The following is a 217,266-nucleotide window of genomic DNA, read 5'->3' as shown; positions in this document are numbered from 1 at the left end:
ACAACATTTAGATTGGTCCGTCAGAATTCTGGTTTCCCTGACATCACACATATTTTGGGGGGAAATTTGGCTCTTGTTGTAGATACTGAATACTGTTTTGCTAGAGACTCCTTTGCTTATATTTGCCTTACATTGTTTGGGTCATAATATTACTAAGAAGGAACACACACTTAGTTCAACTTTGGCTATATTAATCAAATGTGACACGGGTTTTCTGCGTTTAGAATAATACCTCTTGAACATAACAAGTAATTAATTTTTAAGACTTTTATTGTGAAGTGAAAAATATTTGGAAATGATTTTAAAAATTTCAGTTACAGAGTCAATAATTCAATAATCTTTATAAAAGAAAGCATCACCTTAAAATTTACATTCATAAGAAACAATCTAAAATGCATATGCTAAAATGATTTAATAGTACTTACAACATTATCAAATCATGAAATTCAGAAACGTTTTTTAACCACAGGGTGTCAGGCTCAGATGTCTTCAGGGCTAAGTGGGAAACACAAAGTAGTGAAGGAGTCTAATACAAGAGCTTGGAGTTTGGTGGATTATGGCAAACTGGGGAATGCATACCCAGTCTAAAGACTTTGCAAATTCAAAAATTTTCAAGATATTATGCACACTGAATAAAACAACTGTGGGACAAGCTGTCCTGTACTGATTGCCAGTTTGCAACTCTGGGCTAAATGAATTTCTAGCAATTTATGTTCCCAATCTTCAAAATGGCAGACAGCACTTCTTTAGGTAGTTGTCCTAGAACATCTGGATAAGAGAAGAGATTTTGAAAACACCTCTTTCGCATTTATTTGGGAGAAATTAGTTATGCCTAAGAGTTAATTAAACTGAAATGAAATTTCATTCTTTTACCAACAGAAAGTTACATACCATGGTACATTGTTGCTTAGTAGGAAATATTTATGTGAAAAATAAAGTACTGATTTCACCTAAAGCCATTGCTCAGAAAGCATTCAATCACCTCACTAAATACATAAGAAAATACTTGTACTTCAATTACCAACAAGGTTTACTTTATCTTTAAAGGGCATTTTGTTGGAGAACTTTAGATTTCATACTTTCAGTGAAAAGTAAAGGTTCTAATCTGAACATGTAAAATTGCTATAGCTCAAATGGCTGTAACCATGTTTGTTTGTTATGTCAAAGTAGTTTTACAGAATTTACAACACTGTATGCCATCAGTGACTTCACATTAATCATTTAAAAATAGTTTTAAAAAAGGTGATGGAGGCATAAGAGGGACAAATAAAATCTCCTTTAAAAAGCTACAAAGGCATCTTATAATTCAAATATCCTTACTAGACTAGGAATACATATTTTAAAATAACCCACAGACAACACATATTTCAAAAAAATAAAACTCAAATATATTATTTCTAAACCCCAAATATTTTCTACTTTTAAAAACATTTTAGTTCTTGGCTTGAGAAGTTTAACCTAAAAAGAAAGCACCAGGAATTCCCTGGCAGTCCAGTGGTTAGGACTCTGCACTCTCGCTGAGGGCCCGGGTTCAGTCTCTGGTCGGGGAACTAAGATCCCACAGGCCGTGCGGTGCAGCCAAAAAAATTTAAAGTAAAATAAAATAAAACGAAAGCACCAAGTGTAGCCATATAATATTCCATTTTAAAAAGTTACTAGTTATTATAACTTTTCTGTAAAATAAAGTTTATATGGACAGATCAATTGCATATGTGGCCATTAATTTCTGAAATTAAAAAATCAAAGCTGTTAAGTACTTGGCCTAAAGTTAGATGTTTAACAAACTCAGAGTATGTATACAAGAAAATGTTAAGAAACAGTTATTAATTATTGCAATAGGTCTTTCATTATTTCAGCATTCATGAATTGAAACTTTTCAAGTAGGGGAAAATGTTTGGCATTTTTTTCTAACCTAATATTTGGCAAAGTTTTTAAGTTTAGCCAAGTCTTATGCATCTTATCTGCATTCTCACATTCAATTTAATTATTAAAAGTACTTAAGTAGAAAGCAAAAAGGATTTTTTAGTATTCAAAGTTAAAACTGATTTTACACATGATAAGTATCCATGGCAGAAAATTAAAGTTGAAAATAAGATTATAAATTCACTGTGGATCCATAAAAGAAATAAACATGTTTCTCGAATCAAGTCAATAATAGAAATGTCATGTAAGGGCATATATACAATACAGGGTGACATATTACAAACTAAGTTTGATTTAGCAGTTCTTTAAAAACCAGTTGGGTTTCTATGAATACATTTATTTTAAATTAATAAATTATTCATAATTAAAAATTTAAAGTTTACATAAATAGCAACAACAGACTAGATATTGATTTTTATGGGATTCCCACAAATAGTACAAAATAGTTCAGCATTATTTCATCCAAATATTGGTTTACCATTATTCAAATGTATTTTAAGATTATAGTTGACTGATCTGTAACACTGAATTCCAGACTAAATTGACAGCAATTAGATATATAGTGCTGTCTGCTTGTTCTTCACATCATCAAAGGATCAAACTCCTTTCGTAAGAAACATGATGGCTGCACTGGTTACATACAGTGATCCCATTAGTTAGCGTATTTACGGAGGAAGCGTTCAAATGCATCATAGATGGCGCGCCTAAAATTAAATACGAAAGAAAAACTACAAGTAATTAGCAAAAAAGGGGGACAGACAGTGTTTTTACTATAAGTTATTTCCAAATAACCTGTGTCTTGCAAGCTGACCTCCTCTCCAAATATCAATAGCTGTGGAAGAGGCAGGTACGCGAGGGTGAGTGTTTGGATCCATGTAACTTCACCACTACTGGAAAACTTCAAATGTACTTCCAACCGATGGTTCATAAATGCCATCTTTTCCTATGAAGCACTTTTTTGTGCCTTTAAATTTATATAATATATGTATACATTTATGTATAAAATATGAAATGATAAAATGAAAAGGAACTGGTTTCTTTTTATTCTGTTACTTGTTGAAAATTAACTGGCTATAGAACTTTTCAAATGTAGTATTCAATCTACTGCATAGATTATGATATAGCAACTGAACTTAAAAGCCTTAGTTTCCTACATTAACTCCACTAGGTATTTTAGTATTTTAATTGGAAAGGAAGAGTCAAACTGATCTGGCCCAGGTTCATAAGATATTATTTTTAAGCCTTATTTTTTTTCCTATTGGCAAATATATTTTCATTGTAGAAAAGTCAGAAAAAGGGAAAAAAGTCATAATCCCATCACTCTAAGATATCTACATTTAATCTTTTCCTACAAGCTTTTTTTTTAATGCTTATGTCTGTACTTTCACCCAGTTTAAATGATAACTGAGATCATATTAATCCTGTGTTATACTTGTTTGACTAAGCATTTCCTCACATCCTTAAAAAGATAGTAAGATTAACTTTAAAACTGGCACCTGCTACAGACTGTGATTTCCAATTTGTTGGAAAGACAAAGCTTTGTATAATGTTTGTGTGTATTTGGCTCAAAAATCTAAAAAATGAGGTCTAGGGTTGCAATCTGGCCTTGTGTACATGGTATGAGGAGGGTTAGTAAAGATATACATATGCATTTAAAATCATTTGAATGGTCTCATTCATTTGTATTATCAATCAGTTCTAAATAACCCAAATTATTAGAGCACATAAAGGATTGGCTTGTTTTATTTTATTTTATTATTTATTTATTTATTTATTTTGGTATGCGGGCCTCTCACTGTTGCGGCCTCTCCCGTTGCGGAGCACAGGCTCCCGACGCGCAGGCTCAGCGGCCATGGCTCACGGGCCCAGCCGCTCCGCGGCATGTGGGATCTTCCCGGACCGGGGCACGAATCCGTGTCCCCTGCATCGGCAGGCGGACTCTCAACCACTGCGACACCAGGGAAGCCCGGCTTGTTTTATTTTAAAATCTGGGGTATGAAAAGCCTGAATCTGTAAAATTCTACTACTCCAATGCCATCTAAACTTTGTTAGGTTTTGAAGTGACTAGTGGGGAGTAGGAGAGGCCAAATGGCTTAGCAGTTACTCTACCAGAGCATGTTATTTAACCTTTTTTGTTTCCTATGTTTCTGTGTAAAGGTGATATTAAAAATAACGTATGAAGCAATTGCTCTAGTACCTGGCACATGTTGATAGCTAACATTTATCTCTTTCTCAAATGAAGCCTTCAGATTAGCACTTAAGAGTTTTTACTGCTGACTTCTATTCTTCCTAATGCCTCTCAGCCACACTCCCACGTAGATACATAAAAGAGTAAAAGAAATTTGACAACGATTTACTAAAACAAGCATGTGCGTTCCCTGCATTCACATGTATAACAGAACTTTAGACTCTTGAGCAACCCTAGCAACACTAAGTACTCACAATTTTCGTTTGTTTTTGTCTTAGTTTTGTTGTGCCAGAGGGTCACTTGAGTACTGGATAAGTAGTCTGCTCACTCACCAACTAACAGGGACTCAAATGCTTGATAAATGAGTATTTTTTAAAAGATCGTACTATAAAAAGAAAGGGTTACTATATTCCTGAGGACATTACAGACTTGGAGAATTAGATGTACCTCAGAAAGGTGATATCTATAAACTGAACTACATAAGCAACAACATACAAAGAATTACTTCTTAGGTTAAAAAGAACTAAAACATGTCACACATACAGCACACGCATTCTTCTATTATACCGCTATCCAGCTGGCAGTTTTGGAACACTGCACAGGGCACTGGTCTAAGCACTTTATGTGAACTAATTTAACCATTAATGATAAATACTCCAATGATACCTGTTACAATAAAATTTGAATAGAAGTAGAAATAAAAATTATCAAAAAACTAGAATAATAGCAAAAAGTCTTTATAAATTTTAGCAAACACCAGAGTCATATAAGGTTATTAACAATAAAACCAGTATTTCACTTCTCTTTTAGGGTTCAATATTCACCTGCTACTGAAAAACATTGCTAGATTATTCCACAGATACTCAGGTCATTCTGAGAGAAGAACATCAGAGTGGACTGAAAAATTCATGATGAGCCAAAGCGAGTTTTACAAACCCTAATGTTCCTCCCTACACCCTAAAACACCTAGCTATTAATATTTGAAGAGGGTAAAACCACACAACAAAGCATGCCTATCATATGCTATTTCCTAGTTCTCTAGAAGGAAAAGAAAATAAGAAGACAAGATAGGAAAGAGTATCACAATGTGAGAATTGAGAGAGGCAGGAAGGAAATAAGAGAGCTAAAATGTATAATAAAAATACCCAATCTTTATATTTGTTGAGCCAAAAAAGTCCCCCAAACAAACAACAAATAGACACCTGTTAGACCAATCATCTTACCTGAAGAGTCCTTGTTTAAAAAGATAAGCACTAATATGACCCCCTTCTAGATATCGGATTTCACAACCAGGCCAAATTTCTTGTAGACTCCGAACTCCTGTTCGTGGAATATAGGCATCTTCTTTGGCTTGAACCACTATGATGAGGCTTGGGTCAACTGGAACTAGGTACAGGATTTTTTTAAGATGCAACATATATACTTTTAAGAAGCTCTAAGAATTTTACATAAATACTAGTAATCATATTGGAGAATAAAATACACCATACAATGAAGTAAGTAAAACATTTGCCAAACTAAAATTTTTGATTAAGTCAAAAAATCGACTATACTATACCATAACGTTATAATATTCATCTCTAATACAAAATTGAGATGAATATTCTAAAGAAGATACAAAACCCAATGTTTTTAAAGAACTAATAAAATGGTCTTAGATTTTCATGGATAAAATTTAAATATGATACATTTACACAACCAACTTATCTTAGAAAACACATTGTGGAGCCAACAATAAATATATTCTTGAAAATATGAAATTATCTTGTAAAGCATCCTTAAAAATATTTCACATATTTTACATATCATCAGCATGATTATCACATATCATCAGCAAATATTTTCAATTTCATATAAAAATTAATACCTGAGAAATTTGCTACATGAGTACATTCATCCATAACTCCTTTCATAAATATTAAAGATTCTTTCTGAAGAGTGTTTCTTCTTTGTTCTTTACTGAGTAGGTGGTATGACTGAGGATTACAACGCGTATAACTACTTTCGTTGGTTGAAAGTGTTTGATTGAAGCACCCCATCCTAGAGGTATCTTGCAACAAGAGTCCTTCTGATGTGGCACTGATCGATGTTTTACTAGATTTATGGCACTCAGCAGCTTTTTGGGATACAACTTGGTCCGCCATATCTAAATTTAAAGTTCTAGAAACCAGGTTAAGGTTAGTTAGCTTGTCTGCACTGCTAGGGAAGTGTTTCAGGAACTCTTGTCCCATTTTGAAAGAATCTGTCTGATTATATGAAAGAAAAGAAAATGTCATTTAATATAAATAGGATTTTATTTAACAACCTTGTTAAAACAGAGAAAACACAAATGTCCATCAATTAATAAATGGATAAACAAAATGTAGTATATACATGCAATAGATTATTATTCAGTCTTAAAAGGGAGTGAAATTCTGACACATGCTACAACATGGATGAACTTTGAAGACATTATGCAAAATGAATAAGCCAGACACAAAAGGACAATATTGTATGATTCCATTTTTATGAGGTACCTAGAATACTCAAATTCATATAGACAGAAAGTAGAATGGTAGTTGCCAGGGGATGGAAAGAGGGGTGAATAGAGTTTTGTTTAATGGATACACAGTTTCAGTTTAGGAAGATGAAAAAGTTCTGGAGATGGATGGTGGTGATGTTTGCAAAACAACGTAAATGTACTTAATACTACTGAACTGTACACTTAAAAATGGTTAAAATGGTAAATTTTATATTGTGTATATTTTGCCATAATAAAAACAAAAAGAGAAAAGAGATGTCAAAATTTAACTGAGAATGAAGATAAATGATACTTTATTGCTGAATGTTTCTTACTAAATAGTAAAGAGTATCATTTAGCCTGTGACATGTGTTTTGTTTTGTTTTGGCTGCACCTTGTGGCTTGCAGGATCTCAATTCCCTGACCAGGGATTGAACCTGGGTTCCCAGCAGTGGAAGCACGGAGTCCTAACCACTGGACCTCCAGGGAATTCCTGCCTGTGTCATGTTTTTTATTGCCAAAGTTTTGAAATCCATGATTTGCTTTAACCTTAGAACTTCTAAAATTCTTATGAGTGCATCCTGGCAGTAATACACCAGCCACCCCAAATCCCTTTCTCAGGCTGAACTGAGAAAAATTAAAAATTATCAAGGTTGGACATTCCTGGTGGTGCAGTGGTTAAGAATCCACCTGCCAATGCAGGGGACACGGGTTCGAGCCCTGGTCTGGGAAGACTCCACATGCCGCAGAGCAATTAAGCCCGTGCACCGCAACGACTGAGCCTGCGCTCTAGAGCCCGAGAGCCACAACTACTGAAGCCCGTGTGCCTAGAGCCCAAGCTCCCCAAAACAGAAGCCATTGCAATGAGAAGCCCGCGCACCACAGCAAAGAGCAGCCCCCACTCGCCGCAACTAGAGAAAGCCCGCACGCAGCAACGAAGACCCAACGCAGTCAAAAATAAATAAATAAAAAACAAAAAACTTATAAACATGTTCAATTTCACTCATCCTTAAGTAAATTTTTTTTTTGCTGAGGGATGCAGGATCTTAGTTCTGTGACCAGGGATTGAAGCCATGCCCCCTTCAGTAGAAGCATGGAGTCCTAACTACTGGACGGCACCACCAGGGAAGTCCCTACTTAAGTAAATTAAATAAAAACTATACCAAATTTCCCTGTCTGGTTGACCAAAAAACCATGTAAGTCTGATAACACACTGAATTTATGAACTTATGCGGAAATGGACACATATGTTCCTGCTGGTAGTGTAAATTCACACTACTAGAATTAGACAAAATCTAAGATTACAACTGCTTATACCCTTCTACTCAGCAACAACATTTCAAGGAATTTGCACTTGTGAACTGATGTATGTACGTTACTCATTGCAGAACTGTTTGTTAATAGTGAAGGATGAGAAGCAACATAAATGCCCATCAACAAGATACTGGTTAATAAATCATGGTACATCAGTCCATATAATAGGCTGTTATGCAGCAGTGAAAAAGAAAAAGGAAACATTTGTGTACTGTCCATAAGAAAAGGGAAGAAAGAAAAGTTGAGATTTCTCTCGGTTTGAAAAATTCCTTGAAATACTAAATAATATAGTGGGTTATTTGTTGACAGAGATAGGACCTAGGCAAACTGGGAACAAGGGTAGGAATCGTTTTACTATACTTCTTTTTATGCTTTTCGATGCTTGAACTATATGACCATACAACCTATTTAAAAAATAAAAGAACGAAAAATGGGTTGAAGGCAAGGGAAAACAAACAAACCACAACAACCTGGTTAGCAGAACAAATCACTAACGCTATCCACATCACAGAAATATGAAAAGGAAGGAAAGGAAGTTTAGTAACATCAGGAAATGGAAGGTCAAAGCATCCTAGAATTATTCAGAGCAGTACATCAACAAATTTAATTTCTTTTGATTGGGAAAACACAGTTTTTAAAATGAAAAAAAAGGAAGCTGGCTTGATATTTCTTGAATATTCGTAACTGTGAACTAGTTCTAACTAAGACAAAAGGACTCTTGTATACAATCAGCAAGAGTCACAGAGAAAAAGGGCTGAAGAAGAATACACTATCATTTCAGAGAGCCCAAATTTATGAACCTCCCTTAAAAAATGCATGTTAGGTTTTCTCATAAGCTCTCAAATATAATTATCTTTCTGATTATATGTATCAGGAACTAGCTAACAGGGAGAGCTATTTTGTATAAAGTTCCTAGGCGAGTAATTAACTGCCCTTTGAGGCTCCGCCAAATAGACCTATTTTACAAGAGTGAGCCCCCCTCCCCCTGCCTCCCTCTCCCCCTTCCCCCTCCACCTCCGCCTCCCCCCCCTCCTTTCCCCCCTTCCCCCGACCAAGCTGCAAGGCACGCTGGATCTTCTTCCCCACCAGGGGTCAAACCCGTGCCCCTGTAGTGGACGTGCAGAGTCCTAACCGCTGGACTACCAGAGAAGTCCCCTACAAGAGTAAGTTTTTTTTTTTTTTTTTTTTTTTTTTTGTGGTATGCGGGCCTCTCACTGCTGTGGCCTCTCCCGCTGCGGAGCACAGGCTCCGGACGCGCAGGCCCAGCGGCCATGGCTCACGGGCTTAGTTGCTCCGCGGCATGTGGGATCTTCCCGGACCAGGGCACGAACCCGTGACCCCTGCATCGGCAGGCGGATTCTCAACCACTGCGCCACCAGGGAAGCCCCAAGAGTAAGTTTTATTTTGATGTAATTACAAATAAAAAGTCCTTGTTGATAGAAGAAAGATTCCTTTTTTTCCCTGAGGTTTCTTGAGGTTCACAGTAACTTTTAAACTGAATGTGCAAAATTTTAAAATTCATGAAAAGAAAAAAACATTTCTGAGAAGAATTGGTCACCTTAGGAGAATAACAGAGAACCAACTCATTTCCCTGATAATTGGTAAATTTAGGTATATGAAATGAACTATGAAGTAACCAAATAATTGATAAGGGAAGTGGCTTTTTTAAAAAGCAAAGTATTCCAATTAATAAATGAAAAAAGAGGATAGAATTAGGGTATCAGCATTTTGCAATACTCAATATAATAGACACAGTCATTAGGCATCAACGGCTGCTTACACCACAAAAAAGAGCAGCCAGACATTATCTGCTTCCTATACTCTTACCAAAGAAGGATAAACTGAGTTTAATCAAGCCTCTAGACCTAGTTGCCAATTTGCAGGCACTAGAGAACACGGAGGAATATGCTAAAGTGCATCATGAGAATGCAAACAAAAATCTAGACTGTGAGAAACTCTACAGGTAAATAGCCCAAGTTCTTCAATAGATAAATTATAAGGAAAAGAAAAGGATGAAAGGGAACTTATAGATTAAAAGACACTTAAAAGACCCATAAAATAAAAGAACTGAAGTGTCCAGGGATGCATATTTGACAGAAGGAAGTAATCACTATAAAAATCAGGATAATGATAACTAAATAGTAGGGGGAGAAAGGTCTTCTGATTAGGACACATGAAAGTGGTTTGTGGGTTAGGTGCTATGTTCCGAGCTGGGTGGTCAAGTTCTTTTCAAATGTGTTAGCCATTTAATAAATATAGTAAGCTATGCACTTGCTTTGCATGATTTTCTGTATTTTATTTTAAAATGAAGAATTTTATTAAGTAAAAAATAGTACTGCTTTTTAAAAATCTGCAATTCAGGGAATTCCCTGGCAGTCCAGTGGTTAGGACTCCGTGCTCTCATTGCTGAGAGATGGGTTCAATCCCTGGCTGGGGAACTAAAATCTCACAAGTCACGTGGAGCGGTCACACACAAAAAAGTTATATATGTTAAAAAAACACAACAAAACTGCCATTCTTTTTAAAAATCTGAATCATTAAACATGGTCAACATTTCCCCCACAATGTTCTGCAGAAGTTAAAAATACTTACTCCACAGTATTCAAGCATGTGAATAATTTCTTCTTCATAAACTGTCTGTGTATAATACTGCTTTTCTAGCTCCCTCCAATTAATCGATTTACTTAGCACGCCCTGAAATAACAAACTAAATTAAGATCAAATCACACGTATAAAGCATGTTGTCCAATAGTTTTTATTATTATTACTGTGCAGAAAAAAATTAACAGAGCAGACCTGAGATTTCCTATCTTTAAACAAGCCTGCTTGTGAGGTTGGCCCTTGACTAGAGTCCGGTAACTTGACTAGTAAAAACAGTTCTTTACCCTGATATAAAACTTCCAAAATGATAAAGTGGGTCACTGTGCCTAAACTGCTTATACAAACAATGTAGTTTCTCCTGAACACCTGATTTCCTTCTGGAATTTAGTACATGCTAGGCAAAGGGTGCCTAAGCGACTGACCCCTGATATAAACCCTGGACTCCTAGGCTCAAATGAGCTTCACTGATGGACAACACTTTGCACATATTGTCATACTCATTGCTGAGGGAATTAAATACAACCTGAGAGACTCCACTGGAAGTTTATGCCTGCTTTCCTCTGGACTTTGCTCCGTGTGCCTTTTCCCTTGATTGATTTTGTAATGTCTCCTTTTGCTGCAATAAGTTTTAATTGTGCGTATGACTATATACTGAGTCCTGCGATTCCTTCCAGTGAATCACCAAGGCTGGGGGTGATTTTGGAACCCTGTAAACAATTACCGTTAATTATATATAATTATCTAAATATTAATTGCAATTAAATTACCGTAGTGAAGACCCCAGATGCTGTGGACCAAGACAGACATGGAATCAATGGCATGGGCTTAGGCCAGCTGGATACTGCTAAGGAAGCCATCTGTAACATGATAACAGAGAGATTCAGTTTAAAGTTTACATTCACTAAAATGAAAAATATTTAATATTAAGAAGTACTTTGTATAGTAGTTGATGAGATAAGACATGAACACAAAGTCTCTTAAACACTCATGAGAAGTCTAGCAAACTCTCCAAATTCCCTAAACCATAAAACTCAACAATGACATATAACTGCCCCCTAAAAAAGGCAATTAAATGTATTAGGAAATTTTAAGTACCTTAAGACCCATCACAGAAAGCTACTTTCTACTGGTAAATATAGAGGAAACATGCTGGAATGTAGATGCTGGGCAGTAGGCTAAGCACACTCATTATGTAAGTGACCTGGCTCAGATAGAGCAAAATCTCAACCATAAAATCTCAGGCTTTCGAGGTTGACTGAAAGATGTCAAGAATTTGGTGAACTACAAAGCAGATTATAATTGATATAAACTGATATAAACTGATATAAAATGATGTAATATGTTTAGAGAAGGGAAATGTTATTTTTGGCTAGAGGAATCAGAGAAGGCTTCATGAAATGGTTGAGTCTTTTAGGGGAAATGAAAGATGGGGTCGTGTCTTTCATATAAAGGAGACAGTATAATCAAAGGCAAGATGGTGAGAAGCACAGGGTCTGGTAGGGAAACAGCCAATATACTTCAGTTATGCTGGTCAATAGGGCACATGTGGCCAATGGGGTAGGGGAGATAGGTAGGGCTAGAAAGATCGATCAGGATCAGATTAGAGGTCGCTTTGTTCTGTAGATAATGGGGAATTAATAAAAAGACCTGAGCAAAGGAGTGTTATTGTCAAGTGATTCAACGAAGCTAAGTAGTATTTTATAACATTGTTTAGAGAGGGTGAGATTTGAGGTAGGGTTTATAGGTAGTAGTCCAGTTGACAGTTATAACACCCCAACCTAGGTCATAACAATGGAAACACTACTAGTTAGGAAAAGAAATCCTTTCCCACTCTTCAGTTTCACTGTCTTTAGTTGTTCTGAATTTGAGTTTTTGAAGCTAATTTTACCAGTTTCACTCCTTGGTAGTTGTTTTGAATTTGAGTAAGGTTTTACACTTAATTTTATAATTCAAATGACTTACACAATATATATATTTTAATGTACTGTATGACTAATATGTCCAGAAAATGAACCAGAGCGTGTTCCTGGCCCTCAGTGAATCAGTTGCTTTATAGAGAAAACAGACTGCTAGACAAGTAATCACAGTAAAATGAAGTAAGTACGTGTTACTGAGAAACGAAGTATAGTCTGGGAATCCGGAAGAGTTTCTCACAGGAAGTAAGCTCTAATCTGGAAGCAGAAGGACAAGCTCTTATTTGGCCAGGTGAAAGGGAATGAGGGGGCACTAGATGGGTGCCAGCACCTGGCATAGCTAGTGCCCAGTTCAATAGCAAAACCTGTGGAAGGTTTTAAGCAGGAGAGAGCAGAGATCAGATTTAGGAAGACCACTCTAGTTAACAGTGTGGACAAAAAGCCTTAAGAAAAAGGTCAAGGAGTGAAAAGACTAGACAGAGAAACCAATTAGGAGGCCGTTTTAGTATGCTCTAGAAAGCAAAGGTAAAACAGGTTGATGGAGAGAAGAGATAAAGGAAAAGTGTTTTCCAAATTAGCTATCTTCACCAATTTAACAGCAAAATAAGGCATTTATAGTTGACACTTGAAGTTTAGTTTATAATCAACTTTTAATAAAAGATTAAATCTAACACCTGAGATATAGCTGTGGAATAAGTAGTATAATCAGTACCTACATAAATCATACAAAAAATATCATTACTTCATAATTGGAATGAAAGTTTAGAATCTGTTTCTGCTTTCACCAAAACTAAAATTAATTCTATACCTAAAGTGAATTTTTAAATAAATAGATTCCCTAGATCTTCCCCCCACCTCCCACACTGTACAACGCCTTTCAGTGCTCACAGCCCACAGGTAAGGAGACTGGGCAATGGTTTGAGGCTGCAATTTTCTCTGGCATGTGTACACTATGAGAGGCCCACAGAGGAGGATGTGCCACAAATCCATTACCTTGCTTGATTCCCTAGATTTTATAAACATAACCACAATTAAATATCAGTTAAAATGAAAATGCTTACGTGTCCTCCCATGGATATTCCGGTCATTCCAAGAGGTCCATAACCCTCCCTCTCTAGCCAGTGCAAGAGAGCTGCAGATTCTAAAACAAGAGCTCCTCCCATCACAAAAAGATCAGACACGTTTTTTAAGCTGGACCTTCTAGCCTCACAAAACAAAAGAGAAAATTATTTATTTTATGTATTTATATTATAATATATGCAAATTTACAACAGGCAGCCAGAATACATGTTTTTCCTTTAAAGGACCAGATAGCTAAGTAAAACAATGGAATAAATGGATGGAATTGGAATGCTGCTAACATTGTTCTGCATATTAATCACCTAAAACTTATTTTTTAAAAAAGCTGTATCTAGGGACTTCTCTGGTGGTACAGTGGTTAAGAATCCTCCTGACAATGCAGGGGACATGGGTTCAAGCCCTGGTCCAGGAAGATCCCACATGCCACGGAGCAACTAAGCCCATGCGCCACAACTACTAAGCCTGCGCTCTAGAACCCGCAAACCACAACTACTGAAGCCTGCGTGCCTAGAGCCTGTGCTCCACAACAAGAGAAGCCACCACAATGAGAAGCTCACACACCACAACGAAGAGTAGCCCCCGCTTGCTGCAACTAGAGAAAGCCTGTGCACAGCAAGGAAGACCCAACGCAGCCAAAAATAAATTTAAAAAAAAAAGCTGTTTCTGCTCTACAACATATAATTTTCATTGAGTTTCAACTACCAAACTATTTTGAAGTCCAGAAAAGAATGTCTTATTTACTTGATATAACTTATAACTGTTAAAATATGTATGAGAAAATAATATTTCTATACTGTCAATTTTTCATTAAATTACCAGTATTGATATAAGGAAAAAAATTTATAGTTGTCCCTTCTAAGAAAAAAATAATTACAATAGAACATAAAGCACATTTTTTTAAAGCAGTGTAAAATAATTCACCTAATACTAGGCATTTTTCACAGAACTAGAGCAAAAGTTTTTTTAATTTATATGGAAATACAAATGACCCCAAATAGCTAAAGCAATCTTTTTTTTTTTTTTTTTTTTTTTTTTTTTTTTTTTTTTTCGGTATGCGGGCCTCACACTGTTGTGGCCTCTCCCGTTGCAGAGTGCAGGCTCTAGAAGCACAGGCTCAGTGGCCATGGCTCACGGGCCCAGCTGCTCCGTGGCATGTGAGATCTTCCCAGACCGGGGCACGAACCCGTGTCCCCTGCATTGGCAGGCGGAGTCGCAACCACTGCGCCACCAGGGAAGCCCGCTAAAGCAATCTTGAAAAAGAAAAATGGAGCTGGAGGAAGCAGACTCCAGCTGACTCCTGCAGTATACTGTAGCTATACTACAAAGCTACAGTAATCAATACAGTATGGTACTGGCACAAAAACAGAAATATAGATCAATGGAATAGGATAGAAAGCCCAGAAATAAACTCATGCACCTATGGTCATTTAATCTATGACAAGGGAGGCAAGAATATACAATAGAGAAAAGACAGTCTCTTCAATAAGTGGTGCTGGAAAAACTGGAAAGCTACGTAAAAAGAATCAAATTAGAACATTTTCTAACACCATACACAAAAATAAACTCAAAATGGATTAAAGACCTAAATGTAAGACCAGGTACTATAAAACTCTTGGAGGAAAACATAAGCAGAACACGCTGACATAAATCGCAGCAATATCTTTTTCTATCCATCTCCTAGAGTAATAGAAATAAAAACAAAAACAAACAAATGGGACCTAATTAAACTCAAAAGCTTTTCCACAGCAAAGGAAACCATAAACAAAGCAAAAAGACAACCCACAGAATGGGAGATAATATTTGCAAACAAAGCAACCGACAAGGGATTAATCTCCAGAATCACAAACAGCTCTTACAGCTCTGTGTCAAAAAAACAAACAACTCAATCAAAAAATGGGCAAAAGATCTAAATAGACATTCCTCCAAAGAAGACATACAGATGGCCAAAAAGCACATGAAAAGATGCTCAATGTCACTAATAATTAGAAAAATGCAAATCAAATCTGCAATGAGGTATCACCTCACACCAGTCAGAATGGCCATCAGCAAAAAGTCTACAAACAATAAATGCTGGAGAGGGTGTGGAGGAAAGGGAACCCACCTATACTGTTGGTGGGAATGTAAATTGGTACAACCTCTATGGAGAACAGTATGGAGGTTCCTTAAAAAACTTAAAATAGAACTACCATATGATCCAGCAATCCCACTCCTGGGCATATCCAGGGAAAACCATAATCTGAAAGGATACATGCACCCCAGTGTTCACTGCAGCACTATTTACAATAGCTAAGACATGGAAGCAACCTAAATGTCCATCAACAGAGGAGTGGATAAGGAAGATGTGGTGTATATATATACAATGGAATATTACTCAGCCATAAAAATGAAATAATGCCATTTGCAGCAACATGGATGGACCTCAGGATTATCATACTAAGTGAAGTAAGTCATACTGAGAAAGACAAATAGCATATGATATCAATCATATGTGGATTCTAATTTAAAAAAAGATACAAATAAACTTATTTACAAAACAGAAACAAACTTACAGATATCAAAAACAAACTTACAGTTACCAAAGGGGAAATGTGGTGGGGGAGGGATAAATCAGGAGCTTGGGATGAACATACACACACTACTATATATAAGATAGATAACTGGGACTTCCTTGGTGGTGCAGTGGTTAAGAATCCTGCCAATGCAGGGGACACGGGTTTGAGCCCTGGTCCGGGAAGATCCCACGTGCCACGGAGCAACTAGGCCCATGTGCCACAACTACTGAACCTGCACTCTAGGCTCGCAGGCTCCGTGCTCCGCAACAAGACAAGCCACCGCAATGAGAAGCCCGTGCACTGCAACAAAGAGCAGCCCCCACTTGCCACAACTAGAGAAAGCCCACGTGCAGCAATGAAGACCCAACGCAGCCAAAAATAAATAAATAAATAAATTTAAATTAAGAAAAAAAAGACAGATAACCGACAAGGACTTACTGTATAGCACAGGGAACTCTACTCAATATTCTGTGATAACCTATGTGAGAAGAGAATCTAAAAAATAGTGAATAGATGTATTTGTATAACTGACTCACTTTGCTGTACAGCAGAAACTAACAACGTTGTAAATCAACTATACTCAAATAAAATTAAAACCTTAAAAAAAGAAACAAGGCAACAACAACAAAAAATAAAATAAATAGCAATGTAAAAGAATTCAAACTAATACTAGGCTCATGTATTACCAAAATCTTAAATGTTGCTTATTTTCACAAAATACATAATTTATGAATATAATGTTAGAAAATTTTTATAATACATGTTTTGATTAATTTAAATACACACCAATTCAACTGAAACTTGCTGTTTTAGAAACTGATTTTACATAAGTACATTTCTTTATAAGAAGCACTTAAATATATATTTTTAGAATCCAGAACTATTCTTATATAATTATAAAAAATATGATTTTATTACTAAAGTGACCAAGTTACAATCTATTTTTGTTAAGTCCTTATTGAATTTGTTACAATATTGCTTCTGCTTTATGTTTTGTTTTGTTTTGGTTTTTTTTTGGCTGCGAGGCATGTGGGATCTCAGCTCCTTGACCAGGGATCAAACCCACACCCCCTGCATTGGAAGGCGAAGTCTTAACCACCGAATTGCCAGGGAAGTCCCTATAATCTATTTTTTAAAATTTAATTCATATAAAGACATACTCACATAATTAGCTTATATATGAAACCTTGCCAAAGTGTACAAAAATTCATTTTGTCAATGGTTATTTATTATACGCCCATGTAGAATAATTATGTGCAAAGATCCAGGTACCACAAGAATGCAATGGGGCCAGAATTCTGTTTTTCAGAAAAAATGGTTAGGCTACCAAAAATTTTAAGATGGCTGAAAATTCAGTATAAAGACTGGAAAATGAAGATAACACATACTTACATTTGGTCCTTGGGTTTCCTGCAGCCATTTAAGAATGTGGGTCAAAGAGAAAGTTTTTAAATAATTAAACACACTCTGTGTCTCAACACACATTAACTTAAGCAAAATAGTTAAACTTGAAGACAATTTAATGCTGAAATAACTATTTTCCAAATAGGGTGCTTAGGAGTTCTCCGGTTTTTCAACTTAATTATTTTTCTTTTTAAAAAAAGCTTCATTGAGACATAATCACATACCATACAATTCACCCATCTAAAGTGTACAATTCAATATTTTTAGTAATTCAACAGGGTTGTGTAATCCCCAACTTAATTTTAAAATGAAGTTTATTGGTTTCTTTTTTCACTTATAAAAAATCTAGAAAATCCGGAAAATCATGTTAGAAGAAAAACTATTTTATCTACAGACAACCATATTAATATTTTGTTGTACTTCTTTCCAAAATTTTCCCTTAGGCACAGTTTCTAAATAGAAAATAATGGATTTTCTATTTTAGGTTTTTTGCATACCTATGCCGTACCACAGAGTTTTATATCCTCTTTTTGTATTATAAATACTTTTCATTCATTACTGTAAACTTTTAAAATAATAACTAACTGTTAAAATTTACTGCATCCTTATTATTTACCAGTATTAACTATTCTAATACTCTGAATAACCTAAGAAATTATTCCCATTTACCAAGTAAAAGTTGAGGTACTAAAAGGTTAACTAACAGGTTCAAGGTCATACAGATAGTAAGTGGTAAAGTAATAAACATAACACAACCAACTGTACAACATTCCAATAGTGCTATGAACCACAATTTCCTTAACCATTTTTCTGTTGTTAGACATTTAAGCTATTTCTAATGTTTTGCTATTAAAAGTTATAAGCTATTAAATATCTTTCCTCTTTTCTATCATTTTCTCTTTTCTTAATATTTTATCCTTAGAATAAACTTCCCAGAATCAAAATGTCAAGGGATGTGAGATTTTTAAAGGTTCCTGATGCATATAGTAAAAATGCTTTCCCAAAGGGCTGAACTGATTTTCAGTCATCAGTAATAACAGTGCCCATTTCACAGTAGCTTTATGACTACCGTGTTTTATTTTTTAAATCTTTTGTAACTGTTCCTTTAAATTTACATTTCTCTTATTACCAGCAACGCTGAACATTTCTTTATATCTGTGCATCACTTTCATTTCTTCTTCTGGGAGTAGTCTGACATAATCTTGAAAAGTAAGTTAAGAACTGTTCTAAACCTCAACTGATACTTAAATGTAAATGTATTTAAAACATGAGGGTTTCCTTAGTAAGTCAAACACTTGACTTATTAATATTAAAATCCAGTATAAATCTCAAAAGAAACAGAAGAACAGTTTATCTTCATTATATAACAGAAGCAAAATCCTTAAATTGCCTTTTAAAAAGGTGTGAAACAATTTTTCACTTCTTTTCATTCTTGCTCCTTAATTCTTAAGCATTTTCTGAACTGACTAAATTTAACTGGTTGAGAAAAGCTGGTTATTATCATTCCTTTTGATGACTAAATCTATAAATAAATAAATAAGAGAAAAGATTTCTAGGTATCACAAAAGGATATAATAAGGGTTTTCTAACAGCAAAGAAGCCATTCGGGCTTCTTTAATCATAGGACGAGCCATTAGTGTTCGTCGTCTCCAGTAATGCTGAGGAAAGAAAAGATGATGTACTTAAAGAATATAATAAATAAATTAGGAGTGTGGGATTAACATATACACACTACTATATATAAAATAGATAAACAACAAGAACCTGCTGTATAGCATAGGGAACTCTACTCAATATTCTGTAATAACCTATATGGGAAAAGAATCTAAAAAAGAATGGATATATGTACATGTATAACTGAATCACGTTGCTGTATACCTGAAAGTAACACAATATTGTAAATCAACTGTACTCTAATATAAAATTAAAATTAAATTTAATTTAAAAATATAATAACCACATCTGTTAAGGAGAGTAACTTAACAAATTAGGGATTAAGATATTATAATAAAGTCTTACATGATCTCCTGTTCCAGCAAGATGAATGCATACGGGTCTATATTTGCTGTTCCATTCTTTAGGCACAATAAATTGGAACCTATTTAAAATAAAACACATCAGTGAAACTAAAAGCCTTTTAATACAAACTTTGAATTCTTAAAAGTTTTATAATTAAATTATTTGGGAGAAAAGGTCATTCAGAATTTTGACATTCAAACTGTAATTGACTTGCTGTTTTCCATGTCCTGTTGGATGAAAGTACAGGTGCTTTATGGCATGATTATTCATCTATAAATTCTACTTCAATAGATATTAGCAATGTAGAATTGTGCATTTAAAATATCATGATCATTTAGTAGTTTAAAAAAATCTGAGTTTTCAGGCACTGATGAATTTTCATTATCATTTATCTATTTATTAAAATGCATTAAAATTGTTATAATGGTTATGGGAATGTAATAAAAATAAACATATGTTTTGGTAGAAAAAAACAAAACAAAACTGTAATTGACTGATTAAACTAATGTTTGCCCAACTGGCAACAAAGATACTGTAAATTTGCTTGCTGTTACGGTATTAAAAATTCAATTACAATATAAGCACAGAATTTATTGCAATCATGTTTACCTTATTCAATACCACAAGTTTATATATGCATAATGAAAGTTTCTTATTTTTAAAGACATCAATATATATGAGTAAGTCCTAGAAAAACAATTCTTTAGATAGCTCCACTTTTTCTCCTTGCAGGAATAATGTTTGGCTGTACAAGCTGTTGATATCAATAACATAGTTCATGTTATCTTTTTTTCACCTTGGAGTGTATAACAGGATCTGATTTATTAAAACTTTTATGTTTGGAGGTAAAAGCAAACCACACCAGAAAAAGCATAGTCTTCTCTATTTGTCGTCTTCTTATCGTAGTATCTTGGTCCTCTCATTTAATGTTTTCTCCTATATGACTTCTTTTTTTATCATTGTAGTAAAATACATATAACATAAAATTTACCATTTTTACCATTTTTAAGTGTACAGTTCAGTGACATTAAGTACACTTACATTGTTATGCAATCACTACCACCATCCATCTTCAGAACTTTTTTATCTTCCCAAACTGATTTACTTCTCTTTCCAATTTCCTTAGCAGTTGACATTTTGGAATTATTATCACAGTAGAACACTGCACTCTGTCAGCTCAAGGTTTGACCTTAGGCAGTTATGTTCTCAGGCAACATAAACCTGAATTCTGAGCTTACTTTGCCTGGGCAAGGGAAAATATCACTACTTATCTATTGTCAATAAATTGTTGAATAGAACATAGACAAGAAAATTTAGGATGGTTTAATGATTATATCTGTTTTGTGCTCATGAAAACTAACTCTTAATTTTCAGTCTCATAATCAAAACTACCAACGTTAACAACTCTGCTTCATTTAGCATTCCCAGCACTGTCCTGCTTCTTGAAATTTTGAAGATTAAGCTGATAACAACTTAAGTTCAAATGTGTACTAAAGCTCTGTATTTTTACTCTGTCCCACCCCACATTTAATGGAAAAATGCTAAATAATTATTGCAATTAATAATAAGTAATTTGAAATAATATGGCATTGATATTATTGTAATTGTATAAATGAATGTAAACAACCTACTGCTTTAACTTTCTGAATAAAAATACTTACCTTGCAGTAACAGATTCAATTGGCATGATATCAGGCACATAGTGGGCCATGGGGGAAACAAAGTGTCCATCTAGGATCTTACAGTCTGACTGCTCTTCAATCTAAAAAAAAGCAAAACCAAGATGCATACACAAGGACAGTGGTATCTAGGTCTATCATAGATGTTTTCTGTTAAAAAGTTCTATTCAATTGTAACTTTTTTTAGTGCCTACTAAGTATCCTTTTTGCCCCATTCTGCTTTCTAAAGGCTCCCACACACATTTCATTTCCTTCTATGTTCTCTACTTGAGTCTACTTGGGAAAACAAACTATAAGTAAACCTTATTTGTACAATGACATGCAATAACAAAATAAAATATTTGTTATAAGAATTCGACAATATAAAGGTAAATATAAAAACAATTTACAAACAAATTATAATTTACCACGATCAAATAAGGGTTGACATTATATATGTTAGAAGGTCTTGTTTTCAGGTAACCTATTGATGAAATGAGTCATGTCAACACATTAAATAAGGAGAAATGTGATAGTTACATATGTAGCAAAGGCATTTCCTTATATTCAACACCTAAGTTTTTTTTTCCACGTTAGTTATTTTTTTTTAATAAAAAAAATCAGGCCAATAGTCAAAATTAAATTAGCAGTAAAGCATCACATATTTTCATTAAAACCAGAAACAAAAATCTGTATTTTTAGAAGCTAAATATATCAACCTCTTTAAAAAACACAAATACTAACCAGTTGTTTCAACATCATTTATTAAATAATCCAAATTTTCTTTGCAAATGACTTAAAATACTACTTTATCATGAAGTAAGTTTCCATAAATTTTTTTGTAAAATTATTTTTTGTAAAATAATTTCAAAAATTATTTTCAATCATTTATCAGGTCTCAATAGCATACCTTTTATTTCTAAACCAGTGTCAGGCTGTGCTGATCATACAGTGCCTTACAATACCCATTGATATATGACTGAGATAGTTTTTACTTACCAGTCTTCCTTGTCAAGTATTCCTGATCTGACTGTACTTCCCAAATATATATTTGAGTTCTTCCCAAAATAATTTTAGGATCCTTTTATGGACCTTAGCTCTAAACTGAATATTTTAATTGGGATTACACTGCATTGTTTGAAAATGGTAAGGAGACCTAATGTGTATAATACGAAATTTTTAATCCAGGAAGTGTTTACATTTTAGTCATCTTTGTGCCTCCTGCAGTTTTAAAGTTTTCTTTTATCTATTTTAGAAGAATTATTTGACAAAGGAGGCAGCACAAACTAATGTGAAAGGGAATAATAATTCAACAAATAGTGTTGGGATAAATGGCAATTTGGTAAGAAAAAAACACTTTCAGAGCCATATATAAGACAGATTTAAAAATTAAGCAAGCTACAACTCAACACTAAAAAGAGGAATAACCCAATTAAAAATGGGCAAGGGTTTCACAGATATTTCTCAAAAGAAGATATACAAATGGCCAATAAGTACATGAAAGGATGTTCAACATCACAGTCATTAGGGAAAGACATATCAAAATCACAATAAAATATACTTCACACCCACTAGGAAGGCTAGGGCAAATAGAAATATTAGTAAGAATGTGGAGAAATTGAAAGCATTATACACTGCCTGTGGAAAAGTAAAATGGTGCACTTTGGAAAACAGTTGACAGTTTGTTAAAAATTTAAGCATACAGTTACCATGTGACTGAGCAATTCCACTCCTAGATATATACCCAAGGGAACTGAAAAAAATATATCCACAAGAACACTAGTACATGAATATTCATAGCATTATTATTCATAACAGTTAAAAAGTAGAAACAACTCAGGATTTCCCTAGTGGTCCAGTGGTAAAGAATCCGCCTTCCAATGCAGGGGATGCAGATTTGATCCCTGGTCAGGGAACTAAGATCCCACATGCCGTGGGGCAACTAAGCCTGCGCGCCACAACTACTGAGCTTGCGCACCTCAACTAGAGAGAAGCCCGGGCGCCACAAACTACAGAGTCCACGCACTCTGGAGCCACAACTACAGAGCCCACGTGCCCTGGAGCCTGCATGCCACAACTAGAGAAGAGAAAACCCGCACGCCACAACTAGAGAGAAACCCTCGTGCCACAACAAAAGATCCCACGTGCCTCAACGAAGATCCCATGTGCCGCAAGTAAGACCCGATGGAGCCAAAAAAAAAGTAGAAACTCAAATGCCCATCTACTGAATAATGGATAAACAAAATGTTGTACATATACACAATGGGATATTATTAAGCCATAAAAAAGAATGAAGCAGTGGTACATGGTACAACATGGATGAACCTGAAAAATTTGCTAAGTGAAATAAGCCAGAAACAAAAGGCCACATGTTGGATGTTTCCATTTATATGAAATGTCCAGAATGGGTGAATCCACAGAGACAACAGATGAGTGATTATCAGCAGATGGGAGGCTGGGGAAGTGGGAGGTGACAGCTAATGGGTACAGGGTTTCTGTTGGGGGCAATAAAAATGTTCTGGAATTAGATAGTGATAGTTGCACATCTTGGGAATGTAATAATAAAGAACAACAACACTGAATTGTACATTTTAAAAGGGTAATTTTTCTATATTTGAATTATATCTCAATCTTTAAAAACTGAGAGTGAGAGGGCAAGAGAGAGAAGGTGGGGGAGAGGAAGGATATCTGTAAGAAAGCATTCTAAAATCCTAACAGTAATTCCTCCTTGGGAGGAAAATGGAATTAGGAGGTGGAAAGTGGCATAAATTAGAGTTTTGATCTTTACTTGGTATGTTTTAAATTTGTTCAAGCCTATGATTTTTTAATAGGAAAAAAACAGAGAAAATAGAAATATTTAGCAAAATTTGAGGGAGAAATGTTCTAAATCCAGAAGATACAAAAGGAACAGCTATGTGGTATAGAGGAGGGATTTACAATTTATAAGATCCTGTTTTTAGCAGTGAAAGTCTTTTGAAAAATGAAATCTGCTAAAGACATCCAATATATAAAAGCGACTAAAGTAGAGTTACTGTGGTTGAAGGCCGTGAGGGATGTGAAGCCTACCCAGCTGCAGGCCCTCCCCTACAACGCTTCAAGTATCCAATTACATAAGCCTAGAAGTGTTTTACAGGAAAACATGGCTGCTTAAAAACAAAATAATTTCAAATATATTTTCTCATATTCTCTAATTTTATAGCATTTTCTTTCTACCCTTCTCTCAGCAATTAACTATATCCCATAACATTTCCCTGATGTTATTTAACAGTTGTTTTGCTATTAACTTCTCATGTGCTGATTCTCTCAATCGAGTACTTCCCTGTATTACTTGTAATTCTTCTGAGTGTTGAATAATTTAACTCTCTTGAGCCTAAAGATAAAAGATGAGGTCCAAAAGATCCATCCCTAAATATTTTCTTGTAGTTAGTTAAGTATTAAATATATGCTCCCATATAAACATGCATATAGTTACTATATGCATTCAGTTAGGGTACATAATAGCATTTTAAAAAATATTAAATGAAAAATCTATATTGTACTCATGTTTTAGAGTTTATTGTTATTATACTCCAACATTCAGCCCACTCTTGCCACACAGTTATATAAAACCTGAATTTCTATAATTGCATTTCTTTCATCTGAATACCTTATCGATGTATATTGGATAATCACTTGAAACCAGATTCTGACATCTTTCTCGATTTCCAATAATCTTTCTGAATTCAAAGAGTCTATTATGGGAAGGGGGAGAAAAAAGGAAAAACTTCAGTATTCCCATTATATTGAGACTGATGAAAAGTAATTAAAAATTAGCAAGTCCAGTTAATAAACTATGTTAAAATTTAATTTTAATAATTCAAGAAAAAAATAGGCTTTGGTTTTTTCAAGCTTGACACTTTGTCTCAGAAAAAACATGAGAAATATCATTGCTCCAAAAGTAATTAACATATGCAAGACTCAAAATTAAAGGCACAAATCTCTAAAATTATTTTTCACAAGTTCAAATACCTCCATGAGCTACAGTATATCACAGTTTTTTAGTCATTACAAATTCAAGTTACCCAAGAAAGTTTAGTCCCTGAAATCTGTAATCGATAAAAAATTACCAAAGTTAAAAATCTATGTCTGAGAGCTCTTTATTTTTAAGTCTGAATTACTTTTAAATTAGTTCAATTTATGATTATATGGGTTAAAACTTAAGAGCAATAATTAGATAAGAGAAAAGGAAATAATTTCTTTCTTATATAGTAGTTAATGCTTAATTTACCAATCACTTTATATTTATAGTAAAGGACTTTATAACTGAAATGAAGTTTTAAATGTTTACTAAAACAACAAATTTAGAAGAGGCATTCAGAAAAAATGCTTACCTTTTGAGATCCTCTGGCCTTCCCCATCCTCTGATAAAAAGTTTTGTAAGGAGAAGTCTCCGATATAGAATATCTAACTTGCTCACACCCATTAGTAGCAAACAAACATCTATAAAACAAAAATTTAAATGAATTTAAAACATTTTATTTTACTCGGCAGGTCAACTTTCTAACCACCTCTACAAATATCAGGTAAAAATTAAACATTGATCTACTCTCTCAGCAACTTTTAAATACACAACACAGTATTGTTAACTATAGTTACCATGCTGTACATTATATCCCCATGACTTATTTATCTTAGAGATCTTAAAAGTACTCATTACAAGAAAAAAAACTGTAACTATGTGAGGTGATGGATGTTAACTAAACTTATTGTGGTAAACACATCACAGTATATATATATATATATATATATATATATATATATATCAGGTCATTATGTGGTATACTTTAAAATAATACAACATTATCAATTATATCTCAGTAAAACTGGGGGAAAATTAAAAAATGAGATTATACTAGAACTTTGAATGTATTCTCTTGGAAATAAGATACAAGATACAGGAAAAAAGAACTCGGATGGAAGTAGAGAAGATGAAGTAGAGCCCTGAGCTACAGTAAACTCTGAATTCCTCTAGGGCAGGACCTTCCCATCCTCAGTACAGTGACTGACAGTAAATATTCAATATTTGTTGAATAACAATAGGACTGGCTAACACCTATGTAGTACTATTTTATCTGCCAGGCACCATTTAAAAACTACACACACACACAGACACACACACACACGTACGTTCTTGCTTAAACCTCCCAACAATTTTATGAAGATATAGTACCCCAAGACAAGGAAACTGAGGCACAGAGAGGATATGATTTACTTAAGGTCACACAGCAAGTGGGAGGCAGACCTAAGACTGAATCTCAGGCACATGGCTGAAGATCTGCTATACTACACTGCCTGTCTTCTACTCTACAGTGCATGAAAAGTAGTAATTAATCAGTGCTACTACTTATGTACCACTTATCTATCTTTCCCAAACATTTCTAAAGTTTTAAAAAAAACATCTGCCTCTGTCTTTTCAAACTGAATGGTGTAGTTTTGATTTCCAGGCAAAACCTGATTTAGGTTCAGGGTTTATTCGACTTAGAAAAATGGAAAATGGAAATTTGCAGCTCCATTAGTGAGCTTTAATAAGGGCTTATCTATTACTTTGAATGCTTTTTGGGGAACCACCATTTATGTCATATTTTTACTCTTTGATTTGTAACAAACTACAACTTTAACTTAATGCTCTTCTTTGTTTGCATTAAGTGCACAATCGAATCCACCATCAGTCGGACTGGCACTTTATTATTTTTAGGACTGGACCAGCAAAACCAAATCATTCATACTGCCTCTTACAACTCTCAAGACCAAGAATAAACATTTACTAGGTAATATACTTGTTAGGCCAGAGGTCTCCAACCTTTTTGGCACCAGCGACCGGGTTCGTGGAAGACCGTTTCTCCACGGACGGACAGCGGGAGAAATGGTTCAGGCGGTACGGTGAGCGATGGGGAGCGGCAGATGAAGCTTTGCTCCCTGGCCCGCCGCTCACCTCCTGCTGTGCGGCCTGGTTCCTAACAGGCTTCAGACCAGTACCGGTTCGCGGGCCCAGGGGTTGGGGGCCCCTGTGTTAGGCAATACAATCAATAGCCAGAGTATAGTATCTAGTATTTTTTAAAACTGCCCACCTCTCTTTTTCCCAATTTCCACGTGTTATTCATTTTTTATTCTTGATTAAATTTGCTTTTTGCATAATAATGCTAGGAAAAAAACCCATAATGCATATCCAGCTGTTTATTACACTATTCATATCTATTACTACAAATAAACAAACTGGTGTTCTGATTACTAGATTCCTATGAATGATCATTAATCAGTCCACCATAGCTCAGCCATTATTGGATGGCCTAAATGTAAGCTTCTGAATTTTTAAGAATGAATATTACTTTTTTCATTCATGCAACAGTATTTATTAAGTGCTTACTATATGCCAAGAATTATTTTAGGTCCTGTGCTACAAGATGATCAAGGCACGTTCTTCCTCTCATGGATCTTATACTTCAGGGAAAGAAAACAAATTATTTTTAGGAAAAAAAAGTAGAGCAAGACTAGATGATGACAACATTATTATCATAATATAACAAGACAACATGATAAAGACCAGAGGGCTCCTTTGATGGTCAAAAAAAGCCTCACTTAACCAAAGAGTTAACATTTAAACCGAGACCTACATGACAAAAAAGAGCTGCCAAATCTTTAAACTGCAAATCTCATTAAAATCATATACGTTCTGAAGTCTATTCATGTACTATGTTCCAATGAAATTTGTTAAAAACTATCTAGTCAGTGAATAAAGCACAGGAACAGATAATTTATACAAGAAGAAAGGCAAGTGACAGTGATCACATATTCTCTTCTTCATTTTCTAGTTAAAAAATGTTCACTGTAACATTAAAATTCAAATAATACAGAAGTATATATAGTAAATTAGGGAAAAATAATCTTCCTGTTACCTCTAATTCTACCTTTCAGAGATATTGAGTGCTAACAGTTTAAATTCTGTTCTTCCTGACCTTTTTCTTGTTGACATTATTTATTTACATATACACACTTTACAAAATTTTGCTTGAGTTATGTAACACATTTTTGGCAGAATTCAAACAATTTAAAAATATACAGAGTAAAGCTAAGAAGTCTCTCTTCATTTCTGCTAAGCTTCCTCTCCTCCCAAAAGGTAACTGTTATTAATGCTGTACTCTTGTGACCCCTCGTTCTATCCATTTATAAACATACACTTATTTTAGGGATTTTGGTGTGTGTGTGTGTGTGTGTGTGTGTGTGTGTGTGTGTGTGTGTGTGTGTGTTTAGCGATTTTATTTTATTTTTTTAAAGATTTATTTATTATTTATTTAATTAATTTTGGCTGTGTCGAGTCTTATTTGCGGCACGCGGGATCTTTGTTGAAGCATGCAGGGTCTTCATTGTGGTGTGCGGGTTTCTCTCTAGTTGCGGCATGCAGGTTTGGGGTTTTCTCTTCTCTAGTTGTGGCGTGCAGGCTCCAGGGCACGTGGGTTCTGTAGTTTGCAGCACGCAGGCTCTAGGTGAGGCGCGCGAGCTCAGTAGTTGTGGCACCTGGGCTTAGTTGCCCTGAGGCATGTGGGATCTTACTTCCCTGACCAGGGATTGAACCCATGCCCCCTGCATTGCAAGGCGAATTCTTTACCACTGGACCTCCAGGGAAGTCCTGGTGTGGTTCTTTAAACACAGAAGAGATCAACTACAGTATTTGTATTTTTTGACATTTCTTCCTCACCCTGATTATTTATAAATATCTGCAAAGCTCTTTCAATTTCAGGATATACAGGCCTACCTCACTTTTTCTATTAATGGGTGAGTTTAACCTATTTATATTTTTTTATTATTATGATAATTTTTCTATTTTTTTGTTTTATTGACTTGTTTTTTTATCATTCATATTTGTTTTACATTTGAGTGTATGTAAATTTGAAAGTGATACATTTAAGATGCAATATATCATAATGGCTAAAAGCATATACTCTAGAGGCAAACTCCCTTGGTTGAATCCTTTACTATGTGACTTTGAGCAAGTCACTTATTCTTTCTATAACTCACCTGTAAAACAGGGATAATAACAGTACTTACCTCAGATTGGTATGAGAAATAAATGAGTTACTATACTTGAAGCACTTAAACAGCACTTTGCAAATTTAAGTGCTTTACTTACTAATAATAGCAACATTATTATTGATTATCCTTAGAACTCTATCTAATACTCAAACCTATATTTCCATGTTCTATATAATGTTTATTAACTCCTGATGATAAGTAATGAAAGATATATTTGATCCCTTCTCTGCACCATCCAATTTTAGTTGATATTTTTTTACTGCTTATCTTTATAACTTTAAGTATACTAATATCTCTAATTATTAAATGATAGCTCTATAACTGATTGTGAAAGCTGAGGAAATCTGTGTACTTTCTTTTTTTTTTTTTAGAAGAAAAATTTTATTTCAAATAGGTTCAGTGGTAATGCGTGCTACAGCAACCGCTGGTTGTAGCAGTTTCCTTTCAAACCTGCACTGATGTATAAATTAGATGTTATTTGGGAATGATTAATTTCTGGTAAAATGTAGATTCAATCCAACATTACACCAATTTTTACATTTATTGTAGACCCTATTTTAGTACTAGAGGTTAAATTTTCATCACCAAAAAATGAGAATATCCTTACAGCTACTCCTAAGGTAATGAGCTGTGAAATTAATTCCTCACTATTGCTTTGAAAATACACCCCTAGGTTGTTAGGAGAAATTCCGACTTCATCCAAATCTGCTATTTAATTCTTCAGTCATCATCTACTGTTCGCTTGATTGTCACTCCTCTTCTTATTTGACCCCAAGCAATTCAACGCCAGTGTTTCTCAACTCTTCGGCTAAGGGCAATTTTTTCTCCTACTTCTGTGCACACAGGATTAGTCAAAACGATTTTGCCCAAATCAGCCTTGACTGCACTAACTCTTCCTCCTGTCGACAGGGATCCCATGTTCACCATAAGTACTTCATTCTTAGACAGCTTTTGCACTTTTGCTGCTTTCTTGTCTCCTTCAGTGAGTACACCTAGAAGCCGTCTAAGCAGGAAATAGGAAATTTCCAATTCTGTGAAGACCTCAGGTAAAGCTCCAACCGCACCAAGTACCTGCCCCACCATTCCGTCAGCCCGGCACAAAGTGTGATCCATTTTTGTTCCAACTCCAATAAGACCTGGAGCAGCATACTGAAGATCATTATGCTCTGCGAAAAGCCATACAATTTTGGAAAAGATGGGTTTACACGTGAGTTTTCCTTCACTATCTTTGGAAACAATAGCAGGTCTGACTTCTATCTCCTGGCCCACCTTTAATACTCCTTTTAGAACACTACCATCAGCTACACCCCCCTTAAGGTCATCAACTTCACAGCCAGATTTGTTGACATCAAAGGATCTAACAACAATAAGTCGGGGTTCTGAAGTAAAGTCTCTTGGGGGTACTGGAATTTTCTTTACTATGGACTCGCAGACAACTTCAATATTGTACTTCAGCGGAAGTTAGAATCAGAGGAGCTCCTTCTGCTACTGTACCTTGTACAAATGCAAGGGTCTGTTCATACTGTTCTTTCTTTCTTTCTTTCTTTCTTTTTTAGTGCTACTTGGGCCTCTCACTGTTGTGGCCTCTCCCGTTGCAGAGCACAGGCTCCGGACACACAGGCTCAGTGGCCTTGGCTCACGGGCCTAGCTGCTCCGCGGCATGTGGGATCTTCCCGGACCGGGGCACGAACCCGTGTCCCCTGCATCGGCAGGCGGATTCTCAACCACTGCGCCACCAGGGAAGCCCCATACTGTTCTTTAGCCTGGCTTTCTTTTACCATTTCAATTTTATTTTGTAGAATCAAAATACGCTTCAGTTTCATGATTTCTATCACAGCCAGGTGTTCAGAAGTCTGAGGCTGAGGACAAGACTAGTTACCAGCTATCAAGAGAAGAGCTGCATCCGTCACTGCAGCACCGTTCAGCAAAGTAGCCATCAAAATATCATGGCCAGGACAGTCAACAAAGGAAACATGTCTGACCAATTTGAAGTTCCTTTTGGTCCCTGGAATGTCTGTAGGAAACGCATCGGGTGTACTACTTCCACAGGATCTATAACATTCTGGCAGAGGACAACTAGGGTCGTCAAGTTTATAAATCTTAGCATTAGCATAGCCAAGTTTGATTGTAATATTTCTTTCTAGTTCATTTGTGAACCTGACAGTGTGAACTCCAGAAATAGTTTTTACAACAGTAGATTTCCCATGAGCTACATGACCAATTGTACCTGTATTAATTGTGGCCTGTCTGCTGATAACTTCATGTGAAAGTGGAGTCAACGTGGTAACACCAAAGTGTTGAGATCTTGCCGAGAAAGGTGCGGCTGCCCTAAAGTCACACCAGCCTCACCCCCCGCCATCTTGCCTGGAGAGAATCTGTGTACTTTCTACTTCTCTTTCTTTTCTGCCTCTAACTCTTGTAAATTGTATCAATTCTATGTTGTCAGACTTTACATTCATATTCTTAGTCTTAGAGATAGTTGTATTCAATGATCATTACCATTCCTTTTGCAGCAATTAATAAAATAGAAAATTTTTTAAAAAATCAATGAGAACCCAAATAATTCTTTAAGAACACTAATAGATACTTCAGATGGGTTTATGGTAAGAATGTAAGAATATTTTAGAGTAACTTACTACATTAACTAAATAGAAAAAAAAAACCAACATGTCTTAGAGATATAAAGAAAACAAGCAAAAAAAACCCTCCTAGTATCTGATTCAATTCAGCATCCAGACATAATTATAAAGAAAAAAAAATCTAGGAATATAAGAAAGCATCCTTAATTTGATGTAACATATCAAACAAAAATGTACAGTAAACATCATATTTAATGATGAAATTTTAGAAGTATTCCCTTAAAAGTGAGGGACAAGAATTTCCACTATTATCACTTCCATTCTAAAATGGTACAGGATATCCTAAGCTGAAAAAAAATAATAAAAAGTTTGAAAGATTAGAAAAGGGGGAGAAAACCTGCCATTACACACAAAGAGTATAACTATTATTGAGCAAATCCAAGTGAGTCAACAAAGTATTAGAGCTTATTAGTTATTACTAAGTTCAATAAAAGGTGCCAGGGCAATTGGTTATCCATGTGGGAAAAAATTAAATTAAATCCCAACACATCATACCAAGTACACAAACAAAAAATCCATGTGGATTAGGATTAGAGACCTAAGCATAAAAAGTGAAACTGTAAACTTTCAGAAGAGTACACGAGAGACCATAATCAGAGAAAATAGAGCAAATATTCCAAGACTTTAAAGAAAATGGTTGATTCAACAAAACGCTCATTGAAAATGAGCTGCATTAAGAAATGAAAAGACAAGCCAAAGACTGTGAGACAATATTTGCAAAACATCTATTTGATAAAGGACATGTATTCAAAATATACAAAGAACTCTTAAAATTCATCAATAAGAAAAGAAACAATCCAATTAAAAAATGGACAAAAGAGCAGAGACTTTTAGGGAAACTACTTTGTATGATACTGTAATGGTAAATACAGGATATTATATATTTGTCAAAACCCACAGAACTGTATAACACAGAGTATATTCTAAGGTAAACTATGGACTTTAGTTAATAATAATGTATCAATATTGAGTTCGTCAAGTGCAGCAAATGTACCACACTAATGCAAAATGTGAATAGGGAAACTGTGGGGTAGGGGGAGAAGGGATATATACTATCTTGCTCAAGTTTTCTGTAAACCTAAAACTGTTATAAATAATAAAGTCTATTAATTTAAATTTAAAAGTCCAAAAGATGATTTCTCGTAAGGTTTTTAAGAGTAGTTCTACATACCTTTAAATGTGAAGAAATTCCATTAGGATTACACACAGAGCTTCTGTCACCATTATTGTATCAAGATATTATCATATAACTGTAGCAATTTTAGTATATCAATGTGTTGAATGAATCTATCAAATATCAATCACATAGGATTTCTGTAGACTTTATTCATTATAGTTTATAGGAGGAAAACCAATTCCATTTAAAAAATAGGACAAAAGCAAAAATCAATTTGACAAATCCTATGTACTTATTTATTTGCCACTTCCTCTGAAAAAATATATTTTTAAAAATTTCCTAAAACATTCTAAGAATTTTCAGTAGTCACCTTGAAAGTTAATCCAGAACTGAATGACATAAGCTTCCAAGTAGCTTATACTTACAAATGATGATAAAATACATTTTCTGGCTTTCTTTAACCACTTTACAAAAATATAGTCAATATTTTATTATAAATATAGTCAAAATTTAATGTTAGAGGAAAAATGTCGATAATCTTCAAAAACTGATTTCCATAATTTTTCTATTTAATTGATTTGCATTGCTAATCAGAGAGGGGAACTCCTGTTATTAATTTTTATGGCAATGGTTAAAGCCTTTATGTGTTATTACTTAAACTTACCAACTTTTGTTTTCAACTTAATCTTATAGGGGTAAAAAAACTAAGAATCCCTTTACCTTAAGGCACCAACCTCTTAAATGGCTTTCTCTGATTGAACGATTTTAAAGATTTGTTATGAAATTATACACTATTTTCAAGCTTTCCTTAATTACATGTCTTTACATATTTTACAACTCTGTGGTTTTTGTGTGCGTGTGTGTGGTACGCGGACGTCTCACTGTTGTGGCCTCTCCCGTTGCGGAGCACAGGCTCCGGACGCACAGGCTCAGCGGCCACGGCTCACGGGCCCAGTCGCTCCGCGGCGTGTGGGATCTTCCCGGACCGGGGCACGAACCCGTGTCCCCTGCATCGTCAGGTGGATTCTCAACCACTGCACCACCAGGGAAGCCCAACTCTGTGGTATTCTAACATTAATATAGTTTGCTGAAAAATCCTTTGATGTTGCCTACTGAAGTCAAAGTCCAAGTACAATAGGAAATATCCTATGAAGTATGAATATCCAGCCCCAAACTACCAGCAAAGAGCTATGATGAAAGGCTATCATAACTTGAACATGTAGAGAGGCTGCAGAGATAGTGCAGAAAGGTAAAGTTTGGAAACATTTTCCCAAGTAAAGAGTTAGGAGTTCACTACAGTTTGTTGTTGTTGCTGTTTGTATAAATTTTTTATAACCTGAAGTATAACTTAAGAGTAGAAATCATAAGTATAACTTGATTTAGTTTCAGAAAATGAACAACCTACATTTTTATCTGTGATGATTATAGTTAAAGGTGGCAGCAAAAGAGCAGGAAAGGTTGTATAGAAAAATCAAAGTTTTAACTGAGTCTTCAGAGATTTGTTTATATAATCAAACCAGTCCATTGCACCACATCCAAGAGAACTCCCTAACACACTGCAGTTAAGTGTAAAATTCAGTTTTTTTTTAATTAAAATTTTTTTTTTTTTTTTCGGTATGCGGGCCTCTCACTGTTGTGGCCTCTCCCGTTGCGGAGCACAGGCTCCGGATGCGCAGGCTCAGCGGCCATGGCTCACGGGCCCAGACGCTGCGCAGCATGTGGGATCTTCCTGAACCGGGGCACGATCCCCTGCATCGGCAGGCGGATTCTTAACCACTGCGCCACCAGGGAAGCCCTAAATTAAAATTAAAATTTTTAAATTCCTCTTTCTCATTGGAGGTCACTTGGGATTTTGCTTAATGGGGGTTCATAGTTGGTACCTCTATCATCAAACTGAGTACTAATGCATCTGTAAAAACTATTCTTAGCTTGCAAGCCATATAAAAAATCAGGCATGTTGGCCCATAGGTCATAGTTTGCTTACCCCTGAGCTAGAAAATCAAATAAATCATAGGTATGTCACAAATGTCACAATATTGTCACAAATGCAAAGATACAACTATAAAACCCTATATTTATTACAATTATAAATTCTCCAAATCCTATAAAATGGCATAAATACAATGCAGGTATTGATTTTAAGAGAATTCATTATGTCACAGGGTAGACCTAAAATTTGTATTTGATCTAAAGTAAGCACTAGTTCTTAAATTAGCCATGTTCTCTCTGTCTTCTTAAAATTTAGAATTTGGTAGCTAAAAACTGGAAGCAACCCAAGTGTCTATCAATGAACAAGCAAAATGTGGTGTATATATACCTACAATGGCACATTATTCAGCCTTAAAAAGGAATGAAATTGTAACAAATGCTACAACACTGATGAACCTTGAGGACATTAGCCTAAGTGAAACAAGCCAGTCAAAAAAAGACAAATACTGTATGATTCTACTTTTACGAGGTACCTGGAGCAGCCAGATTCATAAACAGAAAGCAGAATGGTGGTTACCAGGGGCTGAGGGGAAGGGGAATGGAGGGGGGGTAATGGGTATACAGTTTCAGTTTTGCAAGGCAAAAAGAGTTCTGTAGATGGAGGGTGATGACAGTTGCACAACGGTATGATTGAGCCTACCACTGAACTGTACACTTAAAAATGGTTAAGATGGTAAATTTTATGTGATGTGTATTTTACCACAAAAAATATGAAAAAATTTTAGAAACTGAAGTTAATTTGATAGCTTCTCAACAAAATTTTTCAGAGGAAGTAAATTGACACTTTCCCTCTTAACAACTTCCTCAGTAAGCAGTTCATTATTCTATTGACCCTAGAACAGAATTCAAGGCTCTTACTATTCTCTTCAAAAAACACCACTGCATAATTTAAATATTTGAAGGCTTCACTGAGACCTTTAAATAAAAGAATTTGAAAAACAAATTTTGAATCTAGTTGGTTCTCCCCCCACTCCCCCAATCTTCTCACTTTCTTGAGGATTAGTTCCAAGAACACAGGCTACTTGCATTTCTGCTTCAGGGTGTCATTTGGCTTCAATCAGGGTGTTTGCTGGGCTGCATTCTCATTTGGAAGCTTGAATGGAGAAGAACTCGCTTCCAAACTCACTCACGTTGTTAGCAAAATTCATTTCCTTGCAGCTATGTGACTGAGAGCTTCAACATTTTGCTGTTTATCAGCCAGAGGCCAGCCTCACCTCCTAGGGGCTATTCACAGTTCCCTACCACATGGCTCTCTTCATAGGAAGTTCACAACATGGCAGCTTACTTCTTTAAGGCCAACAGGAGAATGAAAGTGAGTGTGCTAACAAGACAAAGTCTTAAGGTAACCATGGGAGTGTTATCCCATCAACTTTGCCATATAACATAACATAATCATGGAAGTGACATCCAATCACCTTTTCCATATTCTATTGGTTAGAAGGCAAATCAGAGGTCCTGTCCACACTCAGAGGGAGTGGGTTACACAAAGGAGTACCCATCAGAGGATAGGATCATGAACGCCACCTTAGAGACTGTCTGTCACACTGGGAGAAACCAATTGTACATCTCAGCCTTTGAGTTAGATGTCTGGGCTGACACCCTCAGGGCTTTCAATGGCAGAGGTGACAATTACCACTTCCTATTTTCCTACCAACAGGAAAACAAATAAATTCCTTAGACCTTAATAAACATTTGTTTACAAGCAAGTGAGCTCTTGAAAGTTTGCCTAAATCATGTTTATATATTTCCACTCACTCAAAAACACTTGTCCAGAAAAACAAACAAAAACCCCCCAAACAAAACAGAAACCCTTCCATCTTAGTAATTTTTTGGTAGCATTTTGTTTTTTGCTCACTAAACAAATGATAAAAGGCAAATTGGCTTCTGAATTGCTTTCCTCATTATATACATTTTCTAATTTAGTACAATTATTATTTTATTTATTTATTTATTTGGCTGCACCAGGTCTTAGCTGTGGCATGCGGGATCTTCGTTGCGGCATGTGGGATCTTTAGTTGAGGCATGCAGGATCTTTAGTTGTGGCATGAGAACTCCTAGTTGTGGCATGTGGGATCTAGCTCCCTGACCAGGGATCGAACCCGGGCCCCCTGCATTGGGAGTGTGGAGTCTTAGCCACTGGACCACCAGGGAAGTCCCTAGTGCAATAATTAAAATCAAGTAAGTATATATCATATATGTTTAAATTGCTTGACCAGCTTTTTCTTTTTCTTTTTTTTTTCTTTGAAGGGTAAATGTCAGTATGGTATAATAAGGAATGTATCTGGTCTTTGACCCCAGTTCCTGGGGTGGGGCTTCTAAAACTCTTGGAATTTTCTGAGTGATAGGAGTGTCTTTATGCTAATGAGATGACTCATGGTGGGACCCTAGATAGATACAGGATAATTTCTGGCTGGTCACTAGAAAGACCAACCATTTGATTAAAGGGCTGACTTTGGGCCAGCCTGACCTCCAGGAGGGCAAAAGAGCTGGAGATTTAGTTGAATCACATGGCTAAGGATCCAATCAATCATGAACACCCCAATAAAAACTCTATAGACACTGAGGCATGGTAGAGCTTCTTGGTTAATGAACATATGTTGGAGGGTGATGTGCACTGACTCCAGGGTAAAAGGGAATGGAAGCTTCACATTCCCTCTCATAACTTGCCTTATTTGTCTCTTCATATGGCTGTTGCTAAGTTACATCCTTTATAACGAAGCTAGAAGTATAGTATAGCGGTTTACTTAGTTCTTTTGAGTTGTTCTAGCAAATTATTGATCCAAGGGTGTTACAGGAACCCCCAAATCTGTAGCCAGGTCAATCAAAAGTCTGGCTGGCATCAAAAGCAAAGGCATCTGGAGAAATGAACCCTTAACTGGTGGGATCTGCACTGACTCCTATAGGTTAATCTATGGGTGATTATTGTCAGAGTTGAATTGAGTATACCCAGCTGTGGTAGAAATGGAACAGTTTATTCTTTACCCAAATAGCAAAATTCTGAATTAGTGTACTGTATTTCAAATAAGAGGCCAACTCTTTTTATATATTAAGATATGCAACTCTATTTAGGGGGGTTCTAGAGCATAAGGAAAAAATTCTGTGTGATGAATGATGATTTTAATTATTTTACTCTTTGTGAAACTGCAACTCGGATTGGGACTTGAACCCATGGGCCAGGGCTTGAACCCAGCCAAAACCCAGACTGGGACTCGAACCCACAGTCTTTTAACTGAGATCACACACGTGGTCTCAGGACTTAATGAAGCTCAGGTTCTTGATGTCTCATTGCAGAAATAATTCAGGGAGAGACAAAGTGAAAGTTAAGAAGTGGATTTATTTAGAGAGAAACACAATCGACAGAGTGTGGGCCATCTCAGAAGGCGAGAGCAGCACCAGGGTATGGGGTTGTCAGTTTTTATAAGGGTGGGTAATTTCACAGGCTATGAGTAGGAGGAGTATTCCAGCTATTTGGGGGAAGGGGTGGGGATTTCCAGAAAGTGGGCCACTGCCTACTTTTTGACCTTTATGGTTGGCCTTGGAACTGTCATGGCGCCTGTGGGTGTGTCATTTAGCTTGCTGATGTGTTAAAATGAGCATATCCGGAGGCTTAAGGTCTAGTGGAAGTTGACTAGTCTGCCATCTTGGACCTATTTGGTTCTAATCAGTTTATGTCACGTCCTCGGGCTTTGTCATTCTTTTAAAGGTTGTGCCCTGCCCCCTTCCCTCCTGTTTCACTTGGGTCTTTCTGGAATTGTTCAAAAATAGCACTGATACATTTTCATGTACATTTATTAAACTGCAGGAGAACAATGGCATGTCATTACATCACAGGACTTCATTATCTTTTGCAAGTGTTATAGACTACTTATTTTCTCTACAGTGGCAGGAAAAGAATGGGGGGCCAATATCTTCCTTTGTAACATCCATGGCTTCAAAAGCAATATGCATATTCCATGTTAGTGTAAAAAAGAACAAAATTCCAGCACTCATGTTTTACAGTAAGAAGAAAAGTACTAAACTCTTCATGAGACAACCCATTTTTCTACACAGTATCCTTCTGGGTTGGTAATAGATAAACAAGCTAAGACAAACATGCAAAGTACAAAGTTGCCAGAGAACAGGAAAAGACCTGAGAAAAATGAACTCTTCACGTATTTTGTAAAGTTCTATATTTATTAGGTGCCTAAATTGTTTAGGCATTTCTAATTTTCAACCCTATACTAGGAAAGCTGCTGAATCACTTTAATTTCATGTCATATAGGCCATAAGAGTCAGCACTCCAAATCTAGAGCCAGCATTTTCCTTGCTACATTTACCTGACAGTAAACAACTGACCAATCATGAACAGAAAGTAAATCAAACACACACATAGCTCATGATAATCTTCGTTCTGGGCGTCTGGGGTTACACAGATCTTCTTAAATCCCATTTCAGCCCCAAGAATGATATAAAATACCAGGTTTTCTGGGATGCTCTAAACATGTAGGTCTTTCTAGGCAGGGCTAACTGCTATCCAGTGCCACCATGAACAGATTATAATCCAAGCCCAGGGTTAAGATAACTCCAATATACCAAGAGGAGGCACCATTTGGAGCCACATCAGATACTTTTTAAAGCCCCACATTAAGCTGAACTGACACCAGTGAGCTTCTGCAGAAACAGGACCCACTTTTGCCGTGTGTATCAAGCCAGGCTGACACAACTGTCATCTATACTTTTATATAGCCAATGCAAAAAAGAAAAACAAAGTGAAACAAATATAGAAGTTCTAGTACAGTGCCAAGGAATGAAAAGTCTTTCTTGGAAATGAGCTCTATTGCTAAAATGACACTCACCGTCTATTTATGCCATCTAGTACTTTTATCGCCCATCACTCAAGTACTTAAGCATTTAAATGCAACACTAATTGTTTCTGGACTTTTATCCTCATGTAGCTGATACATATCTCAAAGGCATATATGAAATTAAAAAAAATACCACCATGTACAAGAACTTTACTCCATCAAAATGCAGACCTAATTTTTATCTTATAACTTCACTTTTAAATCACTTATTTTCAACGCAAGTTTAAGTAGCAACTTACAGTAGGGTTTAGATACACCGATATCCACTATTAAAAATCTATTACCCTACCTCGACAAATTTAATTCCTTTTCATCTTAATTTGGAGAATAAGAAAACAGGAACTTTGTTTATTTGTTTGGAGAGGTATCTATTCTAGCTGTCTATCTATTCTATTCTAAGAAGTCATCTATGGAAATACAACAGGTGGACTGTCTCATATGCTTATGTGAAACATTTAGCAAATAATCGAATCTTTTCAAATTTAGTTCTTCTTTTCCATGGGCTTTAAAAGAAATAATTAGGTTTTTAAACAAATTTTGTAATGTTTACTGTGGATGTTGTATGTTTCAAAGAAATGATTTCTTTTCTTTTTTTTTTTTTTTGTAGTACGCGGGCCTCTCACTGTTGTGGCCTCTCCCGCTGCGGAGCGCAGGCTCCAGACGCGCAGGCTCAGCGGCCATGGCTCACGGGCCCAGCCGCTCCGCGGCATGTGGGATCTTCCCGGACCGGGGCACGAACCTGCGTCCCCTGCATCGGCAGGCGGACTCCCAACCACTACACCACCAGGGAAGCCCCTGTTCCTTTTTTTTAAAAAATTGGTACAATACACAGAGCTTATTTACATTTCACCAGTTGTACATGCATTCATCCCATGCACTTCTGCCATCTAAAGTCATCACTTGGAGGCAACAATGGAAAATAGCAGTGTCAGAGTGGCAAAGACCTGGGTTCTTCACTAGTAGTGTGACCTTGAATAAGCCACACCTTAAACTATAAAGGGGGAATAATAGCTGGCCTAATACATAATAGCAAATTATTTCATTTATATAAAAATTGATTACTTGTTTTGAAATATTTTAAGAGATATGGGAAAAGAATCTTGACATTCTTTTCATAGGAAGGCTGGTGGTGAAAAGCACAGGCTTTATAGTCAGGAGTCCTGTGTTTCTTGGATTCTAGCTCTGTTGCTAATTGGAGGTGTGACCCTAGGCAAATTACTTAATCTCCATACTTTCAATTTCCTTGTATGCTTGAGACAATCCCACCTCAGAGGATTGTTGTAGGGATGAAATGAGGTAATTCAATAAGTGTTCATTCAACATATATTTATTTAGTAACCATTCTGCTTGGTGCAATACTGGTTAAAAGTTCCTTTATTAAATATTCATTTATATATATGCCATACTCTGTGCTAGACTCCAGAGATTAAAAAAGAAGCTGAAGATACAGTAAACCAACATTATGACAAAAAAATACTAATTTTACCCATGTACCTTCTTGGAAACAATCACAGGAATCTGATATGCTTTTGTGAGCTGTTACAAACAAATTTGCAAGACTGAATCCAAGTATACAATGTTAGGTCTGGATTCAGAAGATAATTCTGAACTAGTAGAAAACAAATTTCAGGTTTAGCTGTTCACCAGTGGAATGTGTCTAACAGGATACACACAAGGTCACAAACAAGACAAAGATCAGAGTGATGGCATATGCCATACAACACATAACCAGTATAGTGCCTGGCATAGGATAAGTGCTCCTAAATATTGATCGAAAACAACTGAATTTGGGTCTCAACTCTGACACTTTCACACTGAATGATTCTAGGTAAGTTATTAACTTTCCTAAGCCTTAGTTCTCTGTAAAATAGAAACTTGTCTGCTTTACCTGTCATAGGACAGTTGTGATCAAATGAAATCACATAAGAATGTATCTAGTGCTAGTAAAACAGTAATTGTGACACACATGACTACTGCTACCAATTAGCTTACAAGCCTGCTTGTAGGGGTAAGACGTTAATATGTAAGCACCAGGAAAGCAGCAGCACCAAGATCTACTGAAAACAAACAAAAGCAACCCAGAACATATTTTCTAAAAATGTCATTTTCGTTTTGATGAAAAGATCTGGTCATTGTCAAACTGGTGCTGTGGCTTTTCTAACCCCCAGGTTAGAGCAGCAGGCTCTGCTGAGTGGCATCTTGCAAGGCGGAAGCTCTCAGTCCACGCAGGCGGCGGTGGGTTCGAATTTGAGGATCATCTTCATCCCAGGTCCTACTAAGGCACTACGAGTAAGGTGCCTTTGTAGTTAGCCGAGCAAGTAAACCACAGCGCGTAGCCACCTCCACCTTCCACAAGGAGAAGGGACAGCCCGCCTGCCCACCTCACTCGGCCCGGGACCCCCGCATCTCCCACCATGCCTTGCGCTCTCAGCCCTGCCTACTGGCACGTAGGCAAGCGCTGCAAGGGGCTTGGGAAGCGCGTCCGGGACCGTCTACTTACTTAATGGCCGCTTGGTGGGCGCCTGCTGTCCAGCTGGCCGAGGCTCCGAACGCCACGGCTCTCTAGCCTCTCGGGACTCGCCTTCCTTCTGAGCCCCAACCGCAGCTACGGCAGCCTCTCCGGGAACTGAGAAGCTACGGGGAGCTGACAGGGAAGCTGGGGAGGAGGACGAACCCAGGGCGGGGTGGCTGTTTGGACACGCCCTCTAACCCTCCCCAGCTCTGCCGCGCGTTATCCCTGGAGGCGGAGAGGCGAGTACCCTGTAGGAGGATAAGGACTTAGGGCCCCGCCCTTAACTCTCGTCATCCTCTCGGCACCGCCTCTCCTCCTGCGGGCCCCCGCCTCTGGCCTGGGGTGCTCCGCCCACCCTGGTCGCTGGGCGTGCACGCGCACTCGCTGGCCTGTTTTGACAGCTACAGGCCGCCTGGAATGGGAGGGAGTAGGAGGTATCGCGAGAGTTGGCCCCAAGCCTTGTGGGAGCTGTAATTATGGCGAACCTGAGGGTAGAGGCTGAACAGGAGCCGCTCTTAGGCCACAGCATACCCGGAAGCAGGTGAGTGGATGTTGGGGGGAAGCCCTTCTGACCCTCCTGCGCTGTTGGGACTGGCCCCTTTCCCTGCATCAGGCTTTGTGGGCCGAAGGAGGGGTGCCAGGATGGCGGGAGCCGGCGGCAGGTTGCGCGAGACTTGGTGATTCGCTCTCACTTCCGCGGGGCGCCTTGAGCCGGCGGGTTCTGGTGTAGGTGTTGAAGAAACGCAAACTGCTACTTGTACCTTTACTCCAACACTGATGCAGCAACCAAGCCTCTGCATTTGGCCCTTTACAGAACTGATTATACGTTTCACACAGTTTTATTCGAGACTTGAAGATACCGGTCTCAGTATTCACTTAACTAATTGCCTGATAACTTCTTGATACTTTTTTGCAAGTAAACCTAAGGTGAGCTCCCCTTTGTCCTATGCCAAATGTATAAATAAAGACTAATTTTTAAGCATTTAAGGGATGAAGTGTATTTTGACCCTTATTATTCTAGTTATTTTGACCCTGGAATTGTTAGTTTGTTTCCTATTCCGCAGTTATGTATTTAAACCTTTAGGAAAACGAAGTTAAGTATTATTTTAAACATATATAATTACAGTAAATTAACTAAATTCACATGTAAACTTAAGCTGCCTATGACAGCTGTATGTATGTGGAGATATGTCAGTCCCAATATCCCAATTCATCCCACAGCCCCCCCAACCATAAGTTTGTTCTCTACATCTGAGACTCTGTTTCTGCTTTGCAGATAAGTTCATCTCTACCATTTTTCTAGATTCCACATATAAGTGATATCATGATATTTGTTTTTCTCTTTCTGACTTACTTCGCTCTGTATGACAATCTCTAGATCTGTCCACGTCTCTGCAAGTGGTACTGTTTCCTTCTTTTTAATGGCTGAGTAATATTCCATTGTATAGATGTTCCACATCTTCTTTATCCATTTCTCTGTCAATGGACATTGAGGTTGCTTCCATGTCCTGGCTATTGTAAATAGTGCTGCAGTGAACATCAGGGTGCATGCATCCTTTCGAATTATGGTTTTCTCTGGATGTATGCCTAGGAGTGAGATTGCTGGATCATGTGGTAGCTCTATTTTTAGTTTTTAAAGGAACCTCCATACTGTTCTCCATAGTGGTTGTACCAATTTACATTCCCACCAACAGTGTAGGAGGGTTCCCTTTTCTCCACACTCTCCAGCATTTATTGTTTGTAGAATTTTTGTTGATGGCCATCCTGACCAGCGTGAGGTGATACCTCATTGTGGTTTTGATTTGCATTTCTCTAATAATTAATGATGTTGAGCATCTTTTCATGTGCTTGTTGGCCATCTGTATGTTTTCTTTGGAGAAATGTCTGTTTAGGTCTTCTGGCCATGTTTTGATTGGGTTGTTTGTGGGTTTTGATATTGAGCTGCATGTGCATTTTGTATAATTTGGAGATTATTGCCTTGTCATTTGCTTCATTTGCAAATATTTTCTCCCATTCTGAGGGCTGTCTTTTCGTTTTGTTTATGGTTTCTTTTGTTGTGCAAAAGCTTTTAAGTTTAATTAGGTCTCATTTGTTTATTTTTGTTTTTATTTTCATTACTCTAGGAGACGGTCGAAAAAGATCTTGCTGTGATTTACGTCAGAGAGTATTCTGCCTATATTTTCCTCTGAGAGTTTTATACAGTAGTATCTAGCCTTACATTTACGTCTTTAATCCTTTGAGTTGATTTCTGTGTATGAGCCCCAAACCTTTTTTAAAAATCATTTTGTTTGAAACCCTTTGGAAAATGTATTTGTCAGGTCCCTGATTTACTAAATGGAATATATGGAATGTAATTTTGTTTACATTTTATCTTGAGATCATTAAAATGAATGTTACTACTGAAATATATTGTGATAGGGTGACATCCTCCAGGCCTAATAAGGCATTTGGGACTATGTGCTGCTATACCGATTTGTTCTACAATGCTATACTTTTCATATCTATTTTTCATTTTTCAGCCTATTCTGATTCTGGCAGACTATTCCTCATCATGTTTTTGTTATCTTTTGGCAAGCTCGTTTTTGTTGCTGTCTGCAAACTTTTCTTCTCCCAACTTTTCTTTGGGACTTCTAGTTTGCTGTGGCTTTGAAAATCATGTATCTTTTTTTTTTTTTTTTTTTTTAAATCATGTATCTTAAGCCTAATAGAATTGTAGGGAGTTAGAACATGGAAGCTCTGACTGAAAGCTAAAGATCTCTCGTATTAATCAAGTGCACGAGCTTGAGTACATGGATTTTGTGATTTTTGGATTTCTCAGCATTGTTTTTGCTTCTCCCTAATTCTTGGTTGTTTTCCAGATAGATTTCAGGATCCTTGAGTTATGGTTAGATGTATTCTTACGGTACATTCTGTCACTTTGTCCAAATAAACCTACTTTAAAAGGGGATTTTTTTTTCTTTCTCTTACGTTCAAGTAATTGATGCTCATTAGGGTCCATTTAAATTCAGATGTTCTGCCTATCTGAATTTAATTTCTAGATTTAACATTTTTAAAATAAAAAGGGAGTATTTTGAGAATAATTCAATAAGTGTACTGTCTTTAAAAACGTAGATTCCCTAGTAAAGGGAACAGAGGTAAAACTAACTGGCAAGCCCTGTTCACTTTGAGTAAATTGCAAAAACATGAGCCTAGTTCACCACCAACCTCAACCTTTCATCAAGTCCTCAGGAATCCCCACTGACCCTATCATAGAATTTAGGAGACCAGAGTTGGCAGACTTTTCCTGTAAAGGCCCATATGGTAAATATTTTAGGCTTTGCAGGCCAAGAGGCAAAATCAAAGTTATTATATAGGTACTTAGATAACAAGAAAGAAAATAAATTTCCACAAAATTTTATAGTAATGAAATTTAAAATGTAATAATAAATGAGTACAATTTTTTTGTAATACAAGTCTAATAATGAGAGGAATAGAATTCTTGTTTGGGGGGGAGTTGGCATTTTGTTTAATTGGAGCTCAAAGTTAATGTTTTCTGTCATGAAATTGATCACAAATATTCATCTGTAAAAGCCATTCTTAGCTCATGGGCTACGCAAAAACAGGTGGTAGGCCAAATTTGGCCCTATTAGACTGTAGTTTGCTGATCCCTCTCTTAGAATATCCTAAAGTATTATAGGTGCTTAATATTTTTCTTTGCAACGTTAGCCTAGTCTCTGTGAAATAGATATTACTAGAACTTATGGTTGTATACAAGATACTTTTATAGAACATTCTCAATTTATTTCTGTCTTTTAATTTCTATAACTGTTACACCATTACACTATTTTGTCAGTGACCACACACTGCTTTCTCTTATCCTCTTTCAATATAGGTTCTTTTTTGCTGTTCAGTAGTTCACAGATGCTCTCTCTGGTAAAAGTACAATTTTATTTTTCCCCTCAGTAAATCCATGTGTATTCCTCATAGTTTTTGAGTCGCAACTTTGATAAACATGCTATCATTTGAGGTATAGTTTGTAATGAAAATTTTGGACAGGACAAAACCCTTTAGCACTGCAGCTTTACTGCGAGGAGAATCTCAAATGGAGAACTAATACCAGAATACAGCAATGATAATAGAAAGGTATCAAAATGTTAAACAAATCACGTTGGAATGTAATAAAAATGGTAACTTGATTGAAGGACAGTTATATTCTCCTACGTTCCTACCAACAAGGAAGAAAGATACATTTCTTCACCAAAGTTATACTTAAAAAAAATATATTTATTTTTTGGCTGCATTGGATCTTCATTGCTGCGCATAGGCTTTCTCTAGTTGTGGAGAGCGTGGGCTACTCTTCACTGCAGTGTGCAGGCTTCTTATTGCAGTGGCTTCTCTTGTTACAGAGCATGGGCCCTAGCCACTGCACCACCAGAGAAGCCTACTTTTCCTTCTTTTTAATTCAAAAAGTATAACTGGGACTTCCCTTGTGGCGCAGTGGTTAAGAATCCGCCTGCCAATGAAGGGGACACAGGTTCGATCCCTGGTCCGGGAAGATCCCACATGCCGTGGAGCAACTAAGCCCGTGCGCCACAACTACTGAGCCTGAGCTCTAGAGCCCGCAAGCCACAACTACTGAGCCCACGTGCCACAACTACTGAAGCCTGCACGCCTAGAAGCCATGCTCTGCAACAAGAGAAGCCACGACAATGAGAAGCCTGTGCACCGCAACAGAGTGGCCCCCCCACTGCAACTAGAGAAAGCCCGCACACAGCAACGAAGACCGAACACAGCCAAAAATAAATAAATACATGAATAGATAAATAAATTTTTTTTTTAAATGAAGGAAAAGTAACATTTATGTTTTGAAACATTTTAAATCCATAGAAAAATTGAAAAAACAGTGCAATAAATACCTGATTACCCTGTCATTGTTAGCCTTTTCCACACTGCTCAAATCTTTCTACACACACACACGCACACACACATACACATACACACACACAACCACCCGTCTTTTGCCAGACTACCCAAAAGTAGGTTGAAGACATTATGGCACTTTATCCTAAATATTTTAGTCTGCAGCCTACATCTCCCCAAAACATAGACTTTCTTTTACACAGCGATGTCACTGTTACCACAGCTAGAAATACACTACTAATTCAAAATATCATATACTATACAGTCTATACTCATATTTTTCCAGTTGTTCCAAAAATGTACTCTACAGCTATTCTTTTTTAAACAGGATCTGATTAATGTTCAAGCATTGATCCTTATGTCTTTTTAGACTCCTCCAACCTAAAACTGTCCCCTGACCTTCTCTTTTGTTCTTACTAACATTGAATCCTCTGATAAGTCTAGATTAGTTTTCTGTTTTCTTTGGAACATCTCACGTTCTGAATTTGTGGACCATTTCTGGGTAGATCCCGGTCAAACATTTCTGGCAAGAAAATCCCATGGCTTATGTTGAGAACATCCCAGTGTATTCTGTCAGGAGGCATTGGATGCCAGGCCATCCCACTGTCAGGGATGCCACGCTTGACTACTTGGTTAAGAGAGTGACTGTTATATCTCTCAATTATAAAGGGTCATTTTCCATTTTCTGATTAGTGGATTGACAAAAGAGTGATACTTTGAGAACTTTTGACCTTCCAACCAGTTATTTTAGGATTCACTGATGATCTTTGCTTTCATCCATTATTACATGGAGAGTAAATGGTGATTTTCTATCATCCCTTCAATATTTAATAGCTGTCATTAAAAGAAGAAAGATTTTTGACTGACCTTCAAGTCAAAGTCACTCAAACAATTTTATTACATTTTTTTCAGAATCAAATTATTTACTTCTCTTAGTTCCATAACTTAGATAAGATATGAGCAAATTGGTTATTTGAACATGTTCAGGCTTATTTTAGTGATAGTTCTTATTCGTGATTATCAGTTAGATTTCCGATCTCCAGAAAATAATGAGTTCATTAAAACTATAATAGTAACCCAGTACTTTAAAGTGATACCAGAATTCAGTGCTGTGGGATTGAATGGTGTATACCTTTTGCTGATATGTAATAATAGCAAGTCCCCTACATACGAACGAGTTCCATTCTGAGAGCGCATTCGTAAGTCCCTAGGTACCCAATAACACAATCGGCTATGCAGTACTGTACTGTAATAGGTTTATAATACTTTTCACACAAATAACACATAAAAACAAACAAACACAAAAAATAAAACATTTTTAATCTTACAGTACAGTACCTTGAAAAGTACAGTAGTACAGCACAACAGCTGGCACACAGGGGCTGGCATCGAGTGAACAGGCAAGAAGAGTTACTGACTGGAGGAGGGGAGGAGGTGGGAGATGGCAGAGCTGAAGGATCGTCAGCAACAGGAGACGGAGGGCAAGCTGCAGTTTCACTCACGCCTGACGCTGATGGCCCAGGTTCTGGTTCCTTGCTGGATTCAGTTCTATCTACCCTCTTGAAAAAATGATCCAGTGATGTCTGGGTAGTAGCTCTTTTTATCTCATCATGGATGACACGGTAGCACTGGATTGCATTCTGAACGGCTGCTGCAACCTTCGTGTACCATTCTACGTTCAGGTCCTGTGCCTCACAAACTAACAGTGCCTCCTCAAATAAAGACAATCCCTTGCCATTTCCCGTGTCGTGAATCTCTTCGTTTCTTCAGTTACTTCTCCTTCCTCTTGTCTCTCTCCGTCCTTTCTCTGGGCCTCCAGTTTCATCAGATCTTCATTAGTAAGCTCCTCGTGTTGCACAGCAAGGAGTTCGGTGAAGTCGTCCTCATGCAGATCTAGCTCTGGCTTCTCGCTGAGGGTCACTAAGTTGCTGAAGAGCTCTTTGGACTCCTCATCCACCTTCTCAAATCCATGAAAATCGTGAACAAACTGCAGGCAAAGGTTCTTCCAAACCCCATTCATGGTGACGGCGGTAACCTCACGCCAAGCAAAGTCAATGTTTTTTGTGGCCTTGTAGATGTTATAGTCCTTCCAAAACTGTCGCAAGGTTGTTCCTGATTCGTCAGTCGCCTTTACTGCCTGACTAAAAGTGATGTAAATAATATTTCTTGAAAGTGGCTGTAACTCCCTGGTCCATAGGTTGGATGAGGGACATAGTACTTGGTGGCAGATGCACTACACTGATGTTGGGGTGAAAGTCGTTCATGAATGGGGGATGGTCTGGAACATTATCGAGCAGCAAAAGAATGTTGAATGGGACGTCCTTCTCCAAGCAATATTTCTCTACCTCCGGGATAAAGTGGTGGAAAAACCAATCCTGGAAAATGGCCTGTGTAACCCGGGCTTTGGGGTTATTCTTCCACACAAGAGGAAGAGAGCCCTTGGCTATATTTTTAAGGGCTCTTGGGGCCTCTGAATGATAAACTAGGAGAGGCTTCAGCTTCATATCGCCAGAAGCATGGCCACCAGACAACAGAGTTAGCCTGTCCTTTGCTGCTCTATAGCCTGGCATCGACTGTTCCTCCTTACTGATGTAACTTTGGTCTGGCATCCTCCTCCAGTGCAGTCCTGTCTCATCCACAATAAGAACCTGCTCGGGTGAGTATATACCTTCATCAATAATTTCTCAAAGCGTTTCAGGAAATTCCCAGGCAGCTACCGTATCTGCACTCGCTGCCTCGCCAATTACTTTCACGTTGTGAAGGTTGGCTGTAGCCTTGAACTGATGAAACCAGCCATGGCTGGCATTAAAAGGTGCGCCCTCTGATTCTTCACCGTGTTTCTTTGTCAAGTCTTCATAAAGGCTTTTGGCTTCCACTTGAATCAGCATTAAGCTGAGTGGGACTCAACGCTGATACTGATCCTTCATCTACACCCTGAGAACTTTCTCCATCTCCATCATTTTTCCACACTTCTTTGATATTATTGTCGACATCATTGGCACATCAGACTTCATGTATTCCATGATCTCATCCATGTTCTTAGAATCGTGCTGATGGTTGAACGATTCATGTTGTAAGAATGAGCGACGCCAACCATCTTTTTGCCTGGCTCCACTCTATCAATTATTTTCACTTTTGTTTCCATCGTTATCACTTGGCACTTCTTAGCGGTACCAGACACATCACCGCTGCTTTTAAGCTTGCTTTGACATCCTGGGCTTGAAATAAAGATACTGTACTACTGTACCCTATACAGTACTGTACAGTAAAGTACACAAAAGCACAACCACTTTTAGAGGATGCCCACATGTGACAATGTTTGCCAGACATGTGAACTAACTTATGTGATTGGACATGTGAACGCATGTTCGCATCTTTGAAAGTTTGTAACTTGAAGGTTCATATGTAGGGGACTTCCTGTATCTGCATTATGTATTCCAAATTTCAGTATATTGATTTACAAGTACGAGCATCTGGGGTTTTGCTGTTTTTCAGGTATGCGACATTACAGTCTATTTTTGTGGAACAGCATATACAGTGTTAAGCACTTCATATGTATTATATCAGGAACTAATATATCTGGCACATAATAGATCTAATAAATGTTATTTCTCTTCTTCATTCCCTCTCTAACATTCCCAGTCACGTCACATTTTAAAAAAACATAATTTCTTTTTTGAAGACTAACAGTTCTAAGTCTATTTTAGAAAATAATGTTGGAATATAAGATGGCATTTTGTCTGTTGTGCTTGTTTTAATTATTTGAAAACATAATGCTTATATTAGGGTAAATTTGTTAACTCTTTTTGTGTGCATATGTGAAAATGTAATGGGTACACATGCTAATGTTATCACCTGACAGAGGTAGGCTACGTGGTTAACATACCTGCCCTTAATCCAGGTCAAGGGTGATAATGAAAGGTCAATCCAGTCTGGATGGGCCTTGGTCTCTCTTGAGCTTGTCTGGCAACCTGTGTTGGAGCAAAGACAGATGTTTCAGGAGGTCCCAGGGCTACGAATGTCTTAGGTCACATCAGACCTTTCTGGTGTCACTTTTATATTCATTTTGCTGAACGTACCCAACTAAAATAGCTTCCTACAGCAAAGTTAATTTGGTGTCATCAAGTAGAGAATGTCATAATGATGACAGTTATTATCGTTTAATAGTTACTAGTTGTATATCCCACCTGTAGGAGATCTAATGGTTGTAGTTTATTTTATTTATTTTGATATACTTTATTCATTTTGTCAGTTTAGCAAATTTAAACATGCTTGATTCATAAGTTTATAGCATGCCAACAATAGCAAAATAATTGGTTTACAAAATGTTTTGCCTTTTTAAGCTGCCTCACGTCTCCCAAGTTTCTATGCACAGTGATCCGTAAATATAATCCATGGAAATTAAAAGATATAATACTTATTTATAGATGAATTAGTATAGTAAAAACCAATATTAGTAAATTATACCTCTATCATATAATTTTCATGACTTTAGGAGAGAGAAAATAAAATTGTGCCACAGAAAGATTTGCATGTACTGAGATAACTTTATACTACGTTTTTCTTCTTTATACCTAGAGAATGGGATATTATAGAAACTGAGGAGCATTATAAGAGCCGATGGAGATCTATTAGGATTCTGTATCTTACTATGTTTCTTAGCAGTGTAGGTAAGTATTAGAAATTATACATAATTTTTAAAATTTAGATAAAATATCATATTTTAATGTCATTTAATTAAAAATTATTTTTTATTATGGTAAAAACCACATAAAATAAAATGTACCGTCTTAACCATCTCTAAGATCAGAGGTGTTAAATATCTCTACATGGTTGTATAACCAATCTCCAGAACTTTATCTTGTAAAATTGAAACTCTATACCCATTAAACAACAACTCATTTCCCCTTCCCTCAGCCACCATTAACCATCATTTTGCTTTCTGTTTCTATGAACTTGACTACTCTAGATAGTTCATATAAATGAAATCATACAGTATTTTTAATTTTGTGACTAGTTTATTTCATTTAGCAGAATGTCCTCAAGGTTCATCCATGTTGTAGCATGTGTCAGAATTTCCTTCCTTTTTAAGGTTGAATAACAGTCTGTTGTATAAATTCTAGGAGAGGGCAAACTTTTCCTTTACTTTCTTAGGTTTTATAGCTAAGAAAGTAAAGGAAAGTTTTTAAATTTGGGGCCTGCGAATTAAACTGACAAAAGGCAGATCAACAGGAGAAAAGCATAAAAATTTATTTGATGTTAATATTTTTATGTGAGATACGGGGCTTCATAGAAAAGAGAAAACCCCAAAGAAAGGGTTAGACTCAGGGACTTACTTATACTATTTTAACAAGGGTCTCTAATTGTGGAGAGGTGACTAGACAAAGAAAAGGGGTTGGCTTTCTAGGGATGGTAAATTGTGGGAAAGTGACTAGGAAATACATGGGGGAAACCAATGGAGGATGAGGGTTATTTGAGTCAGGTTTGTTTGTGCAGACTCATCTCAGCATTGATGCTCCATCTCCAGTGATAGGAATGTTTTCTTCTTCCTGGTACTCGAAGAGCACATTTCTCAGGGGAAATTTATGCCCAGTTTTTAGGCAGAAAGGGGGAAGACAGAAAGCCCTTCTGTGTCTGCTGTTTGTTAGTTGCCTTCAGCTCAAAATAATCAATATGCCAAAGCAGCATATTTTGGGGTAGCATGTTCTGATCCCCTTCAGCATATACCACATTTTGTTTACCCATTTATCTGTTGATGAACATTTGGGTTGATTCCATATCTTGTTTCTTACACATGGCTGCTGTGGGTATGGGTGTGCAAATATCTCTTTAACATCCTGCTTTCAGTTCTTTTGGGTATATATGCAGAAGTGGAATTGCTAGATCATATGATAATTCTATTTTTAATTTTTTTAGGAACTGCTATGCTTTTTTCCATAGCTGCTGCTGCATTTTACATTCCCATCGACAGTCGGGATTCAGATTTTTCCACATCCTCACCAACTCTTATTTTATGTTTATTTGACATTAGTCATTCTAATGGGGTAGTAGCTTATTGTGACTTTGATTTGTATCTCCTTGATGATTACTCACGTTAGGCATCTTTTCACGTGCATATTGACCATCTGTATATCTTCTTTGGAGAAATGTCTGTTCAAGTCCTTTGCCCATTTTTTAAATAAGGTTGTTTTTTGTTGTTGTTGAGTTGTAGGAGTTCTTTATATATTCTGAATATTAATCCCTGATCAGATATATGATTTGCAAATATTTTCAACCATTCCGTGACTCTTTTTTTCACTCTGCTGATTGTGCCCTTTGATTCACAGAAGTTTTAAATTTTGATGTAGTTTAATGTATTTGCTTTTTTCTTTTGTTGCCTGTGAACCTCATTTAACTTTTATATTGACACATACCAATAGTAAAGTCCAAGAATATTAATCTGTATAGCTTGATTATTTTAACCTATTAACATTATTTCTGAAAATATATTTACTGAAAAAGTTAACCTTTATGAGGAAAAAAGTTTTAATATTAAGAGCTGTAATTATGTTAAAAATGGTAAGGAATGAAAATATATAGGAATTCTCAATACTGTGATAGTTTATAAAGGAATGTTTTAGGGAATCATTTTTTTTCCAAGCATGGACTCTAAGTCCATAGGCAATAATTTTACAAATGGTTTCTTTCCCTGAGATGGATTTAGTGAAGGTCATTTGACTAAGTTGTTTTCCATATCCTTTCCATTTATCCCAGGTCACCCTCTTGTTCTCTCTCTCTTGCCAGTCTTCTTTATGATTCAACATTGAGTAAAAATAGATTTTAAATAAAGCCAAAACTAAAGAAAAGTACAAAATAAAGGATATTTTCAACAGTTTTTTGGATTGTATATCTATTATTATGCTTTCCACAGATATCAGGAAAAAATGTTGATTCAAATTAGCTTGAACAGTAATTTGTATTTTCTTATAAGATATCCATAGTGGGACAACTCCAGGTGAAGTTCACTGGCTCTGCTTCTGAATAAGTTTTTTGGTTTTGCTCTCTTCTGCATATTGCCTTCATTCTGAGGCTATAGGAGGGATGCAGCAGCAGTTCCACGTGTCACATCCTTCCACATTAATTTTTATTGATTGAAAGGGACTTATGTTTTAAACCTCCAAAGAGATGAGGAGTCCTTTCTTGGAGGTCCCAAAATAGACCTCCCCTTATTTCTCACTGGTCAGAATTGGGTTACCTGTTAATTTCTAAACCCATCATCAGCTGGGATAGTGAGATCTAATCAGGATCTACCCTCTGGAATTTGGGGTGGACAGAGTGTCCTCTAAAGCCTGTGGCTTTGTGGAGGAGTGATGGATACCTCAATACAACCAGGATTCTATCGAGAGGAGGAAGGGGGCAAATGAATGTTGTTTAGGTAACAATCTCTGCAACAGATTGTTTTTTTATTTAAAGCACTTCTAATTTTTGTACTCATTTATCTAAAATATAAGTAATAATTTCAAATTTAACAGCAAAAATTTTTTTAACTTTAGATTTTAATTGGCATGTGAAACATTTTACCTGTTTACAAGTTTCTTGATTGTGATATAGTAGTCTTATTTTCAAACATTAGTTGATTGTTTTCATGAAGTCAATGTGTTAATTCAAAATACACTAAGATGAAGCTAATAATTAAATTATTTTTTAAAGACTTTTAAAAAGGAATGTAGTACTGATACTGCTACAACACAGATGAACCTTGAAAGCATTATGCAAAGAAAGAAGCCAGACACAAAAGACCATATATTGTGTGATTCTATTCATATGAAAGTCCAGAATAGGAAAATCTATAGAGACAGAAAGTAGATTAGTGGTTGCTTAGGGTTGTTGGGGAAACGATAGAGGATAGCAGAGTATAGCTAAAGGGTCCAGGGTTTCTTTTTGAGGTGACTAAAATATTCTAAAATTGACTGTAGTCATGGTTGCACATATCTGGCATGCTAAGAACCATTGAATTGTACACTTTAAATGGGTGAATTCATTGTGAATTATATCTTAATAGAGCTGTTTTTTTTTAAATAGCCTTGATAGAGTTGTGATTGGATGTGCCTAATATTTAAAATCGACAAATAACATTGGAGTTTATCATTACAGTTCTCAAGCAATAAAACCTAGCAGAGATAATTTTCTTTTAAGGTATGCCCGTCTTGAGAAATTCTGGTTCTTTATAGCCACTGCCCCCTTTAAAGATCATTTTCCTTCTTCTTAGTCCTCCCTACAGTGAATTATCTCTCCCAAACAACACAGATTAGAAGTCTAGCAATTCCTCTATAACAAAGTAGCCTCACCTCCATTCATTTCTGCTATAAAAACTTAACAAAGCTCTCAGTAATTTTCTTTTAAAATAATTTATTTATTTATTTTTGGCTGCCTTGGGTCTTCGTTGCTGTGCGTGGGCTTTCTCTAGTTACGGTGAGCAGGGGCTACTCTTTGTTACAGTGCACGGGCTTCTCATTGCGGTGGCTTCTCTTGCTGCGGAGCGTGGGCTCTAGGTGCACAGGCTTCAGTAGTTGTGGCATGTGGACTCAGTAGTTGTGGCTCGTGGGCTCTAGAGCACAGGCTCAGTAGTTGTGGTGCATGGGCTTAGTTGCTCCACGGCATGTGGAATCCTTCCAGACCAGAACTCGAACCCATGTCCCCTACATTGGCAGGCAGATTCTTAACCACTCCGCCACCAGGGAAGTTCCAGTAATTTTCATTTACAGTAAAGACACGTGAATAAGGAGAAATAGGTCCTCTGCTTTTATTAAGTTAATTGTGGTGAGGGACTATAATTATATATATGTTTTCCAGCCTGTAATATTTGTTTTCCTTCTGATAAATAAAACCCCATTGCTTAATAAACTAGACATTTGTGGTCATAAATTTGTAAATTCAGAGTGATGTTTTAAAATCCATGCTATAGCTCAAAAATTTATATCTATAGTGATGAAATTATTATAAGTATAAATAACAGAATTTGCCTCTTCACAGGATTTTCTATTGTGATAATGTCAATATGGCCATATCTCCAAAAGGTTTGTGCACTTTATTCGTCTCTTATGTAGCTGTAGTAGTAATAACTCTTATGTAGTTAAGAGTTTTCTAGAGAGTCTCTTTGGTATTCTGAGTTAATCTTTACTAAAATAACTTGAGATAATAATTCTTCAAAAGAGGCTTATAAGTAAGGTGACTGTATGCTTTATTGTGCAAACCAGAGCACTCTTGAAGTGAAAAGAGTGCTTTAGCGGGAAAATAGGATTATATCCAGACAATTGCAGGCAAATGTAATTGTATGGTCACCTACTTATTAGCCACTTTCCCATCCCATCCATACCCCTTCCCTAATAAAAAGGAAACTAAGCTAGACATAGTCTGAATTCCTAATATGTATAAATGATATTGCTATGGAATAACTTGATGCTTTCTGATAGAATTAATTTGGGTTGTCAGGTGACATTGTGAAAAGAATAGACAATATATGTATTTTGATGCTGTGGTTACTACATGGGAAGGAGGGAGTGGCAAGAAGATGCAAGTTTGGTGGATACTCTGACATCAGTTGATCATCAGTTGATGACCAAGTTCTGTAAATTCTACCTTTTTAAAAAATATATTTGACATATAACTGTCAGTTCTGTCTTAAAATTCTGGTAATGAATTTATTAAAAATCAGTATTTAAGTTGGAGACATAACTGATCTATAATAATATTTCAGTTAAGGTTCTTGAAGGAGTTCCTCTGTGCTTCCTAACTCCTCTTCACTCCTTAACCTGCTACAATCTGATTAACTCCTCTGCTACCCTGCAACTGCTCTTGATGAGGTCTCCAATGACTTAATTCCTCACCAAATAGTAGATACTTTTCAGTCCTTACTTTAGGTGACATTTGGGTAGTGTTTGACATTGTTGTCCTCTCTTTGCTTCTTGAAACTCTCAGCTTCCATGACATTACTCTTAACTCTTTATTCTTAAATTATTTTGTATATTTTTCTTTATCAACTTGCCCCTTATATTTTGGTTTTCTCCGGGGGGGGGGGGCGGGGAGAGAGAGAGAGAGAGAGAGAGAGAGAGAGAGAGTTTCAGCCTAAATCCTGAGCCTTGGCCAATATTAGATCTATAGCCAGTAATTTATTATATCATGTACTTGGATGAACCTAAGGTCCTCAGATCTTTACACTTTTACCTCCTTTTTTTTCTGGAGTGCTTTCCTTCCCTCCATCTCTCCTTTCCTTTGCCATTCCCTTCCTCCCTTCTTCTCCACTATTTTTTATTAATTCTTCAAGGCTTTTCTGCAATGTCACCTTCTCTGAAAAGCGTTTTCTTACTGTCCCTCACCCCAGTTTGCATTAGAAGGCAACAGTATCCCTTTATCATTGATACTTATCAATGAGTGTTGTAACAGCATGTTACAGAGAGATTACCTAACTTCTCTACAAGATTCTTAGAATGGTTGGATGGCTTCAACAAAAATAGTACACACATTTGATGAATATTTAAGGTTTAAAAATTATACCTATTATATAAGAAATTTATTGACATCTTATATTTCATTTTAGATTTTTTAGTTTTTACAATTTTTAACTTAAAAATACTATTTTCTTCTGCTATCTTTTAAAAGAAATATAGGAAAAAATACACATTTTACTTTTTAGTGATTTAGTGCCACATTTTCACTGCCATTTTGAAAATTAATTTAAACTAATTAAAAATTTATTTTACATGAAATCATTACTCATGACACTAAAAATTCTTTCCATACTGGCAGAATTATTAGAATTGGAACAGAATATTTAACAATTCTGGAGCAATATCTTCTGTGCTGAAATATGTATTTCCATGTATCAAAACTCTTGATTTCTATGGTCCCTGTATCTAGTTTGTTTAACCTCAAAGTTCTCAAAAGAAAGGTATTTACAAAATTAGGTCTACTCAGCATAAGTTGAATTTTGAAAAGGTTCACTCCTTTCTCCAGATATTTGCAATCTCTTCAAAGGTAAATTTATTAAGAGCACACAAACATATCACTAGTTCTTTGGCAATACAAGCATAACATTTTCACCAAAAACCTTGTGAGTTAATTTTCTCAAGTTATTTCATAATAATATTGATAGCTCATTGTGTGCCAGACACAATACTAAATCTTTCATCTAAATCATCTTTTGATCTTCATAACAACTCTGTGAGGTGGTCATTATCACTCCTGTTTAACAGATAAAGAAACTCAGACTAGAGAAGTTAGGTAGCTTGCCCAAGATCACACAGCTAGAAAATGGCAGAATCAAGCCTATCTGAAACCAAAGTCTGACTCTACAGTGCTATGTTGTCTACTGCCTTAAGATTTTTCATTCTTTTTTAAAAATGTTATTTATTTATTTTATTGAAGTATAGTTGATTTACAATGTTTCAAGTGTATAGCAAAGTGATTCAGTTACACACACAAATACATACACACACACACACACATACACATATTCTTTTTCAGATTCGTTTCCATTATAGGTTTTTACAAGCTACTGAATATAGTTCCCTGTGCTATACAGTAGGTCCTTGCTGTTTATCAAAATTTTCATTTTTAATTTAAGGCTACTATCTCTTTTACAATAATATGTTACCAAATATTACTTAGCTTAAAAGTCATCTGTGAGAAAGATAGAAAGGTAGGCCAAAACCACCCCTCTAAAACCCCCAAACAATAAGTTATCTGGCTGAAAGGAATTTGGCACTGCTGTGAATCTCTGACTTGTGCTTCTGGCCCTGGCTGCTAGACAGCTCTCAGCCCAGTGATTCCGTAGCCTGTGTTGCCCAGAGCTCTCATTGATTTCCAGGAAAACTCATATTCTTAAACCCAGATTTTGAATTGGAATGATAGGTTATCTATAGGCCCAGGGACATAGTGGGACTACTCATGCATGTTACAATACAATATAATAATAAAACTGACATATCAGTAAAAACAAACTACCAAGAAATATTAAAATATTATTTTTTTATGTATAGGTAACATTCATTTAGTGCATACTATAGGCAGACATGACCCTAGGCACTATACATGTCTTGGCTTAAATAATTCTCATAACAACTCTGTGAAGTTACCCCCATTTGACAGATAAAGAATTAAAGCATGCTGTTTTTTTTCCACAGCTACTCACAAATGCAGGATTTTTCAGAATCAGATAAGTAGAACCTGGTTTGGAAACTCCTTGACGGCAAGAACTGTGTTCATTCAATTTGTATTCATATTGCCTGGCACAGCTTTTGTCGCAGAGCAGGCCTTAGTGACTGTTAATTGGATGAATAAGCAATAATCTATAAATAAATAGTAGAGGAGGCTTGGAACACATCTCAGCTCCCATAGCAAAGCATTAAGATTTCTAGAACTTTGACTTTGTCAATATTATTAACATGTTTAGAGAAGAATGTTTTGAAATTCAGTACTGCGCACCGTGAGCTATTTTTTTGTAAGAGAAGAGACGGATCTAACTTTCACTGAAGTGTGCAAAACCAAACAAGTTTACAGATAATTACCATACAATATGAGTGGGTAAAAGTCTAAGAGCATGATGTGTGAGTGTGTGTGCATGTTCACAGGGAGAGAGAGCTAGAGGGAGAGGGAGAGAGGCAGAGAGACAGAAGGAGTGGGGGCCGGGGGAGAGAGAGACATACACACAGTCTGACACAGACAGACAGACGGACATGGGGGTTAGGGAGATGTTGCTGATCCAGACTAAAGAGATCCTAGAAGATTTCCCCAAAGCAGTTATATCTGAGCTGAGTTTGGAAGGCCTACAGAAATTGGTCAGCAGAAGGAGCAGTCTGGGCCACAGAGTAGGAGTTTGGAAAGGCGTTCCTGATGGAAGGGGCAGTAGAGGGACCTGTGCAAAGACCTGGAAGCAAAGAGCTTGACTCATTTTGGAAACTTCAAAAAGTTCTGTGACTGGAAGTTAGAACTGGGGGGAGGGAGCGCGCAGAGAGATGAAGTTAGAGAAGAGAGACAGTGGCCAGCTTGTGAGCTAGTTTTACATAATAAGTAGTTGAGATTTTATCCTGAAAACAATATGATAGAGATCATTAGATGTGGCCAGAGGATTGGAAACAACATGCTGTTATTACTATAAGGGAGAGAGAGAAACACACAGGAGCACGGGTAACAGTTCAGTTACTGAACTGATACCTTCTGTTGTAGTATAGAACCTGTATCTTCCAAACCATTTTACTTTCCTGTTACAATTCTAGCAGAATTCTAGCAGATTCCAGTTTTCCAGTCATTGTAAAGAATAGCATCCAATAAAAATAGCAAATGTTAAAATTGTTAGAGCCATCTTCAAGAGTCAGCTCACTTCTGTCCATGAAACGGACACTTGACTATTATGATCAATTGATACCTGAGAAGACACTTTTATCCTTTTGCTTTCAAACCACTAGGCATTTAATATTAAAAGTGTTTTCATTGCTTTTTTGAAAATTAATTTTAAAATTTATATGACATGAAGTCATTATACTTATTCACTCTTATTTCTCATCCCACACAAACAGAAATGTACCTAAATATCTTCATTTTAAGCTTTTAAAAAATATCTTCGGAAAAGAAAAGGCCATGGTTTTCCTTATTAAGTTGTTCTACCACTTAACCAATATATGTTTAAATTTATGTCCTAAAATTTAATGGCTCTTATTTTTCCAAATTATTATACAACCTACCATATTTTTAAAAACCCAGTCTGTTGATTTATTCCATAGTCCCTTTTGTAAGCTAAAATTTTCTGTTTTCTGAAAGTATTTTCTGAGTTGTAATCATTTGGTTTTAACCTCAGTATTAATGATATATAAATCCTCTTTGGTAGAATCCTGGATTGTCTATGCTGAAAGGAAGAATTAGTAGTAGGTTTAATGAGAGAAATTTTATTATTGTCTTTAAGCATTTGATTATTGTGCCCAGTTAAAAAAAATAGATTCACAGTGCTAATGGTTTAGTTTATAGAGTAGCATAAGGTAAATAATTGTATTTACTTTACAAAATTAAAGAATGGCATATTATTTTTATGATATTGTTAGGTATATAATGTGATTTTTTTAACAAGAATTTTATGACGGAACTTCTATAATCGTTCTAAAAGATGAAGTTTCCTAAACATTCCTTGTGTATAGTGAATTGTTAACACATTTAATTGTAATGTCAGAAGTTTGAATTCCTTACTGTAAGTAATGGTGTTATAAAACATGTGTTAGAATTATTGTTTTTATTTTTTTAATAAGAAATGTTACATGGTCAGAAAAAATGTATTTAGATTTTTAACTTTACTTTTCTCAGATAACAATTCTTAAAGCATTGTACTTTTTTCTCCAGATTGATCAGACTGCCGATGCAAGTTTTTTGGGCTGGGTTATTGCTTCTTTCAGCCTTGGCCAAATGGTAGCTTCACCTATATTTGGTTTGTGGTCTAACTATCGACCAAGAAAAGAACCTCTTACTGTTTCCATTTTCATTTCGGTGGCAGCCAACTGCCTGTATGCATATGTACAGGTTCCAGCTTCTCATAATAAATACTACATGTTGGTTGCTCGTGGATTGGTGGGATTTGGAGCAGGTAATACGCATGCATGTATGTTTTTGGTTGTGTTAGACTCACATTCATCCTGATATTTATGGCCTTCTCTCATCTAGGGTCACCTCTTCTCCATCTCCTATACGACATTCAACATACAGATGTCTCATTGCAAATATCTTTCCTATCATTTTGCCTTTGCTCATGATGTTCCCATTACCTATAGTTTCTCTCTTCTGTTCCCATGATTCTTCATCCTTCAAGATTCAGTTCAAGTTCCACCTCTTCCATGAAGCTTTCTTAGGCTACACTACCGCTTCTCCAACATGTCTCTGGCATTTACTTATATACTGTTTTGCACTGTTTTCATCCCTTATCACCAACTAGCTAGTAAACTTAGTGTAATTAGAGACAATTTATGACTTCTGAAAATATTCTCTAGCCCCTAGCAGAGTCTCTTCAACATAAATGCTCAGCAAATTTTTTTGACTCAAATTTTCAGGATTTTTTTATAAACATGCAGAGTGTGTAGCATATTTCTTTTAAAATAGTGTAACAATTAGTAGTACTCCATTCACTCAATGCTTTCTTGGTATTTCATGATGAAAAAAAGTTTAAGTTTCCTGTATGACATTTTTTCATTCATTCACATCTTTAACTGTGTTTTCATGTTACTAAAAGTAATATTTTCCATTAATTGATATATTTGTTCACTATACATGCCTTGTATAATCATAAAGAGGAAGCAGTAACTATGTTGTAGGTTAATATTTCTTCTTCTGTATAGAGCCAAATTAAGATGAATTTTTATAAACTGGAGAATATTTTCTTTTACTTTGTATTATTTTGTCTTTTCTTAGGAAATGTAGCTGTTATTAGATCATATATTGCTGGTGCTACCTCTCTTCAGGAAAGAACAGGTTCCATGGCAAACACAAGTGCATGTCAAGCATTAGGTTTTATTCTAGGTCCAGGTAGGTGTTCTTCACTTATCGTTACTTGGATTTGAAGTGGGAAAACTTTTGAGGTTCAAATGTTAGATGCAATTCAAGTATAAAACCTCATAGCTGAAGGCAAAGGGAGGGAAACTGATATTTTTTGATCTAGCAGCGAGGCTAGGCTCTTTATATGTGTTAACTCATGTTCCCTAAATTAAATGTTATTAGTCCCACTGTACAAATTAGGACCCCAAGGCATAGAGAATCTAAGTAAATTATCCAGGGTCATCCTGATAGTAAATGGGAAATATGAGATTCAAACCTCACTGTCTGATTCCAAAGTATACATTCTGTCCGATAATCATTTAGCTTGACATCTCAGCAAGAGTTTGCTTTTTTTTTCCTGTTACGAGAAACAAAATTCTTTTAATTGAAGGATTTAAGGAAAGTTATAGGAGGTTTTTTCCCCTTTTGCCTTTTGCCCATACCTTTAAGACTTTTCTAAGGTTGAAGAAAATGAAAGCGTTTAAAAAAGATTTACTAGTCTCTTCTTCTTTCCAAGCTTTCATACTTTAATGAAGATAAAAATTTATTAATGAGATTTAATATTTCCCTAAGGCCAATTAATTTTCTGCTAAATGAGTAGAGAAATTAATTTTTTATGCCTAACATAACTTTGAAAAACCATATAATTGGCCCATGCTTTGAATATTGCAGTTATAAATAACATCAGTTTGAATCCAACTCAGTTTACTTCATCATTAACACCCCAACCTCCAGTTTCCATTACTTTGCTTCAACAGAAGAAAGCCTAATTCATCATTCACCAAAATCTAGTATTTTAGTTCAGTGTTCTGGAATAAAATATAAGCAGAAATCTAGAACAATTGAACCTATTGCCTTATTATATACATGAGGGCATAGTCTGGGTCTTTTTATCAGTACCTGTTATAGGCTTAGGTTCTCAGTAAATATTTTGGCCATCTAAAAAGCATTTTAAAGATTATTCACGGGGCTTCCCTGGTGGTGCAGTGGTTAAGAATCTGCCTGCCAATGCAGGGGACACGGGTTTGAGCCCTGGTCTGGGAAGATCCCACATGCTGCAGAGCACCTAAGCCCGTGTGCTACAACTACTGAAGCCCGTGCACCTAGAGCCCGTGAGCCACAACTACTGAAGCCCGTGCCCCTGGAGCCCGTGCTCCTCAACAAGAGAAGCCACTGCAATAAGAAGCCCGCGCTCTCCTCAACTAGAGAAAGCCTGCGCGCGGCAATGAAGACCCAACGCAGCCAAAAATAAATAAATAAATAAGTAAATAAAATTTTTTTAAAAAGATTATTCACTAAAATATTTTGTATTAGAGATGAGTAAATGTAGGCCTGAAAAGATTGGATGACTTTTCCAATAATAACCACATCAATAAGCACAAACATTTATTGACTGCTTACCATACACTAGATGCTGTTCTAAGTGCTTTAGGTGCAGTATTTTACTTAATCCTCACCCTAAGGTTACATGTGAAGTCCTGGCAGAACCAGATACAGAATCTAAATCAGGAGAGCAAACCTATACTTACCCAATCTGATTTTTGCCACAGATCCAAATTGAAAATGATATTAAATATATATAATTTAAGTACCATATACACAGTAATATTTTAAAATGTTGAGTTAAAATGTGACAGTTTCTTATAATGAAATTGATTAAACTTTAATAATTTACTTATGGAAGAAATTGTATAACTTAAATTTCATACAGAGATGTATTTAAAAAAAGAAAATACTGACAAGTTATGTTAGGTATAATCCCTTGTGAATGCCTGTACATCAGTGCTTCTCACCCATTTTTTATGTTATTGTCTCCCTAAGGAGGCTTTTTAGACATTTCTTTCATAATCACTGCATCCCATGAAATTTTAATACCACAGACCTATATTGTATGTGTTTTATATACTGTATGCACATCTGTGCTTTATACAGAAAAAGAGTAAATGTTTTGCCTCTCCCCACCAAGAAACAATTTTCTTGCCTCTGTTGAGATGTCTAATGCAGGTGGATTACTTCCAATTCTATGGTAAATATTTCTCACATTTATTTTAGCCTGTGCCTCCCATATAATTAATCTGTATACATTTTATTTTAATAAGTTTTTCAGACTTGTTTTGCACTCATTGGAGAAAAGGGCGTGACATGGGATACCATTAAGCTGCAGATAAACATGTACACAGCACCAGTTTTACTTGGCGCCTTCCTGGGAATTTTAAATATTATTCTGATTCTTACTGTATTAAGGTAATTAGATAGAAATGATAAAACTACTCTTGTAGATTGTGAAATTAAATAAGCATTATCATTGTTGGAGAATTATTATTTCTATGATATCTTTATTTGGTTTTTGATGTCTAGTTGTGTTCATGTTTTCTGATCAGCTAACGCATGTGGTACTGATAACTAAAATAATAGATGATGAATAAGAACAGATTATAAGGTCTTTAAAGATTCAAGGTTTGGTCTTGGATTACTAATGATAGGTTTCTAAGTAGGGGAAATGGCATGAAAGCAACACTTTAAGTAGATTAATGATTAGGTTCAACCTTAGATACAAAAGTTACTCGTAATGTGTATCTCTTATCTTTTATATATTAGAAAAAATTTTATAAAACTACAGAAGTTTTGTTACTTTATATTTCTTTGGAGTGTTTTATCCAAGAGTCCAAAATGTTTATAACTCATGTTAAAAATCACTGGAAAACTTCAAATACTGATTAAGGCAGCTCATGTGCGCTTTTGGATGAATTGAGGTTTTTTTTTCCATTTTATATGATAATATAATAATAATTGTAACTTGTATTTTAAAAATTTTATCGGTTATATATCATAATAATTTCATTAGTCAGAAGGCAGTAAAAGAAACTATACCAGAATATGAAAAAATAGAAAGCTAGTAATAAATTTAAACTATTATCTATTATACTAAGCCTTTCATGGATACAATATTTATGTTTTTCTTTTAAGAGAACATCGTGTGGATGACTCAGGACGACAGTGTAAAAATATTAATTTTGAAGAAGGTACTATTAACCTGTTTGACTAAATTACTGTAATATTACAAAGTGTTTCTAATGATTCTGTCTCTGACATTCACTTGAATTTTGTCTCTGAGGACAATACAATGGGTAATTCGGGGAAGATCTTCAAAGTTGAAAGTTAGCTAAGTTGATTTTTTTTTTAAAGGCATGCCTATATCAGTGATTTGGTGTGCACAATTGGTAAGGTTAAAACCATTGCTAAAAATCACTTCATCTTGTTTTCAGAAAGCCAATATCCTAAAATCCTTGAGATCTTTGGAATGATTTCAGTATTACTGCTACCAAATGTATCTTTCTGTTTCAAGTATTTCTTTATTCACTTAATCATGGGAATAAGTATGGTTTCTCTTTTGTATTTTTATTCTTTTGGTATACTCTACAAATGCACATTTTCATCCTTCATATCTTTCTCTGACTCATAAATAGGTACCCAGTCTGGTAAGTAGGTATATTTTACTAAATAAACCATTATTTAAGTACTCCTAGTTATGTCCTCCTTGGGGATTGTCCCCCCATGCAAAAGAATGCAATTTAGTCCTTGCCCTCAAGGAGTTTATAAAGTTTTGGAAAATACACTGTTAATTTTACCAAGTTCTTTGATAGACATTTTATTTACTTTTTACAACAAAACTGGTGGAAGGTAAAGTTAAAAGTAGTTGGGTGGAGAGCAGAGTGGTGAGGAGCTATAGCAAATTTTGAACAAAGGAGAAGTATGACGATAGTCAGATTGCAAGTGAGGCTAATCCAGATATGTAAAGACCTGAACTACAGCAGTAACTGAGAATGGAGAAGGGATGAGATAAGGGCTTTTGAAGAAAAAAAGAAAGATTCTGACAGGTTGGATAGGGAATATTAAGGAATGGAGGGGGTTGTTGAAGGTGTCTGCTGGGTTTTGATTCTAGAAAATTGAAAGAATGAGAGAAGAAGAAATTAAGAAGGGACACTGGCTGAAAAGATAAGGTGATTTCAATTTGGTTCAAGCCAAATATAATGCTACCCTAGAACAACTAAAAAAATTCCAGAGGCATCTGTAATTTTGGCAGTAGAGATCAAAGCTAGAGATAGAAATTTGGGAATCATCTAGTGAAAAACAATACAGCAACAAAGAGAGAGTGAGAGAAAGGAGGAAAGGAAGGGGTAGATGAATCAAGTGTGGCAAAATATTGTTGAATCTAGGGCATAGATGGATAAGGATGTGTTTGAAAGTTTTCAAAATAAAAAGAAAGAAAAAAAGAAAGAATGAGTGGTGAGGAAGTGCCGACAGTGGGTATAAGCTACTTTTTTGAAAAGGTGTAAGATAGGATGCTAACTTAAAGGACCTATCTCTCTACCTCTTTAAAGGTAAAGAAAATGAGCAAGTTAAAGAGGGTGAGGTTGAGGGGCTGAGAAAGGGAAGATACCCAGGAAATCTTTCATAAGTTGAAGGGGATAACCTATAGATCCTTGCTTTATTGACTTTAATATGCTTAGAAAGCACCTGGGAACCTTGTTAAAATGCAGAGTCTGTTTCAGTAGGCCTGGGGATGCAGAATCTACATTTATAACAAGCTCCCATGGGAACTGATGCTGCTGGTCTATGAACCACACTTTGAGTAGCAAAGACATACAGCTACATTGTCCAATGTGGTAGCCACTAGTCATATTTGGCTGTTTAAACTTAATTACATTTAAGAAATTCCTCATTCTCACTATCTCAGTAGCTACTTTTTTTTTTTTTTTTTTTTTTTTGGGCTGTGTGGCGTGGCTTGCAGGATCTTAGTTCCCTAACCAGGGATTGAACCCACATCAGTGAAAGCGCCGAGTCCTAGCCACTGGACCTCCAGGGAACTCCCACACTAGCTACATGTCAAGTGCTTAGTTAATGGGTATAGTGACTAACAGCCAGCTGTACTGGACAGCAGAGAGAAAGAACATTTCCATCACGTCAGAGTTCTATTGGACAGCACAGCTCTAAAGCAAAAATGAGAGTTTAAAAAGGAGAGCTCTATTTTCTTTCATAAGATTTCTAGGTCCTTCAAAATAATTTTTATAAAACAAAGATCATTTTAAAGTTTCAATAAATGTTTAGATAAAACATATCAAGTTGTTCCTATTATTAAAAATGTTATCATGGGATAGGTTTTAATTTCCAATTATACAGTTTTTTAATCAATATGTACTGTTTTCTTAAAATTCTCATAATTAGGATACCTAGTCAGTTCCCACAGTTTAGGATGCAACATTTCGGAGTCTCCCCACTAAAGCTAGCACTGGCTGGAGGCTGCAGAAAACTAACCATATATGAAGTAAACTCCATTCTAACTTGGGACAATGTTGATATTTGATTCAAAGGAGTAAAGACTGGCTTCTAGGTGGTGATTGAGAATCAGGGAGGTCTATCCAAAATAATTCAAGGCCCACAGAGACCAGAGTCTACCCCATGGACAGAGGTGTGACTGGTTTTCTTTGTGTGAAAGGGAGGTCATAACCCTATGTCGAGTGTCCAAGGTGCTTAATTGCCCCCAAGTATAGCAGACTATTTTCAAATCTCACTTATTATTGGAGGAAGAACTCCTCCTCAGGAATCCTGAGATATAAAGGCAGGCACTATTATGAAAAAATTATAGAAATTTACTGTGTCTTAGGAAAATCACCCCCTACCCCCACTTCTGCTACACATACACTTAAAGATAACATAAATACATTCTTGTATTACTTACCTGGTTTACTCTGAATAAGTGGGTAAATTATAAAGTAGCATGATGGATGTGTATACATACATGTATCATATGGCGTCACATTTCTCAATTACATCAGATATAGCTTATATTGAGTGTGTTACTTGACTATATAGTTCAAGATAAGTGAATATCTTAACTCATTTGCCTTCCTAATTTATAAAACCACCATCAAATCTTGGTAGTTCTTTGCAAACAATATAAATGATAACGTAAGGACTTAAAAAGATTGTGGTTAAAGAATAAGGATATTTACTAATAGTAATTCCATGTACTGTTAAAATTCAAAATATATATCCATTGAGGTGAATCATAGAACTGAGAACTTATTTAATAAATGATTTGAGGTCTTCATGAAATCCGTGTAACTTTAAAATTTAGGTAAGGTAGAAAAAATTCTGCAACTGAAATTTAAAGCAAATTTAGTATTTAGTATGAGATCATTTTATAGAATTCTATGGACATACATTTCTGTTTTTGATTGAGAGACGCCAAATAGAAAATCTGAGTATTTCCTGTAGGTAACAGAATTGAAGTGTATGTCCTGGGAAGAAAATTCACTTTAATTTTAAATGCCATTTAAAAGTTATTTCTGTTATGTAAATTGTTAACTTTTAAATTGCTTTGAAGGCCTAAAAAATGATTTTAAATGTTTAGTCATTGAATTTGCTACATATAATTTTACACTATTTTAGTGTCATAAGAAAAATTAGTTGTGTAGGTAATATAATTTTTCTTCTATTTACTACAGCAAGTACAGATGAAGTTCAGGTCCCCCAAGGAAATATTGATCAAGTTGCTGTTGTGGCCACCAATGTTCTGTTTTTTGTGATTCTGTTTATCTTTGCCCTTTTTGAAACGTAAGTTTTTTTTTCTGTTTTCATCTAAATCTGATTGTGTAAATAAGCTGTATTTCTTAATGCAATACTAATCAGGAATATAGATGTTCTCAAAAACCTTATGTAAGGCATATTTTTCTTATCATGATGTTAAAAAGCATATATAAATTTTTTGCCTTTAACTTGAATGTAATTAATTCTCTGCCTGTAATCTTACTGCCTTATCTTCCTTCCTCATAAGGGAGTCTGTTTCTCTAGTCTTTCTCCTTTTCTCTGAGTTTTATGATAAATATACTTATAAAATGTTGTGTATTAATTTCATTTACTTTAAGCTATATAACTCTCTACATATGTATGTTGGGTTCAGTCTACAAATTTTAACTCTGTTTAAGCCCTGATCCTGAAAAAACCTAGTATATTGCAGAATCTCTGCCTTGTGTAGGCTTTGTTGACCATTAGTTATCATATGGCTTTTTTTGTTTTTTAATTGGAGTATAGTTGCTTTACAGTATTGTGTTAGTTTCTGCTGTACAATGAAATGAATCAGCTATATGTATACATACATCCCCTCCCTCTGGGGTGTCCCTCCCACTTCCCCCACGATCCCACCCACCTAGGTCATCACAGAGCATCGAGCTGAGCTCCCTGTGCTATATACTGCAGGTTCCACTGGCTATCTATTTTACACATGGTAGCGTATATATGTCAATCCTAATCTCCCAATTCATCCCACCCTTCCCTTCCCCACTGTGTCCACATATCCGTTCTCTACATCTGCGTCTTGATTCCTGCCCTGAAAATAGGTTCATCTGTACCATTTTTCTAGACTCCACATATATGTGTTAATATACGATATTTGTTTTTCTCTTTCTGACTTACTTTACTCTGTATGACATACTCTAGGTCCATCCACATCTCTACAAATGACCCAGTTTTTTATGGCTGAGTAATATTCCATTGTATATATGTGCCACATCTTTATCCTTTCGTCTGTTGATGGACATTTAGGTTGTTTCCATGTCCTGGCTATTGTAAATAGTGCTGCAGTGAACACTGGGGTACATGTGTCTCTTTGAATTATGGTTTTCTCCAGATATATGCCCAGGAGTGGGACTGCAGTGTCATATGGTAGCTGTATTTTTAGTTTTTTAAGGAACCTCCGTACTGTTCTCCATAGTGGCTGTATCAATTTACATTCCCACCAACAGTGCAAGAGGGTTCCCTTTTCTCCACACCCTCTCCAGCATTTATTGTTTGTAGATTTTTTGATGATGGCCATTCTGACCAGTGTGAGGTGATACCATTGTAGTTTTGATATGCATTTCTCTAATGATTAGTGATGTTGAGCATCTTTTCAAGTGCCTCTTGGCCATCTGTATGTCTTCTTTGGAGAAATGTGTATTTAGATCTTCTGCCCATTTTTTGATTGTTTTTTTTTTTTTTTTTTATATTGAGCTGCATGAGCTGTTTGTATATTTTGGAGATTAATCCCTTGTTGGTCGTCACTTCGTTTGCAAATATTTTCTCCCATTCCGTGGGTTGTCTTTTCATTTTGTTTATGGTTTTGTTTGCTGTGCAAAACCTTTTAAATTTAATTAGGTCTCATTTGTTTATTTTTGTTTTTTTTTTTCATTACTCTAGGAGGTGGATCCAAAAAGATATTGCTGTGATTTATGTCAGAGAGTATTCTGTCTATGTTTTCCTCTAAGAATTTTATAATGTCTGGTCTTATATTTAGGTATTTAATCCATTTTGAGTTTATTTTTGTGTATATTGTCAGAGAATGTTCTAATTTCATTCTTTTACATGTAGAGGTCCCGTTTACCCAGCACCACTTATTGAAGAGTCTTTTTGCCCTTGTATATTCTTGCCTCATTTCTCATAGATTAGGTGACCATAGGTGTGTGGGTTTATTTCTGGGCTTTCTCTCCTGTTGCATTGATCTATATTTCAGTTCTTGTGCCAGTACCATACTGTCTTGATTACTGTAGCGTTGTAGTATAGTCTGAAGTCAGGGAGCCTGATTCCTCCAGCTCCATTTTTCTTTCTCAAGATTGCTTTGGCTATTCGGGGTCTTTTGTGTTTCCATACAAATTGTAAAATTTTTTGTTCTAATTCTGTGAAAAATGCCACTGGTAATTTGATAGGGAATGCATTGAATCTGTAGATTGCTTTGGGTAGTATAGTCATTTTTACAGTATTGATTCTTCACATCCAAGAACATGGTATATCTCTCCATCTGTTTGTATCATTTTTGATTTCTTTCATCAGTGTTTTATAGTTTTCTGGGTACAGGTCTTTTGCCTCCTTAGGTAGGTTGATTCCTAGGTATCTTATTCTTTTTTGTTGCAATGGTAAATGAGATTGTTTCCTTAATTTCACTTTCTGATTTTTCATTCTTAGTGTATAGGAATGTAAGAGATTTCTGTGCTTTAATTTTTATCCTGCAACTTTACCAAATTCATTGATTAGCTCTAGTAGTTTTCTGGTGGCATCTTTAGGATTACCTATGTATAGTATCATGTCATCTGCAAACAGTGACAGTTTTACTTCTTTTCCAATTTGTATTGCTTTTATTTCTTTTTCTTCTCTGATTGCCGTGGCTAGGACTTCCAAAACTATGTTGAATAATAGTGGAGAGAGTGGACATCCTTGTCTTGTTCCTGATCTTAGAGGAAATGCTTTGTTTTTCACCATTGAGAATGATGTTTGCTGTGGGTTTGTCGTATATGGCCTTTATTATGTTGAGGTAGGTTCCCTCTGTGCCACTTTCTGGAGAGTTTTTATCATAAATGGGTGTTGAATTTTGTCAAAAGCTTTTTCTGCATCTATTGAGATATGATCATATGGTTTTTATTCTTTAATTTGTTAATATGGTGTATCACATTGATTGATATTCATATATTGAAGAATCCTTGCATCCCTGGGATAAATCCCACTTGATCATAGTGTGTGATCCGTTTAATGTGTTGTTGGTTTCTGTTTGCTAGAATTTTGTTTAGGATTTCTGCATCTATGTTCATCAGTGATATTGGTCTGTAATTTACTTTTTTTGTGATATCTTTGTCTGGTTTTAGTATCACGGTGATTGTGGCCTTGTAGAACGATTTTGGGAGTGTTCTTCCTCTGCAATTTTTTGGAAGAGTTTGAGAAGGATAGGTGTTAGCTCTTCTCTAAATGTTTGATAGAATTTGCCTGTGAAGCCATCTGGTCCTGGACTTTTATTTGCTGCAAGCTTTTAAATTACAGTTTGAATTTCATTACTTGTGATTTGTCTGTTTACATTTAAAAAATCTTCCTGAATCAGTCTTGGAATGTTGTACCTTTCTATGAATTTGTCCATTTCTTCCAGTTTGTCCATTTTATTGTCATATAGTTGCTTGAAGTAGTCTCTTCTGAGCCATTGTATTTCTGTGGTGTCAGTTGTAATTTCTCCTTTTTCATTTCTAATGTTACTGATTTGAATACTCTGCCTTTTTTCTGGATGAGTCTGGCTAAAGGTTTATCAATTTTTTTTCTGTTCTCAAAGAACCAACTTTTAGTTTTATTGATCTTTGCTGTTGTTTTCGTCATTTCTATTTCATTTATTTCTATTCTGATCTTTATGATTTCTTTCTTTCTACTAACTTTGGTGTTCTTTGTTCTTCTTTCTCTAGTTGCTTTAGGTGTAAGTTTAGATTGATTATTTGAAATTTTTCTTGTTTCCTGAGGTGAGATTGAATTACTATAAACTTCCCTCTTAGAACTGCATTTGCTGCATCCCATAAGTTTTGGGTTGTCGTGTTTTCATTGTCATTTGTTTCTATGTATTTTTAAAAATTTCCTCTTTGATTTCTTCAGTGATCTCTTGGTTATTTAGTAGTGTATTATTTAGCCTCCATGTGTTTGTGGTTTTTACAGTTTTTTTCCAGTAATTGATTTCTAATCACATAACGTTGTGGTTGGAAAAGATGCTTGATATGATTTCAGTTTTCTTAAATTTTCCAAGGCTTGATTTGTGATCCACGATGTGATCTATCCTGGAGAATGTTCCATGTGCACTTGAGAAGAAAGTGTATTCTGCCACTTTCGGGTGGATGTCCTATAAATATCAATTAAATCTATCTGGTCTGTTGTGTCATTTAAAGCTTGTATTTCCTTATTTATTTTCTGTCTGGATGATCTGTCCATTGGTGTAAGTGGGGTGTTAAAGTCCCCCACTATTATCGTGTTACTGTCGATTTCCCCTTTTATGGCTGTTAGCATTTCCCTTATGTATTGAGGTGCTCCTATGCTGGGTGCATAAATATTTATAATTGTTATATCCTCTTCTTGGATTGATTCATTGATCATTATGTAGTGTCCTTCCTTATCTCTTATAACAGTCTTTATTTTAAAGTCTATTTTATCTGATATGAGTATTGCTACTCTAGCTTTCTTTTGATTTCCATTTGCATGACACATCTTTTTCTATCTCCTCACTTTCAGTCTGTATGTGTCCCTAGGTCTGAAGTGGGTCTCTTCTTTTTTATTATTTTTATTAATTTATTTATTTTTGGCTGTGTTGGGTCTTTGTTGCTGCATGTGGACTTTCTCTAGTTGTGGCGAGTGGGGGCTATTCTTCGTTGTGGTGCGTGGGCTTCTCATTGAAGTGGCTTCTCTGGTTGTGGAGCACGGGCTCTAGGCACACGGGCCTCAGTAGTTGTGGCATGCGGGCTCAGTAGTTGTGGCTTGCGGGCTCTAGAGTGCAGGCTCAGTAGTTGTGGCTCATGGGCTTAGTTGCTTAGTGGCATGTGGGATCTTCCCAGACCAGGCATCGAACCCCTGTCCCCTGCATTGGCAGGCAGATTCTTAACCATTGTGCCACCAGGAAAATCCCTGAAGTGGGCCTCTTGTAGACAGCTTATATATGGGTCTTGTTTTTGTATCCATTCAGCCAGTCTTTGTCTTTTGGTTGGAGCATTTAATCCATTTACATTCAAGGTAATTATTGATATATATGCTCCTATTACCATTTTCGTAATTGTTTTGGGTTTGTTTTTGTGGGTCTTTTTCTTCTCTTGTGTTTCCCTCCTAGAGAAGTTTCTTTAGAATTTGTTGTAGAGCTGGTTTGGTGGTGCTGAATTCTCTTAGCTTTTGCTTGTCTGTAAAGCTTTTGATTTCTCTGTTGAATCTGAATGAGATCCTTGCTGGGTAGAGTAATCTTGGTTGTAAGTTTTTCCCTTTCATCACTTTAAATGTATCCTGCTGCTCCCTTCTGTCCTGCAGCGCCCTACTTATGTATATTGGGTTGAGTCTAGAAATTTTAAGTCTGTTTAAGCCCTGATCCTGAAGAAAGCTAGTATATTACAAAATCTCTGCCTCATGTAGGCTTTGTTGACCATTACTTACCATATGGCTTTTAAAAATATTTATTTATTTATTTATTAAAATTTTATTTATTTATTTTGTCTGTGCTGGGTCTTAGTTGCAACACGTGGTATCTTTTTAGATGCAGCATGCAGACTTCTCAGTTGCAACATGTGCACTCTTAGTTGCAGCATGTGAACCCTTAAAGTTGCAGCATGCATGCGGGATCTAGTTCCCTAACCAGGGATTGAACCTGGGCCCCCTGAGTTGGGTATGCAGAGTTCTACCCACTGGACAACCAGGGATGTCACTTGTCATATGGCTTTTTAATTTGTATTTTTTTTTAATTTTTTTAATTAATTAATTAGTTTATTTATTTAACATCTTTATTTCAGTATAACAGTTTTACAATAGTGTGTTAGTTTCTCCTTTACAACAAAGTGAATCAGTTATACATATACATATGTTCCCATATCTCTTCCCTCTTGCGTCACCCTCCCTCCCACCCTCCCTATCCCACCCCTCTAGGTGGTCACAAAGCACAGAGGTGACCTGTGCTATGCGGCAGCTTCTTACTAGCTATCTAATTTACATTTGGTAGTCTGTATATGTCCCTGCCACTCTCTCACTTCGTCACAGCTTACCCTTCCCCCTCCCCATATCCTCAAGTCCATGCTCTAGTAGGTCTGTGTTTTATTCCCGTCCTACCACTAATCTCTTCATGACATTATTTTTCTTAGATTCCATATATATGTGTTAGCATATGGTATTTGTTTTTCTCCTTCTGACTTACTTCACTCTGTGTGACAGACTCCAGGTCTATCCACCTCATTACAAATAACTCAGTTTCATTTCTTTTTATGGCTGAGTAATATTCCATTGTATATATGTGCCACATCTTCTTTATCCATTCATCTGTTGATGGACACTTAGGTTGCTTCCATGTTCTGGCTATCGTAAATAGAGCTGCAATGAACATTTTGGTACATGACTCTTTTTCAATTACGGTTTTCTCAGGGTATATGCCTAGTAGTGGGATTGCGGGCTCGTATGGTAGTTCTATTTGTAGTTTTTTTTTTTTTTTTTTTGCGGTATGCGGGCCTCTCACTGTTGTGGCCTCTCCCGTTGCGGAGCACAGGCTCCGGACGCACAGGCTCAGCGGCCATGGCTCACGGGCTTAGTTGCTCCGCGGCATGTGGGATCTTCCCGGACCAGGGCACGAACCCGTGTCTCCTGCATCGGCAGGCGGACTCTCAACCACTGCGCCACCAGGGAAGCCCTATTTGTAGTTTTTTAAGGAACCTCCATACTGTTCTCCATAGTGTCTGTATCAATTTACATTCCCACCAGCAGTGCAAGAGTGTTCCCTTTTCTCCACACCCTCTCCAGCATTTATTGTTTCTAGAGTTTTTGATGATGGCCAATCTGACCGGTGTTAGGTGATATCTCATTGTAGGTTTTTTTTTTTTTTTTGTGGTACGCGGGCCTCTCACTGCTGTGGCCTCTCCCGTTGCGGAGCACAGGCTCCGGACGCGCAGGCTCAGCGGCCATGGCTCACGGGCCCAGCCGCTCCACGGCATGTGGGATCTTCCCGGACCGGGGCATGAACTCGCGTCCCCTGCATCAGCAGGCGGACTCTCAACCACTGCGCCACCAGGGAAGCCCTCATTGTAGTTTTGATTTGCATTTCTCTAATGATTAATGATGTTGAGCATTCTTTCATGTGTTTGTTGGCGATCTGTATATCTTCTTTGGAGAAATGTCTATTTAGTTCTTCTGCCCATTTTTGGATTGGGTTGTTTGTTTTTTTGTTATTGAGCTGCATGAGTTGCTTATAAATTTTGAATATTAATCCTTTGTCAGTTGCTTCATTTGCAAATATTTTCTCCCATTCTGGGGCTTGTCTTTTGGTCTTGTTTATGGTATCCTTTGCTGTGCAAAAGCTTTTAAGTTTCATTAGATCCCATTTGTTTATTTTTGTTTTTATTTCCATTTCTCTAGGAGATGGGTCAAAAAGGATCTTGCTGTGATTTATGTCATAGAGTGTTCTGTCTATGTTTTCCTCTAAGACTTTGATAGTGTCTGGCCTTACATTTAGGTCTTTAACCCATTTTGAGTTTATTTTTGTGTGTGGTGTTAGGGAGTGTTCAAATTTCATACTTTTACATGTAGCTGTCCAGTTTTCCCAGCACCACTTATTGAAGAGGCTGTCTTTTCTCCACTGTATATCCTTCCCTCCTTTATCAAAGATAAGGTGACCATATGTGTTTGGGTTTATCCCTGGGCTTTCTATCCTGCTCCATTGATCTATATTTCTGTTTTTCTGCCAGTACCATACTGTCTTGATTACTGTAGCCTGGTAGTATAGTCTGAAGTCATGGAGCCTGATTCCTCCAGCTCCATTTTTCGTTCTCAAGATTGCTTTGGCTATTCAGGGTCTTTTGTGTTTCCATACAAATTGTGAAATTTTTTGTTCTAGTTCTGTAAAAAATGCCAGTGGTAATTTGATAGGGAATGCATTGAATCTGTAGATTGCTTTGGGTAGTAGAGTCATTTTCACAATGTTGATTCTTCCAATCCAAGAACATGGTATATTTCTCCACCTATTTGTATCATCTTTAATTTCTTTCACCAGTGTCTTATAGTTTTCTGCATAGAAGTATTTTGTCTCCTTAGGTCAGTTTATTCCTAGATATTTTATTCTTTTTCTTGCAGTGGCAAATGGGAGTGTTTTCTTAATTTCACTCTCAGATTTTTCATCATTAGTGTATAAGAATACCAGAGATTTCTGTGCATTAATTTTGTATCCTGCTACTTTACCAAATTCATTGATTAGCTCTAGTAGTTTTCTGGTAGCATCCTTAGGATTCTCTATGTATAGTATCATGTCATCTGCAAACAGTGACAGCTTTACTTCTTCTTTTCCTATTTGGATTCCTTTTATTTCTTTTTCTTCTCTGATTGCTGTGGCTAGAACTTCCAAAACTAGGTTGAATAAGAGTGGTGAGAGTGGGCAACCTTGTCTTGTTCCTGATCTTAGTGGAAATGGTTTCAGTTTTTCACCATTGAGAAAAATGCTGGCTGTGGGTTTGTCATATATGGCCTTTATTATGTTGAGGAAAATTCCCTCTATGCCTACTTTCTGCAGGGTTTTTATCATAAATGGGTGTTGAATTTTGTCAAAAGCTTTCTCTGCATCTGTTGAGATGATCATATGGTTTTTCTCCTTCAGTTTGTTGATATGGTTTATCACATTGATTGATTTGCGTATATTGAAGAATCCTTGCATTCCTGGAATAAACCCCACTTGATCATGTTGTATGATCTTTAATGTGCTGTTGGATTCTGTTTGCTAGTATTTTGTTGAGGATTTTTGCATCTATGTTCATCAGTGATATTGTCCTGTAGTTTTCTTGCTTTGTGACGTCTTTTTCTGGTTTTGGTATCAGGGTGATGGTGGCCTCATAGAATGAGTTTGGGAGTGTTCCTCCCTCTGCTATCTTTTGGAAGAGTTTGAGAAGGATAGGTGTTAGCTCTTCTATAAATGTTTGATAGAATTCGCCTATGAAGCCATCTGATCCTGGGCTTTTGTTTGTTGGAAGATTTTGAATCACAGTTTCAATTTCAGTGTTTGTGATTGGTCTGTTCATATTTTCTATTTTGTCCTGGTTCAGTCTGGGCAGGTTGTGCATTTCTAAGAATTTGTCCATTTCTTCCAGGTTGTCTATTTTATTGGCATACAGTTGCTTGTAGTAATCTCTAATAATCTTTTGTATTTCTGCAGTGTCCGTTGTTACCTCTCCTTTTTCATTTCTAATTCTATTGATTTGAGTGTTCTTCCTTTTTTTCTTGATGAGTCTGGCTAATGATTTATCAATTTTGTTTATCTTTTCAAAGAACCAACCTTTAGTTTTATTAATCTTTGCTATTGTTTCCTTCATTTCTTTTTCATTTATTTCTGATCTGATCTTTATGATTTCTTTCCTTCTGCTAAATTTGGGTTTTTTTGGTTCTTTCTCTAATTGCTTTAGGTGTAACGTTAGGTTGTTTATTCGAGATGTTTCCTTTTTCTTGAGGTAGGATTGTATTGCTATAAACTTCCCTCTTAGAACTGCTTTTGCTGCATCCCATAGGTTTTGGGTTGTCGTGTCTCCATTGTCATTTGTTTCTAGGTATTTTTTGATTTCCTTTTTGATTTCTTCAGTGATCACTTCGTTATTAAGTAGTGTATTGTTTAGCCTCCATGTGTTTGTATTTTTTACAGATCTTTTCCTGTAATTGATATCTAGTCTCATAGCGTTGTGGTCGGAAAAGATACTTGATACGATTTCAATTTTCTTAAATTTGCCAAAGCTAGATTTGTGACTCAGTATATGATCTCTCCTGGAGAATGTTCCATGAGCACTTGAGAAGAATGTGTATTCTGTTGTTTTTGGATGGCATGTCCTATAAATATCAAGTAAATCCATCTTGTGTAATGTATCATTTAAAGCTTGTGTTTCCTTATTTATTTTCATTTTGGATGATCTGTCCATTGGTGAAAGTGGGGTGTTAAAGTCCCCTACTATGATTGTGTTACTGTCAATTTCCCCTGTTATGGCTGTTAGTATTTGCCTTATGTATTGAGGTGCTCCTATGTTGGGTGTATAAATATTTACAATTGTTATATCTTCTTCATGGATTGATCCCTTGATCATTATGTAGTGTCCTTCTTTGTCTCTTGTAACAGTTTTTATTTTAAAGTCTATTTTGTCTGATATGAGAATTGCTACTCCAGCTTTCTTCTGATTTCCATTTGCATGGAATATCATTTTCCATCCCCTCACTTTCAGCCTGTAAGTGTCCCTCGGTCTGAAGTGGGTCTCTTGTAGACAGCATATATATGCGTCCTATTTTTGTATCCATTCAGCCAGTCTGTGTCTTTTGATGGGAGCATTTAATCCATTTACATTTAAGGTAATTATCAATATGTATGTTCCTATTACCATTTACTTAATTGTTTCGGGTTGTTCTTGTAGGTCTTTCCTTCTCTTGTGTTTCTTGCCTAGAGAAGTTCCTTTAGCATTTGTTGTAGAGCTGGTTTGGTGGTGCTGAACTCTCTCTGCTTTTGCTTGTCTGTAAAGGTTTTAATTCTCCATCAAATCTGAATGAGATCCTTGCTGGGTAGAGTAATCTTGGTTGTAGGTTTTTTTCCTTCATCACTTTAAATATGTCCTGCCACTCCCTTCTGGCTTGTAGAGTTTCTGCTGAAAGATCAGACGTTAACCTTATGGGGATTCCCTTGTGTGTTATTTGTTGTTTTTCCCTTGCTGCTTTTAATATGTTTTCTTTGTATTTAATTTTTGACCGTTTGATTATTATGTGTCTTTGCGTGTTTATCCTTGGGTTTATCCTGTATGGGACTCTCTGTGCTTCCTGGACTTGATTGACTATTTCCTTTCCTATATTAGGGAAGTTTTCAACTATAATCTCTTCAAATATTTTCTCAGTTCCTTTCTTTTTCTCTTCTTCTTCTGGGACCCCTATAATTCAAATGTTGGTGCATTTAATGTTGTCCCAGAGGTCTCTGAGACTGTCCTCAGTTCTTTTCATTCTTTTTTCTTTATTCTGCTCTGCAGTAGTTATTTCCACTATTTTATCTTCCAGGTCATTTATCCGTCCTTCTGCCTCAGTTATTCTGCTATTGATCCCATCTAGAGTATTTTTAATTTCATTTATTGTGTTGCTCATCATTGCTTGCTTCCTCTTTATTTCTTCTAGGTCCTTGTTAACTCTTTCTTGCAATTTGTCTATTCTATTTCCAAGATTTTGAATCATCTTTACTATCATTATTCTGAATTCTTTTTCAGGTATACTGGCTATTACCTCTTCATTTGTTAGGTCTGGTGTGTTTTTATCTTGCTCCTTCATCTGCTCTGTGTTTTTCTGTCTTCTCATTTTGCTTATCTTACTGTGTTTGGGGTCTCCTTTTTGCAGGCTGCAGGTTCGTAGTTCCCATTGTTTTTGGTGGCTGTCCCCAGTGGCTGAGGTTGGTTCAGTGGGTTGAGTAGGTTTCCCGGTTGGCGGGACTAGTGCCTCTGGTCTGGTGGATGAGTCTGGATCTTGTCTTTCTGGTGGGCAGGTCCACGTCTGGTGGTGTGTTTGGGGATGTTGGTAGCCTTATTATGATTTTCGGCAGCCTCTCTGCTAATGGATGGGGCTGTAGACCTGTCTTGCTCTTTGTTGGGCATAGGGTGTCCAGCACTGTTCGTTGCTGGTCCTTGAGTGAAGCTGGGTCTTGGTGTTGAGATGGAGATCTCTGGGTGATTTTCACCATTTGATATTGCGTGGAGCTGGGAGGTCTCTTGTGGACCAGTGTCCTGAGGTTGGTTCTCCCATCGCAGAGACACAGCCTTGACACCTGGCTGGAGTGCCAAGAGCCTTTAATCCACACGGCTCAAAATAAAAGGGAGAAAAAATAGAAAAGAAAGGAAAGAAGGAAGGAAGGAAGGAAGGAGGAAGGGAAGGAAGGAAGAAAGGAAGTGAGGGAGGAAGAAAGGAAGTGAGGGAGGAAGAAAGGAAGGGAGGAAGGAAGGAAGGAAGGAAGGAGGTAAGTAGGGAAGAAAGGAAGAAAGAAAGGGAGAAGACAAAATAAAGTAGGATAAAATATAGTTATTAAAATAAAAAGTAATTAAGAAGAAAAATTTCTATCAAAGAAAAAAACGGGTCAGTCTAACCCTAGGACAAATGGTGAAAACAAAGCTATACAGACAAAATCTCACACAGCAGCACACACATACAACACATACAACACATACACACTCACAAAAAGAAAAAAGGGCAAAATAATAGTATATCTTGCTCCCAAAGTCCACCTCCTCAACTTGGGATATCGCTGTCTATTCAGGTTTTCCACAGATGCACGGCAGTTCAAGTTGACTATGGAGCTTTAATCCGCTGCTTTTGAGGCTGCTGGGAGAGACCTCCCCCTCTCCTCTTTGTTCGCACAGCTCCTGGGGTTCAGCTTTGGACTTGGCCTCACCTCTGCGAAGGTCTGCCCTTCGCTCAGACAGGACGGGGTTAAAGGAGCAGCTGATTTGGGAGCTCTGGCACAGGCCAGGTGGAGGGAGGGGCACGGATGCGGGGCGAGCCTGCGACGACAGAGGCCGGCGTGATGCTGCACCGGCCCGAGGCACACCATGCGTTTTCCCGGGGAAGCAGTCCCTGGATCCCGGGACCCCGGCAGTGGCGGGCTGCATGGGCTCCCGGAAGTGGCGGTGTGGAGAGTGACCTATGCTCGCACACAGGCCTCTTGGTGGCGGCAGCAGCAACCTTGGCGTCCCACGCTAGGGGGACAGCGTCCCCTAGGGTAGCGTCCCTCTGCTGTCCGCGCCGGCGCCGACAGCCCGGGGCTCGCACCCGTTTCTGGAGCTCCTTTATGCGGTGCCCTTAATCCCCTCTCCTCACGCCCAAGGAAGCAAAGAGGCAAGAAAAAGTCTCCTGTCTCTTCGGCAGCTCCACGCCCATTTCTGGAGCTCCTTTACACGGTGTGCTTAATCCGCTCTCCTCTCGCACCAGGAGACAAAGAGGCAAGGAAAAGTCTCTTGTCTCTTCGGTAGCTCCAGTAGCTCCACGCCCGTTTCTGGAGCTCCTTTAAGCGGCGCGCTTAAACCCCTCTCCTCGCGCACCAGGCAGCAAAGAGGGAAGAAAAGATCTCTTGCCTCTTTGGCAGCTCCAGACTTCAACCGGACTCCCTCCTGGCTGTTTTCACTCTGCCAACTCCAGACCTTTCCATGGGATCCGACTGAAGCCCGAGGCTCAGCTCCCAGCCCCGCCCGCCCCGGCGGGTGAGCAGACAAGCCTCTTGGGCTGGTGAGTGCCGGGTCGGTACAGATCCTCTGTGGAATCTGTCCGCTTTGCCCTCCGCACCCTGTGGCTGCGCTCTCCTCCGCGGCTCCGGAGCTTCCCCCTCCGCCACCCGCACTCTCTTCCGCGAAGGGGCTTCTAGTGTGTGGGAACCTTTCCTCCTTCACAGCTCCCTCCCACTGGTGCAGGTCCTGTCCTTATTCTTTGTCTCTGTTTATTGTTTTTTTCTTTTGCCCTACCCAGGTACGTGGGGAGTTTCTTGCCTTTTGGGAGGTCTGAGGTCTTCTGCCAGCGTTCAGTGGGTGTTCTGTAAGAGTTGTTCCACGTGTAGATGTATTTCTGATGTATCTGTGAGGAGGAAGGTGCTCTCTGTGCCTTACTCTTCCGCCATCCTCCCTTTTTAATTTTTAAAATACCCTTCCATTATATTATTGAAATAGTATATTCTTGTAAATATTCCAAACACTACAACTCTATTTCCACATCCACTTCTTTCTCTGGAGGTAACCACTACTAATACTTCAGTGTGTGTTGTTTTGAAACTTTTTTTCTGTACAACTGTAAGTATTAAGGGGTGTGTGTGTGTTTGTCCTTTAAACCAACAAGAATATGTGATATTATCATTTGACAACTTGGTTTTTTCACTTTTCAATATATTGTAACATTTTTATGCCAGTACATTTTATGCCAGATATACTTGATTTTTTTTTAAATTATTGAGATACATTGAATTTTTAGCTCATCTGATTTCGGGGGTGTTTATTTTATTATGGTAAATATACATAACATAAACTTACCATTTTAACTTCTTTTTTCAATTTAAAGGATATAATATATTCTCTTGTATATTTATTTCCTATTTTTGAACCATGTTTTGGGACATGTATTAAACTTGTAGTCTGCTATGATTCTTAGAGCTTTTCTGCCATATTTTTTTTGTTCTTATTGAGTCCAGATTTGTATGCAATAATGTGTTTCAGGTGTACCATTTAAATTACTTTTAATTGCACACTTCAGTGGCATTAAATACATTCACAGTGTTGTGCAACCATCACCACCACCAGTTTCCAGAACCTTTTTATCATCCCAAACAGAAGTGCTACACCCATTTATCACTAAGTCCCATTCCCCCTCACCCAGCCCCTGGTTTCCTCTATTCTCCTTTCTTTCTTTATGAATTTGCCTATTTTAGGTACTTCATATGAGTGGAATCATGCATCCCTTGTCATTTTTTGTCTTGTATGTTCCACTTGGCATGATGTTTTCAAGGTTCATCCATGTTGTAGCATGTGTCAGAATTTTATACCTTTTAATGGCTGAATAATATTCCACTGTATTTATATACCAGTTTTGTTTATCCATTCATCTGTCAGTGGAAATGTGGGTTATTTCCATCTTTTGGCTATTGTAAGTAATGCTACTATGAACATTAGTGTACAAGTATCTGAGTCCCTGCTTTCACTTCTTTGGGGTATATACCAGGAAGTGGATCATATGATAATTCTATGTTTCACTTATTGAGAAACGAGTGAACTATCTACCAAAGCAGCTCATCTGATTTTAAAGTTAAAAATGGTGATTTTTTTTTTAAAAGAATGAATATTTTAAAATTCATTTTTGTAGCCCGTTAACAGAAGGAGACAGAAAGTAGGAAAAGAAGCTTGGCAAGGAAAGAGACAGATAGTCATATAAAGGAAGAGCAGCATTCGGAGGTAGGAAGAAAAATATGTACATTCACAGATAGGTATGAAAGAGACAGAGGAAGAGAAAAAAAAATCCCAGAATTTTCTTTTTTGTGTGTGTGGTACGCGGGCCTCTCACTGTTGTGGGCTCTCCCGTTGCGGAGCACAGGCTCCGGACGCGCAGGCTCAGCGGCCGTGGCTCACGGGCCCAGCCGCTCCGCGGCATGTGGGATCTTCCCGGACCAGGGCACAAACCCTTGTCCCCTGCATCGGCAGGCGGATTCTCAACCACTGCGCCACCAGGGAAGCCCCCAGAAGTTTCTAATAACTTAATCATAGTAAGTTAATAACTTAATCATAGTAATATTATTTCATTGAAAAGAGACCAGTTTAAATCAAAATACAACTATGATTTTTAAATTATATTAGAATGATAGGAATTATGGTTGGTTTGTTTCCTTTTCCTGTTTTTCAAACTTTTTGCAATGTTGGACATGTTACTTATATAATTACAGTAAATATTAAAAAGTAAAAATGCAAACAGCCAAACTTAGTAGCTTGTGTATGTTACAACAAAATGTACTTAAAATGTTTAAAAATTTTTGTTTATGTAGATCTGGTGTCATTGTTAAAAGGGATGCAGATTCTTGAATGTGTTGGTATCATTATTAAATCTTACTATTTCAACTTTAAGTAACAATGCCTATGATTGAAATAAAATAATTTCTTTTTTATTTTTCTTAGCATTGTTACTCCATTAACAATGGATATGTATGCCTGGACCAGAGAACAAGCTGTGTTATATGATGGCATAATACTTGCTGCTCTTGGAGTTGAGGCAGTTATTATTTTCATGGGGATAAAATTACTTTCCAAAAAGTAGGTTATTTGTCTTTGGTTTTATTTCAAGTCTTTTTTATTTTTTAAAGTGAAACATGAAACAGTGCTAACGATGTAAATGAATATATTAGTAAAATAATATAAAGCTTTTCTGTCATTATGTATGATTTTTAGTCCTTGAATGTTTGCAAACAGATTTAAAATTTATTAAGGGAGCATATATCTGTACCATGTAGTATATTCTTCGGTAAAGCAAGATATTTTACAAAGTGAATAATTGTCTTCTAGTGTATCTTTTGTATATTATGTTTTATGTAAAGTATTTCTATAAGCGTATTTCATAAAACATTGTTCTGCTGTGAAAGATTAATGGTTAAGTCTGGAAAATCTTGGTTAAAATCACCAAACTTCTTTACTCTAAAACTTCTAAATCTTCAGTATATATACTATATTGCCTTCATGACAAGAGTACGTAGCATTTCTCAAAGTTATTTGTAACTTTGATCACAGAACACTTTTTTAAAGAAGCATTTTGTAAAAGTATAACTGTAAAGAACACACTACGGAAAATACTTGTATAAAATTAAGTTCATTCATATAGTCTGGAATGGAACATAAGTTGAATTTAGACAGTTCTAACGATTTAATTATTCCTAAAATATTTTAACAATACTTTAGAACTTTAATAAAGTTCTAAAATCAATTAACAAATATTGAGTCAGTGCATAGGGTTAGGTGTTATGGGGAATACTACGAAGATTTCTATCCTTATAGAGCCAAGTAGAGGGGCCAAGATACAGATATAGACGTAGACATAGATTCATATTCAAAGTTAAATATTGGTACATGCATTACAGCTTGAGTGGTCCTGCTGATAGGCATTCTTACAGATTATCCAATTTCATGTCCTTCAAAGAGCTTGTATTCTACTGGGGGTGGGGAAGCTAATAAACACAAATGTGAAATCAGGTCATGGGAGGTACTATGAAGAATAGAGCAGAGGAAGAGAATAAAAAGTGGCAAGGCAGGCTTGGGAGAGAGGGGAAGTGTTGTTTTGATTAACTGCTCCTGGAGGGCAGCTCAAAGAGAAGTTACATCCAAGCAGAGACCTGAGTGAAGTCAGAGAACAGCCATGCAGTGGCCTGGAACTCTCTTGCCCCAGAAGACTGAGCTTTGTACATTTAAGGAACAAGCAGGAAGGCCATTTTGGCCAGAGCAGAATGAGAGAAATGGCAAATGGGAGAAGATCAGGTTGGAAAGATGTGAAGCCTTGTAGGTATTCTGAGGGTAATGGGAGGTGTTGGGTTTGTTTGTTTTGATTTAGGAATCTTTGATCTTGTTTGTATATTTCACTTTAAAAATTAATTAAATTAATCCATTCATTCTTGGCTGCGTTGGGTCCTCGTCACTGCACACAGGCTCTCTCCAGTTGCAGTGAGTGGGAACCACTCCTTGCTGCGCTGTACGGGCCTCTCATTGCAGTGTCCTCTCCCATTGTGGGGCAGGGGCTCCAGGTGCGTGGGCTTCAGTAGTTGTGGCATGTAGACTCAGCACTTGTGCCACGCAGGCTCAGCAGTTGTGGCTCATGGACTCAGCTGCTCCACAGCATGTGGGATCCTCCCGGACCAGGGATTGAACCTGTGTCCCCTGCATTGGCAGGCAGATTCCCAGCCACTGCGCCACCAGGGAAGTCCCTGTATACTTCGTTTTTTGTTATGGAAAATTTCAAACATATACAAAGGTATAGAGAGAATCATGTACTGAATGTTTAATATCTGTTGCCTAGCTTCAACAATTATAACCTTGGACAATCTTGATTCATCTATACCTCCACCTACTCCACACTGCCTATCCCCTATACCTGGATTATTTTGAAGCTGATGTTAGACATCATTTCATGTCTTCCATAAATATTTCAGTATGTATCTCTAAAAGTTAATGATGACAGCATTATCACATCTAAAAAAATTAACAGTGATTTCTAAATATCATCAAATATCCAGGGAGTATTCAAATTTTCTCCACTGTCTCAGATTTTTTAAAAAATTTGTTTTGTTTTATATTGTTTTATTTCACAGCTTACTCACTTGACTCAGGCTCTTATGTTTCTTAAGTCTCTTTTAATCTGTAAGTTTCTTTTCCATCTCTTCCATCTCTCTCTTTTTCTCCCTTACAGATTGAAGCAACTAAGATGTTTGCCCTATAGTTTCCCACATTTTGGATCTTGATGAATAAATCCCTGTGGTGTCTTTGTTTTTAAATATTTTCCTGTGTTTACTATATTTCTTGAAAATTAGTACTTAGATCTAGAAGCTTGATGAGATTTGAGTTCAATTTTTTGGCAAGAATGTTTTATAGGTGGTGGTATGTGCCTACATCAGGAGAAATGTAAAGTTTTGTTTATCTCTTTTTATGATGTAAGTGGCCATTGACCATTCCTTAGATCCATTAATTTATTAATAGATCAATGCAAAATGCTGATATTTTAATTCTATCATTTCTTTATTTATTTGCTGGAACACTTTATAAAGAGAACTTTTCCATCACTACCTATTTTGTTATCCTGAGATACAGTTTTTGTAAGAGAGACAGGGTGATCCTTTCCTTTTCCTAGCTGATTTTTAAAATAATGAGTGGGTTCCTTAACATCCTCTAAAAATGACCAAGAGTATTTTATTTTAATATAGTATGAATTTATAAATTACATTTTTATGTGTTTCAAGCCATTGTCATTACTGTTCTTTTTGGTATTCACATTGTCATATTTTTAGCCAGCTTCCTCAAATTGGCTCTGAGTCCTTTTTTTTGAGGGGCGGCACGCCGTGAGGTCTGCAGGATCTTAGTTCCCCAACCAGAGATCGAACCCTTGCCCCCTACAGTAGAAGCTCACAGCCCTAACCACTGGACTTCCAGGGATTTCCCTCTGAGTCCTTCTAATCATGACCTAGTAGTCACTGGTAATTTCTGTTCTTTCTGGTATGATAAGATGTCCAGGCTCATCTTATATATTTTCTTTCCCAGACCTGATATCAGCCAGTTATCAGAGGAGTCCTGGTTCCTTTTAGTGGGAAATTATATTTTGCATTCGTTTTAATTAGTATATCACTAAAAGTATCAAGATATTATTTTATTTATAGTTTTAAAAATTCTAAAAGTAATGAAACTATGTTATAATACAATATTTCATTTTTTAATTACATTTTCTGTCCTTTAACAGGGTTGGCGAGCGTGCTATTCTACTGGGAGGACTCATTGTTGTATGGGTTGGCTTCTTTATCTTGTTACCTTGGGGACATCAGTTTCCCAAAATACAGTGGGAAGGTATAGCTATACATAATTCTATAATTTTAGCCCCTGTTATTCATTTAAATTAACAAGTAATACACTGTACTGATTTTGTTCTTACAGATTTACATAATAATTCAATCCCTAATACCACATTTGGAGAAATAATTATTACTCTTTGGAAGATTCCAAGAGAAGATCACAATGAAGGACCAACTGGTTGCCCAGTTGAACAAGCCTGGTGCCTCTACACCCCCATGATCCATCTGGCCCAGTTCCTCACATCAGCTGTGCTAATTGGAATAGGCTATCCATCCTGCAATGTTATGTCATATACATTATATTCAAAAATTCTGGGTCCAAAACCTCAGGTGAGTCAGCTATCATGACACTGCAATTGCATGAGGTATACTTGTAAGCACTCACATTTTTTGCTACCATTCTGTATTTTTTTGTTTTGTTTTTGGCTGTGTTGGTCTTTGTTGTGTGGGCTTTCTCTAGTTGCTGTGAGCGGGGGCTACTCTTCGTTGCGGTGCGTGAGCTTCTCACTGGGTGGCTTCTCTTGCTGTGGAGCAAGGGCTCTAGGCGCTCAGGCTCAGTAGTTGCGGTGCACGGGCTTAGTTGCTCCGCGGCACGTGGGATCTTCCGGGACCAGGGCTCGAACCCGTGTTCCCTGCATTGGCAGGCAGATTCTTAACTACAGTGCCACCAGGGAAGTCCCTGTAATCTGCTTTTTTAAAGAAATATAACAATACGCTGTAAATATTCTCCCATGACATTTAATTTTCTTTTAGGAAATTATTTTTAATGGAGACATATTCCATCTTATGTATGTACCATCATTTATTCAGTCATTTTCCTATTATTATATATTTAGCTTATTTCCAGGTTTTACTTCTGACTTTTCTTTTTAGTAGCAGTTATTTAAATGGCAACAAAATGAAAATAGTATCTTGCTCTTTATAAAAATTAAATTGATAGTTTTACATTTTCAAGGTAGAAATTAGTGTTTATTGAACTAAAGCAAAGAGAAAAAAATTTTAACGTCAGTGTTTTAAAGCTATAATAATAGGTAAAACATTTTGGTAATTTCTGGGTTTTTTAATCTATAAAGTTATATTTTCACATTTTCAAAATCAAGAATAAAAGCATATTAATTACAAAAATAATACATGATGGTTGTAACAAAATTCAAGGTATTTGCAATGTATATAGCAGAAAAGGAAGGCTATCCTTACCTCCATCACACTAAAGTCAACCACTGTGGACTTCATTTGTACACTTCACGATATTTTTTATGCCTTTTCAAACATATCCACCCTCATGCCTTTTTAAAAAAAGATAAAATGAATTATATCTCATGTATATAAACCTTTTTTCCATCTTGGATTTTTTTTCCCCTTAACATACTGTGGCCTTCTTTCCATGTCAATGTGTGTAGAGATGTTATTCTTGTTATAAGATATTATTCTGTATAAGACCATATTCTTTTAAGCAACTGTTTAGCATTCCATTTATTAAATGTACCATAGTTTATTTACTTAACCCATGCTGCCAGACAGTTTATTTACAATTGGAGGATATTAAAAATAATGCTGCATTGCACATTCTTGGGTATATTGTATGGGCTATAGTTTTGGATACAGTAGTTGGAGCAGTGACATTGTGGTATAGTGGAAATTAATACAGTGGAGTCAGCCAAACAGGGCTTCATATCTCTTGGATAAGTCTGAGCTTTAGCTTCCACATTTGTTAAGTGGGGATAATACCAATCATAGAAATTTGTGAACGTGGGAAACAATATATGTAAAGCACCTGACACAGTGTCTGGAAAATAGCAGGTACAAAATAATTGGTAGCCTTAATAAGTAAATGTATGAATCATTTCAGCAGACAGTGTTTGTTCTTTTACACTTTTATTTTCCTAAACAGTATATCAGATAAGTTTATTGCTCATTATTTGCTGTATTTATAGAGAGGTACTTTATATTTAATTTAAAAATAACAGATGGAGGAAGTGATTCTCATGTTGGTCATAGTTTGGTAATATTAGCATCATCCTTGCTTTTAAAATAACTACACCTGAGTATCGGTCTGCTTCTCCCCCAACAGGGTGTGTACATGGGCTGGTTAACAGCGTCTGGAAGTGCAGCACGGATTCTTGGGCCCATCTTCATCAGCCAAGTGTACACTGCCTGGGGTCCACGGTGGGCTTTCAGCCTCGTGTGTGGAATGGTGGTGCTCACCATCACACTCCTGGGTGTGGTTTACAGAAGACTCCTTGCTTTTTCTGTAAGGCATGGAAGGATTCAAGAAGAACCTAGCTAAGACTGTGGTGCAAAGTACTTGCTGTGTGGAACTTTCTCTTTTAAGGCTCTGCTAGACGATTGCTAAGAGTCAGTTTCCTAAAGTCAGGTTGTAGATACTGCATATGTTGAATAACAAGAACATATATTGAATAAAATAGGGAATTCTATGTGTAATTATGAATAGCAAGATAATATAAAAATTCTGGATCAGTTTCCTTATCTCAAAAAAGAAATAGTCTTCATATGACATTTTTGGGGGGGGGGCATGAAGTTATGAGTGACTAGACAGTGGTCTGTAAATCTGAAGTTATACTCAAGTCAAACTGCAGAGGCGTCAGTCATTATAATAAGAGAATATCTATGCAGTGAAATCATAAGGAGAATTCTGTATGAATTACCTGTAATAGAATGAAATTATAGAAATTGTTTACCTAAATAGAGGTACTTTTATTCACAGCTCCTTTTTATTTATTAAAAATGCATTTTCTGTTATTATAAAGTTTTCCTTATGAAATAAAATCATGACTGTTAAATTTTATACTTACCATGCCTGCCACCCTCCCTTAGCTTCTATAAGTCATGATTTATTTTTTTTATTTTATTTTTTTTTTGTGGTACGCGGGCCTCTCACTGTTGCGGCCTCTCCCATTGCGGAGCGCACAGGCTCCGGATGCGCAGGCTCAGCGGCCATGGCTCAGCTCACGGGCCCAGCCGCTCCGCGGCATGTGGGATCTTCCCGGACCGAGGCACGAACCCGTGTCCCCTGCATCGGCAGGCGGACTCTCAACCACTGCGCCACCAGGGAAGCCCAAGTCATGATTTTTAATACTACATTTTCTGTCTTATTTTAGTTCAGGATCTTACTAATTAACCCCTAAGTTAATGAATGTGTATGAATAATGCTCATATTTGAGCAATAAAGAGTATTAAGAGATTAAGATGGATTTTGCTACCTGTAGTACAGATAACTACTTTTTTCTTTCAAGTCCTAATAAATAATTCACTTTAGAAACATAAGCCAGATATGTGTTATTGTATACATATACTGAACAGCAAACTGTTAAAGTTATTGGCATTTTCTAATTCCCTTAAATTCTAGAGAAAAACTATTACCTTATTATTTTTTCTCTCTCAGTAGTGGTAGGGAAGACCCCAACGGTTTTCAATCTGTGTTTGCATAGCTACTCAGAACTGCAGAATTTTAAATTTGGATAGGCCCTGACAGCCCCAATATAGGCAGGCTAATAAATCTGAGGTAAAATAGCTGTAATCTAACAGTTTACCGAGTTTACTACAAATTGGCTAAATCACACTATGTATACTTTACTACCTCACATAAGTTGAATGCTGCTAAAAGGGACTAGGACAGAACTATCTATATGGATAATCAGTATTACCCAAAAATGCAAAAATATCTCTAAATACTTTTCCAAATGTTTCCTACTCTAAGTTATAAATATTTTCAAATCTAAGAGTAAACACTATAATTTGCACTTTATATTGTTTGTTGTACTTTTTTTGGAGGGGATGGCTTGAATAACAAAAATTTATTTTTCATGGTTCTGGAAGCTAGAAGGCTTGAGATCAAGGTGTCAGTAGGGTTGGTTTTTTCTGAGGCGTCTCCTTGGTTTGTAGATGGTTATCTTTTCCCTTTGTCATTTGTTTTTTTCCAGCTTTATCGAGATATAATTGACATATGACATTGTATACATTTAAGGTGTACAACATATTGATTTGATACTTACATATTGCAAAATGATTACCACCATAGCATTAGCTAACACCTCCATCATATCACATAATTAGTTTCTTTTTTCGTGGTGAGAACATTTAAGATCTACTCTCTTAGCAACTTTTAAGTGTATAATACAGTGTTATTAACTATAATCACCATGCTGTACAATAGATCTCTAGAACTTATTCATCTTATAACAGGAAGTTTGTACTCTTTGACTAACATCTCCCCATTTCCTTCAGGGCCTAGCCCCTGGCAACTATCATTCCACTCTCTGCCTCTAATAGTTTGTCTCTTTTAGATTCCACATACAAGTCATATCATATAGTATTTGTCCCTCTCTTTCTTACTTCACTTAGCATAATGCCCTCAGGGTCCATCCGTCTTGTCACAAATGGCAGGGTCTCCTTTCTTATGGCCGAATAATATTCATACACACACACTTACTTACATTTTCCTTATCCATTCATCTGTTGATGGCCACCTAGGTTGTCCATCGTATCTTGGCTGTTGTGAATAATGCTGCAATGATCATGAGAGGGCAGATATCTCTGAGATCCTGCCTTCATCTTCTTTGGACATATACCCAGAAGTGGAATTGCTGGATCACATGGTAGTTCTTAATTTTTTGAGGACCCTCCATACTGTTTTCCATGGTGGCCACACCAATTTACACTCCTATCAGCAGGGCATGAGGGTTCCCTTTCTCTACATACTTGCAAACAGTTGTTATATTTATCTTTTTGATAGCCATTTTAACAGGAGTGAGGTGATATATTTCATCGTGTACCTGTTTGACTTTATTTTTAGGCATTCTCCGTTTTGTGGCTTGTCTTGCCGAAAGGACCCAGGAATCAAATAAAGGGACTTATTTATACTAGCCAAAAATGGGACAATTAAAGCATTGTGAAGAATAATATCTGCAGCCAATTTAAACACATCGAATGTGTGAAAACCTGAGTTCGTAATGAAATTAAAAGTAAGAAACACACTGGTCACCTTTGGAGGTTGCTAGGGCTTTAACTCTTTACTCTAAAAACCAGGAAATAAAGACTTAAGCTTCTCTTCTGCCTTTCCTATATCTCAACTTCAGTAAATAAAATATTGATGAGGGAAAGTTATTTCTTATAGAATAATCCAAGCTAATAAAGACAAGGGAATAATAGAATTAGAAAAAACCCCATCTAGCATCCTGTAGTGAAATAATATTTCACTAAAGGATGCTATTAATATCTATAATAATATTAATATTTCATATTAATATTATTATAGATATGGGCACCATTCATCAGTGAATGATAAAACTACTGAGGTGAAAGATTATTGAGGAACTTTCCAAAGGATGGATGAAGCCGACAACACCTGAACGCGCTGATCACTCTTAACATCGTGAAAAGTGGGTAAGCATTACGTGCCTCCTGATCTGTTGCAGCAAGTACTCAGCACCACCTGTGAAAGTGTTCCTGCCAAAAAACATTGAGTCAGAATCTAATCAAGCCTGTAGATTTAAACTACCAGTTTACAGGAAATATGAAAGATACAACTAAAAGCCACCTCTAGGAAGTAATCATCTAAGCCCAGAAGATGATATATTCTATAGACAAATGGTCCAGTTTCTTAAAATTAAAAAAACAAACAAAAAAATGGCGTGGAAAAAATAAAAGTTGAGAGATCAGCAGTCATAGATGAAAAGAAACTTCAGAGATACATAAATCAAATGCATTATATAGATCTTATTTTGGATCTTGTTTTAAGTCAAATGTAAAAGGGTATTTTTGAGGTGACTGGAGAAATTTGAAACTAGACCATTAAATGATATTAAGGAATTGCTGTTAATTCTGAGATGTTATTGGTTATACTTTTAAAAGCTCCTTATCTGTTAAAGGTACTAAATATTTTATGATAGAAATTATATGATTTCTGGGATTTGCCTCAAAATACTCCATTGGGGGAAGGATATCAGTAAGAGATGAAACAAGATAGGCAAAATGTTGAAGTTGGGTGGGAGACACATGGAGGTTCCTTATCCTGGTATATCTGTACTTCTATGTGTTTTTAAATTTCCACAATTAATTTAATGTAAGTTAATAACATAATCAGCTGTGTATTTTAGAATGAGCTGGCTGCAGTGTGAAGTAAGAATTGGAATGGATGTGGAGGACATTTACCATGTATGTGACCACTCTTCATTTCCTGCAGACCCTTCTACATTTGGAGAATTTCTCACATTGAGCCTCTCCTTTTAGATAGAAGCCAAAATGCATTCATTCTCTCTACCTTTGCAGCCAAGCCATGAACTTGTGTTTCTGGCTCTGCCAGTAACTCCTCCAATGTGAAACTTCATAAGGAACTGAGCAAAAAAAGGAAGTGAGCAACATAAGCAAAACTGACTTTAGTGAGGGAGCAAGGTCAGTGGCTAAATTCTGGAGAAAGCAGTCAGAGCTCCCAGAACCTAGTCCCCTAGCTTCATCAGCATGGCTGTGGGATCTGTGCTGAGCCGGGTTGTTGGAATGTCTTCTTCTGGGGAAGCGCCTACATTGTGATTCAGCCAGTTTTTAGCTGCAAAGCCTGAGTCTCTTTCCCTCCTCTAGGGTCTGTGAGCTGATGTCCTTTAATAAATGTATTCTCTGTGTAAACTAACTAGGTTAGATTTTGATGTTTGCAAGTAAAAACCCTGACTCATATAGTAGGCAAGAGTAGACGTTTAGAGACAAGCAGGAGGCTATTGCAGCAGTTCAGATGAGTGATGCTGGTGACTTGAATTAGGGAACTGACAGTGGAATTGGGAATTTAAAGCATGTAAAATATATTTTAGAGTAGAGTTGGCAGGATTAACTGGTGATTAGATGAGGTAAAAGAAGGTGTTAAGAATGAATTTCAGGCTTCTGACATGAGTAGCTAGTGATGCAGATGCCATTTACTGGAATAAATACTGAGGAGAAACAGGAAAAGTGCAGATGAACTAATGTTGTCATAGACAACAAAGGCATGCCAGACAGATATGCCCATAATAAAAACAATGTATTATAAAATGAGATGAAAGAAATCACAAGGTAATGGAAAGATTAAAAAATAACATCGTAATTTGAAAAACTGAGAAATGGGAAAATTTCCCAATGAACTGGAGAAATAATAGGAAGGTATGAAAATATTGCTGGCAGAGCTCAGGAAAGAATAAGAAACTTAAAAAATAATTTCAGACATGAAGAACAAATTAGAAGGAACACAAGAGCAAATAAGATGCCATAGATAACTTCTTAAGGGAAATTAAAGATGGAGGAAAATTAAAATAACAGAAATAAAAAAATTATGTGGAGAAAGTGATGGATATAAAAATTAGGCACAGGTGATTTAACATACAATATAGCAGAAGTCCTTGAAGAAGAAAACCAAAAGCAATGAAACAGAACAAATTCTAAAAACTTTAATTCAAGAAAAATCTGCTGAAAGAAAATTTAAATATGCATATGAAAAGGAAATTCAATGTGAAAGAAGGGAGGAAAGGAAAATAAAAGCAAAGAAGTATGGTTAGTAGAAAACACAGAATAAGATGGGAAGTAAATGCAACAGAACTGTAATGACAAACAGTGAAAATAAATCAGAAATGATAATAAATGTAAACAAAGACTACAGAGCTTATTACATTGGATTGAAAAAATTCAGCTGCATAGTATGTATAAGAGAAATACCGGAAACATAAAGACACATTAAGACTTATTAAGGAGATGATAAAAAAAAATACACCTAAATTCTGTCAAAGCAAAATGTATCTGAGTCTTTAGCCTTCAAAATTAAGCTAGGACTTCCTTTAATTATTTCCCTTTTTAAGAGGAAATTCTTCTAATCATATTTTTATCCTAAGAGAAGGGTTTACATAATTTTCCTCCCCCAAATTGGATTACCTATGTATTAAAATAATTCTAATAGATATTGCCAAATTGCTTTATCATTTACACTGTAATCAACAACACCTGAGAATACCCTGCTTATCCTACCACTATTATTATTTTTTACGAACCTTTCATAAAGGGAAATGATTTTTGTTTTTATCTTGTATTTCTCCAACTACAGATGTGGTTGAGTATATTGTATGGCTTTTGATTCATTATATGGATTTTCTCCTTTGTGAATTATCTGTTCATATCTTTTGCCCATTTTTCTATTGGGTTGTCTTTTTCTTATTAACTGTGCAACTTATGTTACAAATTATTATTTTTCTTCTCATTGCTGTAGGTAACAACCTCCAAAACAATGCTGAATAATTGTGACATTGGGTATTCCTGACTATTTAATGGAATTGGCTCCAATATTTCTCTGATTATAAAAATCAGCAGGAAGCATTAACAGTCTTTATATTTAAGTAGTTTCATTCTATTCCTATTTTACCTTGAGTATTTCATTAAGAATTGCTGCCCCACTATCAAATATTCTTTTTCCTCATGTTAGTTAATTGCATTGTTGAGGTCTTCAGTGTTAAAATGTTTATCATTAAAATATACAGTTAGGGCTTCCCTGGTGGCGCAGTGGTTGAGAATCCGCCTGCTGATGCAGGGGATACGGGTTCGTGCCCCGGTCCGGGAAGATCCCACATGCCGCGGAGCAGCTGGGCCCGTGAGCCATGGCCGCTGAGCCTGCGCATCCGGAGCCTGTGCCCCGCAATGGGAGAGGCCACAACAGTGAGAGGCCCGCATACCACAAAAAAAAAAAAAAAAAAATACAGTTATTTTCAGATAAAGGTAGAGAAACAATGTACTTACCATTTGAAAAATTAATTTAAAAAATTTAATTGGCTCTTAAGCAGGCAAAAAAATTGAAAATGAGTTTACTATGTAACTTATTTTAAATTATATATTTTTCTTTTTTAAAAAAACTTTTGGCTGCGTTGGGTCTTCATTGCTGCATGCGGGCTTTCTCTAGTTGCGGCGAGTGGGGGCTACCTATTCGTTGCAGTGTACGGGCTTCTCATTGCGGTGGCATCTCTCATTGCAGAGCATGGGCTCTAGGGCTTCAGCGGTTGCAGCATGCGGGCTCAGTAGTTGTGGCTCGTGGGCTCTAGAGTGCAGGCTCAGTAGTTGTGGTGAATGGCCTTAGTTGCTCCGCGGCACGTGGGATCTTCGCGGACCAGGGATTGAACCCCATGTCCCCTTGCATTGGCAGGTGGGTTCTTAACCACTGCACCACCAGGGAAGTCCCTAAATTAAGTATTTAATTAAATAAATCAAAAGATAAGGTAACACTATTTATTTTTTTTTAATAAAATGCATTTTCAGAAATGTTTCATCACAAACTAGTGCTACAAAAATAAATATAAAACAAATATACATGTTTACATTGTTACTTGTAACATAAATACACATTATTTACATGTTCAAAATTCAGAAACTCCAGCATGTTTTGTCCACGATTCTTAACATGTCTAAGAAGTAGGGAAAAAAATAAAAGCACAAATATACCACACACCATTTATATTTTTGCTTTAAAAGATTGTTCAATACAAATATATGAACACAGTAATTTTAGGAGTATATGTTCTAAGATCAAAGTTGTCGTATTTTAGTCTACGACCACTACATTTTGTAAGTGACTCAAGTTTCACACATCGTTATGATATAGATTAAAATTCTCTTTTATAGAAAGGCTTTCTGAAGAAGTTTTTTAAAATGAAAAAAGTCACTTTACTTGAAAGCCAACAAAAACGTTATTTATTAATCATATATATATCTAAAAGGAGCTTTAATCAATGAAGACTATGAGTTGGATTAGAAAACATCAAAAGGATGGAAGAAAGACACTGTAATTTCTGTCTGATGTATTCTGGTAATTTTTCATTTTCTCCATACCTAAGTGAAGCAAAAGAGAAAAAGATAAAATTATAACTTAGTCACTTGGTTTGTAAGAGTACCAAAAGGCACATTATATTTTTCAGTAATTCTTCAATGGCAAAGGCACTTCAGAGAGATCATACACAATTATTTATTAGATACTTAAATTAAGCATACTCAATTTGTTTCCTTTACTTATTTTTATATTTTAAAGATTTTTTATTGATGTGGACCATTTTTTTTTAAGTCTTTATTGAATTTGCTACAACATTGCTTCTGTTTTATGTTTTTGTTCTTTGGCTGTGAGGTATGTGAGATCCCAGCTCCCTGACCAGGGATTGAACCTACACCCCCCTGCATTGGAAGGTGAAGTCTTAACCACTGGACCTCCAGGAAAGTCCCTGTTTCCTTTTCAAATAGACCAATTTCTAAATGTATTTAAATAATAAAAAGAAAATTAGGTCAAAAAACTTGAACGGACTTTATAATTTCTAAAGCAAGCTGAAAATCTGGATTCCTCATTAAATTGAAGACCTGAATTTAAAGAAAACACTAAGCTAAACACATAATACATTTCTCTTAAATACTAAAAATTTCCAAATGACCATATCAAGTAAAATCTGAACTTCTATCTTCTGAACATGGGTTCTACCTATTTTATCTATATCTTTCCACTTTCTGGAGCATTTGAAAGAGTAGATTTAACAAAATCTCTCACTTTATGAGTTCTTTAAATGACGGTACTGCATATATATACACAAAAGCTTGGTAGATATCCACAAATTATATTTGTACCAAGTATTTTCTCTACAATATGCACTTTTCATAAAGTAGCGTGTTTGTACTGGCACTGTCGGCACCCTACCTCTTTTTAGTAAGTTATGGTTTGAAATGTGGAGACTAAACTACTGCTTATTCTTACTATTCCCAGATCCTCCTTGCTAGCATACTTATTAGCCTGGCATACGTCCTCATTTAGAATGAATATATACATTCAAAAAAGTCTTTTAAACGTTAATCACTTTACATTAGATCAGGGGATACAGCCTTTCATTTGGGAAAAATAATCTGGTTACCTTTTAAAAGAAAGCTTCCTTGTTTCTATATTCTTTAATGTAAATTGTCTAAGTATATTTGAACTTAGAAGTCCATTACTTCTGAAAAGGGCCAACCTAGTTAGACTGAAGGAATAAGAAGGCTAAAGGAATCTAACCACTTGGAGTGGATAATCCATACCAATTACCCTGCATTCCTGTAAATACTCATAAAATATGCATTAAAAAGACTATATGAGCTGCTATGAATATTTAACAGTTTAAATAATAATATGAACTTTGTCAATATTAAGTCATTTATTTCATCATATAGATAAAACAAAATTAGAGCAAAGAGCTGAATCTCAACCAGTATTTTAAGAACTTACCTAGTTGTCTGACCATCTGGAGATGTATAACTAATAGAAGACACTCCTGCTTGCACGACCAACTGGGACCCATCATTAAACTGAACCCACACAGCTCCACTAGTTAACTTGAAAAGGGATAAGCAAGCAAAATTACTATAGAGGATATGAAGTTCTTAAAAGGTATTCATGTTTAACAGGTTTTTCACATCGTTTAAAAAAAACTAAAACAACCCTTCAGGTAACTACAAATTTGGGACTGTGATGGTAGTAACATTTGAGAATATTCATGTCTTTTTCAGATTAATCCTTTAATAGGTAGGGCATCATAAATTAAAATTATTCTACACAAATCCTGTTTCCCATTCATTTCCACTAGGATATCTGAGCAAGCTCTTTTTTTTTTTTTTCTTTCCCATAGTATTTCTAACCAAGAAGAGATTTAGGAAATAACCAAGCAACACTTTCTTAAATTAGAATTTCCCTCTATTCTTTGTTCTTAGGCCAAAAGAATTTCTATTCTGCTTGAGAATGTTACATCTTTGCTTTTGAAATTGGTTTCTTTAGTCACTGATGTTTACAATGTGCCACTCCAAACAGAGTACAGAGAAGACATGGACACTGGAATCAAACAGACCTGGGTTTACTTCCAGATTCTGCAAACTAACTAGTAGGAATGTGCAAGTCAACCATCCATTATGAGCCATAATTTTACTATCTATGAAAGGAGATAACATCAACTTTACTAGGTTTTATTTTGGGAAATGAGACAATGTATGTGGAAAACATGGTACCACATAGCATGTACTCAACAAATGCTGAGTTCCCTTCCCGTTATTTCCTACCACCCATAAAGGATGGTAAGTAAAAAATTACATGTGCTGTGCTCAAACATCTCCGAAGTTCAAGCTTTCAGAAAATATACAAATCTAAGGTTACATCTACATAAAATTCTTTAAGTTTGAAACTCAATGTAGACCTAATTTTTAAATGCAAAAATTATTTTCTGCCAAATAAAAGTTACTCTATTAATATAGATAACAAATACTTTCTAAAACTTACTATGCCCTGGACATTCTCAAATCCTAATGTTTAGCCATCATCATGACCTCTACTTTAAAAACAAATGGCAAAAACAGGTCACACCTAGGCCCTCCAGGCAATTTGTTATCAACAATATCTAGAGCTTTCCATCTGTATACAAATAAAAAAATCTGAAAACTATTAATGATATAATCAATGCAAAAAAGGGGTAAAAACTGTCTTGCAAAGAGAAATGTAACTTCTCACCTGTGTAGCCCAACCAACATTTTTCACAAAAACAGACTTGAAAAGTTGTGCTGATTTAGGGAGACAATCTTTTAGACTGCTAGGAGAGCTGTTAGTTCCAGAAGCTGCACCTGCAAGGCCAAGTCCTTCATTTGTAACCATCTACAAACAATAAGAGAAAGGAAGATATTATTCCTTAGCATTCTAATAAGCCAACTTCAGCAAAAGTAGATGATGACCAGATTTTCATTATCTTAAATTAATTTTTAAAAGACAAAGTTAAAAAAATACAATCACATTACAGAAAATTGGAAAAGTATAAAATAGGAAAAAAAATCACACAACTACTATTTTGATTTTGGTAGATTTCTTTTGTCTTTTTTTCCCAAGGTATAATTTTTCATAGCTGCAATTATAGTATGTATGTTTGTGTGTGTGAATACACAAATACCCATATACACACACAGAGATCTATTTCTTTAATCTTGCATTTTACTACATTGCTATATAGTTTTTATTGGCATGATAGTTCATTGAGTAAAAATGTAAGTTTGTTTAACCATGATTCTATCATGGATATTAAGGCAGTTAATGATATTTTACTAGTAAAAATAAAACAATATATATGTTAATATATTTAGCTTTTTCCCAGAGGAGTCAGGTTGGGCCTTGCTGAGGTAGTATTTAAACTGAGACCTGAAAGATGAAAAAGAATTAGCCATTAAGGGGTTCGGGAAAAGAGTTCCAGGTCAAGTGAACAGCATGTGAAAAGGCCCTGAGAGTTTGGCTTAATCAAGGAACTAGGCACAGAGAGTGTGGGGTAGCTCAGGATGATACTGGAAAAGTAGGTAGGTGATAGTAAGGCCACAGTAGGGTATTTTAGTTTTATATCAAGGACATAAGGCAATCATTGAAGAGTTTAAAGTACAGAAGTGACATATATTTACTTACAGAAGGATTAAGTATTGGTGCCTGTTTTGGAGAAGCTGCACTATTTATGATCATTCTATTCAGAGATGGTATCTCTCTCACTGGATAGTTTGGATCCACAGAAGGAGGAGGTGTTAAGGCCTTAGGTGAACTAGTACTACTAGGTTTTCTGAAGGAGAAAGATATGTCAAATACATTCCTTTAAAGCTTTCAATTCATAGGAAACAAAAGAATGTTCATAATGTAAACACTAAACTGGTTTTTTTAAAAAAACATTTCTACACATTTTAGCCATACTTAATAAATTTTCAAACATTTACCTTCCTACGATTATTGGGAAAAAGGGAGCACTTCCACTCTTCTTTTCCTCTTCTGAAATTATGGATTCCAGTGCTAAACAAATACGGTGGCCCTATTTCAAAACAGTGCTTTCTGTCATTACTTCATCTATGTCATTTGTATTATTATTAATTGGTAAGAAAAATCCTACTAAAAGTCAGTACATACCTCATTAGCATGGTTCATATACATTTTTATTTCCTCTTTCAAGCTATTAACTTCACTTTCACCTTTTAAGGTGTAAGATTTGCCAGTCTTTTCGATCACCTGAATTAAATCTTCTGTTTTGTGTATCTTTGCTCCTTAAAAATTAAGCAGAAAATCCTTTATTATTTCTTTAAATATTCCTAGATTTATATTCATTATCATACCCCAGTACATGACTCCCAGATCAAGGTAACATTTACATTCACTTATTGGCCATTAATAAAATGAGGCTCTCAAAGTAGTATTCAAAAAATATAGGCCATTTTTCTTTTCCGCATATAACTGGCTTAAGTTTGATACTTTTATATTTTTAAAAAACCACTACTCTCATACAAAAACATAAGTGAAGGACAGCTATAATTATGTGTACTGTGTGAGTATATGTACTATGTGTCCCTTAAAGGAGGAAACTTTACAGATTAAAAAGTATACATCTTTATAGATTTAGAAAATAAAATTCTCTGGTTCAACCTTATCCTTTTGTGATATTTATTATTCTAAAAATTTGGCATGTGTCCGTTTAAATTTCTAGTAAGAAACAGGATATTGTTTATTATTTTTTATAATATCAATCAGAGTGTTGTTAAACTGGAGCCAAAAGGGGAAAGAGAATTAATATATGTATTAGAGAATACATTGTTTACAAGCAAGTATGTATAAATTTTGATTAACATTTGACATATAGTATACTGTGCTGTATAATTTTTATGTATGGATGCATACACACACACACACAACTCGCTGTGTTGAGGAGTTCCCTGGTGGTCTAGTGGTTAGGATTCAGAGCTTTCACTGCTATGGCCTGGGTTCAATCCCTGGTCAGGGAACTAAGACCCCACAAGCCATGCAGCGTAGCCATAAATAAAATAAATAAATAAATCGCACTGTGTTGAATTTACAAAAAACAAAAAACCAAGAAAACCCACAACTACTAAGTTACAAACTAAAGGGAAAAAAATTACCATTTCTAAATGGCACTCACCATCATAAAACCAAACCTCAAAATCAGCACCAGGGGAATTCTCCATCAAAACACATTTAGCATATCTTGTAAAATAAGTGATTTTGGGAGACTTAGATCTTACAAGCTGCACAAATCTGGAAGCATATTGATATTTTCGCCAGTACTTTTCTAGGGAGAGAAAACAAAAAAGTTACCTAACATTAGGGAATAAAGTGTTGACATAAATTCCATAACAGTCTAACATTTATTTCTACTCTTCCTCAAAAATTCAAGTCGAAAGTTAATAATCCCATTACCCAAAGTTAACAGTTCCATCACCCAAAGAAAAATATTTTCGAGATGTACGTCTACTATTTTAATGAAAACTAAAGACAGTATAATATAATAAAATAAAAGAAGTATATAACAAAATCTGATGATTACTATCATGATTATTTATTAAAGATTTTTTGATGTGGACCATTTTTAAAGTCTTTATTGAATTCATTGCAACATTGCTTCTGTTCTGTTTTGGTTTTTTGGCCATGAGGCACATGGGATCTTAGCTCCTCGACCAGGGATCGAACCCACACCCCCTGCGTTGGTAGGCGAAGTCTTAACCACTAGACCACCAGGGAAGTCCCAGTATCATGATTATTTAAAAAATCTCTTACTTTGAATCACTGACTCCTTATTAAAAGTAAGATAATGACTCCAGGAAAGTTTTAATAAATGAAATGAAAAGAGTTCTACCTGAGATATCAGAACCAAATGACTTTAGGAAAAGAAATGTAGCACTTTTTATATTAGTAAAACATAAGAGTAGTAAATTTTAGCAGTTCCCTGTAACTATGGTCATTTATAGTATTTGATAGTCTTGTCTATGTGTCTTAATTTCTAACAGAGTTAGATTAGATAGGTTCTCTTATTTGTTTCTAAGTTACCTTAGGGAAGTTTTACTACTCAGTACTTAATTTCCCAATTCATAATATCCAGAAGCTAAACCAGGAGCCAAATTTGGTTACCCGCAATTACAAGTGATCATTATGTAGCACACTAATGATTTCAAAAGTCAAAAACCAGATACTTCATGTTGAATTTTTAACATGATTCTAGACAAACTGTAACTATACAAGTGTACAAATTATATTTGTGTGACACATGACTAATATTCTAAAGTTAGTTTTTACTTAAGTAAATAATAAAATACCATTATAACACAAAATATGACTAAATATTGGATTAGTGAGGTATAGCACATCTCACCAGATATAAAGTTATAAGAACATAAACTGCATCCTGACTGAAGCCAAAATATTTACAATTTATGATACCCACAGTATAGAGTTTATGTATATATAAATCCATTATCTAAATTTATTCCCTGGTAAATTTACATACCTGGTAAATTGTCAAAACTGTACCTACTGATGTTGTCAGTAGGTGAGGGCGGTCTATCTGCAAGAGGAAAACCTCTTCCGTCATTTGGATAATAAATAGTGATCTGGCAAAACATTTTAAGAATTCTGATTATATGCCATTAAGTTAGAGCACTATATTTTGTCACTAAAATTATAAAAAGAGCTAACATGTATACTATTTTTATTGAAAATGCTAAATATTCTCTAAAAGTAATTTTTTTTGCTTTTTAAACTTAAGCCTAAAGTTTAGATTTTGTTCCTAGTTATAATTATTTTTTACACCACACTAATTTATTTAAATGTATGTAGTATACTATTTTAGTTTTTGAATTTCAGAGATACTATCATATCGGGAAAAGTGACTAAAAATTATTTTTTAAATATCATTATAGAACGAATGGAATACTAAATGCTTAAGTGATGAAGCTGCAAGATAATAAAGGAAATCCACATTACCATATTTCCATCACTAGATATTTGAAGAACTTCTTTCACATATTCTTGAGATGCATACTCCTTTAGAAGCTCCACACATACCTCCTCTGAATCAAGTATGCTCACCTAAAAAAAAAACAAACTAACTAAAATCAGTAACAATTCTCTTATTTACCAGAACAGTTCTGACATACATATTAGTTAAGAGAAGAGTACTTACCCATGGCAGAAACAAAAATTAAAGTAAAAATTAAATAGCTGCTTCAATGCAATTGTCTAGACCACAGGTGTATTTCAGCACAACTGTGAAACATAAGGAGCAAAGGAAAGAAGGTATAATGAAGTGTGAAATGATAACCAGCGAGCAGAAAGAAAGCAGAAGGTAGGGTGGAGAATTTAAGGGCTTGAAAAGACAATAGCAAGCCAAATAAAGCCAAGACTGGGTGAAAGGGAAAACAGGGACAAACAGGATGAAGACGGAATTAAAACATCAAAATCACCACTCCCAATGCACACATGACATTAAAAAAAAAAATCCTATACTTAATTTTGTGCATATTCCTTTTCTTTAAATAGTTTCAGATATTAAAAAAGGTTATATTTTCTAGTTTATCTTTTTGAGACTAGATTAAATGTAGAAATAATGAAAACAAAAGCAAAAGATAGTATTAAATATTAACTTAGTGATTAGGATTGTGAATAATATTTAACACAGTATTTAGCCAGTATTACTTTTAAATGTTTTTCATTAGCAATAATTTAAAATTCAAAAATTACTATCAATTCACCATTCTTAAAGTACCCAGAAGGAAACAACAGCTATTTTTCCATAAACACCCAGTCTCTTTTGAGTTTATCAAGTACGTATCAAAAATACAGGGACATTATAGGGAACTGAAAAGATATCATTATGTTTGATACCAGAAACCATAAACTCAAGGAAAATATCATCCAATGGTTTAGAAAAATAATAGACATACCACAGCCTTCTTTGTTTTCTGTCTGATTGGTTTTAACCTGTAAGCAGTCAAAGGAGATGTAATGCTTCGTAATGTATGTTTCTGATAACCCAATGGTGGCTCCATACTCCTCGTCTTGCTTTGTTCGGAAGAAGGATCTAAGCCAAAAATAGATTCTTGTTGAATTATCTCAGGTTTACTGTGAAATGCAGTCATATATTTCATGGTATTCAACTGTTTTGCAGAATGCACATTATCAGAAGCATCGGGGCTCTTTCTGGCTTTTATATCAGTCCAGGCATTTCTTGATGTGTCCTGCAAATCTGGATGGCCCTGGAAATCTCTGTTTGGGGCTAATGCTGTTGCGCTCAGTAGTTCTCTTAAATGAGCTATAATATACATAGAATAAAGCAATTTAGTGAATAATTAAAAAGTCAAGTCTACACAAAACAATGTCATGCTGGTTACAATAGCCTTCTTTTTTCCTGAGGAACAAAAGAAATCTAGTTTTAAAAAAAAGCTTGTAATTTTTCAGTTTAAGATATGGTGTAAGGGAATTCCCTGGTGGTCTAGTGGTTAGGATTTGGCACTTTCACTGCCAAGGGCCCAGGTTCAATCCCTGGTTGGGGAACTAAGGTACCACAAGCTGCACGGCTCGGCCAAAAAAAAAAAACAACAAAAAGATATGGCATAATAAAATAGTGACTTTAAAAGGACATTTTAAGCCAGGCTGCGAAGGAATACCTTTAGTCTAAGATTAAGAAAGAAAAGATATTAATATGAAATTAATTTTTCAATCAAAGCAAAAACTAGTCACCTAGGGTCACCTACTAATACTAAAGCAACTGCCAATGCTGCAACAAATACAGATTTGAGAGGAGTTCCCAGGTAATCATTCTACATAACATGTAAATTCACTCTCTTTAAGCTAAGGACTATTTCATCTTTACTTACAAAATATGTAACTAAAACCAGAACACTCTAAAATATATGAAGTAGGTTTATTATTAATACTTAATATTACAAATGTATTTGTACCCACATTTCTAAAACAGTTCTTGAATTTTACCCATTTAAATTTTATATAGTTTTAGAGTTCACATGGGAACATTATTATTTTTAAAGCCCTTAAAATGATTAGACTATATAAAACTTTGTAAGGCAATTTTTCTAATGCTAAACTCTAAAAATCTATATCTCAGCTTTCCCCTTAAATGACTTTTAAGTGCCTCCCTCCATAACTCCCATTATGACAGAAAATATCTTATATCAAATAATATACTTTAAACTTGTAGCAGCACTACTAGAGTATTATAAACAAGGTTACGTCAGACATGTCCATATTACCAAATAAAAGTATCTATAAACACAATAGAAGGTTAAGTGCAAGATTTAAGCACATAGTAGTTTTGTAGTTTTAAAAAACATAAACTTGAATTATCATCTTTAACAAGTACACATGAGAAGATTAATTCTCTTTTGGGCCCTTGAAAATAATATACATGAAAAAAATAGACTCTTGAGGTGATATAACAACTCTCTGCTTAAATTACAGCCATATTATGCACTTTGTCTGAGGTAACATGATACTTAGTAAAAAATTCTCTCCTCCTCTCCATGTTTCTTTTTTATTCTTTTTTCCATCATTATTTTCCAACCCACCTTCTGTGAATGTCATGTTCAATAATGAGAAATGTTTAACTTTCAAACTCTGTATCTATAAATAAAATAATGACTTGGATGACAGCTGTTTAAAAATGTTTAGGTTTTAGTAGCTGTGTATTTTAGTGTATGTGAGGTTCCATTGGTACACTATGATGGTCCACATCACCTTCTACTTAAAAATAAAGTCAACCATCTTTTGATTATTTTATAGGCACTGATAGTAGGTACCTATTACAGAGAGGCTGCAAGAGCGGAGGGGTTAAGAGTAAAGTCTCTGAACCAGACTGCTTGGGTTAGGCTCCTCTCTCTTGTATTTATGGACAGTGCAGCTTGGCAAATTAACCTTTGCACACTACTATTTCCTCATTTGTAAGACAGGGCTAATAATAGTATCTTCCTCATATGGTTTTTGTGAGAATTATTAATAAGTTAATAATATATGTTAAGCATTAAGGACAGTGGCTGATACAGTAAATACTCAAACTGTGTTAACAGTAATTATTACTATTATTGTAACAGTTTATTGAAAATGCACTATTTTCTTAAGAAAACCCAAATAGAAAACTCCAATGCTTGGTAAATGGCCAAGTCATTAACTTTTTATTAAATAGTCCATTAAAAACTCACCATTTATTTGCAGATTCCCAAACCACTGTTGCACCATTTCAGTCTGAGCTGTCTGATCTGGAAATGGAAAAGGAGTTTTTCCTGGACAAAGCTGATTGGAGCTAAACAAAGAAAAAAAATTTCTCATAAACTAATAAAAAATTATCAAGTAGTAACCTTTTAAGATAAAAAAACACTAAAAAAGGGAGCTCTCTTCTGATATTAATACCTAAATTTTTACATTTACTGTAGAACCCAACATTTGCAAAACTAAATTGTTTCTATGAAGCTAAATTCCCATGCCAAAATGCCCATGGCACTGTGACAACGTTTCTATAATGGCTGCTGTCCTCTTTTAATTTAAACATAAAAATCAAAGATCAGAAAAAGAAAAACACTAGTCACTAAAAACTTGCCTTCATGTGAGAAGCAGTCAATAATATGATTACTCATCTATTAGGGTCAACTTCTTTGTGTGTGTGTGTGTGTGTGTGTGTGTGTGTGTGTGTGTGTGTGTGTGTGTGTGTGTGTGTGTGTACAGTTACTGATAAGAGTACTTTAGGAATCAGACATATTTAATATGTGATATATTGCACTGGAGACCTGCTTCATATAAAATTTAAAATGACACTAGAAATTCCCAAGTATTAAACACATACTACAAATACATTCATGAGCACATACACTCATTTTAAGAGATTCTTAAACCACAATTCAAAATCATTCTGATTCTCTTCTTATTAAAAAATAGAAGTCATAGTTAAAAGTGCCCCAGGAATATCTGACAAGGTTAGAAAAAAGGTAGCCCTTAGTTAGATGCAGCTTCATGTTTGTGCTAATACAATGTTTATCGAAAAGTAAAATGCTTTTTGATAGAATTATTCTTACAGTGCTTGATTGTTATCAGGTCTTTCAAAAGATCCAGAACCATTGGATGTCTTTTCTTTAAAGAAGTGAAGAATATTAGCATTGCTGTTTGTGGATGAGTATCTTTCTTCATTTTCATCTACTCCTGATCTTTTGGATTTTGAAAGCATTTCTGCTGAGTAACATCGTTCCATTGTATACGTTTTCGCTTGCGACTGACTATTAGAGATGCCAGATCTATCAGAGGAATGGGCTCTACGAAGGTATCGAGAATGTGGCCTTTCTTCTGCCTCTCGGATTGCTCTTCCCCTTCCACTATTACTGGTTTCTTGTTCGTGATTTCCCCAGTGAGTATAAAGGCTGCTTCCATCTCCTGAAGAAGAAAAATCACTTGAATTTTTATTCTTTGGAAATACAGTCATTTTATTTGGGAGTGGCTGGTCAATCAAAAGTCTTCTTCTGTCAAATAAACTACCACTCATACTGGTACTGGAAGAAGCTGTAATTGCAGTAGAAATTGTGGCATGTCCACTATCAATCGAGTCTTCTACAGTTCCTAAATCTTTACTTTTTGTTGAAGAATTTCGGGTCATAAAAGGATGGTCTAATACTGAAGACAGACTTAAACGATCTGCTGGATTTCTACGAAGTAACTGGTGAATAAGGTCCTTGGCTTCTCTTGACAAAAAAGTTGGCATTTCATAATCTGCCAGTACAACTTTATTTAACGTGTTCTTGATGGTGTCAGTGTCAAAGGGTGGTCTTCCAATAAGTAACGTATAAAACATACAGCCCAAGGACCAAATATCAGATTCCAGTCCATGTGCACTTCGAGTTGCAATTTCTGGGGAAATGTAATTAGGAGTTCCACATAAAGTATAGTGCTTTTCGTGTGGCATTTTCAATTGAGTGGCCAGCCCAAAATCAGCGATCTTGATGTTCATATTACGTGTAAGTAAGAGGTTAGAAAGTGTAAGGTCCCGGTGTAATATACCATGAGAATGGAGATACAGCATTCCTGTGATGATCTGGTGCATGAAGTGTCGAGCTGTTAGAATGCAAAAAATAAAACTTACAATTTAGAAAATCTGAAGATTCAGTATTTAGAATACATTATGAAAGCCAAGTACATATGCCAGTGTGACAATTAGTAAATTGGTTTGTAGCTTAGTTTTACCAGCCAAAATACCACTCTGATAATTTCATAATATTCTTTAATAATTCCCATTAAGACAACTAGGCACTCCTTTTAAACTCTGTCCTTTCCAACTAATGAGTTTTCTAAATACAGTTAAGGGAAGCTTAATTTTATTAGGAATTGGGAGTGACTAGAATTAACTAGGGTAACCAGAAGTCCATAGAAAGAGAAAATATTTATAATTAAACAATTCATAAATAATTCAAATTGTAAAAAAGAGAAAAAAAGAAAAGCAAGCTGAATTTCCTTTGATGTCCTCCCAAACCCTCCTAAAAAGTAGTCACTATTAACAGTTTATATATATTCTTTTAAACTTTTCTTCCATGTGCTTATATACATTTAAATCTATAGAAATACACTGTAATAAATGTTTTTAAAATATAAAAATATAGTTTATTACTTTTTTTGCCACTTTGAAATATTTCTTGGAGATACTTCTATGTCAGTACACATAGATCTCCATCTTATTAAATTGCTATTGATTAATATTTGGGTCATTTCAAGATTATAAAAAAATATAGCAATAAACATTCTTGTACATGCTTGTTTTCTTGTGCATATATATGGGGTGCTTCATTATGGTAAATTCAATAAGTAGAATCACTGCATCCAAAGATAAAATTTAGTATTTTAATACTTTGCCAATCACTCTCCAAAAGCCTGTTATTTTCAAGCATATCCTTGTTGAAATTAGGTAGTCTCAATCCAATGGATAAAAAAATGGTACTCATTATTTTAGTTGGCATTCTTATGATTACTCCTGATTTTGAGCATCTTTTCATATGTTTATTGGCCAATTATACTTGCTCTTCTGTGAACAGTCTGCTTACATCCCCTGTTCATTTTCCTATACAATTATCTTTTCTTTTAAGGCATGCCTTATATTTTAAATATTAATTGGACAGCCATTTGTTATACAAATATTTTCTTCCTATCTTTTTTAAAAAATTTGTTGACAGTATCCTTTGTCATACATTCTTAATTTTAATTAGTCAAATTGGTAATTCATTTCCTTCCTATCTTTTGCAAGTTGTCTTATTTAAGAAGGCCTTACTATTATACAGTATTATGAAAAATGCAGTATTCATCATCAATATGTATATGAATTTATTTTCTTATTATGTATTGTTATTTTCAGTCTAAGAATATGAATATTTCCTTAACTCTTAATACATATGACCAAATTGTTTTCCAAATGGGTTAAATATAGATCAAATGGACAAAAAGCCTATCAGCTACCACCTTTCTTAGCGTTCAATCTTAGCCTGCAATGTCAGTTAGCAGGGTAAGATAATCTGAAAACAATCATTTGTGTGATAATATACGGACCTTACCTGAACCTGATCTGAACTGTAAAAAAAGTTACTTATAAGAAACTAGGGAAGCTGAAACTGACAATGTGTTTGATAGTAAGGAATTATTAGGTATGACAGTGACTTTGTGCTTACGTTTTTTTTTTTTTTTTAAAGTCTGCATCGTTTAAAGGTAAAAAGATGTCTATGATTTGTTTCAATATACTCTGAGGAATTGGGGGAATAAGAAGGGTACAGATGAAACAATGAGTTGATAGTTTTGGAAGCTCAGTGCTAAGTTCATAGGGGCTCATTATATTACTATCTCAACTTAAGTGTTTGACATTTTCTATAATAAATGGTTTCAACAGATATTGTGTTTGACTTAGAAACTACTTTATAGTCATCAACAGCACTCTAAAAAGCTTTTTCTAGATTTGAAAGGATACACATTCAACTGTGACCAATGACTTAATTTAAAATGTTGTTTTGGCAAAAGATGGATAGCAAATTTCTTCTTCTACTTTATTTCTGTAATGCCTGAATTATTTATATGAATTAACAGCTTTTTTAATTTGGGGGGGGAAATCTCTTTTTACAGCCCAAAGTAATAATTGAAACAGTTTTATTAAATATTATAAAACAGTACATTCTTCAAAACTACACAGAGTAAAATTTGTATTTTCCCAAAAAAATTTTTGTTAAGAAAAATGAAAGAAAGGCCTACCTTCATTTTCTGAGAATGGTTTTCTTCTGTTTTTTAGATACCTGTTCATTTCTCCATTATGGCACATTTCTAATACTAGGTACACATAATTGTTATCTTCAAAATAGTTATACAGCTGAAATGTAAAAGGGCATAATAAATTATAATACAGAAAAATTCAATGCCCTTGGCCACTTCTATAAAATTTGTATCTTACCTCCAAGATAGAAGGATGTTTCAATTGGCAATGTATTTTCACCTCATTTTGGACTCTCTGTACCATTCCAGCTTTGTACATGGCTTTCTTATCTATCTAAAAATAACATGAGAGGTTTAAATGTTGATGATAATCTTTCAAATGTGAAGTTGTCATGTTAACTTTGAAAAGAGAAAGTATACTTTAAAATATTCTCAAGTCCTTTTATCTTCTTCTTCTTTTTTTTTTTTTTTTTTTTTTTTGCTGTATGCGGGCCTCTCACTGTTGTGGCCTCTCCGGTTGCGGAGCACAGGCTCCGGACGCGCAGGCTCAGAGGCCATGGCTCACGGGCCCAGCTGCTCTGCGGCATGTGGGATCTTCCCAGACCGGGGCACGAACCCGTGACTCCAGCATCGGCAGGCGGAATCTCAACCACTGCGCCACCAGGGAAGCCCTCTTCTTCTTTTTGAGATCAATTTATTTCGTTGTCTATTTTCCCCATGCACCTAGCAGAGTGCTTGACAGAGTGAACATTCAATAAACTTGCCCAATGCATTCTAATACACTCTACCAACTTAAAGAATTTAATAGCTCAACCATCATATCTATGATAATAACAACAAATAAAATTCAGCAAAGCTTTAAAACAAAACTTCTCTTCCCTTTTCCTACTGGTTTAGGTGTTTAACTTGCTTATGTTACTCCTATTAGACTGACTTCTAACAATCAAGAATAGTATAGTATTTTAGCTTTTTACAGTGTAATACAGAACTATGCACAAGTGTATTCTTATTATAAACAAATTATTACTTGTTCTTTGTTACCAATTACTCTAAGTACGTATAATTAGAACAGATACCAAATCTAATGAACATGAGTAAAGATAGAACACTTATTTAAGCATGGTTAAGGATCTCCTAAGAGATCCTTAAGTTTAACTGTTGGAACTACTGTCTTCTGCCTAAGCAATGGGTTTTTTACAGCATAAAGAAAAGGCTGGCAAGTAAGGAGTTTCTAACATCTCAAGTAGCAAACCTCTCTAGTTACTTGCAAAGTAGAAGTGAGAAACTGATTAACATATTCTTACCATTTTGATTGCAACTTCCAAACCAGTGTGAATGGACTCAGCTCTATAGACACCGGCAAATGATCCTTTACCAAGCAGATTTCCAACTTTAAAGTCCTTAAAAGTTAAAATTAAAGAATATGTGTGATGATTTTCGACATAGAAAGGAAGAAAAATAGGAAGGGGCTGGAAAAAAGAGGCTAAAATGGATCGGGAGGAGAATTTGCATTCAAAATTCAAGCAGGTATCACACCTCGATACAGCAGGTGCCTGGGGTGGACAGCATGTTGACGCCTTGCGGGTCTCTGAGCTTCCAGGCTGGTCTCTAGATAGAGCGCCCTAATGATCTGGTTCCTCAGCCTCAGCGTAGCCTCAGCATCCTCGTCCCACCTCCAGCCAGCCCCCGAGAGCTAAGGCCCTGAACTGAATCCCGCCGCAACTCCCGCCGGAGGTAACCGCCATCCCCTTGGAGAAAGGGAAGATAGCCTTGCCCTTCGCTAGCGCGGCAGCTCCGGCGGGATCGCTGACATGAAGCCGCGGTGCCTAGGAACAGAAGGGCGGGGCCGCAAGCAACACACCTGTCCCACCGCCCCTGCGTCTCAGAGGGGCGGGCCGCTCCGACCTCAAACAGCCGGGCCCCCGGCGGTTGGGACCCTCCCAAAGCACTCCGGCGTCCAACCTGCAGCCGTTAGCTGCGCTCTATCCCCTTCCTGCCAGGGTCTCGACGAGTCCCGGCACTCCGACTCCCACCCGCCCTACTGAGGACTGCCGAGTCTTTTCACCTCGATCTTCTCCCCGATGCAGGTCGCCATATTTCCAGGCCGCGGCCCGTGCTCCCCGGATTAACTCCCTTCACGCAGTCCTTTCGAGGCAGCGCTCCAAGTAGGCAGCGTGTCTTGGCGTCCATCAGGCTCGGCTCTCTAGGCCGCCGCTCCCGGCGACGGCACCACAGCCACCGAAAGGTCTCCCGGGCACCTTCCGAGGCCTGGGCGGCGCCTCCGCGCTCCCATTTTGAAAAACTCCCGCCGGTTGCCGTTCTAGCGAGGTTGGAGGGGACGTAACGAGGCGGGGCGCTCCGCAGAGGCTGCGCCGGGGCGCGCATGCGTGACAGGCTCCTTATCTGCTCGCCTCCGGGCCGAGGACCGGAAGTGCTTCGGCGGCCTAGAACTTGTTTGCGAGCGTTGGCGTTTCGGCTCCTGGAAGACCCGCGAAAGACGGATAAAAAAGGTACCCTAAGATATGAGACGTTCACCACTGGTCAGTTACTCACTTCACGGTCTGAAAAGCTACTTCTTCCAATTCTGTAAAGGGTTTAAAACAATTGCTGAATTCCAAATGCTTAAACTTGACGGAACACCATTGGGGAAAAAAGTCAGTACCTGACTTACACCCGTGTAAACGGGTGTAACTACCCGTTTCCACCTCTGTGCTTACTCCAGTTTTTCATACCTGTAATGAATGGATACGGTAGTTTAAGAAAATGGACTCCATTATTTATTTTGGTAAATTTCTATTAATTATAATGCCATTTGTAGAATAACACATTTGAGAGTTCTCACACACGTGCGATAATGTATTGATCAAAAACGACCTCCGAAATTTTTAGAAATTTCTAAAAATCTTATGTGTAATGTTATATGTCGTAATTCTTGTTATTACTTTAAAATGTATATCTCAGAAATAACTAAAAAAAAAAAAAAAAAAAAAAAGACCCCTGAGGTTGGTATGATACACTTTATGTAGATGAGAAGATGGTGATATTCAGCAAAGATATGTAACAAACAGAACTACTCCACAAACTTAGGTCAGTTTCTAAATGGAAAGCTCTTGTCTTCTACATTAATGGATATATCAGATTTACGTAAGTTTGTCTACCTGCAAGCTGTATAAAAGCTGTTCAGAGAAAAGTCAACTTTTCCCTTCGTTCCTGGAAATCCTTCCTTTAGGGTTATATGTTACAGTGCTTGAACGGTTGGTTCCAGAGTCCAGTCTTCCAGTTAGACTTGCTTTTGCTGTTAAACTTTCAGAAGTTCCTGTAATTTGCTGTCATTGTGGGGTTTTTTTTGGGAGGGAGGGGGTGGAGGTTGTGGTGTTTATCCGTTATTCTGTTAGTATCAGGGATTATATCGACTTAAAAAAAAGAATTTTTTAGAGCGGTTACAGGTTCAAGGGAAAACTAAGTGGAAGGTACTGAGAGTTCCCATATACTCCCTCCTCTCAAACATGCATAGCTTCCCCCATTATCAACATCACTCACCAGAAAGGTACATTTTTAATAAGGATGAACCTACTTGACTCATCATAATCATGCAAAGTCCATAGTTCACCTTAGGATTCACTCGTGGTGTTGTATATTCTATGAGTTTGGACAAATGTATAATGACATATATCCATCATTATAGTGTTTTCACTGCCCTAAAAATCCTCTCTGCTCCTCCTCTTCACCACCCTCACCCCACCCCAGCAACCACTGATCTTTTTACTTTCTCCATAGTTTTGAATTTTCCAGAATGTTGAATAGTTGGAATCATATAGAATGTAGCCTTTAAAGATGAGCTGCTTTCACTTAGTAATATGCATTTAAGTTTCCTCCATGCCTTTTCATGGCTTGATAGCTCACTTCTTTTAGCGCTGAATAATGTTCCATGGTCTGGATATATTACAGTTTATTTATCCATTTACCTATTGAAGGACATCTTAGTTGCTTCCAAGTTTTGGCAATTATGAGTAAAACTGCTGTAAATGTCCACTTGCAGGATTTTCTGTGGACATGTTTTCAACTCCTTTCAGTAAATACCAAGGAAAGCAATTGCTGGATCTTATGGTAACAATATATTTTAGTTTTGTAAGAAACTTCTAAACTGTCTTCCAAAGTGGCTGTACTACTTTTCATTCCCACTAGCAATGAATTAGGATTCCGGTTCCACATCCTCACCAGCATTTGATGTTATCATTGTTCTGGATTTTAGCCATTCTAATAGATGTGTATTTGCATGTTGTTTTAATTTGCATCTCCCTGTTGATATATGATGTAGGGCATCTTTTCTTCTGTTTATTTGCCATCTGTATGTCTGTCTCCTTTGGTGAGATATGGGTTGAACTCTTTGCCTTGGTTTTTTAAATTGGGTTGTTTGTTTTCTTATGGTTGAGTTTTAAGAGTTCTTTGTATTTTAGATAACAGTCTTTTATCAATGTTTCTTTTGCAACATCCAGTCTGTGGCTTGTCTCTCATTCTCTTGATGATGTCTTTTGAAGAGCAAACGTTTTTCATTTTAAAGAAGTCCAGCTTATCAATTATTTGTTTCATGGATTGTGTCTTGGTGTTGTATCTAAAAAGTCACTGTTATACCCAAGGTAATCTAAGTTTTCTTCTGTGTTATCTTCTAGGAGTTTTATAGTTTTATTTTTAGGTTTGTGATACATTTTGAGTTAATTTTTGTGAAGGCTGTAAAGGCTGTGTATAAAGTCATTTGTTTGCTTGTGGATAACCAGTTTTTTTATCACCATTTGTTGAAAACACTATCTTTGCTTCATTCTATTGCCTTTGCTCCTTTGTCAATGATTAACTGACTATATTTCTGTGCGTCTCTTTCTGGGCTCTCTGTTCTTTCCCATTGATCTGTTTGTCTGTTCTTTCACCAATACCACACTGTCTTGATTACGGTAGATTTATATGACCCAATACCCTTAGTAGTATCGGTCCTCCAACTTTGTTCTCCTTCAATATTGCACTGGCTATTCTGGGTCTTTTGCCTCTCAGTATACACTTTAGAATCAGCTTGTTGATAGCCATAAAATAATTTGCTGGATTTCAATTGGGATTGCATTGAATCTGTAGATCAAAGTTAGGAAAAACTGACATCTTGAGAATATTGAGTCTTCCTATCCATGATCACAGAATATCTCTCCATTTATCTAGTTCTTATTTGATTTCTTTCATCATAGATTTGTTGTATTCCTCATATAGATCTTGTACATATTTCGTTAGATTTACACCTAAATATTTCATTTTTGGGATGCTACTGTAAATTGCATTGTATTTTAAATTTCAAATTGCACTTGTTCAGTGCTGGTATATAGGAAAGCAGTTGACTTTTGTATATTAGCCATATATCCTGCAACCTTGCTATAATCACTTATTAGTTCCAGGAAGGTTTTTTGTTGTTGTTGTTTGGTTTCCTACATAGGTGATAGAATAATCTGCGAACAAAGACAGTTTATGTCTTCCTTCCAAACTGTACATGTTTTCTTTTCTTTTCTTGTTTTATTGCAGTAGCTAGTACTTCCAGTATGATGTTGAAAAGGCATTATGGGAGGGGGCATACTTGCGTTGTTTTTGATATTAGTGGAAATGCTTCTAGTTTCTCACCATTGAGTATGATGTTAGCTGTAGGGTTTTTTCTTAAAAAAAAATTTTTTTTTTTGGCCATGCCATATGGAATGTGGGATCTTAGTTCCCTAACCAGGGATCATACTTACACCCCCTGCATTGGGAGTGTGGAGTCTTAACCACTGGACCACCAGGGAAGTCCCTGTAGGTTTTTTTATAGATATTCTTTATCAAGTTAAGGAAGATCCCCTCTACTGCTAGTTTATTGAGAGTTTTTGTCATCAGTGGGTATTGGATTTTGTCAAATACTTTCTCTGCATCTATTGATATGATCATGTGATTTTCTTTTATCTTGTTGATGTGATGAATTACATTAATTAAATTGTGAGTGTTGACTCTCACTTGGTCATGGTGTACAATTCTTTTTATATAATTTTTAAATTCAATTCACTAATATTTTGTTGAGGATTTTTGCATCTGTGTTAATGAGAGATATTGGTCTGTAGTTTCTTTCCTTGTAATGTTGTCAACTGGTTTTGGTGTTATGGTAATGCTGACCCCTTAAGAAAATGAGTTAGGAAGTATTTCCTCTGCTTCTATCTTCTGAAGGAGATTATAGAGAATTGGTATAATTTCTTCCTTAAAAGTTTGATAGAATTCACCAGTGAACCCATCTGGGCCTGGTGCTTTCTGTTTTGGAAGGTTATCCATTATTGATTCAATTTCTTTAATAGATATAAGCCTATGGGCTTCCCTGGTGGCACAGTGGTTGAGAGTCCTCCTGCTGATGCAGGGGACATGGGTTCGTGCCCTGGTGCCGGGAAGATCCCACATGCTGCAGAGCAGCTAGGCCCATGAGCCATGGCCGCTGAGCCTGCACGTCCGGAGCCTGTGCTCCGCAACGGGAGAGGCCACAACAGTGAGAGGCCTGCGTACCGCAAAAAAAAAAAAAAAAAAAAAAAAAAAGATATAGGCCTAAACATTGTTTCTTTTTGTGTGAGTTTTGGCAGATTATGTGTTACAGAAATTGGTCCATTTCATCTAGGTTATCAAATTTGTGGGCATAGAGTTGTTCAAAGTATTCCTTTATTATCCTTTTCATGTCCATGGGATCTGTAGTGATGTCCTCTCTATCATTTCTGATATTAGTAATTTGTAACTACTTTTTTTCTTAGTTAGCCTGGCTAGAGTAGTATGAATTTTTTGATCTTTTCAAAGAACTAGCTTTTGGTTTTGTTGATTTTTCTCTATTGATTTACTGTTTTCAATTTCATTGATTTCTGTAATTCTTTTTTTTTAATATCTCTATTGGAGTATAATTGCTTTACAGTGTTGTGTTAGTTTCTGCTGTATAACAAAGTGAATCAGCTATATACATGCGTATATCCCCATATCCCCTCCCTCTTACACCTCCCTCCCACCCTCCTTATTCCACCCGTCTAGGTGGTTGCAAAGCACCAAGCTGATCTACCTGTGCCATGCAGCTGCTTCCCACTAGCTATCTATTTTACATTTGGTAGTGTATATATGTCAGTGCTACTCTCTTACTTTGTCCCAGCTTACCCTTCCCCCTCCCCGTGTCCTCAAGTCCATTCTCTACGTCTGTGTCTTTATTCCTGTCCTGCCCCTAGGTTCATCAGAACCATTTTTTTTTTTTTTTAGATTCCATATATATGTATTAGCATACGGTATTTGTTTTTCTCTTTCTTACTTGCTTCACTCTGTATGGCAGACTGTAGGTCTATCCACCTCACTACAAATAACTCAATTTCGTTTCTTTTTATGGCTGAGTAATATTCCATTGTATATATGCGCCACATCTTCTTTATCCATTCATCTGTCGATGGACACTTAGGTTGCTTCCATGTCCTGGCTATTGTAAATAGTGCTGCAATGAACATTGGATTTCTCTAATTCTTATTGTTTCTTTTCTTTTGCTTACTTTTGATTTAACTTGGTCTTTTTTTTTTCCTAGTTTCCTGAGGGGGAAGTTTAGATGATTTTATTTACTTAATTATTTTATTTTTTTCTTTTCCATTATGGTTTATTACAGGATATTGAATATAGTTCCCAGTGCTGTACAATAGACCTGTTGTTTATCCATTCTGTATATAATAGTTTGCATCTGCTAGTCCCAAACCCCCAATCCATCCCTCCCCTACTCACCCTCCCCCTTGGCAACCCCAAGTCTGTTCTCTATGTCTGTGAGTGTGTTTTTGTTTCATAGATAAGTTCATTTGTGGCATATTTTAGATTCCATATACGTGATATCATATGCTATTGTCTTTCTTTTTCTGACTTACTTCACTTGGTATGGTAATCTCTAGGTCCATCCATGTAGCTGCAAATGGCATTATTTCATTCTTTTTTATGGCTGAGTAATTTTCCATTGTATATGTATACCACATCTTCATTATCCATTCATCTGTTGATGGACATTTAGGTTGTTCCCATGTCTTGGCTCTTGTAAGTAGTGCTGCTGTGAAAACTGGGGTGCATGTATTTTTTTGAATTAGAGTTTTGTCTGGATGTATGCCACAGAATGGGATTGCTGGATCATATAGCAAATCTATTTTTAGTTTTGTGAGGAACCTCCATAGTGGCTGCACCAACTTAAATTTGCACCAACAGTGTAGGAGGGTTCCCTTTTCTCCACACTCTCTCCAGCATTTATTATTTGTAGACTTTTTACTGATGGACATTCTGACCAGTATTAGGTGATACCTCATTGTTGTTTTGATTTGCATTTCTCTAATAATTAGCGATGTTGAACATTTTTTCATGTGCCTATTGTCCATCTGTATGTCTTCTTTGAAGAAATGTCTGTTTAGGTCTTCTGCCCATTTTTTGATTGGATTTTGTTGTTATTGAGTTGAATGAGCTGTTTGTATATTTTGGAGATTAACCCCTTGTTGTTTGCATCACTTGCAAATATTTTCTCCCAGTCTATAGGTTGTCTTTTCATTTTGTTTACTGTTTCCTTTGCTGTGCAAAAGCTTATGTTTTATTAGGTCCCATTTGTTTATTTTTGCTTTTATTTCTATTGCCTTGGTAGACTGATCTAAGAAAACATTGGTATGATTTATGTCAGGGAATGTTTTGCTGTGTTCTCTTGTAGGAATTTTATGGTGTTATGACTTATATTTGTCTTCAACCCATTTTGAGTTTATTTTTATATATGGTGTGAGGGAGTGTTCTAATTTCATTGATTTACATGAGGCTGTCCAGCTTTCCCAACACCAGTTGCTGAAGAGACTGTCATTTCTCCATTGTATATTCTTGCCTCCTTTGTTAATTGGCAAGATTAATTGACTGTAGGTGTGTGGGTTTATTTCTGGACTCTCTATTCTGTTTCATTGATCCATATGTCTTTTTTTCTGACAATACCATGCTGTTTTGTTTACTGTAGCTAATTGTGTAGTATTGTCTGAAGTCTGGGAAAGGTATGCCTCTTGCTTTGTTCTTTTTCCTTAGGATTGCTTTGTCAATTCTGGTTCTTTTATGGTTCCATATAAATTTTAGGATTATTTGTTCTAGTTCTGTGAAAAATGTCATGGGTAATTTGATAGGGATGACATTAAATCTGTAGATTGCTTTGGGTAGTATGGCCATTTTAACAATACTAATTCTTCCAAGAGCATGGGATGGCTTTCCATTTGCTTAAATCATCTTCAGTTTCCTTCATCAATGTTTTATAGTTCTCAGCATATAGGTCTTTCACCTCCTTGATCAGGGTTATTCCAAAGTATTTTATTTTTTGATACCATTTAAAAAGGGATTTTTTTTTTTTTACTTCTTCTTTCTGATATTTCATTGTTAGTGTAAAGAAATGCAACCAATTTTTGTATGTTAATCTTGTATCCTCCTACCTTGCTGAATTCGTTTATCAGTTCTAGTAGTTTTTGTGTGGAGTCTTTAGGATTTTCTATAGTATCATATCATTTGCATATAATGATAATGTTACCTCTTCTCTTCCAATTTGGATACCTTTTATTTCTTTTTCTTGTCTGATTGCTGTGGCTAGGACTTGCAGTACTATGTTGAATAGAAGTGGGAAGGCCTTCAGCTTTTCACCATTGAGTGTTAGGTTGGTTGTGGGTTTTTCATAAATAGTTTTTACTATGTTGAGATATGTTCCCACTTTGGTCAGTTTTTATCATGAATGGATGTTGAATTTTGTTAAATGCTTTTTCTGCATCTGTTGAGATGACCATGTGGTTTTTGTCTTTTCTTTTGTTTATGTGTTGTATCATACTGATTGATTTGCATATGTTGAACCATCCTTGTGACCCTAGGATGAATCTAACTTTGTCATGATGTGTGATCTTTTTTTTTTTTTTTTTTTTTTTTTTTTTTTTTTTTGCGGTATGCCGGCCTCTCACTGTCGTGGTCTCTCCCGTTGCAGAGCACAGGCTCCGGACGCTCAGGCCCAGCGGCCATGGCTCACGGGCCCAGCCGCTCCGCGGCATGTGGGATCTTCCTGGACCGGGGCACGAACCCGTGTCCCCTGCATCGGCAGGCGGACTCTCAACCACTGCGCCACCAGGGAAGCCCAGTGTGATCATTTTTATGTGTTGTTGGATTCAGTTTGCTAGTATTTTGTTGAGGATTTTTGCATCTATATTTATCAAAGATATTGGCCTGTTATCTTCCTTTTTGGTAGTGTCTTTGTCTGGTTTTGGTATTAGGGTAATGGTGGCTTCATAGAATAACTTAGTTAGTATTCCCTCATATCCAGTCTTTTGGAAGAGTTTGAGAAGGATTGGTATAAGTTCTTCTTCATGTTTGGTAGAATTCCCCAGTGAAGCTGTCTGGTCCTGGACTTTTGTTTGCAGGGATGTATATATATTTAAATTACAATTAAGTTCAGGTTTGTCCTTACTGATTTCTTCCTGCTGTATATGTTCATTTCTAAGAGAGTGTTTGAAGTCTCCAACTATGATAGTGGATTCATCTGTTTCTCCTTGCTGTTCTATCAGTTTTTGTCTCAACCAGTTTATGCTCTGTTGTTAGGTGTATACATATTAACAATTGTTATGTCTTTTCGGAGTATTGACCCTTTTATCATTATGTAATGCCTTTCTTTATCCCTGATAACTTCCCTTACTTTGAAGTCTGCTTTGTTGCAAGTTAATATAACTTCTCCTGCTTTCTTTTGCCTAGTGTTAGCATGATATATTTTTCTCCTTCCACTTACTTTTAATCTATCTGAGTCTTTATATTTAAAGTGGGTTTCTTGTAGGTAAGTTTAGATGGGTTTTCACTCTGACAATCACTTGTCTTTGAATTGGTGCATTTAACCATTGAGCTGCAAAGTAATTACTGATATATTTGGATTAATATTTACCATATTGGTTGCTGTTTTCTATTTGTTGCCTTTGTTCTTTGTTCCTATTTTTGTCTTCCACTCTTTTTCCGCCTTTTAGTTTTAATTGATCATTTTATTTGATTTCATTTTCTCTCCTTTCTTAGCATATCAGTTATACTTTTTTTTAACATTTTTTAGCGGTTTCCCCAGAGTTTGCAGTATATATTGACAACTAATCTTAATCCATTTTCAAATAACACTACACCATTTTGCTGTAGATTTAATATTTGTGTCCCTCCAAATTCTTATGTTGAAACCTTATGGCATTTGGAGATGGCACTTTTGTGTGATGATAATGCCATGAAGGTGGAGACCTCATGAATGGGACTAGTTCCCTTATAAAAGAGAACCCAGAGAGCTCCCTTGCCTCTTTTACCATGTGGAAGTGAGAAGACAGCTGGCTCTGAACCAGGAAGCAGTTTCTTGCCAGCCACCAAATCTTCTAAAGAACTTCTTTTAACATTTTTGCAAGGCATTTTTGTTTTCAAACTTTTTATTTTGAAATAATTTCAAACTTACAGAAAAGTTACAAAAATAATGGAGAAATTTCTCTATCAGTGACTTCACTGTGTAGCCCCAGGTGTGCTGTGTACTCTTCAGGACCTGTGAGTAGTAAACCTTGTTGTTTTTTTTCAGTTTCCTGATGTTTATTGCTGAAGGTGTCTTGCAGTCATAATAAGAACCACAAGGGCTGATCCAGCCACAGCAGTGGTTCTAAAAGGGGAAATGTCTGTGTGTGGGACTCACTGTGGGCCTGGGTGAATGCCCCGAGGCATTTCTAGCCCATAGCATCACTATTGATATGCTGATACTGGTGCAAAACACAGATATGTTTTATATCACAGGTTACTAACAAACAACAAAGAAGCATCCAAAAGCAGCCATTTCTGCTCCTCAGGTGCAACCATCTTCAATTCATTTAACACCTTATTTTTGTATATTTTACCTTATTACTAAATAACATTCTTATGTTCTTTGTTGATTTTTTTAGTTTTAGATTTAAATATATTTTCTATTGTAGATGAGGAATTATGTATTTAGTTGTTTTTACTTTCATCCTTCTCTGTCCTCCCTTCATCTAATCTCATCCTCCAAATGTAGTTACCTGATAATTTTTGTTTATCACAGTATTCAGTTTATATTATAATTAAGCAAATATTACTAACGTCCAGCTGAGACATAAAATTCTTTTTCCTTTATTTATGTAACTTTTGATTTTCCCTACAGTTAAAAAGAATGTGAAACAATGCTAGTACCCTGAACAATGCAAAGAATAGTGATGTATAGCTCTGAGGAAGCTGTTTTAAAAACATCTCTGCTTTAAACTTATTCAGTGATGTATGTCAATTATTTCTCAACAAAACTGGGGAAAAATATCTAATTTCTTAGAACAATTAGTTTCCCTCTGAGGTAGCCCAAGTCAAGAGATAAGAGTACTTTATTATGACAGTCTATTGGCTATATATAGTAGTTATGAATAAATGTGAGAATTGTAGGGAAGCTTCATTTTCTACCTTCTGTAGCCTATAATTTTTGAAATATTTATGTTGAACATAATTCCCTCTCTCACTCTCTCTGTCTGTCTCTCTCTTTAACCAGGGCTGGGTTCTCAGGGTAAATGCTCCTAGTTGAAATAAATGTCCTCGAGTGGCTTACCTATGTGTCTCTGTCCATGGGTGACTTTGAAGTATGCATACTTTTTCAGGCAGGATCATGCTGTATTTTATGAGGCTAACTTTTTTCATTGTGGTCTGTGGCTTAGTAACTGCTCTTATTCTTTAGCAAATGATGAGTGAGGACAGGCAAAAATGAGTTTTCATAGCGGCTTGTCTCAGGATGTGAACAGACTGTCTCCAGCAGCTGAAAACATTTGTGTCCACACAACAGGACACCAGGCCTGGGTGCCGAATCTCCCTTACATGGCATCATTTGCCTCTAATCAGGATACATTTTACTCTTGTGGAGTGTTTGGTATAGAAAACTGGTATGGGTAAACTGACTTTCTCCACTGCTTATAATCAAATATTCCAGTTGACTTTATGAGGTGAAAACAGTTTTCATTTGGTGAGCTAATCAGTTAACAGCTACACCGAGTGTCTTTTTTGCGAAGGATATAGACACCTCAAACAGATGCATTGGAAAAAAATGCTGTCGTTGATTAGTTATATATGCCTAGGTATATGTAGAATGTAGCATATGTGCTAACTCTTATATAGATAGCACCCTTATACAGCTCTTATTATATTCTAAGTGCCTTACATACATTAACTAATCTGATCCTCTCAATAACCATATGCAATAGTTATTATTTTACAGATGAGGAAGCTAAGGCATAGAGATGTCAAGCAACTTCACCAGGGTCACATAGCTAGTAAGTGGCCAATGCATGATTTGAATCCAGGGAGTCTAGGTTCAGAGTTTGGGTACTGAGCCACTATGTCAAACTGTGTTTCTTTGTATTTATTATCCCATTTTGATCAAGACAGACTACCTGGGTTGGCCTGGTTCAGTAAAGGCCTCACAGTTTTTCGGCCTAGAATGCAAGAAGCAGTCTTCTCCACTGTGATGCTTACTAAACATGAGCTTCATAGGTCTCTATCACCCTTCTTTCCTCCAGGATGATAAGAATTTAGGTTCCTTACCTCACAAAATGAGGTGACTTTTTCAAACAGAGACAAGTAGCACCCAGAATGAATAGGTGCTCAGAGTGCACATGATGGTGACAGTTCACCCCAGGTCTCTGAAATGCGTTATGTCTGAAAGTGACAGGGAAAATTGAAGACAATGCTACAGTGTAAAATGTTTCAAGCCCGTTATTCACCCCAAGTTAGGTGACCCTTTTGTCTTTTAAGTGACCATTTATTAAGTGCTAAGTGCTTAACTTCATTATTTCATCTTATCCTCACAACAGCCCTTGTAGGTTGTGGTTTATCTGCATTACACAGATGAAGAAACTAAGACTCAGGGAGATTAAGTAAATTTTATTTGACTCCAAAGTCCCTTTCAATGGTATCAGAAATTTTCAACTTCATTTGTTTTTGTTGCTGCTGAATCCCAAGTTTAATGAAAATCCCAATAGCAAAACAGACAGTGGCAGTGGGGTCCCAGAAGTTCACCTGTTAGCCTCATAACTCCCCTTTCCCAGACTCTCTAGTCCTTTACAGACCACATTTGGGAAACCACTGAATGTCCCCTGCAGTTTAACAGCTGAAAATCCCATCCTGACTTGGTGTGGTTGACTGTGGTTGATGTCTCCTCTTGTAGGCAGATTTTCCAACCTGGGGCACTTTGGGGACATTCCCCAGCCACTTAAATGTAGACTCCCCTTTTGACTAAACAGGAAGATACAAAAGGAAGTACACCTTCCTTGTCTACAAGGTTTTCCGACTTCTCCAGCACCAGGTGGTTTTTTCAAATTTCATTTAAATTTGTATGTAATATACTATTATTTTGAAACTATTTGTTAAACTATTACTCTCTTTTAGGTAATCAATGTTAACTTTGAAATGGTTCTTTCCATACCTTGCTATTTTTGTACAAATATATACATATTTCCTGTTACTTAAAGAAATAGGATCATTATATATACTGCAATTTATATTTTTAAACTCCCAGTGTATCAAATTAATTACCCAAGATCACCACATATAAATTAAAGTTATAATTTCCCATAGTATGGACATGCCAAAAGCCTGATATTTTCATATAAGAACTTGTCACATTGGCTACTGGAAGTCTAAGGCCTTGTATTTTTGGTACCCCCTCCTTTTTTTTCCTGAGAGAATTCTGAGTGGAGCTTCTGAACATTCTTGGGGCTAAGCTGCTTACAACATAAAGCTGGTGACCCCAGGAATGGGGAACTGACCTACCTTCCATGGTCTAGAGTGCAGGATACCTTCCTTTCAGGCACTTTCCAGTATCCCCTACATTGGAGGGACCCATTGTCCCCTCCATACCTATTCTTTTTTTCTTTTTCTTTTTTTATTTTATTTTATTATTTATTTATTTATTTATTTATTTATTTTATGTGGTATGCGGGCCTCTCACTGTTGTGGCCTCTCCCGTTACGGAGCACAGGCTCCGGACACGCAGGCTCAGCGGCCATGGCTCACGGGCCCAGCCACTCCGTGGCATGTGGGATCTTCCCGGACCAGGGCACAAACCCATGTCTCCTGCATCGGCAGGTGGATTCTCAACCACTGCGCCACCAGGGAAGCCCCTTTTTTTCTTTTTAAAATTTTTGTTTAACCTATTTAAACTAAAAAAGAAAAAAAAGCACCCAAAAGCCCCCCAGTTCATCTATTTCTCCTACCTCCACCACCTGCCTCTTGGAGCCACCAGTCTGTGTTCTGTATCTATGACCTTGTTTTTGTTCATTTTTTGTTTGGATTCCACATATAAGAGAAATCATGTGGTATTTGTCTTTCTCTCTCTGACTTACTGACTTGTTTTACTTAGCATGATGTCCTTTAAGTCCATCGTGTTATCAATTTGTGCAAGACTTTTTCTTTTTTATGGCCAAATAATATTATATATGTAAAATACCATATCTTCTTTATCTAATTATCTGTCAGTGGACACTTAGGTTGTTTCCATATCTTGACTATTGTAAATAATACTGCAGTGAAACATAGGGGTGCATATGTATTTTTGACTTAGTGTTTTTGTTTTATTTGGATAAATACCCAGAAATGGAATTTGTAGTTCTATTTTTAATCTTTTAAGGAAACACCATACTGTTTTCCATGGTGGTTTCACCAATTTTCACCAATTCCCACCATCAGTGCATAAGGGTTCCCTTTTCTCTACATCCTTGCCAACACTGGCTATTTGTTGACTTTTTGATGACAGCCATTCTGACAGGTGTAAAGTGGTATCACATTGTGGTTTTGATTTGCATTTTCCTGATTAGTCATGATGAACATCTTTTCATGTGCCTGTTGGCCATCTGTATGTCTTCTTTGGAAAACTCTATTCAGATCTTCTACCCATTTTTCAATTGGCTTGTTTTTTTTTTTTTTTTGCTGTTGAGTTGTGTGAGTTCTTCTATATTTTGGATATTAACCCCTTATGAGGTATATGATTTGAAATTATTTTATCTCATTCAGTAGGTTGCCTTTTTGTTGATGGTTTCCTTTGCTGTGCAGAAGCTTTTTAGTTTGATGTTTTGCCACATGTTTTTCTTCTCTTGGCTTTTGCTTTTGGTGTCAGATTTTAAAAGTCATTGCTAAAACCTATGTCAAGGAGCTTACCACCTATATTTTCTAATAGGAATTTTATGGTTTCAAGCCTTGTGTTCAAGTCTTTAATCCATTTTGAGTTAATTTTTGTGTATGATGTAAGATAGCGGTATAGTTTCATTCTTTTGCATGTGATTGCCCAGTTTTCCCAACACCATTTATTGACATATTGTCCTTTCCCCACTGTATATTCTTGACTACTTTATCATGAATCAGTAGATTGTATAGGTGTGGGTCTGAGTTCTTGATTCTGTCCCATTGATCTGTGTCTTTTTTTTTTTTTTTTTCCTGCACTGCTTAGCCTGTGGGATCTTAGTTCCCTGACATGGAATTGAACCCAGGCCATGGCAGTGAAAACGCTAAGTCCTAACCATTGGCCCGCCAGGGAACTACCTATGTGTCTTTTTAAATCCCGGTGCCATACTGTTTTAATTACTATAGCTTTGCAACATAGTTTGAAATTAGGAGTCATGATGCCTCCAATTTTCTTATTCTTTCTCAAGATAGCTTTGGCTATGTGGGTTTCTTTGTGGTTCCATACAAATTTTAGGATTGTTCTATTTTTGTGAAAAATACCATTGGAATTTTGATGTTTTAACAATATTAATTCTTCCAATCCATGAGCATGGCATCTCTTTCCATTTAGTAGTAACTTCAGTTTCTTTCATTAGTATCTCGTAGTTTTCAATATATAGGTGTTAAATTTTGGGGTCAAATTTATTTCTAAGCATTTTATTCTTTTTGATTCAGTTGTAAGTGGGATTGTTTTCTTAATTTCTTTTTCTGGTAATTTGTTATTAGTGTATAGAAATGCAACTGATTTTTGTGTATTGATTTTATATTCAGCAACTTTACTGAGTTCGTTTATTAGTTCTGACAGTTTTTTGAGGGAGCCTATACTGTTTTCTATATATAATATTATGTTATCTGCAGATACTGACAGTTTTACTTCTTCCTTTACAATTTGGATGCCTTTTATTTATTTTTCTTGATTAATTGCTCTGGCTAGGACTATGTTGAATAAAAGTGGCAAGACCGGGCATCCTTGTCTTGTTCATGATCTTAGATGAAATGCTTTCAGCTTTTCACCTTTGCATATAATGTTAGCTGTGGGCCTATCATATATGGCCTTTACTATGTTGGGATATGTTCCCACTGTACCTGCTTTGTTGAGAATTTTGTCATAAGTGCATGTTTAATTTTGTCAAATGCTTTTTCTGCATCAGTTGAGAGGGTTATATGATAATCCTTCATTTTCTTAAAAAAGTTATGTGTATTACATTGACTCATTTGTGGATGTTGAAACATCCTTGCATCCCTGGAATAAATCCCACTTAATGATGGTGTATGATCCTTTTAATGTATTTTTGGATTCAGTTTGCTAATACTTTATTGAGGATTTTTGCATCTCTTTTCATCAGGGATACTGGCCTGCAATTTTCTTTTCCTTTGGCATCCTTGTCTGGTTTTGGTATCAGGGTTATGCTGACCTGTGAAATGTGTTTATAAGAGTACCCCCCCTCTTTTATTTTTCAGAAGATTTAATTCTCCTTTTAATGTAAAAGTTCTCCTTTTAATGTAAAAGTCTATCAGATACTAAAAATTTTCAGATGCTCCATGGAAGGCATCCCTTAAACACATTGAGAGATAACATAACAGTTGGGACAAGCAATAGTTGCACAGTAGTCACACAATCATTATCATAGAATGATAATGATTTCCAGTAGTCAACAAAAAATTTTAAATGTGTGGTGGAGTGAGTTTTTCTTTTTTATGGAGAAAAAAATAGCTCAAAAATTCCCAAAGTTTTTTAAAGACATTATTAAGCATGCATATGCAAGAAACTCTTTAGATCCCAAGCAGGAAAAATGCCATGAGAACCACACCTAGGCACATCGTAATCAAACCTATGAAAACTAGAGAAAATGAGAAAACTTGGAATGCAGCTAGAGAAAAGCAATATATTGCTGCAGGGAAACAATGATGTAAGTGATGCTGACTTCTCATGAGAGGTAATGGAAGAAGAAGACAGGGAATTGACATATTTCAGTGCTCGCGCAGGGTTGGTGGGCAAACCCTGCCAACTCAGAATTCTGTACCTAACAAAATATTAATTCAGATGAATAGAAACAAAGAGAATTCATCATCTGCTAACCTGCACTATAAGAAATGCCAAAGGAACATTTTCAGGCTGAGTGAAAATGATACCGAATAGAAATTCAGATCGTCAGGAAGGAATAAAGAACACCAGAAATGGGAAATATATGGATAAATATAAATAAATATCACTTTTTCTTAATTTCTTTAAAGTTTACATCAGTAATTAAAGTAAAAATCAAAACCTTTTACTTTGAGTTTTATGTTGTATATAAATGTAATATATATGACATTTACAGTATAAATGGAAATTGGGTAAGTTAAATATGTTTGGAAGATTCTTTGAAGGGGAGTAGTACAAAAATAACCCCCAAATAGACTATGAAAGTTAAGGATATATATTGCGATCCCTCAAGTGACTGCTAAAAACAAAAACAAAAAATGATGCAAAGAGGTGTGACTAGTAATGTCAGTGAAAATGGAGTAGGAAACTCTGGGGTTTTGTACTTCCCTAGAAACACCCACAAAAAACTGGCAAATTGTCAGGATCAAATATATTGGAATCCTGGAAGATAGTCAAAGGTTTATAGCAATGAAATGAATGCTTTATTAGGAAAAGGGTGACTGAAGCACATAGGAGAGCTTTGTGGCACTTAAGTTACCTTTCCCACACTTCTCTGTTCCCAGATTGGTCCTGATTTTGAAGGCATAAACCTGTGTTCTTGGTGTGGGTTTCTAGTCCCAGAGGGAACAGAATAGACCTTGTTCTCAAAGAATTTTGATTGTCTATTTCGATTTGTCTTCTGGCTCCTTGACATATAGATGTTTCCCTTTGTTTCATCCAATGTGGAACTCTCTGGGTGGAGAATTGGCTCCATGGAGGGCATCCCTTAAACACATTGAGAGACAAACCACTGCCACAAATGAACAAGATGTTGTGGCAAAAGATAACAGTTGGGACAAGCAATAGTTGCACAGTAGTCACACAATCTCAGAGGACAAACTGGGAGTAAGATACTTTGGGGCAATAGGAACTTTCAGAATTTCCTTTGTATACCAGGGAATCTAAAAGGTTATCCACATGACCAGGGCAGAACACATACAAAATACTTGAGAAGACCCTAGCCTTTCAATATTGGTTGGTCTTTAGTCTCAGCACAAGCAGGAAGTGAAGGCTAGAGTAGAGTTGTATATGGCCCGGCTAAATGTTGAAGGACTGGCCTCAAATCTGAAAAAAGAGAAAAATCCTTCTTTATCTTGTTTCTTTTCTTGGCTCTAGAATCCAGAAATCTCTGTCAAAGCATTAGCTGAATACTAAGCTAAAGAAACATATACTTCTGAGAAAAAAGTATAGTCTTTACAAAAATAATTTAGAAAGTTTTACTAAACAGTCAGTTACAACCCACCACGAGTAACAACAAATTCTGAGGAGGGGGTGGTGAGAGAATATTATTTCCAGAGATACCACATTATAATACTAACATGTCCAGTTTTCCACAGAAATATGAGGACTGCAAAGAAACAAGGTATGGCCCATTCACAGGAAAAAAAATTCACAGAAACTGCCCCAGTGTCTGAGGAAGCTCAGACATTGTACTTACTAGACAAAGACTTAAAATCAAATGTCTTAAATATGCTCAAAGTGCTAAAGAGAACATACACCAAGAACTAGAGAAAACCAGGAGAATGTTGAGAATGTCTGAACAAATAGAGGATCTTAATAAAGAAATAGAAATTATAAAAAAGATTCAAATGAGAATTCAGTAAATAACTAAAAGTAAAATTTCACTAGCGTGTTTCAACAACAGATTTGAGCAGGGAGAAGAAAGACTCAATTAACTTGAAAAGGTCAATTGAAATTATCCAGTTTGAGGAGCAGAAAGAAAAAAGCATGAAGAAAAATGAACAAACGTTAAGAGAACTGTGGAACACTATTAAATATTCCAACATGTACATAATGAAAGTTCCAAAAGTAGAGGAGAGAAAGGGACAGAAAGCATATTTGAAGAAATAATGGCTAAAAACTTCTCATATTTGATGAAAGACATGAACCTTCACATCCAGGAAAGTCAACACACTTCAAGAAGAATAAGTTTTAAATGATCCACACTAAGACACGTTATAAACAAACTATTGAAAAACAAAAACAAAGAAAATTTTGAAAGCAGCAAGAGAAGTGAATCACCACAAGGAAGGGATCCTCAATAAGATTATTTCTTATTAGAAACCATGGAGACCAGAAGATAGTGTGGTGACATATTTAAAATGCTGAGAGAAAAAAAAAGAAAACAGAAAACCCTGTAAACCAAGACTTCCATATCTGGCAAAACTATTCTTCAGAAATGGAGAAAACAAGACGTTCCCAGATAAACAAAATCTGAGGGAGTTTGTTGGTTATAGAACTGCATAAAAGAAATGTTAAAGGGAATCCTTTGGTTAAAAAATGAAAGGACGGGGACTTCCCTGGTGGTCCAGTGGGTAAGACTCTGTGCTCCCAATGCAGGGGGCCTGGGTTCAATCCCTGGTCAGGGAACTAGATGCTGCATGCATGCTGCAACTAAGGAGTTCGCATGCCACAACTAAGACCCAACACAACCAAAATAAATGAATAAATAATTTTTTTTTTTAATGAAAGGACATTAGTAATTAGGAGCATATGAAGAAATAAAGAATACTAGTAGGGATAATTACATAGTTAAGTATAAAATATAATATTGTATTTTTTGTTAGTAAATTTTTTCCTATATAATTTAAAAGACAAGTGCATAAGTGATAATAATAAGCCTATATTAATGGACACACCATATATAAGGTATAACTTGTGACAGGAACAACATAAGAGATGGAACTATAAAAGAGTAGATTTTTTGTATACTGTTGAAGCTAAGTTGATAGTTATTGGAACTAGGTTGTTATAAGTGTAAGATATTAATTGTAATCCTTAGGGTAACCACTAGAAAAAATGACTTAAGCTATATATATTGAAAGGAAATGAGAGGAAGTAAAAACAGCATGCCATATAAAAATCCATTAAACACAAAAGGAGGCAGTAATAGAGGATAAAAATGATATGACATACAGCAAACAAATAGCAAAATGGCAGAAGTCCTTCCATATCAGTAATTGTTTTGAATGCAAATGAAGCTGAAAGTATTTTAAAAGATAACCAACTATATACTGTCTATAAGAGACCCACTTTAGATTGAAGGACACAAATAGGTTAAAAGTGGAAAAATGAGAAAATATTCCATGCAAACAGTAACCAAAAGAAAGCTGGGTGGCTATACTAATATGAGATGACATAGACTTTAAGTCTATGTCTATAGTTTAGGATGAGGGGGATCAAAATGGCACAGTAGGAGAACCTAGAGCTTACCTACCTCACAAACATCAAAAATACATCTACATGTGGAACAACTCTCACAGAAAACTAACTGGGAACTGGCAGATCTCCTATACAACCAAAGTTGCAAGAAAGATCTCCATGTAACTGGGTAGGACAAAAGAAAAAAAAAGGCCTCAGGTTGGGACTGGTGCCCCTGGGAGGGGTCTAGAAGGAAAAGGAGGTCCACATGGATAGATCCTCAACACTAGGGAGATCCCTTGCCTACTGGTAAATCCACTGAGGCAGATAGATGGGCTGGAGAAGCCTAGACTCTACTCAGGAGCAGTGTCACACCTGCTGGCTTGCTAACAATCAGGGTGGAAAGAGACTTAACACTGTCAGCTGCCGCCTTGCTACATTTCCCAATCTGAAGGGGTGAACACCCCCATCCTCCTCATTTCACACCACAACCCGGCACAGATCACGGCAAAGATTCAGTCTCTCTGTGTAGACACAGACCAGGGTGCCTGGGGTGTGAACTCGGTGGAACCACAGAGAACATTGTCAGTGCACCTAGCGGGGTGGCTGGGCAAGCCAGGCAGATGCTCTTAGTGTGCACATGGGGTGGTACCACAAGAACACACAGCAGCTAAGTGCCAAATCTCAGGCAGACAGGCCCTGGGAGAGGACTCATCTAGCCATGTAGAGACAGCCTGGAGGGCCTGGGGGTGTGATTCAGGGGGAGCTGAGGAGCTCTTTGTCAGCCTATGCATGATGGTGGGCCCAGCCACAGCACACTTTGTCAGCACGTGCACTGAGCAGCACCACAAGAATGTGCAGCAGCTAGGTGCTGAATCTTGGGTAGTCAGGCCCTGTGCAGTAGCATGTGGCAATTCGTTTCCCAGCAGTAGTGCCCCAGTTCTGTCCACTCTCTATCACAGCTTCATGCCAGATCTGGGGCAGATGGGTTTTGGGAGAGGTCAGCCAGAGGCAATCCAGGTCTCAGGTGGCAGCACAGCCACAGTGCCTCAATCCCCAGCCACAGCCTATTCTACACCACAGCCTTTCACTACATGGGATGAACACAATGGAAAAAGAGATGCTACCTTGGTCTGCTGAGTGGAACCATGGATGCCTGCACAGGCAGCGCATAGAGTCACTGTGACCACATGGGCCTCATTTACTTCAGCAATCACCTCCTTTGGGGTAGGGCACACACTCAAGAGGACGGAGCCTGATTAAACCCAACCCTCAGGGCTTCTACTTCAACTGGGGAGTAGACCCTGCCCCCAACAGGGTGGTGACAGCCACAGAACAAAGAGGAGGCCCTGCCTCATGTCCAACGCAAGCTTTGAATACCACAACAGCAGTCACACCCCCTCTCAAGGGGATAATGACCAGCACACATTGAAAAAGACATGGCTGGCATCCATACAAAAACCAGCCCTTGCACCAAAAATATTGGACATGCACAGTCTACACAGGGACGCTCCTACATAAAAACACCCCTTCAAAACCATAGTGGGTAACTGTTTCTCCTAAATTAATAGAGACAGAGAAAGTTAAATAAAATGAAAAAACAGAGGAACTACTCCCAATTAAAGGACAAGAGAAATTCCCTGAAAGAGGATTCTAAAGGCAGCAAGAGAAAAACAAGGAGTTACAAGGAAACCCCCCAGTTCCCCTATCAGTTGACTTTTTTGCAGAAACTTTGCAGGCCAGAAGGGAGTGGTATGATATATTCAAATTCCTGAAAGGGAAAAACATGCAACCTAGGATACTCTGCCCAGCAAGATTATCATTTAGAATAGAAGGAAAAATAATTTCTCAGACAAGCAAAAACAAAGAATTCAACAATGCTAGACCTACCCTAAAAGAAGTATTGAAAGATCTCTGAAAAAGAAACAAGAATCTAAAGAAAAGGGGAGAATCCCAGTAGGTAAGGCAAATATATGGTTGAAGATCACTTAAGCCATTACATAGATTTTAAAAAATCAAATAATTTTTGTAAAACATTATAACTACAAGTAGCAGTAAAAGATAATCATGAAAACGTAAAATAGGACATTAACATAAAAAAATGAGGGAGGGGAGTACAAAAATGTAGACATTTTAGAACGTGTTTAACTTGTATGACTATCATCTTAAAGCAAGCAGATATAGTTATGGGTCAGCATCCTTGAAATCCAGAGTAATCACCAATCAAAACCTTACAATAGATTCACAAAAAAACAAAAGAAAGGATCTTAAGCATACTATTGGGCTGACCAAAAAGTTCCTTTGTTCTTTTTTTAAAGAAAATAAATTTATTTATTTTATTTTTGGCTGCATCGGGTCTTCGTTGCTGCACGCAGGCTTTCTCTAGCTGCGGCAAGTGGTGGCTACTCATTGTGCGCAGGTTTCTAATTGCCATGGCCTCTCTTGCTGCAGAGCACAGGCTCCAGGCACTCTGGCTTCAGTAGCTGTGGCTCTTGGGCTCTAGAGCGCAGGCTCAGCAGCTGTGGCACACGGGCTTAGTTGCTCTGGGGCATATGGGATCTTCCCGGACCAGGGACCGAACCCGTGTCTCCTGCATTGGCAGGTGGACTCCTAACCACTGTGCCACCAGGGAAGTCCCATTCCTTCAGTTTTTAAATTTTCATTTTCACCAAGAACTTTATTGAACAACATATTCACCATTTTGTTCTACTACCTTCTGCCATTTTTCAGGCAACTTCATAATTCCATCTTCTGAAAATTTTTTATCTTTTTGAGCAAAGAACTGTTCCAGGTGCCTTTTACAGCTTCCAGAGAATTGAAATTTTTTCCATTAAGAGAATTTTGTAAAGACAGAAATAAATGGAAATCCGAAGTTGCAGTGTCTGGTGAATATGGCAGTTGAATCAGAACTTCTCAGCTAAACTGTAACAGTTTTTGCCTGGTCATCAAAGAAACATGCAGTCTTGCATTATCCTGATGGAAGATTATGCATTTTCTGTTGACTTAATTCCGGATGCTTTTCGTTGAGTGTTGCCTTCAGTTGGTCTCATTGGGAGCAGTGCTTGTTGGAATTAATTGTTTGGTTTTCCAGAAGGAGCTTATAATAGAGGACTCCCTTCCATTCCCACAATATACAACATCATCTTCTTTGGATGAAGACTGGCCTTTGGTGTGGTTGGTGGTGGTTCATTTTGCTTGCCCCACGATCTCTTCCATTCCACATTATTGTACAGTATCCACTTTTCATCGCCCATCACAATTTGTTTTAAAAATGAAACATTTTTGTTATGTTTAAGTAGAGACTCACATGTGAAAATAAGGTCAAGAAGGTTTTTTTCGCTTAACTTATGTGGAACCCAAACATCAAAGCAATTCACATAACCAAGCTGGTGTAAATGATTTTCAGTGCTTGATTTGGATATTTTGAGTATGTTGGCTACCTCCCGCATGGTATAACATTGATTGTTCCCAATTAATGTCTTGATTTGATCAGTGTCAACTTCAACTGGTCTACCCGACTGTGGAGCATCGTCCAGCAAGAAATGTCCAGCACGAACCTTTGCAAACCACTTTTTCTTTTTCTTTCTTTCTTTTTTTTTTTTTTTTTTGCGGTACGTGGGCCTCTCACTGTTGTGGCCTCTCCCGTTGTGGAGCCTACACACAGGCTCAGTGGCCATGGCCCACGGGCCTAGCCACTCCGCGTCATATGGCATCCTCCCAGACCGGGGCACGAACCCGTGTCCCCTGCATTGGCAGGCGGACTCTCAACCACTGTGCCACCAGGGAAGCCTGCAAACCACTTTTGACATGTTTGATCATTCACAGCACCTTTTCCATACACTGCAGAAATCTTTTTTTTTACGTTTCAGTTGTGTTTTTACCTTTCTTGAAATAAAGCATAATATGCCGAAAATGTTCTTTTTTTCTTTCATCTTCAATATTAAAATGGCTACACAAAAATTCACCAATTTTAAAACTATCTTTATTGGAGTATAATTGCTTTACAATGTTGTGTTAGTTTCTGCTATACAATAAAGTGAATCAGCTATATGTGTACATATATGTGTACATATATCCCCATATCCCGTCCCTCTTGAGCCTCCCTCCAACCCTCCCTATCCCACCCTTCTAGGTAGTCACAAAGCATCAAGCTGATCTCCCTGTGTTATACAGCAGCTTCCTACTAGCCATCCATTTTACATTTGGTGGTGTGAATATGTCAGTTCTTCGTCCCAGCTTCCCCTTCTCCACCGTGTCCTCAAGTCCGTTCTCTACATCTGCATCTAGAGTCTGTCATACAGAGTGAAGTATGTCAGAAAGAGAAAAACAAATACCATATACTAATGCACATATATGGAATCTAAAAATAACGGTACTGATGAACCTAGTGGCAGGGCAGGAGTAACTTCACCAATTTTGATAAGTTTTTTAAAAAACGCATGCTGATATGACAGCTGTCACAATACAGTAACAAAATTGTTTCGAATGAAGTTAAAGTCAACTAAGTGCTACTAGGCCCATCTTATGGAAAAAACTGAACGAACTTTTTGGCCAACCCAGTGCAAAAGAAAACCATCAAACAACTAACGGAAAAAAAAATGAAGATATGAACAAAGAAGAAATACAAAAACAACTGGAAAACAAGGTTCAAAATGGCAATAAGTACGTACCTATCAATAATTACTTTAAATGCCAGTGGACTAAATACTCTGATCAAAAGACACAGTGGCAGATTGGATAAGAAAACAAGAACCTACACTATGCTGCCTGGAATAGTCTCACTTCAGGGCAAAAGACACATGTAGATCAAAACTGAAGGGATGGAAAAAGATATTTAATACAAATGGAAATGAGAAGATAGTGGGGGTAACAATACTCATATCAGACAAAATACTTTAAAACAAAGTCCATAAAAAAAGACAAAGAATGGCATATAATGATAAAGGGACCAACACAAAGAGAGGATATTACATTTGTTAACATATATGCACCCAACATAGGAGTGCCTAAATATATAAAACAAATCCTAGTAGGCATAATGGGATAAACTGATAGGAATACAATAATAGTAAGAGTCTTTGACACCTCATAGATGTCAATAGACAGATCTTCCAGACAGAAAATCAATAAGGCAATAGAGGTCCTAAATGACACAGTAGACCAATTGGACTTAATTAATATTTATAAGATAGTGCATTCAAAAAACAAAACAAACAGAATACACATTCCTTTCAAGCACTCCTGGAACATTCTCTAGGATAAACCACATACTAGGTCACAAAAAGAGCCTCCATAAATTTAAGAGGATAGGAATTATTTCAAGCATCTTTTCTGACCACAATAGAAATCAACCAGAGTGAAAACTGGAAAAAGATGAATGTGTGGAGACTAAACAAAATGCTACTAAAAAAATTTAAAAATGGGTCAAAGATGAAATCAAAGAAGGAATCAGAAAATACCTCAAAACAAATGAAAATGAAAACACATAACAAAATCTACAGGATGCAGCAAAAGCATTTCTAAGAGGGAGGTTCATAGCAATACACGCCTTCCTCAAGAAATAAGAAAAATCTCAAACGTCCTAACCTAAAAGAATTAGAAAAAGAAGAACAAACAAAACCCAAAGTAAGAAGAAGGAAAGAAATAATAAAGCTCAGAGAAGAAGTAAATAAAATAGAGATTAAAAAAAAAAAGAAAATATCAATATAACCAAGAGCTGGTTTTTTGAAAAGATCAAGAAAAAAAAAAAGGACAAACATCTATCCAGGCTCACCAAGAAAAGAGAGCACCCAAATAAAAAAAGAAATGAAAGAGGAGAAATAACAGCTGATACTACAGAGGTAAAAAAATAATAATTATAATACTGTGAACAGTTACATGACAACAAATTGGACAACCTAGAAAAAATGGACAAGTTCTAGAAATATACAGTCTATCAAAACTGAGTCAATTAGAGGGACTTCCCTGGTGGCACAGTGGTTAAGAATCCACCTGCCAATGCAGGGGACATGGGTTCGAGACCTGGTCCAGGAAGATCCCACATGCTGTGGAGCAACTAAGCCTGTGTACCACGACTACTGAGCCTGTGCTCTAGAGCCTACAAGCCACAACTACTGAAACCCATGTGCCTAGAGGCCATGCTCCGCAACAAGAGAAGCCACCGCAGTGGGAAGCCCGCATACCACAACTAAGAGTAGCCCCTGCTTGCTGCATATAGAGAAAACCTGTGCTCAGCAACAAAGACCCAACACAGCCATAAATAAATAAATATTCTTTAAAAATTAAAAAAAAAAAACGGAGTCAATTAGAAACAGATAATTTGAACAGACTGATCACTAGAAGGGAAATAGAATCTGTAACTTTTTTAAAAAACCTCCCTGCAAACAAATGTCCAGAACCAAATGGCTTCACTGGGGAATTCTACCAAATACACAAAAAACAATTTATACCTATCCTGCTCAAACTATTACAAAAAATTGAATGGGAGTGCACCCTTCCAAATTTATTTTATGAGGCCACCATTGCTGTGATACCAAAACCAAAGACACCACAAAAAATAATTACTGACCAATATCTCTGATGAGTATAGATGCAGAAATCCTTAAGAAAATATTAGCAAACTGAATCCAAAAATACATAAGATCTACACCATGATTAAGTTGGATTCATTCCAGGCTCACAAGAATTGTTCAACATATGTACATCAATCAGTGTGATACACCATATTAACAAAAGGAAAGACAAAAACCACGTGGTCAACAGACACAGAAAAGGTATTTGACAAAATTCAACAATTCACCATTCAACATTCACGATAAAAACTCTTACCAAAGTGGGTATAGATGGAACATATCTCAACATAATAAAAGCCATTTATGACAAACCCACAGCCAACATAACACTCAATGGTGAAAAACTGAAAGCCTTCCTTCTAAATTCTGGAACAGGACAGGGATGCCCACTCTCACCACTTCTATTGAACATAGTATTGGCAATCCTAACCACAGCAATCAGACAAGAAAAAGAAATAAAATCAGAAGGAAAGAGGTATAATTGTCATTATATGCAAATGACATGATACTATATATAGAAAATCCTAAAGACTCCACACAAAAACTACTAGAACTGATAAACGAATTCAGCAAGGTAGCAGGGTACAAGATTAATATATAGAAATCTGTTGTATTTCTTTACACTAACAGTGAAATACCTGAATAAGAAATTAAAAATAAAAAATCCCATTTAAAATCACATCCAAAAAAAAAAAAAAAACCCCCCAAAACCTAGGAATAAACCTAACCAAGGAGATGAAAGGCTTACACACTGAGAACTATAAAACACTGCTAAAGGAAATCAAATATGATTCAAGGAACTGAATTTATGGTTACCAAAGGGGAGGGGGGGTATAAATTAGGAGTATGGGATTAACAGATACATCTGCAGTCACCCTATTTCTAAATAAGGTCGCAATCTGAGGTACTAGAGGTTGGGACTTGAACACATCTTTTTGGGGGAACACAGTTCAACCATAACACACACTTAACAACACTACTCCAAAATTTATGAAGCAAAAATGGAGAATTCAAGGGAGAAATAGTTCTATCAAAATATTTGGAGTCTTCAGTATCCCTCTTTCAATAGTAAATAGCTCAACTAGACAGAAGATTAAGAAGTAAATAGAGAACATGCACAATAAATTACTGATATACACAGTAACTTGGATCAACCTCAAAATAATCATGCAAGTGAAAGAAACCAAAAGAGAATAGACTGTAAAATTCTATTTATACAAAATTCTAGAATGAGATAAACTATTCTGATAAGGAATTCAAAACAGTGGTTGCCTATAGTGGTATCAGTATTGATATACAGAGCATATAGAAAATGCCTGGGTTAACCAAAATGTTCTAATCCTTGAGAGGGCTTTATTACACAGGTGTATGCATTTGTGAAATCACATCAAATGTTAAGATTTGTGCATTTCACGTAAATTTTACCTTAAAAATGTAAAGAAATATCAGTACCTCTACTTAGCAATATGGATGTTTAAGTGTTTAGGGATGAAGTTTACTGAAAGCTACATCTTAGAAGTTTGAAATGCATAAAAAACAAGATATATTGATGAATTAATTGATAAGATATTTATGTGATAAAGCAAATATAGCAATCAGAATGTTTGTGGTGAAGGTGAATTATGGATGCTCCCTACACAGTTTTCTTCCAACTTTTTGCTATGTTTGACGTTTTCAAAACAAACTATTATAAAAATATTTAAAGCAGTGTGCTTCATTTTCATCTTCATCTGGCATTTTTTCCTGCTTAACAATATTACATTTATTTTCTGCTTAAGAAAACCAAAGATCAAGGAATAAATCGTTGCTATTTTAAGCCATTTAGTTTTGTGGTAGTTATGTAGCAATTATTGAAGTAATTGCTGACTAATAGAGAACACAGTTATTTTTACATTATCTCAGTTATCACAATTTGTAGTTTTTTAAATTAAAATACTGTTTGAACAAAAATAATCAATAAGCTCTTAAGAAATGTAAACTGAATAGGATTAAAAGCTTTAGAACATATCATTGGGTGTCTTGTGGATTCCTAGAGGTATATCTATTTCATATTTGGGTGACCTTGAAAAAGTGTTTGAATTTTAGTAATAGATTTCTCTACACTTGTAGTTTCTAAAAATGCAATTAATTTCCAGAGAACAGCTGATTTTTATATACAATAGTCTCATTATAGGAAGACAGCCATATGAAAATAGCTCCCAGGGAGAATATAGTTATCTGAAGATGGAGGCAGAAGTTGGAGTTATGCTAATTTTTATATACTAATAGATGTTTTTGTTTGTGAAACTAGGACACAACATGCAATACAAAAGTATGGTAACATAATCACTACTTCCAGTCCACATGGAAAATTTTGATGAGACGGTTGTTTTAAAGTTGTCTTTGAGTTTCTTTGAGAGTAAGAGCCATTTTATTTTAATACTTTTTATGTTGTAAAATATAGTATACATGCTGAAAATTACATTTCAACACTTTTGAACAGTTTGATAAATAAAGTGAACATTCGTATTACACAGTTCAAGAAATAGAATGTTGCCCCCACCTTGGAATTTCCTTTCTCTTCCTGATCACAACCTTTTCCGTTTCTCCAAAGTTAACCGCTATCCTGACTTTAATTGTAATAATCTTTGCTTCCTTGTAGATTTATGCTTGTATGTGCATCTCTACAAAGTGTAGTTTCATTTTGCCTGGTTTAACACTTTATGTAAATGGAATTAACATAATATGTATTTCACGTATGTGTATTTCTCATTCAACATCATGTAAGAATCATCCATGTTGCAGGTAGCTGTAGTTTATTATTTTCACTCCTGTATGGTATCAGAGTATTAGAGTATGATTATATCAAGGTTTATTTATCCATTCTACTATATATTTTTTTAACATATTTATTGGAGTATAATTGCTTTACAATGGTGTGTTAGTTTCTGCTTTACAACAAAGGGAATCAGTTATACATATACATTTGTTCCCATATCTCTACCCTCTTGCATCTCCCTCCCTCCCACCCTCCCTATCCCACCCCTCTAGGTGGTCACGAACCTCCTAGCTGATCTCCCTGTGCCATGCAGCTGCTTTCCACTAGCTATCTATTTTACATTTGGTAGTGTATATATGTCCATGCCACTCTCTCACTTCGTCACAGCTTACCCTTCCCCCTCCCCATATCCTCAAGTCCATGCTCTAGTATGTCTGTGTTTTATTCCCGTCCTACCCCTAGTCTCTTCATGACATTTTTTTCCCTTAGATTTCATATATATGTGTTAGCATACGGTATTTGTTTTTCTCCTTTTGACTTACTTCACTCTGTATGACAGACTCCAGGTCTATCCACCTCATTACAAATAACTCAGTTTCATTTCTTTTTATGGCTGAGTAATATTCCATTGTATATATGTGCCACATCTTCTTTATCCAGTCATCTGTTGATGGACACTTAAGTTGCTTCCATGTCCTGGCTATTGTAAATAAAGCTGCAATGAACATTTTGATACATGACTCTTTTTGAATTACGGTTTCCTCAGGGTATATGCCTAGTAGTGGGGTTGCAGGGTCGTATGGTAGTTTTTTAAGGAACCTCCATACTGTTCTCCATAGTGGCTGTATCAGTTTACATTCCCACCAGCAGTGCAAGAATGTTCCCCTTTCTCCACACCCTCTCCAGCATTTATTGTTTCTAGATTTTTTGATGCAGGCTCTTCTGACTGGTGTGAGATGATATCTCATTTTAGTTTTCATTTTCATTTCTCTACTGATGTTGAGCATTCTTTCATGTGTTTTTTGGCCATCTGTATATCTTCTTTGGAGAAATATCTATTTAGGTCTTCTGCCCATTTTTGGATTGGGTTGTTTGTTTTTTTGTTATTGAGCTGCATGAGTTGCTTATAAATTTTGGATATTAATCCTTTGTCAGTTGCTTCATTTGCAATTATTTTCTCCCATTCTGAGGGTTGTCTTTTCATCTTGTTTATGGTATCCTTTGCTGTGCAAAAGCTTTTAAGTTTCATTAGGTCCCATTTGTTTATTTTTGTTTTTATTTCCATTTCTCTAAGAGGTGGGTCAAAAAGGATCTTGCTGTGATTTATGTCATAGAGTATTCTGCCTGTGTTTTCCTCTGAGAGTTTGATAGTGTCTGGCCTTACATTTAGGTCTTTAACCCATTTTGAGTTTATTTTTGTGTATGGTGTTAGGTAGTGTTGTAATTTCATAATTTTACATGTACCTGTCCAGTTTTCCCAGCACCACTTATTGAAGAAGCTGTCCTTTCTCCACTGTACATTCCTGTCTCCTTTATCAAAGATAAGGTGACCATTAATGCGTAGGTTTATCTCTGACTTTCTATCCTGTTCCATTGATCTATATTTCTCTTTTTGTGTCAGTACCATACTGTCTTGATTACTGTAGCTTTATAGTATAGTCTGAAGTCAGGGAGCCTGATTCCTCCAGCTCCATTATTCATTCTCAAGATTGCTTTGGTTATTCGGGGTCTTTTGTGTTTCCATACAAATTGTGAAATTTTTTGTTATAGTTCTGTGAAAAATGCCAGTGGTAGTTTGATAGGGATTATATTGAATCTGTAGATTGCTTTGGGTAGTAGAGTTATTTTCACAATGTTGATTCCTCCAATCCAAGAACATGGTATATCTCTCCATCTATTTGTATCATCTTTAATTTCTTTCATCACTGTCTTATAATTTTCTGCATACAAGTATTTGTCTCCTTAGGTACGTTTATTCCTAGATATTTCATTCTTTTTGTTGCAGTGGTAAATGGGAGTGTTTTCTTAATTTCACTCTCAGATTTTTCATCAATAGTGTATAAGAATACCAGAGATATCTGTGCATTAATTTTGTATCCTGCTACTTTACAAAATTCATTGATTAGCTCTAGTATTTTTCTGGTAGCATCCTTAGGATTCTCTATGTATAGTATCAAGTCATCTGCAAACAGTGACAGCTTTACTTTTTCTTTTCCAATTTGGATTCCTTTTATTTCTTTTTCTTCTCTGATTGCTGTAGCTAGGACTTCCAAAACTAGGTTGAAGAAGAGTGGTGAGAGTGGGCAACCTTGTCTTGTTCCTGATCTTTGTGGAAATGGTTTCAGTTTTTCACCATTGAGAATGATGTTGGCTGTGGGTTTGTCATGTATGGCCTTTATTATGTTGAGGAAAGTTCCCTCTATGCCTACTTTCTGCAGGGGTTTTATCATAAATGAGTGTTGAATTTTGTCAAAAGCTTTCTCTGCATCTATTGAGATGATCATATGGTTTTTCTCCTTCAGTTTGTTGATATGGTTTATCACATTGATTGATTTGCATATATTGACGACACCTTGTATTCCTGGAATAAACCCCACTTGATGATGTTGTATGATCTTTAATGTGCTGTTGGATTCTGTTTGCTAGTATTTTGTTGAGGATTTTTGCATCTATGTTCATCAGTGATCTTGGCCTGTAGTTTTCTTTCTTTGTGACGTCTTTGTCTGGTTTTGGTATCAGGGTTATGGTGGCCTCATAGAATGAGTTTGGGAGTATTCCTCCATCTGCTATCTTTTGGAAGAGTTTGAGAAGGATAGGTGTTAGCTCTTCTATAAATGTTTGATAGAATTCGCCTGTGAAGCCATCTGGTCCTGGGCTTTTGTTTGTTGGAAGATTTTTAATTACAGTTTCAATTTCAGTGTTTGTTATTGGTCTGTTCATATTTTCTATTTTGTCCTGGTTCAGTCTGGGCAGGTTGTGCATTTCTAAGAATTTGTCCATTTCTTCCAGGTTGTCTATTTTATTGGCATACAGTTGCTTGTAGTAATCTCTAATAATCTTTTGTATTTCTGCAGTGTCCGTTGTTACCTCTCCTTTTTCATTTCTAATTCTATTGATTTGAATGTTCTTCCTTTTTTTCTTGATGAGTCTGGCTAATGGTTTATCAATTTTGTTTATCTTTTCAAAGAACCAACCTTTAGTTTTATTAATCTTTGCTATTCTTGCCTTCATTTCTTTTTCATTTATTTCTGATCTGATCTTTATGATTTCTTTCCTTCTGCTAAATTTGGGGTTTTTTGGTTCTTTCTCTAATTGCTTTAGGTGTAACGTTAGGTTGTTTATTCGAGATGTTTCCTGTTTCTTGAGGTAGGATTGTATTGCTATAAACTTCCCTCTTAGAACTGCTTTTGCTGCATCCCATAGGTTTTGGGTTGTCGTGTCTCCATTGTCATTTGTTTCTAGGTATTTTTTGATTTCCTTTTTGATTTCTTCAGTGATTACTTCGTTATTAAGTAGTGTATTGTTTAGCCTCCATGTGTTTGTATTTTTTACAGATCATTTCCTGTAATTGATATCTAGTCTCATAGATTTGTGGTCGGAAAAGATACTTGATACGATTTCAGTTTTCTTAAATTTACCAAGGCTAGATTTGTGACCCAAGGTATGATCTATCCCGGAGAATGTTCCATGAGCACTTGAGAAGAATGTGTATTCTGTTGTTTTTCGATGGAATGTCTTATAAATATCAATTAAGTCAATCTTGTTTAATGTATCATTTAAAACTTGTGTTTCCTTATTTATTTTCATTTTGGATGATCTGTCCATTGGTGAAAGTGGGGTGTTAAAGTCCCCTACTATGATTGTGTTACTGTCAATTTCCCCTGTTATGGCTGTTAGTATTTGCCTTATGTATTGAGGTGCTCCTATGTTGGGTGCATAAATATTTACAATTGTTATGTCTTCTTCATGGATCGATCCCTTGATCATTATGTAGTGTCCTTCTTTGTCTCTTGTAATAGTCTTTATTTTAAAGTCTATTGTGTCTGATATGAGTATTGCTATTCCATCTTTCTTTTGATTTCCATTTGCATGGAGTATCTTTTTCCATCCCCTCACTTTGTCTGTGTGTGTCCCTAGGTCTGAAGTGGGTCTCTTGTAGACAGCATATATATGGGTCTTGTTTTTGTATCCATTCAGCCAGTCTGTGTCTTTTGGTGGGAGCATTTAATCCATTTACATTTAAGGTAATTATCAATATGTATGTTCCTATTACCATTTACTTAATTGTTTCGGGTTGTTCTTGTAGGTCTTTTCCTTCTCTTGTGTTTCTTGCCTAGAGAAGCACCTTTAGCATTTATTGTAGAGCTGGTTTGGTGGTGCTGAACTCTCTCAGCTTTTGCTTATATGTAAAGGTTTTAATTTCTCCATCAAATCTGAATGAGATCCTTGCTGGGTAGAGTAATCTTGGTTGTAGGTTTTTTTCCTTCATCACTTTAAATATGTCCTGCCACTCCCTCCTGGCTTGTAGAGTTTCTGCTGAAAGATCAGATGTTAACCTTATGGGGATTCCCTTGTGTGTTATTTGTTGTTTTTCCCTTGCTGCTTTTAATATGTTTTCTTTGTATTTAATTTTTGATAGTTTGATTAATATGTGTCTTGGTGTGTTTCTCATTGGATTTATCCTGTATGGGACTCTCTGTGCTTCCTGGACTTGATTAACTATTTCCTTTCCCATATTAGGGAAGTTTTCAATTATAATCTCTTCAAATATTTTCTCAGCCCCTTTCTTTTTCTTTTTCTTCTGGAACCCTTATAATTTGAATGTTGGTGCGTTTAGTGTTGTCCCAGAGGTCTCTGAGACTGTCCTCATTTCTTTTCATTCTTTTTCCTTTATTCTGCTCTGCAGTAGTTATTTCCACTGTTTTATCTTCCAGGTTACTTATCCGTTTTCTGCCTCAGTTATTTTGCTATTGATCCCATCTAGAGTCGTTTTAACTTCATTTATTGTGTTGTTCATCATTGCTTGCTTCCTCTTTATTTCTTCTAGGTCCTTGTTGAATGTTTCTTGCATTTTGTCTATTCTATTTCCAAGATTTTGGATCATCTTTACTATCATTATTCTGAATTCTTTTTCAGGTAGACTGCCTATTTCCTCATCGTTTGTTAGGTCTGGTCGGTTTTCACCTTGCTGTTTCATCTGCTGTGTGTTGTTCAGTCTTTTCATTTTGCTTATCTTACTGTGTTTGGGGTCTCCTTTTTGCAGGCTGCAGGTTCATAGCTCCTGTTATTTTTGGTGGCTGTCTCCAGTGGCTCAGGTTGGTTCAGTGGGTTGAGTAGGTTTCCTGGTTGGAGTGACTATTGCCTGTGTTCTGTTGGATGAGGCTGGATCTTGTCTTTCTGGTGTGCAGGTCCACGTCTGGTGGTGTGTTTTGGGGTTTCTGTAGCCCTATTATAATTTTAGGCAGCCTCTCTGCTAATTGATGGGGCTGCAGTCCTGTCTTGCTAGTTGTTGGGCATAGGGTGTCCAGCACTGTAGCTTGCTGGTCGTTGAGTGAAGCTGGGTCTTGGTGTTGAGATGGAAATCTCTGGGAAATTTTCGCCGTTTGATATCACGTGAAGCTGGGAGGTCTCTTGTGGACCAGTGTCCTTAGGTTGGTTCTCCCACCTCAGAGACACAGCCCTGATGACTGGCTGGATCACCAAGAGCCTTTAATCCACACGGCTCAAAATAAAAGGGAGAAAAAATAGAAAGGAAAGGAAGGAAGGAAGGAAAGAAAGGAAGGAAGAGGGGAAGGAAGGGAGGAAGAAAGTGAGGGAGGAAGGGAGGGAGCGAGGAAGGAAGAAAAGAAAAAAGGAAGAATGAAAGAAAGAAAGAAGATAAAATAAAGTAGGATAAAATAGTTATTAAAATAAAAATAATTATTAAGAAGAAAAAATTTTTAAGTGAAAAAAAAAAAAAAGGATTGGTCAGAACCCTAGGACAAATCTTGAACATAAAGCTATACAGACAAAACCTCACACAGCTGCACACACATATACACTCACAAAAAGAGAAAAAGGGGAAAATAATAATATATCTTGCTCCCAAAGTCCACCTCCTCAACTTGGGATGATTCGCTGTGTATTCAGGTTTTCCACAGATGCAGGGCACTTCAAGTTGATTGTGGATATTTATTCCACTGCTTCTGAGGCTACTGGAGAGACCTTCCCCTCTCCTCTTTGTTCGCACAGCTACTGGGGTTCAGTTTTGGACTTGGCCCCACCTCTGCGAAGGTCTGCCCTTCGCTCAGACAGGACGGGGTTAAAGGAGCAGCTGATACGGGGGCTCTGGTCAGGCCGTGGGGAGGGAGCGGTACGGATGTGGGGCGAGCCTGCAGTCGCAGAGGCCGGTGTGATGTTGAACCAGCCTGAGACGTGCTGTGCGTTCTCCTGGGGAAGTTGTCCCTGGATCCCGGGACCCTGGAAGTGGCGGGCTGCACAGGCTCCCAGGAGGGGAGGTGTGGAGAGTGACCTGTGCTCGCACCCAGGCTTCTTGGTGGTGGTAGCAGCAACCTTAGCATCTCATGTCCGTCTCTGGGGTTCATGCTGATAGCCACGGCTCGCGCCCATTTCTGGAGCTCCTTAGCCCCCTCTCCTTGCGAACCAGGAGACAAAGAGGCAAGAAAAATTCTCTTGTCCCTTCAGCAGCTCTGCGCCCGTCTCTGGAGCTCCTTTACCAGCGCGCTTAATCCCCTCTCCTCACGCCCCAGGAAGCAAAGAGGGAAGAAAAGTTCTCTTGCCTCTTCGGCAGGTCTGGACTTCTCCCGTACTCCCTCCTGGCTAGCCGTGGTGCAGTAACCCCTTCAGGCTGTGTTCACGCAGCCAACCCCAGTCCTCTCCCGGCTTCCGACCACAGCCTGAGCCTCAGCTCCCAGCCCCGACCCTTCCCGGCAGGTGAGCAGACAAGCATCGGGCTGGTGAGTGCTGGTCGGCACCGATCCTCTGTGGGAATCTCTGCTTTGCCCTCCGCACCCTGTTACTGCACTCTCCTCTGGTCGGCACCGATCCTCTGCGGGAATCTCTCCGTTTTGCCTTCTGCACCCTGTTGCTGCGCTCTCCTCTGTGGCCCCGAAGCTCCCCACCTCCGCCACCCACAGTCTCCGCCCGTGAAGGGGCTTCTAGTGTGTGGGAACCTTTCCTCCTTCACAGCTCCCTCCTACTGGTGCAGGTCCCATCCCTATTCTTTTGTCTCTGTTTATTCTTTTTTTTCTTTTACCCTACCCAGGTACGTGGGTAGTTTCTTGCCTTTTGGAAGGTCTGAGGTCTTCTGCCAGCATTCAGTGGGTGTTCTATATGAGCAGTTCCACGTGTAGATGTATTTCTGTTGTATCTGTGGGGAGGAAGGTGATCTCCACATCTTACTCTTCCTCCATCTTCTCTCTACAGGTTTGTCCATTCTCCTATTAATGGACATTTTGGTTGTTTCTTGCTTGGGACCAAAGCCAATTGTACTGTTATGTAAATGTATTACCAGCATGTATCCTGGTGTCCATATACATGAATATCTTAAATATCTTGAACTGGAGTGTGTATAGTATATCCAACTTTACTAGATAAATGCCAGCTGTTTTCTGAAGTGATTTTATCAATTTATACTTACACCAGCAACAGTGAGAGTTTTTGTTTTTCCATACCCTTGTCAACACTTGCTATTGTCAAACTTTGAAATTACTGCCAAGCTAGTGGGCATATAGTGTTATCTCGCATTAATTTTAATTTGCATTTTCCCTGGTTACAAATAAGGTGATAACATTTTCATGTTTATTGATCGTTCTTCTAGTGAATTGCTTATTCAAGGGTTTGCCCTTTTGTCCAAGTCTGTCTTTTATTTTATTTTATTAATTTATTTTTATTATTATATTTTTGGCTGCATGAGGTCTAGCTGTGGCATGTGGGATATTCACTGAGGCATGTGGGATCTGTCATTGCAGCACATGGGCTCTTCACTGTGGCGTGTGGGCTTCTCTCGAGTTGTGGTATGTGGGTTTTCTCTCTCTAGTTGTGGTGCAGGGGCTCCAGGGCACGTGGCCTCTGTAGTTGTGGCACGTGGACTCCAGAGTTCATGGGCTCTAGAGTTTGCAGCGAATGGGCTCTCTTGTTGAAGCACACGGGCTCAGTAGTTGTGGTGCATGGGCTTAGTTGCCCCATGGTGTGTGGGATCTTAGTTCCTGGACTAGAGACTGAACCCACGTACCCTGCGTTGTAAGGCGGATTCTTTACCACTGGACCACCAGGGAAGTCCCTAGGTGGTCTTTTAATAAATAGATTTGTAGGGCTTCCCTGGTGGCACAGTGGTTGAGAATCCGCCTGCTGATGCAGGGGACACGGGTTTGTGCCCCGGTCCGGGAAGATCCCACATGCCGCGGAGCGGCTGGGCCCGTGAGCCATGGCCGCTGAGCCGGTGCGTCCGGCGCCTGTGCTCCGCTACGGGAGAGGCCACAACAGTGAGAGGCCCGCATACCACAAAAAAAAAAAAAAAAAAGATTTGTAGGAATTTTTTGCTGGATTCTGGATACCAGCTGTTTATCATTTATTTGTGTTTCAACTATCCTCTCCCACTTTGTGACTTATCACTCATTTTGTGTCTTAATTGAATTTCTTAATTTCATGGCAGTTGAATTTTTCAATCTTTTCATTTAGTATTGGACAAATCTTTTCCCACCTGGATATCATGAGGTATTTTCTTCTAAAAAGTTTTGATACAAATATTGAATCATGAAGTTGTAAACTGGAAGTGAATACAATGTTGCATTTTAATTATACCTCAGTTAAATGAACAAACTGCTGTAGTTTTGACTTTCACAGCTAAGTCTTTAGTCTACTTGGATTTGATTCTTCTTTATACTGTGACATAGTGCTTAGTTATGTTTTCCCCCATGTGGATGACAACTTTCCCCTGTACCTTTTAGTGAGAGTCTGACCTTTGTCCAATGTTCTATATGGTCACCAAATGAATGGTCTTTTTGTGGGCCCTCTATTCTGTTCCATTGCATTCCTGCACCAATATTACGCTACTTTAACTAAAGCTTAATAGCTTTATATGTATAATGCTGTAGCTGATACCCTGTTTTTCTTTTTCTTTAAGAGTGTCTGCAGTTCTTGGCCTTTTGTATTTCAATATAAATATTAGCTTGTCATTCTCCAAAAGACACCTGCTGAGATTTTGACTAGACTTGCATTGCATTGAAATTGGAACTGTATTGAGTCTATGTAGCAATTTTGGGAGAACTGTCATTAACAAGATCAAGTCTTCCAATCTTTTTTTTTTGTTGTTTGTTTGTTTGTTTTCTGTACATGGGCCTCTCACTGTTGTGGCCTCTCCCGTTGCGGAGCACAGGCTCCAGACGTGCAGGCTCAGCGGCCATGGCTCATGGGCCCAGCCGCTCCGCGGCATGTGGGATCTTCCCGGACCGGGGCACGAACCCGCGTCCCCTGCATTGGCAGGCGGAGTCTCAACCACTGCGCCACCAGGGAAGCCCAAGTCTTCCAATCTTTGAACATGGTATTTTTCTTCATTTAGGTCTACTAGAATGTCTCAGTAATGTTTTATAATTTTTCTATCTATGTAGATTATATAGAGACCTCTCACAGAGGTCCCTTTTTTTCCCTGAATCGTTGATTTATCTTTTAATCTTTGTGTTTTCCTGTTTTTACAGTATTTTTACAATGAGTATGTTACCTTTTAAAATTTTTATTTATTTATTTATTTGAGGTATAGTTGCTGTCCAATATTATATGTTTGAGATATACAACAGTGATTCATAATTTTAAATGTTATACTCCATTTATAGTTATTATAAAATATTGGCTATATTTCCTGTGTTATACAATATGTCCCTGTAGCTTATTTATTTTATACATAGTAGTTAGTTTGTACCTCTTAATCCCCAACCCATAACTTGCCCCTCCTCCTTCCATCTCTTCATTGATAACTACTAGGTTGTTGTCTATATTTGAGTCTGTTTTTTTGTTACATTCACTAGTTTATTTTTTAGATTCTACTTATAAGTGATATCATACAGTATTTGTCTTTTTCTGAGTTATTTCACTTAGAATAATACTCTGCAAGTCCATCCACGTTGTTGCAAATGCAACATTTCTTTTTTATGGCTGAGTAGTTTTCCATTGTATATATATACACCACATCTTCTTTATCCATTCATCTGTTAATGGACATTCAGGTTGTTTCCATATCTTGGCAATTGTAAATAATGCTGTTATGAACATTGGGGTGCATGTATCTGTTCAAATTAGTGTTTTCATATTTTTCATTTATATACCCAGGCATTGCTGGATTATATGGTAACTCTACTTTAAGGTTTTTTCTTTGCGGTACGTGGGCCTCTCACTGTTGTGGCCTCTCCCGTTGTGGAGCACAGGCTCCAGACGCGCAGGTTCAGCAGCCATTGGCTCACGGGCCCAGCTGCTCCGCGGCATGTGGGATCCTCCCGAACCGGGGCACGAACCCGTTTCCCCGGCATTGGCAGGTGGACTCTCAACCATTGTGCCACCAGGGAAGCCCCCTACTTTAAGTTTTTTAAGGAACCTCTATACTGTTCTCCATAGTGGCTCTACCAATTTACATTCCCACCAACAGTGCAAGAGGGTTCCCTGTTCTCCACACCCTCTCTAGCATTTGTTATTTGTAGAGTTTTTTATGATGGCCATTCTGACTGGTGTGAGGTGGTACCTTATTGTAGTTTTGATTTCCGTTTCTCTAATAATTTGTGATGTTGAGCATCTTTTCATGTTCCTATTGGCCATCTGTATGTCTTCTTTGGAGAAATGTGTATTTAGATCTTCTGCCCATTTTTTGATTGGGTTGTTTGTTTTTTGATATTGAGCTGTATGAGCTGTTTGTATGTTTTGGAGATGAATCACTTGTCAGTTGCTTCGTTTGCAAATATATTCTCCCATTCTGAGGATTCTCCCATTCTGAGGGTTGTCTGTCTTGTTCATGGTTTCCTTTGCTATGCAAAATCTTTTAAGTTTCATTAGGTCCCACTTGTTTACTTTTGTTAATTTTCATTACTCTAGGAGGTGGGTCAAAAAAGATCTTGCTGCTATTTACGTCAAAGAGTGTTCTGCCTATGTTTTCCTCTAAGGGCTTTATAGTGTCCGGCCTTACATTTAGGTCTTTAATCCATTGTGAGTTTATTTTTGTACATGGCATTAGGGAGTATTCTGATTTCATTCTTTTACATGTAGCTGTCCAGTTTTCCCAGCACCACTTATTGAAGAAACTTTTCTCCATTGTATATTCTTGCCTCCTTTGTTATAGATTAGGTGACCATAGGTGCATGGGTTTATCTCTGAGCTTTCTATCCTGTTCCATTGATCTATATTTGTTTCTGTACCAGTACTATACTGTCTTGATTACTGTAGCTTTGTAATATAGCCTGAATTCAGGGAGCCTAATTCCTCCAGCTCTGTTCTTCTTTCTCAAGACTGCTTTGGCTATTCGGGGTCTTGTGTTTCCATATAAATTTGAAAATTATTTGTTCCAGTTCTGTGAAAAATGCCCTTGCTATTTGATACAGATGGCATTGAATCTGTAGATTACCCTGAGTAGTATGGTCACTTAAACTATATTAATTCTTCCAGTCCATGAACACATTATCCCTTTCCATCTGTTTGTTTTGTCCTCAGTTTATTTCATCAGTGTTTATAATTTTCTGAGTTTGGGTCTTTTACTACTTTAGGTAAGTTTTATTCCTAGGTATTGTATTTTTTCTGATGAGATTGTAAATGGGATTATGGGTAGATTTTTAACTAAAAATCAATCTCTTTAATGCTTTTGTTTGTTTTCCTTGATTAACTTTGGTAGAGGCTTGTCTGGTTTTAAAAATATCATTTTCAGATACGGGTTTTGATTCTTTATTCCATTTACTATTGATTTCAGCTCTTATTTACTCCTTTACCTTTAATTTCTTTAGGTTCATTTTGCTGTTGTCTACCTTTTTACTGGTATTCTTAGGTCATTACATCTTTTACATCATTTTAAGTATATGCATTAAAGCATACAGGAATACCTCAGAGACGTTGCAGGTTCAGTTCCACACCATGGTAATAAAGTGAATATGACAAAGTGAGTTTCACACATTTTTTGATTTTCCAGTGCCTGTAAGTTATCTTTGGGACTTCCCTGGCAGTCCAGTGGTTAAGACTCATGCGTCCACTGCAGGGGGCATGGGTTTGATCCCTGGTCGGGGAACTAAGATCCTGAATGGTGTGCTTGGTGCAGAAATAAAATAAATAGATAAATGAATAAATAAAAATAAAGTTATGTTTACCCTATACTGTAGTCTATTGTGTGCAATACCATTAAGTCAAAAAAATACGTACATACCTTACGTTAAAAATACTTGATTGCTAAAAAATACCTACCATCCTGTGACAACACACGGTTGCCATAAAGCTTCAATTTGTAAAAAAGTGTCTGTAAAGCACAGTAAAATGAGGTATGCCTGTATAAAATTCTAAATTAGTGCTTCAGCTGCATGTTACCAAGTTGCATTTTATATGCAGGTTCATTTACTTAAAGATTGCTGAGTGCTTATTACGTGCATGCTTATGTACTGCAATGAGAGAAAGAGTAGGTCCAAAAGAGATTGAGGTTTAAGGGGTACAGCTGCCATTTAAAGCAAGTTTATATTGTCGTTCAATTAGAAGTATTTTCTGATTTTCAACATGATTTGACTTTTCTATAAGTTCATTTTTTTTCAATTCAAGCATACGGAATTTCTTTTGGCTATGGTGTCATGTTTAGTAAATAGTACATATTTATGTAAAATAGTTTTACCTAATAGCTGAGTAACGGTTCATATTATTAGATCTAGGTTTTAAAGTTCTCTTCATTTCTCTTTATACTTATAGCCTACTACCAGTTATCACTGTTATTGTGGGCCTAAACTTCTTTTCATAATTGTCAAATGGCTTTATATATTTAGAGGCTGTTGTTTCAAAGTTATGTTTCTGGTGAATTGCTCTAAAATTATTAAAACTCTGTATACCATTACGCCCCCCCTTTTTTCCCCACTGTAAAAGCAACTTAATCTTATTAATAAGTTTCTTTTGATTGGCATTTTAAAATATTTTTTCATTAATTTACTTTCCACTATTACATCATGTTTAAGAAGTGTATTTGTAAACACTACATATAGTTCTTAAACGGCTAAGTTTATGGTACTTACATTGCCATAACTACTGATATTTGGATTTCTATTATTTTATTGCTCTTTGCTTCTCTTTGCCTTCAACAGGGTTAATTTTCTTTACTACAAATTCCTAGTTATTTGTTCTTAATTTAACGTGAATCTTGTTATGTCTAAAACCAATATACATATCCTTTTCAGTGAGGTTAAACAGGAGACCAAATGTAATTGTGAAGAAAAGTAAGGAAATGCTGCTCAACAGAACTGCTTCACATTGCCTTTTGGCATGTGCAGGATGCATGAACCATCCTGAACCGATTTCTTTACCTTTCAGCAGAGGGGAGAGCTTGAGGATAAAGTATTAGGAGGTACTTACAGTCAACAGACATTCCTTCTTCACCTCGGGAATGTTATCAACTCTTTGCTGTTTAATCACTGGGGATTGTGGGTTAAAAAAAAAAAAAAGCAAAATCCTCTCCAGGTGTCCCCCAAATCAGGATAAGATGAACAGGAATGAACTGCCTACTGTTCAGCCTTCTAGACTTTGAAAGTATTTATTTCCATTTCATTGGAAAGTTAAATGGGGGTATAAATATTTTTCTGAGTTGAAGATTTATTATCCTTCTTATTCTCACAAATTATTCAAGCACTAGAAGATTAAGCACCAAATACTGTAATCTAGACCAGGGGACCTCAGTTGTTTTCTTACCCCAACATGCTATTTGACATATTTTCAACTGGAATAGCAATTCTCAAAAAGAGGTTAGGAGAAACTTGGGCAGGGAGCTCCTCTTTGTGTACTGGAAATTTCTGAAGTCTAGTTGATTTATCGCTAGGTTTTCTCTTCTAATATAAAGTTAAGTTAATCGCTGACAACACAGTATTAGCAAACTACTACTGTAGTTTTCAGAATTGATATCATTTGATGGTTTAAGAAGTTTGCCAATTTACTCAGAACCCTCACTGCCAAGCAAGTTTATGTAAATGACTCTGATGACCTGTCCACAAACCACCAAGTCATTGAAGTTCACTATGTGAACATTAAGCCTCAGGTGTGTAAAATTCATGGTTCAAAGAGTAAGTAGATAAATATATTGATAATTACATAACTTCTTGACAATGTGCACTTGCCATCCAAAAATGAAATGCATTTATCAATTGCTATTTGTTCACTAGTATGAAGATGCCATTTTATATACATAGAAAATGTTTTATATACTTTGATTCTGCGAAATGTAAACATTTTATAAATGTCTGTGAACCAAAATTGTATGCCACATATATATTAGCATCATATATAATAATATTACCGACTTAACATCACAAACCATTCTCATGTCTGCTTATTGAAACTAAGGGTCTGTCATATGCAGTTTATAGACACATCACACTTGATTATGATTTTCTGCATTGCACTGGTCGCTCTGTGCTAAAAACAAACTGGGAAATTGAGAAATCAAATGCAGTAGTTTTCTTAAAAAAAAAAAATTAGCTAGTAGGTACTAAACTGCCAGAAGGTATTTTATACTAATGACTGGAGTCGGAGTCACTATGTGTATAAATTATTTTAATAATGGTTGGAGAAAGTTAAAATGACTTGGATGCCATATTAGTACTAAACAATTCAGTAACTTCATTAAAAATTTGCTTCTGTATTAAACAACAATGGCTTCATCCTGCCAAATATAACATTTTTTACTTTTAATGTGAGTCTCCTTCCAAGACACTAAGCCATAAAAGTATTATTTCAGGGGAAGAAACCACAACACTTTAAAGTTTCCTTTGCTTAGCGCTCTATTTCTAATTACATCTTTACATCTACATTCTGGGTGGGTCCATATGATTTCAAGAGCATGTTAACTCAAGGTCTTGGAAGCAAAAATTTTAGAAAATTAAGAAATTCTGAAAGAAAACAAGGAGGATGCACAACACATGTATGTAATCAGAAAGCAGCAAAGAATTGAAGTTGTCCGATCTTTAACAACTATTTTGAATTTCGGACCCTTTTTGTTACATTGATATCTGGATTAAAAACGAGGGACGTTGGTTACTTAATACACCGTACTCACAAAATTGACCTCTTTTGATCTAGAACTACTTAAAAGTATTCAAAGGCCAGAATATGAAAAATCTATTAAGCCGCTATTAAATTTTAGAGAAATTACATATGGAAACTTATAACATGGCTTTTCAAGTATAAATTTAAGAGTCAAAAAATTCTTAACAGTAAGATTTGGTTTTAAAGTAAAAAGACAGGTAATAAAATTTGCTATCAAAGTGATCATAAAAGTATTTTCTTAAATCCATGAAATAAAAGACTTAAAGAATAATCCAAAATAAAACAAAATATAATTGAGAGAAATATAATGATTATTTAAGAGTCCAAAACAAGATAACAGGAAAGACTAAGATAATTTCCATTTATAGTGTATATACTATAATGCAATTACACTATCTAAAACATGTTGAAATTCACTAATCTCTTTATAGGATGGTTAATCAATACATTTCCCTAATACTCCATGTGACCTAGAACATGACAGTAAATTAGATTCCAAAGCAAAGATCATTACCATTTATTTTTGTTGTTGTTGATATGGATTTTGACCTGCCTGACAAACTAAGTCAAATGTTCATGATTCAATTATTAGTTTTCTTTCTTTGACTTGAAAGCTGCAAGTTATTTAATAATGTATTTTAACAGACATGCCTTTTCTTTTAATGCTTACTCCAACAATATGCTAGACGTACCCCTAGAGATCTGAAAGGTGAAAGAGCCATTACCACCTATAGGTACTGACTACTGCCATAGACATTTAGGATTTAGGGGTTTTTCTTCTAAGCAGTTTGTTAATATTCTAAAAATTCCAGGTACCCTGTTATTGTATGAAACAATTACTCTTGAATTTAACAAGGGAAAAAAAACATAGACATCAGGCTATGTTATAAACCCAGAGCTGTTTGGTTAGGAAACATGAGTATATGGAAGAATATTAATTTTAGTTTATTGTGTATTAGAGATGTGAAAGTAAAATAACTAAAGCTTTTGTTTGTTTTGGTTAAAGACCTGGTCTTGATCTGCATTAAATCTTATTACTTTTTATCAAAATAAAAGATTATGTGCTTCCTGGAAGTTGTTTTAAAATTATACTTTGGCTTAACCTTGACAAAAAAAAAAGGTAATTTTAAAACTTTTCTCTTTTTTGATCAAAAAGTCTGTCTCTTCTGAAATTGACTAAGAAGATTAGTTTGGTAAATGACTGGTAGTTATAAAACATACTGTAGTTAAGAGGATAATAAAACATTAGAATCAGACTTTATAAGCATCCCTACACCTGTGTCATTTGAAAAGTCATCAGTGGCTGACTTTAATCAATGCCATCAGATTTTAAATACTGATGTATCAATACAATTAGATATGCCTCTCATTAAGTTTTACAGAATCCACTATCACAAAACCAAATTCCACTTAAAAGTTCTGAAGTCTAACCACAAAATAACATCTACTTTAGAACTGAAGTTTTTTTGTTGTCAGATTCTAAAAGTTGAGAAAGATGAAGTTATATTTTTCTATCACTTCTAAATCTGTGATATGTAAAGTTAATGCCAAGACTTTAATTGTGGACTACCAAATATCAGCTATTAAAAACAAAACAGAAAATCCTAATGGGAATGTTTGTAGGCTTAGTATTACTTACAATTCAAATTTATGAAAATGGAGGGATGGTTAAATCTGTTTTGGGTCAATTGATCACTGTATTCAAATGTCTATTATCTTTAAATATAATCTTTCAAAACAGTTGAAGCTGTGCTAATTTGGATAAACTGTTTTAACATATCACTTTATTATACTGATAACTGATCCCCAAAATTCACTTTAAAGACTTCTAGCTAGGAAATATAAGTATACTAAAAATTGACCCTCCAAAGTCTAAGAAATCTTTATTTCTTCTTAATTAAAGTCTAATTTTTACCTTTTTAAAATTGAGATTATCTGTTATTGCAATAGCCTAATCCTTTGGTGTGCTGTTTGTATCAATAGTTGTTTTAAAACTTAAGTATTCTGTATATTGCTAAGGAATTAAAACATCACAGACTTTCTTTTGTTATACTATTTAGCGATCTTTGTTTTTAAAATCACTGTGTGATTGGCTATCACGAGTTGATTTCTAAAACCAAATAATTTATACTTTTCCAGAGTCATAGTGTATTAGATTAATACATTAATCATTTTCCTATTAATCCTATTAATCATTTCCTACATACTTAGTTCTTATTTGCTTACTGCAGGAAAACATCCTATTTTGCAATGTGTTTTTTAAAATAACTTCTATAATAGTGGCTTTTTATTTTGAAAAAAGTCTTTAATTTTTCATCTAAGCACTGCATATTTCATACAGATTAAAATTAAACTGAACCCATGCCTTCTACCCAAAACTATATTAAGGAGAACATTTTCTCTTTTATTACTGTATTCAATAAATAATTATAAGGTTAAGGGCTTTTGAAAATCATTTAAGTTGAATAAATGGATAGGAAAAGTATACATATTATCTTTGGATATATTTAACTTATTAAATGAAGTGTCACATAACTGCAGGAATTGGAATAATTCTGACTAAAACACAGAACTTATAGAAACTGACTTACAGAACTGGAAAATGTCAGGATGTACTGCACAATTCAGATGCAGAAAGGTTTGTTCCCATATATTCCCAATTAGTTTTGGAGGTACAGCTCCTAACAAAGTGGGTGGAGATTTTCTTAAGAAAAAGCTGTGAACTCCCTATGTGTACTGTTATATATTCCCTTTCATAACTTTTATGCTCTTACTGAAGTGAACCTATATATTCAACATACAAACGAAAAGTAACAAACATGCTTTTAAAAAAATGTATTTCATCATTACTAATGGATATAATTACTTCATTAGTTTGAAAACATTAAAAAATATATTGGGTCTATATGATTTTTTAATGCAAAAAAGGGACATCTCCCTCAAAAAGGATGAATAAAAATCCCTGCAAAATGCACTACTCCGTACTTTCCTTTCAGTGCAGACTACATTGTAGAAACAGAATCTCTCTTAGAGAACTAGTTGTGAGAAGTAACGACTATCCCTAAAGATATTAAACTCTCAATTTTTATTACTTAAGAAAAGTCCATATTAATTTTTTAAATTCTTAATATAAAGATGATGTAGCTTTGGGGAAAACAGAGCCTTTCAAAATTTTAACCTACGTCAATCTAGTTGATTGGTATTAAGAACACAAGTGCCCATGCATCGTCTATGCTTCTTTTTCTTGTAGGTTGAAAAGTCATTTCATTCTGCTCCCATATCAAGCTTCTGCACAGAACTGAACAGTGTGAACAAGTCTGGTGATGAAGCACAGATTGTCTTTAAAATATCTTAATTTCACAGCCCCTCAACCCATATAATTTATATATGAAGCACCAAAACTGGAGCCAAGATGTGAACAGGTAACGTAACAGCAGGAACTATAATTTAATCACATCATATCATATTACACTGTGTAACATTCTATATTTTGCCTGTTGATGTGTAACACAGTTAAGTTTATTACAAGCAGTATTTCCTAAGACCTATGGTATAAGTGCTTCTTTTCAAGTATTACTGCTTATTTAGTGTTTATATGTTAACATTAAGTAAATCAGTGATAAATGTATATAATGCAGTACACATTGTGCCATTTCTCCCTGCCCTCTGTTAACATATTAACAAAATCAATTAAGAAGACCGAAACAACTATTAAAACTAAAACAAGGTTATCAACATCACAGATGCATGTCTGAGTAGGTCAACAGCATTTCCCCCTTAACATGGAGGTATTTTCATCAAAAATGCTTCATCATTTTTGGGCCAGCATCACTTTAGCAGCAGCTGGTCTTCAGGACAAGTAGATCAGAAGTTTAGAGTGCTAAACACTGAATTACTCTGAGAAACATCAATCCACATGACTAATGAAAAGAAGCTAACTGCTGGTGTCACCTTAACATAAAATTGTGCGTTTTCCCTTTCAATGTGTGATTTAGTTCATTTATACAGTGAAAACAAAGTTTTGAAGTTCTCATGGCACACCAACGAGATGGACTAATTTGTCAAGGAACCTCTTATTTGTTTTAATATTTAAATTATAACAATACCATAACTAGAAGAAGGTCAGTGACTTGGTGGCTTTAAACCACATCAATTTCAATATTTGTTTTTCAAAATAATGATGCCATTAAATCTATGCTTCTGCAACAGTAGCACAATACAGTATCCTTTCCTGAATAAAGGAGCTGAGGTTTATCCAAGTAGAAGCTTTAAATAAGGTTGCCAACTACTTATCAAATCTTGCATGTTTGACATAAAATATATTAGGAAAGCTTAAACTGACTTGTTAATGTACATTCAGCTAAAGCTTCACATTAAGCAGCAATGGAAATGAACAGAGGTGCACTCAATATAAAACACTTTTCAAAACTACTCCAAAAAACAAATGACAAAAAGTGGTTAAGAACAACTAAACATCTGTTGTGTGTACCAGATGTAAAAGAAGAAGAATGGACCCTGTGGTTACTTGCACTGTTTGGATTACGTGAAGGTGAAATTAAGACTTAGTCCACGTCCATCTCTCCAGAAGATTTAGTATGCTGTGTGCTGTCTTTTGTTGTATCTGGTTTAGTTTCAGTCCCACTCTGTCCATCCACTGGTCCATTGTGTTCACTATTAGCTTTTGCCTTGTCTTCAGCAACCTCTACTTTCGGTTTGGGCTTATAAATGATGGGGTTACAGAAATGATCCAGTTCCTAAAGACATGAAGAAAATTGATTATATTAAAAATATTATGTAACAAGTTACCATTAACATTCTAAAGTCCACATTAACTTTCTAAATTTCCACATAATTCCACATTCCTGAATAGCTGTTGGCTCAGCTAGATAACCAACTAATTCTTAAACTACCTTAATGAAGGATTTACCTTCCCGGCTAGTGTTTGTCAGGGGTGATAAGAAACTATTCAGTCTTTAATAATACATTCTGTATTTACTGTTCCTAAATTTTTTTCCTCATAACTTGAATACAGTTTATTTTGGCAGGAATCGTTTTTATTTTATTTATTTTTTTGGCTGCACTGCGCAGCATGCGACATCGTAGCTCCCCAACCAGGGATTGAACCTGGGCTCTTGGCAGTGAGAGCGCGTAGTCCTCACCACTGGTCCGCCAGGGAATTCCCAGGAATAAATTTTAATTCATTCCTTTAAATTATGCTGAGAGCTCTGTTATGAAAATTACATCACGTAATACCTATTGCATAAAGTTTCTCAACATATACATAAAAACAATTTTAATAAATGGAATTATATAAATATACACACTAACTTTACTTTCTGAAAACAGCTCAGTAGCCTTTTCTGTTGAAGGAAAAATAAGCCATGAAAGTAAATTCAACTTCATAATTTAAAGGAGATATATTTTCCATATCCTTGCTTTTTCTACACAGAAATAAAAGACCATTTCAGATAAAGCTACTGAAACACTTTCTTTCAAGACCAGTGTCACAGATATTGGGATAGGGACAGAAACATATAAAGTAACATCCTTGGGGAGTGTTTTAGTGCAAACTGTTCTTATCACACTCTGCATCTCATCTGATTAGGAGTAAATTACTATAGATTCTCTGCCAAACTTTCTCAAAAGGAAAATACTCTTGTTTTATGATTTAAAAAAATACCCGTTTTGGTACAGGAAAAGTTGCTCAACATTACTAATCATCAGATAAATGCAAATCAAAATCACAACGACATAATCTCACACCTGTCAGAATGACTATCATCAAAAAGAATACAAATAACAAATTTTGGCAAGGACATGGAGAAAAGGGAACCCTAGGTACACGTTTGGTGGAAATTCCTCAAAAAGCTAAAAATAGAATTACCATATGATCCAGTAATTCTACTTCTGGGTAAATATCCATAAAAAATGAAAATACTAATTTGAAAAGATACATGCACCCCAGTGTTCCTAGCAGCATTATTTACAATAGCCAAGATACAGAAGCAACCTAAGTGTCCATCAACAGATGACTGGACAAAGAAGATGTGGCACGTATATACAATGGAATATTACTACTCAGCCATAAAAAGAGAACGACAATTTGCCGCCTGCAACTACATGGAGGGTATTATGCTTACAGAGAAAGACAAATTCTGTATGTTATTACTCACGTGGAATTTTCAAAATAAAGCAAATGAGTGAATATAACGAAAAAGAAGTAGATTCACAGATATAAAAAAACTAGAGGTTACCAGTGGGGAGAGGGAACTGGGGAGGGGAAAGATAGGGGTAGAGGATTAAGGCGGTACAAACTAATATGTATAAAATAAATAAGCTACAAGGATACAACATAGGGAATACATACAGCCAATATTTTATAACTTTGAAGTATAATCTATAAAAACATTAATCACTGTGTGTACACTTGAAACTAATCTTGTAAATCAAATATACTCCAATAAAAAACACCCTAAAACCTGTTTTTGTTTTAAAAATGAATCAAATACCTACAGACATACTGAACTAGATTAAAAAATTAAAAAATTCCATCTCCTATAGATTAACATAACCTTTTGGTGAACATCCTAGATGTATATCCATGCACACACACATCTCCAAACATACAATCTATGAACATGCTAATTGATACAGTGAGATTACAGAATCTAAATAGTTATCTTTCCTTTTTCACTCAACAATATGTTGTATAAATCTATATATCTAAATAGATTTACCTCTGATATCTTAAATACTATGTTTAATTGTTGAAATGTGTTGTAATATTGAAATATGCATCAATTTATTTATCTAGTTTCTTACTGATAGGTATTTAGGTTGTTGCCAGTTTTCTGCTATCATAAGCAAGGGTATTTATCTGCATATACTTATGCAACAGTCAAAATAAGATGAATTCCTAGAATTGTGATTTCTGCATTAAAGAGTAAACTCATTTTAAACTTCTATACATATTCTGAAATGATGTCCCAGAAAAATGGTAACAAATTTGACCAAGTTGCTCAGGAAGAGCATCCATTTCTTCACACCATTGGCAATTATGGCAAAGACTGTGAATGTAAACACACAACCAAATCAGAGAGAAGAGATTTGCATTTCTTAGAGTAGTAATGAAGATGAACGCCTTTTCATATGTTTATTGGATATGTATTTCTTTGTCAGTTGTTTTACCAATATCTTTACTCATTTTTCTACTTAGATGCTGATCTTTATTATCAAGTTTGTCCCCATGTTTTTCATAGTGCTTTCTATAACCTTTGACATTTTCAGTAGTTTTTTAAACTGGAAAGTTTATCTTATAAATAAGATTTTACCATGGAATTTTATACATTTCAAACTATGTCAAAGACAAACATATACTGCAGTTTTACAATGGAGGCTCAGAAGTATTATACAGCCTAGAAATCAGACATATTTGGAGTTGTCACATTGCTTTACTTCATTCTGTATTACACTTAAAATCTAAAAAACAGCTTTGTGTATATGACTAATTAAATCAAGGAACAGAGATGTCCCACCTAGAATGTTTTTTTTCCCAAAATTAAAGATTAGCCTCAAATTCCTCTTTTTCTATATTCTTCTGGCAAGTTGATTATTTCTCAAAGTATGGCTCCCATTAAAAAAGTTTAGTGACTGAACCCATGCAAAAGAGAAGTTTATAGTTTCTTACCTTTGACTTTGCAACTATTTCTGAAACTTTCACCACAGGATCTTGAGTGAGACTTAGTTTGTTCTGTGCATTCATCTTACTGTTCAGCCAACTCATGGCTTCACTGATATATTTTTCAACTTTTTCCATTTCAGCAGGATCCAAATGATCGTATCTTTCATCCTATTAGGAAAAAAAAAAATTAATGTAACAGGTTTTTCAATAAGCACCAATTTATTGATAATTTCTGCTTAGAAGAGACTCTTATTGAGTGTATGCCTCACACATACCCATGTGAAGAAGCCATTTACAGACTACACAGAACTGAAGAAACTGGGAGAAAGAAAAATCAGTATGGGGTTTTAAAAGGAAAGGCCTTCTGAAGAAGTCAGGTTTGGAAAAGAATGGTGAAGAGTATTAGAGGAAAAAGTAGTACTTAGCCAAGAAAGAAGCTGCATGGACTTAAATTTGTCAGGGAGTAAAGAAAAATAAGTTAAGCAGGCACCATAGTAAGCTAGACAGAAAATTCTGTATAACAGAATAAGTTGTTGACAAGAATTACTGGGTTGGCCAAAAAGTGCCTTTGATTTTTAAGTAAAAATAAAGGACACATTTTCCATTTTCACCAAGAACTTCACTGAACAACGCATTCACCCTTTTGTTCCAATAACTTCTGCCATTTTTCAGGCGTCATAATTCCATCTTCCCAAAACTTTTTATCTTTTTGAGCAAAGAACTGTTCCAGGTGCCTTTTACAGTCTTCCAGGGAATTGAAATTTTTTCCATTAAGAGAATTTTGTAAAGACCAAAATAAGTGGAAATCCGAAGGTGCAATATCTGGTGAATATGGCGGATGAATCAGAACCTCCCAGCCAAGCTGTACAAAAGTTTTTGCCTGGTCATCAAAGAAACATGTGGTTATCCTGATGGAAGATTATGCGTTTTCTGTAGACTAATTCTGGACGCTTTCCATCGAATGCTGCTTTCAGTTGGTCTAACTGGGGGCAGTACTTGTTGGAATTAATCGTTTGGTTTTCCAGAAGGAGCTCATAATAGAGGACTCCCTCCCAATCCCACCATATATGCAACATCACTTTCTTTGGATGAAGCCCAGCCTTTGGTGGTGTTGGTGGTGGTTCATTTCACTTGCCTCACGATCTCCTCTGTTCCACATTATCGTACAGTATCCACTTTTCTTTGCCCCTCACAATTTGTTTTAAAAACAAAACGTTTTCATTATATTTAAGTAGAGAATCACGTGCGGAAATATGGTCAAGAAGATTTTTCTCACTTAACCTATGTGGAACCCAAACATCAAAGTGATTAACATAACCAAGCTGGTGCAAATGATTTTCAACACTTGATTTGTATATTTTGAGTATGTCGGCTATCTCCCGCACAGTATAACATTGATTGTTGTCAATTAATGTCTCGATTTGATCTCTATCTACTTCAACTGGTCTACCCGACTGTGGAGCATCATCCAGTGAGAAATGTCCATTATGAAACTTCACAAACCACTTTTGACATGTCTGTTCAGTCACAGCACCTTCTCCATACACTGCACAAATTTTTTTTGTGTTTCAGTTGCGTTTTTACTTTGCTTGAAATAATAAAGCATAATATGCCAAAAATGTTTTTCTTCCATCTTCATTATTAAAATGGCTACACAAAAATTCACCAATTTTGATGTTTTTAAAATGCATGCTGATATGACAGCTGTCAAAATACAATCTAATAAAATTGTTTTGAATGAAGTTTAAGACAACTAAGCGCTACTAGAGCCATCTTACAGAAAAAACCGAATGAACCTTTTGGCCAACCCAATACATAATAAAATTTTGTCTGAAAGAGACAACTGCAGCTGTCACATGTAGGCAACGATCTAAGATGTCATGATTTAGACTGGCAGTCTCAAAACCAGAAAGAAATGACAATGCAACATATAGAAAGAGGATCTCCTCCCCATTCATCCCTCTATCTGCATGCTTTTAAAATAATCTCTAGCCTGAACCTCTTCCCTGAACTCCCTACTCTATATCCAACTTCCTCTTCCCTGAACTCCCTACTCTATATCCAACTTCCAACTTGAATTCTTACTTATTATGTTTGAAACGACTTACCTATGTTTCAAACTCATGATCACCTCCCCACCTACTCTTCCAAGTTCTCCCCATGTCAGTAAATGGCAGTTTCACCCTTGCAGGCCAAAAATCCTTGGAGTCATTTGACTCCTCTTTCTGTTATATTTACATAAAATCTATCATTGAATCTTATTAGCTCTGCCTTCAAAATATATGCAGCAGAAATCCAACCACTTCTTCCCCCTCCATTCTCCAGCTTCAGGGCTCCGTCACTTCTTGCTGGTGTTATTCTAATGTTTTAACTAGTCTCTCTGCTTCCGTAGCCTTTAAAAGATAAGTCAAAATTTAAAATTTTATGCTCAAAAGCCTCCAGTGGATTCCTATCTCAGTGTAAAAGCCAAACTTTTATAATGGCCCACTAGGCCCTTCATGATCTGGCAACTGATAATCCCACCCCGCACTGCTCTGAGCCACACTGGCTTCCTTACTGTTACTCCAACACATTCTCCCCTTTGCAACTGCTATTCCCCCTTTGTTAAGGACATTTCTTTTTATAGTTATCATACATCTTGAACCCTCACCTCCTTTAATTCTCCCCTCACATGATGTCATCTTATTAGTCTGCCTTTCTGACAAATCTCCTCCACCTATGGCAGTCCCTTACTTTTCCCATAGCCCTTTATCACCATCTGACTACTTCATAGTAACTCATTCATTGTCTATCTCTTCCCACTGAAGCATATTAGAAACAAGTTCAGTGTTTTGTTTGATGCTGTAGTTCCAGCACCTTGAAGAGAGCCTGGAACGTAGTAACTCAAAATTCTCGAGCGTAAGTCAAATCTTGCCTTGCTTTGAATAATATTTTAAACCTGCATCCTCAAGAAGACTGCTACAGCCTGGCGAACACTAGGTTATAGTAGTTGTACACAGATCTTCCAATACCAGATGTGAAATATTCTTGGTGTTTTTGTCTGCTTGTTCCTTCTTTCTTTTCCATTATCCTTACATTCTATTTGTACTTATATGGACACTGACATTGGCAGGCACATTCACAATCAGTACCTGTATTATTCTTTTAGGTTGGCTGGACTGCACTCTCTGTTCTACAGAATTTACAAATCTTATATTTCTAAAATAAGTAATCACCCTCCACATTGTGTAGTGAAAAGCAGTATAGTTGTTAAGGGTCTGTATGTTTCAGATTGCTTAGGTTTTATCCTGTCTTAAACTTCCTGTGTAATTCTTGACGAGTTTGGTTAAGCACTGCAATTCTCTTACATAATACATTCTTGTGAGAATAAAGTGACATAATTCATGCAAAGTGCCTAAAACTTAATAAGTGCTTGATAAATATAAGCTATGATAACACCCTGCCTAAATCTTTCTGGTGCTGGCCTCTCCAGCCCACTGATGCAATTTTAACATCAGTGGTAAGTAAAACCTGGGGGAATTATAGTGAATATCTGTTTAAAACAGGAGTCAGCAAACTTGTCCTGCAGGCCAAATCCAACCTGCTGAATTTTTAAATAAAGTTATCTTAGAACACAGCCATGCCCATTCGTTTACACATTGTGTGTTTGCTCTTGCACTACACTGGCAAAGTTGGGTAGTTGTATAGAGATGGTAGGCCTGCAGAGCCTAAAATATTTATTATTTGTTCATTTAAAGAAAAAGTCTGCTAACCTCTGATTTAGAGGGAAAAAATCATCAGCTTAATTTTGTCAAATCTTACTGTTACATCCAAATGGAGATATTATCTATATAACTAAATATTTGAGGCTGAAAAACAGTGGAAAGGTTAAGGGTAGTAAGATAGATTTGGGCACATATATAGAACAGTAAACGATACGGGAGTTACAGATGACTGAAAGACTGGAAGACAAAGTGCAACCGCCAAGGGACAAAATGAATGCTAGCAGAGTCCAGTTTCAAAGAGGCCTGTAAATTTAAAAAGGTCCAAAAAAACCTTTTGCACTATAATGAAACCCCTAAGAAGAAACCAGTGAATTTGGTCACTGGATAAATTTATAATATAGTTTTAGGGAATTTTAAAAGATTAAAGCCACATATCTGCACTGTATTTGAAATTATCAGTATCCTTTACTGATAATTTTACAATAAAGAAAAAAAGTTTCAAGTTTGGTGCACAGTGTCTCTGGAATTTGGTAGCAACAACTGCTATAGCTTTGTAGTTGAGAATTTTTAGATTTACCCCACCCTCTCTGTGTAATACACACATTACCATCATCACCAGTTTACTTTATGAATTCAATACCTTGTTTCTATATGCTTCTATAACTTTCATGACAAGCTGGATCTTTTTTCCCAAGTCGTTTAAAGCTTTTGGTCTCTCTTCATGTTCCATGTACCTCATTTGAATAGGCTGGCCATATTTCTGTTAACATAAGTTTTTTAAAAAGAAAAAGTTATTAACAGAAAACAACTTTTATTGGGCCCTTACAGAATGATGAACAGGAAAGTGAGCTGGTCAGATTAAAATATGTCCCCTCTTGTTTTCCTGCATGGAGATGAATTCCAGTGGTTATTTGCTTACTGAATCCTACACAGGAATGCCTATCTTCTCTCATTCATTAAGATTACCTCTTGATTCCTCTCAAATCCAAAGAAAAACTTTAATTACTTTAAAGTCACGTGTTAAAAGTCTATAAAACCATTAAGAAAACCATAAGGACTATATACTGCGTGCAGAATTCATGTATTTGAAACTTGGTTTCAAATATTTATAATGCATATAACTCTCTAAAAGCAACATGATTACTGGGATTTCCTGATATTTAACACCTACTGAATATTATTTGTTATATTTATTCATTAGATTAAGATGTGTATTTTAAGTATAGTGCTTAAAAACAAAAAACCCCATTCAGCCCCTTGCCCCAGGTGCCTGGTAGGAGGGAGTTTCTAAATTTTAAAACAGCCTCCTATAATTTTGAGGAGGGAAATGCATTAGAAAAACAAATATTTTCTTTCAAATCCTTTACATATTTAAATAAAAATCAGCTTATTTTAGAGCAATTTTAGGTTTTCAGAAAAGTTACAAAGGAAACAACAAAGAGCCAAGCACCTTTTCTCTAATGTTAACATCTTATACCATCGTGGTACATTTGTCAAAACTAAGAAACCAACACTGGCATATTACTATTAACTGAACTCCAGATTATGTGGATTTCATATTTTTCTGTTCCAGGATACCATATTGCATTTAGTCTCTTTACACATTATACTTTTTATTGTTAATGTTTTTGAAAGCATTTTTAATTCCTAAAAGCCATCTCAAAAAAACAGTAAAGCCTGTGACATCTATAACATTCATTTCTATGGTTACTTATTATATATTTGAAGCGAAATAATCCATTCTGGGAGCTGCTGGACTTTTCAGTTATTTCTTTTAGACTCAGCTGCCTGGTTTGCTCATCCAGCCCCAAGTATATATATTTTAGGGAGATGGGGAGTAAAAACCACCAAGATAAAATACAGTAAAGCTAGTTTTGCGTCCGTAAGCTTAGGTTTTCAAGTTGTTTTTTAATTATTCCCTTTGAAAGTAATTTATTGGCATGAAGGTAATTTTTGCAAGGTATTAACTTCTTTTGCTTTTACGTTAAGTAACTTCTTTTGCACACACCGCCCCGCCACTCCCTAAAGGGCTTCTTTTTCCCATATGCTAGAAGTCCTTATTAATGTCATCACTTAGCATCTTTGTATCCACTTGCTACTCAAAGAATGGTTCAGGGACCAGCAGCATCAGAATCTCCCAGAAGCTTATTAAAAAGTGCAGAATCATGGGCCCAACTCAGATATACTGAACCATAATTTGCTTTTCAGTAAGGGCCCCAGGTAATTCATGTGCACATTAAAAGCACTATGATTCACACTAAGAAGGAAAGACTAAAATTTCCTGTCATCCTTCCAATCTGAACTTCTAATCTTTTAAAGCAATTTTTTTTTTCTGTGTGGTGGGGGGCACTGGGTAGCAAGCAGGAGGAAAAGAGTAATAGTGGTCTTTTCTTAAAGTCAGACCACTGACCTAGTAGAAAAAGGGCAGCTGGTGGACACATCTCCTTATTTCTTTGTAAAAAGACACTGAAGAGCGGGGGTACTATTTCTGAAGTTCTTTGCTGGCCTGGTGTCCCACTAATTTCACATTAGTTACAATGTGAAAATACGAAAGGGCAGTGTATTACTCCTCAAACTCAGAGCAGTCAAGGGGGAAAGAAGCAGAGCAAGGGTAACTCCTTTAATGGATAAGGGGTCAGGTTGACAAATCACTTCTTAATGACATCTCAGAAACATATGGCTTGTATGAAAGTAATATTAACACTCTGGTCATCTGCTAAATTTTTATATCTGAGTATCATGATAGACAAATATGATTATACATTATTTAATTTCAGTTATGTAGCATTACTCACCTCTCAAATTCAGAGAACACTTCCTCTTACACATACCTGCCTTAGTAATTTCTTATGTATTTATTAAACACATACACTGTGCTCTTACACCATAATTTTTAGGACAACTTAATGTTCTGTTCAACACTAACATGGACTTTAAAAAGTTTACCTTTAGTTCTTGAAGCTTATCCACATAAATCTGTTTAGCTTGGTCCTCTCCTTCTTCATAAAGCCAATTTTCTGTGTCTTCCAATATTGCAGACAGTTTTCTCAAGTCCTAGTTATACATTTAAGAGATACTGATTGAAAATGCTCTTCTTAGAAATAAAAGTCATCAAGGAAGGACAAAGTGTTTTTCAAGTGTAAAAAATTATTTTTTTCTGATTTTTTTATTTATAAACATCTTTCTCACCAGCCTTCTGTAATTTGGAAAAATAACTAAGAACGATTCCTAAATGTGCTCAAAAAGATTGACAACAATAACACATTTGGTACATTTATTTACATAACTCGTTATTAGCATTCTCAAGCAAACATTTAAATAGTTCTCATAAAAAACTACAAAATTCAGACTTACTTCTTGAGTGATGAATTTTTCATAGACAGTGCCAAGCTTGTCCCTAAAATCATACACATATTCTTCAACAGCATTCTTCGCATCATTTCTTTCTTTCTCTAATTTATCCTGCATTATCATCTTCCCCTATTCAAAAAGTTTCAGATTAGCTGCCATGAAAACACTAGGGAAAATACAAACCAAAACTGCAATGAAATACCACTTCAAACCTACTAGGATGACTATAATCAAAGAAATGGAACATCAAAGAAATGGAACATAAGTGTTGGTGATGATTTGGAGAATTTGAAACCCTTGTACGTTGCTGTTGGGAATGTAAAATACTGCAGCTTAGGGAAAAAACAGTTTGGTGGCTCCTAAAGAAGCTAAACAAATTACAATATGGGGCTTCCCTGGTGGCATAGTGGTTGTGAGTCTGCCTGCCAATGCAGGGGACACGAGTCCAAGCCCTGGTCTGGGAAGATCCCACATGCCGCGGAGCAGCTGGGCCCATGTGCCACAACTACTGGGCCTGCGCTCTAGAGCCCCTGAGCCACAACTACTGAGTCTGTGTGCCACAACTGCTGAAGCCCGCGTACCTGGAGCCCATGCTCCTCAGCAGAAGAAGCCACTGCAATGAAGGGCCCCCACTCACTGCAACTGGAGAAGGCCCGCGCGCAGCAACAAAGACCCAACACAGCCAAAAATAAATAATAAATTAAATAAATAAATTCTTAAAAAAAAAAAAAAGAATTACACTATGACCCAGCAATTTCACTCCTAGGTGTATAACCAAAAAATTGAAAGCAGGAAATCAAACAGTTATTTATATGCCAATGTTCACTGCAGCATTATTCACAATAGCCAAAAGGTGGAAACAACTCACTTGATCTGTAACAGATGAATGGATAAATAAAATGTATATATACAAAATGGAATATTACTCTACTATAAAAAGAAAGAAAGTTCTGATACATGTTACAAAATGGATAAACCTTGAAAACGTTATGCTAAGTGAAATAAGCCAGACACAAAAGGACAAATATTCTATGATTACATTTATATGAGTTATCTACAAAATTCATAGAGACAGAAGGTATATCGATATATTGGTTTACTGGGGGTTGGGGGAAGGGAGGAATGAGAGTTATTACTTAATGGTTACAGTTTCGGTTTGGGGTGATGAAAAGGTTTTGGAAAAGATATGGCAACGGTGGGACTCCCCTGGTGGTCCAGTGGTAAAGAATCTGCCTTAGAATGCAGGGGACGCAGTTTTGATCCCTGGTCAGGGAACTAAGATCCCATGTTGACACAACTATTGAGCTTGCATGCCTCAACTACAGCCTGCGTGCCGCAAACTACAGAGCCCACACGCTCTGGAACCCACGCGCCACAACTACAGAGCCCATGCACCACAACTAGAGAAGAGAAAACCCACACACCACAACTAGAGAGAAGCCCACGTGCTGCAACAAAAGATCCTGCGTGCCTCAATGAAGATCCTGTGTGCCACAACTAAGACCCAATGCAGCCAAAAATAAATAAAATAAATGAGTAATAGATAAATCTTTTAAAAAGACAGTGGCAATAGTTATATAACTGAATGTAATTAATGTCACTGAATTGTTGTAAACTTAAAAATGGTCAAAATGGCAAATTTCACGTTATATAAATTTTACCACAATTAAAAAAATTAATAATGTAATACCAAAAGCCACTGAACTGTACACTTTAAACTGGTGAATTTTATGGTATGTGAATTATACCTCAATAAAGCTTTTTTTTAAAAAAAAACCATAGACTATGTCATTGTACATATTGGTGTTCAAATCCCAGGTTTCCCACTTATCACCTTTGAAATTGCAGCAAAGTCACCTAACCGAAGCCTCAGTTTTCTTATCCTAGAGCGCTTACTTCTATCTGTCTCGTATGGCTGTTAATAAGATTGACATAATTCACATAAAATATTTAGTACAGAGCCTGACACATAACTGGTACTAAATAAAAGTTGGCTTTGGTAAGTGACACAGTATAGCGGTTGTGATCTTGAGCTTTGGAGACAGTCTACCTGGCTCCAAAACAAAAGGTTACTCTCTGAACTTTGGTGATTCAGTCTACCTCTGCCTGTTTCCTCGTCTATTAAATGTAGATCTCGAACAGTACTTGATGTTAGCAAAAATCATTATTGTCAAATAAAAAGCAAAGAAAGAATCTGAAGACTAATAAAAAACAATTTGTACTTTAACAAAAACATAGTATTTTAAACATAATACTACAATGCACTGATATTTGTGAATTTAAAATAGACAGGAAATCTAAAAAAGAGTGGATATATGTATAGGTATAACTGATTCACTTTGCTGTACAGCAGAAACTAACACAACATTGTAAAGTAACTATATTCCAATTAGAAAAAAAAATAGTGAGACATGGACTTCCCTGGTGGCACAGTGGTTAAGAATCCGCCTGCCAATGCAGGCGACACAGGTTCAATCCCTGTTCTGAGAAGATCTCACATGCCCCAGAGCAACTAAGCCCGTGTGCCACAACTACTGAGCCTGTGCTCCAGAGCCCGTGAGCCACAACTACTGAGCCCGCATGCTACAACTAGTGAAGCCTGTGCACCTAGAGCCCATGCTCCACAACGAGAAGCCACCACTTTGAGAAGCCCGCGCACCGCAATGAAAGGGTAGCCCCTGCTCACCGCAGCAACGAAGACCCAATGCAGCCAAAAATAAATAAATAAAATAATTTTATTTTAAAAATAATTAAAAAAAAATAGTGGGCCATTTAAAAATTTAAGAAAAAATCTTATACACAAAATTTATCATTATCTGCACTTCCCCACAATTCATTCCTTTCAGAAAATTAGTCTCAAATCATACAAACTCAGAATTATTCAGGATCTCTAGAAATGCTTGCTTCACATAAAGTGTAGCCTTTAATAATTAATGAATAGGTGATATACTTAGGTACTAGAAAGAGCAGCATTGTAAAGTCAAAAATCTCTTGAGGGAGCTTCCCTGGTGGCACAGTGGCTGGGAGTCCGCCTGCCGATGCAGGGGACACGGGTTCGTGCACCGGTCTGGGAAGATCCCACATGCCGCGGAGCAGCTAGGCCCGTGAGCCATAGCCGCTGAGCCTGCGCGTCCGGAGCCTGTGCTCCACGGCGGGAGAGGCCACAGCAGTGAGAGGCCCGCGTACCGCAAAAAAAAAAAAAAAAAAAATTTCTTGAGGAAATTCCCAGAAAAACATGCAGCAATTGGAGAATATGTGCCACTTCAAAGAAAACTGACCTTCTTTAATGCCAGTCAAGCCTGTAGAAATTAGTAACTACCACTTAAGTGTAAATTTTAATTTAAAAAAATACTTTTTACACACAACTATTGGTAAAGAAACCAAACTCTTTTCCTCAAGTGACTGTAAAATGAAACATGTAAATATGTAAAGAAAATTTCAAGAATGACAACAGATTCTAAAAAGTATTAAATGGAAGTCAGAAAACATTCTGAATTGAACCTTAATCTTTAAGGACAACACATTAGAAGAGGGGAGCTGGTCATACTTTCCTATACAATGTCTGCTGGGTGTGCTACTGTTAAGACACAATAAAGGGGGTAAGAATTACTAGTATTGGAAAGGCCTTTATAGTGGAGACAATCCATGTTCTTCATGTAACTAAGGTGAAAGTTACACTGTACATGACACAAATAAATACAGCTCAGCATTTCGTCCAAAATAAAGTAGTTCGATAATTCCTTATGAGTTATAGCCTAGTTCCACAAATATGAGGGACAATCATTTACTTCTACAAAAATTTCAGAACACACTACCACCTATTTCAACATCAATTCTGATTTATATACCTCATTTTCAATGTAGATGTTGAGAAGATCTTGGCCCAGTTGCCTACACAGGCTACTCTGGATCGGTAGATCAATACTCTTGACTCTTCCTTTTTTAATGGTCTGGTTTAATCGCTCTTGTTTATCTGAGGGTACAGACTGCAAAAGAAATGCAAGAAAAGTGTAAATTTCTAAAACTAGCTTAAAAATATATTTAAGAGACTGATTTCTGATGAAACAGTAAAATCAAACAAAACCATTATCTATACTTTAATTAAAAACATTATTTTAATATTGATAGTATTTTACACCCTGTATACACTAAATCTTCTACATAAAAAATATTGTGTTGGAAATGCAAATTAAAACCACAACGAGGGCTTCCCTGGTGGCACAGTAGTTAAGAATCCGCCTGCCAGTGCAGGGGACATGGGTTCAAGCCCCGGTCCAGGAAGATCCCACATGCAGCAGAGCAACTAAGCCTGTGCGCCACAACTACTGAGCCTGCACTCTAGAGCCTGCATGCCACAACTATTGAAGCCCGCATGCCTAGAGCCCGTGCTCCACAACAAGAGAAGCCCCCACGATGAGAAGCCCGCGCACCGCAATGAAGACCCGACCCAGCCAAAAATAAATAAAATAAAAACCACAATGAGATGCCATTTCATACCCACTAGGATGACTCTAATAAAAAAAGAAAAGAGGAAGAGTTGGTGAGGATATAAATGGGAACCCTCATACATTTTGAGTAAAATATTGCAGCCATTTTGGAAAAGTTGGGCAGTTCCTCAAATTGTTAAATACAGAGAAACCATATAACCCAGCAATTCCATTCCTAAGTACACGCCCAAGAAAAATGAAAATATCCATCCACACAAAACCTGTATATGATTGTTCATAATAGCATTATTCATAATAGTCAAAAAGTAGAAACAATCTAAGTGTCCATCAGCTGATGAATGAATACATGTGGTATGTATCCGTAAGATACAATATTACTCAGCCATAAAAGGGAATGAAGTACTGATATATCCTACAACCTGGATGAACCTTGAAAACATGCTTAGTGAAAGAAGCCAGTCATTAAAGGACTACATATTGTACCACTGTATTTATATGAAATGTCCAGAACAGGCAAGTCAATGAGACAAAAAGATTAGTGGGTGCCTGGAGCTGGCAGGTGGAGGGTTGGGAGGAAAATAAAGAGTTACTGCTAATGGGTACAGGGCTGCTTTTTTGAGTGATGAAAATGTTGTAAAATTGTGATAATGATTGCATAACTCTGTGAGTATATTAAAAACCTTTGAATTGTACTTTTAAATGGGAGAATTGCATGGTATGTAAATTATATCTTAATAGAGCTGTTGAATAATTAAAGACAAACATATTGAATAAAATTTAAAATTTAGAAAAATGGGTTTCAGGTTTTATATTACTTGAGCAACTAGGATTTATAACTGAATCTTTATAGCCTTTGGAAAAAATCTATACAGCTAACCATCACAGATTAAATTCTGTTCAGGTTAGAAAGATCTGTCAAAGATGATAGTTTAGAGCTGTAGCCACATTCATCTGGGTGACTGGGGCAGGGTGTTTCTCCCTTCTCTTCTATCAGCAATCATTTTCTTAATAAAATAATGACTCTTAATAATAGAGTCATTTATCCTTTAAAATTTTACTTCCAAAAATATTATTTTGCACAAAATAAATGCTTTATGATATGCAGCAAAATGCTTATAGTGGTTCATCTTCAGATGCAGCATTATTGCTAATTTAAGTTTTCTTCATTTGTCCTATTCCGGTTTCTATTTTCTGAGATTACATGATTTTTAATGAGAAAAAAAATTAATGAAAAACATCTTTTTTTCCTGCCAAAAAAAATAATTTTACTCATATTAGAGTTCATTCTTTTAAAAATCATCTATAGTAAATCACTGAAGTGTATTTACTCTGGTTATATACTTTCATAATACGAAATTTAAAGTACCAGGTATATTAAAAGCATGCATTACACAGCAAATCCATTAATTAACTCAAAATATCAATCTCAAAAAGACACAATCACAGTAATAGTATAACAGACCTGTGTTTTGGTTCCTGTATGATCAATTTCTTCTTCTGGAGTGTGTTCAGCTTGACATTTTTGATGACCCTCTTCTTCCTGGTCAACCTGCATTTTATCCTGCAAAGAAAAAATATAATTGACAATATCTGTAGTCTTTTTCTTTCTTTCTTGTTTCTATTTGTTTGGTAATGAACAGCACCTTAGAGTTCAAGCCTGTTTTCAAATATGTGAACACAGTGAAGTAGAAGCTGTTTTTGAGAGTAACTATAAATAACTAGATTAACAGGTAGTAAGTAAAATGAAAAGATCTATTTGATGCTATGTGAGTAAATCTTGTTTCATTCACCTGTGGCCAAATAACTGCAAAATAAATGGAAAATTGTTCTCAAGTCAAATTCACAAACCAAGATTCACAAAAAAGAACATTAAACTTGACATGAAAAATGTTTATAAAGAACTTAATGTGGGAAAATAAAGAGAAAAAGATACAAAATTTAAGTACTACACATAAATTCAATTATATTTTTTAAATGTAGGAAAATACTCAAACGAAGTGTATCAAAGTAGATGTCTCTGAACTATTACAATGTAAACTTTTAATATTTTTTTTAATGTCTAAAAGACAAATTTTCAACCCGTAAGATTGCCAAGATGGACTCTCCTCCACTTGCCAATCAGTCACAAGTATTTTAAGTTTTTCTGGTCTTTCTTAATCTTACCCACCACCATCCTCGTAAAAAGGAGAAAGCTTGGAATTCAGGAATCAGGATAATTTAGGTCTTCATATATATATATATGGAGTTAAGTATACATATAATGTCCAGAAGGCTATCTTGAATAAATGCTTATTTGTGCCAAAGAGAAAAACAAGTTAGAAGATAATTTACACCACTGTTCTTCGTAGTTTAAAAGGTCAGCTACTGAAATTCCACCCCCCATTCTCCCTGCCCTACCACCTTCCAACTCTACAATTTCCCCAACCCTATGATGGAAAAGAGGTGGAAAATGTGTTATAGTGGTGAGTTGGGGTAATGCAGAAAGACACAAATACATTAATATGTATTTATGAAATACATATTAATGTATGTAAGAAAACAATGCTGCCAATTAAGGCCAAAATACTTTATCACTTAGCTTTTAGTTTATACTTATTGAAAGAGCTCTTCTATTGTGTATATATATTCATATCTCTAAAAGAAATAAACCAAATAATATGGTTAAGGTATTTCTAAAACTACTTCACATTAAGAATCCAACTCTCCTAAATCACTTAATTCAGTTGTTGATGTCTGTATTTTTCTACACAATATTGTTTTCTGTGCCATCAAGAGCATCAGTGACCCAGCCATTTGTTTAAAAATTGCTCCAGTATGGTCTCTAATGTTTTCTTATAAGCCACTGACACCTCTTCTACAAGTTTTTTTTTTTTTTTTGGCTGCACCATGTGGCAGGCGGGGTCTTAGTTCCCCGACCAGGGATTGAATCCGTGCCCCATGCAGTGGAGTCTTAACCACTGGACCACCAAAGGAAGTCCCCTATTCTACAAGTTTTATGATGTTTTTTTTCTCTGTCTTACCAGAAGGAGTCAATAGATTATTTTCGGACAACAACCAGGACAGATATTCCTTCCTTGAATGGTCCTTAAACAATCTGTTTAATGTCAAGGGGTTGCAATTGCCTACTCATGCCATTAGGAATAACAACCAAGTTCACACATGTACAGACAGATGATGAGAACTTCTCATGATTACTGCCATAGGCAACAGTGAATATAAGATATTATCATTTGCATGACCCATCCCAATTTCAGATATGTTAAGTGGAAAACTGTACATCTTACAATTGATATGAGAGTAATTTGTTAGTCTTTTAAAATAATTTTAAGAAGGTTCATAGGAATATTATCACCAGTGGGTAAGTTAATGGACATGCCTCTAGACTTTGGTTTCTCTAATTGATTTTAAACTCCACGAGGGCTGAGACTGTCTTTCTATTCACTGCTATATCCAAACACACAATTTAGGTACTTCTAGTTATTTGCTGAATAAATGAAAAAGCACTTAAGAATAAAATCCAGAATAATTATCTAATCTGTCCCTTGACCTACCTTCTCAATTTCTTTTTTTTGTCACTCTCCCCTTTTCTATATTTTATATTATCAGCTACCTTAGTATCTGTAACAATAAAAAAGGGTATCCTGCCATCAGGGCCTTTGTTATTCTCTCTGTCTGGACAACTACCTACCTGCTCCTTACTCTCAAACTGCCTTTTCATCTTTCACGCTAGCTTTCCTTTTCCTTTCTCACAGGTGGCTTTCCTCATCACTTAATTTCCACTATGCATCCCCCTGCTGTTAATTTCCTTTATATTTATATGGTATCTTGTTGCTTCTTGCCTATCCTCTTCCATTAGAATGTAAGTTACAGATGGGTGGGGACCTTCTTTATCTTGCTTATTACCACTGTATCCTCAGTGCCTAGAAGAACAGTACCTGGTACATATAAGTAATCAGATATTTTGAATTAAAAAATAGATAAAAAGATAAACAACCCAAATTGTCAACAACTGGGGAATAAATTGTGGTACATTAGTACAATAAATAGTCTCTTTGATCCTTCACTGTGCCATGAAGCCTAAGTTGTAATACCTTCCTAATACGTACAGATATTAATAAATACCTAGAAGAAAAGTGTCCATTTTCTGAGACATCCTTATACTGTACTGAAGAAAAGTTGACAATCTATGTTATGGTTTTTCAGGAAAATTGAAGCCATCTTAATTTTTAATGAAAAAATGAGGCCCATAAAATAATCTCTCATAAATTGACTCTCATGCAAAGAAAGAAAAAAACAAAGAACTCCTACTGTTGCTCACTGATATATGTCTGGGTTTCATCGACCTCAGAGCCAGCAATGTCAGCAACTAGGGAACAGTAAAAAGAACTTATTATCTTCTTACCTTCTGCTGTAAAGCTTAAAACAATTAGCTTCCAGAGTCTACTTTGAATTTGTTCACATTTTGGGAGGGGGGAAGGGAGAGACTGCTTTATAATGGAATTTAATAAGCTTTTAAACTTCTGGATACAGAATTAAAGAGAAAAGTCCTAGAGAGAACCATTAAGCAATACAGTACACAGGATGTTTTCTACACGGTAGGGTACTCAACATCACCCCGTATGTTAAAAGCAACGATAAGGAAATAAGTTACATTATTAGCAAGAATAAGGAAATAAACTACAATTTATTCAACACCTATTGTTCAACTAAGGTAGGGATTTAAAAGGAGATTAATATATGTGAATGTGCTCACCAACAATGCTAAGTATATGATCCATAACATTAGTTACCTTTTTTTTGGATCTTGATTGCATAAATTATAAAAGAAATACTCAGGAACATCTCACTTAAGAAGAAGAAATACCTTATATGGAACACCAACTACCTGGGTTCTAGTAAGCTGAAAACACTCTTGTAAGCAAATCAATCTCTGAATGGCCAAAACAGATGTTATAAATTCATACATTTTATTCACAAGTGAGTTTTTAAGTCCACATTCAAGAGATCATCCTAAAGGACTGGCTAACTGGATTTCAAGCCCACAGACAAATAGAAGCAGCAAATAAGAAATGCCAAGAGAGGTAGAAAATGGGTGCCATACTCTCCTTGGTTTTAGTGCCCAGGATTCACTAACATTAAACAGAGAAAATTAAAGGTCTAAAACATTACACAGAGACTTGGAAGAAAAAGAGGTGAAGAAAGTGAAGTAGCTTTAAAAGAACACACTCTAAAAGGCACTGTTGGTGGGAATGTAAATTGATACAGCCACTATGGAGGTTCCTTAAAAAGCTAAAAACAGAACTACCATACGACCCAGCAATCCCACTACTGGGCATATACCCTGAGAAAACCATAATTCAGAAAGAGTCATGTACCAGAATGTTCACTGCAGCTCTATTTCCAACAGCCAGGACATGGAAGTAACCTAAGTGTCCATTGACAGATGAATGGATAAAGAAGATGTAGCACATATATACAATGGGATGTTACTCAGCCATAAAAAGAAATGAAATTGAGTTATCTGTAGTGAGGTGGATGGACCTAGAGTCTGCCACACAGAGTGAAGTAAGTCAGAAGGAGGAAAACAAATACCATGTACTAACAAATATATAAGGAATCTTAAAAAAAAAAGAATGGTTCTGAAGAACTGAGGGGCAGGACAGGAATGAAGATGCAGATGTAGAGAATGGACTTGAGCACACACACGGGGAGGGGGAAGGGTAAGCTGGGATGAAGTGAAAGAGTGGCATGGACTTATATACACTACCAAATGTAAAATAGATAGCTAGTGGGAAGCAGCCGAATAGCACAGGGAGATCAGCTTGGTGCTTTGTGACCACCTAGAGGGGTGGGATAGGGAGGGTGCGAGGGAGGGAGACGCAAGAGGGAGGAGATATGGGGACATATGTTTATGTATAGCTGATTCACTTTGTTATAAAGCAGAAACTAACACACCATTGTAAAGCAATTATATTCCAATAAAGATGTTAAAAACAAAATAAAAGGCATAAAGAATGCTTTCAATTTTATCAAAAAATAAATCTTAAATGGATTAAATGTCTGCCATACATTGTTGTGAACTACAATTAAGAAAATTAACTTTTCACCTATTACTCTTATGTTTATTTATGAAAAATTGAGTGTATCTTCACTAACATATTAGGACAGTATTTCCTTCTCCTCAATTCAAGGAAGGGAGGATGTAATAGGAAAACAACACACAGGAAGAAGAATGAAAGAAAATGCCATGGTCCTTAAACGAAGTACTTTAAGGAGTAGTGGTAGAATTCTGATCAATCTGGAAGAAAAGATTTTATAGTAACTGTTAGTAAAAACAGACAAAAAGACAACTTTCATGAAAGGGAGAAACTGTCTTGAAATTTAAAATCTTAAAATCCATTCTTAACATGCAGAAATATATGAAAAATCTAGGGCAGACCTCCAATTATGATTTGAAAAAAAGCCATTAAAATAACTTACAAATAGTATACATAAAAAGACAAAAACTTTATGTAATGGAATATAATAACTTTCTCCTAAGCTTCCTTCATTCATAGTATGCCAAGAGTAAATACAATGTTAGAGTCATATAACTCTTTCATAAAGAAACTGTCAAAAATCTGTTTTAGGCCTTCCCTGGTGGCACAGTGGTTGAGAGTCCACCTGCCGATGCAGGGGACACGGGTTCGTGCCCCGGTCCGGGAAGATCCCATATGCCACGGAGCAGCTGGGCCCGTGAGCCATGGCCGCTGAGCCTGTGCGTCCGGAGCCTGTGCTCTGCAACAGGAGAGGCCACAACAGTGAGAGGCCCGCATACCACGAAAAAAAATTGTTTTAATGTTACTGAATGTACAGTACATTCTTCTGCTCAACTGCCGCAGATATCTCCTAACTAAACTCTGAAAATTTCTTTATTAAGCATGTATTCTCAATCTAAAAACACATATGTATACAGTTCAGAATTTATCATTCTGAATTGGATTTATCTGTATGCTAAAAAGCTAGCTATAATAAATGTTTTTAATAGAAATGAAGAATTTAGGAAAGGTGACTCCAGACACATATGCATTTTTCCATATAATGCTATGAAAAATACACAAGCCGCCGAAAAGCATGTTACAACATGAAAAGATGTAGAGCATTTAAAATAGAATTATTCTTTAATGATTTTATTTTTAAAAGTTTATATACTGATTCCTATAGCAGAACTTCAGAGCAAAACCTCAGATTTAATATTTTCAACTATTAAAAGTACCAGGTAGAATTAAGATATTGCATATATTAGAGGAACCTTTTTGAAACAGAAATTCTACATACCACATCATCTTTGCTTTCATTCTTAAAAGAAGTTTCTGTCTCCATAGGAACATCACTGTGATCCCCTTCTACATTCTGCTTCTCAATTACTGATGCACTAGCCACACTGAAGATTCCATGGATGTTAATACGAACTTTAACCTTAACTTTGGAACTATCACCATCAGACTGTGGGAAAACATTCTGAATAGTGAAGCTCCCTTAAGGAAAAAAGAGCTTTGATCAGTACATGGGCCTCAGATTAACTCATTCAATTCATTCATTCAATAGTTTTACTATCATCTTTCAGATACCGGCAAAAGAAAATCATAAATTATCATATGCTGATTAATTTCTGTGGGACATGCATTTCCCCCAGATCACTTTTTAAATATACTAATAAACCTGGTATAAACACTCAGACAGGTTAAGCAACCTGCCCAAAATCATCAATAGGAAAAAGGAGAGTTGGTATCTTAACCAAGGACAATCTGACTGAAGGCAATATCACTTTTAAGTTTTACAATGTTGCTACACTAAAACCAAAATAACAAAACTCAATTTCTGAGTTTGAAAACCAAATAGACATTACCTTTTTGCTATAAACTTTGCAAATCATAATCATCTTGGTAATTCATAAATAAAGCAATTTAAAATTTTTTCTGGATTTTTCCTATAGCAAAATTGCTAAGTTATCCAGTCACTACTACCTACTGAGGTCACATTAATTTTTCACTTTAAGAAATCTGATGTTTTATTTTTCAGAAAAAAAACTGCTCAAATATATAATGTTATCCATAGTAAAGAGACACTACCAGGCAGAAAAACTGTATATTAAAAAATCTGGCTGACCTATGATAGGGGTTGAATTGTGACCTCCCTCTGGCCCCAATTCATATGTTGAAGCCCTACTCTCCAGTAACCTCAGAAGATGACCTTATTTGGAGACAGGGTCTTTACAGGTAATCAAGTTAAAGTGAAGTCATCAGGTGGTTTCTAATGCAATGACTTGGCGTCCGTATTTGGAGACAGATACATACACAAGGAGAATGTCATGTGAACATGAAGACAGCCATCTATGAACCAAGAACAAACGCCTGGAATGGATCCTTCCCTCGCAGCCCTCAGAAGGAACCAATCCTGCCAACAACTTAATTTTGAACTTCTAGACTCCAGAACTGTGAGACGATAAATTTCTATTGTTGAAACCACCTAGTTTGTGGTACTTTGTTCCAGAAGCCCTCGAAAACTAATACCATTTTCAGTAATTTACTTCTACTGCTTTAAATAATGTACATGAAAAAATAATATTGTCCCCCCTTTTTTAATCTATCAATAAAAGTAGCACATACAGAAAATTTTAAAATTTAATATTCCTTCTTTTAATGATGTAAATCATACTGTTTTATATCTTCTAAAAGATTACTCAGCTAAAATGGATATTATAGTCTCCTATTTCCACTTTCGTATAACTGGATTCTAGTTGTTGCCAGTGAACGTAAGTTTAAAATCAGAATATGTCCTCAGTCTGGCAGCACAATTTCAGTTTTCTGATTAAAGAGTTCTTCCATTAAAAAATAACCCTCGGGCTTCCCTGGTGGCGCAGTGGTTGAGAGTCCACCTGCCGATGCAGGGGACACGGGTTCGTACCCCGGTCCGGGAAGATCCCACATGCCGCAGAGCGGCTGGGCCCGTGAGCCATGGCCGCTGAGCCTGCTCATCCGGAGCCTGTGCTGCGCAACGGGAGAGGCCACAATAGTGAGAGGCCCACATACCACAAAAAAAAAAAACAAAAAAAAAAAAAAAAAACTTTTTTGACCAAACTTTTCAGGTCAATTACAGAGCATTATTTATTTATTTTTTTGCAGTACGCGTGCCTCTCACTGTTGTGACCTCTCCCGTTGCAGAGCACAGGCTCCGGACGTGCAGGCTCAGCGGCCACGGCTCACGGGCCCAGCAGCTCAGCGGCATGTGGGATCTTCCCGGACCGAGGTACGAACCCGTGTCCCCTGCATCGGCAGGCGGACCCTCAACCACTGCTCCACCAGGGAAGCCCCAGAGCATTTTAAATACGCATTTCAAAATGAATTAAAAAGATTCAAACTTGCTGTTATTCCAGAAATAAACTCTGAGCACTAAAAAGTGCAGGTTTAGAAAAAAGTATGATTATCTAAAAATCCAGTGCTGGGGCTTCCCTGGTGGCGCAGTGGTTGAAAATCTGCCTGCCGATGCAGGGGACACAGGTTCGTACCCTGGTCCGGGAAGATCCCACATGCCGCCAAGCGGCTGGGCCCGTGAGCCGTGGCCACTGAGCCTGTGCATCCGGAGCCTGTGCTCTGCAACGGGAGAGGCCACAACAGTAAGAGGCCCATGTACCGCCAAAAAAAAAAAAAAAAATCCAGTGCTGGCTTAGCTGAAATGTTACTTTGTTTTCTTGATTCAAATATTAACATATTTGTAAGAAGCTAAAATTTATGAAAAAAGTTTTGGAGTTCTCTTACCGATTCTTGGATCTGGGTAAGGCACTTCATGTAAATTAGTATAAAATGCTTCGAGTTCAAATGGTTCCTTCTTGTGGAAAGTAATGACTTTTGAGAATGGGGCAGGATGGTTCTTACAGAATACTTCACATTCCCTAAAATGGAGTGGGAAAACAGTTAAAAACAAACAGAAAGTTGCCTATGAACCTAATTACAGAATCCATCTCATTTTTAATTCATGATAAGCAGCAATTTTAAGACCTCTGTGCACAAATGTTAAGAAAAAGAATTACTGGTTTTGCTATAAATAAACATGCCTTTTGACAGGTTTAGGGCTCAAAGTTTTAGAAAGTCTGACATAGTAACAGACAATTCTATCCTACTAAAATGAGAAAAATTATCTGAGAATAGGTATATTTTAAGGCAATATATAAGGATGTTTTTGCTCACATCTGAGGACCAAATTCTACCGATATTTTTGAAATTTGTGCAAAAATTTCAATTTCTTGGGGGTGCAGATGTATAGAACACAGAAAATCTTAAAAGCAACTTCAAAACCTAAATAGAGGTTTATTTTATTATACAAACTATACTTCTGAAAAGCAGTCAAATATAATATTTGAAATACAAATTTTTATTTTGGTAGGAAAGTAAACAATTTATATCCTGGGCAGTTCATGGAAAAGGAAATGTTAATGTCAAAGCATGAAAAGACTTGCAGCTCAAACAGTCAGAAATGCAAATTTAATAATAAAGTACGATTTAAAAGTGATGATTTTATTTAGATTGTCAAAGAAAATGACTGGATAGATATATTATACCCAGCTGTTAACAATAGTTATTTACCTCAATAAAATGGGCTAAGGGAGTTGGGGTATGGCAAATGCAAGTTTTTATATTTCTATACTGTGATTTTTATTTGAAAATGAGAATGTTTTACTTTATAATAAAATACTAATTAAAAAATATGCCATAATGGTTTACAGACTATATATCATTTTTATATTCTCCTGTTTCTAAGATAGTATTCTAAAGTGTTTGACAAGTTTAAGAAGTATAAATTGCTCTAATTTAGAATAGTAGGTTCAATTGCTTATTGATGACAAGCTCTAGCCAAGGCTTTAGAAGTAACTTACCCAGTCCCATCTTCAAAAGAGGTCTTCCATCTTAATGTGATTGAATAGGGAACAAGGTCTGTTATGGAAAATTCACGCACTTTAAATGCTGGTGAGAGAATCGCACACTGAAAATAAGATGTATACCATATTTAAATCAACAAACACCAAACATACCCTAGGTTACCATGACTGAACTACTTAATAAAGGTCTTATAATAAAATTGTTACATTTTAAAAATTTCTGGGTTTTTGGTAATAGCTAGTTAAAATTTTAAAGTGTCAAAGCACTCTTTCTGTGACTTCACAAAAACTGATGTAAAATTTAAATCTCAAAAAAAGAATTTTAAATAGGAATAATTATAAGAATTCATAAAATAAATGCTTTTTCAGTATAATTACAGACATACTGTCCTATGACAGTTTAAAAACAAATGGGACAGACACGACCCTTATATTTTAGGAATAATTTCAATTTAATTTTAGCTTATTGATAACTGGTTGGACAAGATAATATTAAAAAGTTCTTTGAGGCCTATCACCATATTTCTGGCAAAATATACATTCTAAAATTTAAAAAAAGACTAATAATCATACCTGTAATGCACACCCTCTTGCAACAGCTTCATCAGCATTTAATGTGGTACTTATGTCTTTAAGAAAGAATTTAGTGATCTGTTCCTTGACAGCAGGAATTCGTGTTGCTCCCCCTACAATTTCTATACTACTTATGTCTTCACGTTGCAAGTCTGGAAAACGAAAGGTTTAATTGAGAAAAATAAGACAGTCTTTATAAAAATGTGAACAGTAGACCCCGGAAAGTACTTTTTAAAAAAAATATATTTTTTTTATTTGCTCAAAACAACGTAAAATGGAAAGAAGATAAAAATGAATTTTGGAAAAAAGAAAAATTTAATAGATATGAATTATCTACTTATCAGGCACTGTACTTGGTCTAGATGATGAAGTGACCACAAGGACAGACAAGCACCTCATGGACTTCAGAGTCCTTCAGTTTTAACTTCCACCTCACAAATCGCCACAGAAGGTAATTTTAATTGATTACAAAAAACTTTAACAAAAAGCAGTCATGTCCTCCCTCGTTTCCACGTTCAATCAATCTTTAAAATCTTACATATAGACACCTTCAAATATAACTAGCATTAGTTTTATGATATAAACAATATGAGTCAGAAGGAGTTCTCATAACTCTGATTTCTAGTGGCCCTGCTCTTATGAATAAACAGTGAGTTATAATCTCCTTCTCTAAAACAAGAAATACAAGTCTTCAAAAAGCACATGAATTTTTTTTACTGCTTTTACCATTTTCTACCCCATTCAAGTAACACCATGGTACAGTTTTGATGGTTAGTTCAGTAACTTCCACTTACTAGCTTGTTCCATTACTGCTTTTAATGGTGGGTCAACTCTGGCTAAGAGGGAAGCACATAATTGTTCAAACTGAGCCCTGTGGGAAAATGAAATACAATTCATTATTTGGGGATATAAAAATTGAGCATATCTTCTAAAATAAAAGAAAGAAAAATCAGACATGAACTAAACAGAAAATAAGAAAACACTTTTCAAACTGAAAGCATGCGTGGTACCTGTTCAGTTTACTAGAAACATCAAGGTCATTCATGAAACACTCAATGTTCAGTGGAAGGTCTGATGCATTTGCACTCATTAGCTTCTTTAGTTTTTCACATTCCTGATATAAACGCAACAAGGCCCGAGAGTTTTCTTTTACATTTATCTTATATTTTGTCTTGAACTCATCACAGAAGTAGTCTACTAAAACCTCATCAAAGTTCCTGCCACCCAAATATGGATCAAAGGTAGTAGCCAAGACCTGTTTAATTGAAAAACCAGAAATGAATTTTCAGAAATATTAGATGTTTTCAGCACCCCCTCCAAAATACCTTTTAAAATTAGAATCAAAACCAAAGAGCTTGACAAAAATCACAGGGTGCCAAATTTGGAACCACTTATATTAATTATCACTTGTATTTCGCCAACATATCTATCCACTCTGAATTATCTGCTTTAAGTTATAGATCTATATACCTACGTGAAAGAATAATTCTAATTCTGAAATAACTGAGTTACCATGACTAAAACTTCATTATCTCACAACCCATGGTTCTATAACAACACTGAACAGGTGGGCCAAAAACCAAGTTTAAGAGAGCAAAGAAAGGGTCCTAAGTATGTAACCAAAACCAAAACAGCCAAGAAGAGCCAATCCAAAGATTCAATCCTATGTACAATTATAAATATGTAATTTATGCTCCCTGATAGGTAACTGAACACCTCAATAATAAAAATAGCTAACACATAATATCTGCTATATGGCATTCCAAGCATCTTATAATCATTAACTCATTTTATCCTCAAAAATTCTATGAGGTACTTACTGATAATATCCTCAGGTGAGGAACCTGAGATTTGGGGAGGTTAAGTAACTTGCTCAAGGTCACAGTTTTTAAGTGGCAGAGCTAGGATTTAAATCCAAGCATTAGGGTTCTCTATATAGTCTCATATGCTCTTAGACATGAAAATTAAATATAGCAAATCATTTATTTACTTACTTTAAGTTTTCCTTTGTTAAAAGCACAAACTGAGATCTGGTAGGCAGAATGTCCCATATCAATAAATATTACATTTCTTGGTTTCTCATCTAACGGAGGAAGATCCTGTTTATAAATTCCATATGCCAGTGCAACTATGTAAGAACAAAGAATTAGGTTAATTCCAGCCTAGCAATCACTTGGAAAACAATAGGTAAGTCATGCTGATACTACATTTTAAGACACAGTAGAGTAATACAAATTATTAGTTTCAAAGTAAATTCACTTTTCATAAATTGGTTAATGTTTTTTTCTCTACCCGTCTATAACCCTATAATATTAATGACTCTTATAGCCAATGAAAGACATGTTTAAACTCTGCCATAATGTTGTGCTCCAAAATGACAAGCTTATATCAGTACATAATAGAGTTAAAAAATAAATGCTTTGTATTAATTAGAAAAAAATACTATAATAATATTTTTCTGACAGTGATTTTCAAATTGCAAACTGCTCACCTGCAGTAGTTTCATTCATTAGCCTTAAACAATTTAAGCCTGCAACCTGGGCTGCAGCCATCACAGATCTTCTCTCAGCATCAGTGAAAAAGCTCGGAATCTGGTGTTGCAAAACAATAATTAAGTGTTATTACATTGAATAGATGTAATAGATCTATGTAATAGATGTAACAGATTTTACTTAAACATTTCATCAGTTGAAAAATGAACTTATGTATAGCTTAAGGCAAAGACTGGTGTTCTAATTAAATAAATGAGGAAAAAAATACTAGTTTTTTTTTTTAAGGTTGGCAATTTCTACCTCATAAAGTTTTGCCCTAAAGTATGAACACAAATTTAAAGCAATTAGTAAAATAGAATATTGTAGGATTTCAAAAATATGTTAAATCCTTCTCATGTTGGTTTATAAAAGTACTTATTTGTTAATCTTTAATACTGAAACATTAAAAACCCAAGAGTCTATTAAAATGAGATTGGTTAAATATGTTATATCCACATAATGGAATCCTACATAGATGTTAGAATCAGATCGATCTGAATTGTCATGGAATAGTATCTTTATTACATTAAAAAAAAGGGGGGGCATGTAGAGCATGATTTCATTTTTGTATATGTATGTACTAATAGAAGAATATATTCCCAAATGTTTACAATGGTTGTATTTCAAAGGGAGGGGGAACTATATTGCAGGGGACTTATGATGAGCATGTGTTTCTTTATAAATCACAAAAAACCATATATTTCTATTAAAAAATAAACTCTTAATTTAAAACTAATAATAAGATTACATATACTTATTACTGTCAAACTAAGAAGCACTTTCATTTGGTCTACAGACAAATTTCTAAAAAGCTAATTAAGTATATCCATGTGCAAAACTTGGGGCTCTTCCAGTTTTAAGTAGTCTCCTCCAATCTTAGTGCTTTTTGAATTTAGAAATTTCATTTAATAGATAATAACACAAAAAGAACTTGAATTTTGGTAAGTTTGTATATCCTGATTTTGGTATTAGCCTTCAGACAAAAATCTAAATCATAAGGTATGGTTCACTTAATTTTCACTAAGCACTTATGTACCAGTACTTTTGTAGCCATTAGGGATATGACAGTGCATAGAGCAGAAAATACTTCCCTTTGTACAGCTCACGTGGGTCTACTGCACTGATTACAAAGTTAATAATGCCCAAGAAGTTCACAATGCCATGTTCTGATACTAATTTCTGACATGAAAGTAAGGTCAAGTATGGCTAAATAAATAGGGATGGATTTGAATTTAAGATACAATTTTAAAATGTACACCATTCTGACATATACTTTCAAGTGGCAGTATAATGGAAGAGTTATGACCACAAGTTATTTAACTTCTCTGTGTCTCAGTTTTTTCATCTGTGAAATTGAGGTTAATAATATCCTCAGAGTAGTTCTGAGGATTAAATGGGTTAATACATGTTAAATGCCTTAAATAGGGCCTGGACAATGGTAAACTCTATCATTTACTATTACAAGATGACTGGAAAACAAAATACTAAGCTAATATTTTTCTCTCATTTAAAAATTCTATATACACCTGACAGGGACTTCCCCGGTGGCACAATGGTTAAGACTCCATGTTCCCAGAGCAGGGGGCCCAGGTTCGATCCCTGGTCAAGGCTAGATCCCACATGCATGCCAGAACTAAGGAGCCCACCTGCCACAACTGAGACCCAGCACAACCAAATAAATAAATATTTAAAAAATAAATAAATACATCTGACAAATTTTAATTACTAAATTCACTGAAGAGTTCATAATACGATTCTCTATTTTTCTGATGACATGAGACTCCTGAACTTACGCAGTCAAGTTTAACAGTACTAAGAATATATTCACATCATTTAGGTGACAACATATAACTTAAAAACTAGTTATCAATATATAATGGGATCTCAAGAGATAAGATGGGATAAACGATTAAACGCTTTGTTAAGAATCTTTAAAAGACATCTTTTCTTTCTGAAAAGTACTGCATGATCTCACCTATATGTGGAATCTAAAAAAGTCTAATTCATATGATAGAGTAGAATGGTGCTTAACAGGGGCAGGGAGTGGGGGAAATGGGGAGACAGTGGCCAAAGGGTACAAAATTTCAGTTATGTAGAATGAATAAGTTCTAGAAATCTAATGTACAGCATGGTGACTACACTTAACAATATTATCTACTGGAAATGTGCTGAGAAAGTAGATCTCAGGTATTCTCACCACACAAACACAAAAAAAGTAACCACAGAAGATGGATATGTTAATTTGCTTGACTGTAGTGATCATTTCACTATGTATATCAAAGCATCATGTTGTTCATCTTATATACAAACAATTTTTATCTTAAAGGCTCAAGTGGATTTTGAGGGGTGATTAATGTGTTTATTATACTGATTGTGATGATGATAGTTTCACGGGTGTATGTGTATGTCAAAACTTCTGGAACTATACGTGTTAAATACATCTAATTTATCATTTTTAAAAAAGGATCTTTTATTTCTGATACAGGATATACAGAATCTCAAATTCCCAACTGGGCATTTTCAACCTTTGACATAAATGTTAATAAGGTCGGTCCCTAGAGGTGGGACGTTAAGTGCTACCTGGAAAGATTCTTAGGGATAAGTGGCAGGTACAGCAGTCACCAACTAATCACATACATTAGTTTTTATTTTAAGATTCACTGATTATCACAGTTAACTTTATGGGAAACTCAATCCTGAACTTTATCAAATAAAATAATTTTTAAAAATAAAAGTAAAAATGGATTTAGGTTATTTACTGGATAAGGTCAGAAGGAATAAAAAAAGGGAAGAAAAATATTTCAATACAACATTAATACACTGGAAAATATGATTCAAGAGTGTTCATTACTGAGGTAAAACTTACTGAAATCACACAGTCAGCCACTGGTTTCTTCAAAGCATTTTCTGAAGTCTCTTTAAGCTTAGCCAACAGCATTCCAGTAACTTGCTCGATTGCAAAAGGTCTCTCTTCTTCTAGGTATCGCACCTAAAGCCAAAAGTGGAGATATTTATCAAGAGTCCTTTATTCATCTAGTATTTTATGAGCACCTACCTTATACATGATCGATACACAACAGTGAAAAAGGCAAAGTCCTTGCTCAATGAAGTTATATACCAAAAGGATTGCTCTAGTATCATTATGTCTCATCTCTGAAGTTCCAGTGCCTTACATAGTATTACAACCAAACAAATTATCTTCAAGAGTGTCTTTACATGCTCCAGATCCCCATCTCCCACAAAAGCAAGTTTTATCATTCACTACCCTTATAAACAAATAAGGGGAAAAAGATCAAATAATCTTTCTTTTGGAAGTTAGAACTCTTCTTGGGTTTAAAATGAAAACTTTAGTAATACAGTTTTGTGAAAAGGAAATGAGAAGACAGCCAAAAGAAAAAATTCCTTATTTTAAAAAAAGAAATTTAATATATATTACTGTATATAGATGTATACATGGAATTTTAAAATTATTGTTTAAAATAACCACTTCTTCTCATACACAGGTTTAAGACTAGGTTGAATTTAAGCACCTAAAATGAAACTTTACAGTGCTTCTTGACCAAGGAATACTGTGCTTTATTCAAGTAATCAAACCCTTTCATAATGACAACCACAATATTTATAAGCAATACAAAGTTACCTTAGAACCCATACAATAACTACATCTAATTTACAAAAGAAAAAGCTATATCTTTTACCTTTGTACCCCAATGGAGTGAATACACTAAACTTTGGAAGAGCTTTAAAGAACTTCTCAAGTAGCACAATGCATGTTTGTATATAAGTGTATAAGTATGTATAAATAATTATATAAAATTTACTTTGAAACAGACTTAAAATTGATAGCCATTTGTTTCCAAATCACAACTAAGTTCAAAACCAAGCATTACATGAAATTACTGTCTTTAAACATGGGAAGAAATCAAGCTCACTGAAACAAGTGTGAATTGAAAATGAATCAAGTACCATGTGTCTTGGTCTGATTATAGGAGGCACAACAATACAGTATTTCTAAAAATAATATAAAAGTTAGATGAAATAAACATCAAAGTTTATTCAAACAAATGTCAGAAAAAATAAGTGGATAAAATGCTTGAGAAGTTGAATGCTAAAGATCTTCAGTCTTCAAAAGATGAAGAAACTGAGTGGCATGGACATATATACACTATCAAACGTATGGTGGATAGCTAGTGGGAAGCAGCCGCATGGCACAGGGAGATCAGCTAGGTGGTTTGTGACCACCTAGAGGGGTGGGATACGGAGGGTGGGAGGCAGGGAGGGAGGGAGACGCAAGAGGGAAGAGATATGGGAACATATATATATATATGTATAACTGATTCACTTTGTTGTAAAGCAGAAACTAACACACCATTGTAAAACGGTTATACTCCAATAAAGATGTTAAAAAAAAAAAGATGAAGAAACTTAGTTTGACACAGGACTGATTAACGTTTTCAAAGCCTCTTCAACTAGCTTACATGCACTCACTATGACTGTATAAAAATTGTATCACTTAAAAATTAGGTTTTGGCCTAGTGGTCCGGTAGTTAGGACTTGGCACTTTCACTGCTGTGGGCCTTGGTTCAATCCCTGGTCGGGGAACTAAGATCCTGCAAGCTGCATGGCCTGGCCAAAAAAAAAAAAAAAAAAAAAGATATACAAGGTGTTATAAAACTTTACTTCGGACTTCTCTGGTGGCATAGTTGTTAAGAATCTGCCTGCCAATGCAGGGGACACGGGTTCGAGCCCTGGTCTGGGAAGATCCCACATGTCGCGGAGCAACTAAGCCCGTGTGCCATAACTACTCAGGCTGCGTGCCACAACTACTGAAGCCCGCAAGCCTAGAGCCCGTGCTCTGCAACAAGAGAAGACTTTACTTCTAGTGCATTCTTTCATAAGACATGGCCACCAAAACTAGAGGGCAAAAAAAGATAGAGAAAGTTATGGAGTAGATGGTAAAAGTTCTCATCACAAGGGAAAAAAATTGTGTAGTGATGGATGTTAACTAGACTTACTGTGATCATTTTGAATGTATACATACATTGAATCATGTTGTACACCTGAATTAATACAATGTTATATGTCAAAAAAATTAGGCTTTGGCTTTCTGTAAAAATAATTTATTTTGTTTTTATCAAACTATTCACAAAGCATAATTTTTAATTTTCTTTTGAAAGAATAAAAGCAAAAGAATTTAAGTAGTTTAGAATAAAACTGCTCCAGAGTCATTAACCAGAAGTTACCATATCTAAAGGATACGTGAATATTATTCTTTATCTCATTTACTGCTATCATGACCCATCCAGCTTCCTAGTCAGCGACTCCTGATCCACAAATTTCACCATTTTTCAACTTGTCTTTAATCTCTCATGGTGTCTTTTTTGAACTACTGTTAAGTCTCATGTCTCCTTACTACAACTCATCATCCATCCTGCAGTCAGAACCCTCTTAGTTCTAAACATGGAAATATATATCAAGTTTAAAATCAGCTACTAAAATTTTTAACTTTGAGATATAATTCATATCACACAAAGTTTATCCTTCTGAAGTATATAATTCAGTGGTTTTTAGTCTATTCAAAGCTGTACACTGATTACCAATAACTGTAGTACATTTTCATCACCCTAAAAAGAGTGACCCATTAGCAGCAGTAGTAGTAGATTCACCCATTCCCCCTTACCCTTAACTCCTAGCAACCACACATCTGTTTGCCATGTCTATTGATTTGCCTGATTCTGGATAGCCATAAAAATGGAATCATACAATATGTGGCCTTTTATATCTGCCTTTCTTCCAGTTAGCATGTTTTCAAGGTTCATCCATGTTGTAGCACATATCAGTACTTCACTCCTTTTTATGGCCAAATAATATATTCCATTGAATAGCTATACCACATTTTGTTTATCCACTCATCGTGATGGATGCTTGGGTTGTTTCCACTTTCTGGCTATTATAAATAATGCTATTATGAACATTAGTGTACAAATTTTTGTGTGCACATATGGTTCAATTCTCTTGTGTATATACCTAAGAGTAGAATTGCTGAGCCATATAATAACTCTGTGGTTTGGGGTATTCCGTTAGTTTTTGTTAACCAATCTATAACTTTCTGTCTCAGGATGTAGAATTAAAAATCCAGAGTCCATCTCTTACTTGGAAGAAGAGTTTGCTTTAATACTTCTATAATATGTTATAAGAGTCTTCTCAATTAGAGAAAACTCATTATAGAAATCAACATACTTTTGGGGTCTATTTTTCTAAATCACATACGCTTCTGCCTTTATTACTTAAAAGTGGTTCACCTCTAAAAGTTCTCCAAATAATAATCCTTTTTTCTTGACAATAAAAGTATTTGGATTAAAAAGATTATTATTCTAAATCAGATTTTTTTTTTGCATTCACTAAAGCATATTACGAAAACTGCCTGTATTTTTGGTATATAGGTACTGCATCCAGAGGAAAGGAGTTAAATTAAAATTTTTTTTAATATTTAAAAACAGGCAATATTATCATACTTGGTTGCTTTAATATGAACATATGTTTGCATTCTGGGAATATAAGCTTACCTTAACTCCTGCACTTCCATTAGACATCTTCTGCAGCTCATAGGGAAGCCTGATCCTTTCAGTTTGCACAACAGGATCATCAAATGATCGCCCATGAAGCTTTTTGAAACCATGAACTGTATTTCTTACATTCGTGACTATCTGTTGGCAGTAAACACTTTTATTTATCAATTTCTTAATTAATGCAAAATAAACACTATGCTATACTTGAGAATCACCAAGTCTCCTTATCCTATATATCCAAGGTCAGAATCACACACAATCATTCATTCTTCTGGTTTCTAATTGATAGAAAAATTACACTATGGCCCCTCCAACTCTGCTCGTACCTTAAGAATGTTAGATTCAAAAAAGAACAAAAACTTTAAAACTTTTCAAATAATACAATGAAAATCTATCTTCAACTCATTTCTGGTTTTCTTCAACACTTTTGGGCTAATAAATTAGTATCTTTGATTTCTTTCTTTCCACTTTCATTTGTGTTTTTATTTAAACTATGTTTTTTATTGCCATGTTTTTCTTTTACTCTCAATATCGTATTCTTTGTGTTACTATGTTGCTTCCACTGCTGAAAACTGCTCCTACGCTAGTAAATTAAAACTCCTTCCATGTAACATGATGCTAAGTTAAAGCATCTTAATTTGTAAATAGCTTGTATTTTGGCAAAGTATTTTCTTCTTTAATTAGAACATGTAGTTCAAACTATAGAATATTATTATTATTATTATTATTATTTTTTGCGGTACACAGGCCTGTCACTGCTGTGGCCTCTCCTGTTGCAGAGCACAGGCTCCAGACGCGCGGGCTCAACGGCCATGGCTCACGGGCCCAGCCGCTCCGCGGCACGTGGGATCCTCCCGGACCGGGACACAAACCCGTGTCCCCTGCACTGGCAGGCGGACTCTCGACCACTACACCACCAGGGAAGCACTATAGAATATTATTGAGATCCAGTTGTTGCCCTCTTAGTGATCTTTAAAGCCAAGTAGATCTTGATCTTCAATTATGAGATGAAAACTACTGGGATGCTGAATTACCATGTTGATCTCTTTAGCTTTTTTAGAGAAGTAACTTATAGTTTGCTTTCTTCAGAGTCTGAGGTCTATGATACACTTAGAACATCAGCCAGGGGACTTCTCTGGTGGTCCAGTGGTTAAAGAATCCGCCTTCCAACGCAGGGGACATGAGTTCAATCCCTGGTCAGGAAACTAAGATCCCACATGCCGCGGGGCAACTAAGCCTACACACCACAACTGTTGAACTTGCGTGCCTTAACGAGAGAGCCCATGTGCCACAAACTACAGAGCCCAGACACTCTGGAGCCAGAGAGACCACGTGCCACAACTAGAGAGAGAAAGCCGGCATGCCACAACTAGAGAGAAGCCCGCTACCTGCAACTAGAGAGAAGCCCGAGCACCGCAACAAAAAGATCCCGCATGCCTCATCGAAGATCCCGTGTGCCACAACTAAGACCCAATGCAGCCAAAAATAATAAAGAAAATTAAAAAAAAAAAAAAGAAGAAGAAGATCAGCCAGAATATGAGATGTAAACTTTAGTGAGGGGGTCCTTTTGGCACAAACAACATTTGTTTATATGTAACATGAAAATGGAAAAGAAAAAAAAACACATTCATACATAGGCAAACTGTAAGACAATCTTGATAAAATCTTAAGCAAAAATTCGTGGATAAATGAGTCAATTGAATAATTGAGTACAAAAAGTCATGAGGAAAAATTCCCCATTAAACAGACTTATTTTGTAATAAAGAAGACTCAGGTATATATTAAAACGTAAGAAGTAATTGTTAAGGGTTTTGGTTCATGGTAATAAAGTCCAAGGAAAATGAGCCTATAGCATGGAATGTTAAAAGTGAATGTTTTATGCAAACGGATTTCAGAAGCCTAGAAATATAAATACTTAAACAGATTCCATGTAAATTAGTAGTAAAATATTAGCCACAGAGGATTACTCTGGATATTAGTTTCTCCATTTTTTCCCACCTTCTTTTACAAAGACATCATTCACTTGTTGTAGAAGTATATATTCTAGTTAGGAGGATATCCCTCATAGAAAGTGACCATACAAGGAAAAACTGACGCCATTTGGTAGCATACTCTGACTTCACAACCAAGATTTTTTTAAGAATAAAATTCAAGGGCTTCCCTGGTGGCACAGCGGTTGAGAGTCCGCCTGCTGATGCAGGGGACACGGGTTCGTGCCCCGGTCTGGGAAGATCCCACATGCCGCGGAGTGGCTGGGCCCGTGAGCCATGGCCGCTGAGCCTGCACGTCCAGAGCCTGTGCTCCACAATGAGAGAGGCCACGGCGGTGAGGGTCCACATACAGCAAAAAAAAAAAAATTAAAATTAAATATAAAAAAAATAAAATTCAAGAAATATTTTACAACCCAAAGCAAAACATATCTAATAATATACAAAGATATTAGGACCAGTCATCTTCTTTATTCTCTTTTTTTCACTCTCAAGTACATAAAATGGGAGCTTCGTTACCAATATGAAGTTAACTCTGCCTGTAAGTCAACACATCTACAGGAACAATTTACCTGGCTCTTGGCTGCATTTCCAATGGCTCGCGTTCTTGATCCCAAAGATATACAGGCTCTAAACAGGAAAAAAACAAAAGTTTTTTCTCAAGGTATTTTTATACTAATGTACTATTACTCTGCTTCTCTTTATACAAAAATGAATTAAAGGAATGAATATAATTATGTATTACTCAAAAAATAGGTTACTGAAATCAGAATTTTACATATTTTTAAACTTTCCTAAGTAATAGAATAGTGGTCAGAATAAACTTAGAATTTTTTTTAATGTGCTAATACTTGGCAACACTGTATTGGTTCCAAAATTGTTTTTCAAATTCTACTGGTCTATGACTTACTAAAGAAACTAACTGGGGCTTCCCTGGTGGCGCAGTGGTTGAGAATCTGCCTGCCAATGCAAGGGACACAAGTTCGAGCCCTGGTCTGGGAAGATCCCACATGCCGCGGAACAACTACTGTTGTAGTAGGCCCGTGAGCCACAACTACTGAACCTGCGCGTCTGGAGCCAGTGATCCGCAACGGGAGAGGCCGCAATGGTGAGAGGCCCGCACACCGCGATGAAGAGTGGCCCCCGCTTACCACAACCGGAGAAAGCCCTCGCACAGAAACGAAGACCCAACACAGCAAAAATAAATAAATAAAAAATTAATAAACTCCTACCCCCAACAACAACAAAAAAACTAACTGTATTTGGTAAGGCCAGGCTCCTTGGATCTAAATCCTGGATCTGCCGATTAACAGCTGAGTAACCTTGTAGAAATTACCTAACCATTATTTGCCTCAGCTTCCCATCTAGAAGATAGTGTTGATAATAATACCTACTCACAGAGTTGTGTGAAGATTAACTGCGTGAATATAGGTTAATGCTTTGAACAATATGATTGCTGCTTTTATTACTACAAATGTAATTCTGCTTATAAAAACAAGTGTAAAGTAACATTTTTATCAAAAAACTTTCAAAAAAAATTTCATGTTGTGATTCGAGAAAATGTTTCCATGGTTTCAGTTGTAATTACAGGTAATTATTCATTCAATCAAAAAATATTTACAGGCATTGTGTGTATACTAGCTACAATCACTGTGCTTGGAAAATTTATTGAAAAAAATCAACATATAAAATAAAATTATGAATGATACTAACAAAAAATGAGAATAATCACTTCTAGATAATAAGGCTTAGGAAAAGTGGGTGGAAGATGTGATTTCTGAATTAAGACTTGAAAGAAAAGAAAGCATTTTAATATGTATCTGTTTTGGACATTCCCAGTATATGTCTATTCTCAATATGACAACCTGAGTGATCCTATTAAAGACAAACTCCTCTGCTAAAAACCCTTCAATGGTGCCCTATCTCCGCCAACAGCCAATAAAGCCCTTCATGGTTTGGTTCTTAGCTGCTCTACTCTGTAACTTCAATCTAGGTACACAGGTCTCCTTGCTATTTCTGGAACAGGGCAAGCACATTTCTGCATCAGGGGCTTTGTACACGCTGTTCTCTCTTTCTGGAACACATGCCATGACCTCTCACTTCTTTCATATCTTTGGCTCAAATGTCAGCTTATCCGAGATACCTTCTCTATCTTATATAAATACATACATCATCTCCTGTTTCCCCAATTTTATTCTTCTCCATAATGTATCACCATCTGATACAATTTATTTTTTTACTGACTATCTCCCCACTAAGATGCGAACACCATGTAGGTAATGTATGTCCCATTGCCTTGATCTGAACTGTCCAATATGGTAGCCACTAGCCACATGTAGCTAGTAAAATTTAAATTCACTAAAATTAAAAATTCAGTTCCTCAGCATTAGTCACATTTCAAGGGCTCAAGAACTTTCACATGCTTAACAGCTACATATGGCTACTGGATATGCAGAGAACAGAAAATACATAGAGCATACACTGTAGAATAGAAAGTTCTGGATAGCACTGGTCTAGATATCTGGTACATAACCAAGGTACTTACTGAAAGAAAGGGAAAGAAAGGGAAGATGGCTCCTAAGGTTAATGCTCACTTGGAGACTAGGAAGAAAACAACTTCGCTAGTTTCATAGGACATTTTGGTAGATACATCAGAGGGCCAGATTATACAGTGTCTCAAATGACATATTATAAATTTGAAATATACTTCAGGTTATGAGAGTTCATTAAAGGCTTTTGAATAACAGAATGAACATTCCATGCTTACATATAATACAAAGTGAATAAAAGAAAAGAAAACAGATCCCAGAACAGTGCTTTTCAAGGGCTGAACAAGATACGGTTATACGAGGACACAGGATTTTTCAGGGAAGGCAAGCAGTTAAGTTCATTCAGTCAATTTAACAGATGAATGCTAAGTAACTACTACATGTCTGGCACTCTGTTGGATACTAAAGCTATAATAATAAGGGGAAAAAAGTCAGACATCATTTTGGCTCCCTTGGAACTTATATTGCTATAGAGTCACAAATGAAAGTAAACTATGTGGTACAAAAATGGGTACACATGGTGCAATGAGAGTAGACAACAGCACAAATTGACCTAAAAGAGGATCAGGAATGGCTTATCGGAGAAAGTGTTGAGATTTGAAGGAAGAGTAAATGATGATGGATTCAATTAGGGGAGTGTGGTGGAGATCATTTTGACTACAGGAATGGGAGGTGGGCTAGAAGTTATCAATAATCTCTATCAGTTTAGTAGCAGCTGAGACAGAAGGAAAAGGAATTAAGAGATTTTAGGAGCTAAAACTCAAAGGACTTGGCAATGAACTAGGTCTTCGTGGTGCAATCCGGCAGCCACCAGACACACGTGGCTATCAGGCACGTGAAACGCAGCTAGGCTGTATAAGTACCTTGCGCTAACCAACTGTGCCACTGGAGCTCCAGCGTAGCTAGTCTGAATTGCATGTATTTATTTTAAGTGTGAAATACACCCTGGATTTTGAAGATTTAAAATTTTAAAAGAAATGTTACAATATCTCATTAATTTTAAAACACTGATTACGTGCTGAAATAAGATTTTGAATATACTGATTTAATCAAGTATATTAAAAGTAACTTTGCCTGTTTCTTACCTTTTTAATGTAACTACTAGAACATTTAAAATTATGTATGTGGCTCACATACATTATATTTATTTTTATTGAACAGTGCTGGAATAGATAATAGGAAGAGGTAAGTGTCAAGAATAATGTCTAGGTTTCCAGTTTGCATAAGAGGGTAGATAGTGGTGCCGTGCAATGGGACAGAAGAGAGAAACGTTTGGGGATGGACCTTCACAAGTTCTATTTTGGACATGTTGAGATTGAGGTACCTTTGAGACATCCAAGCAGATATATATTTAGGACTAAAATGTTAAATGTGATGAACAGATGAACGAAATGGAAGTTACTGTTAATTGCGATCTGGCCAAAACAGGATACAGTGAGAATCCGTGGTTCAGGTGACATCTTCATTTCTCTTGCAAATAACTCCTTGATTCAACACAGTCTTTGCCAGTTTACATATCTGCATACCGGATATAGCAATCCACGCAGATGGTTGGCATTCCACCATAAAACTCATAAGAGAAAACATGGACTTGCCATCTCTTAGCCTGTTTATAGTTCATCTTACTCTCAACTCCATTATTTGGATACACTTCTGAATACTTGTTTCAATACGAGGCTACCAACATTTCAATGCACAGAAAATCTTATTCTTAGGTTGATTCTCAAGAGTTTAACTTCTGTTAGAACACTTAGTTCCAAATAAGATTGATTCAACTATCATTTATTAAGTGCTGTATTCACTGAAATATGTTTTGCACCTGTATCACTTCACAAGGAAAGCTAAATAGTTATTATCAGATATTCTCTTAGGTTAAAAGCAGACAACTTTTAAAGTTAAAAAATTTAATGTTATAACTTGGAAATACCCAGTTTCAATACAGAGAAAATTCTCCTCACATACTAAAGTTCTTCAAATTCCTTCCTTCGACTTTTTTTTTTTCAAAAAGATTCTAGAACACAGCCATTAAATAAATATCTGCCAAGGATTCTCAGAAAAATCAAAATAAGTTAAATACCTATTCTCTTTCAACACTTTTACCTGACCTTTAGTAATACCAAGGAAAATACACACATATTAGGTTGATATAAAAGTTCTTATAGAAAAGGATATTCAACAGTTTATCCAACTATGTATCACATAATCCAATTATATTATACTTTTTATATATTATTTCAACCACTATTTAGAAATTCCATTTTATACCTGAAAGAAAAAAAAAAAAGGAGAGTTCACAATGCAGCTTAAATCTATTACATCCAGTCTGATGTTGCCACCACAGTGGTAGTCCTAGATTCTCAAAGAATGCCACAAAACTCTAAACAAATAAGCAAAACTTCTGAATGTCCTATATCACTTTTAGTAGAGGAGAGGCATAAAAATCAAATGACAGGATGTTACTTTAAGAAAGCTGTACTTGTATTTTCCCTTAAAATCTAAGATTAACTTTCTGTCTCTCTTATAAAGCCTATTTTTATAAAGCCAAGCATGGTTAGGTTGGAGAAAACACATACTGCCAACAGACTATGAAACTTCTCACCTAAGAGGGCAACACTAAATTTGTTTGCTTCTTTATAAAGCAAAGGATTCAAAACCTCTTGATCTTACCATTTACACTTTAAAAATAGCCCTATTTTTAGAAATCTCCACTTTCCCTTGCCAGTCCCATGAAACCATAATTACTATTTATAGCCTCTTTGGCTATCATTGAGTAGATGCTAAGAAATACAATAGCTGAATTAATGATATGAGAGGACAGTCAATTGATTTAAGTCAAAAGGTGCACTCTTTGCATGGCCAATTTGGCTCTGAATCAAACTGTCAACCGCTGAGCAACTACTTTCAACTATGGTTGCCAAAATGTCTATAGAGCAGGGTTTCTCAACCCTGGTACTGCTGACATTTTGGGCTAATTTTTTTTGAGGGAGTGGGGCTATTTTGTGCACTAGAGGATTTCAGGAGCATCTCTGGCCTCTACCTGCTGGAAGACAGTAGCACTCCTCCTTTCCCCCTCCCCATGTGACAACCAAAATATCTTCAGATATTGTCAGATACGCCCTAGGGGACAAAATCTCCTCCAGCTGAGAACCACTGCATCATTTCCCAAATAGTGTTCTGTACAAAATGATTCCTTAGTGGTTCAAATAAGTTGGAGAAAACATTCTTAGAGTGTTTCAATGCCTATAAAAAAATTAAGGGATCTGAGAGTTTGACAGTAAAGAAAACATCTAGTTATTATTTCTCAAAATTAACTATCTGGAAAAAAGTTGCCCTAGAAGGGGTGGGGGAGGAATGTTCTCAAAAGGACTGATTGTTACCATTTCCTTTTTAGCTTGCTACTTAAAAGTATAAAACTTCTAGGCATATGAGTTAGTAATAATATAAACTTTCAAATCTTTAAATATGGACAATGCATAAAACATTTTAACAGATAAAAATAATAAATTTTAATAGTTTTTAATAGTTTCCAAGCGCTTCTAGTAAGTGTAATTCACAAATTAGTTTATAACTTGAACCCATTAACAGAAATCACACAGACATTTATATAGGTAGACACAATATTTAAAAAGCTGATTAGGTACATTAAATAAGACATACTGTTTAAGTATTTAGATTAATTATTAGATTAGATACATTATTTTAAAAGCTGACTATCTTACTTAAAATTCATCAGTTCAAAGACAAATAGCCATTCACAGTAATTTTAAGTCTTTTGATTATGACTGCCTAGAACAGAGGTTTGCAAATTACCCCTTGCCACTTATTTTTGCAAATAAAGTTTTATTAGAACATGGCTATGGTCATTAATTTTTATTTTAGTGACCACATACTAAAAAGACTACCAATGGCATGAAACACCTTCAACTCATATTATGTAATTTGTACCTATCATTCCTTGCCTTCTAGAAACTTTTCAGAATTTTTCACCCAGAAATTCAAGGCAATGACTGGAGATTCATTTTGTTTCGTGCATAATATTCATACTAAAAGATTTTACAGTTCTAGCTTTGGCCATGCTAAAGTGTGAGATACCTGCCCACCCACTCCTTTAGGCACAATTTCATTTTTTAAAAAAAGGAGGGTGTGGGGAAGCTGTTCATTGAATTTTTGTTTGTCAACAGCAAAATATTTTGAAATGTACACTAATGGTAGTGTATAGATAAACGGAATGCTGTACAACCATTAAAAAGATGAGATAAATTAGTCATATGAGCAAGTCTGAGATGTCCACAGTATATTTTGAAAAAAGCAATTGCAAAATATGTATAATGTAATTCTACATTAAAAAAAAAATCCCAGTTATATACATATACTTGCAAATGTATGGAAACACACTAAAGTTTAGGAGGTGTCTGGGAAGAGAAAAAAGAGATTTACGTTATGTAATTCTTCAGTATTTAAAATATTTTAAATCAAAGTTAATGTAAGCTACTAGTAAAACATACAAACAAAACCATTTTACATAGTACAAAGAATATTTAATTTAAAAACTGTAAAAATATTCTCCTACTTCAAACTGCTATTATCATAAAACGTCCTCCTACCCAACTAGCCACTGTTAACGTCTGTAGTTTTGTCATTTTCTGTGTACAAACATTTTTATTTTCAATACCCCAAGGTAAGTGATTTCTACTTTTGTGCCTTGAAGAGGACATCTCACATATTTGAGGTGTAGTGTATAAATATTTTCGCATATTTTCAGATTATACATACACTGGAAAAAAAACAGGGAAAAAGTAATGAACACAGAAAAACAGAGAACTGAACAGTTAAGTCAGATCCTACAGAATGTTGATGACAAAACAAATATGTACACCTAACAAAAATGTCTTGAAATAATAGTTTGATTAAAAGATCCATTTTCCTTATTGTAAAATAAGTTCATAAAAATTCAAAACATTACAGACTATGTATTAAAAGCACACTCTATAATTCTGTCAAGAAATATCCATTGTTAATAGTTTATAGGCTTTCCACACTACTTTCCTCCATAGGTTTACATTAACTTATTTTGTGTACATATTTTTTAATGAGTTTCTAAATTGAAACAAGATTTTTACATGTTCATAAAATAACTTAAAAGCATATTAAAACATTTTAAAACAAGATAATACTTCTTAAAAAATAGCCAAAAATAGATGACTTGACTGATATTAAAGATCCTTCTCTCTACAGTAACTGCCCAGACAATTTGTTCCATTACACCCCCATGAACCCAATATATAGATACCATCTATATGCCAATGGATAATGTAAGGACATTGGGGTTCAGGGGTCAAAGCAGCCTGAAACTGAATTCATTTCACTGCTTACTAGTTCTTGGCCAAGATACTTAACTTTGCTTAAGGCTTCTTATGGAAAAAGATAGCTAGTATTATCAAACTCAGAGAACTGGTGTGATATGTGTGACAGCGCAAACACAACGCTTAGCACATAGCAATCACTATTATCAATACAGACAGGCAGCATGTTTTAGCTGACCACATACTTTAATCTGATACTGAATGAAGATTTCTGGCTGCAGTTTTCTTTTCCCATGTGTGAAACTAATCACTTTGATATAACTGAGTCTAGCATGGAAATTCCAATCCCTACATCTATACTTAATCTAGCAATACAAACATATCTAAGGCCTTAGGAATGTGCACACTCAGTAATTCTACTTCTAGGAACTTATTTGAAGGAATTAAGGGTCAAAAATTTAGTTATAAAGATAGTTATCGCAGCACTGCTTACAAAAAGAAAATATAAACAACCTGAATATCCAATAAGGGATGAATTAAATTAAGGAAATGATTATACAGACACTAAAACTAATAGTATAGAAATATATTTTATATATAAAGAGGACACCAAATAGAATATAAAATATAATCTACCCTTGAAATACACACAGAGAAAACCATCTAGAAGTTTTATTTCTGGATGGAAAAATTATAATTTTTATTTTCATCTTTTAACATGCCTGTACTTCTACAATGAACATGTACTATTTGCATAATTTTAAATAAGAAAATATTCAGAAAAAATAAGTTAATATTTTATTCAATTTATGCATGTTAATTTCTTTCTTCCTCTTCAACTTATGCATGAGATAAGAGAGGCTAGTACAAGCACTCCCAACTTTACAGAAGGTGAATCTGAAGAACAGGTTTAACTACTTGCCCTCAGTCCCTTAACTGTAGACCAAACTTAAGCAATTATCTTTTTCATTAAATTGTCCTTTGTTTATACGTGGGATTCTCCCATGAATCCATAATCAAGTATGTTAAAGAATGAAACAAATGTGAAAAAGTATGGATGTTGAAACCAACTAAATCAAACATTTCCTACCTCTTTTCCACAGGATCTTTTTATCAATATTTTATTCTATTTTAATCTATTCTATTCTATTCATGTCAGGTCATGTGGGATATTAGTTCCCTGACCAGGGATCGAACCCGTGCCCCCAGCAGTGGAAGCTCGGAGTCTTAACCACTGGACCACCCAGGAAGTCCTCACAGGATCTTTTTATAATGTATTTGCATCTCAGAGATACCTGTGTCATATTACCTTGATGTCAGCAACTGGAATATGGAAAAAAATTTTTTTGAAAAGCTAGTTTATGTGTATTATTAAACACTGTGGTGTATTAGAAAAGTTACAGGTCCTCTAATAGTTATGTTTTTTGTAAGAGAGGCATTTAACGAATAAATGTCTAGGGATCAGAAAGGGCTATGTTTTCACTCAAAAATGTAAGCCCTGCAAAGCAAACATACAGTATAAAAACACTGGACTACAGTGAAGTATTAGTTCAATAACAATAAAAGATACATTCCTGAGATAAATGACAGTACACAGCCACAGAAAGAAGGGAAGAGTTGCTGATACAACCTAGGAATACAGTCCTTCCACCTTTAGAAGTTTCTACTTTGGATTAGGCTCATTAAATCTAGATATTAGAAGTGACTCTCTTACTCACAATCAGAAAGATCATTAAATCTCAGCCACAAAGAATTTGCCAATGTGCTTAAGAATATTAACGAAGAGACTTCTAGAAGACTTAAATAAGCAGCCTAATTTCTAAATAACTCTCTTTGAAAGTTCGGCCAGACTCTTTAAATTTAAAGAGTCATGGACCCACTACTAAGATTTCTGAGCCTGGAAATGCAGTATCTGTTTTACAATTCTGGTTTATGATCTTTTAGGATAAGGCTTTAAAGATAAGGGGAACGTCCATCCTACCTCTCACTTTTTCTCCATAGACTAAGTCCCTGAAGCCAAAGATTGCCCCCATTAACCTTTACTCTACTGAAAGAGGAGAGTGGAATTTCCTTGTCCTTTTCTGGCAGAAGCCCATATCTGCTGTGGCTTAAAACAAAACGTTGTAGAGATGAAGTCATAAATAGTTCACAATTAATACTTCACCTTCTCATTGTACATAAAAGCCAGAAAAAGATGTAAAAAGAAGAGTTCTAACAGTACTATGAAAATTAACTGACCTATGCTAACATTTGAGAATACAAAGATCCAAAATTTCAGTAAAAGAAATGTAATGCATATAATCTAGAAAAAGGTGGTATAAAACCTTATAGAATATTCTTGGAAAGAAACCAAAGCACAAACTAATTAAAGTAAGCTATCGTCAACATCTCCTTGACATAATTTAAATTACTCATAAAAGTGTAGTAATATAATTATTTAAAGGCTTAGCTTAACACTAACAAGATTAGTCTTATATTTAAAGAATTGTATTTTGGACCATTCAGAAGGGTCAAATTAACATGTTTAGTTGCCTCTCCACAGGAAATAAGATATGGACAGTTGGTTTCCTCATAAAATTACCGGTAACAGGAGTCTACAATAAGAAACTAGTTTTTCATACCCTGTCTTACCCAATTCTATTCTTTGCTAACTTCCCAGATCAGAGAAACAATGGAACATATGGAAACATGTTTCCATGACATAATGCCACTCCTCCTAAGTGATTCGTTAAGTGTTCGTAATGCAATCACTTCACAGTCATGCTTATTATACAGGGCAGCGGCCTCTGACTCTCCAACAGTTCATTCTGTAGAAATATGCTTTCGGTAGGTTCTAACTCCCCCACTTTCCTTTAATGGATGAACATTACCAATACTTGAGGCCAATGACTCCCATCCCTGATTCTCTCCCTATTAATGTTCCATTAACCTACGCCCCTGGAAACCGATCCGATTACCTCGAATTCTCAAGGACACTGAGGTAAAAACCTGAATATCTCAATCTCCTCTTTAAAAACAAACAAAAAAGGTTTTCTGGGTCAGATGAACTTGCAACTCATCTTCTGATATTTGCAGTCTAAGCTCTCATTTCCTACTTTTTTGAGAGAAAGCTGTCACGCTGACAGATGGGGAAAGGAGGAAGGGCAGAAAGAATAAACAGTTTTTCTACTGAGCGCGCGGGGATGCCCGCCCGCGGCCAATAATCCCACACAAGCCCCATTAGGGGTAACCAAAGATCTTTCTCCAGTGTTCGGACATGGTGGTGGTCCCACTCCAATCCCTTTCCCGAAAACTAAAGCAGGGCCGCCGGTGGACAGAGGCGCGGAGGGCGGCGTGGGGGGGGGGGCGTGGGTACAGAAAGGAGAGATGGGCCAGCTATCCGAGTTAAGTCCCTTCTCCTTGAAAGAAAAGCAGCTGTGCGGAGCGAGTACGTCCGACCCCCACCTGGGCCCGCCAGCCGCGGTCCCTAGAGATCGCAGCTGATGGACTGCACCTGTCATCTCAGAGTTCCGCGCATCAGAAGAAACCAGCGGGCGGGACAGGCGTAAGGGTCGGGAGGAGACGTTTCCTAGGGTTATGACCAGACAAGGCACTTACGGGGTACACCTGTCGCTGTACTCATTGGCGATGGTTTCGATGCCGCCACTCCTCGCTACTGCGATGTAGCAATTGAGAAAGCCGAGGTCAATGCCGACCACAGACATCCCGCCGCCTAATGGTCGGGGGATGGTGCTGAAGCCCCCTGTGCGGGTACCGCGTCCTCTTCTAGGCTGTTGCTCCTGGAACTGCGACTCCTACGAGAAGCAAAGGAGAGATGACCCGAAGTCGCTGCGCATTAAAACGAGGGCAGCGCGTCGAGGAACCCTGGAGGAGGTGGAGGCCGCCCGCGCCGCAACCTCTGCCACCCAGGTCTCTCTCCACTGCGGCTCGGCCGCCTCCAACCGGCAGTTACTTGGGTCTGCGCCTGCGCGTTCGGTCGCTGGGGAGGCGCGCTAGCTCCCCCTCCGCGCCCGAGGCTGCTCCCGGCCTCGACTTCGGCCGCTTCCGTCAGCACTCGGGCAACGGCTACCCGAGGAGCTGCGGGTTCGAGAAAGATCTGGAAAATGGAGGCGGCTGAGGCAGCCGGGAGTGGGAGGGAGGAGAAGCGGGAGCGGGGAGGATCGGGCAGGAGAGGAGGAGGGGAAGCAGAACTGGTTAGCTTGGTCGCCACCGCGCGGCAGCGGGGAGCACTGCGGATGGACTAGGTGAGAGCGGCCGCCGGCGGTTTGCCCACGTGTTCGAAAGGACCCCTTCCAATTGTTGTGGCAACCGGAGGCGGCCGGTCGCAGGGGCAGGACGCTGCCCAGGCCTGCCCGGAGTCGGGTGCGCAGCCTGGCGGTTGCTGACCCGGCAACCACCTCCTCGCTCTTTCCCCCCGAGGGCCCGCCCGCGGCCTTGGCTCTCACACCCCCCCCGCCCCCGCCGGCCGGCCTCGCCGCCCCAAGGCGCCCACGTGCAGCCGGCTGGCGCGCCCGCGGTCCTGCCGCGCCGCGCCCGCCCCCGTAAGGTGGCTGCCATTGTGCGGCCGGCAGCGGCCTCGCCCTATGGGGCGCCGCCGATCCCGGGAGGGGATGGGTAGGAGTCCTTTTCTCCTCACAAGTGACACTGTCTCGTGTGAAAGCCAACGGGACTTTTTTTTGTTTTCCCCGCCTCACCAGGGTTTGAAATACCAAAAAAAAAAACTTATGTCAAAAAACAACACACTGACAACTTTCCCTTCGTGTAACTCCCCTCATATCATCCTAAAAGGTGCAGTCTCCTCCACTAACCCTTACCTCTGAAAACCAGTTTTACAGGAAAGGAACCTTACGTCTGTGTGTCGCTGTGACACCCAAGCAAGCCTGTGCATGGCCTCCAGCCTCTGCCCTTTGGTCCCCAGAAAAGGAGCCTCCGCTGCCCCAGCTGTCTGCTTTCTTCATTTGATCAGCCATCTGTCGTCTGCCTGAAGTTTAACCAAGATGTACTTTATACTTACGAAGTTTGGCTGTCCTGTTCCTTCTCATTCGTTTCTTTGTTTCTTCTTCCTTCTTGTTCACTTCTTCCTGGGTTTCCTGTTCATTCTCGTCCAATTCCTTGTGTGATTCCTGTTCCTTCTCGCCCGATTCCTCATGTCTTTCCTGTTTCCCATTGGTTGGTCTCATGAAAGAGACTTTTTTACGAGGTTTTTTCGTTCGCTCATTGTCCTCATTTGTCCACTTTCTAAAAGAACTTATAGACTTCTTACCACTATCAATGATGCAACAGCCGCAGTAGCAAGGGTGGCTATAGCTCCTGCTGCTGTTGCTATGAGGAACGTGAAATCCGTTTTCAAAGGCGGTACTGTGGAGACCGCAATGTAATGTTTTGGCTCTGGTCTTTCTATGTTAAAGAATCACAGCGCTTTTCCGTCTCACAGACACAGCGGAGAAGTCGGTGACACCCGTCGACGCCGTCCTCTGTCCTCTTCGACGCGGCGGGTGTCGCGGCCTCGCCTCTCAGCAGGCAGTGAGTGCGTGAGCAGCCGGGGAACTGGGTGCCGCTGCTCCCAACAGACCCCGGGCCCCAGTGATGCTGGGCGCCTTCCGGCTTCTCCCCGCTCTCCTCAGTTGCCCTTGCGGCCACCTTCCTTTTAGGCCCGCCACCGTCTGGATTTAGTCCAGAATATCATGAAATTCTCCTAGGACCATTTATATTTCTCCATGTTGTGTGTACAACTTGAGAGTATGAGAGTAATTTTCCTATTAAAAAACAGAATATCAGAGTAAAAAGAAAGAGTCGGGGTTAGGAGCAAGGGATTATTATCATTACATTCTCTACAATTTACTGGGAGGAAATGAGAGTCACATAGTTGGGGTCACATAGACTTGGGTTGCAGTCCCAGCCTCACCTAAATTACCAGCAGTAGGACCTTCGGCAAGTTATCCAAGTCCCAGATTCAAAACCTGTTAAAATGAAGATGACAAATACACCTATGAGGCTGTTTTTAGTATTAAATAATGTGAGCATAGCCACAACGCCTGGAACCCAAAAGGCCAATACATGGTAGGTATGCCCAGCTGCTGCTACAACATAGGAATTACATTGATTTATGTATATTGATCAATGTATCCATCAATCCTGCTGTATTCTCATAAATTCTAGTATTTGTAGTTTCTTGGATTTTCTGTATATAGAACCATATGGGCTGGAAAATAACCAAATTTTTTTCTTCATTTTTAATCCTACTTCTTGTTTTTTCTTAATTAATGTTGCCTAAGCTCTTCAGTACAGTGGTGAATATAAGCTATAGTGGTGAGCATCCTTGTCTTGTGCTTAACGTTAAAGAAAATACTTCTGTGTTGATATGAAAAAGCTAAAATTATCCTCTTTTCCTTGCTAAGAGTTTTTTCTCCTAAGTGGGTACTGAAACTGAACAAACGCTATTATTCATCATCAACTGAAACGATCTTTTTTTCTCCCTAAATCAGTTAATGCGGTAATACTAATATTTTCTAATATCCCTGTATTCCTCCGATAAACCTGTTAGGCCACCCACGATGGTTCTGCTTTTAGATATATTGGATTTAGCTTGTGATTCTTTTATTTAGAATGTTTGTATCTATAAGGTTTAATTTTCCTTTCTTTACTCTTCTTGCTAATATCAAGATTATACTAGCTTCACAGAAGAAGTTGAGGAGGTTTCCCCTTTTTCTTTTCTCTGGCAAGTTTTGGTAAGACAAAGCTGAAAACCATCTTGGCCTGGAGCTTACAAGTAGATTATGACCATGGGTTAAGTTTCTTTAGGGGATATAGTCTTTGTTTTCTATTATTTCTTGTATCAATATTGATTTATATTTTTATTGAAAAGTGACCATTTCATGTAAGCCTTCACATTTGTTAGCACAAAGCTGATTTTTCATTTATTTAAAAAATCTTTTCTATATGTGCAGTATTCTCATTCTTAATATTATTTGAATCTCTTTTCTTGGCTCCTGTCACTAGTGGTTTCTTAAAGTGCTTCTGGGTTTCTTGCCTTTTTATTATGTCTTTGTTTTCTATTTCATCTGCTCTTTATTATCTCCTTCTATATTTCTTTGTTTACTTTGTTCTTTTTCTAACACCCAGCTCATTAATTTTGTCTTTCTTGTTTTCTAATACATATATATTTGCAGCCACAAATTTCCTTCTAGATACCATTTTAGCTGAATCTCTACCTGAATTTTTGAACAGTTGAGCTAGAAGAGTGGGCAACGGAAATTTTTTAAAAATCAGCTTTACTGATATTACAGAAATGTGTCTATGGGCTTATAATTATTGCACTCCAGAATTAAGCAGACTTACCTGCCTAGTTATAGTAATATACCTAGTTTTACACTGGGGCCTGCCCCTGAAAAACTGTAAGAAGAGACCAAAATGTGTGTAGGCTCACAAGAAAACTGAGAAAGAGACTAAATTATTCCCCAATTCACCAAGTTACATTACTTCTCCTACCAAAAAGTCTTTTACAGCCAGTGTTTATCTTGGTTTACCAATATGTTTACCAATTTGTTTATTTCATTGCTTTTTGCATACCTCTTTCCTTCTGGGTTTTCAGTAAAAGTCTCCGAATGGTGAATTTTTTGTTTCTGTCTAAAAAATTTTTCTTTACCTTAACTTTTGAATAATAATTTGGTTGACAATACAAGTCTTGATTGACAGTAACTGTCCCATATCTTTTGGCATCCATTATTATTGATGAGTCTAAATAGTGTTCCTTTGCAAGTCAAGAGTTTTATTTCTTTGATATTTTGTAGTTTCATTAGGATGTGTCTAATGTGGATTTTAAAAAATATACATATAGCTGATTCACTTTGCTGTACAGCAGAAACTAACACAACACTGTAAAGCAACTGTGCTCCAATAAAAATGAAAAAAAAAATGATTTCCCAAAGTTATACAGCCAATAAGAGCTGAGTAGGGATTTGATTCCAGAGCAGGTATACCCAACCTTTACCTGACCCTGTTTCCTGAAAAGAGGACTACTGCAAGAACCAGATGCTGACCCGATTCCAACGATGGAATAAGCAACAACTACCTGTGCCTCTCTGGGCAAGCCACAGAAATCTCTGGGGTGTAGTTCCTTCTTCCGTAAAATGAAGATGGTGGATTCTGCATTCTACAAGGCCAACTGTGAGCTCTACGGTTTTATTATCCTAAATATACTAGTTGTATAGTATTAGTAAAAAGAACTTTAGATATAGGGAGTGTCCAAGATTTGCCATTAACTTTTGTGATTTGGGGCAAATCATTTAACCTCCCCAATTATTATCTACCTCACTTCAAGGGTTATTTCTAGTATGTATGTCAGTGCTTTAGAAATATGTTTGTGTAATACAGCACAAATATAAAGTACTATCCCAACATCTTCAATAAAATTTATAGCATTACAATTTTTTAAAATTTACTGGGAATTTTTTGTTAACCTGAGGATGGATGGATTTTTTAGGTTCTGGAGAAGTCTCAGACATTGTCCTTTGATAACTGCCTCTCACCCCTTCTTTTCAGTTTCTTATAGATCTCCTATTAGAATGTGTAGGGTCTCTTTATTCTAACTTCTGTGACTCTTAGCCTCTTTTTGTCATTTTTTTTTTTTTTTTTTTTTTTGTGGTAGGTGGGCCTCTCACTGCTGTGGCCTCTCCCTTTGCGGAGCACAGGCTCCGGACGCGCAGGCTCAGCAGCCGTGGCTCACGGGCCCAGCCGCTCCGCGGCACGTGGGATCCTCCCGGACCGGGGCACGAACCCGCGTCCCCTGCACCGGCAGGCGGACTCTCAACCACTGCGCCACCAGGGAAGCCCTGTCATGTTTTTAATTTCAAGCACTCTACCATTTCTAGATATTCTTTCAAACTTGTCTGTTCTTTCATACTGTACTATTTGTATTATTTTGCTTCCTTTAAAAAAATCTATTAATCATTTTAAACATTCTAACTTTATAGCATTTTAGAGTATTTTATCACATTTTTAGTTCTTAGAATTAGGGTGCTAATT

General features: G+C 36.4%; 4 protein-coding genes, 2 non-coding genes and 1 pseudogene across 11 annotated transcripts; 2 read left to right on the top strand and 5 right to left on the bottom strand.

Moving 5' to 3' along the window:
- Positions 1–261: 261 nt before the first annotated feature.
- Positions 262–42,523, bottom strand: ABHD18 (abhydrolase domain containing 18). 2 transcript variants are annotated; one of them, XM_067036657.1, is made up of 13 exons: positions 42,309–42,523; positions 25,523–25,631; positions 24,799–24,883; positions 21,156–21,256; positions 19,495–19,573; positions 19,039–19,133; positions 17,464–17,481; positions 13,501–13,639; positions 11,294–11,383; positions 10,518–10,619; positions 5,979–6,357; positions 5,335–5,497; positions 262–2,627 (listed from the first exon to the last, which is right to left on the bottom strand). In XM_067036657.1, the coding sequence occupies exons 2-13, from the start codon at positions 25,612–25,614 to the stop codon at positions 2,576–2,578; spliced, it is 1,395 nt and encodes a 464-aa protein (XP_066892758.1). In that variant the 5' UTR covers positions 25,615–25,631; positions 42,309–42,523; the 3' UTR covers positions 262–2,575. The 2 variants fall into 2 exon arrangements, with proteins under 2 accessions (XP_066892758.1, XP_066892759.1); XM_067036658.1 differs by lacking the exons at positions 19,039–19,133; positions 19,495–19,573; positions 21,156–21,256; ... (1 more) ...; positions 25,523–25,631; positions 42,309–42,523 and having other exon boundaries at positions 13,501–13,644; positions 17,460–17,476.
- LOC131759033 (small nucleolar RNA SNORA42/SNORA80 family) lies at positions 13,301–13,437 on the bottom strand. Its single transcript, XR_009336367.1, has one exon. It is a non-coding gene; the product is annotated as a small nucleolar RNA SNORA42/SNORA80 family (small nucleolar RNA).
- Positions 29,940–31,578, bottom strand: LOC131758718 (eukaryotic translation initiation factor 2 subunit 3-like; annotated as a pseudogene).
- MFSD8 (major facilitator superfamily domain containing 8) lies at positions 42,271–92,149 on the top strand. 3 transcript variants are annotated; one of them, XM_067036654.1, is made up of 12 exons: positions 42,271–42,861; positions 51,798–51,889; positions 56,232–56,275; positions 61,584–61,824; positions 62,643–62,756; positions 64,865–65,009; positions 65,733–65,788; positions 69,275–69,383; positions 84,962–85,096; positions 88,275–88,378; positions 88,466–88,713; positions 90,455–92,149. In XM_067036654.1, the coding sequence occupies exons 1-12, from the start codon at positions 42,797–42,799 to the stop codon at positions 90,668–90,670; spliced, it is 1,569 nt and encodes a 522-aa protein (XP_066892755.1). In that variant the 5' UTR covers positions 42,271–42,796; the 3' UTR covers positions 90,671–92,149. The 3 variants fall into 3 exon arrangements, with proteins under 3 accessions (XP_066892755.1, XP_066892757.1, XP_066892756.1); XM_067036655.1 differs by having other exon boundaries at positions 42,783–42,861; positions 59,381–61,824; positions 90,455–91,220; XM_067036656.1 differs by lacking the exons at positions 56,232–56,275; positions 61,584–61,824 and having other exon boundaries at positions 42,707–42,861; positions 90,455–91,220.
- A 5,464-nt stretch (positions 92,150–97,613) lies between these two features.
- On the bottom strand, positions 97,614–114,776 carry PLK4 (polo like kinase 4). 2 transcript variants are annotated; one of them, XM_059066159.2, is made up of 16 exons: positions 114,492–114,776; positions 113,731–113,826; positions 112,665–112,760; positions 112,469–112,583; positions 109,273–110,299; positions 108,406–108,506; positions 106,135–106,271; positions 105,176–105,280; positions 104,700–104,802; positions 103,338–103,487; positions 102,317–102,450; positions 102,130–102,221; positions 101,831–101,978; positions 100,901–101,041; positions 99,632–99,738; positions 97,614–98,226 (listed from the first exon to the last, which is right to left on the bottom strand). In XM_059066159.2, exons 1-16 carry the CDS (start codon positions 114,519–114,521, stop codon positions 98,124–98,126), a joined length of 2,685 nt encoding a protein of 894 aa, XP_058922142.1. In that variant the 5' UTR covers positions 114,522–114,776; the 3' UTR covers positions 97,614–98,123. The 2 variants fall into 2 exon arrangements, with proteins under 2 accessions (XP_058922142.1, XP_066892743.1); XM_067036642.1 differs by having other exon boundaries at positions 112,665–112,756; positions 114,492–114,748.
- On the top strand, positions 106,672–106,744 carry TRNAE-UUC (transfer RNA glutamic acid (anticodon UUC)). Its single transcript has one exon. It is a non-coding gene; the product is annotated as a tRNA-Glu (tRNA).
- A 46,674-nt stretch (positions 114,777–161,450) lies between the features above and the next one.
- On the bottom strand, positions 161,451–212,368 carry HSPA4L (heat shock protein family A (Hsp70) member 4 like). 2 transcript variants are annotated; one of them, XM_059066161.2, is made up of 19 exons: positions 211,840–212,368; positions 200,963–201,020; positions 198,400–198,540; positions 194,700–194,822; positions 191,794–191,893; positions 191,297–191,430; positions 190,313–190,557; positions 190,097–190,173; positions 189,303–189,454; positions 188,727–188,833; positions 187,612–187,745; positions 185,132–185,331; positions 179,277–179,375; positions 177,215–177,352; positions 173,370–173,495; positions 172,962–173,069; positions 170,656–170,775; positions 166,318–166,479; positions 161,451–163,384 (listed from the first exon to the last, which is right to left on the bottom strand). In XM_059066161.2, exons 1-19 carry the CDS (start codon positions 211,944–211,946, stop codon positions 163,193–163,195), a joined length of 2,523 nt encoding a protein of 840 aa, XP_058922144.1. In that variant the 5' UTR covers positions 211,947–212,368; the 3' UTR covers positions 161,451–163,192. The 2 variants fall into 2 exon arrangements, with proteins under 2 accessions (XP_058922144.1, XP_066892742.1); XM_067036641.1 differs by lacking the exon at positions 170,656–170,775 and having other exon boundaries at positions 162,054–163,384.
- Between the last annotated feature and the right edge of the window lie 4,898 nt (positions 212,369–217,266).

This window comes from Kogia breviceps, chromosome 6, assembly GCF_026419965.1.
Source record: "Kogia breviceps isolate mKogBre1 chromosome 6, mKogBre1 haplotype 1, whole genome shotgun sequence".
Classification (NCBI taxonomy): domain Eukaryota; kingdom Metazoa; phylum Chordata; class Mammalia; order Artiodactyla; family Physeteridae; genus Kogia; species Kogia breviceps.
The sequence above is the reverse complement of the archived record's forward strand: the minus strand, read 5'-3'. Positions and strand labels throughout refer to the sequence as shown.

Bases quoted from the DNA above. Each gene is read 5' to 3' on its own strand.
- ABHD18 (XM_067036657.1), bottom strand. From the start codon at position 25,614: ATGGGTGTGAGCAAGTTAGATATTCTATATCGGAGACTTCTCCTTACA. The intron at 24,884-25,522 runs GTAAGCATTTTT...TTCCCATAATAG, and splicing joins AGGCCAGAGGATCTCAAAAG to ACTCTTTGAATTCAGAAAGA. The intron at 2,628-5,334 runs GTAAGATGATTG...ATTTAATTTTAG, and splicing joins TTTAAACAAGGACTCTTCAG to GCGCGCCATCTATGATGCAT.
- MFSD8 (XM_067036654.1), top strand. From the start codon at position 42,797: ATGGCGAACCTGAGGGTAGAGGCTGAACAGGAGCCGCTCTTAGGCCAC. The intron at 42,862-51,797 runs GTGAGTGGATGT...CTTTATACCTAG, and splicing joins CACAGCATACCCGGAAGCAG to AGAATGGGATATTATAGAAA. The intron at 65,789-69,274 runs GTACTATTAACC...TATTTACTACAG, and splicing joins AAATATTAATTTTGAAGAAG to CAAGTACAGATGAAGTTCAG.
- PLK4 (XM_059066159.2), bottom strand. From the start codon at position 114,521: ATGGCGACCTGCATCGGGGAGAAGATCGAG. The intron at 113,827-114,491 runs GTGAAAAGACTC...TTAACTTTTAAG, and splicing joins GCATCGGGGAGAAGATCGAG to GACTTTAAAGTTGGAAATCT. The intron at 112,584-112,664 runs GTAAGATACAAA...TTTACATTTCAG, and splicing joins AACATCCTTCTATCTTGGAG to CTGTATAACTATTTTGAAGA.
- HSPA4L (XM_059066161.2), bottom strand. From the start codon at position 211,946: ATGTCTGTGGTCGGCATTGACCTCGGCTTTCTCAATTGCTACATCGCA. The intron at 190,558-191,296 runs GTAAGTAAATAA...TCAATTAAACAG, and splicing joins TTAACAAAGGAAAACTTAAA to GTCTTGGCTACTACCTTTGA. The intron at 177,353-179,276 runs GTCTGTTATACT...TTTCTTTTGCAG, and splicing joins ATACAGGAACCAAAACACAG to TCTGTACCCTCAGATAAACA.